Genomic DNA, 218,428 nt, shown 5'->3' on the forward strand with positions numbered 1-218,428 from the left:
ATGAAACCACTGACGACACTTTTAATTAAGAAACCCTGCTCAGGCATTCTGTACGAACAAAACGGTAAATTCTATAAATTGTTCACGTTTGCATCGGTCTTGTGTTTTCAGGAAGTCCACCAAAACATATCTCTAAGGCGTTTGCTGTTGCATAAAGACCACATTCATTCTCATTTCTCTTGACATATCAGAATTCATAAGGAGAACAATAATATATTTGAAAAAATATATATATTGTAAAAAAAAAGTTTGCATTATTTTATTTCTTTTTTTTAATCATTAACGCTATACATCAAATTTTATTTAACTGGGTTCGGCCCTCTCAGAGAAAATGTGAAAAAAGTACAGTTGGGAGAAGAAATAGGTCAACTGAGAGAGTCTGCTGACCTAAAGGGGAAGTTATATAATACATGGTACAGAATATTTATTTTTGAATATGCTATACAAACTCGATGCTGAAAATTTAGCTCAGAGGTAATTTCATCAGAAAACATACAGTATGAAGAAAGTGTCAACATGTAAGAGTTAAAAATCGGTGAAATCTGATTTTGCAGTATGTTTTAAGTCCTTTGATTTAGATTATGCAGTTAAAAATATTCTTAATTTGGTAGACAGATTTTTGTGCATTATTCTAAAAAAATGAAATTAAAAAAAAAACAAACGATATTCTTACCTTTGGTGTTTAGAAAGATCTCGTTGCTTCTAAACTTCGTTTTCGATTTTCTTTTTTATAGGCAGCGTTTGATATTTTGTTTTATAACAACAAACGTGCAAAACACGTGCGAGATCGTTTTCAGTACGAACTTAAAGGTATTTATCATTCAAGATTAATTATGGTCTTTCATTGCATTCGTTACCCTTATTAAATTATTCAATTAGTGACTCTCTAAAAAATGTTACTTGATGACTTTTGCATCTAGATGTACCTGTATAGTTGTATAAGCCTATCCTTGCAAATAAAATGGATAAATCTTTTTTTTTTTTTTTTTTTTTTTTTTTTTTTTTTTGTTTGTTTGTTTGTTTGTTTTTTTTGTTCTTAGCAGTAATCATATGGCTGAGTCCTGATAGACAACTCTCTCTCTCTCTCTCGTTTAGAAGGTATTACAATACAGTACTGATTTATTGGGATTTTTAGATCACCAGGGCCACTCTTAACTACTTACTACTGTCAAGTTATTAAATTTGCCAGCATTTAAGGCAACGGACAAAATTAAATTCTTTTAATTGATTTTTATCCACTCAGAGATGATCATATCTATTATATTTTATGATATAATGAAGTCTAACAATGAACTTTTTTTTTTAGAAGTAAATCAGATAAAATGTCTACAGAAAGTAGCGGAATAATCTTCGGGTGACTGTTAAGGCCCACGTGTCTTGTTTTATGCGGATGTATCTTATTTCTCATGAAATTCATGACTACGTAAAACATCAAAAAAAATTAACATTCTGACATTTTCCTTAATTGCAGTAAAACAGATGGTCGACATGGACTATGATTACAAGAGGAATCGGCAACAATTTACATTTACGACAAATTCGCTGTTCAGAGTTAAATGAAATTTAATGTAATTTTTATGGACTTTTACGGGTTTTAGAGACTTTGTATCTATTTTATTGTGCTATTTACAAAAAATAATGGATAAAATACTACACAATATATTCTTTCTAACTTTATTATAGGGCTTCCTATTAACATCCTTTTCAATTGCGGCAATCCTCCATGTGCTGTATATATCATATTTCATATTCAGATAAAAGCAGTTAGCTATGCTAGTAAACAAGTCGATCGTCTATAAATTGTATCCAACAAACACAATTATATTTGATTCAGAGGAAAAAATGAAAATATGTTTAAATACATTGTATTTACAAATTGAACCAATTCATATATATATATATATATATATATATATATATATATATATATATATATATATATATATATATATATATATAGAATTCTTTAGAGTGACGGACGTGGAAACTTAAGGTATTCAATGTATAAAGAAGGGATTTTGAACAATTTTGAATCGTTTAAACTAGTTAAAAATACATTGCTAGATAACGATGAAAGTGAAATGAGCCAAATTCACATGACTGATAAAAAATAAGAAGCTGATCATTTTGCACCTGAAAAGTTTCTGAAGAGTTATCTGCCCTTGATGAAAAGAAGAAAATTTTAATTTTGTCAAAACATCTGTGGTAAATGATTCATTTTATTTCATATTTTAATAAAAAGGGAATCTATGTATATTTTCACCAAGAGATTTGTATGAAATTCACATTACTTTTTACAATATCTTAGTGAAACATGCGCTGCCCATAGACGTCAATGTAAAATTTAAGATGCAATTAATTGGACGGTAAATAAAATTTTGTAAATTCCTTTGGTGGGGTATGTTTATTTCATAACACCTTCAAAATGTTACCTTGATTAATCATTTCGGACCATTCATTTATTAGGTACAAAATATGGTCGTTATACATTGAATACCTAAAGATAGAGAGTCGTATTTACTGTAATCTCGGTATGTCATCTTTGGACCAAAGTTTTGCTAAACCGAAAATTCCGGCGTAGGGCAATTAACCTTTTAGCCAAAAAATGCTTTCAACAAAGTTGTCTTTCAATAAACAAATAAAGTTGCTGGCGCCTAAAATTATGTTCCCTGTGACTTTTAAGAATACTAGTATCTGTACAAGAAATGTGCATTGAGAGTCGTCGTAACCTGTTGTATCACTTTTCATGATATAATCAGGTCTTTGTCATTTGAGAATTAAGTAGTATGTCAGCGAGAACATCACTCATAACAAGGAGGCATAAATTTGGATTGTTCTTCCTGCACTATGAACTTGCATTTAAAATATTTGAACTCAAGTTCTACTTGTTTATTTTATTTCAAAAACAGTCTTCGTTATTGCACGCATGTGAACAGAGTTTTACAATGATATAAAGAGGAGATATCTTTGATAAAAAGTCAACACTCCTCTATTTTTTGCCCTTTTTTGCAGGAACGGATTTTTCACCACCTAAAAATAATAGTAATGACATAAATATTCACACATATACTAGTACATTTGAACAATAAAAAAATGAGAAAATAATCCCGAATTCAATAGAAAAGTTTAACCGGTTTTTTGAATCCCCTAAAAATAAAAAATACTTACAAATATCAGAGTTCAATGCATGGAATTACAGTTTCATTCGTTAATATCAAAGACACTATTAAAGCATTAATGACACAGAATCTTACCCTCTGACTTTCGTTTTGGTGCTCCTGGCAATAATGCCTTTACTTCGCTCTCTACGTTCTTTTGGTCATCTTTATTCAGTTTGTCGAAACCATCCACGACACCTTTTATTGGCTCGCCTGCTTTGATGCCTTCTAAGTACTCCTTCTGACATTTCTTCAGACAATTTAAGTGATACCATGCCACGGCGCCAAAATTTGCCTTCCCAGTAAAACCCACCCTCAGGGTATTTTTGTTGATTTTGCTGGAACATCCTTTGCATTCTGATTTGTCGGATTTTGCATACTCTGCAGCCATTTTCAGAGATGGGGGTTTAGGCTCAGATTCTTTCTTCACTGCCGTTTCGCAGTTTTTCTTCAGATCTTTTTGCAGTTTTGTTTGATCTTCCTTTTTCAGATTTTTGAATCCATCCACGACTTTTTCCAAACTTTTAGAAGTATCTATCGGTGCCAAATATGACGTTTCATTCCATATGCAGTCGTAATGGTACCACGCCGTAGCTCCAAAATTGGCTTTTCCTGGGAACCCAACACGAAGCGCGCCTTTCTCAATTGCTTTCGAACATCCTTTACAATTCGATTTCGCAGACGGGGCATATTCTGCTGCCATATCAGTCTTGACTTTTGGTTCCGCCTTGCTCGCTTTCTCGGCGGCCTCTTTGCAGAATTTTGGCAAATCATCATTCAGCCTCTTCTTGTCGTCGTCCTTTAATTCATCATAATTTTGGACCAGAAGCTTCGCAGTCTTTGTGGCGTCGACAGATTTAAGGTTTTCCACGTCTTTCCAGATGCAGTCGTAGTGGTACCACGCAGTAGCACCGAAGTTCGCTTTGCCCACAAATCCTACACGAAGTTCACCCTTGTTGATGGATTTTCCGCATCCTTTACAACCTGCTTTCCCCGATTTGGCATATTCTGCACTCAAAGGTTCGGAAGCCATCTTTTGGTTTGGCGCCCACTTTTCCTACTTTCGATTTATACTTTGCAGATGCACATTTACCGGTGTATACTGGTATAGTACTACGGTATCCCATCTTTGACATAGAATTGTGCAAAATTACAGAAACATTTACATCCATACACTTAGGTCTATGGTACATCCAACTGGTAAGCCACTTAAATGAGATTAGAAAAATAGTTACACCAGTATATTCATGCATATTCTTGCCTTTTCTTCTGTCTATCCCGTCACATTTTCTTGCCATATCTAAGAAGCAAGAACTACATGTTAAGGAAGGGGGAATAATTGTCTGGTTTCTGACTAATTAAAATATTCAAATTATATTTGCTAAAATGTTTTTTACTTCGAAATATTAGAGAATTAAACGGTCAGACATGTATATTTCTTTCCTCCTCACAAATTGGGGTGACCCTATTTATCTTATTTATATTATCATTTATCAATTTGATGGTGTTATCTGATAGATCTTATATTATTCCATCTTTCTATATTAAAAGAAAAAGCATTTAATAATCTAAAAAAGAAATGGATATCACATGATTATCATCAATGTTTTCCCTTAATGTCCAGGAAAAGGATAATGACCTTGACCTGACCTTGTTGCTAAAATAAGACAGTCAAATTTGATTCAATTGATACCATCGCTTAATGACACTGTCTTCTCGAATGTATGAAAATTTCATTTTTAAATACAATAAATACGAGAAAAAATCCTTCCTGTAATACTAGAACATGAGGTAACTAAAATTTGAATTTGACTGACCAGGTTTGATCATTAATCTGATTAAGGTACTCTGATTCTCAGGTTCTGAAAATCAGTATTTAAGTAATTGAAAATGCTCCCAAAAATGTCTCCGAAATCATAAAGTAATGCGTTTTTACCCATGGTATTTCTTCAAAGTTCATTATTATAGATAATCATATTATACATGTACATGTATATGCAAAGTAAAATCTCAAATATATTTTCAGAAAATGTGAATGAAAGCACTAGTTTTGTATTTTCTAACTGCAAATTGATCAACAAATATATTTTAGAATAAAAGGCTATAGGTATCAAGGCTTTCCGAGAAAATTCCATGTTTTTGTTTCCTTTTACAGTATTTTATTTCTTTTATTTACTTCAATTGTTTTATCACGAATAATGTAAAAGGCTTGTGCTATCATTGGAAGACTTCACAGATTACTCCTAATTCATATCATGCTAAAAAGCATTGGTATATAAGGCTGGATTAAATGTTTGATTTCTCTAAAAATGTACATGTATTTATCGTTGTACCTATATGAGATACAAATGTCAACTTTTTATGAGACAGTTTCTAAGACTTTAAAGAATCATAAATTATATTGGGTTGCATAAAATGAAAATTGTTGCACGAAAAGATTTCAATTTCAAGCTTTATTTTGAGACTTTTGTAATTTATTAATGATTTTAAGAGTTATACTTCCTGGCTTGGGAGCGGATATCCTTAAAATACAGATTTTTACAATACTGCAAAGCGCACTTTGCGCTATTGTAGAGATCTGTATTTTAATCAGATTGTGAGATCTGCACACTCTATGTATTAACTGCAGATCTGAGCTCGCTGGTCTGGAAAAAATTGGGACTGGTTGCCTATCCTTTTTTCAGACCAGCGAGCTACAGATCAGCAGCGATCTATGCATTCAATGTCCTCTTCCACTACACTCCTCACCCATCATAGTTTTGCAGGATTCTTTAATCAGCACTGTATATCATTATCGCAAGGCACAAGTTTTGTGTCCATTCTATTTCCACAAAGTCCGGATTTGTGGAAATAGAATAGACATAAATCCTGTGCCTTGCGACAATACACTATATATATATATATATATATATATATATATATATATATATATATATATATATATATATATATATATATATATATATATATATATATATGCTATTTTCGAAATAATCTTTCGTTGGAATTAACATGAAATGAACACAACAAATTGCGGTGTTCCATGTCAGCCCCATAGGAAGTAATTTCATTGGTGGTGCGGGGGGGGAGGGGGACTAAAAATTCTCTTTTCGTATCAGAGAGTGTGAATTTGTATGAAAGTTTAGTTTTTGGTTATATATATATCTAGTATTTTTCAATTTTAATACGTTTTGAATGTGTCAAAGAAAACATTTTGTGAAAAAAAATCGAAGAACCCTTTGGGTACGGAATGCCGGTGGGTGGGGATCCCGTCCCCAACACCTGTGCAGCTGACATTGCTACAGAGGGGGCACAGCTGTAAATTAACTTTTTTGTTTTCTATTCTAAAGAATACGTACAGGTAAAGTTATTGGGGGCACGCTTCCCTCGGGGCCCCTCCCGGTTCCTACGGGCCTGAAATTAGTAATCTACGCAAAGAATGTGGGCGCATTTAATATGGATTCGGCAGGAATGTAAACATTTTCATTGATCCTCTAAATGATACTTTAGCATTCTATAAATGATATACCAAGATCCCTTGATATAAGAAAAATATTTTCCTGATATTGAGTTTTGATTTGCTAAAATATGCAAAGAAACATGCCTAGATTAATCATTTGATAGACATTTTAAAAACACCTTTTCTATAAATTTGCTATCTTTGGGTCATCTCCCCACGAATTTAAAACCGTTGTGTAATTTTCACTATTTAAAAAAAAAACTATCAAATTTTTAGTAATGATAAAGTGTTTGTCAGTTAAATTTAATTTATTGATCCATTGTTTTTATACTAAACTGTATAAATGTATGAACAATTTATATGATTCTTATATGTTGTGCCTTTGCCAATTATTGTAAATGTGTTTGTGCAGGGACCTATATACTGGTAGTATATAGGTCCCTGGTTTGTGCCAATAAAATATTGTATTGTATTGTATTAATCTCGACTGTGTGTACATAGGAAGGTCTCGAGAACCAGGCTATTTAGTATATGGATGAACCTTTTTATGATTTTTCTAGAACAGGCCCATAAGACTAAATCAATATGAAAGAAACAAGCCACGAACGAGTTGCCGTATAATAAACCGGAAGTTGTTGTTGCAAGTTTACCTAATCCAAGTACTCGTGTAACAAAACCGACAGTTTTTTGCAGTCTGTATATATTGGTATGATTTTTATGTACATCAAAGTAAATTTACTAAGTGTTGAAAATTAACTTTTAGATTAAAACACAGGCAACTGAAATTTATCAATGTTGCAGTTATTATACAGTGAGGCCAATCTAAATCCCACCCCTTCTTAATCTATATACATAGAAAGTGGTGGGATTTTTTTTTTAAATCTAGGGCTATATTGATTTATTTGCAATTTACTGATAAAATTTACTATTATACCTCTGTGAATTTTTTCTACACAAAAGTATGACAAATAAATCATCTATTTTTTCTAAACAGCCCCTACCGTGGAATAGTTTTTGTGCTGTTTGCCCATGGTAAAACAGTCATCAAACTATTCACTGGAAGCATTCCATTTCCCTCGTTTTTAACGTAGAACCTACGTCGTATGACGTCATACTGAGAAAATTAGTTTAGACTGCTAGATCAATTATGACGTCATAATTAATTTAATGTTACTTTTCCTGTAGTTTCTTCAAGAATGTCTCATGTAATGAAGTTATACACAACTGTGATAATGTGAATGACATGCAACTATTTTGAAGGAAAGCAAAAATCCTAAGAAATCTAAATAGTACAAAATCTTGATGAAAAGTGTCTGAGTCAAAGATCTGTTAAAAATTGTGTGTAAATTTTGTAATGTCTATCATGAAATGACGTGCATTCCCTTTCATAATTATTTGTTAATTATTCATAATGGTTGGTGTATAATAATAATGTTTCCCGAAAATATATTTTTTTAAAATAAAAAAATACATTTTTTGATAAATATTCACATTGTAAATCTGAACGTAACCCCAAAACAGTAATTTAATAATTCAATCCTGTGTAAGTGCAAAAAGGTCAACAAAAGAAGTATGGATAAATAGAATGTTCTCATTCGTTTGTGGGGAAAGGTATATATTTTAATCACTTTTTGTAATTATTTGGGTATGTTCTTCATCATATTAAAGATTGAAAACATTCTGACAAAGACTTTTGAAAAATATTTACAAATTTAGGTGGTAAATTGACTCAAAAAATATTGAGCACATTTGCCTATATTCGTTGAAATGTGGACTTAATCTTTTATGTCAATTGAATAAAAAAGAATTTATTCTTGAATAATATTGCTTAATATGGTTCAGTTAATAAAGTCTATAAACGACGATGTTTGAAGAAGTATTTTAGTGATTTATTATATTCTCTTTATGACCAGTACCCCTAAAAATGGCTGAAAATATGTAGTCGCTGTGTAAAATTATCCTTCCAAGTCTCACAGACTGCACTACATTTAATAACGAAGAAACATACCATATATTTTTAGCTGATTGATAAGCGAGAGCTAATTTATCATTTTGAAAAGTTTGAAAATCTTGTGACAAAGACTTTTCCGACATAGGTTCTACCTTAATCTCAAAACTACCCGGTATATGGGTTGTTGTATTGTGACGTATCTGGTTTGTGACGTAACAAAAGTAAAGTCGGCTTCGGTATAATAAAACACCTATTTACTGGCTATGAGGACAATAGTAAGTTTATCGTCCCCCTCGACAGCAACTATTTCCCTCGGCTGCGCCTCGAGAAATAGTCGCTGTCTTGGGGGATGATAAATTTGCCATTGTCCTCATAGCCAGTAAATAGGTGTATAATATGCCTTTGATGAAAAAAAAGGTGCTTTGAATTCGCGCTGATACATTCTCTTGATTTATATGTAGTTTTCTAGTACATGTATCAGATTAACAATTTGACAAATGCAGAACAAATAGAAATTATTACACAAGAACATAAGACAAAATTCTTTGTAGCATAGTAAAACTTGGTATGATATTGTGATTCAGGTGACTGGCACACATATTGTAAGCTGGTAGAGTAGTCTATGATAAGTGTAACTTACCAGGTATATTTTACCATCTTAAATATAGGCAATACTTCTTAATAAGAATAAATTCTCAACAGTTGTTATTATAAGATTTACAATTGTAAAAATGTTATTATTAACACACATCCTGTTTTAAGTTTTATTATAAACTACTTATAATTTTTTTTTTGCCTCACATCAATAAGCTTTTACAGATGCTTCAATATTGTTTTTAACAACCACAAAGTCTTTATTTTATGACACAAATTTAAATAGGTATCAACAATAGATATTTTTAAAGCCTTACATAGCTGGATAACCTGAGTCTTTTTTTAAAATAGATGTACGATTTAAACATATTTACCTTTTTTAGCTCATCTGAGCCGAAGGCTCATGTGAGCTTTTCTGATCGAAATTTCTCTGTTGCCTGTCGTTGTTGTGCACTTTTCACATTTTCATCTTCAAAAGCATCCTTCGGTGGTGTAGTTTCAAGTTCATTCAAATCATACCCCCCCCCCAACTCCCAACCCCTTTTATATTTAAACTTTTCAATACTGAACTGATTTCTGCTTTTTCCTAGCCAAAGTGCTCAGGTGAGCAATTTGGCCCTTGGGCTTCTTGTTATAAACTGGGGGTGCTCCTAACACAGGAGGGATTTCCAAGAAGAAAGAATGAAAGACATAATCTATTTCAGATAATAAAGAAATTTAAAGAATCCACTCTATTTTAGTATGTAGGATAAAGTGCCTGGGGTTTATCCTTAGATTTGTTCCGTAGCTATTTGTTTCCTTTTTAATTTTAATTTTAAAAAAATGTCGTAACTAGAGTTACTATATGAGTAGATTAATCTTTCTATTTTTTTTTTCTCTTTTTTTTTTTAATAAATGATACTCCTCCTTAGTAAAACTTTGAATAAACTTTTAAAATTTATGGAAAGAGCAAGAGCCACTTAGGGCCTTTTTTGGCCCTGTGAATTTCTGAAAATTCAAAACTGTATAGTTTTAGTCAACAAGGCAATGAATAATACTTGAGCACTTGGTGAATGAATATCTACTGAAAATGACGTAATTTTCTTTCTAGTCAATGCATTATGACGTCATGAATTGCGTCATTATTCACATATCCTGAATATTTCTTCAAAAATAGCCAAATTATGCTGCCATTTTTCAATATTTCATATACAGCACAACCTCCGATCCAAAATGTGTAAATATATTGTAAAAGAACTGTTAATGAAGATTATAAAACATATTTTAATTTTTGGATCGAGGGGTGTGCTCATATTTTAATCCTTTGCTGAAGGTTCTCAAAAACACCTGTTTTCTGCGAAATTCAATAACATTGTAATTTCACACAACCTGTTTTTCAATGCCTGGACTCTTCAAAGGAAATTCTGTTGTATAAACTGAAAGCACTAAGTGTCTACTTTATAAGAATGTTGAAAATGGTACACGGGGTATTAGTCAATAAATTGGTATATCTACAGGGCCATTTTATGCATAAAGTGAACCTTACTCTTTAGAATACAGCAAGATATATAATTTTGTTGGTGCAACTTCTCTTCAACAGTTAAAAGTTCAAACCAGTAGAGACACTGTCTCACCTGCAGTCAGTGACTTCTTTTTTATTCCATGGCTAACAAAAGTGTTCTGATTATATTTCAGATTTAAACTGAAGGCTCCAAAATTGGACTACTGAGACAATTGCAAAACCCCCTCCTGAGTACAATAAGTAGATTTTGTCAAACCCAGTATTCCTCCCTAAGTGGGGTTGTTCACAACATGGCAAAATATAATGTGATATTTGTACTGGGAGGACCAGGAGCAGGGAAAGGTACACAGTGTGAATATATTGTCAGGGTAAGTGACTAAGTTCTTAGTTCAGCTGTACACATTGAAACTTTTTAGTATAAAAAAGCATTTTAGAAAAATGAAAGACCCTAACTTTCAAAGCAATGAAGATAATCTGCATTTTCACAGAAACCAAAAAAAAAAAAAAAAAAGAATATAAAGTACTGAAAAAAAAGTGATTGGATTGGGTGGTTTTGATGGGTTGATAGGAGTACTGTACATCTAACGAATCGTTTTTTATTGTTGGCCTTAACATTTTTAAATGCTTGGATTCAGGTTTTAAATGAATAAAAGCTTAACATTAATATTTGTTTTTCCAGGACTTTGGTTATGTGCATTTATCAGCAGGTGACCTTTTGAGGGAGGAGAGACAGCGTCCGGGGTCCCAGTTTGGGGAGGAGATAGATGGCCACATAAAGAATGGAACCATAGTCCCTGTCCAGATCACTTGCTCTCTACTAAAAAGAGTTAAGTATAGTGTGCACTATGCTGTAAAATACATTTTCTTACAACTATCATTTTGTTTTAAATTTTTTTATTTTCATTACAAAGCATTACTTTTTGAAGGAAAATTTGAAGTTATTTCAATGTAGAATGCAGAACAAAGTAAATCCAAGATACAACAATCTAGTATATTTCAAGACTATTATATAAGGATAATAAGGTTATATTTATTTATTTTGACACATATATGTACCACTGTTTTTATCAAATCACAGGCCATGGAAAACAGTGGCAAGAATAGATTTTTAATTGATGGATTTCCGAGGAATCGTGACAATTTAGATGGCTGGAATAAAGAAATGAGTGATGTTGCCAAAGTTATACGAGTGCTGTTTTTTAACTGTTCAGAACAGGTGTGTAATATTTTTTAAAAATTCTATTTATATATTACATAAAGGATAATTCATCTTGAAATTATTATATAAAGTATATTGGATGTATACTGAATAAATTCTTTATGCAGAGAATAGGTTTATGATTGCATGATAGGTTATTTATGTGCACAGAATAAATTGTTCATGCATGAACATAATATATCAAAGGATGTGTGTGTACAAAATAATGTGTACATTCAGTGCTGGTTATCTTGAGAGAAAAATTTGAGATTCATGAGAACCTGAGTAAATGAGGTTAAAATACATGAAGACAAAGTGGTTCAGACTTTCAGAATAAGCTCACTTCAACATATCCATGATATCTGATGTATTGATGTTAAAGATACCAAAGTTGTTCAAATATGAACAAAAACTATACTGTAAATGTACAGTATAACACCTTCACTAACTTGAATGTACCCTTACCGGGTAATTAGTTTTATATATCATGAAAAATTACAATAGTTTGATTTTGTTTCTCTCAAGCAGTCTCATGTATTCATAGGTATGTGTGGAGAGGTGTTTGTCTCGAGGGAAGACCAGCGGAAGAACAGACGATAATGAAGAGAGTCTTAAGAAGAGGTAATTAATGCATTGGGTTGGTAAATTTTTATTTTTTCATTTGCAAAATATTTTTACATACTTATGATTTTGTCTGAATGTTTAGAAAGAAAAAAGAAATATATAATCAGTAATCATTATATCCTTTGATCAATTTTACTCCTAATGTTTGTTCTAAGTTCATTTCAAAAATAGTCCTCAAGAGTTTAATTAGGGATGCACAATTTTATCTGTATACTGGTATATCATGATTTTTTTTATTGTATGGCATGTATCTTGATACAAAGACAAAAATAATGGTATTTAGTACATAATTATAAATATGGGAAATAATTAATTTTATTGTTCAGGCTTTTGAATTACAATTACCAGAATTGTAAAATGTAAAACAGTAAAACAACTGCATCCTTGCATCCAAAAATACTTCACTACTACATAAATAAAAATGAAAAATGTGTAGCCATATTTTCAAACCCTATTGGCCATACCCATCCCTCAGTTTAATCCTTGTGGATCAGGATGTCAAGTTTGTCATAATGAAGGTTACCTTATACAAGAACATGATATATTTTCTACCTTTTCAGGATAAAAACGTATAATGAATCCACAATGGATATCATAGAACATTATAGAAAGTTGAACCTAGTTAGTGAAATACATGCTGAAAAAAGCCCAGAAGAGGTAAGTGTTTGAAGAAAATACAAGTGTAAAATACCTTTTAAAATCCTCAGAAATCCACAACATTGCTAGTCCCATGAAACAATTTTGTTAAGGGAGGGGTAGGGGGTACATGTATAGAATCAGAATGCCTGCTTTGTCAATCTGAAATCCCACTTTGTGTTTAGGTGATATCTTTGTATATGAGAAACTTATATATAGAACACAAATTTTGAAACAATAAAGTTTTCTATTTGTTTACATAAGTCAAGGTAACAGGGCTTGAAAGTGTAAAAAATTTGCCAAAGGTCTGCAGGTGTTTTTTTTTCTTTCTTTTTTTGAGTTAACAGTTAACAGGTGAAAGCTTACAAGATTGTAACAATGTAGATTATCAAACAAAATTAAGTACAGATACATGTATTTATTTCATTACAGGTGTTTGAGGAAGTTAAGAAAGTTCTGAATGACTTAAAGTGATCTCAACACTGGGATAGTACTGTGATTGCACACAACTTTGCTCTTGGTTTTATGCCATGCTCGCCTCAGGAATTTTATGACACAACTTCAAATCTTTTCATGCTTGTATTAATGATTTTATCGTTTTATAAGAATTAATCTAAATTATTTATCTGCCATTTCTTAGGATCATAACATTGGTTTATTGACAGAATACTTTTTTGAAACAATTTTACAACTGTCATGTTTAAATTTTTCATTTTGTAATACTTTTTGGGTATTAGTAGGGTAGGTGTGATTTACTGCTTTAGTGCAAAAGTTGCATGTTTATAAAACTACTTTTATGATATCTTTTGTTTTTTAATGTATTTTTTTCTTTGTTATTAAATTTGTTATAAAAATTAAAATACATGTACTAGGGTTTTTTTCATAAAAATATGTGTACATGTATATAACAGCAAGAATCCGCTACGTGTATAGTAAAACTCAAGGTGTTGTGCACTTTGGCAAAATATTGTAGTCCCCAAATATTTTCTTAATTTGTCTAGAACATTCTCTAATCCGGATATTGTCTAACCTGGTGAATTGTTTACCTGACGGCTGGTTTTAGGCAAGTTTTACTGTAGGTGAAATATAAAATGAGGCTTTCATCTATGTGCAATTCATACCTACCAAATAAGGAAAATGCTTTACATCAATATTTTTGTATTACAGTTGTAGAATTTGTTGTAGATTTATAAGCAGTGGGCAGATATTGTAAGTTCCCAATGTTTAATTATTTTTCTTTTTATAGAATATACAATTATGAAATCACTCTGTTTTCATTTTCTAAGGTTTATATTCTGTCAAATGCATCATGAGGAAAACTTGATTGAATGTTTAATAGAATGTGGGTTTTTTTGTTTCTAAAGAAGTAGATTACTTGCAGTAAAAACAATAATCATTTCCAATAGAAAAATTCTTTAATTTGTCATTTCATAAAGAAAACCAAACAAAATATAATTTTCCTTAAAAATAAAATTGACTCACATTTTTAAGATGTATTAACATAATTAGGCATTCCGAAGAGAGTGAACATATTTTACTTGTGCAGTATTTGATTACATTTATTTCTGTGTACCAGATATATAACCAAAGTGAGCCTCATTATTTTTTTTTTATTAATCATTGAATTGCTGTGTAATGTCAAAGCACCACAAAGCTTTACTGCACAGCAGAGGTTTTTTTTTTATATTTTATGCTGGAATTGATTTTTGAGGGAATAAATAATGTGATTTTGAGCAAATGGAAGGTCTTGTTATCACTTACATGTATTTACAGCACCATATGCTGCAAAGTTTTCTCATGGTCATTTCCTGACCAAAGGTCACCTGATTTTCCATTATACCAAGTTACATGATTTCTGACCAATATCTTGGGCACTCTTTGCTTGACAGTTGTCAAACTATATACACAGGTTTGCATATTGATTTAAGGTCACATACATGTAATTTACTGCTACACCAACATCAAATCATTTCCTACAATTTCTGCTGGTTGTGTATGCTAAGATATCAATTTTTATTTTTAGAAAAGGACAAAGGTGACTTGATTTTATACTAATAATCACATCTGATTATTTATACTCTTAACAGACTGTAGCAGTTAGACAGGTTCAATTGCCCGTGGCCAATTAGCTCAGTTGGTAGAGCACCTGACTGGAGATACAGGGGGCCTGTTTTTGAATCCCAGTCTGGTCCATTGCATTTTTCTCCTGTCCTGTCATATTTGGTGCCTTGCCATAATCTGGAAGTGACAGGTGAAAGACCTGCCAGAGAAGAGCCTGGGTTGGCATCTTAGTGGGCCAAAGACCTTTACGGAAGGAGGAATGTGCCAGTCAGACAGGTTTGATGGCAAGTGGCCAGATAGCTCAGTTGGTATAGCACCTGACTGGAGATTCAGGGTGCCCAGGTTCGAACCCCAGTCTGGTACATTGCATTTTTCTCCTCTCCTGTTACAGAACAGGAGAGAAGACATTTAGGAATCAGCTAATATGACTGTCCCACATCCAAGTTCTTGTCCAGGCTACATAACTTGATGTAAAAAGATCAGAAGCCCATACTTGGGAAATAGGTTGATTATGAACTGAAGATTTGTCATGACCATAAGCCAAGGTCATTTAGACCAGATCAAGGTGAAAGTAATAATGTGTGCAAATTTTTGTCTGCATAACTTTAATGCAGAGATGGTAGAACCTCTTATTGGTCACAGTTTGATTACAGCATGAGGGTGTGTGATGGCCCTGAGCCAAGTTTATTTGGACAGGACTGTTATTTAAAAATCACTAATTTTCATGGGGTCAAATTTTGGTGGTTTTAGAAAAAATATAGCTTCATGGGGATTTCATTTCATGCCAAAAGAAGTGCATCATGGTGGACATGAATTCTTTGGTCTCTTCATTTCACGGAAAACAATGAAAATTATCCCCACTAAAATTAATGATTTTACAGTATATGTATATGAAAGGATACATGTCTGATATTGCTCTCGGGCTTGTGTGCCCTCAACATAACTGTCAATATAATCATAATACCATATTTTTACTATACTGTGCAGATTTCTTTTTTAATTTTGTATTCCGTTAAATAAAAATTAATTTAAAAAAGTAAAATAATGAAATCTCTTACCATTAAATTCAAAATAGCAGTGCTAATTTGTTTTCATAAACAAGAGGCCCATGGGCCATAACGCTCACCTGAGTTACTTTGGCCCTGCTGTTCTTCACCAGACCCCCCTCCCTTGTAATACCTATTGTGGCCCCACCCTACCCCCGGGGGCCATGATTTGAACAATTTAGAATCTACACTACCCAAGGATGCTTCCACATAAATTTCAGTGTTTCTGGCCCAGTGGTTCTTAAGAGGAAGATTTTTAAAGATTTTGCCTATGTATTTCAATGTAAAACTTTGATTCCCTATTGTGGCCCCGCCCTACATCCTGGGGCCATGATTTGAACAATTTTAAAATCTACACTACCCAAAGATGCTTCCAAATAAGTTTCAGCTTTTCTGGCCCAGTGGTTCTTGAGAAGAAGATTTTTTAATGACCCAGCCCACCCTATTTTTGTCTTTTCTTAATTATCTCCCCTTGTAAGAGGGGTTGGCCCTCCATTTCAACAATTTAAACTCCCCTTCACCCAAGGATGCTCTGTACCAATTTTCGTCAAAATTGGCTCAGTGGTTCTTGAGAAGAAGTTGAAAATGTGAAAAGTTTACGGACATACAGACAGACAGACGGACGGACAACAGGTGATCAGAAAAGCTTACTTGAGCTTTCAGCTTAGGTGAGCTAAAAAGAGCATAATAAAATTATCAATCTTTCAAAGTTGACAGAAAATGTTTGGTTTCTGTATTTCAGAAATAATGTAAGAGGTGCTATGTTAATCCTGTACACTAAAGACATAACTGAATTCTATTCTTCAACTTTTTCAAAAGCGGCAAATATCTTCTTTTGTTCTTTCTTTCATTATAAAATTCAAGTTAATAACTGTACAATCTGTCTTGCTCTTTCAATCTTTACTTGGTCTACCTCTGTAAAAGAAAATTATAAATGCATTGTCAAACTGAATCACACAATCTAAGCCCCCACCCCCTACCTTCCCCAAATGACATAAAAATGATCACTCTGTCTTATTTACTTCATCAACCTACCTTCCAACACATATGGAAGCATTGAACTGTTACAGTTTAGTGCAAGAATAAAATAAAAATTTTGACAATACTGGTAAGTGTATTTTAATATTTTTTGTCTTCTTAAGGAATACATGTATATCTAAATTAAGTTTGCAAAAATTAACTGATGAAAACTTTACCATCTTTGTCTCCATCCTCCTCTATGATTTTTTCTGCTTGTTCCACAGTGACCTCCCTTGACCTTCCTTTCATTCCATCCAGATATGACAACAGTACTGTAAAGTCCTCTTTGGTTACCTATAAATAGACCACTGAAAATTTTGAGTTTCTCCAAAGGTTTAATGAATATTTCTTTTTAAATTCAAATTGGAAATACCAGTATATGCAAAAGATAGAATCAAAATGGTTCAGTATGCCAATTCAAAAGACAAGTTGTGGATGAGATATTTAAATAAACTCTAATACCTTATTTTCACTGTACATATTTTTCAGTAGCCACACTTGTCTGACTTTCTGGAATTTCCAGCTTTCTCTGTTGTTTGACCACTGATGCAGGTATTCTGATGCCAGTTTGTCGGCCTTTTGCTCTGGGTCGGATGATGTCTCATCTGTCTGATCCGTTCCTTCATTCCTCTTTTTCTTCTTACTCTTTTTACTCTCTGTGATATTCGTTTTTTCCACTTCATTGCTATCTCCTCCTTCACCTAGCACAGTCTTGTTTTCTTCATCTTCGGCTGCCTCTTTCTCTATATTTTGAAGTTTTCTCTTCTTTTTCTTCTTTGATGTAGGTTCCTCACTTTGATTAAGTTCAATATTTTTTCCACTATCACTCTCAACAACAAATTCATTTTCTGCTTCATTCACTAGCTTTCTTTTCCTTTCCATTTTGCTTTTTGTCCTTGTCGGGATTTTGTCTAATTCATTTCCTTCCATCTTTTTCTCTTTTTTCTTGTGCTTGATTTCTGTATCATTTTCATCTTCCTCTGATCCCACATTTTCCTTCAAATCAATTGTACTTTCCTGACTGTTTTCTTTATGTATGCATTCCGATTTCTTCTTTTTTGCCTTTGATTTTTTTGAACTTTGGCTCTTTGTATCTTCTTTTGCTATATCAAATGACACACTCTCTATAATTTCTTTAGCCACTGACTTTGGTTCATCTTTCCTTGCCCTCTTTTGCTTCTTTTCTGATAACTGGTCCGTTTTCCGTTTGCCAGATGGCACTACATCTGACAATTGGTTTTTACTTTCATTCTCATGTTTACATTGTGTGGCTTCATTTGTAATTGATTCAGGATCTCCTGCCTTTTTCTTTCTTGATTTGTGAGTTTTACCGTCATTCTCAGGTAATTTTTCTGCACCCCCTATTTCTACACATGCTGCTTTCAGTGCTTGTTTGGTGTTTTTGACTTTCTCTCTTTCTTTCGTCTTCGACTTCATTGAATTGAAATCACAATTATTATATTCCTTTCAGATTTACTTTTATGAAAAGATTAAAAAAGAGTTTTTTCTTCACGATTTACACATCCTTTAACTGGTTGTCAACATAGCCATAGGTTTGTTCTTCAGTATTGTGCGGTTTGTTTCAACCTCATTATTTGTAACCTATGATGGGAAAAAAGTAAGGGATTTAAATGAATCAATAACCAATAAAAAGATATCGAAATATTGCGAAAAATAGCAGCTGAAAAAAAATTGGGGAGAATGCAAGACGAGTCTTTTTTTGAGGACGAGAACATTGGCATCATGCATTGATTCAACTACAGTATCATACTTAAAAAATCGGCGTAAAAAAATTTCATGATATTGGTTTTATAGTCTCAATCTGCCATTTTCTGTCACTTAACACGTATTTTTTTTTTTTTTTTTACCTTAACAATCAGTCTGTACACGACACGAACACACGTGCTTTGAAGTAAACACTTATTCTAGTTATATGTATACCGATCCCGATGTATGATAATATTGAAAAAGGACAAGTTGCGTCTTATGCCAAATTCGGACCCGTGTCAAAATTATGCTCTGTTCACACGGAGAGTTTAATTCGCAGTAAATAAATGCGAAGTAAATTAATGCGAATTAAGCCCTGTTCACACGGAGAGTTTAATTCGAATTAAACGTAAGTTACTGCGAATTAAATTTGATCCGCGTTCACACGGAGAATTTAATGCGAATTAGTTTAATTTGAATTAGTTTACTGCGAATTAAATTACTTCGCATTTGCTCCGTGTGAACGCTAAGCGAAGCTAATTCAAATTAAATTTTGACGCATGCGTAAGGGCAGAATTAAGTCACAGGCCACATGTCGATGGTCAAATATAGGTACTTGTGCTATTTTTGAGTGGAAAACAACGGAAAATTATGTAAATCACTAAAATGTGTACAGACACTATGACATTATGTCAAATGTATATCTGCTCTGCACAATATGACGTGATTTGTAAATGACGTCGTAATAGCCTCACTGAATAGTCTTGTTGTAGAAATAAAATTATAATTCGCATTAGTTTACTTCGCATTAGCTGTCGTGTGAACGCAATTTAATTCGCATTAGTTTAATTCGCATCATTTTACTTCGCATTAATTTACTGTGAATTAAACTCTCCGTGTGAACAGGGCATTAAATTGCGTTCACACGACAGCCAATGCGAAGTAAACTAATGCGAAGTAAAATTTTATTTCTACAGTAAGGCTATTCAGCAAGGCTATTATGACGTCATTTTCAAAACACGTCACCTTATGCAGAGCAGATCCATTTCACATAAAACGTCACAGTGTCTGAACATATTTCATTGATTAACATAATTTTCCTTTGTTTTTGACTAAAAATAGCAGAAGTACCTATATCGGACCACCGACATGTGGCATGTGACTTAATTTTGCCATTACGCATGCGTCAAAATTTAATTCGAATTAGCTTCGCTTAGCGTTCACATGGAGCTAATGCGAAGTAATTTAATGCGCAGTAAATTAATTCGAATTAAACTAATTCGCATTAAATTTTCCGTGTGAACGCGGATCAAATTTAATTCGCAGTAACTTCATTTAATCCGAATTAAACTCTCCGTGTGAACAGGGCATTAAATGATATTCCTTAAAATTCTTTCAGAGAGTGTATATCTTCATGAAATTATCAATATATGCTTGTACAAAGCTGTATTTGTGTGTTTTGTTTTGTTTTTTATAAATGTAAAGGTAGCATAGTTTACGATAATGTTGCAAAATTTTGACGTTGCTTTATGCTACGTCATGAATGAGAATGAAACGTCATGAGTTTTTTAAAAAATAAATCCAGCTAATGTGTATATTTTGTTATGTATGTTATTAAATCTCATTTTCATAAAACTCACATTGCTATTTAAGAAGCTTCAATTAGGCTTAGGGTATAACAAACACTGGGCCAACGTTGGGCTAATGTAACGCACCCAACTCATGTACATCATTCTTTGCTTTGAAGTCCAACTGTTGAACCAACGTTGGACCAATGTACTCACTACAACTAAAAGAAAACTTTTTCAAAAAAATGACACTCAAGCTTACATTGGGCCAACATACTGTTACAAGATTAAATTATCAATTCCATTAAGGTTGCATTACAAATGGTGGGCCAACTTTGGATCCCGAACTTCCTTAGAAAATATAGCAATTAAAACGGAATTGGTTGATGCTGGACCAACATTGGGCCAACAAGAATCCCAACATGCTTGGGTACTAAGAGATGATTGACATGGTAATGTTGGTCCAACAATGGCCCAACATTGTCTACCCAACGCCAACTATCGGCCAACCATATAACCATTGGCCCAACATAGTCATGCTGTCTGGGTCATTTAAAGCTGTAAACTGTGTGTGGTTTAGAATTCCTGACATTATTTGACATTCATAAAAAATGGTTAAACTGTCTTTAACCGATTTTATTGAAAATGAAATGCCACACAAGACCTTTGTCTGAATCACAGAAGTGTGCTCCTCAAATATTTGAATAAAGGATTTTAATTGATGTGCCTAAAAAATTCATCCTTATTGGTTGAATTTTTCTCTGGCTTCCATCAGTTCCTCTGTTTATCAATTTGATATCTGGATACTGATGAACTTGATGACTTCCACAACAATATTCTCTTTAATCAGGTTATTTTATCATTCCAGCATTCTCTTACATACAAGGAAAAATTGTATTACATGTATATTTTTTATTAAATAATAGACTATTACAATAAAAACAAACAGTTTTAAGGACAAACATAAACCAAGTACTGGACACACATGGACAAAATCTTGAAAATAAGTTAACTCTCATTGTCAAACATGTATCACAGGCATCATACAAGTATCAGAAATTCTTAAAGTTTGGCACCCTATACTCAGGCTTGAACCATGGATTCCTGTCTAATTGGTGGTATAACAGGAAGTGATCCAATCTGTCTTTGTTGTTGTTGTAGCTGCTGCTTCTTTATGGCATCCCAGGCAATTTTACGAGCAGTTTTTCCATCCATTTGGGTTTCTAGAAACTCTGAAATTTTCTGTAATGCCGTATTCATTTCCTCCTGCAGTTCTATGACCTTGTCTGTGTTTTGCATTGACTCGCTCTCTAACTTGCCGAGCTCTGATTGGTTGTACAGGCCTCGGTATTTGAAGTACTCCATCATGGCAGCATGCATTCTCTTCTGTAAGGATTGTAACTGCAAGAAAAGAGTTACACATGGTGAAAAGATGTAATGATTTACATGAAAATTCTCTGTACCCACACAACATCATTCTAAAAAAATGAGAATTTAAGTACAGTTGAACTTCGGTATCTTGAACACTGATATCTCGAATACTATGGATATGTCAAAGTGATTGGAATTCTGACCGTTTATTCTTTTTTACCCTTGATTTCTCAAATCCTTGATACTTCGATATTTGTTCTTGGTCCCATTGAGTTCAAGATAACTAGGTTTGACTGTATGACTTTTTTTAAAAATTAAATTGTATGTTTACACTTTAAAATATGATTTCGATCTATTTAATGTGTATTTTGCAATATTTCAGAAATGTTTAGATCGGTTTCTTACCTGTCTGCAGTCTTTGATGGCAGCCTCCAGCTTGACTCTGTCATCAAAATTATTGAGGAGTTTATCCTTCAGAGTGAGATACTCGTTCTGAGCTTGTCTGTACTTGGAGGCTAATTCTTTATTGATGGCCAACTTATGCTCCATTTCAAGCTATAATTAAATACAAGAGGCCCAAGGGCCTTAACGGTCACCTGAGTACAATACAACAATTTAGAGGATCCATAAACTGAAAAATGAAGCTTTGTTGCCCAAAAGCAAGAAAAATAGTATGATTAGCATCAACAAAATAATTGGTATAGTATCTATCTGCCTATCTGACTTTCCAAGTCATTAAATCTATGAAAGTACATTTTCATTATACAATAAATTATCTTGCATAATTCTCTTATTCTATTAAGCTTTCAAATACATTATTTACATTGATTAATTATCAAAGGTGAATGGCAAAGGGGAATAACTTTGCTCAGCAGAATACAAGTTAATAGAGCCCTGGCCAGGACTAGAACACTTGACTAAATGGTCCAGGTGTTCAAAAATCTGGTAAAAATACCCTTGCATATTAAAACTTTTACTCTGTTTGCCTTGAACATCCCCAGAAGCATAGAAGATTTTCAAAGAAATGCATTTTCACCATAAAATTAAATAAATAAAGCCCCATCCTTACCCAGAACATCTGACCCATTGGCCATGAACTCACAATTCTGGAAGAAGCACCCTTTCTCATTATAACTATACACTTGTTTCTTTACTTTATAACCAGTAGTAGAAAAAATATTTTGAAAGAAATTATGCATTTTCACTATATATAATCAATAGAGCTCTTTCCCCCTCACCAGAACCCCTGACCCAAAGGCCATGAGGCATTCTTCCTTATCATAACCATGCACTTCCTTTGTTTGAAAAATACCCAGGTGCACACAAGATTTTGAAAGAATTCATGCCAATTCCCTATCTAATCAATAAAGCCCCGCCCTAACACCAGAACCCCTTACCCAGAGGCCATTAAATTCATAATTTCTGAGGCAGCCATGCTCATCATAACTATGTACTTAGTTTATTTAATATCCAGGAGCAGAGAAGATTTTCAAAGAATTAATGCAATTTTACTATATAATCAATGGAGCCCATCCCTAACACCAGAACCCCTGACCCAAGGGCCATGAAACAATTTCTGAAAAGGCAGTCATGCTCACCATAACTATGTTCTTAGTTAGTTTATTTAATACCCAGGAGCAGAGAAAAAGATTTTCAAAGAATTAATGCAATTCTACTATATAATCAATAGAGCCCTGCCCTAACACCAGAACCCCTGACCCAAGGTCCATGAAACAATTTCTGAAAAGGCAGTCATGCTCACCATAACTATGTTCTTAGTTAGTTTATTTAATACCCAGAAGCAGAGAAAAAGATTTTCAAAGAATTAATGCAATTCTACTATATAATCAATAGAGCCCTGCCCTAACACCAGAACCCCTGACCCAAGGGCCATGAAATTCAAAATTTTGGAAGAGGCACTCTTGCTCATCATAACTATGTACTAAGTTACTTTATTTAATGCCCAGGAGCAGAGAAGATTTTCAAAGAATTAATGCATTTTAACTATATAATCAATGGAGCCCCACCCTAACACCAGAACCTCTGACCCTGGGGCCATGAAATTCACAATTTTGAAAGAGGCACTCTTGTTCTTCATAACTATGTACTTAATACCCAGGAGCAGAGAAAATTATTGCAATTCTACTATATAATCAATAGAGCCCTGCCCTAACACCAGAACCCCTGATCCTGGGGCCATGAAATTCAAAATTTTGAAAGAGGCACTCTAGCTCATCATAACTATATACTAAGTTAGTTTATCTAATACCCAGGAGCAGAGAAGAAGATTTTCAAAGAATTAATGCCTTTTCACTATATAATCAATAGAGCCCCACCCTAACACCAGAATCCCTGACCCTGGGGCCATGAAATTCATAATTTCAGAAGAGGCACTCTTGCTCATCATAAATATGTACTAACTTAGTTCATTTAATATCCAGGAGCAGATAAGAAGATTTTCAAAGAATTAATGCATCTTCACTATATAATCAATAGAGCCCTGCCCTAACACCAGAACCCCTGACCCTGGGGCCATGAAATTCACAATTTTGGAAGAGGCACTCTTGCTCATCATAACTAAGTACTAAATTAGTTCATTTAATAACCAGGAGCAGATAAGAAGATTTTCAAAGAATTAATGCATTTTAACAATATAATCAATAGAGACCCGCCCTAACACCAGAACCCCTGACCCTGGGGCCATGAAATTCACAATTTTGGAAGAGGCACTCTTGTTCATCATAACTATGTACTAAATTAGTTCATTTAATACCCAGGAGCAGATAAGAAGATTTTCAAAGAATTAATGCATTTTAACTAATGTATATAATCAATAAAGCCCTGCCCTAACACCAGAACCCCTGACCCTGGGGCCATGAAATTCACAATTTTGGAAGAGGCACTCTTGCTCATCATAAATATGTACTAAGTTACTTTATTTAATACCCAGGAGCAGAGAAGAAGATTTTCAAAGAATTAATACATTTTCACTATATACTCAATAGAGCCCTGCCCTAACACCAGAACCCCTGACCCAGGGGCCATGAAATTCACAATTTTGAAAGAGGCACTCTTGCTCATCATAACTATATACTTAGTAAATTTATTTAATACCCAGGAGCAGAGAAGAAGATTTTCAAAGAATTAATGCATTTTCTCTATATAATCAATAGAGCCCCGCCCTAACACCAGAACCCCTGATCCTGGGGCCATGAATTTCACAATTTTGAAAGAGGCACTCTTGTTCTTCATAACTATGTACTTAGTTACTTTATTTAATACCCAGGAGCAGAGAAGAAGATTTTCAAAGAAATAATGCACTTTCCCTATATGATCTATATAGCCCCACCCTAGCACCAGAACCCTTGACCCTGGGGCCATGAATTTCACAATTTTGGTAGAGGACTCAATGCTTATTACAATGATGCCAACAGTTTGACTGCTTGATGTCCAGGAGTAAAGAAGAAGATTTTTAAAGATTGCATTATTTTTGGTGGTTTTAGCCCCACCCCTCAGGCCCCAGGGGGGCAGGGACCATGGAATTCACAATTTTTGTTCCCCTTCACCCAAAGGTGCTATATGCCAAATTTGGTTGAAATTGGTTAAGCGGTTTCAGAGAAGAAGCTAAAAATGTTCAAATGTTAACACACGACGCACACCGCACGACGCACGCCGACGGACGAGAACGGATAGCATTAGGTCACCTGAGTGACTCAGGTGACCTAAAAATATATTGAATTTAAAGATGAGATTAAGTACAGTCTAGCTTACATTGATGAACTTAACAAAGAAAGCAGGCGCTGATCCAGGAATTGAAGTTGGGGGGGGGGGGAGGTGGGCGCAAAAAAGTAGGCCGGGGGTCTGGGGGCCGCCAGTGGGTCCAGGGCGAAGTCCTGGTGGGGGCCCAGGGGGCAAAAGCACCAGAAGCTCCTGGATTCTAGAGATTTTGTGGGGTAAAAATGAGGTCTACCGAGAAGACATTTTTACATTTTCTCGACGAAACTATGATTTACGCTAACTTTGACAGTTTTAGGGGGGCGCGTGCCGGGGGCGCCCCCCCCCCCCCCTTAAATCTGCCACTGGATACAGTTTCATAAATTAAAAAAAAAAACATTCTTTAAGAATACTAGAAGCATAATCTGCAAGGCAATTCAGCACATTCTAACATTTTTTGACTGTATAGTGATTTAAAACAAAACTACCTCGGTTTTCTTTAGAAATTTGGTCCTCTCATCCTTGAATTTCCTGTGATTCTGTTCATTGATTTTATATCTATCTGCAATAATACATGTAAGACCACTCTATAAATACAGTGCACTTAGTATCTTTAGGCTGAACTGCTCAAATCATAATGTAACACTACAGTGTAAATGTGATAAGACCGAAATATTTACCTAGAGATTGGTTGTACGTGTTCCGAAGTCCCTCCTCTATCTTCCTTGCAGACTCCAACTGAAGCGTCAGCTCCTCCAATACTTCTCTGTAACAACAAACAGTTATTCAATTTCTCACTAATCTAAAAAATGTGATAAAAAATAAATTAGATGCCTCCATATCAATTTAACAAATTTTACAATCTTTTTTTTTTCTATATAAAGGTGATTTTGATAATTTCCCTTTTTTTTTTTAATTAATGAGAACATTGACCCTTTCAACATTTTAATATGACAGAAATTGAGTCTACTGTGACAATATGTGAGGAAACTTTCGAATATATTCTGTTTTGTGTGGCCAGATGTGGTGCTTGAAAAATGAAAAGATATAAAAATGACCTTAACCTTATCTACCCTTGAAAGGGATTAAGGCCCTTTGGAAAAAAGAAAATGCACCGAGTTATGCTATGTGCAAAGTTTGATTAAATATAGTCAAGAGATGTCAAAAATGCAAAAAGTTCATAAGGCAGACATCTAGAAATACAGTATGTTAGACAAACTAGAGACCGTGGCAATAAAAGATGATAAACACTCACGTTAATTCATCAATGGCCTTCTGGGTATTACTGGTAAGCCTCTCCATGGTTCCTGACTCACGGTCCCAGTCATCCATCTGTCTCTCCATCTGTTCTGTCTTCCACTCCATGTGATCCAGACGCTTGTCAAGGGCTAGGACATTTTCCTGATGTAGAAGATAAAACATTGTTAACAATCTACAAATACACTCAGAGCATTTGAATAAAAGGGGCATTTGAATAAAAAGGGAAGAAGTTATTGCTTAAAGGGTTTTTATCACGTATCTAAATTTCTTGAAAATGAAACACTATTGTATTCTTGAAACATAAAATTATCGTTTAATTCTGAAATAATGTTGAAAACGGCCGCAATTAGACGATAAAATGCCCGTAATGTAGGGTCCTCGAAGTAAAAATCTCCACTAATTAGATAGGGGTCACGTGGTACTGAAACGTCATAGGTGTCAATGGTAAATAGAACTCGTAAAGCTTATCGTAAGAAAAAATGTATTAAATAGATTTTTACGCTAAATAAATAGAATACACAATATGGCCGGTTGAAATTTTGACATCGACTATATTCCTTTGGTTATGGACGGTCAATCTTTTAAGTATGAACATCTAGCAGAGAGAAATAATCAGAAAATATGCCGACAATTGGAGAGGTCACCGAAGACGAAGCCGTTGACAACTCGGGACTTCGACTAAATAGAACTAAAGTTTATCTTCGTAAACATTTCTAAATATGAGAATTTTAAATTCTTCTTCATTATTATTTTAATTAATTATATATAAATAAATTCTGTATATATTCCATCTGTTCCAACAGTAAATATCATGTACTAGAAATGACACTTCTTCAATGGCGCCATACGCCATTACGAAGTTCACAACATTGCTACTAGATTCTGTGCGACTTTTAAAAAATGCGTGCTTGTCATTTATTTTTATTTTTTTAAAGATTTCTTTTCATAAAATATTTTATAGGACAGAAAAAATTCGTGATCGATCGGGCACAAACGATTGTTCTGAATGGAGATAAACGCCAACGCATTTGCAGAACATCTCTCGACCAAGTCCAGGTAATGTGGGGGAAAAATCCTTCCTAAAACCTTTGTTGTGCACATTTGTGCATTCTAAAGCCATAAATTATACCTTACTAGCTGTCAATTATCCAATTATCTCTTAATTATTTTCTAACAGGTTTAATAGACACAACAAATGAGCCCTTTTGTATACATAATAAGTACTTCGCTTGACCAGGATTGACACCTATGACGTCAGAGCAATGGCGCGTAACATCAGCGATCAAAATATGCATATTGAGAAATTCAAACTTTGAATCGTTGAAACATCAAAAATATTAATTTTCTAGCAAAGATTTTTAGATATATGATTTCAATAGCAAGTAAACTTTGTCATATCAAAAAATTTGGAGACGTGATAAAAACCCTTTAAAAAGCAATTTCAATAATCTGACAGTTAAAAGAAAAAAATCATTTAGTGAAATATAATCCTCATCAAAGACATGTGTTTTGGAATCCTTGACAAACCTTGAGGTGCTTGTGGTGAGGTTCAATGTTACCCAGCTTCTCCTTAAATCTCTGTCTAGATTCTTCTTCCTGTTTCTCTGTCTCCTTCAGCTGATCTTGTAGGGTGGACTTTTTCTGTTTACAAAGGGAATAAAATATGTTGTAAATTTCTGAATTTGCTGCTCATATTTACAAATGTATTAAATAATGTAACTAATCATATTTACTCCTTTATACAGTTGATATGGGTCATTAGATATCATTTTCATTTCAATAGGTGTGGCATCACAATGGTTTTTGCATGAAAGTGATGAACATAAAGAGGATTCATATAAAAACAGTGTAAAACATGTGATAGCTATGTTAAAAACTTATGATAAATAGAATCTCCCATGGTTTGTGATCTGATATGATCTGTATCCAACTTGTGTGTTTTCTATCCACTCGCCAAGGCTCGAGGATAGAAAACACTTAACTTGTTGGATATAAATAATACTTAACCATAAATCATGGGATATCCTTTATATATGGAGGAAATCTAGCAAACAATTTACCTTAAGTCTATCACGTTTGGCAGATCTCAACTTTTCCACTTTTGTCTTGACCTCATTAACCACAGTGACAACATCATCAGCAACTTTCTTGGCCTGTAAAATATGAAGTATACATGTATATATACATAAACACACACACACAAAGAGAGAAAGAGAGAGAGAGGATCTGAGAATTTAATTTTTTAAAAAAATACACAACATATTTCAATCTGGTCTTCCTTTTATCATTATTTCGTCAGTCTCTTAACCAAAAATAAAATCAGAGGTTATGTATAATTTTGTGTTTTTATTTAATAAAAACTGCAAAAATTCAGGACATGTTTTAACATCATGCACAATACAATAAATAATGATCATCACAGGATATTTATTTATTCAAAGTCAGTCATTTTAAGAACACATTTTCTTATTCATTACAGGAAAACAAAATAAGGCAGCTTTACTACCCTCTGAGGATTAAAAATTGGCAAAATTGTACCTTCATTATTTATTTGCATAAAATGACATTTTTGTAACCTAATGTTGCTGTGAGAGTTTCATTGTACAAAAAAACATTTAATCTCTGACACATACTATACCTTCTGGTTTTTGACTTGTGTATCAGTCTTGTACTTAGATAAATCAGTTGTGTCGTTAGAAATCCTGGCCACCAGGACAGTTCTCGTGTGAACCTCATCCTTAACCTGTCTCCTTAGTGTGTCTGCTGTACCCTGTAATTACAAGCAAAACTTTTTTATTTTTTTTTTTTTTCAGTCAGACTTGGAGCCCCATCTGTACTTTTTTCTTTGTTTGTTTACAAATAATGCTTTCAGATGTAAACATATTTTATGTATCAATAATTTTGAACCAAGCAATGTAAATGTTCAATTTCAAAACTGACTCCAAATGAGGAATTTTCTCCCTGATTAAAACAGAAGCTGATTTTGATCAGTCTCAGGATAGCATTCTCCTAGCTGCAATAATGTAGCCCTCTCTGATTTTTTTTTTTTCCTGAAAATATCAGATTAAAAAAAATCGGAGAGGGCTACATTATTGCAGCTAGCATTCTCCCTACCTACCTTCAGACTCTCCTCCATCTTGAATGCTTTTTCTTCCTCGGTCTGTAGCTGTTCTCGGATGGACTGGTTGATGGCCAGAACTTTGTTGTACTCCTCCATAGTAACTGCCATCTGCTGACCAAGTTTCATCATCTCCTTTTTGATACGAGTGATGTTCTTCTCATCAGCTACCTTCTGTCTTTGACTGAAAAATTCAGCAATGGAAGTTTATACTAAAGTAGTTACTCATGTGTAAAACAGCCAAACATTCTTAAGATAGAAAACACACAAAATCTCTCCATGATAGCTTATTTCATTCAATTTATTTAGAATTCATTCATTTGTTCATAATTTTGAGAAAAAAAATTTTGTATACCAATTTGAGGACATTTCCTCTTCAAGAAAATAAACCTTACCAATCAGAAATTTTGTCGTAAAAATCTTGAACTTCCATTTCAGCTTCCTGATTTTTTAGCAATATTGTCCTTAGTTTGCCATCCTTAGCTTTCACTTTGTTTTCTAGATCTCGGATTCTGCTATCATTCTTTTGTTTCTGTTAATAATCATATTAGTGTGAATTAAACACATAAACCCATATTCAAACCAAATACTGATCAGAAATATGCCTCTAGTTTCCTTTTCCAGGAGTTCAAAAACACAATGCTTCAACAAATGCTAAAGACATTTCAAACCTTTGCAACAAGCTCCTGTTGTAGCTGAATATTTTCATTTTCTAGTCTGTTATGCTCAAACTCAGCTTCAGCAATTTTGGTCTGGATTTCTCTCACCTACAGCAAAATGACATCATTACAAAAAGCCAGCAAACCTTTTTTTAATCACTAATAAAACTAGTGAGCACAAAGATGCTTTCTTATGAACCAATAAATGGGCTAAGTTAACGCTAAGTTAATCAAGAAACATGTTTACTTTTGCAGCTTGCATCTCCTCTGCCACTTTGGCATTCTCGTTCTTGACATCCAGGACTTTAAGTTCCTCATCATTATCCTTCAGTTGCTGCTGCATGTCATTCACCTGGTGGATGTAGGCATTAAATGTCATCTTAGCCTGGGAGTATTCCTCACTGAAATAAAACATGGATATTTTCAGTTAAAGGTTCAATTATACATTTTTTTTTATTCTTAAGCATATCAAAGTGGCATTAAAACAGAAATAAAAAAAATTCTTGTACACAATTAAAACCACAATTTCATCCGATTCTAGAATTGGTATATGTTTTTTATGTCACCTTTATTTTTAACTTTTTACCCCTTGTATACCTAATAGCAGAGAGTGCATCCCTAACAGTGTCCAGTTCCTTCTTGATGTGACCCCTCTCAGACTGGGCTTTCTTCTCAGCCTCCTGTGATTTGGACTTGGTCTTCTCCTGTCTCTCCTTGGTATTATCTAACTCGGTTGTTGTCTGATAAGAAATGAAACCAACTTGACTACAAGGTTTTACACAGAAATGGAAATGTGTTTTTTAAGTAAGCGGTCACACTAAGAAATCTATAAATTCATAATTTCATGCATACCAAAACCTCCAATAATGTACTATAGTACTTACTGAGGATTGTGCATTTTTTATTTTCTCCATGGCAAGCTTTTCCAATTCTAATTTTTCTTCTACTAATGGTCTAAAAGGAAAGATGCATTGAGATCTTACTCATATTTTATATAATTATAAGTACACTGAGTGGAATATTTAAAACTGTTTCATATCTCTGATCATAGCATTTACTTACATATGCTTTTTCACAAATGCAATGTCATCTTTTAGACGCTTGTTAAGCAGTTCTGCAGCACTTGTTTTGTTTCGAACTCTCTGCTCATTTCTACCTCCATAGTTACAATGCCAGGTGAGTTCATTCAAATCCATAATACAAGCTTCATGCTCTGGAAAAATTAATTTGCATTTATTCTTATAAGAATCTTATGCTGTTTTTACAATTGATCAACACTTAGTCAATAAAGATTTGTTACCATACACAGTAACAAAACAGTACCAATTAATTATATAAAATAACAATTTAATTTAACCAAATACCAATACTGGTAAAATTTTTGCATTCTATGAACAAAATCCCCATTTTTGCTCAGTTCTGAAATCATTGTTTTGCTTCCCTTTTATTATTTAAGAGGATGTCTAAAAGTTCATTGACATTTGCCCATGACTGTCAAATATAAGAAAAACAAATTAAATTATTTAATAAGCTTTTAGAACAAGCCAATATATACAGTTGTCAGTTTATGACATCCCATATTGACCAATATTACTAATATGTAAATCTAACTTGATTTCCTACAACAAAAATAATCAAATAGTAACATCTTTATACAGTAATTTGTAGAAATTGAATCCAGTGGAAGTTCATTCTAATTACCTCTTTGAACAATAGCGGGAAGCTCTGTCATTCTGCGCAGACAGAGGTTGTCAATCTTATTACTGAGGCGTTCTACTCGCACCTCCTCATTCTTCAGGAATTTTTCTGTTTCCATTTTATCATTTTCTAGTCGAGCAAGCAGCGTTATCACTTCTTCAATCACATCTTCAGCACCAAGATACGGAATATCCAATCCTCCTGTCGGTTGTTCTTCTGTGTCTAATAAGAGCATGATAATAAACGTAAAACAGTAAACTCTATAAATAAGTCCTTACTTTTAATACTTGGTGTGTACTATTAGATGTTATCTGTTCAGCATTCAATCATATCTAAGATATTCTTAATGATACATCATTCAAATATTTCTACCCATAATGTAATGTTTAGAGAATGCAGACAAACATACATTTGTGTACTTTTTGAGAGCAATATCTCTTAATTAAGACAATACAGCTTTAAGTTTATTATTTACGGTACTATCATTTCTTTACCCTTGACAGCTCCCACTCCATGAATGGACAAAGGAGTAGAGGGATGACTGGATCTGTCGGTGGATCCAGACTTGCGAGATAATGCACTCGCATCACGCTTTTCTCCACTCCCCTTCCTTCCTTCCTCCTCTGAGGACTTGGAAAACCTTAGCTGTTTTTTGCTGCCCACTGAAATGCAAAAAATCCCTTCAATTTGGAGTCTTCTTTATAAAGTGAAGCAGGTTTAATTCAATATGAACTTGGAAAGAAATTTTGTGTCAGAATAGACAGGGTTTCAGATTGCACAGCGTAAAGATCATAGAGAATTGTAACGTGGGAGTGAAAATATAGGTTGGAATTCATGGTGAAACAGATTGCACAGGTGTCAGATTAGATATTTTTTACTGTATTTATAATAAAAGAATTCTTTTTGTATGGAACGTGTAATTCTAAATTTAGTCTACAAAATAAAATCTACAACAATGAAAATAAATGTGTTTTGTTAAACTCTGAAATAAACAAATTCAGTGACACAGTTACTTCATTTAATAATGTATTCACCTTGTTTATATTCTTCATTTTGACATTTAAAAAAAATTTAAATGGTGTTCAGAGAGCAAATATCTTTCACAATTTAAACAAAACCAAAGTATATTGAAAATTCTACAAAATATACCTGGTCTCATAGGTAAAACTTGCTCTTTGCATTCTTCCTCTCGCTCTTTGAACCACTCCTCGATGATTCCCTGAATCAATTCGAGGTGAGAGACTGCCTTGTTCACACATGGTGTTGTGTTGTTTGTTAATTCACAGCTTTTCCTCCTGAAGATCTGTGGTATCCTGGGCCAGTTTTGTGGTAATGGGTAGACTTTATCTGAATACAAAATCATCAGTTCATAAAAATGTGCATTAAAAAAATTATGAATGATGTCTACTGTCCTGTGATTTTACTAGAAATGCATTTAATGACTAGAGCATTCACCTGTGATCACATTAAAAAATTTCATGAATGCATTACTTTATCAGTTAAAGTTAAGTATATTATTTTATTAATTATAAAGACCTTTTGATTTCTATGGAGCATATACCTTGAATCTCTTCTGCTTCATTATCTGGTTCATCCAACTCAGTTGTGTTTAGGTATTCTGCGGCTGTAAAGTTAAGAGTGTAACTGTGTTTTTAATTTTTATCTCGAAAAAAAAAAAATATATATATAATACAATTTTCTGCAGTTTTAAATTATTGTTTATTCAATAATTACTTACTTTGAGAGACTTGCTCTTCTGACCCTCTTTTAGGGAAGTCCTCGGTATTTGACCTCTCAATCTCCTCAACTCGTACAACTTTTACAGTTGACATATTGACAGGAATAATCCAAGTTATTGCCTACTACCTGTAAAAAGCTAAAGGAGAGGAGAAGAACATTAATTCTAAATGAAGAAATAAAAGGAAAAAATATGAATGATGTCTTTTATAAGCATCCTGGAATTTGAATTCTTGCAACAAATGAAAGTTATATTACACTGTACACAATAAATGTTTACACAGGGATACAGGTATGAAATGTTTTAGTTTGGTTTTAACTGGATTTAAAAATTATCTCCATCAGTAAATTTGATAAGTGTCAAATTATTATACATCTCTCTATGTTATTAACTTAACATAAGCACTTTTGCAGCAAGTTTAAATTTGGAGTATTGTGTTACTTCCTGAGCAGATATGCAGTATTTAATCATTTACAGTTCATGCAATTGTACAAATTTATTCATAAAGTAACAACTTAAGTGAATATACTACAAAAGGTGTAATAAATTAGGGAAATAAAAATAAACAAGAAGTCTGTGGGCCAACGCTCACTAGTAATAATCCCGCTCACTAGTAATAATCCCCCTCTGATGTGAATACACACAAGTTCAGTTAAGAACATACACAGGGATGAACAAAAAGTTGACATCAGATTCGTACAAAAATGAATCCCACCATATTGCATTACTCAACAAAGATGTGATAAATTTTCATGCATCTGCAATGAGTAGTTGCTGAGAAAACTGTGACGAAAATTTGTTATATATGGTATAGACAGATGCACAGATAAACAGGACATTGACATCGGATTCATACAAAAATGAATCCCATCATATGGCATGCCTCAACAAAGAGTGTGATAAATTTTCATGCATCTGCAATGAGTAGTTGCTGAGAAAACTAACAAAAATTTGTTATATATGGTATGGACAGATGCATGGATAAACAGGACGTTGACATCGGATTAATCATACAAAAATGAACCCCACCATATGACATGCCTCAACAAAGAGTGTGATAAAATTTCAAGCAACTGCAATGAGTAGTTGCTAAGATACGAGTAGTCTCTAAGAAAACGACAACGAAAAATTTGTTATGGATAGACAGACACAAAGCCAGACAGACACAAAAGGGTTAAAACAATATACCCCCTCTCCTTCGGAGCGGGGGTATAAATATTAAGGAAATTTGAATACATTTTTTTAAATGCAGGTTTTAAGAGGTTGGGACTATGGTACCGTAGTTACACTAATATATGTACTTCTCATCTCTTGAATTCTCATAATAATGAAAAATAAAAGCACTGAATTAATTTATTAAAGCCTGTAGGGGACGACAGTATACATCCGCCATTGTGCTATTCAAACACCTGCAATATATCTGTTTATTTTTTAAAAAAAACTTATCGATGCACAACTTCGCTTAAGAAATTATGTATGAAAACATATAATATATCAATCTGAATCAAAATACTTTGCTTTTACCACGTACTTTACATTATTTCCAAACTAAAATTTCATTAATTTGATTGTTTATGCTATCCTGTCCTCCATTTTTAGTTTCCAAGCAGTTTTTGTATCGTTGATTTTCATTGGATGGCTGTGAAAAATGGAGCACAATTGCGAGTAAGAAAATAGGTGATTATTTCAGCATCAGATTAATGATTGATATGAGCTACACATATTTTATTTCAACAAAAAGTAATATTTGATTGTTTTATTTTAAATACAAAGCATAATCAAAACATCATATAACTGCAATTTCGTGATTTTATCATCAAAGTCTTTTTATTTTTCGAGCATTCCGTTTTTATCCGTTTATCACTGCCCCGTTCTGAACGATTAATTTCCAAAATGGCGCTTGATGTTGATAAAAAAAATCTTTTGTACTGAATGTTTATAAATTGATCAAAATGAAATCTCTTAAATAATGCAGACAGATAAGCAAGTAAAGAAGAAGTCAAGAACATGGGCTGAAGCAGCTAAACTTGTAAGACGAAAATTCCCCATATATATTGATTAGGCGTATGCCATTTTTTTTAGTATCAGATGGATGACTGCTATAAATGGTCAGTGTAGGTGTTATATGCATGTGTTAATCTGTCAGAGCATAGTTATATGTATTTCTTTTGTTAATGTTAATGAAATATTTATATCTCTGAAATCAATGATGTTGATTTTGTGCTTTACTTCAGAATTTTAGTTTGTTATGATACCATCATTGATAGGAAGAAAAGGCTGTTCCTGAACTATAATTAAGGATTTTGTGTATATATATGTTGCATATAGTTTATAAATGGAAAGGACAAGATTGGAAATAAGTTGTCATCGTAGCCTGATGGTCTCGGTGGAGATTTGTGTGATTTGAACATTTTAGCTTTTTTTCCCTTCTCTCTGTTATCAGCCCAGTTTAATGATCTTTTGAATAATGCAACCAAAGCAAGTGTAAATCTGATTTATTTTTGCGCCAAGCAGAGCTCAAAGGCCTTGCTAGGGAGCATCCCATCTGAATTGCCACCGAAATTTACACAACCAAATGGAGCATTAATGTAAAATGGATAGGCAAAAACGGGTATTATAATACTTTATCAATCAAATTGAATTTTCAGATCATATTTCTTATGTGATAATAAGTATTTGCTGTAAAATTCACTTTGAAATATTCAACAATTTGATTTTGTATTCATTTCTTTTATTTCCAAGATGCTAAAATGGATAGGCAGTTGGAAACCAACATTTTACGATATTTTTGATCATTGTGGTTGAATGGTTGAACTGTTGAATTCTTCCGATGTTTAATATCTTACATTGAAATTAAATAACATTTTCTCCCATTATAAGTGCTATCGCTCTTCAGAAATTCACTTTTTAGAAAACCGCGGAGTCATTAAACCTGTATGTGATCACCTATGACGAATCTGAAAATTCTGTATTCAAATAATTTCAAACATATTTATAGAGCTGTTTAGAGAGATTGCAGCATTTCTCAATTCTAACCGACATACTTTATAGTAATGACATTATTTGTATTCAGGACTCTCACACCACTTTTTTGGACTGCATGGGGCCGGGGGCGTTCAAATTGGGAAAATTTTCGTCATTTTGGGGAAAATTGGGAAAACCAAATTGGGAAACTAGTTTGTTTCTAGGACTGTCATGGTTCCAAAATTTTTCAGGTTGGGTCGGTTCTGTAAATTTTTGCTGTGGTTTTGGGTTTTTCGGTTCGGTTATTTACATCTATTTTAATCCTTACTTTGGTGAATTTAACTTGAAAAATCTTTATTTGTTTTATTAAATTCACATTGAAAACAAGTTTTAACCATGTTAACATCTAGCCATCGGTGTAAGGATTACTAGGCCTACTATTAGCCACAACCTGACCATTCCTGCTCATTTTGATAATGATCTAATCCTTTCCTGACAAGTGTTTTGTCATGGAATGAAGTAGATTTCAGTTGTGATTTTTATTTATCACTGTTGCCGTCTTTATTCTTTTGATTTCGACGCCATTTTATGTAATTAAACAGATTCTAATATATAAATCAGACCCGAACCGAAATCCGGAAAAATGGAACCGAAACCGAACCGAATAACTTGGACCATGGTTCTTGGTTATTTTGGGTACTCGTGACAGCCCTATTTGTTTAACTTTCACTTGTTGGTGATTAAGTTTCATCGATGAAGATTTTTAAAAAAAAATATTTTGTTATAAAAAAAGATAATTAACACTTTGCTTTGGGGAAAAAAGGTACCTTTTTGCATTGGGAATGGGGCCGTTCAATGGCCCCAATTACAGAGAATCGAGAGCTCTGGTATTTCATTTATTTATTCTTTTATGATTAAAAACCATTTTTAGGAATTTTCATATGTATGTTACAGTTATACATAACAAACATTAATTGTTTCTGATTTGATCATATAGCGACATATACCGGTAGTCTAATATTTTGTAAAGACCGGACTTATAAAAAGAAAATCAAAGTCTAGGCCATCCAACTTGATTTTGCAGAAAGGTGTAAATTTTCCAAACAAAATTATATTAAAATTAATATTATTTTGGAATTTTCAGTTTTGCCCCAGGTTATTGTATCCGGTATTAATGACCCGTGTTTTCTAAAACAGTGTTTTTTATATACCGATAGCATTTGTCATGTAGAAAATAATTAATCATACCTAATATATTTTAATATAATTTAGATTGTATATTTTGTTTTGTTTTGTTATTTTCCCCCAAGAAACTGTCAAAATGTTTGTTACATTTTATGGTCAGAGTGTAAGCTGAAGACTCATAATTTAATAATCTTTACCCTATTAAACATTGGCCATTAAGCATTACCATAACTCATTTGAATAAGAATTTTTTTCAAGTAAGTTATTGTTATGTAACTTGTTGCTATGCTATCAAAATTCGGTAAGAGTATATGCTCCTCCTTTCCCCTTCCCCCTTTCCATTAGAGATATTAAGAGATTTTTTTCTTAGGTTTGCTGAATTCAACTTTAATTTACCCTGATTCTTTAAATAAAGTCACTAAACACTGCATTTGCTTTGAAGAATTTTTCCAGTGTAAACTATTAATCCTGTTTGCCTGTATGTAAAAGGAAAACAACAACAACAAAGCAAAAAAAAATTACCAATTGTGTGGAGAAACCTGCCTCAATCAACACACATACAGTCATTTAAAGTATGCTTTATATGTAATTTCAGGTTTTGGAGAAGTATAAACAGACACCTATGAGCCATAAGGCAATACTAAAATCAATTCAAGAAGACAATTTAAAAGATATAAGGTATATTTCCAAAGAGTTCATATGTTAATTATCCTGTCAGAGCACAAGGATTTGAATGCTTCATGACAATTATATGGAACTCATGTATTTAAAATGAATACTGTATAAGCAGAAATTGTAGCAAGGAACCAGTTTTGGAATTTTTAGCAAGAGTGTTGAGATTGCTAAAATTTAATATTGCTAACAATTTATTTTGCATAAGAAGTAACCGTTTTCTTTTGATGCACCATAAAATTGCTAAAGTTACTTTTTGGTAAATTTAAAAACTGATTTTTTAGAACAAATTGCTAAATTTGCGTCTCGCTTAAAATTCCACTTATACAATACACTTTTTTTTTGGCTTAGACTCTCCATATTCAGAGCTTTAACAAAGTATGTAAGGATAATTTAAAAAGTGGATGATAAAGTTTATATCGTCAGAGTCCAAAAGAGCTTATGCATTGAAATGGTGTCCATCTGTCTAGCTGTCTGATATTGTCTGTATTCAAATTGCCACTTGGATAATCCTCTTGCAGTTTTAAATTAATTTCAATAAAAACTGATTACAGGCACACACACATAGGCTATTTTAAAATAAATAACCGTATGTTATAAAAATATATCAATTATATGAGTGTGTTTGTCAGTCATGTTACATCTCCTAGATGGAACTAGTTCATTTGCAACTTTCATTATTAATCAAATCAGTAGAGACACTGTCTCATCAGAGACTTCTGGTTTCATACTTCTGGTATGATCTTTTACGTTTTTGGGGGGATTACAAATCAAAATGTTTGTAAGAAAAGATTACTGGTGTTAAAATATTGCAGTGGTTCCGTTCCTCTGGCTTGCCTTAATTCCTGTTTGCATGCATATTCTCGTGGTAAAGAGGCTGTATTCTACAAAGTTGCAGGAAGATCTGGTGTGTATGGATTAATGGTATGTACATGTATTTATAACCACACATGATATCTTATATCCTCCACCCCCATGATGAAGGTGAATGAAATATTTTTTTAAGTCCATTCATCTATTTGTAGACACAAGTTAAGCTTAATGGTAAGATCACTTAATCTTTTTGGTGTATATCAAGGGGTATCTGTGGATACTCCGTGAGGTACATGTTTGGATAGCTTACCTGTTTGTCTGATATCAGTCCTTTTTTAAGACAACTCTAGTTAAAACAGCTATATTATTACAGGAGTATTCTTCCAAGGTTGATGTCCAGTAAAATCTGTTTTTTGTATCCTTTGCCAAGTAAATTAAAAATAACTGTGTTAAACAGAATGCATGAACTATTGATCATTTACACTTTATTCATAAAATTGTTTACATTTTATCATAAAACTAGGAAAACGTCTAGTTACTGCAAGGGGCCTACAGGTTTCTCAAAATTGAAAAATGAATTTCCTTGATGCTTAATAGCCATAGCAGGGTTCTCATTAACGCAAGAATCTGCGTCCTAGACGCAGCAAAATTACTTGGGACGCAAGGTTCTTAAAATCGATGCGTCCGCGGACTCATGATCGGACGCGTCCTCGTTAGCGAGAAAATTCGGGTAATTTCAAAAACGGGGAATTTAGATGTTAGGATTTGTCAAAGAAATATTTAATCGAAACCTTCCTGTGACTATCATAAAGTTCATCCAAGAAATAACTTTTCTTGTACTTATTTCTCTTTTTTTTTAAACAGGGATTGATCATAATTAAGATACTTCATGTTTATTAGTCCATAGTCATAATAATGTTGCATGTCAAACTCCGACAGCTGTAAACACACTGCAGCTTCTTCTTTTTAAAAAAAAAAAAAACTTTTGAATCTTGAGTGTCTACATGTAGAAACCATAATTACTGCTTGTATACACAATGCGGCTTGATTATCTTGTGAATTTCACCCAGTGCAGACTACCGACAGGATTAGTTACGCCTCATTGCACATGACACCTGTGATTGTATACAGTCAACTTTCGGGTACTAGTTGATTATGCAACAGTTAATTTTAGCTTTATAAACACCAAGTTAATTTTTATGGCAACTGATTACGCGTGTATTTTAGAATGTTGCTTGAATGCATTACCAGTTTACATGGTTTATATACTTGAATATGTTAATATTGCGTAAACAAACTGATAAAATGATAAAGATTTTTATTGATGTTTGGATGGAAGGATACTGCAATAATTTAGTTGGGACTCAACATAATTATTCTGGGACGCATCAAATTTAGCTGGGACGCAACCTTCTCAGAAATCTTGAGTCCTGGGACTCAAGTTGGCAAAATCCTAGTGAGAACCCTGCATAGCTTGGTCAAATAAGCTGCATTGGGGCATAATTTTTATGTAAGATAAGAAAAATGAAAAACTTCTTTTTAAACTATCATTTCTGCAATCACTTATATAAATCTTAAAACTTTCTTTCACTTTATAGGACATTATTGTGAAACTTTGAATGAAAAGTTAAATCCTATGTAGTTACTTTTAAAATTTTACTTAAATAAGCATCACTTTAGTTGTTATTTTCAGGATTTTTGAAGAAAAAAAAATGCTTGTATAATCTGTTCTTAAGTGAATTATGAATGTTTTCCCTAAGAAACAGCTACTGGCCAAATTGACCACTTCAGTTGATTAAAATGCCATTTAGAAATCAAAAGGTTTTAAAAATAATTGTTATAAGGTCCACAGAGATTTCTGTTCATAAACCCCAACCCTTAGCCTGTTACAAGTGATTTCTTATACTTTATTTGAAATATAAAAGGAAAACACTGAATTATGATGTGATAATGGGGCTAACACCTAAAGGACAGTCTAAACTCATTTACTAGATCTTTGCCTTAAATTTATAACTAAATGTAAAACTTTATTCATTGTACATGGTTTGTTTTTTTAAATTCTACATGTATAAGGCATTTTCACTGTCAACAGAATGATAGGCCAGCTGGCTCAAGTCTACTAGAGGTTACAGAGGATATAGGAGAAGAAAGTGACAAGGAGAAATCTTTTAAGGAAAGAAGAAAGGAAAATGGTAAATGATGAGAGGGTGTTAAAATACTCATTCAAGGAAGTAGATGATATTCCTCATGATTAAAAGGATTAAAATACATGTTTTTAAAGAAAAGTGCATATAATGAATTTAAAAAAATTATGACTAAGTCAACTGCTTTTTTTGGTTTTAAGAAAAATGGCTTAACAGATTCACATCTAAAGAATTGAGATGCATTATATTTTCATACTTCTACTTTCAGTGATGTATATAAAGCTACCAAATGGTTACAAGACAATACCTCCGACAGAATCTGATGAAGATGAACCACTTTCAGTAGTGGATGAAAAAGACCAGAGCAGTTCAACAATGTCTTCAGAGACCCTGGACAATGGTACAAATTCCTCAACTGAGAGCACTGCACTCAGGAGGAGTATGAGACAACAGAAAAAGAAAAGACCAGACTTCCCTAGGATTATTATTAAACCCATTCCACCTCCTAAAGACGGTACTGGTAGTATTTCAAAATGACAAATGTGTACCCCTGTTGTGGTTGTGTGCAAAATCAGTGTTGAAACTGCTAATTTGAGAATCTATGAATTATTTTATGACTTGTGTAACAGGGCATTACATACTGTAAAAAGCACAAATATTTGTTGGGGATTAAATTTCGTTAATTTCATTGTTAACAATTATCAACAAAAAATACCACACAGAATTTTCACACGTGTATATATGTGTATATTTTGCATAAGGTTACTTTCAAAACAAAAAATTTAATGCCCATGAACCCTTTCTAGATGACAATTCATTGAAATTTTACCCCTACGAAAATTTGTGCTTCTGCAGTACATCAGCTCAGTGGTTAGAGAATGTGTATACTTAAAGGTAGGTAAAGTTGAACACCAGTCTTGTAGACACATTTCTCCGATTGTTATACATGTATTTGTAATAATAAGAAGCAAGTGTAGTAAAACTTAGATTTTAGTTTTGCTTGAATTATATTTCTTTGACAGCTTTTATATACCGCATTATATAATTTTTAAAACTATTCGAATGAGTTTAACAAAGTAAAAATATAGAATAATGGACACTTCATAGGCATAATATTTAGCAATGAATAAAATGATGAAATTACAGTTGTTGGTTAAAAAAGTCAAGATTTTTTATAAAATGTCCAGTTAAGATTTTTAAAAGTTTATATGTTGTGATATCCTGGTATTTTTTTTTTTTTACATTGCAGAGATTTCTAATATATATGTCTTTGTAAAGTTGGAATATAGTAGTACCATACGTAATTTTCTGCAGATGAAAAGGCAAAGGAAACAAAAGTGACCTTTACAAGTACAAGGGTGGAAAATGGTGTAAACCATAGTTCTGATGACAACCAGAGTGACTCCTCTGAGAGATCTCCAGGATTGTCTGGCTTCCAAAAAACCCAAACCATGAGGGAAATGTTAGCTGGCATCCCTGGCATAAGTATGAAGGTACACCAGAGACACATGGAATTGTGATGCGTTTTTTTTATTAAAATATCTGCTTTAAAAGAGTCTGTATTATGTAGCTGTTCAGATGGAATTTTATACAACGACAGTATTATTTTTTATGTCTTTTTTGAATTGCAACAAAACTAATGTTTCTATAGACAACATTGAAAATGTTTGTATGATAGTTATTAGCAATGTCAGAGCACTTGTTAAAATTGTAAAATTGAAGTCTTTCAGACAGACTTCAGTCAACTTAGTAGGAATGATTTTCGAGGTCAGTGGGTCCCGTGTGTATTTTGTGTAGTTTTCTTAAATGAGTAAGTCTTTATGAATTTATTAGTCCATAGATGCATTTCATTTTTTCTTCATTAGCCAAGAAAAAGTAGAAACAGAAAGCTTAGTCATGCAGCACAGATTGCCCAAACCAAGGAGGGATGTATAGACCTGGAGACTCCTGACTCCATTCTGGTCAACACCAATCTTCGGGTATAGGGAGATTTTTATTTGTTGTTGTTGTTTCCTTTGAATTAAAAAAATGAGATAAACAAGGAGTAACTGCTCTCTATAAATAGACCTGAAAGCAAGCACCTGTATAGATCTTTAACTGCACATTGAACAGACTATTCATTGAAGGAACACAGAAAAATAGAATACAGCAACATTAATTTAGTTGTTAGATATCTGTTTGTTCACTAGCTGCAGAACTGTAGCTCTCTGGTCGAGAAAATTCAGACAGAAAAATCAGAGAGCTACAGATCTTAGCATTGTAAAACCTTCAATTTACAGTGCCACCTTTTTGTTGTTCTCTTAGGGTATTATTCCTGGTATTTTATACATCACATGCCAAAAACATGGTATCCTTTAATTAATCATATTTTTTACTCCTAATGTTGTTACTTTACCTTTCAATGGTTCCAGACAACCCTATGTGGCCTTCAAATGTCAGTTTTGAAAATTTGCATTCCGACGTCCATGTTAAAATACACATCAAAGAACACACACATACCGAGAAAATTTAAATTAAAATTTTTGGGGGATCACATATTCTCTATAGCTTCTATAGAAGAAGGCAATGTGTATATATATAAAAAAAATTAGATATGAATTTGGGCATGTTAATTTTACTACGACCCAATGAAGGTATTTTGCAGTGCTTGGATCTTTAGCTCTCTGATTTGTCTGTCAGAATGTTCTCAACCAGAGAGCTACAGTTCTGCAGCTGTTTGTTCACAGGTTCTGTTTGATGGCTCCACATTTAATTTGTAAACCAGTTCATTAGCAGTTAGATATCCTCTTGTTTACAGGCCCTGTTTGGAAGATCTACATTTAATTTGTTACCGGTTCATTACCAGTACAAACTTCTTCAGCTTCTCCCAGAATGTGACAGAATTCTGGAAACGGAAAGCAAATTCAGGTGAGTTTCAAGCATTAAGAATATTTTGGAAAACAAATCAAGGAATTCAGAGTTTGGGGGTAATTCATGGATGCATGTGTAGGACTCAACATTAAGCTTAAAATGAACTAGTTGTTAATTATTAAAGCTTGTTAAAGGAAGTATGAGGTAATTTTGTTTCAGTTTAAAACAGATAATTAAAAAAAAAAATAGTGTCAGTACTTAGTATCGAAATTACATCACAGTTATATAACTTACTGCTGCTCTTTTGTGGCAAAGTAGAGGAAGCTTTAAATTTTGCAAGATTTCTGGAGCATAGCATTGTTTAAACTGGTGACAACTGAATGATTTGAAAAATCAGCATTTCAAAAGTACAATGTATTTAAACTGGTGACAACTGAATGATTTGAAAAATCAGCATTTCAAAAGTACAATGTATTCCTGAAGGTTGAATTCCAAATAGTAGGTTGTCTAATCAGGAATGTTTTAGAGTATTTCATCAGCTTTCAAAAGAAACTTTTATTAGAAAGAAATGGTTGAATTTAATTAGAAGAGTCGGCTTAGTGAAAATTATCAAGAAAATGAAACAAATGAGGACTAGATCCTCTCAAATTTTATTAGCATAGTTCAGCAAAATTTCAGTAAGATATTCCACCAGGGCTCAAGACCACAAACTTAGAACAGACTTAAGTCAAAATTTGATTTTGAATATCTGAGTTTTATTTAAAATATGTGCTTAAAAATTCGCAGGTTTGTATTATATTCAAGTTCAAATATGTGATGAAAATTTTGTTTCATTATCAAAATTATTTCAAATGTTATATTGATTTTAAGTTTTGACTTAAGTCTGTTCTCAGTTTATGGTCTTGGGACCAGGACTTCTTTCTTATCTGTCCTTAAAAAATCCACAATGCTCAATCTCGTGTTGTATTCAACAGCACATTGTCCCCAACTAATAGATGTTTCCTACCTCCATCGAGAAAGAGTTCTGTTAAGTAATCACCATATCAGACATTGCATTTCTCATGAATTTTTACATTGTATTCATTCAGATTGTTGTACATTTATGATTTTATCAAGAGGAACATAAATGCTTCAAAAGACAGTTATACTGTAAAATCAAAGATCAAAGATAGCTTATTTACTGTCAATGTGTTCATTTCAGGATGAGCACCACTGCTTTTAATAATGAATTCTTCAATAAGGCATGTGAAGAATGGAGGGAGAGGTTGTCAGAAGGTTTGAACATTTATACTTGGTGACAAATACAAATTCAGTATGTTTTACTGGAACAGTTTTCATCAAAGATATTTCGTGGAAAATTGAAATACCATTCATTGAGGTTCTTTACATGTATATAGTATACTTGTTTCTTACCTAACTTATTATATTATGCTATCTGTAAATGCATTTTGGCATCTGTTTTAAAACTACGAGAAATACATCCTGTATTCCATGTGTTTTGAAACCAGATAATTTGTCCAGTTAAAATAAGATTGAATGTAATTTTTTTGTAGATTTTCATTATTCTGTAAACTTCAATTTTAAGGTAATTACCATATTAAGATTTATTTTCATTTCTAAGGTGAATTCACTCCAGAAAATCAATTACGATTGAAACAGGATGAAGAAAAGGAACAAACAAAACTAGATCCTTGGAAGGTGAGCCGTAATCAACAAATTTATATGTGCTTTGTTTCCTTGTGGAAAAAAGAGGTTAAAGACAGAATAAATGAAGATTAGTTCTGACAATGTTATGCATTTAATAAATGCCAATTATGAATTTTTAGGCCAAGCACTTTGAACCAGTGTGGGGAAAGAGGTAAAAGAAAACTTTGTTCTTTTTTTTATTTCTAATTGTTGGAGACATTTTGAATTTTAATTTTTGGACAAGTTTATACACTATGGAAATTTGATTTCTTAACTTAAGTTGCAAAATGAATTAAAAATACCAGTACTGGAATTGCTGAAATTGTATAATTTTTCTGTTGAATTACCAAAGTATTTTATGCTTTTTTTTAAAACAATTTTATCTTCATAAAAACAGGTTCAGTGGTCAGGCTGTCCCAAAGGCTGATATTCCATCTCCCCCTCCCCAGCCTCCTATTCCCAAAATGAAAATTAAGCCAGCCCTGAAAAAATCCACAACAAAGGTGTCTACATTAATCAAACAGGAGAAAATATCACAGACTGTATCACAACCTGTGGTTAACAGTACATATGTTAGTGAACCCTCATCTCAAAGTGGTCTCTTGTTGAAAATTTCTCATGATAAATCCGAATTTGTGATGGGTCGAGGTGACAAAAATGTGATGCGTCATCAAACATTGAAAAGATCTTTGTCAGGTGATATTAAGAATGAAGATGGAGGTGAGAGTCCCTCAAAGAAAAACCGTATAGCCCCTGTACACTCCCCTTTGAAGACTGTTATTCAAGTGTGTACTGCAAATCAGATGGCAAAAATTACCAGGCCTGTAACAATCGATACCAGTCCAGGTGTGAACCAGCCAAAACAAGTCTCCCTTTTAAGCACTGCTACCTCACCTGTTCTTTCACAGATGCAACAAACTGTTTACTCTGCTCCAAGAGCCCAAACACATATTTCTCCCCCTAAATCATCCCAAGATATGTCATCCCAGACTAGAACTCTTGCACAAATCAAAGTCCAGACAAATGCAGCAAGAGGTGCACCAGTACAGATCGAGAGACAGACTAGAACTCTGGCCCAAATAAAAGCTGAGACCAGAGCTAAAATTCAGATGAGAAATCAAGGAAAACCACAGGAAGTTAATGCTCCCACAACTGTGAAAAAATTGACATTCCCAAGTGCACCAATGGCAAGACAGGTACCTAACATCCTGCATGGCCGACAGCGAAGTATCCCCAGTAAGGCACCATCTTCTCCTCCAAATCCCAATGTCCCTGAACCTCCAGAAGAAACAAAGGATGGGATCAAATTAAAAAGATCTTTGCAAATCTGTAAAGATGTGATAAAGAAAACAGGAGGGCTTTCATATCAAGTCAATGCAGATGGCAAAGTTAAAATCAATACTCCTGTGTCTACGACAGAACCTGTTGCAATTTTAAAACAAGATCCAAAGCCACCTGCCTCAGCATTGTTGACTCAGAGTGCAAAAAGTGCCTCAAAAGTTGTATTTGCAAACACTCCTGCTTCTGAAAATATGACTACTCTTCCTTCAATCTCTGGTATTCTCCCAGCTTCCTCCAGTTTACAGACATTGGCTTCTGGTAATGCAGAAGCATCAGAACAGTTTGTTGTGCGTGTGACAAAACCCCCGACTACATTACAGCCCCAGGTTACAACAGCTAGGGTGGTAACTGTTCCAGGATCAAATGCCAAATTTCTAATCCCTTCTGGAATTCCAACTACAGCTGTTGGTAATTCTAGTATTGTACAAATTTTGAACTCAGCTCCTGGAAGCAATTTAGTGACTATGCAATCACTTCAGCCATCGAGAGCCTCCAGTGCTCCTCCCCAGAATGAAGTTACCCCAACAAGTGTTCAAGTACAAGCTGTATCAAGATCAGCTAGTGTGGGATTAAGTAGTAACAGAGTAGAAGCTGGTTCTTCTCAGCAGCATCTACATTACTTATTGCAACAACAACACCAGAATCAGCAAAGGCAAAAGATTGTTAGAGTTCAACAACCAGTGTCTGGTGAGCCCAGCACTTCTCAATCAAAAATTGCAGACTCTTCAACAACTCCAGAGACCAGCAGTACAGAGGGTAACTCAGTCATGGTTCAACAGACACCAGTAAATGCTGCTGCTGAGTCATCGTCTGCAAAACTCCCACAAGCACCAGCAGCAACAGTGTCCAGGGTCATCGTCAGTAGTGCAAGTCAACTGGTCAGTCAGATGAAAAAGGAAGCACAGCTGGGGAAAACTTTGACCAACCAAGCCTCAGTTGTCACAGTTCCTTCTTCAACAGGAAACGGCACAACAAAAATTGTTCTGCCTACTGCAATCTTGACCAGTGCTTTGGCGGGAGGTGAAAATGCTAGCTGTGCTTGTAGTTTGAAAGCAATGATAATGTGCAAAAAATGTGGGGCATTTTGTCACCATGACTGTATTGGACCTTCTAAACTCTGTGTGACATGTCTGATAACGACCTGATAGTGTGAAGTTGCACTGAAGCAGAAATGGTGAAAATGATGCCAACCTTATGGGAGATGTTATTGTTTGTTTATTTTTTTTTAATCACAAGAAATTTTTCTGTGGATATACATGTAGTTCTATCAATCATTTCTCAGAGATGGTATCAAAACAGGGTGTCTGTTCACTATTCATTGAATTACTGTGAATCTTTTTCATTCATGAGAATTTTATATTCGGGTAATTGCCCGAGATTGCCTGCTCGTGAAAATTACATTCTCGTGTATGTATATTTCCATTATTAAAGATTATATACAGCAATAACTAAAATTTGTGAAAATTTTATCTCCTTTATAAATACCAAATAACAATCTCTTAAATAAAAATAACTCACGAAAAAATTAGTGATCTGCAGTAACCATTCTGATAAATAAATAAGTGTAGCTATCAAAGTCTGTACTTTGAAAATTCAAATGATCAAAGTGGTCTGTTTCATATCATCAATTTTGATATTTAACCATGACGAATAGCATACTATCCTACTAAATGCACAACTGCTTTAACATGCACAAAAATCAAATTTTATTTGTATTGAAAAGCTCTTTAAAGTATACATGCGTACATTTTTAAACAAAATTTTTATTCACATTAGATTTGTAATCATTTTATTAAGGGGGGTGTCTTTGGAAAGACTTTTTTTTTACAGAAGTATTGTGGTATTGCAGAGTCAAGTCAGATTTGTTTCGATGAAGTTAAGTCATTAGAAAAAGGGGAACATGGCATATTTCGAATCTCATACAATATAATTTATTGAATGACAAGATTTTATTGCAAGGGAAATACAGGATTGTGTTGAGCTGTGTAAGAGATTTTATACAGAGTTTTATTGAATGTTGGCACCATTTTTGTGAAATTGAGTCTGTTTTCAGTATTCTGTTTATATTGACCCAGTAAGATGCCCTTGAAGAAGAATAGAGGAAAATCTGATAATGTTACGTGATGATGGTTTTTGTAAATATATTTCATGTCCAAGTACTAATATACCCTATTTATTCAACATTCATTCCACAGTTCCTTTATAGAGAGAATAAAATATTTCAAATTGATTAAGATAAAAAGTTTAAGATTCATTAAACTCTTTAAAAACTTCATACAGATAAGCATCGGTAGTACAAATTACTTTGTACCATACAGCAGTTACTAACTTTTACAAAAGTCATTAGAGGAAAAAAAAGGCTGTTAGATTTTGCAACAATTTGTGAGATTAAATTGTATGGTCAAGGACTGTATTGGTAACAGTTTTTTTTCTTGTGTGATGGTCAAAGTGATGGATGATGTTTTAATTGTGAGAAATGTGTATATTAAAAAGTTTTAAGCTCAAAGTTTCTTTGTTTACTTCTTATCCCATCTTTATTTGTGTGTCTGCATGTCCCTGTCCCCAGTAGTGTTAGGCTAATAAAACATGGAGCACTATTTTACCTCTTTAGTCTCAAACTTGCCAGAGATGGCAGAGGGGTACAATTCTATTCATTTAAGGGTCCAAAGGTCAAGGATGGCATCTTACCAATGTTCTTTTAAACACAGTGTATAAAGTACTATTCGTCTGTTTAGATTCTCACTCCAATAGAGATGGTATTCATCTGAGGGTCCAAAGGTCATTGTCAAACTTATAGTGAGCTTTCAAAAGTGTTTTGGACATGATTTGACATCTTTGAAGTGGAGATGACCAGGATGATTAAATTATTTCAGGGTTAAAAGGTCAAGGTCGGAATTACAGTCAAACCTCGTTATCTCGAACTCCATGGGACCGAGAAAAAACTTCGAGATATCCGAGGATTCGAGATGACGTGGGTAAAATACTAAAGGAATATGTAGTTGGGACTTCCAAATCACTTCGACATATCCATGGTATTTGAGATATCGGTGTTCGAGATACTGAAGTTCAACAGTATTATGAAATTGTAACAGTGTTGTGATTATGATATACCAATTTACCTTTCAGTCTCAACCTTCCAGCAATGGTTGTTACATGATAGGCCTATATTTGTAAGATCATGTTCAAAGACTGATTAGTGTAAACTAAGTTGTGGAGACAATTTAGATGATATCACTTTACTTGCAACAGAATTTCATTGAATCTGAGGCTATTAAGGACGAAATAACTTACTCGTAAGGGTGAATGCATTCGTTTTAGTCAGAAAAACCTTTATTTGGGGATGCTCACTTGACACTTCAAAAAAGGACAAAAAGTATAAGACATACCAGTAGGTGAAATACATTTAAAATCTGATTTTAAAAAAGTTACATAAAAATGTTTTGTTTCTACTGTTTAATTGTAAATCTTGATTAAGGTGAGGTGCGGGTGAGTTATTCTGATCAAAGTTTGTCTTGCTTCTATGGTCTTCAAAGCCCAAGCTTGACACAAAGAATTATGGGATTATTAGGAGATTTCTATTTTGTACATAAAGGTTACTGGTTCAAATCTCCTCAGAGGAGAGGCAGTAAAAGTGGTCTTTAATTTCCATATATGTGACAATGTGCTTGTCCTAGGCTTTTTAATGAGAATGTAATTTTGCTCTAAATTTTATGTGGAAACTTTCATTCAAGGACCGGTTTGCCCCAACTTCTTGTTGCAGTATACTCAAACCTTCCCATGTTAGAATCCTTTAAACCCCAACTCCCCACATAATTTTTTTGTGTTTTGGTATTTTTAGTTTTTCTTTTTTTTTTTTTAATTTACATTGACTTTTTCTTTCTTCGCCAGTAATTTGGGCAAGTGAGCTTAAGGGTTGATCCAAAAGGTGGGGGGTAAGCAGACAAGAACACAATGTTGAGAGATCAGCAAAAAGTTCATAAACTGATTGCTGTCTCCACTCTCCAGGTCTGCTTAAAATGCTAACAAGCAAACTTAAGCAAAGGGGATGGAAAATGAAGTGGGTGGGTTATGAAAACTGGCTTAAGGATCATGTTATGGACCCCCCCCCCTTTCACGGATGCTGGCACACAATTATATTTGTGCAGCATTGGGTGTCTTGATTTTGAAGTTTACTCATTGAAATAAGTTTTTGTAGGAGTTTTTAACAAGTAAACTTTCTTACAGTTACTATAGTTACACTGTTCTTCGAACCAAAAACTAAGAATCTGATGTGATCCACTTTTGCAAAAGATCTTTTTGAGATCAGATATAAACCATAGAAAAGTAATGTATTTTAAAAAAAACTATTACACAAATTTTGTATTTTAATAAAAAGGTAAACTGCGCGGAGTTGAAAAATATCCAAAGGTGATTGTATCATAAAATTATACTGCTAGTATGATTACAAGAATATTAGTAACGTTTATTCTACTTTTTTTCACATTGAACACATATTATAAAGGACCGTTTATAGATTGGGGAGGGGGACAGGTTGTGTCTACAAATACCTTTGAAAATTTTTGGCTTTTTAAAAAAAATAATTAGTGGTGTAATAGCATACACAAAGTCCTTTCTAGTATTCCTAAACATATCACGAATAGGTTCTATTGTATTTGAATAATTAACAGCAGGCGCAGATTCAGGAATTTTTTCCAGCAAAAAGAAAAGGTAAAATCCATTTCTCAAACGTGAATAACACCTATTTCGTGGTGGTGATGGTGGGGTCCACGTTTTCTGTGGGAAAGGGGGATGCAAAGTCATTTTTTATTTGTTTCAGTATATACTTTTTAATAACTCTGCAAATTCCAGGGGGGTGGGGGTGGGGGATGGGTCCGAACCCCCCTTCTAGATCTACGCATGAACAGCTATATCTTATTCTAATAATTATCATCTACCAGTATTTCATCTTCATTAGCGATTAGCTTTGATAGTAAGCTGCGCTAAATTCCCATTGTATTTGAGTTCTTAGAATAAGTAAGCGTGTTCGATTTAACCAATAAGTTGTGATGTGCTGGAATCTCTATCATTAATATTTTTTCATCTTTAAAAATATTATCATTTAATTATATGTAAAGGATTTCGAGATAAAATCCCTTTCCTCTACTTTTTATTTGAAGAAACTAGCATTTTATAGATAACAGCGTGTAGGCACCAAAGAATCGCTGAAGCATAGATAATCTATTTTTGGAACACTTCCTCTAAACCACGAACACTAGAATTAGCATATGAATTAACAGTGATCCTAAGCCCATTCATCGCACTTGATTGTATTCAGTCAACGCCACGAAGATGGTGTGATTTTCGGATTCGAAATGGCAGGGAGTGAGAAGTTACAAGACATTTTGAACGATTTCCCGGAGGTGACTCCAATCAGGGCGTATCTACAAGATTACACTTACAACTACTCACGTCCTCACACGTGGTTTGGGGATCAGCACGCTCATTCAAGGTAATTGTAATTCGTTCGATTAGATGGACATACATGTACCTGGCATTACGAATATCCTATCTGATAAACACGGGAATTACATTCGTTGGTCACCAAATATTACTTTCGGAAAATCGTTCGATTTTACTTATCAAAATAATTGATTTAAAATTTATTTAAATTCTTTTTTTTAACACAAACCTAAATTAATTGAAGGAAACTCGGAGAATAAAAGAACTTGCGATTAAAGTTGTCATATTGTTCAATTTGTGCATTTCTATGTGCTAGTGCCCTTTCAAACTTGCCCCTTTTTACGTCCTAGATATTTTAGCGAACACATGCAGGCACGTGTCCCTGCATTGGTGGACCCCCCCCCCCCCCGGGCACATCCACTTGAAATTATCTGCTTCAAAATAATGTGCTGAGAAGTAACGTTGTATCTCTCCCTTCTGTACCGAACACTAAAACAACTGAGAGGGAATAGAAGACAAAGACAATTTAATTATTTGTTTATTCCAAACCAAACTCTTAAATCCTTTTTCAGGAAACATATTGATAAATTATTCTTATGTTGATAATCTTTATTATTTAATTTATTAATCGTATTTTTTTTTTCACAAGAGGTGCTGTTTACAGGTTTCTTGGAAAGAGAGAGAGAGGGGGGGGGCTGGGGAGGATCTGGAATGTACCCTCTCTCCTAAACCTGAAAAAAATTTAACATGGGAATCACTTTTGGTGGGTTCTGGTGCATTCTGGAAATAATTTTTTGAAAATCTAACAGCCTTACTTTTAACAGTTAAATAGTTAAAAGATTCATTAAAAAATATTTATGATATTGTTTTGTTTTAAAGGAAATTCTTAGGTACCAAACGAACACCCTCCCATTTCACTGATTGATTTAAAGTTGTTTTAGAATTTTTCACTCATTTAAACCAGTGATGGACATTAAATATAGACCTGCACTGTGCACTTAGGGCCATTGAGCAGTGAGGGTTCTTTATCGTGCCAATGTCTACCGTGGCATAGGACCTCGTTTTTTAAGGCATCATCCGAAAATTTGGGTCTTTCACTTCTAATGCCAGGCGCTTGGCGACTCACTACCCATGTTCACACCCTATTACCGGCAACTGGGACTACCGATGCAACTGTGACAACAGACGCCAGTGTTGTTTATCGCTTTCACAGGTAGGTGATTTTGATCTTATTTGTGGCAATTTAAAACATCCATTTACTAATTTATTGTGGTTTCCCGTTTTGGTCATACTATAAACTTTTTCTTCGTAGAATATAAAACTATGATTTACTCATTAAAGTAAAATAGGAAAAGAGTCAAGTTAAATTTTAACCACAAGAATATTTGGTTAAACTGAGCTTATATCAGTAAAACTGTTACTTCACGGTCATATTTCAGGTTGTATATAATAAATTTAGGCTCTTTACGATCTAAATACAAAATTTGGATAGTCTTACTTGTTTAATAAGTGTGCTGCAAGCGTTTGATTTGGGTGGGTAAACATTTTTTGGCTATCGTGTACAACAGATGGATGATTTCACGGCAAACACTGACGACAGATGATGGCAATCGGTAACAACTTTGATTCACTTTTCGATGTTCTCATCAGCAAAATGTAGATCAACTAAGGCTACTATAATTTGGAATCACTTGACGGATAATTATAGTTTGGAACATTAAGATTTGAAAACCGTCGTTATTTAGACTATGACAAATGCCTTGAAATAACTTAAATTTAGGACTAATACTTTTTGTGAATAATACTGAGCAACACTTTTTTGTTTTTATAGCAGTTATTAGATTTATTAAAAATCATCTAGCTCAACGATGTAATTTTGATTATTTTCTTCATAAAATCAGAATTGGCTAAGATAGCGGGGTTAATTATGATTTTAAAAAAAATCCCTTAATTGCACAATTTTTTTTTTTCTTTTTTTTTTAGAAATGGAATGGTCAGACCTAGTAGAACCCGCTGATGGTTCATTCTTGGATGTATCAATTGTAATTAAGGATTTCGAATAAACGTTAGGAATCGGTCAAAATTTATGTAAGCATGAGGCCGTTGCGAAATGCATTTGGAAAAGGGATTCTCTTTATGTCTTCAAGTAATGCGGCTGCGACTTTTTTCCTGGTTAATGAGCATGGGACATCAGCTTTTTTTTAATGAAAAGAAAAAGCGAATCAAAGAAAAAATATTCAAAACTACAACAAATTTGGAAACAACTCAAACACAAAAATTATCAGTTTACCTCAATATAATATCAGTATTTAAAACCATCCTTGATATCCTCTGTTGCTGATGACTGTACACTGCAATCGTTTGATGATTTTTAAAAAATAAGGATATGAACGATAAATATTTCCAATTTTTTGATACATGTATCTAGTTATAATGATACAATTTATTCTTCTTTATATGCTTGGTCCCATGTCTACATACATGATATATACTACTTAAAGAATATAACTACTTTTATGATCCATTTAAGTTATAAATAGAGCGCCACCTCTGAGGTTGATAATACCATAGACCTGAAGCTCCAAGGTCTATGATAATTTACACACGTGCATACATCGCTGTATGTACATACATTTATTTTTAATGCCTATATGAACACATTTTAGACTACATGTAGTGTGCTCTTTAACTCTTAATTAAGTTTGACAATTGTAAATTGCCATTATGAATGAATTGCATAAGACTTTATCGTTGAAAACTTTCATAGAAAAATAAAGTAGATACCTTATGCAGGGGACAACAACATTTGTTGCAAAATAGAAAGCATGGAACCAACGATTTTCGCGAAATATCTTTTAAAGAATTTACCAGTTTGATTGACTGGTCCCATGCTTAGATAAATTAGCAGAAAAAAATCATTGAATGAGAATACGACGTTAGCTAACTCAGGATCAGGAAAGTTCTCAGCATTACGCTCAGGTAAACTTTCAAGAAAGCGCCATTAGATACCAGTTTAATTTGACTGTTTATGATATAAAATATATTAAAGTACAACTATATCATTTAATTTTTGTAAGATTGATAAGAATTCATCGCTTGTGATTGGTTGATGAAAAAAAAACTATGCCTGCATCAATAAAATTTCCAGACATTAATATCAGCGAAACTACATCTTTTAAGGAGGCTGGGGGGTCAACAAATTCACCACAAATTAACCACCAGATTTAACTTAATTTTTTAGATATGATAACTTAAGCTGTCAACTATCATTTGGCAAAGAAAAATTTCAAAAATTTTAGTTTTAAAATTTGATCATTTTCTATATCTTCGTATGGAGCTCTTCTTCTACAGGAGATCAATATAGTCTAAAAATGGCCACAACCCCCCAGACTCTTTAATTGTGCATAATAGCCGATATAACATATCCCTCTTTCAACAGTATTTTGTGAAAGAGAGATGGAACATTTTTACACTATTTTCCTGAATTTTAAAGCCTGTCCATTACTGTTCTGAATTTTTTTTATTCTGACTTTTTTTTTACTTTAGTGTCTTTTTTAATTATCTCCACTTGCTAAACAAATAAGATTGCCGGCATGACAACAATGCACTCACAGGAAAGAAAGAAAAAATCATGGACAATTCATTATACAGATTTATATTAAATACTTGCTTTCTTTGATAACCGGTATGAACAATAGGGCTATGAAGAAATTGTTTGTAAACTAGCAATCCCGTGAAATTCCTTCAACAGGAATTATATGGTTGTACGACTTTGTTCTGTAGCCTAGTCGACCAGTTTCAGCGTTCAGTTCTTTTTCGCGATATTTAAGACAATTTGTCTGATGTTTGTCAACAAGATGCCTAATTATTCCCCCAAAGTTTTTTTCAGTTTGCTCACAATAATAGCACATGTATCGTTCCATTCGTGTAAAGAGTAAAATATTCTTCATGCTTATTACGTACCAGCATAAAGATAAACATTTTTCTAAGGCATTTGTTATGTAACGACGATTTCAATTGGACATCTCCTTGATTTTATGACGAAAAACTGATGATTTGTTTGCGCAAGAGAACAGTGTAAAATTTCAACATTTTTGATGGCATAAGGTATTGTGCACGAATTGTATTAATCCTTTATTCCTTAAATCATATTCATATTGGTAATAAATGAATAGTTTGAATCAGTAACTGTCGTTAAGCGACTATTATAAGTACAACAAATATTTACAATAAAAATAAATATATCGCGGAATTTGAAATTTGATTAAACACAGTAGATTTATATTTTATTAAAATTCGTAACCTTTGTTTCCGATTGCCATATTTTGTTATGAATCTGCTGTCATTGTTCGCCCAATCTGTTGTACACGATAGCCAAAAAATGTTTACCCACCCAAATCAAACGCTTGCAGCACACTTATTAAACAAGTAAGACTACCCAAATTTTGTACTTAGATCGTAAAGAGCCTAAATTTATTATATACAACCTGAAATATGACCGTGAAGTAACAGTTTTACTGATATAAGCTCAGTTTAACCAAATATTCTTGTACGATGGTTAAAATTTAACTTGACTCTTTTCCTATTTTACTTTAATGAGTAAATCATAGTTTTATATTCTACGAAGAAAAAGTTTATAGTATGACCAAAACGGGAAACCACAATAAATTAGTAAATGGATGTTTTAAATTGCCACAAATAAGATCAAAATCACCTACCTGTGAAAGCGATAAACAACACTGGCGTCTGTTGTCACAGTTGCATCGGTAGTCCCAGTTGCCGGTAATAGGGTGTGATGTTTACGCGTCTTGTGTTTTAGAGGTTTGACGTGGGGCGGCAAACGACAATTGAACCCGGACCTCCCGATCATGAAGCGAACGTCGTAGCACTAGGGTACAATTACTATTTTTTAATATCACAAAAAATACGTGATTTTTTTCACGATCGAAGCGCAATGACTGCAGGCGCGGAACCAGGGATTTTCTCCAGGGGGGTCCACCCCAGTCAAAAAATTTCCTACCCAGAAATTTCTTGACAAGCAAAAAAAAAAAGTAATTTCTTTCCCAAACGTATCAAACCCAAAAAAAAATTCTTGACAAGCCCCCCCCCCCCCCCCAAAAAAAAACAAATAAGAAAAAAACAAACTAAAATTCATTTCTTAAACGTGAAATCTATTTCGTGGTGGTGGTGGTGGTGGGGGGGTGTTAACGTTTTCTACAGGGGTCGAAAGTTTTTTTTTTTTTTTTACAGTAAAACACGCTTATCACGAATTGACGCTTACAGCAAGTGATTTTCATATTTCCCATGGCTTTAAAATATATTATGAACTTCACAGATATTACGAAGTACGTTTATAATGAAGCAAAATCGTCAGTATATACTTTTGATAACTCTGCAAATTTCAGGGGGGGGGGGGTGTCCGGCCCCCCTCCCCCTCTAGATCCACGCATGAACTGCGAAATTTTATGATTTTAAAAATACTTTAACAGATACAGGAAAGTTTCTGGACCTTTAACTTGTAAAATATATTTGATACATGCAGGGAAATCTCGCAAATTCGACATGACTGGGTTTTTTTTAAATAAAAGAGGTTTACGACTACGCAATGTCTCTTACATTTCCTTCGTACTATTGTTACGCTTTTGCAAAATTCCGAGTAGATAAATATTGGTTGTTGTATACGACTGAACTCTTTATCGTTAAAACCCATTCAGCAAACCTCGGCTGATTCCGTCACTGATGAGGTACGAATCGGCCGAGGTGTGCTGAGTGCGTTAAAACCGTTAGACCCCACCAATTTCCATAGGCAGGGCTTGGGAAGGGGCCGCGCCATGCGCCATATGCGCATACTGTCGAAAAATGGCGCAATGAAATAATGGTGCGCAGCGCCATGCGGCGCACCCCGCAAAATGCGGGTATGCATGTTTTATTACTTTGTAAGTTCATCGCAGTCCGCGCTATCTGTATTCTTCATCGAAGTTAGATGGAATCTTGATATATTATATAATAAAATCGGAACCATCATTCGACATATTGACATCCACTGGCATAGAAACAGTTTTTTTTCCATGTTGTTCGATTCGTAAGTGTCAATTCGTTTTCGATGGTTGACCACAGCTTTACCAGTTTACGAAAGTCACGCACATGGAAAATTTATATACCTTACAATGAAAAACCCTTTCAACGAAGTCCACTTATTTTAGCCTGTCCCGTGATCTCTAAATCGTCATCGTTAAAAAATGGTGCTTTTGGTTTAAATACAATTTTTCTAAATACTAGTTGGTTAGAATCTAGATGACGATTGACGGAGAAATCATTTGTACTAGTCAATGTCATATGACTTGTCAATTCCTATCGCATTTTTCTTTTTAATTTTCCTAAATTTTATTGTCAGAGATATATGCATTATCCTATAGCATCATACTATGATTTATTTTAGAATGGCCCCAATATATTTCCCCTCGGCCCCTTAAATTTCAAATGGTCCCATCATTTTACGAACAGTGGGGCCATTGGCCCCACCTGTTGCTTGACCTTCCCAGGCACTGCATAGGCGGATCAAGGAATTTTTTAAGGTGGGGGGAGGGGGTGTCATACCCACTTCCCCTTAAAAGATCCTGAAATAATTTATCAAGCAAATTAAAAAAATGAAAACAAATATAAAAAAGCAGAGAAGCAAAAAAAGGGGGGACTAGGGTTTTCATGAACAAGCCGCTCTTTAGTTGACTCTTTTGACCAATTTACGTGGGGCTCGTGCTTCTTTGGAAGGGGGTCCAATGTCATTTTATGTTACTTTATTATGTAAATTTAACGGATGGTGGTTGTACCAGCCCCAGATCCCCTTTTGATCCACACATATTGATGATTTTGACCCATAGTTAAACAAAGACCCCGATCCCCTTTATATGAGTCACTATTTACAAATACAGCACAGACTCAAGTAATTTTTTTTTTTCGTTATAACTTGTTAATAAATCATTACAACGAGTAAGTATTTCGCTATATATACAAGATAGTTATGTCTTTGTAACACCGTAATAGGATTCCGTAATATCGAGTTAGTTTTCTCCTGTATTTTTTCTATTGTAGAAATGCATAAATTGTCGAATTTCATATATTGTACGTTCAAGTTTGTTTAGGTCAGACAGATAGCTACACAATACGACAGAAAGACAGACAGATAACTAGACAATAAGACAGGCAGACTGACAGAAAACCTAAGACAATGAGACAGGCAGACAGATAACTCGGCAATAAGACAGGGAGACAGACAGATAACTAGACAATAAGACAGGCAGACAGATAACTCGACATAAGACAGGGAGACAGACAGATAACTCGACAATAAGACAGGCAGACATACATATAACAGATAACTTAGACAATAGGACAGGGAGACAGGCAGATGATAGGTAATAAGACAGGCAGACAGACAGACAACTAGACAATAAGACAGGGAGACAGACATACAATGAGACAATAAGACAGGCAGACTGACAGATAATTAGACAATAGGACAGGGAGACAGGCAGATAACTAGACAATAAGACAGGGAGACAGGCAGATAACTAGGCAATAAGACAAGCAGACAGACGGATAAGTACACAATACAACAGGGAGACAGGTAAATAATTAGACAATAAGATAGAGTAGAGACACAGTCAAATAACTAGACAATAACAGAGAGACAGGCAGATAAGTAGATAATAAGACAAGGAGACAGACATATAACAAGACAATAAGGCAGGGAGATAGATAACTAGACAATAAGACAGGGAGACAGACATATAATGAGATAATAAGACAGGGAGACAGGCAGATAAGTAGGCAATAAGAGAGGCAGACAGGCAGATAACTAGACAATAAAACAGGCAGACAGACGGATAACTAAACAATACAACAGGGAGACAGGTAAATAACTAGACAATGATAGAGAGACAGTCAGATAACTAGATAATAAGACAGGCAGACAGCTAAGACAGGCAGGCAGATAAGTAGGCAATTAGATAGAGAGACAGGCAGATAACTAGACAATAAGACAGACAGACAGATAAGTAGGAAATAGACAGGTAGACAGCAGATAACTAGGCAATAAGACAGGCAGACAGAGAGCAAAATATACATAAAACAGCTAAACAGACAAAAACACAGATAGATAGACAGTTTAGCATACATTAAGACAGGCAGATTTACAACAAAACCAAAAAATAAGACATGAAGATAGACAGCTTAACATGAAAAATAAGACAGGCAGACAGCTAAACAGACAATAAACCAGAAAAACAGACAGCTAAACATAAAAATAAGACAGGCAGACAGCTAAGACAGGCAGGCAGACAGCTTAACAGACAATAGGACATACAGACAGCTAAACAAACATTTAGACAGGCGGGCAGACATTGAAGTAGATTATAAAACAGGAAAATAGACAGCTAAACATAAAAATAAGACAGGCAGACAGATAAACAAGCCATTAGGCAGGCAGGCAAACAGTTAAGTAGACAATAAAACAGGAAAATAGACAGCTAAACAAACAATAAGACAGACAGAAAGCTAAACAAACAATAGGTCAGGCAGACAGCTAAACAGACAATAGGACAGACAAACAGCTGAACAAAAAGTAAGACAGGTAGACAAACAGTGATACAGACAATTAAACAGCTATGCAAGCAATAAGATTGGCAAGCAGACTGCCAAATGGATAATAAGCTTGGCAGACAGAAAGTTTAACAGACAAGAAGACAGGCAGACAGACAGCTGAACAGACAAGAAGACAGGCAGACAGACAGCTTAACAGACAAGAAGACAGGCAGACAGACAGCTTAACAGACAAGAAGACAGGCAGACAGACAGCTTAACAGACAAGAAGACAGGCAGACAGACAGCTTAACAGACAAGAAGACAGGCAGACAGACAGCTTAACTGACAAGAAGACAGGCAGACAGACAGCTGAACAGACAAGAAGACAGGCAGACAGACAGCTTAACAGACAAGAAGACAGGCAGACAGGCAGCTTAACAGACAAGAAGACAGGCAGACAGACAGCTTAACAGACAAGAAGACAGGCAGACAGACAGCTTAACAGACAAGAAGACAGGCAGACAGACAGCTTAACAGACAAAAAGACAGACAGACAGACAGCTTAACAGACAAGAAGACAGACAGACAGCTAAACATACAAGAAGACAGGCAGACAATGAGACTGATAAATAGTAATACAGATGACAAGACAGACTGATAAACAGTCCAAAAGACAATAAAACAGACAAACAGCTATACAGATGATAACACAGACAAACAGTTAAACATACAATTAATTAGACTGATGAATAGCTATATAGACTATAGGGCAGACAGAGGAAACAGCTATACAGACAATCAAACAGAAAAACAGCTACACAGACAATAAAATAGTAAACAGCTAAATAATTTATAAGACAGGCAGTTGAAAAGACTGTAAGACTGTTTGAGATAAACAGAAAGAAAAAAAAATAGGACAGGCAGACAGATTACTGACAATAACAGAATACTGACAATAAGTCAGACAGATAGACAACTAACTCAACAATTAGACAGGCAAACAGACAGCTAAGTAGACAACAAGACAAGCAGACAGAAAACTATACACACAATAAGACAGACAGACAGCTAAGCAACCAATAAGATGGTCAAACAGATAGCTAAAAGAAATTAGACTAGAGGATTGACAGCTTAACAAACATAAATACAGGCAGACAGACAGCTAAGTGGACAATAATAGAGGCAAACAGACAGCTTAACAGAAAGTTAGACAGATAGCTAAACAGACAATGCACATGCAGGCAGACAACTAAATAGACAATAAGACACACAGCTAAACAGATCATAATATAGGCAGACATACAGTTAAACAAACTATAACATGGACAGACAGACAGATAAACAGACAATAAAACAGGCAGGCAGATAGTTACAATAAACAGCAGATAGCACAATAAGAGAGACAGGCAGACAGCTAGCAGGCAATAAAATAGGCAGACAGTCAGCTAAGCAGACAATATGACAGACAGCTAAGTAGACAATATGACAGACAGACAGCTAAGTAGACAATATGACAGACAGACAGCTAAGCAGACAATATGACAGACAGACAGCTAAGTATACAATATGACAGACAGACAGCTAAGTAGACAATATGACAGACAGACAACTAAGTAGACATACTTATTTTCAGACAGACAGCTAAGCAGACAATATGACAGACAGACAACTAAGTAGACAATAGGACAGACAGACAGCTAAGTAGACATGCTTATTTTCAGGCAGACAGCTAAGCAGACAATATGACAGATAGACAGCTAAGCAGACAATATGACAGACAGACAGCTAAGCAGACAATAAGACAGACAGACAGCTAAGTAGACAATATGACAGACATACAGCTAAGTAGACAATATGACAGACAGACAGCTAAGCAGACAATATGACAGACAGACAGCTAAGCAGACAATAAGACAGACAGACAGCTAAGTAGACATATGACAGACAGACAGCTAAGTATACAATAAGATGGACAGTTTAGCAGACAATAAGATAGGCAGACAGACAGCTAAACAAACAATAAGACAGACAGCTAAGTAGATAGTAAGATGGGCAGATAGACAGCTAAACAGACAATAGGACAGACAGACAAACAGTTAAACAGATGATAAGACAAACAGTTAATTAGAAAATTAGACAGGCAGAAAGATAAAAATTAGACAATGAAATAAACAGACTAACAGCTTTATAGAGTGTGAGCAAGATAAAAAGACAATAAGACAGACAGCTAAACAGACAAGTCAGGCAGACAAGACAGCTAAAAAGATGAGTCAGGTAGATAGACAGCTAAACAGACAAGTCAGGTAGAAAGACCGCTATACAGACAAGTCAGGTAGACAGACAGCTAAACAGACAAGTCAGACAGACAAGACAGCTAAATAGATGAGTCAGGCAGAAAGACAGCTATACAGACAAGTCAGGTAGACAGACAGCTTAAGGAGGTTGGATCCTGCCATCAAAAGTAATGAGAATTTTTTATCAAGGATATTTTTAGAATTTATACACATAGCTTTATTAAAAATCAAAACAAAAAATGGATGTCAATGCGCTTCTTTTAGCACTACAGAGCATTTAGTTTGACCTTTGTCTTACACATAAATCAATTTTTAAAGTTTTTCCTCCAATATTTTTTATTCAAATAAATTATGGGAACAAACACAGTCTTATTTCATCTTGAACAGACACATTAAAATTTGTGACAACGAAAAAAAATTTCAAATTACTCCGCATGTTCATCATTTGACCTTTTTGCACTCATAAAATTTCATTTTTCTGGCATTAAATATTAAAGAAGCAAAAATTTCATTTGAAAGTAATGACATTTTGCTGAATTTAAGAAGAATGGTTAAAAGTATCTTATATATTCAGAAAAGAAAATATAAAGTGGGAGTCTGTGATGTTATTTTTTAGATATTACTAAAATAGTGCTTATTTTTAGCTTAAAATAGGGATATTTTTTTCTTGATTTTCACAATATATTTGCTACATTTATCAAATATGATGATAGAATTCATGAGAGTTTATTTAATATATAATTTAGGACCAGTATAAAACAGTTCACTGCACAAAATAACTCTTTGGGAAGACTGCATGTAAAAATAGGAATCCAAACTTAACATACTTTAAATACTTCAAAAGAGAAAAAAATGATCATTTTCTTCTAAAAAACCTTCTGCCACAAAATATAGTTCCTCAATTAATGCTTTTGGTATGGAATTTAATCATGGAGTTTTAACTGAATATAGTTTAATTGGCATTGTAAAATCCAAAATTATTGTAAGAATTAAAATATTTATGCAGAATTTTTGAAATGTAGGTTAAGATATAAGTCTGCTCAAAAGCTCAGGAGCGAACCTCATTAACAGACAAGTCAGACAGACAGCAAAACAGACAAAAAGGCAGGCAGACAGACAAAAAACTGACAATAGGATAAGCAGACAACTCCAATGCATAAAAACCTAAAAATTGTATCCCCTTTTAGACTCAGCAATCACCATCCTCCGGATTTTGTTGAAAGAAAGCCTAATGCTCTTCCAAAACTTCAGCTAGATCATCTTCATTTCCCACCCACAAATCTGTCAACAGTAAAGCAGGATCCATGCAACATCAAGGCAGAACCATATGAATATGCAACAGAAACAGAAGTGAAAAATGAATATGTACAAGTCGATCATCCAGTGGTTAAATTTCCACCAATTAAGCTGGAACCTGATGAGTTTCCTACAGTTAATATTAGAGACTTGGGAAGCAGTATATTACAACTCTCCAATGCTGAAAAATCAAGTAATTCTGATGTTCCTTCTTCAAGATATCTTCAGAATAACCCCCAGATCTTGCTACCTCTGCGGCAACCTCTTGTTGATATGACCAATGTCTTAGAGTCATTTAATAGTGGAAGGTCAAAGGAGAACAGCCAAAATGAAAGAGAAAATCCCAGAAGGGTACCGCTCTCCAAGTATTTGCCTGTTTTATGGAAATCCGTTTTTGATTCCAGAAATACTCAAAGCGATTCAGAGGAGGAAAAACCCATGATAGATAAAGGATTTCCAAAGAACTCAGAGGGTCAGGAAAGGAGGGTGAAAAGGTCGAGGAAACTTCAAATACCAGTTAAAAGCGCCCAAAGATTGGACCCAAACTTCAGAGGTGCCACTGTAATTGTACACACAGAAATTAAAAATAAAAACTGCAGTCTGACTTTATCAGCCCATTTCAGGTGAGTAAAAAAGCATTCATAAAAATGTTTTTATGCCCCATAATCGAAGATTTGGGGGTATATAGTTTTTGCCCTGTCCATCCATCTGTCTGTCTGTCTGTTTGTCCACAAAAACATTAACCTTGCCCATAACTTTTGATTCATTTAAGTATGGCTTTCATATTTCACATGTGTATTCCTTGTGACAAGACCTTCCTAGGGATACCAACATATTTGACCTCTTGACCTTGGAGTTTGACCCACTTTTGCAAAAATTTACCAAACTTTAACCTTGGCCATAACTTTTGAACAGTTGGTGCTAGGGATTTCATATTTCACATGTGTATTCATTGTGACAAGACCTTTTCAAAGGTGTAAATATTTTTTACCTTTAGACCTTGACCTTAGAGTTGACCCACTTTTAAAAACTTAAACCTTGGCCATAGCTTTTAATCAGTTAGTACTAGGGCTTTCAAATATCACACCTATATTCTTTGTGACAAGACCTTCCTTTGGATACCAAAAATCTTGAACTTTTGACATTGACCTTGAAGTTTGACCTACTTTTGATAAACTTTATCCTATGCAATAACTTTTGAACAGTTGGTGCAAGGGCTTTTATATTTCACATGTGTATTTCTTATAACAAGATCTTCCACTACCATTAATTTTGACCCTTTGACCTTGACCTTGGAGTTTGACCCACTTTAAGAAAACATTAACCTTGACCATAACTGTTGAATGGTTAGTGCTTGAGCTTTCATATTGGCCTGGTTTATCCATTGACACAAGTCCTTTCTTTGGGTAACAACATTTTTGATCTCTTGACCTTGGAGTTTGATTTGCATTTGGAAACTTTAACCTTTGCCATAAGCTGCCATCAGAGGCATCGGTGTTTCACAAACACATCTTGTTTTTTCATTTCATCAGCCAACAGGTACAACATGTACCATATTTCCCCACATATAACATATATATAATATGTTACTATATATGTTATAGTTTAACTTTGGTATCCTAAACATCAAGAATATTATTTAGAATACCATGGATATGTCAAAATTAGGTGGAAGTCCAAACCTCCTTTTACTTTATGTATATTTTTAATTGAAAGTTGATATTTGGAATCCTTGGATTTCTCTAAGTTTGTTTTTGCATGGTCCCATCAAGTTTGACATATTGAGGCTTTACTGTATCTATTTTCAGTAATGTAAAAATCTACAAGCACCAGACCTGCAGAAAACGTAAGCACAGTGGGTCCTACTCCAATGCTGATTCTGTGAGTGGCTCTGATGAGGAAAATACAATTCCATTCCCAAAGGATACCTATTACTCGGGTGATTTACAGTATATTATTCACCTGCAACCTTCAAAATCATTTAAATACACTTGTAATTGGTCTAAATAAATCCTTGGTCTAAAAAAAGCAAAGAAGGCATATAAAATTCAGGAACAAAAATATTAAAGGAGGAGCAATATGAAATTGGCAGGCAGGTTCATTGTCAGTGCTTGATGTTTAGTCGAGCACCTGTCTGGTGTTCAGGGAGCCTGGGTATCTATTTAAAAAGTCTTATGTTTGTTTTTCACATACAAAAATGTGTTAATCTTACATTATCAACCACTTCTGTGATTAATAACAATATTACTTTAATCTTAGGATTTAAATTCTTGTCTGGTCTACCATCTCCTTTCCTGTTACCCCTGTTATATATCATTCAAAGTGTTGAAGTATTATTACAGTTGTTTTACAAATATTTCAGGTAAAATCTGTGCTTCCTGTGGGACCCACCGGACCCCTCTCTGGAGGGATGCTGATGATGGCACACCCCTCTGTAATGCCTGTGGAATCAGGTGAGACTATTTCTCTGTTCTTTATTAGACTTTTGGAATTGTGCCCATGATTTCTCTATTTTCAATAAGAAGACTTTTAAAATTGTGCTGAAAAATCTATTTTAATCTCATAGTTTACCAAGAAGATGTACAGTAATGAGTTGAGCCTCTTTAATCCAAATGCCTGTGTTAATTCCTGAGCAAATCATCTGATTAATTAATTCCAATTATTAATTAATTCCAATCCAATTCTGGATTAATTAAGTGTACAGATTACTATAATATACCTATTACATGTGCATTAATTCGTATAAAGGCTGATTCACTATACATTTTACATATCTCCTAAATAAGAAAAAGCTATATGAAAAAAATAGATACAGAAATAAAGTATACATTTACTGCTCATATTTAAAAGTTTAATTTCTGCTTTGCACAAAGTTTGTCCAATGCGCTGTGTGGTGAAGCTTCTGAATTATTGGTGTGGAGATTACAAATGCTCAATTGTACTCAGTTATTTTCCCCAACTTCTATTATAAAAAAAATATCCCAATAATATTGCCAGGGCTGGTTGGCTCACTTATGACATATATCAAGCACCATATTTGCAAAAGCATTTTTTTTTTTATTTTAAGTTATAACACTTTAAAGTTTTTAAAGGCTAAGTGTAATTTTCAGGTTTAAAAAGTACCGCATAAGATGCAGTGCTTGTTGGCACATTCCAAAGAAGGACATCAAAACATACCCTAAATGTCCCCATTGTGGAGCCTCACTTCGAGTTTCTTTTGCCAAGCGACATCCTTGGTAACCATCATCATTGTAAAGCAGTGAAAATGAATAAAAAGGAAAGTTAATTTTAGGAACATTTTAAGACATTTTAGAGAAATGTTTTGTATTTTTTTGTAAGTAATTCTGAGTTTACTGTAATTAGTCTCTTAATCAAGCATAACTTCATCTTAGTTTGTATATTAATGTTTTAGTGTTTTTGTATCATTTTTCCAAACCTTTTACCAAAAAAAGGGAGATTACTGTGTATGTGTGACAATTAAAAAAATCTTTTGTTCTGTTAAAAAATGTAACATAGCTAGAAACATTGGCAGTATACATGCATGTCAGGTATTATTTATAGAAAATCCTAAAATTATTTTTCATCGAGTGAAAGATTATTTTTTTATTTAGGCTCCAATAAATTAGCATTACAGTGCATTCCATGTGTACATTTTGAGTTTGTTATCAATTTGATATTTTTGAGTTTGTTTTTGTTTTGTTTCTGTTAAACCTCATATCAGATAATATGATATTTGTTTTTCTTATAAATGTATATTAATTGTTATAATGACATATAATATGATATTTGTTTTTCTTATAAATGTATATCAATTGTTATAATTGTATCTTTTTTCCTCAAGTACAAGACCCTTTTTGTTGAAAAGTTAATGTTATTTAATATACAGTTGAGTCACATGATCACTTTATGTACCAAATAGGAGTTTGAGAAAGAGGTATAAATGTCCTGACTGTTTACTCAGCATAGTTTCTAAATAGTCTAAATAACTATAATATGAAAGTGATCATCATTTTGTTGAAGTTGTCATATAGATCCATACACAAAAATGTTTTGTGGAGAATCTAAGGTTGTGGGATGGGCAAAAATATTACCTGCATACTGAATATTTTCTTTAGTACAGTTGAACTTCAGTATCTTGAACACTGATAGCTTGAACACCATGGATATTTCGAAGTGATTTAGAAGTTCCAACCACTTATTCTTCAAGTATTTCACCCCTGATATCCCGAATCCTCGGATATCTCAAAGTTTTTTCTCAGTCCCATTGAGTTCGAGATAATAAGGTTTGACTGTATTTAGCATTCAAATACATCTTTCTGTCCTACATGTACGTACATTATTCTTATTAAGCAGAAAGAATTTTATGGACTATTACAATATTAACTTCTCAAGAACAAATGCATACCATGATGAAACTTGATCAAATGTCTATTAATGATTGAAGAACATCTGAACTATATTCTGATGGACAGATAAATTTCTACAGAGACATTCCTTTGTTTCATTTTACTGAATAAAATATATGAGTAATATTGAATTCAAAGTTGACTTATTTTAGACTTATTTTATATACTAAGAGTTGAAGAATACTTGAAGAATGTTAACTACTTTTGCCTTGTTCCATCTCAAATGTTCAGGTCCTATGTGATTTCATTTCCTTCTTGTCCAGTATGAACACACAAAACAAAATGAGATTATCAAACATTTTTATTTGGCTGTGAAAATGATAAATCTCACATACATTATCATTCAACATGCCAGCAGGTAGGCAGCTTGGGCTGATTGAAAAATGTTACAGAGAGAAATCTTCAGCTATTCTAACCACAGAAGCTAACATTTAGCACCTAGTTTAGCTGACCTCTGGATGACCTATATACAGGTATAATGATGGATGTAGCATCTATCTGGTATACTTGTCTATGAGAAGCTTACAAAAGCAATAAAAAAATGCACCATTGAAAAAAATATCAAAATATAGAATTATACAAGTTTTTAAGTTGCACTTTTTCAAACACAGACTAATGATACATACAACAAAATTTATAATTCCTCACAGTCATGAAAATGGTTGAGTCTAGCATTTGGTAAATATACCTTTGATTGTCTGGTGATTAATTATGATATTTTCATATGTTCAGATTCAACTTTAAATGAAATATTTGCTTTAAAAAACCCATTTTACAACACATAAAAAAAGAATTTACATCAGAAAAGACAAAAAATATGGTACAGTTTTAGAAACAGATCCACAAGAAATCTGTATCCTGGAAGTTAACTTTAGTAGCATAATACTTGCCGGATTCAAAATGATTTTTTTTTTTGGCAATCAGTTAAATTTTTGCTTTAACCTTACATTGAAATTCATATCAAACACTCAAGTAATTAAACATTCCTCTACATTATTATCTTTTTATCTTTAATTCAGCAGTTTGTTCGAAGAATTTTACTATGTATAAAATTTTGTAAGGACTGATATTTTAAGTACTGTAATATATTTGGATTTAACTAGTCAAGGCTTTGTAGGATTTCAACAGAATCAATCTACACACTACAAAGTTTGTACGAAAATCAATAGCCATGGATACATGAATAACTTTTAGTCAATTTAATCCTTTGTAGATATGGACGGACACTAGACTCCAGATGTTTAAGTCGCAACAGACATTAAATCAAGTCATTCCTTAATACAAGCTTGTGTGATTTATGTTTAAATATATATGGTTACTATGACAACAACATTGACATAAGCACCATTGAGAAATACCCTTAATTTTGTCATGTTTGTCTCATTTCATTTCCTCACTTCACTTCCACACTCAAAATCAGTCATATAACAACTACGCAACTCATTCTGAATGTAAACTAAGCAACCAGATTAACAAAGTCTACTGATACAGGGAGCTTGGTGCTTGTAAGTTTACAATAGGCTGAAATTAATAGAAACTTGGAAAGAGGATCCTTAAATTATAAACAATGTATAAATTTAGAGATATTTCTGTTGCCTGGACTCATGTTTTAAAAATTTGATTCTAATTTATCTCCAATGTTTGACAGATTTCAGAATTAAAATATTGTCAAATGTTACATTATGACAAGAAAGTGGAGATTTTAAGTGTTTCTGCAGTAAAAATGACAAAATAAATTGTAAAAAATGCATTGTTAGTTGGAATATTGGGCTGAAAGCAGTGTTTAATTTATTTGAAGAATCATTTGCTCTGAGTCATCAGACATGTTGGTCTACTTTATTAAGTTTATAAATTTAAGTTTCTTGTATAAAATATTGGTTTACATTCCATATAATAAATGGCAAGAAAAATATTTAACTGTTCATGGCACTTTGACCAATCTTTCTTGCTGGACCCTTCAATATTTCACGTAATTGCCAAGTACAATAGAACATTAAAATGTTTGAACATAGAGTACATCTTAACAATTTCTACAGTAGAACAATTATGCAGAGAGCCTCAAAATCTCAAGGCATTGACTAGAAAAATTATTTGCTTTGGTATATCTTTAAAGAAACATTCAAACAAACACAAATACCCATTGTTTTTCCTTTAAAAAAAATACTGAAACAAAAATACTAGAAAGACACTAAATTACGTAAAATGTCAGTTGTTTAGTCAGTATTGACAAAACACCTGAAATTATATATAATGTCAAACAATACTGACAACACAATAGAAGAAAGACATTAAATTACATATATATAATGTCTGGCTTTCAAACATGCCTCATGATGTCAATGGATCTTGCAAATGCTATGCTTGTACAAAATTTGTTGGCAATCTTTTAATTATAGATACTTGGAGTTCATATGTTTATAAGCACAAGGAAAAAGCATCAGCATTTGCTGAAGCTGGTGCAGTTTAAAACTGCAGTTTGTTTGAACTGTTTATTTCTGTTCATCACAACAAAATACTTCAGATAATATTTTGATTCAGTGAGTATAAATGTACAAAAAAGGGTTACACCACAAAATGCACTGCTATTCACTCATGATAATCCGCCGTCCTCTGGTCGGGAATGTACACATTTTGTGCCATCAAGTTATTGAATCTCTGACAGTCTGATGGTCCATTGGCCACAGCTGACCCATTGGGTACACTATTCATACCCCCCACCTGTGTGTGGGGGATAGTGGCCGGGCCAACTGATTTGTAGTTTGCAGTTGAGTCTTGTGATCCAGAACTAGCAGACGACTTGTGACTGGATGCTACAGATTCTGCAGGAGAGATTTTTTGAGGGCCATTTTGGCCTACAACTGGGTACAAGGGTTGTTGTTGTAATTTCTGATGGTTACCCATTGGAGGATGTGCCATTGGGTAATTGGGTGGGACAGGGGACTGCATCATTTGCGGTTGGATGGGCCCAGCTTGAGCTGGGGTGTAATGCACTCTTGGTAAGTCTGTGTAACGAGGGTCCATCATTTGGACCTGTGGGTGTTGGGCTGGGGTCTCGGACCCCCCACTACTTCCTGTCAGTCCTGTCAATGCTGTTGTATTACTGGGCCCAGTACTGCTGTGGTGACTAGGTCCACTTTGTGAGCTCTGGTGGGTACTTCCACTGTGAGCGGAGTGAGTCTGACTCAAGCTCCAGTGAGGATTCTGCATGAGGACTTCAGTTTTCCAAGCACGCAAACGGGCATGAATTTCTCTGAATGTTGGCCTCCTTGTTGGGTTTTCATGCCAGCATTCAACCATAAGGCCATACATGCGTGGGGGACAATCCTCGGGATTGGGTAGGATTTGGCGAGATCTTACTACATCTATCACTTCTTGGTTTGTGTAGCCATAGTAAGGCTGGAGTCCATAACTGAAAATTTCCCACAGCACCACTCCATAAGACCACATATCACTTTCTGTGGTGAATTTTCCATACAAAATAGCCTCTAAAGGCATCCATCTCACAGGTAATAAGGATTTGCTCTGCACACGATAGTAGTCGGATGAGTATATGTCTCTGGATAAACCAAAGTCTGATATCTTCACTGATAAATTATCTCCGACCAGGATGTTCCTAGCTGCAAGATCTCTGTGCACAAAATGATGACTTGCAAGATACTCCATTCCTGCTGCAATTTGAATTGCAATGAACAACATTTCAGGATATTCCAGAATGATCCTCTTTCCACTTTCATCATCCACACTAGACATGTCAGAATTTGGTGAGTGAGTAAGAAGATACTCATGTAAATCTCCATAGGGCATGAATTCAAACAACATACACATGGGTTCCTGCTTCATTGAAACTCCCAACAAACACACAATGTTAGGATGGCGAAGTTCTGTCATCAGATCCACTTCCCTTCGGAAGTCATTCTTGACTTTTGGCGTGGCATTTTCCTTCAATGTTTTAATGGCAACTTTGGACACAGTGCTATCTCCATATAATCCCATCACTTCCCCTTTGTATACTTTTCCAAATGCCCCTTCACCCAGTTCTTGTAGAAATCTTATAGAAGACAATGGGAATTCTCTTATCCTGCATCCTGGATTTTTTCCAGTTAATGGCACAGTTTCCACAGTGGAATTCTGGGAAGAGTTTGTGCCCTTGCTATTAGCACCCTTTTCATTCTTTTTCTGACACAAACAAACAACAGCGATTAGGATGATGAGGGCCAATGGAACGATTATTCCTGGCACCAGAATGTACATCAGTTTGTTGACAGGCTCAGCTCCACTGGCTGGAAGAGAAAACAGTTACCCAATCAAATCAATGGAAAGATGTGACCAAGGACATTTATCAATTGGAGAGAATATAGATATAGGGCTGATTTTTTTTTGTAATGGAAGTAATAATTTACTTCAAGATCAATGTGCTCTTTTACGAGGGTATGCTCGGTTTTGCAGTGCCCTTGTTTTATATATATTTTTGTTTCGGCAGAAATTTTACAGAATCAAGTTGTAGAAGCAGAATATGAAGGTTCAATGTCTAAAAATTAATACATGTATTTTTCAAAGACAGACAGATCTATAAATGCAGCAGACCCCTAACAATATATACTTTAATAAAGTAGCATACATATTTATACATGTGGTGTACTTTAGTCTTGCCTACAAAAAATCTGTAAAACCCTTAATATAAACATCAAAACTCAGATTTACACTTACTGCAACGTGGGATTTCACAGGTTTCATTGTGTTTGAAGTTATGGTCAACGTAGCACCAAGGCCCTCTTGGGTCATGATTAGGATTTCTGCATTGGTTGTGGTTCCCTGTCAAAATATTTGAATAGATTCTACTTTTTATGATGATTTAATTTATCTATAATTACTAGTACATAATATAAAAGTTTAAGACAGAATTCTTTGATTTTAATTGCTTTGTAATGAATTCCATGATTTTGTTTAAAAACTATTTCTCCCTGATGCTTATTACATTACTGAAAATGAACACGGTAATTTAAAAAAAAAAAATCTATCATAATTATCAAGATTCATCAATATATGAACAGCTGTGATAATTCCTGTATTCTCACCCAGCAATTTATGGTCTGCGAACTTTGGATTGTTTTGCCAGTTGACACACATTTTCCCCGTTAGTGTTCTGTGGTGAGTCCCTTTATAGTATTCTCCCTTCCCTGTATAACAACTGCGTTCTGAAAAAGGGAAAAAAAATTACATTTATTTACTTATTTTGAAACTGACTTTATTCAAAAGACATCAATGTGGTGATTATTTTTTTTTGATATTTACTAATTTTGAAACAGACTTGATTAAAAAAACATCAATGTGGCGATTATTTTCTTTTGGTATTGTAATAGAAAAGGCAAAATGAATAAAGAAAATATTTGGTTGGACTGAAAGTTGAACCCAAAATCTCTGCATCACTAGTCAGAGTTTTAACCACTGAGCTACCCAAGCTGATATCCATGGTTCATATTGCCCAAACTACTATATTCCTCCCTCCTTAAACAGTCTTCGACCTTGAAGACAAAACAATACAAGTTCACCTTGTCAGGAATAGCTAATTTACATATAACCTGAACTAAGCCCCCCAAACTGGCCAACAAATTAGTAGGTAATGAGGAATGAATAAAGAAAATATATGGCTGGATCTGAAATCAAACCTGGGACCCCTGTATCACTTGTCAGGTGCTCTAACCACTGAGCTACCCAGGTCAATATTAATGGTCCATATAGCCCAACCTACTACATTCCTCCCTCCTTAAACAGTCTTCGACCTCAAAGACACACAACAAAAGTTCACCTTATCAGAAATTACTAATTTACATATAACCTGAATAAGGAACAAAAAAACCCCAAAAACATATGGCTGGACTGGGAATTGAACCTGGTACCCATGTATCACTATTCAAATGCTCTAACCACCGAGCTACCCGGGCTAATGCCCACGGTCCATACAGCCCAAACTGTTACAAAGAATGAATTGAAGCTTATATGATATTTAATGAGTCTCAGGTATTTTTAACAGATAAGAAATGTGTTTATAAAATACTAAAGCCCAATTAGATGTTGAAAAATGCCTCTTTGATCCTGTGCATACTTCAGAAGTTCTGATGTGGGTTAATATGTTCTGGACTGACAGATAAACAGAGATCAAAACTTAAAATTGCACCCCAAATTAAGGTATTCTTACTACATGTACATTAATTACCATGGTCAATTTACATTAACTGTTCCTGCTTTATTATCAACCTCATTCTTTATGTATTAATATTAAACAGTAACTGGGATATATATATGAAAGGGCAATAACTCTCATGGAGCTTTTCTTGATCAAAAATTAAGGACATACGCAACGTAGTTTGAACTTTATTGTCTTTTTCAATGGAGTTGAAGAGTTCCAATACTTAAAGGATCTGTGTGCTACATTTTAATGTCTATATATGCTGTTGTACACTTCTTCTAAAACAAGTTTGGATACATAAAACATCTAGAATATATGTTTAGTAATTTTTGTATATTTTTCTTTGAATTATACAAGAATTTTCATCAATTGATATCTTTTCAAAACCCCTGGTAATGCATGCTGATTTTTTATCTACGAACTTCTGAAGGCACTATAATCTTAAATTAAGAATATCTTGAAAAATTATCAGTAGGTAAGGTACATTGCGTATGTCCTTAACACTGGGTACAATCTGCTTATGGTAATTGTTAACTTCTCTTGCTAACCCATGGAAACTTGCACACTTTTTCTATTTTGTGAAGTTCATACAAAGAAAATCTCTCAAAATCTATTGTAGTCAGGTTAAGCTTACCTGGGATATCATATCCACCATTGATTTGATTGCCTTCATTTTGTCCATACCACACTGTTAATTAACAACATATTTGTAAGCATAGACTGTTAGACAGCAACACTTGTACACTCATAACAAAGGAAGAACAGTTGAAACATGGACACATTATTTTCTATCAAGATGCATGAGCACATTACAAGTAAAAAGAAAAACAAGCATAACAAAATATTTTAAAAATGTTTTGTGTGTATTTGTTAAACTATGATCTCAAAATAGATCAGTGACCAGATAGCCTATCGATAAAGCACTAAATAAATGAATATTCATACATTAAGTTGTGAAAGAAAAATCACCAAAAATTAATTTTAATTTTTTTAATAAGTTAATCAATACAGAAGATATTCAAGAAAGCTTCTCCTCAAGTGCATTCAACCATATATGCTTGTATACACCAATTCATGACAGTCGAAGGCCAATTTTAATACAATTGATTTGTTCTACTCTTCGTTGATTAAAATTTTGTTTACAAGGTTATTTTTCACCCCATTACACTTTCAAAGAATTTCACTCATTTTAAATTTGCCCAAACAAATATGCCCTCTGATCATGAGGGTAAAAATAAAACATGGCCATAATTTCCCTATATATACAGTACCTACTTAACTAGGTAAATAGGTAGCTAAATACGAGTAACTCTTTGTATTGGACTTGTATGCATGTTCTCTATATGTAGTAAATCAAAGGAGACATACATAGCCTCATGCATAACACAAGACAGAACACAGGGAGATAAAGCCAGGGAAATTCATCTCTTGACACTCTCTCTATCACTTCATTCACTCTTACATAAGTACATAAGACTGACCTGATTTTGTCCGGGATGGTACTCCTATCCTAACACAGTTGTTTCCCTCTGGAGTTCCTACAGGAGGCAAGTCCTTACAAATAGGAAGAAGCTGCTTACCTTGAAAAAATAAGGCATCATTAATTTATCAGTAGACTTGAAAACACAAGGCATCATCTATCAGAAATAAACATATAATAGACCTGAAAACATACATGTAAGGCATTTATCAGTAGTGAACACATACCATATGGTGGGATTTTTAGCAGGGAGCTAACTTTGGTGTATTTCAGCAGTTTTGTAGTAGCCAGCTAAAATTTTAATCACTAAATTTGCACCCTTTCATATAAGTACTAAATGCAAGAAAGTTAACTTTGATCAGTTACAAACTTCCTCTTTTTGCACTTATCAGTATTTGAGTCAACACTAAATTCATCATGACAGTAATTGACTCAGTGTGTTCGGATAACAGGGGATGTTTTCAGATGTCGTGTTGGCTCTGCTCATAATTTATATTGTTTAAATGGACCTTTGAGCATGATCACTGTTTGTTACCTTCACGTTTCATTGAATTATTTTGATGCACAATTATTGTTTTTAGTGTTTCTTTACATATTTACGATACCTGATTTGTACTCTCCTTTTAAATGGTATAAAATTAAGCTACTAGTTCGAAATATTGTGGAACTCCATGTCTGCCAAAAAAAGGTCTGCCAGAATTATTGGCATACCTTTGAACAAGCCAAATGCCAAATTTTAAACCCATTTGAGAAACCCACTGTATGGTAAATTGCATTGGGACTTGAACTGAATTAACCACTTATGCTAACATTCAAAAACCGATGGGTCATGGTTAAAAATTCTCAGAGTATTAAAAGTGCTTCTTGCAGAAACTGGTATATAAAAAAAAATCTGTAAAGCAATACTTTGCTGCAGCCTTACAGTGAATTTCCTGAGTAAAGGTGGACCGACATGAGATTGGATATCATTTGAAAAAGTGAGAGGAACCAATTTCATCATTTCTGTTAAAATCTTTACCAATTTCTGGATGAATCATTCCCAGTTTATATTCCTTGATGCAGATGTTTTGTTCTAGTTCTTCACATTCGTCCCGACACACCTGTCGTGGACGAGGCTCATCTGAGGTGTGGTCACACGGTGGGAATGTATAGTAACACAGAAATGGTATAGCGTACTGGTGACAAGTGGTAGACATCTCACTAGAAGAGGCAATTATGGTAAATCCACCTAAAAAATAGTATTATATCAATAGGATTTATAGTTATGGTAAATCCACCTAAAATACCAATTATATCCTTTTGACATCCAAACACTTTTAGAGCCACACAGCCGTAATGAAATGGATATAAAATTCCTTGTTCATAGCCAAAGGACCACCTTATAGAAGAGATAGAAAAAAAAAACCCTTTTATAGCCACATGCGCAACATAAAAATGAGTAATACTTTTTTCATTTCACAATACATTCCATATACATATATATCATATATGTAACATAATGTTTAAAGAAATTGCATTCCAGATTTGAAAAAGATAAACTTGTTTTCATGAAGATTTTGTAGAATATGTTATATACAGTTTTTCTAAATATTTGCAAAATATCTATAATGCAATTTTAATCTATTTTTTTTTTTAAAGAAAATTAAACCTTGTTTATACACTGTATCTACACATTTTTGATAAGCATAATGTCCATGTACATTTGCAAGAAAAATCATTCACTTTTTTAAAATATTTCTAAAATTCAGAGGACGTTACTGAAAATTTACTTTTTGTGCAAAATCTCTGGCTGTTCTATGCTAAAACCCCCTTGGCTATAGGAACCTGGAATTTTTCGTCCACTTTAAAATGTTGAGGCTGTCCTCCAGGAAATCACCCTTGGCTATACGAGCCCATTTTATCATGTTACTGCCGTCACAAGGTTAATCAGTCAGAGAGCAATATTATAAACCTACACAATCAATGGTACTCTTGCATTGCAATGATGTAATTATAACAATATCAGTACCATAACAAATAAATGATCAGGGGAAGTTAATCATGATGTGAAATTGTTTTGTCTTATTGTGGATATATTAATGTTTTAAACCACCTAAAGAAGAGAGTGGATTTTCATTTCAAGACAGGAAGAAATGAAAAATAGAAGAAATAAAATAGTGCTTCTTCAAAATCTACTTTAATGATAAGGTTATCTTTCATTCTGGCTAAAAAAAAATCAGGCAATTCAATAACATTTGACAACAAAATTAAGATTTACTTGGCAACAAATTGATCTTAAATTTCAGTTGATATGTTATCTATGATATGTTTTCTTACTGATAAAATTATTTTCTTTGATTCCTTGTGAATATTCAGATGTTACATAGATGCTCTGATTCCCAAAGAACTTGGCACAGGTGTTTCCCCTAAATGTCTGACAAAATCCATCCCCCCTTTCCTTGGATTTCTTGTCCTTCTCCTGGTACCTGTGATCAAAATATGACAAGTTCTATAGTTTTAATAGACATTAAGTATTTGTTCAGTAATGATATTCTAAATCTATCTTACAATTATGTGCAGATTGCAACTTCTTTGCTTTCAGAGTGAAATAGTTATAATTCTCGAACTTTCCCATTGTAAAATAAGATACCATCAATCCACAGCCTCATTGGATAATATTTAATTTTGAAATTTTTTACTTGCTTTCTTGTGAATGCTGTTGTTTTAAGTTCACATTCTTTCAAGAAAAAAAAATTCAAAAAAAAAAAAGAAGAAAAAAATATTTTTTCTTTATACTTTTTTGCTATAAAATATATATTTGCTGAAAAAATAATGAGCCCCAAAATATGCTTGCACTGTAGAATAAAATTTCATATCATTACCATATACTTAAGGATATAAATATTTTCCAAGTACAATATGCAGTGTTAAAAAGCCTTTCCAAAATACATTTGCCTTTTTATTAAATGCTACAAAGAACACATAAAAGAAGAAAAGAGGAAAAAGTCTTAGCTAGTGCATATAAAATAAGGAAAATAATTTCTTTAGAGTACACAAAACAAACTTACACTAGCTGCCTTTTCAATCAATATCCCCCCTTTGATATTTCTAATCTTTTGGAAAAAATTGCATTGTTTAAAATCAATAAATACAGATACTTGATGATTATAAGATAAAAAGAACTAGCATATGTTAGTGAAGGAAAGATACATAGAAAATATTCAATGCTTTGTAGTTGGATATGGAATTTATTTCACAAGTGGGAACAGGATTTGTTTTGTTTTCCTTAGTGCAAAGCACAAATGAAATTTAAAAAAATTCTGCCTCATGAGTAAAATAAATTCTATATTCAACTACAAAACATCAAATTATCTGTTTATTACATTTTCTTTGATTTTTCTTTTGCTTGTCTTTTTGTAAAGCAAGGCTGTCAATCTAGGCTGTGACTTCATAGTTGAGACTAATGAGTGGTTGTGAGATGTCATAGCTAATTGATTGTGATGTTGAAAATTGTGGACATATAGATTTGAGAAACTTTGGCAATTTTTGTCTCTGTCAGGTTGATTTTTGGTTTATTTACTATTGCGATCTTACAACAAGCTAGGGAGTATTTTTAATAAAACTCTTCATGAAGGGAGGGAAAATGTCGAGTTTTTCCACACTGTTCATATTTTTTCACAATGTGAAAAAATATCACTGATATTTTTACTCACTGTGAAAAAATATCATGTTTATTTCATTAAAAAATTACACTATTTCACTGTTGAAAATGTAATAAATTTGTATATACATTTGTCTGAATATAAATACACACACATATGTAGATATAATGAAGAGGAGAAATGTTGTAAAACCACACAAAAGCACAGAAGACACTACACACAAAGAATGAAAAGTATTCCCCACCATCAAGCAAGCTACTTAGAAGCATATATTGTATGCCACCTCTATTCATAAAAGGGTAGCTATCTTTTTTCTATCATTGGTTGAAGAAAAACTACATTTTCTTTTCTTATTCAATTTACTGGGTAGTAAGAATGGGAGAAACTAGTTTCAATCTTTTTTGTTGTAGTTCTTTTTGTTCATTTTTTTTAAACCAATTTATCAAAAATCAATAATAAAAAAATGCAAAATATACTTGAGACAACAATATAACACAAAAGCCACAATAAAAAGGCAAATGCATGATTATATATTTTGTTATAACAATTTCATTTTGCAAAATAGAGTTATCTCCCTTTCACTTGAGGTAGAGGGTTTGCATAGAATGCAATTCAATGAAAAGTATCATCAAAATGCAGGTATATTGGACTAAGCTTATAGATGAAGCACAAAAGGATGTATGAATACAACCTCCAAACAAGATACAGCTATACTTACGTCTCGTATACATCTTTATTGTATTTCCCAGAAAAGCTTTTGAAAGAAATAAGTAAATTTTTATACCAAATAAAACTAGTTCTTTTAGAGCAAAATACATATAAATACAGTCCTCTGTGTATGAATTGCGCTTAAAAAAGTCTACCAGTTTACTTCACTGACTATGTTTTTTTCCCGTTTCCCCCCAAATTAGATATGAAATAAAATCTGAAGAGTGTGTTCAGTTTGGCTTTGTAATGTCACTCTTGCAGCTTACAGTAGATGGTATCAGTAACTTGGCTCACTATTACTTTGTTGATGAACTGTTTTCATGGCACAAGGTAAAAACATTAACATCACATATAGTATAATGAAAAGTGTGAAAATGCACTCACCAAAAAGATTAACATCAGAAAACATAAAACAGTCCAATGATCATTTCTCCCTTAGCAATATCTAGCAACATTTGTTTTCTTTACACTTTTATCAAAATGCAAACAAATTCACTTATCATCTATGTAAATGGGTACTTTGATGAAGAATGTAAGGATCAGACAAGAATTTTGATTAATAGTGATCAATTTTTTAATACAGTTTGATGACTCCCACTAGGAAAATGAAGCAATGTCTAAAATAACATTTCATTATCAAATACCAAGGAATATTCATTTTTCAGAACTTTTCCACCCATTCATGATAAATGTATATTTTTGAAGTGTTGCCCCCTTATTTCATATCTACAGACATGCAGTCATGACAGGTGGATCATGTACATTAAAGAAAAAACTGGTTCTCTGCCCAAATTCTCTTTGCTTTACTAAACAGCAAGTCATTGTATTATAAAATACAGTTAATAATGGTTAATTGCAATTAAATTCAAATAAATTTTTATATATAAGGGTTCCACACAAAATCAAATATCGACAAATTGGCACTTATGTATAATAGTCAGGCACATTTAAGATGGTCATGAAAAGGCGGGTGGGGGTGGGGGGGGGGGGGTATTAATTTAAAATAAAATCATTTGAGGGGAACTGTTATCTTTAAAATATAATAAATGATCCAAACAGTTATTTTTTTCACTCAATTATTTTAACTTGTTATAAGAATTTAAATCATGAAAGAGATGTTCAGACCATTTTAATTTGAAATACAATTGTCATAATTGGGCAGATACCCCATGCAATGGTACAATCAAAACATGATAATATTCCATATAAGCACCACTTCTGCAAGTTAGTTTGGACATCCCATGAGATAAGCCTCTACAGACATGCAATGACAGATAGGCAGACAGATAGGATGAGTCAAGTATACTCCCCTGAAACTTTGTGGTGGTCCGTATAATGAATTCACAGAAATCTCACTATGGACAAAGAATCTGTGTCAGAGAACCAGTTTTTTACAGTAAGTTTTTATATACATACATGTCTGTGTCATCAGGAATTATGTCCGGCAGTCCATGGCCTTTGTCATGATTCTTGGCTTTAGGAGGATACTCTGTTAGATATATCAAAATTTGTAAAGTACATTCTGTTAAAAATATTCTTTCTAACCCAATGAGCTGTTTTTCTTTCACCATGCAAGTCTACTTTACTAAAATCTTCCAGATCAATGCAACTAAAAATTACATTAAACATAACAACGACTACTTTATTTATACTTAAATGTTTTGTGGCATTAACATTTTTCAAAGTACTGTAAATCACTTTTTATTCATGAGAACTTTATTTTCACGTAATAACGAGAGACTGCTCGCAAAAATTTCATTCTCAAGTATATAAGTATTATTAAAGATTATATAAGGTTATATAGAGCAAAGACCGAAATTCATGAAAATTTTGTTTCACCTATAAAAAACAAATATTAACAATCTTGCAAAAATAAGCTGTCACGAAAATCAAGTGATCCACAGAAATTGTTAAGAGTGACAGAATATATATAACTGTCAAAAAATCATGCTATACATGTACAACAATAGTAAAATACCATTTTTAATCAATAGATATCCTGTTGTGTTGACCTCTCCTGCATTGTTTGAGGCCTTACACATATACCATCCACTGTCAAATACATCAGCATTGGCTATCTTCAACCTGACAGTATAAATTAAAAATGCTTGTGTCCAGTCTCACTTTTTGTTTAATAAATACCTGATAAACATATTTCAAAACCTCTTTAAAATTCACTGCTTTATATTTTTAACAATACTTGTTGGATGCATTACTTTGGTAGATAAAGCAGTATCGCATAGCTTAACAGCAAAAAATAAAGATATTTTATTGTCACACATCTGTTTGGCAGACATACTGGACTATGAAAAACTTCTCTGATGTAATGCACAGATGTACTTTGCTATTAAATATCTCAGTCAAAAAATTCTAAATGCAAGAATGAAATAAAAAGAGAACATTTTCTTGTTCTTTGAGCTAGTAATGACTGACTTATGTCTCTCCTACAATTTCAAAGAAAAAAAAACCTCCCATCATCCTGTAAAACTGAATTCAGTTTTTATTTGTAATAGTGTCCTATATTTCAATTCTTTATCCCTCTGTTCACTCATATAAAAGTTTTAATGTCTTAACACAGTGATTTTACGAAAGAAATCTAATTCGTAATTAAAATGCACCAAATATTAGCAAGCCTTGCAGGACAAAATTGAACAGAAATGGCTTTTTAACTTGAAATTTTCATAAAGGAATAATAGTTTTTGATCCAAGTAAGAGTTATCTGTCTTATCAGAGGGTCAATGTACCTTAAAATACATTTCAGACATCAGATTTGAAACATAGAGTTTACCTGTGCTAAGTAAGCATTAGAGAAAGTAAAAGGAGTTTGATGAAAAAGAGGATCAATACCTTGCTCCCCAGGGAGTAAGTTTACTGTTGATGCGGTCCTCATTTTCTCCAATAAGTACATCATCTTTGTACCACTTGTAGCGTGGCAGAGGATTTCCAGAAATTTCACAGCGAATACGAACATTTTCTCCCTTGTACTTGGTGATGTTTTTCATAGCAAAGTCCAGGTTCAACAGTGCCTTTCCATTGCCTAAAGAGAATTTGATTTTTTTAATACATGTACTTGTTTTATTATCATAAAAAAAATATTAAAAAAATATAAAAATTTACAGTAAAGGGATTTTGACACTCAAATTAATACAGATATTTAACTGAAGTGGTACTGCCTAATTTTAATTGACTTTTGGCCTTGATTTATAAGTACGACCTAGAACTATCATGCGGCCTTGACCTGTACTTGCTAAACTCATGAAAGGAACTAGATTTGTGTAGTACACTAACTAAAGAATTTTTTTGATATATTAAAGTCTTTATCTTGACATAACCATATGCAGAGAGAGAGAGATAAATGTATTACACCCACCATCTTCGACTGCAGTGGGGGAGGAGGCATGCTTTAATCACATAGGCTTTTTCACACTGTGCATTTTATTTTTAGATCTTGGATACTTTAGTACTCTTTGTTCACTAATTTTTTTTTTTTTGAAAATCATATTTAATGATTCAACATCATGCCAACTGATATAAATAAGATACAACTGATATGAATACATAAAAAAATGTGCATACAAATTCCACTGCATACACAAATGTTTGAGTTTGAGATAACTTTATGTTTTACATGAAACCTTTATGTTTTACATGAAACCACTATCTGCAAATTACGTGAGAAACTTCACAACATCTAGATTTATCTCTTAGTATAATCAAAAATGAAAACATACATTTTGTCATTCATCCATATGATAGAAAGTCTGTTAAAAGAAGCCCTAGCTGCCCTACCCTATCACATCATTAACATCTGATTATTCTATCCAAAGTTAGGAACAGATGCAATAATGCTAAAAAGAAAAAAGGGACATCATGAAAATATTTATTAGCCTAAGGTCACTTCTAATAGCACATACATGTATTGTAGCATTGATGGGAACACTCCTCGTACAATTGCTACATAGTACATTCACACAATTTACGCATCTAAAAAGGTCAATTATTTTAAGTGACATTTTGCTACCAGCTGAGATTAAGCACAGCTTTGTGTATTTTCAGATGGCTTAAGAAAATTGATTTTTTTTCTCCAATTCTAGCATCCACATTGACCCTGATTGTCTCTGGCAGCTGAATACACAATTACTTAATGAGTACTGAATACACAGTAGAGAAAAAAAGATACCGATACATATCATGTCAACAAGAGATGCATATGATGTATGAAAGATACTCATTTTCTTTTCTATACAACCCATCAGGAAGAATCCTAACTCAGCATGGGGGCAAGTTATGAATTATGGCTATGCCTGTCCTAGTAGGATCTTACATTAAACAATCAGCATGAGTAAAGCAATACAGCAATGAAAAATATTTGATTCTGCCATGCATATTGGACAATACTACAGGGTACAAGCAATCAATTTTACCACTAACAACCTATCTGTAGCACAAATAACTGCAGAACCCAGCAACTGCTCAGGACATAATTCATGACCAAAACTAAATAAATGTGACTTCAGTGACATCCAGATTGGGAACTGAACAATATAACAACACTAAATCAGGGGGAGTTTATCATAGATTCCATTTTGCCGGCTTGACTTTGGGTGGGATTTCTGATGAGTTACACAACATCAGATTATTCTATATTGAAATATAAATTAGCTTTGACACTCATCAAGTCTTTTTGCTAGTTAAAGATTTATCAAGAGGCATTAGGAACCCCATCTGGTGCATTTCAAATCAAACAAAGAAAAAAAATTGCAACAAACCCACACATAGGTTACTGCTGCATAATGTGTCTTAAATTTTTATATAAATCACTCAAAGAATATACTTGTTTCTTTACGAAACTTTCCAGAATCCCCAAAGAAGCAATTTGTCATTGTCCAAACCCTAAAACTATTCTTAATGCACCATGCCTTTTTTCCGGAAATGCAGATGCCAACAATTTATAGAAATACATGACATATTATCACATAAAATAAATAAACCATACAATGTTTTTTTTTCTCTCTGACCTAAGCTTAGTATCTTTCCATTCCTGAAATACCCATGCAAATCTCCAATTCATTTCCTTAAGAAATGTACTTCAAAGACTCCTTTTTCAAGTACAGACAATAACTCTTCCCAATCGTTCATGTTAAAATGTTCTATAAATTTTTGGGGCCTGCCAAATGTACAATCAATGATGATCTGTTTATTTTCAGTGCAAAGAAAGTTAATAAACACTTGATTTGGATTTTATTATGCTCTGGCACTTAATTTAAAAGCTTTTCTGACTCAGGGTTAGAAATTTCCACACATTATTTATACTACAACAAACAATCTTTTGACAGGTCAAGAAACACTTATTTCAGTAAGAAATTATGGACAAGATGCAGGTGGACTAATCTGTTGCCTATAGGTAAATTCAGGCCTTTGATCCATTGCCATTCAGGGGATGTAACTCCTGAAAGACATAAACTGTAAAGTGCATCTTTGAGGTGCATCAAGACTTTGATTGACTGATTGGTTCTCAATGGGAATAACTTAAAACATTGAGTTTGGTTCATTAATGATCTATGAGCTATTTTGTAATATTACTGCAATTAGAATCTAAGATGTCTTAATCCAATAAACCAAGTCCCATTTCATTCATCTTTATTTAAAATCTTTTTTAACAAAGTTTATAGACTAAGTCTGTTTATTAGTTGAAATATCTATTAATAAATTTCATAGCTTTTAAGTTAATTTTCCAACAGAAACTTTTTCCAATATTGTGAGGTTTCTACGTTTTTCTTGCTTCAAGTCTAACTGGAAAAAGAGAACTTAACCAGCATTTCATTGATTTTAGAATTAGCCATGACAAGTCTACATTTGGTCCTGAAATTTATTCCCCTGCAGACATAAAACACCTAATTAAGCAGCAAAACCCTGAGACACCACCAAGACATCCGAGTTTGTTACAGTTAAACCTAATATAAGTACAATTTTCTACTCAAATTTGAAAATTCCAGTGGCCATTGTAAACTCTGGGGCCACAAGGGATTCTTTTGCTAAATTTCAGCTTGTCAGAAGTAATTGTCTCAACACCTGAGAACAGCAATTTCAATTGCTTATCACACATCTAACAGTGGCTGTCTGACAACTGAGGCAATTTCATTATTTCTTCTTTCAGCTTAGTTATTATTTGAAACATTCTGTTACAATACAAATACCCTGATCATATCAGCCTAGCGACCTCTGTTCACTTATTTGTAAGACCAAAAACTTGAAACCTGTCTTTAAATTGCAATAAAACATCTACGAATCTGCAGAAAATTGATGATCTGTCAATGTTAAGAAAAAGTTCTACCATCCAACCTTTCCATCCTTTACAAAGCAGAACTAAATCAGGTTGCACTTTAAGACCACACTAAAAATGTCGAGAATCTAAGCTGAATTTAACCAAACTACGTAAGTGGTCTTTCAACACTGAAACTTGACTCATTTGGAAAGCTATAGAATACATCCAGGATGAATTTTTATAAGCTATTCAAAAAGATCTCCATACTTCCAGTTTACAAGCCTTATACAAATAAATAATGTACCCTGGCATATATTCATTATAAAAATACTGAAACTTCATCTTAGTATATTATACTATATATATATTGAAAACCAAAAAAGATTCTAAAAGAAGAGAAATAGCACCTGTATTTCAGTCAAATTCTGTCAAATTTGAATTCCACTGTTAAGACCTTTTAGTTTGATGTGTGTGGATCTTAACTGAAGTGTGTGGACATTGACAAGTAATGATATGATTTTCTAGTTGACTTTGCATGATTACTAGTGTGTACAAACACTTATGGTGAACATTGCAAGCCTAGGATACCCCAAACTAGCTAGAAACATGATCTTCTACTGTTAGCACTAGATTATCAAATGTACAGGAAATGTTAGCTCATCAAATATTTATTCAATTCTGTGTAAAAACTAAGATTATAAATCTACTGAATCCTTTTTCTTTTCCTTTTATTGATTTACTTTGAATATTTCTGAGTGTTTTTTCTTTATAACTATGTAATTATGGATAAAAAAAATCCCTAATTATTTTTCAAAATTTTCAATATTCATAAATATTTCACTATTAATGATCATTGATGCCATTGTTTGCATTGTTTTATTAGTTTATTTATCACAGTTCCAAGAAATATGCCTCAAAATTTGACACCCTGAACATTAAAAAAAATGTTATATATTCTTAGACTAACTTATATCAAGTATAATTAAGTCTCAAACCTACTTAAAATGCACAGATTAATACCAAGGAAGCTCACAAAATACACTGAGAAGAGCTGATTCCATTATTTTCTTTAATTATTTACTATTCAGTGAAGGTAGATAGGATCTTCTTCACTCAATGAATACCAAAGATTTGAATATTTTATATCTATCTGCCAATTTCTTACTGTAAGATAATCAACATGGGATTAATTAAGAGGAATTTCATTTAATCTCTTAGTTGTAAGGCATGCTACCTTTTCACACATCCAATCAAGGTAAGACCTGGACATATTGATTTTATAATCTCACTGAAAGGGAAAAGGGTGAAAATAACAGACTCCAAAGGTTCTGATTATCAATTATTAGAATCAACAATCAGGGAAACTAAAGATAAGAGCACACAACAGAAATAAAGAAAATTAAGAAAAAAATCTTCAATTCCTCCCCCCTCTCCTTGAAATTGTAGTTTTGTGAATGATTATTCTGTCTCTTCTGACCATGAATGCCTCTTTAGGAAGAAAAGAATAGTGTTTTCTATTAATTGGTCAGTTTCCTTTAACTTTGAATTCCTTCATGATTGCAGTTCCTAAGCTCACTAAATTGAAGAAAAAGGAAGGGGTAACCATCTCAATTTTTTCAGACCCTAAAGCTTTGAATCTGGAGCTAATATTCCTTCAAAATGTATGATCTACTCTGCCAGGAAGACAACATCCCAATCCAGAAACACAACAGCATTGAACCCAGTCATCATTATGCAAATGCAATTTTTCAAACAAAGAATCTCTTGACATTTGTGCATTCTTTATTCTCTATTGCACTTTCAGAGATGAGAATTTAACAGGATTTATGCCCACAAATCATTATCATTGCAGAAATCCATCTGCAACATGACACATTGGATCTCCCTCTCTGGTCCAGGAAACACCAGTTTGGTGATGTTTTATGGACTGATTTGGGGTCCAAACAGCTCAATGTGTCCAAATCTGCAGGGAATTTATAATTTATCCATGAAATATTTTGGGAAGATGTTATCAGGACATGTGCCAGTACTATTAAAAAATCCATGGATTATCCAATAAAACGTGTGCAGATTTTCATATGATAAAGTTCAACATTTGTTTTTTCATGACTTCATCCATTCTTAATGAAATTACAAACTATATAGATTCCCCATCTGGGTTCTAAACTCTGAAATAGGGCAATTAATGCTTGTATAACCCAATCACTTTATCCAATTATTTCTGATGCATAATTTGATATCCCCATGCATGTCCTAATTTTCTGATATTTGACTTATTAAAAAAATGCCAGAAAACATCTTACCTTCATCATCAAATAGTTCCCTGCAAAAGAAAAGAAAAAAATTATAATACAATATCAGTCATCTATTTAAAAGTGCCCTCTGTTATTACTTGATATAATCGATATTCATAGCTATAAAATTTTGAGAAAACCTGTACACCAAGATATAGTGAAAAAGAGGGTTTTGTTCAGTTTGGATAAAAAATGAGCAACATACTGATCATTACCTTGAAATGTTCATTGCTACAAACCCAAATACCACAGAACAGATGGGGCAATCAACTATCCATTCTAGTTAACCATTTCCAATCTATTGTACCCTAACTCTCATGTTAGAAAAATTGGTGCTAAATAGTATCATTTGTATACAATTATGTTCCTATTCAGGGGAAGCAGGGGGATTAAAGTATGTAATAGGAAGGGTTTCCCTTTCTCACAAATTGTATTGAAATGCTTTGCAGGACTTCCTCTGTGGGAGGGTGGGGATACAAGGGATTTTAACACCTACTTTTTAACAAAAAGGAGGGTAAACAAATAAGATTATATAAAGCATACCAGGAAATCATACTACTATTCCATTTATTTTGGCCTGGCACTGCTCAATGGACATCTGCCCACTTTTCTAAAGACTGTCTGTTGCAATAACTTTGCCAGAAATAATATAATATGTCAAAAATGATTGCATAATCCTGTTTCTTTTTTTTCTCTTTCTCTCAAAAAAAAAGAGCAGGATATATATTTTGAACCAAGAATTATAAAGACTTCAGGAGACATATGTGGAACTACTGCATTAAAATCTGTCTAATCGAGGTATAATATTTCAATGACTTCTTCTTGCCTTGTGGCAAGGTTCAAACAAAACAAAGCATTTTCATCCTACAAATTATGGGTTTAAGGTTAAAATTTATAAACGCATGTAAATGAACTATCTGAAGTCAAGCCAGATATCGCTTCAACAGAGCTAGAGAATCACCTTGAGGATTTTCCTCTAAAGGATGTATGAGGTCCTTACACCTAGGGAAGAGGGGATCCATTTACTATAGAACATATCATTAGAGCCCATCCCACTAATGACCAAGATGAACTTTTAACACAGACTACAATTAACAAGGAGAGGTACACATTCAGAATCAAGACATCCTCTCCATGAAGATACTGGTCGTGATGAAAAATGAATTCATTCACAAAGCCATGTATTAAAATAAACTCTGTAAACTGGTAAAATTAACGAAAGAAGGATATCATTTTTCCAGCAGAGTTTACAGATATTTTTTTATCTTTGAGATATTTATTGCAACTTTTATCTGATGCTTAGACATTCATCATCAATCAAATTAGGGTTCTGATCACAGGGGCTGATAAAGAGTTCCAAGTGTTTTTTTGTCTTTTCAGCTCTAATTATGAAAAACAAGAATTTCTTCAATAATGACATCTATTTTGGCTTGGTTTTGGGTCAGTTTAGAAATTCGTGAATGTTACAAGAAAAACTAGTCAAACACAGCTGAATTGATAAATAAGATACTCTGGTTTCCTGAGGTATCTTTCATTAAAAAGAAATAATCTTGGGTAATCTTAAGGCCTGACACCATATCTTATTAAAAATAAGCATCTGTCAAATAGAAGCAATGCTATTTCCCTGCAAAATAGTTTTATATTTTAAACAAATATCATTTTTCAAATACTTTACAGACATTCAGAATTTTTATGGGCATTTTACTGTAATTACTTAAAATTTACATGCCATGATAACAATATAAAGCTTAGCAAAGCAGAACAAACCATTTCACTTCTGAATTAAATTTCACTTTGTCTAACAAATGGGTATTTAGTAGCTGCTCTTATTGATAGTTAATCATTTCTATTCATACACTATGTTAAAACATGATTACCCATCTCATAAATCTCTATATAAAATCTACTGCATGTAAGAACTGTTTTAAAAATACCCCAATAATCTACATCATTTGTCAGATGATTTTCTTTCTTGGCATGGAATGAAAAACAGATTTAGAAGTGTCAACAATTATATGTTTGATGCACACCATTTGAAAAGCACTAAAAGATAAGGAACTCTTGAAAATTTTGGGTGATGGACTGGAGAGAAGTTAAATTTTCCCATTTTGCACTCCATGGTGGCAAAGCTATGCAATCATGTGACAGAAAACATTAAACAAGGCCCACAATATCCACCAAAATTATTCAAATGAGCAATTTCAACCCTATTCGTGATTATTTTGAAACCAACTGAAAAAAGTCCTTCATATAATATTTTATAAATTCTGGCATTTTACATTAGCACATATTTCCTAATTTTTTGACCAAGGAATTTTTAAAACTATCCTCAATTAGAGCAAGGTAATTTAATGAGACAAGTTATACTTGCAAGAGGGATTCCTTTAAAATGGAATGTTAACATTTTATGGGGAGGGATATTATTTTGGCCACACACCAACCAAAAACTGGCATAAAATTTACATTTCACAATCTACTTCCTGATAAAACATGGTTCAGCCTCTTAAGCTCATTGTTTAAGAATCATCACAGTAGTAATTAACTTAATGAATGTTGATGTTCAAAAATAAAACAGATAACTATAAGGGCTGAATGGGGACAAAAGAATGAAGCCCATCTGATTATCTAGTTCTTTTGATCTTGATGCTCTTATAATTGGAGGGAGAATGCCAGGCTGTCATCTTTAGGAACTGTGCATCTCATGTACTGAGTATCAGAAATTACAAGGAATAGTTTTAACTAACTAGGAGAGATAAAGGACATGTATCATATTTAAAAGCAGTGGCATTGATAAAGTGCAGTTGCACAACTTTTGACACAACAGCTTCATATCTTTTATAGCAGACCTGAGGGTGCATCCAACACTGCTAATGAGAAAAATCTTGTGTATTAAAGTCAACTTCACATGGGAAAATATATGTGTTTTAATATGAGAATGAAAAATGGTGCTAAACATGCCAAATTTGTGGGAAATGAGACAGATTTATATGCCAATTCTATAATAATTTAAATTTTTACTCTAATCTCATCAAGCATCAAAATACCTCAAGACTTAAATTATTGCAGTCATGCATTTTTTGCATTTTTCAATAGTGTAAGAGTGAGAGAAAAAGAAAAGAAAGAAAAAGGTACTTCTACATGAAAAGTATTGATGACTTCTGTCCATTACTTAAGCCATTTCCCATGTCAATTAATATCAATATGAGGGATTCATTAACTGTGCTCACTCCATTATTATAGGTGCTATTATAGAGTGTGTATTGTGTATTGCTGTCTATGGGGCTATGGATAATACCATCAGGCTGTTGTATTGAAAGCAAAGGAAAAAAACCTCTACATTTAATTGAGGCTCTCTGAATAGCATAACTCTTGTACCTAGTCGAGCAAAGGACAGCTTCATCGTCCAGAATTCCATTGGATAAAAAACTCATCACCACGAATTGTACGTTGAATGACTTAAGCACGCCATTTTCTAATCATTACTGTATATCGTAGAACAAGTACATCAATATTTCATATGGTCTTATTGAAACCTTGTTTCCTTTTGTGCGTAAATTACAATATCTGCCTTGTCTGTTCATCACATAATCAAACATACAAAAAAATAATTATGAGAGAAATTGCGACACTGTAACTACCTTCCATTTTAATGCATGATGAACCCTCAAAAACAGGATTTTATTCTGATGATTAAAAAAATATACCAATGACCAGATTTAAAAAAAAAAACAAAACAAAACAAAACCCAAAAAACAAAAAAACAAACAAACATTAACAAAAACAAACCAAAAAAAAAAAAACACAGAAAAAAAACAAAAAATACAGAAAAAGACTGTTTCTCATCTTGTAATTTTGAGAAAAGGGTGACAAGAATTTTAGAAAATATTTTCGCTGGAGACAAAATATTACTGATTATAAGTCAGATTGCATAGACATATCACCTTGTTTACAACTAAAGGAGTAAAGAGTTAATGCTCTCAATGCCTCTTTCCATGAGTTAAGATTGCTTTATTGTCTTGCTAACAAGACAGATAATAAAAAGATTATCATAATGGAACCCTGGTGTGAAAATAAACTTAGACAAAACTGGGAAAAGGAAGTCTAGCTTTCATCTCTTCAATGAGATGAATGTTTTATGTTCAGGTTAAAGACTTTCAATTTTGGCAGTGACTTCTTAACAAACACAGTCTCAAGTACTTGATGTTAAATAAGGAACTAAGTTTGACAGTATGTAGCCTGTCAAACACTTCAAATATTTAAAAAGGAAAAAAAAAAGCTTTTTATCCCCAACTACTGTTGAGAAATTTTAAAAGCAACAATTCAAAACTTCCAATTTTTTTTTAAACTTTGAAAATTACACAACTACTTCTTTCTAATTTCAACTCATCTTAAATGTTCCTTTACATTAGGAGAGACTTGAATAATTAGATAATATTTTTGACAGTTAAAAAGAACTTTTTTGGACCACCCACTGTTAAAAATAATGAACTTTTTTTCTTTGAATCTAATCTTTCTTGTTTTTTCTTCTAAGGACCGCACCTTTCTTGTCCATCTATTATCATATAAACACAGTGCCAGGAAAAATCATAAAGTTGCCTTTTCCCAAATTATCTAAACCATTTTTCTTCCTATTTTAATAAACATTACTAAGTGGTTGACTCAAGTACATCCAAATTTTTTTAACATAAAATATGATGTTTCAGATTATCAAGAGATCAGGACATTTGTTGAAACTATAAATTTCTCAATATATAAACACTGCTGTAATTTATAATTTCCTCTTGTTAAAAAATTTTTATTTTTTCCAGCATGAATGGAAATTTCATGAGAGAGAGAGAGAGAGAGAGGAGGTTTCATGAAAGTTGTGTCATCTGTTAAGAAAAACAACTATCGCAGATGACACATCATTATGGGGATAATCCTTGTTTATTTACTAAAATTTGTCTTAATTCCAAAGAAAATATATTAATCTTGTTCAAACATCCAGTGATTCTCTGATGTGTGAAAGATTAGAGCAAACCCTTCAACATGAGTAGAAATTAACTATTGAGATTAAGACAATAGCACAGGAATGAAATTTCCACCCTGAAAGAATTTCAATAAAAAAGAATGCTAAAATTCTTCAAATTCTTAATTAAATTAAGTTATTTTAATAAATTGTCACTTACGTCAAACCAAGTTTGTGAACTGGAATTTCGAAGGCATATTTATGGGAAGATGAATTTTTTCGTGTCCTGTACCCGGGATCACATTCTGCATATTCAACATTTCTAAGTATGTATAACATCCACAAAAGAAAAATTATTTGATGTAATTCTAACATTGATAATGATTTCCGAAAACAATCACACATCAACTTTGGTGAAAAAAATATAATTTCACGTTCCAGCACATAAAAGCATCTTCTTACATGCAGAACATAGCAAATAATTCTATTAAATGGCACATCACTCTTTTAAGTCAAGTCATTTTTTTGCCATTTAATTCCTCAAACATTGGGTCATTTTACACCATATTACATCAAAATATCACATCAAGTCGAGTTTCCTCTGAGTGAGAAAGTTCTCCGCTGCAAAAAACACACACTGCCTCTCAAAAGTAGGAAGTGACAATTTCTCAAGAGAGCCAGGATTTGATTAGGACAGGTGGCAGCTAGGATCAGCCAAAACAGTTCCTGACTATAATTTATAATGATTTATCTCCGTCCCTTTTCTCCATCATAAGCTAACCATGCCTCACATCTTTTATATATCTTATCAATTTTTAGCATTTGTAAGTAAAGTTTTCATATATTCCAAAGGAAATCTGCCTATCAGTAGAAATGTCAGGACACCTCCTACTTTCCGGTGTTGATATTGGCATTCGCTTTGACTTGCAGGTTAATTTTTCACTCTTTTTTAGAAGGGTAAAGCAGAATATCTCCTCCAACAATCTCTCCGAATAGCACTTGCTTCTATAGCTGTTTATCATCTAAGACAAATATATTATGAGTGTTTAAAGACCATCAATAATTACTCAGCAAGAACAGGGTTAGGAGGGCTTAGTAGCTGCTTTAACAAGATAAGAAGGTGTTTTCCCAATGTATGACACAGCTTTCGTCATCCAACTGTTAAGAGTAAGTATGCTTCCATGTACCATCGCAATATAATATCCCTCACTGTTTTACATGTTTACAAGAAGTACGAGGCACATAAAAAGTGTGCTATAAGTATTAACTTCTGAGTGTGGATATAATCCCTGAAAATCAATAGGCAGCAGAGCCTTACACCACCAGAGTTACACCTTTTGACAACTTGTGAAAATGATTAACCCTGTCCATGAATCTTTTAGTAGTCTTATTCCTTGAAGAGTGTCTCTTAAACTATTGCATTAAATTGCTTGGGAACAAAAAATTAAAAAAGAATTCTCGACTTTGAGGTTAACCTCAAATGAATGGCCACAGTCTGTGGTATTCCAGAAGTCAATAGGTGGACATCTCGCTAAGGTCCTACCAACCCACCAATTGTATTCACTTTATACTCTGGAAGGTACAGTCTGACTGAAATCCCTCCTCCACTATATTTAAATCTGTAATACAGCATCACACAGTACGCTGTTCTTTTTTATCTCACTATACAAGCAGTATACTATTGTCTTCTTAACAATAAAGCTTCCCGCGCAGAGAGAGGGAAATACTTATTCTGAATCCTGTCACTAGAGCTTTCCAGATTTCTATCATTTGGCGGCTTTATCCATGAATGGAGGATAATATATTTCCTGCTTTTTTAAAGCATTTTTTTTCTCTTCAAATTCTTTTTTTTTTTTGGAGTCTGCAGCAGAAATTGTTTGGAATTCTCTTTCTGACAGTTTTTTTCACTACAATATTATATTTTTCACCCCTGACAAAAATGACGTAATAGATGACATATTCAAAACGATGGTCATAAATTTAACTGGAGAACCACTCTGACTTGTTATGAATAGCATCACTTTAAATGCTTCATGAAAGTAAATCCTGTTTTGAGTATTTTTGACACTATAATAAATCATGAAATATAATCTACAGAAAGTTTTGAAATTGTGAGCACACTGCTACTGTTCCTCTTATTTACCAACAAAGGACAGGCAGAAAATCAATAGCCTCACTTTTATTTCCAGTTGCCAAAGTTTGTCGCTTTTAATTCCTGGGGTCTGATGGCTAATGTCGCAATCGTTGACACTTTTATACAGATATCCAGTTTTAGACACCACCTTCCCTCCCTGGGTGTTGTTCAGAAATTTCATTGAACTTTAATGAACTAGGTATTAAAATGTCCACCATACTCTTCCATGGAATTTCATTGGATGACAAAAATCTGAGCGGTCAACAATTGTGGATGACAAGACAAATTCATTTTCTTTCCAGGAGGACACAAAAAAAATTGTCTCCGTTCATAAACAATAAACGTAAAGAGTTAATGCACTTTAGAAAAGGCCCTCCTCCCCAAAGTTTTTGTTTTGTAAAGTAGAGACTACATAGCTAGAGGAAAACAAAAAAAATATCCTTCAGTTATAAAGTGTCTCCATTTAATAGAAATATTTGCCAGTTTCTTGCTACTTTTTATAAAATGTCAAATATATCTGAAGGGACGTCTCTCAAAATCACAGTAGACCCACATCTACCCCCCAGGGGACAAGTTGACAAATGCATGCCACATGGACCCTCTTCATCATGAAGCCACCAAAAAGAAAATAACAGTATCAGAACAATATAATGATCACAATAATAAAATGTTGGTGGGTGTAGCTCTAAATATTTTTTTTTCTTTTTTGCTTCTTATCATTATTGTTTACATACAAGGGAGACTTCTGTATATTGAAGTTGTAAAGTATTAATTCAATTTGTTTAAACATACATGTGTTCCAGCAATATTAATAAGCCAATCCTCTTGATAAAACACAAATATACCATGTTCTTCTTAATTGATATTTAGCTATTATCTATACAAACATTACTGGATAAATATTGTCTTAGAGCATAAAACAAGACAGGATCTGCTGTCATAGAATAAAGTTGTCTAATATAAAATTCAATATCCAATTTCTACCACTACTGCTGAATCTATATCTGGTGAAGATTACACCGCCGAAAAGGAATACATGTAGGGTTAAAAGGGCCATTTATACTGTAAAATACGAATGCATTTACTGTTGTATATAATGTTATATATATATCATGATATTGTGAAATAAAACCATGCCATTAAAGAATCATACTTCTCTATGAGTGAATTTTCCTTTTTGCAATTTTAATTATCTATCTCATCAAGAAATCAAGGGCATACAAACTGTAAAAAACAAGTCATCTAAAGTAATCTCCCTTGCATAATTCAGTTCAATAACCTCCTGGATTTCTCTGGAGAATATCTAGCATTCCCGACATGTTGGGGTTATGGATGACTAGTGATGGGGTGTAATTGTTAATCAGGCCCAGACCTTGAGTATGTGCATAAATTCTACTGGACTTAGTGCCACATGTGCAGACTACAACTTGTGACAAAGCTTTCACAAATCAGCAACACTGCCAATCTGTTTGCTATGGCTGTGGTAGAAAATAGGTGTAAGCCTCAATGAAAGCCAAAGACTTCAGAAGAAATCCTTTCTTCAGCACTGACATTTAGTAGATAAAAAGATACCAGTCATAGTTTTCTAACAAGTTTCAGACATCTGATGTAAAGAGATTATATTTTTGTAGACCTTAGCTGAACTTCCACTAGTACTTTCCCTTTATGTTGTCACTAATCAGAGGTGGACCTACCACCTTAATTCTAAGAAAAACTTAATTAAGTTTCAGATAAAACTTAAGTTTCAGATATTTTTCTCTCTCTATCTTGTTTAGTAAATTTTTTTTTTTAGCTTTGCTTGAAAGTTTCCTTCAACCTTTAACTCTCTCCTTCCTCTAAAAAAATGTTGTGCCCAGTACCTAAGTACTCTGAAGGAACTATGGAGGATTTTTATAATAATCAAAGGTTAAAAAAAACCCCCACATAATCAGTAAATCAGAACAATCAGATTTACAGTTCCTTTATTGAAGTCAATCTTTTAGGGCAAACTGATATGCAAATACTATCATGAGTCTGATGTTCTTCAATCATGTCTTCTAGCTAGCTGAATTTGTATCAGTGCATGAGAAAGTGTTATGTGATGATGATGTGTTACCAAGAAATGAAATAGCTGTCATTTGAATAATAGAGGCTTAGAGAGAAATAAGGGTTCAGAACAAGTAGGGTTCTTTATGAGATAAATGCTTTAAAGATCTCTGTCTTTCCATGTAAAACTCCTTATTCCCTAAACATGCCAAATCTCATGTTAGTTTTAAAACACAAATATTCAACACAAATTCTTGATGAACTTTAAAAAGAAATAAATAATTGATATTGGAAACCCAAATTGAATGTAAATTCAACTAAGTGTGTAATAAATATCTTCTGTCTTATCAAAGCTCTCAGCATAAATCACTGCACAAACGCAACTGTTGGACAACTTGATCATTTTCACTTCACAAACAGGAGAAATTTCATGGTTGTGAGCCAGAAAGCAGCAGTCAGAAGGTAGAGCTAAGCTATAAATCTCTGTGATTTGGTCTGCAGGAAAAAACAAGCCTCCCGTCTGCCTGAAGAAAATGGCAGACTAACAGACCTGGAGAAGTTTGATGGACATATCTTTTACAGCAAGGAACTTGACTGCCGCCTGTTCCTGATTACCTAGGCGATAAATACAGGTGCAGGAACACAACAACATGAAAGATTTATAAGTTGACTGGTAGATACCCAATCTTACGCAGCACCTCAGTCACTCATTTAGAATGACGGTTTGAAGGAAACGACTTTTATTTACAAGATTTTGTAAATTTTACTTCCAGGAAATGTTTCTTTTATATAAATTGGAAGACATACATGTATTTTTTTTTCCTGTTTAACTTTAATTGGCATATATTCAGGCAATCATGGCTGAATCTGTATCATTCAGTGATAAGCTAAATTTTTTTTCCCTTTGTTTCATATAAACTGCAATGTGCAAGTTATGCAAGTTTTCTATTTCTGTTCACTATGATGAATCATTACCTATATCAAGAATAATCAAACTGGTAAATGTCTAGCTCTATAGTTTGCTGAATAAGTATTTTTTTCCCAATTATTTGAATCCTATGGCTATTTTCTGTCATGGATGCAAACCAGACATCCATGAAAAAAGATGGTCATACAAAGGAAATTGAGGACTTACAGGGCAATTATTTGATTTGATGATCAATCAAGTCATCCCTCAAGAATGTTTTAAAAGTTCATGTCTGACATTCACAGGAATCTTCTTCAGAAAATATTGGCTACCTTGAAGCCTATGCATGCTTATGTATGAGATTACATAGTCAATTAGGGGCTTAGTTGTGGCTTATGAATTTCTTGCCCTCCATACATTACTAATCAATGTGCATGTCTGTGGAAATTCTTGTCAGCTGACCTCACAATAATCCCCTTTTACCAGTCAACTCCAATTAGGACTTCATCAAATAGCACTTTGCTGACTATCTCATACTGTTTCTGAGAATACACTACTGGGTTCAGAAATGAGGTGACAAATCACTTGGCAGTTTGGGACAGTTTTGCTCAAATTGGAGGATGATTAGGTGAAAACATCCATCTGCAGCAGATGGGCTGCCACAACAGTGAACAATTGCTGCAGCCCCAGTAGTCTAAAAATTCACACCATGCCAAAAATTGTCACATCATTAAAACATGCTAGAATACATAAAATCAATGGTTTTAAAGGTCATGACCTATTGCAGATAATTCTGTAGATTGTTGATTCCAATTTCACTAATTATCAGCAACTTATAAAGATAGTAAGAAAATTCTTGCAGCAAAATGTTTTGCTCTTATTGATTTTTTAACTGAAACAGAGAGAGAGAGAGAGAGAGAGAGAGAGAGAGAGAGAATGCATCAATGATGAAAGGAAATCTCATTATCAATTAGGGGTGAGACACTCAACAGATCAAACAACCATCATTACTATCGTCCACCAGGGTCCATGCATCTAAATATGAATGACAGAAACCACCAATATCATACATGGTAAAGCTTTTAGGTAAAGTGTACCAGATTAGTACATGAGAGTGATTTCTTTATTAGTGGAACACCTTTTCTGGGCAATTACATCTCATTTTTACATGTCAAAGCACCTGCGCCATCATTGACAACTGAAGTTTATCTTTGCCAGGGGTTATATATCTGTTCCAGTTACAGAAAGCTTTTTTGCTTTCTTCCAAGGCAAGGTACTCCTACATAAGTAAAGGAGAAATAAATTCTATGTGAAGTCTTCTGGTTTTAATTAATATGTTTCATTATGTTGATAAAAAAGGTATGGCAGCCTTCATTTTAGATGATTTAGTAATATTTTCCATGTTCAGAAAATTTATACAACACAGCTGCTAAGGACAATAGGTAAATTGGAACAATGTGCAGGAATATCAAACATGTAAACTTTCCCAATTCAGTTGGGATTTTCCCCATTTCACCAATCCTTCCCATTAAAATGGGATTTTCAAAAATCCCTATATTACTGATTCTGGAAATTTGTTTCTCAGCTGCCATAGTTAGAAAGAAAAGTTATATTCAACCATTCAAATTACAGGAATCAAGAAATCAAGAACTTTAGTTGGTTGCAATGCTTTCAAGAATTTATTTGGTAGCCAAACAGTGTCATAATAACACACATGTCTTGGGAGAGTTTTAGCTAATGTTGATATGGGGAATTCAAGGAAAGCAAATTTTCTTTAGATACAGACTTTAAGATTCACCATGTTGTGACACTAACACTGAGTGTAAGAAGACAAAATACAGGACTGTATCTTGACAAATGTGAGACTGACTCATTTCTGATTTTTGAGATGGTTGACAATGTTCAAGCATTGATCATCGCATGCATACTGTTGTCTGTGCAACCAAGACTTCAGAGCAGAAAAGGGGGATGCTAAACTATATTTTATGTTAGATTTTAAAAAGTAAGTTTAATATTACAATTTTTTAAAATCATTTTTATGTTTACAAGAATATGAGGAAGTAGATCTACCATAAAATTTCTGTATTTTACTATTTTTGTAAAAATTATTTCAGATGTCATGTGTCTAGAAGTTTAGCTTGGTAACTTTGTGGCAGAGCACAGCATCCCTTGTGATAACTTTTTGAAATGGGAGTAGGCGTATTAATTTATCTATGTGTTAAATCACTAATGACGTTTTAAAATAAATTTCTTTTTAAATTGTGCTTTTTTATGTTTTTGTTGAAGATAAGGCCAAAGTTTTTTTTTCAATTGGTTTACGATTCCGCCGACCCTAATTTTCACCAATCATGAAAATAAAAATAATGTCTTTTTCCGAAATATTTTTCCGGATTTTTCTCAGCTAAACTGGTGGGTTTTAAATTTTAGAATGCATCTTAGTCAAATAAGCGCTTATAAATATATGAGCCCTTTAGCAAACATTTAGGTGACCGTAAATAAACACATGTGCAAACCAAAAATGGCGGTTCTGTCATGTAACAAGGTAATTCCTCACTGAAAGCAATGACACACACTTAAAGAACTTTTTTCTGCATGGAAAAGTGAATAAAATCTTGGATGCATGATCCCTTTCTCTAACTGCGATGTCTCAATTGGCTAAATTCATACCGTAATATTGGAGCCCAACCCTGATCGACCTAGCAGACACGGATACACCTATAGATAAAAGGGATTTATCAGTGCCTTCTCATGGGCCGAAATTCGTCCTCATTCCCAATTGAAAATGAGTTCAGTTTTTCCAATTTGGCAGTATTTTTCCCAATTGGTGAACAATGCTTTTATTTTTAATTATCTTTGGAAAAAAGTAAAATTGTCAGATTGTCTGTAATTTTCATCTATTTAACTCATTTAGCAAAGCTACAGTCATAACCATGATAACACATGTTTAAAAACACTGAAAAAACATCGCCAACTTTTAATCCGAATTTCCTCCGTTTTTCTAAAAATGATGATATTGTGTAATTATATAGATTTATTAAGCTATTTCCACCTACTCTATTGATCTGCAAGTGAAGAGGACTTTTAGAAAATGTGTACTTAGTATAATTTTTGCAGGAGGTTTATAATCTCCAGAAACAGATACTATAATGACCTAAATTGAAATCTCATACACACATGTACATGTACTACCCTAAGTTGTAAAAATACTTTATACTCATTGAAGTCCATTTTACCTTTATTAGTCTATTATTCATAATTGATCTTGTATCATTGTATGATGAAGATGGATCATATTTAATTGTCGTTTGGTTGCCCAAATTAGAGTTCATGCTGAAATGTTAAATGAATTACCCCTGAATACATGATTTAAGCAACATTTTAAAAAATTTTCCAATTTCATCAAATAGCCGATAATTTTTCCCAATTCCCTAAAAATGGTGTTTCCCAAAATCATAGGCTGATAAATCCATGGATAATAGTTAAGCCAATTTAGTGTTGAGAGATACATCTTAGTTGAAGTAAAGCTGACTGGTATTTCACTGGATAAATTCAAATGTGTATAAAACATTTTGTTAATTTATAGAAGTAATTTTAATATACAAATCTTTGCAAATTTGATACTCAATTGAGATCAGAGCCCTCTGAATTACTATAAAGTAAATAATGAGCATTGCCTACTGTGCAGGTACATAACAAAATTTAAAGAAGGACTTGATTGAGAAATTATTGGAACATTAAATTTGATAGCTGCATGATCAAATTATTATAACTTTTATTTCAACGTTAATTACTTTCAATATTGTTAAACAATTAAATTGTATTTTTCTTCAATCTAAATTTAACTTAAATTTGGATCCTTATTTTTAGTTTGTGGGGATACTGAGGTTTATAACACATCACATATCACTGAAGAGCACAAAAAGAAGTTGAACATCATGAACCAAGCACTGATTGATAAACAAAAATCAGAACTAAATGAAAATGACATTCAGTCTAAAGTTAGAAATGAATTAAAATTAAATAAAAAGAGTTATGTGATCTAGACAATAGAACTTAAAAGTACTATTGACATGTATTATTTTCATTAAAATAAACATTACTGGTATTTTAAAATGAAATTGTTGAATCCTAAATTATTTTTATTTTTATTTTTCGACCACCCAATGCATTTTTTGGAGACAGAAAATCGTAAACCAAAAAAAATAAAAACTTTGGCCTAATAGAGAATAAAACATACTTTTTTTTAAAGTTGTTTCATAGATATGATACATGGTGCATAAAAAAATCTACATATACAGAACAACACATTAAAGGTGCTTAGACACAGATTTGAACTTAATATTATCTCAAATTTTCTGTATAATATCACGACTTATATATTGCAATAGCATTTCACACGAAAAATATAATTAAAAACTTGTTTTATCTGGAAATTATTGGACCTACGAATTCCGGGACGCGTTTGATTAACACATCTTTGCACTTACACAAATTTTAACTTTCTCATTAATATTTAAGAAAAGAAGCGATTTTGTTATGTATTAATGAAAAATATTACATCTATAATCCAGAAAATTCAGAGTAGAAATGTTCGAAAGCAAAACCAATTCACCAGTATTGTCAGTCTGTGCTTTGTGTGTATAGAATTTAACAAATTGAACACATCCGTGAAACGTAAACTGTTTTTGTCAACAGGGCACGAGCTCTGTTATTGTTAATGTTTACGATTCACCGGGTGTGTTCAATTGTTAAACTCTGCACACATCACTAAGTACGGACTAACAATACTTTGAGTGGGTTTTGCTTTCGAACATTTCTACTCTGAATTTTCTGGGTTATAGTTTTAATATTTTTCATTAATACACAACAAGATTGCCACTTTTCTTAAGTATTAAGAATAAAATTAAAATATGTGAAAGTGCAAGGATATGTCAATCCAACGAGTCCAGAAATTATAAGTTTTAATAACTTCGAGATGAAATAAGATTTTTATTATATTTTAGTATGAAATGCTATAGCAACATATAAGTCATGAAATTATACAGAAAATTTGAGAAAATATTAACTTCAAATCTGTGTCCAAGCACCTTTAAGTGATCACTCAATCAGTATAATCCAAATGCATCTGTTATGATCAAGCTGCAAAATTCTTATTTTTGCTTTTGTAATGAATGTTAATTATTCACTGTAAATGAATTCTACTGTTTATGAAATCGTCAGTTCCTCCAAAGAGTATCTAGAAAAAGTGTGCTTTAAGGGGGTTGCAAAATGTCATAAAAGCAATTTGATGCTGAAAGAAATGGGGCATATCACGATTTAATTTGGGTGAAGAAAGTAATGGGGGCTAATGTTTACCTGAGAATTATACAAACACCAAATGAACAGGCAACAAAAGGCTCTTCATCATCGTGACTGACTGACAACGGCTGTTGTTAAAACAACAAGCTCTTACTCAACAAGGAGGACTGTGAATGCCTTTCACATTCCACAATTTACTTTTCTTCTCACTCTCAAGGTTTTTGATTGAAGCTGATCTGGGATATGTTTTAAGATTTCATTCAAAATCTGTTAACAAAGCCATTCTGTGTTATTTTCTTTTCATTCAAACTTATAAAACTACTACAAAGACTAGATAAGGTGATGCACTAGTTACATAACATACAATGAAAAGATGACTTATTGTTCTTTACTTAATGCCAAAATAACTTGAATTCTTCAACTTATATAGTTACATAATTTTTCAATCCAGGGATTTCCTTGAATGTGAACATGACAGAAAATCTTTCTTATTTGATGCAAATGGCTTCATTCTTCATTTTCTGGTGGAGTTTTCAGCAAAAGAGCCAAAAATCAAGAACAAAAATTGCATTACTCTGCAATTTCACCATTCTGATGGAGGACATCCATCATCACTTAACCAAAAATTGAAACCAAAACTAATCAGCGATCCTAAAAACAACAGTTCTAGAAGAAAACTATCATTTGTCTTCTGCACCTCATATAGTGTTGTGCAAGGAGACAGCTGATGAACAAATACAGGGTTTAGAATACCCTATGATTTCTAATAAGATAATGAGATAATGTCAACAAAAAGGCTATTCAAGGACACCCCCCCCCCCCCAGAAAAAAGCTTTTCAAGAAGAAAAAGAAATCAAATTTGAAATTTTTCCTTTGGAAGTATATCCTGGCCATATTTTAACTGTGCTAGATTTGACACTAAGTCCTATTACATGTAGTAACTTTTCAATAAATTAGGTCCACAATGAAATAGAATGTTCTACAATTGTTTTAAGGTGTGAGTTCATACAGGTGTTTTAAATTAGGGTGGCATTCTAAAAGGTATAAGGAAGAACATGCTGTTTTCCAGATCTTTCCTGCATTATTATTGATAAGTCATAAAGGCTCCAACATCTAAGAACACACACAGAGTCAGTTGCTGAACTGCTGATGTAACGCTGAGGTTTTATTTGATCTTAATCAAATCTGGAAAAGATCACCATGCTTGCACCAGTGTCAAGGCAACTGCAGGACACTGAAGTTTTCCTTAAATTAAAATAATTTTTTCCCATTTTTTTCTTCTTCTGAAGAGTAACAGTCTTTTCTCAATACCTAGTAAAGTTACAAGATGAAACATAGGTTTTGACATTAATACTTGTCTAAAGTACACAGAAGGGAAATAAAGATTATACATTAAGTGTGGCTGCTGTGTTTAGAGCTTCCTATTTTTTTAAATTAGCTAAATCTTGCCATTAAATCAATTCTAATGAGCAGTTGATTCACAAACATATGATTACATGTAGGTTATCGTTCTGCACTCAAATACAAATTTGACGACCTGACTAAAAACACGCAACCCTTCAAAATGCTTTCCATTTTAACTTTACTTCTTAATTCATGATGTTTATTCCTTGACAAAAATGCATAGTCATTTCCATTCACAGGTATAAAATTAAAAATTTGTTTTCTTTCTTCAAATAATTACGAAAAAACATTTCTTTAATTCAAGAACCTAAAACTCCAAGATGAAAGAGAAAATCATCATTTCAGTTTATAACATCACAGACATTCTATACTGGAGAATTCAAAAAACGTGATGGATAATGAAATTCTGCCGTATCTTATGCTCCAGACCTATAATTTTCTCTCTGAAACCCTGTATCACTTACAAGATTTGTTCTCCATACTACAGAAGAGAAGTGTGCCTTGTTGCAATAAACTGCAGTGCAAATAGTGAAAAGTTCTGAGGGTAAATGGGATTTATCTGACAAACTATGGCCAGATTGTTGACATCTATGATGCTTTACCCTTAATTAATTCTACATACACCTTTCAAACATAAAATGGAAGATTATTCAAAAGATGACACCATTTACAGACAGCACAAATTGGACCAAAACTTTCAAATAACCTAATGTCAGCCACAGTATTCCATTAGGGACTTAACTTAGCATTTTATCATCCATGATGTAATTGTTTATTGCAAGAGGTTATGGACCTGTCAATTGACATAAACAACATTTTGTATGTAAAGTGATTGCTAAGTCACATCTATTTATTGCTAAATGTAATGAACAATTTCAGTAATGGATTCTGTTAATCCCGATTTCAATAGACAATATAAAATGTTTGTACACACAAGTCAATCTCTGTATTGGACAGATGCAAAGCATGCTTTATCTTGCTGAGGTCTGCTATTAGAGCTAAGCCCCCATTTTGTTATAGAATTAGTAAGAGCATTCACTAATTTGAACTTACTATGGACTTTCTATGTGATACAGTAAATCTGTCCAATTTTGGGCACCATTGGTTAATTGAAAATTGCAAGATTGGACAATATTTTGGATTATAGACAACATTATAAACAACTGAACTTGCTAAAAAGTTTAGTTCATTGTATTCGGCAAGATTTCTGAATAAACAACATCCGGACTAGACAAGTTTTACTGTATAAATCAAAGTGATTTAATTTAAAAAAAAAAAATTGTAACCAAACACTTTCTGTTCTGTTTGTGATATGGGCAGATTACTTCTCAAAAGTTCTCAGTTTCAGTCTTTCAAAGCATCTAAAGATTTCTTATAAGATTTTCATTAACCATGTTACTTGATACTGAAACATCTGAATAATACAAAAACTTTTTTTGATTAAAGGTTTAAGCTCAGTGGGTATCAGTAAATTAGTGTTTGAAATCACTCTGTTGGCTGGCCTAAGACAATAATGAGGCCTAAGTAATGACTTCAAGACACTGCTTATCCATCATTGGAAAGGAAGACGGTATCATTATCCTGGAACCATTCATCAGCTATTACAATTCTACATTTGTCATGATAAAGCTTTTGAAGTTTTAAGTGTTTTATAGATATTAAGATTTATAATGGTGTGCAGAAAATGACAGGCCTCCAATAGAGAGTTTGGTATCACATTTCTGGTTGGGCATCCATGGAAGATATATTGTGACAAGTGCAAAGACTGCAGAAACAGAGTAGGATGGTTAGAAATTAGTTTGAAAAATAATACTTTGCAAAATCTTTTTAAACAAGATGTTTTTATGAAATACAATGCTCCCTGAGGTAGCAAATTTCTTATGATCACAAATTAGTTTAAAAAGATATTCTTGAACCTCTACAGAAATCATTTTTTGTTTCCCCATTACTAATTAGAATTTGTTTATCTAAAGGTACATACTAGTTTGTGATTACAGAAATTTGTGTTTAAATTATATTTACCACCCCTTGAACACATTATAAGCTTACAAAATGAATTACAAGAGTTATATTTAGCATGAATGATATTTGGCGAAAGATTTTTGATCAAGTTAGCATAGATTTAATTTAGCTAGCACTTTCTGAATGTACTATTATATAAATAGTGCACGTTTTTGAGGGTAACAGTTGAAATTGACACCCCAAGGAAAACCATTGTCAACCGACGCGTCAGCGGAGGTTGACAATGGTTTTCCGAGGGGTGTCAATTTCAACTGTTACCCTCAAAACGTGCACTATTTATTTTATTATACTGAATGTCTTATTGATTTCGGATGTCATAAAAAAATTCAGAGATCGTCATTAAGTTCACGCTTAGAAAGCTTTCAAACTCCCCGCTTCTATTTTTCTCAATAAGAAAGCTTCGGAAAAGATTTACCAACCTCTCTATTGTTTGTTTGCTACTCAAAAAGTCCTTTATCATCTAAAGTTTGCACTCGCAAGGATGTTTCGTCTGTCGTTTGTTGTTTTCAAGTAAGCTACATCGGACGCAAGCTTTTATTGACGTCGTTTATTCGGCTTCTTTCAAACGCATAACTGACGTTTTGAGAATTCTACGGTGAACCGTACGCGCATGATTTGAACGCATGTGATATTTTCGTAATGTTACCCATTGTCAAGTGTGTTGCTAACACTGAGGGTAACATTACGGATTGTTAAATGCGTCTAAACCAATCAGATTTTAGTATTTAACATGAAAGTATAATAAATATGAATATACACACACAAGGCTTTTAGCTATGTACTTGATTTAGTGACAGCTGATTTCTGTGAAAGGCACTAAATAGAACACACAGCCAAACGTAATGCATTTACAGTATTCCGAGGACCATACATCCATAATGTATCTTTGTATCATTCAATAATGAAGCAATATTCAATGTCCATTTGCAAAAAAAAGGTTATAATGCTTCATGGATTGTATTAATTCACAGAAAACTTATAGGACATGTTTAAAGGACTTAAATATTTAACATGCATATTCTGGTATGTAGTTCATATAATTTTGTCCCCTGAGAACTGCAAGTTGTTAAATATTTATCTTAGAACCAACAATCAACCTTCAATTTATTTGTACTTTTAACTTTTGCAGTAAATGAAGTTTTTTCTGACATTTTTGATGGGGTTATACAGAGACCACTAGAGGAAGTCAGGATTGTGTCAATCACAGAAGCTGGCAACTGTCACCAACACTAGCTTCCAATACCTAGCTGCCATATGTTTTATATGATAAGCATCCACACTCTGAATTTACTGTTTCCAGTTTGTATAAAAGAGCCTAAGTAGCAAGATGAAGGCATGACTTATTTCAAGTCTTTTCAATTACCGAACCAATGGCATAATACATTTCTCTTGTCAACCTCATCTCTAAATTGTTGACAGTTTATCAGCTTCTCTTCAACTACCCTTCATTACAAGTGGTCCAGAAAAGTAAGGTGAGATTTATGTGTTAATTAAATGCATATCTGCTATCTTGAAACTTCTAAAACCAAATGTGCATTGATTGAGGGCGATAATGCTTGAAATATAATATACATTGTATCTCAATCTGTTGTAAAAAAAAATTAATTTCCAGAGTTAATGAGTAAAACAGGTAAGCAGGGATGAAAAAAGATGGCATAAATGTCAAGATGGTGATACATATTTAATTATACGTCATTGTCTGATTAACAATCTGTATCCAAAACATAACATTTCAAGGACAATGCAATTACAGTTGAACTTTTTATAGTATCTTGAACATCAGTATCTTGAATACCATGGATATAGTAAAGTAAGTTGGAAATCTCAGATACTTTTTCTTTACATATTTCAATCCCTTATCCAAAATCCTCATTTTTCTCTCGCCCAATCAAATTTGAGATAACAAGGTTTGACTGTATGTGGACATCTATAATGCCACTGTCCATTGAGATCTGGTCAATAGAGCCTGAATTGATAATAACCTAATATGTCCGTTATTAATTATAATCTCTGATATATGTCAGTCAGAAACGAAAGAGAAGCAGAGAAACATTACCCCAGAGTCTAATGGATTTTCTGCTTGCTAATCAAAAATCAATTCTATAAAAATTTGACTTTCCCATTTCTGACACAAAATTGTATTTCATTGTCATGTTCCTTTCGCTTACATACAAATGGAATTACATGCAATACAAAATATATGTGATGGTGAATTTCCACACATTTCTAGGGAGAGGGCAACCAATATGCGATACGTAATATGGTGGAACTGGTTAATAAGAGAACAGTACGTGTCATATTAATCCATGGCTTTGTGAAAATCTCTTTGAAAAATCTCTGATGAGAAGGAGGACAAAAGAAAATTCTGATACCATATTCTACAGGGAATCAATACATCTGATTAAATCTGAAAGGCCACAATTGTGTGAATACTACTAAATCAACTCTCAAACCAAAAAATGATGCTCCCTCTTTTGTTTTATTTTTTGATTTTGGAAAAAGTAACGTACCGAATCTTTTTGACTTTCAGTTTTTGGATCCTTGAAAATCAAGATTTTATTAACTGGCATTCCAATTATCTACAGCTTCTTGTCTTGTTTTTAATAGAAATAAATTTTCAATTATCATTTTTTAAAAAAAATACAAAATAACAATTTCTTCAAGACAAGGTCAATGTCCTTTAATTTTTTAAAACAAGATGGGACATTTCAAATTTTAATATTTCAAGTCCCATTTTCCGTGCTCCCTCTTCAAGATACCAAAGGTTTCCAGAGAAGAGGTTTACATTAAGTCATCGAAGGAATGAATGATTTACGCTGGAAAAAGTATGAGAGAATTGTATGTACCATCATTTAAGTACCAAGCACTTTCCAGTGTGCATTTCCTTAAAATAGAACCTGCTTATAATAATGTAAGTATGTTTTAAGAGCCTTCATCAAGCCCACTCAAGTACCAGAGCACCTAAATTAATAGACTTTCCCCTTAACACAATGGTAATTGCTCTATCCAATTCTCAACTCTATTTAACAAGATAAACAAATTCGTACAAATGGAATTAAGAAAACTTGTGTTGTTTTTCTTTTTTGATAGATATTTGTCTTTTCTTTTAATGAAGTTGAGCTATGCACACACTTTTATGACTTGCACTTCAAGAAATAAAGTGGCACTTCATTCAGGAATATAAATTATCAAGACTGGGTGTGTGTATGAACTTACAGGTTCTCAATAAGCATATGATAAACTACTTTGTAGCTGGTGCATCAGTTACAAACAACTTATCATACTACAGGACTACTTGGACACATGAAGTAGAGGAAACAGATCCTGCTTAGCAATCTTGTTCATAATTTGACAAATACAGGCAAGAAAACCTATGGCCTTGAAACCAAGAAATGAAATACAGTTAAAACATGCTTATAGCAAACATTTAAAATGAATTGATACTTACAGGAAATGATTTTTTATTCCCTATGGCTTTAAAAAAATGTTTTGAATTTTATGGATATAACAAATTACATTTATAATGAAGCAAAATTGCTGACCCTGGCACTTCGTTATAAGCATGTTTTACTGTATTTTAACTTTGTCATCTCCACCATTGCCTCTGGAAGGATTTGAACCTTCACTGAAGGTAGGGGCTAATGATAATGACCTCATCCACTGGGTCATTTGAGCTTATTATAGTGCTGATGAATTGATATGGACAGACTTACTGTTGCTGGCTGTCTGTCAATGGACGACTGTTGTAGTAATAGGAATCATAGCCATCACCTCCGCCACCAGATTTGGCCCCGTCTTTGTCAGTTTGGCTTGATACTACAAATAATCAAATAATTTCATTTGGTGACATTTGCAATCGTACTAAAATAGTTCAGTATATCGTCTTTCAGTGTATACATGGACTCTCACAAACAGATGAAGTCTTACGACCAAAGAAAATGTTCGTATAGACATACTTTAAGGAAGAACTTTTCGACATGAACCTACATAAACATACCATTATTCATATCTTCCATGTTCTTTTCATTCATTATTGATAATATTTGTTACATTATAAATGACAAAAAGAACAGATTCTGCATCAAATCAAGATGACAACTTGGTGTCTTGACTAATAATTCTGATGATTTATTTAGCTAAAATTACACCCATGTTTTCTTAAAAAGAGTAAATTACAGCAACATAGGAAGAGAAAATGTGGATATGATTGATGCTGCCTTGAATTAATTGCACTCAAACAAAAAGCCCCCACCTCTATCTGGGGGCAATTTTCTTCCCTTTTGTGTCTGCCATTCCTTAAGTAAACTAATTCTTTTCAGAAGACCATCATGGGGTCCATCATTCTAGCAAGAAGAAGGTGCACACAAAGCCATAAAAGTGTGTCAGACTACTGAGTCACTGGGATCGATTCCCATTATTTTTCATAAATGAATTTTTGGTCTGGATGCTTTGGGAGTCCTCTGGATTGTTAGGCTTCTAGTCTTCAAGGGTCTTTCCTAAAGGAGGAAATGTTTTCTGAAGCATATTAAGGTCTTCTTCTGATTATGACACATTTAAGGAGGATTGTGTTTTTTCCCCAACAATATGGCACTTGTCTCATGGAGTATTTCTGAGCCAAAAAAAAAAATGATCAGGGACCCTAGGTCTATATACAAAAGGAAAAGGTTTTTTGACTTTGTAACTAATGATTAAAACATATAAAGTTGAAAGTAATGAGTTCATATATTTCATTTTCAACATAAAGTAACTGTCTTTAATTCCCACAAGGAAAAAAATTACTGGACAACAAAATATTGATAAGTTAAATTTGAAAAACACATGCAAATAAGAATCTAATTACTTTATTTTGGTCTACTATTATTTTAAGAATACTCAAATTGATTACAAACTGTGTTACACCATAGGTTTCAATTTATTCAATTTTAAATCAAAGGGCAGATCACTCTAACTCTGTATAAAAGCAGAATGGAATTGCAGTGATATGATGGCCTATCAGAAAATTTCAACCTTACCATTAAAATATCAATTACATCATTGTCAAAATTTTTCTGTCACTTGTGGCAATATGAAGAGAAATCAAATTTGAATTGAATTATCATAAATAAATGGACAGAGAGAGAGAGAGATGGAGATTGAGTTATAAATCAACAATTCCATAAGCACCATTTCATAGACCTACATAGTCTCAAGGGAGAAAAAGTCTAGACAAGATAGAGTAAACAGTTGAAGGGAAAGGCATAGCTAGTTTATACACTATACTGATAATTAAAAGAGTAGGACAGACTTCAATAGTGTAGATGTTCTGCCTTCTGGTCATGGTATAGTCTATACAGATATTTGGTCATTAAAGGGCTATACCTAAGCTTTTGGAATCGGTAAGATGAAGTTATAATCAATTCAGTCACTAATAATAATCCATCAATATTCTCAATACAATACCACTTAGTCCTTGGGTGAAAAATAGGTGGGGAATTCAAAGTTACACATTCGTCTTGTGATCAGATATAATTTTTATATAATTAGTTGTATGTTTTCTATCTTTGAGCTTTGGTTAGGGGAGAGTAAAAACACGAACAAGTTGGACTGTGAACCACAAACAACAGATTTCTTGAATCACATTTTAATTTTTCTTTTTAAATGATAATATTCCTTTTCCAATTTCCTAGAGGCTGCATTATGCAACATATCAACATAAAAAATTACTTAAACAGGTGTGTATTAAATAAAAGCAAAAATGTCTTTATTTATTATATTCATCAAATTATAACAAATTTAGGTCAGCCTTCTGCATTTACATATGCAAAAGAATTTATTTAATATATTTACTTGACATCGCAAGATGTAGGAATACCACGTTCAGGATTTGATAAATTTATTCAATGACCATTAAATATCCAAATACATGTAGTTAAAGGGGTAAATGTGTCAATAATGAAATAAATTTCAATAAATTCTTGAGGGTTCTTTATATCCACATTTTTCATGCTAATCACAAAGAATATTTTAAAACCATTTCTTAATTTCTTTCAGTCCTAGTTCTCTGTATAAGTAACTTGACAAACATTATTGTTTTGGGCTGGTGCCCTTAGCTGGTAGCTATCATCTCAACAGGGTCAATGATCCTCTGCATGCCGTTAGGTGCTGCTGAAAGGTTACTTAATCAGCAGACACAAAGATCACACAAAGTCATCATTTTTATCACTAAAATAATGGAAAATGTAATTTTAAATGACAGATTATAGCAATTAACGTAGTGATGCAGAAGTTATGCATTTGATAATTTGTATATTGTCAGCAGGATGTCTTGTTGTTAATTATTTCATTTATCTTTTCCCTCATTTTTACTTTTTTTCTTTCATGTTGATAATTTTTCTCCCTTTTCTTTTGATGATCTGCATTTATTCTTTCTTTTGCCAACATTCCAGCATCAACTTTCAAACGTTTTCAAGGTCTTGCTAATGTTGTAAATTTAACTGATATGATTACAGAATGTTACTCATATATATCCACAATATTTGGGGTGGGTTATTGACACTAAAATCAATGAAATTCCAAGAGAAGAAGCTTTGTTGCATAAAAGATAATTATTATCTAACTTGACAATCATGAGGCAGGGTCACATAAATTTGTTGGACTTGTCCAATTAGTGTATCTAAATCTAGCCAGGGAGCCCATCTAGATGACAGAGGGCTGATTACAGAGATATCTACCTTGCCGGATGTCTCTTAATTTCTTTTATGGATAGGGAGGTGGTTCAGTTTCAGGAATTGGAAAACCTCTGTATGCTTTATTATTCTAAAAGACTTAAGGCAAGCAATAAAGTTGAAATGTGACTGCAATTAAGGAAATTGCTTTGCCAAGAGACGATAAGCAAAATAGAATGTATTATACAACCAGGGATGCAATGAAAGGAGGAGAACGAGAAACATGGAAACTATCTGCAATGGAGTGCTTTTTGTTTATGTGTTCTTTGATAAGATTATCCAGTTTCTATCCAAACCTGAAATAAGAAATTTATTCTCTAAGAAGATTGGAAAGATTTATACCAATTGTTCACGAACTTTCTATAAATACTGACTGATGAAGCTCAGGTTTAAGATTGATTTATTTTCTTAAAGAACATAAAAATTCTGGAACTACACTCATAAGCATTACATGAAGACAAAGTCAAGAACACACACTAAGTCATAAGGACTGCCAGACAGCTCTTAATCATTATAATGATTATCAAATGGTGCAAAACATCAGCAAAATGACAGATTTCATCAATTTACCACATACTTCACCAGCTAAAAAAATCACTAATGACTTACAATTCCAAGAAATTAAAATATATACAAAGCAGAGAAATTTCAAAGCACATTTGTATTTATATCTATTGGGGATATCAATCAAAATTTAGCTGCAAATTTCCAATGACTTCTAGTTGAATTTTACCTGTGATAGCAATTTTGATGAGAGTTAATAGTTTGCAAATTTGCAAATTTAATGAATAGGAATTAATTTATTCAAATTTCTTATTCTGTATATTTTTCAAATGAAATCAGCAAGTGCTTCTATGCATTTATTGTTCGAAGCATTTTTTCATGAACAAATCAACATTTCAAAAAAAAAAATTCAGTGCAGTCTGGCATCTGTTTTAAACCCATTTCCTTCATATATTATATTTAAGTTTGTAATTTGAGTTTTTATGATTGTACTTCAGATTCAAGTTGTGGTTAAACTAGGATTGTACTCTAACCTCTAAATCTGTATCATACTGTATTACAATCAAACTGTAACAATGTGCAACAAAAAGTACGGACAAAAAGGTCATTCATATAAGCCTAAGTCGACCACATTAGGTAGGCCTTGCAATCTACCCTAACATTATCGATATCATGGTGTTTCATTACAGTGAAATAACAGTCTGTGTCAAAAAATCACTGTCTACTCATTATAAAGCTGTATGGATTTGCACAGTATTGTCAGAAATTTTTTTGACAAATTAAAAGATATTAAATTTTGACTTAAAGAATGCATAATTTGGCCTTTAACAAAGAATCTGAGAATAGAGATCCAAAACGAATATTTTATTGAGCCGCAGTACAATTTTAATGTCAGAAAAATCAACATATTTATGACACAGCCTCCTAATAAAGATTACTAAAGTCAACATTTACTTGGCATTGAACATGATCAACATAACAAAGAAAAATAGATTTTATCCCCCTAAATTCATAAACAGATCTGAAAACAATTCTCCGCCAAGAAACATAAACAATGTTGTGTCAAAGAAAAGTATTCATTTCCACACACAAATAAGCATATCTCCTGAGATTATACTAGATTTGTGTGGGATAATAACCAAAAGTTCATGAAAAACAAAAAGAAAACAGAAAAGAGCTGATGATGGAGGTAGCATTTAAATCTAAGACAAAGGGTGTATTGACAAACTAGTCTTGTCAGCTGGAATTTTCATTTTTCTAAGTTCATTTCCGATTCCTTGTCAAACCACCCCTCACTCTGAAAATGAATGTCCTAAGAAACATCTTATCTCAACACTAATGCAAACTCTATGCTAATAAGGTAATAAAATTCCACACTGGGCCCTGTTTTTTCTGATATAGAAGGTTCAATAGGTTCCATCTTTGTTAAGAAATTAATTTTTTTGCTATTTTCTATGACTGTTTCCACAGTGTTGGGCAAATCTATGTAAACAAAATGAATGCAAAAACTAATAAATGCATTAGGAAAACAGATGTAAACTCTGTTATTTGTTCAATAATTACAAACTACAGTCTACTAAATCTTCTCAAATTGTGTGCGGCTTTCAAACAATTCCATCATTCCTGTCTAAAAATACTATGCAACATAGTGCCGTACAGGAAATTTCAGGATTAAATCAAATAAGGCCTTAATTGAAAACTGTCTCCAATTTCTTCCTCTGAATAATAATGAGGTATAAATTTTCAGGTGTCATCCATTCAACTGGGGGACAGCTTGTTCTCTGCCTTCTACTACAATATTATTGAATTGAGACCTCACTTCCACATTGTGTAATAAAATTTTCTCTTTTATTCAGCCCAGAGCAAATTCATATAGGATTGTAGTATTTATTCAGTTTCAACTTTTTCAATTTTTTACATTTGGTGTATCTTGAAAAAAAAGGATTTCATTGAGTAATGTCTTGATTTCCTTAGACATGTAAAATTGCCACTTTTTTTTTTTAAATTTTTATATTTAAAAAAAAATATATTATTGGATTTGTAGACAAAATCAGCCAGGTATATTTGCTTCTTCTTCTTCTTTTTTTTTTTATCACATAAGTGCTTCAATGTAGTCAAAATTGGGAATGTTGGAAAAATTTCTTAAACTAAAAACCTATAAAGCTTCCAGCTAAAACCTGGATAATGAGAGATAACTCTTACAAGTGATGTTTCAATAGACTGAGTTAGCTCTCTTGTAATATTCCCAGGAGAAGCTCTCTTCCAGGACTATTCTATGTGTACTTATTATCCTGCTTGCCTGCTTTCTTTCTAATTGTCCCTATTTCCTAATACCATGCACGTAAGCTAGCTCTTTCACTTTGGGTTTCGATACAGAGAATTTATGCTGGTAAAATGAAGTTGCAGGTTACTAAAGTAGCTGAATCTTTAAGTTGAGGATCCATTTAACAAAGACTAATGACTATAAATATTTGGTCCTAACGACTGTTTCCTTGATAACTGTGGGGAAAAAATGCTTGTCTGAATTTATCATTATTGGGTTTTTGATCAAGTATAAATCACACTAAAATTAATCATTTTGGTTTTAGCTATAGATTCCCTTTTAACTGCCAGCACTTCCATTTGTTAAAACATATTCTTGCAAAATACAGTATTTACTAAAAAAATTCCTGTTCTCAAAAATTGGCTACAGATTTTTTTCTTCCAGTCATATTATGTACAGCAAACAATCACTATTCTGAAAATAACTACAAACCAGAGTTCAAACAAGAAGAGATTTTCTGGCAGCTGGAGTATAAGACATTCCCATTTTTTCATTACTCCTGACAATATTTATTGACCAAACTTTTAAACATTTTGGTCAACCTCCCCCATTATCACTGATTAGATGATGCCACAATGAACATTTAGACACAAAGTTTGGGTGATAGATCAGTTACAAGTTTAAACAACTTTCCAGTTACAGGGAAAATCTGTTGATTTGGTCTGTATTTTACAGCTTGGGAACTGCCACTTTTTGCAACTTCAAACACATGGAATTGAGAACTTGACAAAGAAATAACTGACAACTATCCAACAAAATTAATTAAAGAAAATAACCATTTATCCTTTTAAACCGTGTTAAAACCAGATGCAAAGAAAGATCTGCAGTGACTTGGTTAAATAAGAAAATTTACATTGAAGTGCAAGAAAAAATACTGCGATCCTGTTAGTAAATGAACACTCTATTTTTATGAAAATTCATCAAAATAACCAAACTTTTGATATGTTTGTAGATTATCACATGCAACTGGTCACATTGAATGTAGATCAATGGTGCGAAACTTTGTGTACATCTTGTATAATATGATATAATATCTAAGGTTTATATCAAAATATTTATTTTTCTAATAATTTTCCCTCAAGATTCTTTACAAATAGGAATGCAATTCATTTCCTCATGAACTTGCATGGGTGAGCAAGAATATCTCCATGATGAAAAAAATATAGTGCAATTATTTTTTTTTCTCAAAAAATATAAATTATAGTTTAATGACATAATTTTAGGCTTTACTAATCAGATAAATACTGTAAATATAAGATTAAAGCACTTCATGAAATATGTCAGTGTGAAGCGTTGTCGTTCACGTTCTCATGAATTTTCAAAAATTAAATTCATTTCTCAAGAATCTAATTAAATAAAAAAAGTGTAAACTTATGTCAAACTTTTCAATCTAATGCAGAGTTTGTTTTATGTGCTGAAACTTAATTACTCTAATGAATATAACATCTAACAGAAGCAAATCAACTTAGTTTAAAATTTATAAATTAAAACTAAGGCAATGAAGAATCTATCATTTCGAAAAAAGCACTTAATTAGTACATACACATGCACATTTATACAGATTTTATTACATTAATTGAAGTAAAAGTAGGATAATTAGTTACATATCATACAGTAGTAAAAACTCATGCAGGTAAAGGAATTACTTCTATAAGATCATCAGATCAGGTTTTAAGGATTATACAGACAATATATTTCTAAAAGTTTAAATTTTCATCAAGAATTCAGAATAGACTTGTGGATGCCTTATACTTAATTTGAAATATCCTTGGAAATGGATATATTTATGTTCTATTTACTGTGTATATAACGTCACTGACAGAGTGTCACTTAATACAAAGGCTGTTAAGGCAGGTTTGCCTGTAGATTACCGGTAATTGCAAGAGAAAATAATTAAAAGACATCTTTTATTTTGCTCAAAATCCTGCCTCTTCTTCTCGGAGGTGAGCAAATTCAAGGAAAGCAGATTTCATTTATTTTATAGCTCAAGATAAATTTGCTTTAAAAAGTTGATGAAAATTTCAGAAAATTTGAGATTTTTGGACGTGGTCAATGGTCCAAATAACTTTAATTTCTATTTTTTAAAGGTTTGGACAATAATAATTAACTGATAAGTCAATTTAATACAATAATAATTAACTGATAAGTCAATTTAATACAACAACTAAATTCAAATACATGCATCTGATTCAGTTTAAAAGGTTTATTTGAAAAGAGAAAGAAAACATTTTTTCTGAACCATGAAAACATTCAACCACATTGTGTGATCTATCGGCACTACTCATCACCATAACATATGTAGCATTTCTCAGATAAGAAATTGAGCAAACATTGTCAATTTTTTTTTCTTTTTGTGAAAACATTCAAATTTTTATGTTTTATCAGACAACATGCTCAATGATCTGTCTGTGGTTTAAGAAAAGATGATCTTGATAGCACGGCATGTCTGACTGATTAAAGGAACTTGATGCATGGAATTATTGGTTATGGTTTTCTATAATTTACTACTGAACTCTGTGCACCATTATGCCTATTACAAACCATGAACTTAATAACAGATTTTCATAAAACAGACATTTTTAAGAGATGAGATGTAAAATAGCTTTAAAAAAAATCCCCTATTTTTCTCAAAGTCTTGTCAAAATCTTGGCAGCCAAGAAAAGGCAAAAACAGTAGATGGTTTGACAGAAAAGATCCAACTGAAGTGCATTCATCACTCCGTATGACAAAGCTTAGCATAATGCTGCCTTTCCAATCATTCTTAAAAAAAAAGAAACGGCTCTACTATCTGATTGAATATGACAGCCAGTTCTCTTTACAATGCTCCCCAATCTCTGCACCTTCTGAGGAGGCATGCACTCCTTGCATAATCCTCAGCAAACTCCCTAAGACTCTAATGTCATTGTACTCCAAGACAGAAGCCAGAACAGGGAAAAAATTCAGAAGTACATTGAAGATTACAAGGGAAAACTTATGCTGTTTTCCTCTGAGAATATTATCTGACACTTTAAAATCATACAAATATTACCTTACCACACATATTTTAGAACATTTGAAACATTAAAAAAAAAACCAACAACTTTTTATTGAAGATAAAAGAGGCATGTCTGTTCACAAAGTAAATTATATTGCTTCTTAAAAATATGGGAAGATATGTCCATTTTGCATGCTTTTGAACTACTGTTGCAGATCTGTTAAGACCATAAAACATTTTGCCATTCCAAGGGATACTGAAGAATGTGCCAATTGCCTGCTAATAGTCTGCCCAAATGAAATGCCAATGTCTGAGTAACCATTGCAAAGGGTGTGATTGACAAGACATATTTTGTTATGAGAATGGGTCTTTGCTACCGCCAAAGAAGCAGAACAAAACAAACTTCTTTGGTAACAATTCTCTCACTGCAATCTTTCTACAAGGTTTTCTATAGATATAACAAAGCAATATCTGAATATTTTTCAGGCATTGCTGATATCTAAGATAGCTTTTACCCCTGGGAGTGCAGGGGGCATTGTCTGTGTATGTTCCAGCTAAACTGAGATTTGGTGAAGAAGAGAAATTTATCAAACTGGGAGGTGCAAGAGATAAATGCACCAAGTAAAGCTGTTGGCATTCAGTGGGTCTACATCATACATGCATGTTGAAAATCTGCAAGGTACATCCTGTCTGTCCTTTGGTGATAGATTTGAACCATGAATCTTCTGCAAATTGAAACATTTTCACAGAATGTTTTCATTAATACTTCAGAATATCTCCTCGAATTAAATTCTGGCAAGACAACAGAGAAACTTTTCATAGAAATTTATTCAATGCACTTAAATCTGGATTGAGAATAAACAATCCCAAATAATAAGTCAGATAAGAGAACATTATTGCCTATTCTCTCTAAGGTATTCAGTATCATGTAGAGAAACATGCACACTTTTATTTAACAAGCTTTCAAAATGAGCTTTTACTGTAATTTTGAGCCCCTTGATATTTATGAAGTGTGAAAAAACATTCTTCCAGCAACAACACTGGTTTCTTTGTGCCAAGTTTCTAGAAAAGTAAATTATAAGAAGTCCTGTGATATTTTCAGTCAGACAAATGTTACAAGACTTTATAAGGATTAGAAAAAAAAAGAACAAAACACTTGTTTGTTGTATCTCAGATCTTTCATTTCTCCTTGGCAGACTAAATCTTCATGCTAGACTATCAAAATCAGTAGACCAATCATCATCTGTACAACATGCTGGTCCAGGTAAATCAAAGGTGAGAGACCACAGACTTCACAGATAGGAACCACTAAAATTCTTTTTGAAAGTATTTTTCTAATTTATAATTCTAACTGAAAACCATCTTCTTCAGAAATCCCATATTTCTGTTCTGTTGTAGGGTACACTTTTTCAGGTGAGACTGGTGATAATTTCTATAACCTATGAATGGCTCTCTTGTCTGACTGCAATAATAACATTACTGTTACATTTCTTTCTGGCATAGAGTCTTTCAATGTCTGTTATTACCAGTTACCTCAGCAGCCCCTTTTAATGTTTATGATAATCTGTACGTAATATCTCAAAGTATTAGAATTCTGGAATATGATTTAAATAGAAGTTTTAATGGAAGAAACACAAACAAGCCTATTCTTGCATTTATGACCAGCATTTCTATGAGATGTGAGAGCAACAAATCAATTTTTATTTCTGCCCTCTTAGAATTCCCATTTTCTGCTTACACTTTATTAATCTTAGAAGCTATAAATTTACAAATGTATGTTGCAAAAAGACATGAAAGCAACCATCTAGCTTGAAAGGTAATGTGAAAATCAAGCCATCAATACTGCATATAGGGCCCTTAATTAGGGTCAACCAAGTTGATGGTAGAAATCAAGAACCCTTGCTTTTCTTCCAACGGACATAACCTCCACAAGAATGTGAATTTATTGCAACATATTTCTTAGACATCATGTTGAGAATTTGATTCCAATCAAGTCTCTGATGGCTGCCCTACCTGGTGAAGGCATTCAGCTTTGATACCTAGACAACTTGCTTCTATTACACATTTCTATCAAATGGCATGCTGGGAACTTGAAAAACCTATTGCTGAAGTAACTAGTCTGTCTTCAGTGGTGCATGGCTTTCTAACATAAAAATGGCAACTGGTGAAATCATCATCTCTTGAATGTATTTTTTGCCATGATAAAAATGGGAGTTTGGAGAGCATTTTCTGCTACAATCTGCTTAGTATGAAGCTTTCATCAAGAGAAAATAAAATCTTTTAAATAATCTTTACAGCAAATATTACTTTTTATGCAATTAATAAGGTGGTGTTTTGTTTCCAGAAAAAATTTATAAGAGTGTTCGATTTGAAAAGAAGTACCAACACCCACAATCTCAAAATAAAAGCACTTTTCATCCAGATATTGCTAAGACATTTCCGATTCCATAATGAAGAGACAAGAGAAATCTTGTAAATGGCTCCAGAAAACACAAACAAATCAAACAGGAATATTATCTGTTTTCAACAAAAGATAACAAAATATGAAGTTCAAACATAAAAGCATCTCCCAAGGTGGTCCTGCCAAAAAATGTCATCTTTACTTCCCTAAACACTGAAGATTCCTGTAGGGAAGAAGGAAGCACACTTCAAACTGACCAGTGAAGGTCTAGACAAGTAATGTTATCCCTAGCATGATCAACACCCACTGGGGCTATTAGCTGTCAGGGATTTACTGAAGTTATGCTGACCTGTTTATAAACACTTCATCATAATCACATTCTATGGACATCAAAGTTTATCATTCAGTTGGGCAGCCATATAAAGCACAGTCTCTTGTAACAGCTGGCCCATCAGCGGGTCTGGCCAGCTAGACTGTGACCTTGTCAGGTCAGCTAATGCATGCAGCAAAAATAGTTTTTTGTGAGTCACGTGTCATTTTTAATTTTTCTATTTATGATTTGTCCACAGCTGTTGTAAATATTAAATTACCTTCAGATAGTAATTTTATTATATCTCATTAGTCAGATAGTATTTTATTATATCTTATTATTCCCAGATTTTCTTTCTGTAACTGTTGATCAAGATATGGCACAGGAATTAAACAACTGAATTTTTATTCTATAGTACAATAAGTGAGCTAGGTAATTTTAAGTGTGAACATGGAAAGAAACCAGCGAACAATTAAATTAGAAAACCACAGCCAAAGATTTCATTACACCATCTGCTTTATTTCCAAAAAATAAAAAATAAAAGGAACTTATTTCAATTTTTCAACAACAGGATGAATGAAAAGGAAATGAGGCATATCATCTAATACTGTTAAGTTCAAATAAACTTGATTAAAGTTGATACCTGCGCTGTATATATTGAAACCCTTACTATGACAGCCTCCCAAAAAATCCTCAAAGCACGTTATGCATGTTTTTTTCCCCGTCTGTGCTGGTTTTGTAATAAAGCTGAAGATTTTGATGTAGAGATGGATTACTGAGAAGCAGGATGCAGATTGTAGATCAACACATGCGCTTGACAATATCTCGTTAATCATGCTTATAAAAAATATAAGACCTCCTGCACTGTGCCAAAATTCAGCATATTCTCACAAACTGACTGAAGCTTTCTATATACATCATCGCCAGACAAAATTTAGCACATATGTCTTCTGACAGAAATAAAATTTATCATCAAAAAGGCAAAAAATCAAAAATATTTTGAGGCTATTTTATGTTACAATCATATACCTTTAGATGGAGCCTGCATTTGTACTCTATTAAAAGTGAATAATAGAAGAAATGTCTTATCATATTGTCATCAGCAACACAGCTTTATTTGATGCACAACTTTACATTATATTCATTTGATACAAAAACAATACTTCACAAATCAAGATTTTTTTTTTTTGGGGGGGGGGGGGGGAAGAACTTTTACAACATAATTAATAAAGTATTATAAAAATAAATGAGGGCGATTTGAATAAAAGGGGAACAACTCATAGTCACATGATGTTCATTCATAATTTGTGTATGCAGTAAACTGGATTGGTGATATATGATGTTCCCTGACTGATTTACCTATGTAACCATCATGATCAGCAATACCAACATGTCAGATCTGCATTGATGAACTCGTAAAACTGGCAAACATACTTTCATACAACAGTGTGGCATTCTGACACCTAATTCAATTACTGTCATCCACATAATGTGCAAAAAAAGCTTCCTGTCGCAGATATCAAACCATTATTATTAGCGTCATTTTTTTTTTACCTGGGGAGTAATTTTCAGTATTAGATACCCTAGAGCATAAGCTATACTCTGTAGTGGTCTCAGTTGAGCTCTTAACTTGATAAGATCATAATAAATACCAAAACCCATTTCATTCACATTGATTTTTTTGTGTCACAGAGCAAGAAATATCTTTAACTACTGAAATTAACATTGATTAAAAAACTGTTGACTCACTGTTATGGAAACATATCAAAATAATAAAGATTTGCAATGATATAATGAAATACATTGTAATAGTTTGAATTTAGTAGACTTAGGATGGACCTTTTTGCAAATATTTTGAAGATCTCATTAGTGCCATCTTAACATGTAACACACCAAAACCCTGTTCAGATAATTACAAATGCAGTCTTAGTGCATAAGTGATACTTGAAGGGAAGGTGCAAAATGTCTGTCTGATGATAGTTTGAAGTGTTTGCATTTGTTCAACCTATTGTTGTACAACAGAAATATTATAATTTGATCACATCTCAGAATTCTGTAGACAGAGAACTGTTCAGATCATGTGCATTATATCATGAATTAAACTATAAAGCCTGTATTGTGTATAGATATTTGTGATGCGCTACACATTGAAACAGTAACCAATGCCAGGCTCTGATTGAAAATTTAGATATGGCTTCTTGACAAAACAGGAAAAGAGGTATAGCACACTTTGTATACGACATGGCCTACAACATGGCATATGATATAGCGCATTTACAAACATTCAAAATACTTCAATATTTTATGATATTTAGTTAATCTAGCTATGCTCAAATACAAATTATTCCAGTATCTGGCAAAAATACTCATAATTATCTCAGACAAGATCAATGAAATTTACATATTTTGCATGGGATATAGGAAGAACTACTGAGTGAGCATTGAAAAAATACAGATTAATGTTACTGAACTAACTAAAACCAGAGAACTCTTGAATGGGTTATGTTTTTTTTTGATATGATAGTACACTGTTATATTAAATCTTTTTTGGTTTAACTTGGTCTTTATATCAAAAACTGATTTTATACTTCAGTTATTCATTTTCCGAAAGACTCTAACATGGGGCTATATATACACAAAAGACACACCATTTCTTAATAGTGTGCATAGTCTAGTGGTGTGTGAACTTTTTTGTGTTTGGGGTCTCCTATTCAATCCCCCTCAAATTCCAAATTTTTTTGTATTAATGATAGTTTTTGTTATTAGTACTTCTTTTAATTATTTTTTAAATTAGCCAGTTAATTTTTAGTCATCATATTTTCCACATGATATACACATCAAATATTACAATTATGAAAAAAATATTTTGATTTGATTATAGTGATATATGCAAATATGCAGAGAGACTGGTTGTGAAGTAATAAAAAGAGAAATATCTTGTAACAAAATTTACTTGTTAATTTATAGCCCGAATCAGAATAGATTTACCAGGAAATATGTTTTATAATATACATGTAGAAGCAGTTCTGCATATTTACATGTATTTCATAAAGTTGGTTTACGGTCGATACAATGACCTTGTCAGCACATACAACCTATCATTAAGTCAAATGCTGACTGATGTTTTTCATACTAATTGTTAGGCCATTACTTATACACTGAACTGTCTACAAATTTTTCTGGGTTTTTTCCCCCGATCATGACAAGGAGCACACGGCGGGTGTGACCAGTCGGCAGGGGATGCTCACTCCTCCATGTCACCTGATCCCACTTCTAAATTTTGAGGTGCATGTTTGCTCTGCTCCAAATTTGTATTGTTTCATTGGACTTTCGAGATTGAGATTGAATACTGTTCGTTATCTTCATATTTCATTTCCTAAATTCAATAGATATCCAATGCATCAAGTAAATCTATTTATGATAATAGTTACTTTCCATTTAAACATGGTAGTAGGCGAAATCAGGGAAAGAGTGCTATACCTCTTTGACTCCGTCATGCTAGATGAGGAGGGCAATATGAAGCAACTTAAATACTATAAAACAATTTATGGATTAGGAGGTGAAATTTTTCAAATAAACTAACACTTCATTTAAATATGAGGAGCATTTGAAAATTTGCGAGAATGGTTTCATATATTATTAACCATGTAATGGAACTTATGGAAGTTAATGAGTTTTGGTTTTCTACAGCTATCAGTGGCAGATTTGGGAGGGGGGGGGGGCGCCCCAAGCGTGCACCCCCTAAAATTGTCAACGTTAGTGTAATTCATAGCATGGTCGATAAAATGTAAATATGTCTACTTGTTAGACCTCATTTTAACCCTACAAAATCTCTAAAATCCAGGAGCTTCCGGGGGCCTCAAGGCAGCCCCCAGACCCCCTGCCTACATTTTGCGCCCCCTCTAACTTCAATTCTCAGATCTGCGCCTGGCTATTTTCAATGTGAACAGAATATATAACATCCATTGTTCTGATTTATTGCATGTTGAACTACTCATATCCTAAATTTGGTCTGACAACTAAAATAATCCTTAATTCTCAAAAACTTTAAAGAAACAATTTTTTTTACTTTTGGAAAAAAATTACTGACCTGTGTAGGAAAGCATCAGGAGTAGGAAAACTGCAGCCATGAACCTGTGTGTCTTTATGAAATCTGTTTAATTGAAGAAAAAAGAACAATAGTAAGAATGTAACATTTTTGAGAACAGTGAATTAGCTTGGCACACATATCTTTTTATTCTTCCAAATCTTGCACAAACTTATTAAATTACAGCGTTTTAAGTAACACTCCATTCCTTAAATACAATACATATGTATTGGACCTGCATAGACCTATGAACTTAATTTATCAACAAGAGCCCATGGGCTAAAATGCTCACCCAAGTCGCTAATGGTCCTGCTGGTTTTAATCAGCTGATTTTTTTCTCTATAAATTCCTACGTAAATATTTGATTGTGGCCCCACACTACCCCCAAAGGTAAGGATTTGAATAAACTTGAATCTACATTATGTAATGAAGTTTTCACGAAAAGATTCATCTTTTCTGACAGTTCTAGAGAATATTTTTTTATAAAGATATCATTAAATTTTCCCTAATTCTGTATTATATCCCCTTGAAAGATGGCATTGTCCTTCATTTGAACAAAATTGAATCCCCTTCACCCAAGGATGCTTTGTGTCAATTTTTTGGTTGAAATTGACCCAGTAGTTCTTGAGAAGTCGAAAATGTGAAAAGTTTACAGACAGACAGCTAGAAAGACAGATGGACAACAGACAAAATGAGATCAGAAAAGCTCACTTGAGCTTTCAGCTTAGGTGAGCTAACAAGCTCAGAAAAGCAATATTAAGTTGAATCTTAAACAGACTTATGTCCTTTTATTTCTCCATTCTTTTTTCTACCCATTCATGCTCTCAATTCATTTCTTTTAAGGAATGGTGAGATGCAAGACATAACTCATTATCTAGCATCCTTGAAATTTTAATATTGTACCTAAAAGGACAATTACATTGCATAAACTAGTTACCTAACAAAGCAGTTCAAGGCTTCAAGCACACAGAATTTTTGTAATAGAAGGGAAGATTCTGTACTCTTAAAGTCAAATTTTTGTCCATTAGAATCAATGCACCTTAACGGTCAACAATGCCTAATACTACATCAATCTTTTCCTTAAACACCCAGTCATTCACCCGCTTAAACCATATCACATAACAAGGACAAGCTGAATTTATAGTCTCAAAACACAAAAAGACCATGCAGGGACAATTTCACATCTTCTTAATACCTTTTATTCTCAAGGATTTTCAAAAATACTTTTTTTCCTTGCCAAGAAAATATGGAAGAAAAATAAGAATACAAGATGAAGTTAAATTCAGATCTCAATGACATCAAATATTCCAGTGATTCAACCATCTTGGAGAAATCAGACAGATAATTGTGATAAAAATAAATCATTTTCAAAAAATTACAATGTAAAATACATTTTTTTGGTATCAAAATCACTTAAAAAAATCACTCAATGAATTGATTACACATAAAAAAAATATCAATAGCAGTTCTCTGGAATATTCTCAAATGTCAATTAAAGGATAGTCACAATCATTAAGGAACCTTTTAAATAAACCAAGTGACATCCCCATTACGTGGGGAAAATTTGATAAATGTGTTTATATATTTGCATTAATATTTAAGAAGTATTGTTGCAATGTATTTTATTGACCAAGAAAACTGCAAGCTCCTCTGCATCCAGAATAAGAATGAAAGGTCAAATTGTTCTCTTTCTACTTGTATGGGTCCAGATTGCTTACATCCAATCACTGTTTTTTTTTTTAAAAATTGATTTTGATTTTCTAACCTGGAATTAAACTCCTTTCTTTTCTCTGTTTTAACTAAAGCATCCTCTTAGCATTTGTGATATTAAAATTTCAAAATGTGTAGTAAAGATTTCCTGTCCTTGACCTTTTCTTCCTGAAATCACTACCGGTGGGTTTTGTAGTAGTCTAGCTGTAAGCAAGTGTGAGATTGAAAAGTCACTTAAAATGCTTTTAAATTGTGTTCAAATTGCAGTTTACAATTATCAATGACCTTAACTTTTAACACTGGAATCCACAGACTTCTTCCTCTGGTCACCGAGCATTTCTATAACAAGTGTGACATTGAAAGGACAAAGGGTGTGCAGAACTTCATCAGCTACACAATAATGAGAACTTTACTATATTCCTTTGCAACTTACAAGTCTAAAATGATAATGTCTGTGAATAATGTTTCATTTTGAGACTATTTCCAACATGATAATTTCAAGAGTGTTTGTTCTTAATGCTGAGGGATGGACATCCTTAAAAAAATTCCTAATATCCAATAAAAAATGTGCATAAATAGTAAACATTCTTATCAAAATATTGATGACATCCTCTGTAAATTGTACTGTGCTTTTGGATTGCTCTTTATCAGAATTCTAAATGCTTTTGTGAAAAGTTTAATTTGTCATTAACATATTAATAATTTAAGTTTACAAATGAACACATACTTTATTTTTTCTGGTACATGCACATTTATTTAGCAAGTGAACTCTTTGTTTTTCTGCAAAATGATACTTTTTAAGAAAATTTCTTTATAAATTTGATCTTTCTAGAAAACAAACCATAACCCCTACTTCACAGTTCACCCAATCATAAAATAACAAAACTTAATCGTTCCTATGACAACTTCCCACTGTGCTTCACAGCTAATCATAGACCAAATTCATTCCCTTCAAGAAAATACACCAAACCCATCTTACATTACAGTCAGGCCAGTGAATGATACATTTAAAAACAAATCTCAATTTCTTAACAAAAAATGGCTGCTTTCCAGCATACTACAAATTTAAGCTGTGATAATCCTTGATAAGAGGTGATAAAATGATGTATCTTGGATGATTTTTATCTTAAACACACTTTTTCACAACAACTGACAAAACATTTTTCATTTGACTCACATGATGATAAGTTATCCTTCTTGATTTAATGTGATTCCTTAGTGAACATTTTTTGTTGATGTTTGAGATTAAAAAAAACAAACACACAAAAAAATCCCTTCTACCACAACTGTGTAGTACATAATTTAAATGGGCTATATTACAGATAGTAAAAAATTAACAAAATCATCAATTAAAAAATTTATTCTTGGACACCGTTCCTACCCCAATGTGTTTAAAGAAGTCTGACTACAATGGGATACTCAGATTTGAATGCCAGTCAAGTTCAATAAAATCTAACAATGCCCAAACGTCTGCCGCAAAGGAAATTCTACTCCAAGTCTTGCTGTAGGAAGTTACCAACATGCAAACTTAACCTTCGCACTTCGGGGTCAAGGTGTTACTTTGTGCTGACAGCCTTCCGCATCTGGTCTGACATTCATTGCAAACAGATGCAGATTCTTAAATACAAAATCATGGCTAATCAAGTCACATTAGCTTTTTTCAGAGACATCCAGTGATATATTTTGTCAGACAAGTGTAAATATTGAGGAAGTTTTTTTGCCTTCATGAACATAGAATACTTATCTAACCAAATGAAGAATGATGCATAAAATAAAAATATTTGGAAAAGAGCTCCCTTCAATAGTAAACAATCCATCTAAAATTTCAATCTGTATTTTGAAATTTTCTTCTCAGCATAAAATGTAGAATATAAACTGTTTACATTAAATGATGAATAAATTTAGAGTCATTTCTATGATTCATACATTTTTAATTATATAAAAGTTAAACATGTTTGATCTGCTATCATAACATTTAAAGTATTTAAAATATCTTTATGAATCCTTTGTTGTCTACTTCCAAACACAAGTAATTAGAAGGACAGCAACACAGAGCATCCCCTTGAAAAAGTGCACTTCGATCATGATATAAATTATTCCTTGTGTAACTTCAGTTATGCATTATACATGCTTTCACTCACTGACCCCCCCCCCCCCCCCCCCCCCACACACACACACACACAAGCACATTTCTTAGTTAAGAACAATATAAAAATTTTACAGTTTTTCTGCCAGTGACTTGAACTTGCCAAAACGGTCAAGGTCAGAACACATTCTAAGGTCATAGGCATTATTTGTGCCAAGTTTAAGTTTCCAATGCTTCTCCATCACAAGAAATGCCCAAGACAGGAATTAAATATTTTTCTGAAACTTCAAAATGACCCTAAACTTTTACAAATGACCTTGGTCATGGTGATGATTTACCCTCTTGTCATAAGTAATCTTTGAGTGAAGTATGAACTTCCAATGTTTATTCATAAGAAAGTTATGCACCAGTCACAAATTACATGCTATTTTTTCTACCAATGACCTTGAACAAATGTGTTGGGTCAATGTCATGTCATACCTTTAGTTAATAAGTAATCTTTAAAACAGATATACACTTCAAATATTTTCCCTTTAGAAATTTATGAAGCTATAATACTGCTTACTCACAGTAGACATTTCAGACAGTGACCTTGAACTTTGCTCGGGTTATAACAATATGAGCTCCCAGTGTTTCTTCATTATGAAGTTATGGTCTGGACACAATTGCATGGAACAGAAGGAAAGAGACAGACAGACAAGGTGGCTCCAATATACCCCATAATTTGCTTGCAGGGGGGATAATAAATAATGCAGAACTAAATCACAAGCTTTATAAATTTTTAATAGGAACAGTACATACTGTCCTGCCTGCAGTCAACTTTAATTTTTTATTTATTTATTTTTGTTTGTTTAGCTTTTTTTTTTTGCAATACAAGGGCAAAAAAAAATTGAGATTGAAATTAATTAAGCTCTATTTGTTAAAGTAAAACAATGTCAGAGAAGCATGCATACACCAATTTCAAAATTTTATATTGCCATTTTTTATACAGATTTATGAAAAAATTTGCTAAGGATAACTGTTGAATTTTTCAATTCAAAGGCTGTAATTTCAGTAAAAGAGAGTGAGCTGTGGGACAGAGTAACTTTGTGGGAAAGTTTGGACAGACAATGGATCCAGAGATAAGTCTGGTAATGTCTGTCCAAATTTTCTTTTCCAGAGATCTACAGTTCTGCAGCAAGGGCAGGTGGAGGAAATAAAAACTAAATCTTACACTTACTTGTTCTACCGATTACTTATACAAGTGATTTGAATTGGAAATAATACAACTAAATTTCCTGTAGAACAGCAATTTTTGCCATAAAATCAATCAGTGTGTACAGTAAAAAATTTACATCTAAAAAATATACAGATATTTTTTGCAAGAATTCCTTTTCTTTGATTTCAATTGTCTTTCTCCTTAGCTCTGGACATTTTTTTTTTAAGATTAAACCATTAAATAAAATTAATTACAATCCCACATCATGAAATCTCTATACAAAATAATTACAACCCTATCATAATAAATAATTTACATTAGAACCTTGTTCTGATGAATATCATTGGAGATGATATGTATATCTAACAGGGCCACAGCAAATATAAAAGAACAGAATTTTTATAACTTGAAACTAACAAATTTACATGATATACCACAACAGGCTATAAAAGGTTGGCTAAACCTGCATTAAAGTGATCCTTTTGCAATAAAAAATGAATATAACAGCTCTCTGTGAAATATCAATACCATTCTATCAGAGTAGAACAGTATATGTCTTCCAGTTTTATTCAATTAGTTGTTGGATAATGCTTCTGCTTATATTGTCACGGAAACCAGCAGTATGACTCAGCCACAATTTTTTTTTTACCTCTTATTGCATGAAAAACATTTTTTTTGAAAGACCAATGAAGAATTGTGCTTCGTGTTAAAAAATTTCCATGATATAATAACTATATAATCAACTTTCTTATTCTTTGTTAACATTTCATTATTATTGTTACAGCCAAAATATTGCATTTCTTGTTCATATATTAAAGTCACTTGGTGTATACTTAAAACTCCAAGGAACTTTTAGAAAATTTGAAATCACAAAATTTTACCCAAAATCAATAACATCAAAAGTACAACTTTTCAACACTATATACAACCATTCCCCATGAAAAATTAAAGTCCAGGCTTTTTCAGACATCATAGACAGCTGCTTTTTCAATAAAAAACTCATAAATATACTTATCATGTCATTAGTCATTTGCAAAATTATTTTGTTCAAAAACATTCTGATTGTACACATAAGTACTTTGAAGTTGATATTAAAAAGATGCTTGAGTTTCTGATTGACAATATCTATGTAGTTTTCGGAGATCAACAATCTGTTGGAATTCCCATTGGTACTAATTGTGCTCCATTATCAGCAGACCTATTTTTGTATTCATATGAAGCAGAATTTATTCAAAAACTTCTACATGAGAAGAAGAAAATGCTTGCCATGGCTTTCAACTCGACATTTAGATATATAAACAACATATTATCATTAAAAATTAAGTTACTTTTATTCATATGTCAATTCCATATATCCCAGTAAACTTGAAATAAAAAACACCACAGTCGGACAAATCTGTTTCATATTGTGATATTTTACTAGAAAAAAATGTTAATGGTAACCTAACAACAAAGTTTTATGATAAACGTGATGACTTCAATTTTTCAGTCATCAACTTCCCTTACATATGAAGTTATATACCCTTATCACCTGCATAAAGGGTGTAAGTCTCCCAGTTGATTCGATATGCAAAACCATGCTCTACATACAATCAATTTTTAAAACGAGGCAAGCTATTAACCAACAAGTTGATGAAACAAGGATATCAACAGTCTTGTTTAAAGTCATCATTTTGCAAGTCTATGGTCGATGCAATGACCTTATTAGCAAATACAATCTAACATTAGGACAAATTCTGACTGACATTTTTCAAACTAATTGTTAGGCCATTATTTACACACTGAATTTTCTACGGATTTTTCCGTTTACCCAATTATGCAATGAGCACATGGCAGGTGTGACCAGTCAACAGGGGACGCTTACTCCGCCATGACACCTGATCCCACCTCTGATGTTTTAGGGGTCCATGTTTACTCTGCTCCCAATTTGTATTGTTTAAATGGACTATGAGCTTCATTGCTGTTCATTATCTCCATATTTCATTTCTTTGGTCAGATTGTTATGGTAAAAAAATATTTGTGGTTCATGAAAAATAATTCTCCATAGAAAGTTTCCACTTATATAAAATTATATTCTCAAAATCAGTGTCTTTTAAAAGATATTATTATATATATGAAATTTTAAAAAAAAAAAGTAATTTTTGTTGGTTTACACAAAAATAGAGAGCCAGAATGCAAAGTTTGCGTATGTGCAAGTGACTTTGTAAACAAACTGCATGTTGGAAATCAAACAAACACCTGGTAGTCCAAAGTACCTCACTGACTCTGGACAAAAAAAAACCAAAACTGGAAAAAAGACTGAAAGCAGCATACTTATAGGAAAGCACACAGGGGAGTACATGCAGGAATTGCCATCCAGAACATGATAAAGTCAAATGGTAATTTCATGTGTTTCTCACCTTGGGTTTGTTTAGCTTTTGGAAGTTACATTGTTTCACCCATTTAAATGTCCATTGCATATTTGTTTTGTCAACATAGTTTTTGATCAAGATTCCTCTAATAAATATTGTTATTAACCAAAAGACTAGTTGCATGATTTATTTTAATACATATTCTATGTATGCATATGCAATTATTGTGCAAGAAAAAATATATGCATCTCAGTCAGACCAAACAACTTTAAATCTGTTCAAAAGTCTTCATGCACTCTTGAGTTTCAATATTATGTATATATCCTAAGTGAAGGGTATAACAAAACAGTTAAAGACTGGGATTCGGACAACATATGATTTATTGGACCTGAAGGTGAAAATGTTGCCCTTGCCCTATGGCCTCGGGCAACATTTTCACCTTCATGTCCAACAAATCACATTGCCCTCATACATGTACCAGTCAATAACTGTATAATGTACATTATCTTGTTTGTCTTGATAGGAAATAACTGCAAGATGGATTGAAATGCGAAAGAGTCATCAAAAGCCTCCATAACTCTTGCTTTGAAACCACTTCAAAATTATAGGTTCAATTTAGAAGATATATTAAGGACATATTTAGACTGATGATGCATATTTCAAATGTCTAAAATATTAAGAAATCAAAGATCTCCTTTGATGTTCAAATTTCTTACTTTTTGCCATCCCCTTGTAAATCTATACAATTTTTATAACTTTCTAGGACATTACAGAGAAACTTTGAATGAAAACTGCACCTTTATTCAACATTTCATGCTAAACACCTTTTTAAAAAGAGAGAAAAAAATCTGGAACATCCTTCAGTTCCATGACTTAATTTCCATCCTGAAGGAGAACATAAGATAGTTGCAACATAGCAGGTAATTAACATTATATCATAGGAGAAAACATCAGAAGGTGGATTCACTTTGGTGTGAGGTTTTTCCCACAGTTTTTGAGCATGTATGCTTATATCTATCCTGCAGCCAATCAAGTTAAACAAAAAAAGACGAACCTTATATTCCTTAATTAGCAATTGATATGTTTGATCAAAAGCAATCATATGTTTTAATGAAAAAGATAAGTGTTAATATTCAAGAAAATAAAGAACAACAGAATCTTGAACAACACGGCCATTTTTTTTTTTTTTGAAATCTTGACTTCTTCAAGGAACGTTCGTGTTAATATTTGCCCTCTGTCTGTCATCAGTCATGATGAGAATACACATTCTGTATAAACTCACTCCCAGACTGCAGCTTACAGAACATGCTTATAATTGTTTAATTCCAGACATTGTTTTAGAAGCAGAATTTAGGAACCATCCAAGTCTTTGCCCTTCCATTAACACTCCTATGATTGCGTATATAAGCAACGGGCTATAATGATTTATTACACAAATGATGAAGAAGCATTAACCTTAATTTTGGTTAACTCTTTTTCATTCTAGCTTAAGGTATGGTTTCAATAAATGGTACTCCATCTTAAATTTTTTATGATCCTGAGAGCTGTAAACACTTAAATCAGTGAATTTCCAATACTTGCATTCATCTCTTTTAAAGCAAGGAAAATAATGCATGATCTCTATATAATAATACCTTAACTGAGAAAATAATCAATTGAAATTATCTACTAATAGAATCAAGACCACAGTATATAGTTAAAACTGTTTAACAACATTTATTCCCAACTTAAAAGTCTGTAAATTATTCATTTGTTCATCCCTTGCAATAATGCACACCAGTAGGTAAACAATCCAGGTAAACACCTCACTTGGTCAATATTCAGTGATATCGTTTCAGATATCCATTTCATTTCTATTAAGTGTCCTCTTAATTTCAGGTGATCTATCATTCCTCGAGTCAGAGAGAATCAAGAGCCAACAGAAACAGGATAAACACTCAGGAAATTAATTTTGGGCTGTATTTAATTCACTCTGCAAATTAGAAAATGAATGAAACCATGCATCATGATGCTGAATAGCCAGAGAAAGTGACAGTTGATGAAATGGATTCTTTAAGTTTGAATGGGCTGCATGGAAGTCATATTGGATGTTTCCCTAAATGAAAAACATTTGCCATGTATTTTTATTAAAGATTATAATTCAACTTATATGTGTCTGTGTCAAAAAAAGACTTTTTTAGCCATACAGAATGGGGATACCATAGGGACATGCTTAGTAGCTAACCAACGATCCTTTTAGCTGAGAAAGAATTCCTTGAAAGAGAGTAAATATTTATTTAAAGAAAAACACTTAAAATTTTATATATTTGTTCTGATATTGTTATTCAAGACTTCTAAGTTGCTTTCTATGAAAGACTCAAAACCTCTTTCACAAAGAAAGAAAACAAATAAATACTTTTCAATCATCAAATCAAAAGATGTGGTTGTGAAACTTATTGCAAATGGAGATATAAATTTCAATTCAATGTTCAATGTCCTTTATTATAAGCTTGACCTGATATGTTTTTTATTATAACCTTGATGTGATATAAGTTTTTGTTGTTGACATTCTACTTGACTAAATACTAGTATAATGCAGTATTAATCTTGTACAGTACACAAATTATAAATAACGGAGTAAACACAAAATCAACTTAAAAAAGAAGTGATTTGAGGATATTTTTTGAATTGCCTCCTTTTAAAAATAAATAAATAAAACCTGCATATGAATATCACTAACAAATATAACATAGACCAATATTTTGTCCTTTATTTCTTATGGAAAAACCTAACTTCCCTTAATCAATCCATTAATGCTAAACTTATAATTAAAACTTTTTTTTCAAGGCCCCCTATATGAAAGATTTATACAGTGGGCTCTTCAATCAATGAAACATATGATGTTCAGATCAATAATACAATATTTAAGTATACCTAGGGATGCGCGAATATATCGGTATATCGATATATTGTGATTTTTTATTGTGCAATACATGTCGTGACATGAAGACTAAAATACCGTTATTTCGTATGCTATTATAAACTATGGGTGTAATTAATTTTTTTGGTCAAACTTTTTAATAACAATTACTGAAATTGAAAAAAAGTTGTAAAACAATAAAACAATAGTATCTTAGCATCTAAACATGCTTTATTGATCTAATACATATTCAATAAAAAATGAAAAAAGTGACATTATATTCTCACGATATATTCGTTTTTTCATTTTAAATCATAATAAAATTGCATGTAAACATATCATGATATTATCGTGATATTTTTAGAATAAAAATCGTAATATATCACGATACAAAAATTTCAGTGATACCCATCCCTAATTATACTTGCTATACCTAATTTATACAATTATTTATATTAATGCAGGATTAACAGTTGCAACTGTTCTTACTTGGGCTATGTATTTTTTTCTGCAATATTTGCAAAATTTTATTGTTTAAATAAGATACAAGAAAGCTCAAACTACAGTTCCTAACTCAGCTTATGAAGCTGCATTAATATCCTTTTGTCTCGTAATGCAATACTAAGTGAGTCAAAACAGCTTACAGTATGAGGAACTCAAACATAAGGAAATTTCCATTATAGGGAAGTTACATTTTCCCCATCCCTCATATCCAAAACTCTTTAATACAAGGGAGAAATTCGGTTCCAAGTCAAGGAACTAAAAATTCACATCCCCAAGACTTTCTTATAAACCAGTAATGCTGTAATTAAAGGATTTTCTAAAATATTGGTTCTTTTCAGCATCTGGATTACACTTTATTCTTCACTTTGAGTGCAAACCTTTTTAAACTGAATTACAATATCCACTGAATGAGGTGACATTTTACCAGCAGTGGCAGACATTGCTGCAGGTCAATCTCTATGACACAAATCTATGTCATGATACCTACTTAATAGCCAACTAACAGCGTTTTTAATTTTTTTTTGCATTCCAGATTGACTTCACCACACAGTAATCAATTTCAGAAAGTAGAAACAATTTTCAAGACCTTTGACAGCAAACATGAAATTGGACATAAAAAAAAGTTAGATCGATACATAAAAGCTGATTTAAAAAAAGGAATTCATAAAACCTTAATTCCGATATTACATTTTCCTGGAGTCACTAACCCTAAAACATGTGTCAGTTGACAGGGAAACACAGAGAGAGGTGACTGATGGGAAATCAGGTCTGTGTTCAAAATCAGAAGCCATGAATATAATTCCACCTCCCATCTCCTGCCACTGAGAGCTTTATGCAACAGAGCTTGAAAACTTTATAGTCTTCAAAGAAAAAATTAATCATTTCATCACTTTACAAGCTTCCCTGCCCATGAATTCTGATAATAATGTTACTTATCTCAATTTAAGACAAATATGTCACTTTCAGCTCTTGATTCCTTTAGGAGAAAGGTGTTCCATTGATTTTTCTGAAGAATCTCTCTCTCTTCTCTCAGCTATATTAATATCTTATCATCAGCTTGATCAAGACATATCACATTAGATACAGCAAGTTCTTGAATCTCAATAGCCCTCATCATTCTTGGAATTTTCGGTGTGATATGACCTGAAGTGCTGTAGTGCTCAGTAAGACTGTTATGTAATACCATCTCTTCTATAGAGCTTTTGCCCTCTCTTGAGACACTGTGTTGCAGATAGATCCCAATAATGAAGGAAAAAGCTCCTGACCAGCTCTATCATTCACAGAATTGTCATGTATACCCCCTCAATGGTGCAGAGAGATATAGTATTTCAAAGGGAAATAACTTCATAAAAATCCATTTCTGGTGAGAAAAGAACCTGAAGTCTATGATGAGACTGTGGCTCCACTGGTTTCAATTTATGATAATCAATACCGGTAGTAAAGAGCACTTAAGTTGGACTTGTACATTTCTTTTTAAATTTTAAAATACCATGTTTATGTTTACAGAATTATTTGATCTTGGTGTTTTCTAAACTTGTACTTAGTTTTATTCAAGACTATTTAGAGAGGAAAAAAGCAATATGAAAAAAAAAAATTCCATTTTTTCTGATTGTTCATTGAACAAAATCAATTCAAGGAATCATGAATCATGAGAGAGTCCATTCTGTGTGCAACTTTTCTTTAACAACTGTAGGAGTACTTAGCATTTTGAAACATACAAGAGATGAATAAACTATGCATGAAAACTTTATCAAGGAATAATTTTTTCAGCAAATGAGATAAAAAAAAAACAACAACAAAGCTTTATTTAATTATTGTTACTGAAAATAAAATATCAGAGGCAAGTATCAAAGAGAAATGAAAGCAAAAAATTTAACTGATGTCTTGCCTTGAAGACTATGTTGAGCTGATCAACTTTTCTAGTCTTATCAATGAATAATGATCAATAGGTCATAATCCTCTCCTGGGTCATTTTTTTTATTTTGAATAATAAATGTACAGTATTTATATAGTCAACCTGGCCTTAAAGGTCATGATGAGAAGAAATTTGAATCCGCATTATACAAGTGTACACATATCAACATGAAAAATTTATAGATCCATGATCACAACAATAACAGCATTCATGGAATCATTTTGACCAGGAAAAAAAGAGTGAAATTTTGGTTTATAAAAGCAAAGAAGAAAGAGGATAATCTTTATACACTGAAAGCCATCTGACCTAATGTGTATGATCATGCAGACCAAAGATACAGGTGAAACATACCCCATCTTCCTGTTCCCTCATCCATTTCCTGTTACAGAAAATTCTTCATGCCCGACTTTACCCTTGCTCATTTCCCAGGCAAAATGTGGAAGATGACGGTCATTGCAAATTTTCTAACCTCCACTCAAAGGACATCTCCAAATAATGATGAAATAACAATCACTCTAATCCGATATTCCAACAATAAAATTACATCAGGAATTATCTTACAAATCTTGATAACTCACCAACTATTCAAAAGCTGCATCATAATTGGTGTCATATGACTAAGACATAAATCAAAATATTACCCAAAAATATGAATAATTCATAAGTCTAGAACCAAAACATAAATTACCCATCAAGAATTATTAATGATGAACTCTGCATGCCGTTTTCTCTAAGCATAGGAAGAGACAGTTGCTAGTAATTGCACAATTTGTCATTCCCAACTAATGTGCATAAAAGTTCACTCATTTATTGAATGCTATGATATAATGTAATAAGATACACAAATTTATGAACTTGCATTAGATAGTTTTACAATGTTAATAGCTTTTCTTCTGAAAACCTGCATGTTTCGATCTAGCAGTTGCAACAGCTCAACAGCCAAGAAAGGAGTTTGGGCAAAGTTAATAATAAAAAAAAGATATTTCAAGCACTGTACCCCCTGGGAGTACTAAAAGAAGACATACTGAGAACTTATTCAACTGGGACAACAGACAGTTTTGCAACAAGTGTATCAGTCGATCATTCTAATACAGAGAAAAGTCAACAGCAAAATGCATAACTATCAGCTCTGCATTTCAACAGATGAAAGAAAATGCAATCTAGTTTTTATATCATGATCTTATTTTTTCTAACAATAATAATCCAAATTGAAGTTATAGAGATAAACTTAATCCTAGGTGAACAAGCCCCAGGTATGGCAGATCTCATCTACTCTAATGAAGTAATGATGATCTTTATGTTCCCTACTTTAAGGTGCAGTTCAGTGCAATAACATTTCAATTGATTCATAAAACATCTATTTCAATGATGAAAACCTTCTTTCATCCTCATTTTACATTCAAAAACCATTGAAAAAAATGTACTGCCAAAGAGCAAGTACAATTTGGTATAATGTAAAATATTTGCCTTTAAACCGTGTTTCATATTGCAAAAAACAGTCTCTGACAGACAGACAGACAGACAGACAGACATCTGGACCTACTGAAGGAGACCCAAATCCTCAGTTTATAGGTTACAAACACTGATCGGTACTCTAACAAGGCTACCTACATTAGACGTCCACTATATCACATAAAAAATGCCAGGCATTCAATAATATCCTTTCCTGGGGTCGTTCTACCTGTGATACTGTGTGTTTTGGTAATCATTTTCACTTATTACAACAATACATCCCAGGTCCATGTGCAAATCTCAGTTTAATTTATTCATATGACCTTATAACTTTTTCCTCAGGTCACTGCTGACAGCTCTCCATGAATATTTACATCATTTTAAAGATTCTGTATGCAAACTTTAATTTTTCCCTCTTTCTAAAGGGAAGGTTGAACACCTAACTATCTGGAAAACATTAGTGAGGATTCCAAATCATTTTACAACAAGCATGTGTCTCTTGAAAGTGGCACTACATCTGACAAGGTGCACCTCTCAAAGTTTTATTTATCATTTTGATATTTAAACAAATGAAGAGTGTTCATGACATAAACAAAGTGCAGTTTAAACAAATGACAAATCCTGGCCTAAATTGCATCAAATATTTTGGCATTTTTTTAGTGTCAGGACAAATGTTGTCCTTCTTTATCCACAATGTACTTTTAGAACTGCCAAAATAGTAGCAAAGCCTCACAATTTATCATAATCCAGCATATTCAAGTCTTAATTTTAAAAAAAATCTTACATGCACATTCTGGATGAAATTCAAAGAATTAGAAATATCTCCATAGGACATGAATGCCTCATCCAGGATTCATAATTAAGTAATACAACATGAAAATTTGTATTAGTGTGTGAAGTTCGATGAAAATATCTTGAATAGTTTCTTTAAAACTGAATTTTATACACAATAAATAGTTAAGTCAAAGGCCATTGGGAAGGTCAAGGTAAAAAAATAAATTGGACACAATTGATTAATTCTCACAGAATTATGTATCAGAGCATAAAGTTACATAAAAAATATTTTGAATAGTTTCTTTGAAACTAAGCTAAATGCAAATTTAAGAAAAGTGATATCAATGTAAAAGGGAAAGTCAAGGTCATAAAAAAATTTGATGCAGGTCAATAGCACTCACCAAATGTATCAGCATATGAAGTTTCAAAAATATCTTGATTTATGTTTTTCAAACTGAGCTTAAAGGAAAGGTCAGCGTCAGAAAAGTTGATGCAATTGCGCATTGCTCTGGTCGTATGAAGTTTGATAAAAATACCTTGAATATTTTCTTTGAAACTGAGCTAAACACAAATTTTTGAAAAGTGAGGTCAAGGTCAAAGGAAAGGTCAAGGTCAGAAATATATATATAGAAATATATATCAGCCTATAAGGTTTTATGAAAATATTTTGATTTGTTTCTCTGAAACTGAGCTAAATGCAAAGTGTGATGGAAGGATAGCTGGAAGAAACTGACATGACAAGTACTATATGCCTTCAAGGCCATATTCATGGTGGGGCGTAAAAATAATATATTAAAAAAAAATACATATGATAAATTGAATATCAAGGCCATTATTTTGCTGGATGTCAATCTGATTTTTATTCCTTTGTTTTGCTCCAAATAAATGAACTCACTAAGCAATAAATGAACTAAGTTCATTAAAAATTTACACTTTTTGATTCAGGTACCTGATTTGTCCAAAGTATGTATACACCAGAAATCTTTACTCCTCAACAAATTCTGAGACATAGCTAATCAGCTATATTACTGAACCTAAGAGACAGGTGCGAGCCTCAAACATTGAATATCATCTGCTTCAGCATATGATCTAAGTATTACTCAAACGATTACACTAACAATGCAGTGTAAGCCATCTTTCATCAAGCAGCCTCTATCTGGATTTTACTTACATCTACACTGCTTCTTCCCATTATCGGCATCACATTATTACATTTATTTGATTTGACGCAATGAAAATAAATTAGATAGGAAAACTTTTCTCTTGGATAATAATGCAATTAGTGGCTTACTTCAAATGGTCTTTGGAGTGGAGAAGCAACATTAACCAGAGCTAAATACTTCAATGCGGACTTGCCTCCGGTAAAAATGAAGACTGCATGGATTGAGCTTCGAAGGTGCAGTTGACATTATATCGGATTTTGAGGTATCAGGGATGTCAGATATGTCAAATTTGTTACATCAAATGAATAATGTGTCCCATTGCATGTGATGAGCAATGTAACCACTACTGGTCTATTCTGAGGGAAGATACAGCAAGTCAGCATATTGTTTAATTAAACCACTAGAGAATAAGCTCAGCATCCAACACTATCATATGTAGAAAATCTTATTTTACTGTTCTTTTGTGTCTGTGTAAAGGATGGCTGTTTATCAAAACTGCTCTTTGACTGATGGAGTTTTATGTAGTAGCTGAATTATATATTTTTTTAAAAATTGCGTGAAAGAGGTATCTGAATATAAATCAACTACACAAAAATCAGGAATAACTATTTCATGGGATTTACGATAAGATGAAAGGGGTTGCTCTGTCACGACAAGATTAGGACTGAAATCACAGCAACACTCAAACAGAAATACTGTTTTTAAGTGGGTTAATTGTATGGCACCAAAAAACCACCTTATTCCATTTCACAATCAGTGTGTTTTACCACTTTCTTTGATGTTTGTCAGACACAACTATTTAAGTTAATCAAAAAATTAAGAAATTATGACCACTTTTCTACCATAATCCATTTAAAAACATTCCTCGAATAATTTCATATAGATATTTTTGAATGTAGTATATTAAGCTTGTAATTGTAATAGTACAAATAAAATGTGAAATAATTTTCATGTCTTTACGCCCATTAGGTCTTTTCTCTGTAGCTTTTATCACATTTTCAAATTAAAACCATGCTTCCAAGCTGCTCCAAGGTTGCTTTTGAATCATTAATGAGGGAGCATTAGTGGAAAATATGAGTAAATAACTCAGTAACAAGTGTATGAGATGAGGAGCTTTATTATGAGTGACAGTATGACCCTTTGATATCCCTGGTTTATAGTATTGGTGATTGACTTGCGTTTTGTCAGTTTCACAACTTACATGTACTGGCATTTGGCTTGTGTCCATCAACATTACTACTAACACGATTTACGCATGAATGAGGAAGTATGGCCAGTAGAAAAATCTACTAATGAATGTTTTATGATCAGAATAGGTTAATGTGCCATTTTCTTTTTGCAGTAGGAAAAAGCTTTGGATTTCAGATCAATACAGAAGAAATATCCCGGAGCTGCCAGAGTGAATAATCATATACACATCCACAGGGCATAAAAAGCTAAAGCTTGTTTATTTAACAGATGAACAATGCAAATACAAACTAATAAAACAGTTGCAGCAGACACTCAAATGTACATCAGCTTCCTCAAAAAAGATTATTGCATTATGCTTAGTATATGATATACATGTATGACTTGCTGGGAAGTCAATAAAACAACTAATACCAAGGCTTTATTTTGTCTGGAATGTCTTAGAACAACATAACCATGATATGAGAAAGTTTTCTTTATGCTGCAGTTTCCAAAAACTCAGCATGTTTCCTAGATGACTTTTTGCATGTTTTAACAAATTAGTTTTAATTAACTTTGTTTTGCAGTTTATTACCTCCCTTTATTGCTTCCACAGTAGAGCACTTCTAGGTGACATGCACCTTTGGAATGCCTGTCCATGCCAATTCAATTTCCACATGAACTTTTGAAAAATTGTTATGGTTACATGAGGTACCAAGTGCCAGGAAGTCTTCTAGTATTACCAACTATCTTTAACAACCAGGATCCAATCTTCTTTATCTTAGTATTCAATTCAGATAGAAAGGGATTTCAATGTAAAAGTCATTGCAAAGTAGGTTTATCTAACACCAGGCAGATTTTACTGACATAGTGAACACTAGAAAATTCAACACTAAGATAAGAACAAAAGAGAAGCAGGTGACTGTTATCACAAGGGCTCCTTCACTAATTAAACTACCATTCAGCCCTTCTCCCTCATCAATACACCATTATCACAATCTCAGACTCTTTAATGAACAGGAAAATAATGTTGTGCAACACTCTCATTTAATGATTATCCAACGTATCCAGTAGCCCAAAATAAAATAAGAAAAAGAATCTGATTGAATGCAATCAATTAATGGTTCTCTTTGGTATATCCTATATTTTATGATACCTGTTGTGAGCTCACAAAAGGAGGAAAAAATTCAGGAGCTTAGATGGAGAATATTACAATAACACCAATATCTTTACGATTGTTAGAAAATCACATTTCTCTTTTAGATCTATTATGACTCATTTATTTCTTTCCAGACCTGTTTTACTTTGACAAATTAATGTATGGAATACGATACAAACTTCACAGGAAACCTTATAGGCAAAAAAAATTTCTTTCTAAATTGGTCTAAATTTAATCTAAGGGAAATCTTGTATTAAATTTAATGATTCATGAAATATTTAGTAGCCCCCATGGGCATGGACATTTCTTCTGACATATAAAAACAGCCACGTACCTTGAGACATCCGAGTTGCAATATCCATTCTGAACTTAAGAAAATTCACTTTTTTATCCTGTATATTCCAGATTTAATGGGATTTCAAGAAATAATAAATTGTAAAATGTTCAGACATATATTTTAAAAGCTGATTGCAATCACAAAAAAGAATATCGCACATAAGTTGATAAAACAATTATCTGCCATCTCTCCATCCATGCGTGAAATCAGTAGGGTATGAATGACACCGCTCATGCCCAGCCATTTTTCTTTAAAGACCTGAAACAGTAAGAAAAACACAATACGATACAGTATCCATTCACATGACAACCTTTTGCCTGTTGATATAATTATACACTCTTACCTTCTCAGATGGAAAAGAACCAAAAATTACAGCTATTTTCCTGGTAACAACCAGAAGTAGACCTATGACTGACCACAGACTCAAATTAGAGAAAGTTCATAAATCTTTGGCAGCTTTGTCTGCCCTAAGAACAAGTCTGGAGCTCCTGAATCAGTTTACAATCTAATGGCTCTTCTTTCTTACAAATGGTGAATTTTTGAAGGGAAGTTGTGTTCTATACCATACCACTGTGATCACTGAATCCACCTATCTCCAACTCTTATCATGCACTCCCTACCTCTCAGCCAACATGTTTTTAAATAAACTAAAAATGAAATAATATCTCTTCCAGCAACATTACACTGAGTGGTTTGTGGTTGAGCACTTGAAATATTGCTTTAGAAATTTTTTTATACCTTCAAACACCAGCTTTATGATGTTATGCTTCATATATACTTACTTTCACTGGTAAAAAATGTGATGATCTTTTAACTTTGTCAGAGAAATATCATCCAATTTCACATAAAAAGTTTACTGTGACAGAATTTTCCTCTTCAGCTGTACAGACTGAGCATCAATGTAGAATGTTTACAAAAACTTGGCTTCAAGCTGACTTGACTCTAGAGCTCCAGTCAAGCATAGCCTCCTGACATGTGTAAAATTCTGTCCATCAGTCTGGTCATCAGATATAGCCTCTCACTTCCAACCTTTCCCACTGTAAATAAACAAGATGTCTTAGAAACTATTAAAAGTGTCACATGGTAAAACAGTCAGGTTTTTGTCCATTCACTGTTATGCTTTCTTTTCTTGTACCATACACAAAGACCAAAGGGGGCGGGGCATCCCAGCTGTTTTAATGCTTGGATTTTTCACGTTTAATGTCCCATCCACAACAGTTGTTGCTACCGATTTTAATATGACATCACATAATCTACTGAACACAGAGTTTTTATCAGTAACATCATTTGCAGACTGCCTTGCGTGTGCCCGAGGGGTTTTGGTTTTCAGGATGCAATATACATTAATGAAGAAAACAAAAATAACATCAGTGGCTCCTAAATGTTTCTATATCAGTCTAACTCATCTGTACATAAAATCCTGTTTACCTCAAATCCTTGCATGATTACAGACAATTGCTGTATTTAATTGAACTAATGATATAGGGGACCAATGTTAAAAACAATGTGTACCTGAATATTTCTTTTCATTAAAATCTTAATGAGCACTTATTAACATACCTTTTAAGTAGCAATACATATTCCTCAGACATGGTATTAAATAGCAGTATGAATGAACCGCCTTGTATCGAGTGTACTTATAGCTATCACCGTATCACACAGGTATGGTCAATTACACAGGCAGAAGAAAACGTTACCTCATGGCAAAACACCAATAGCAGATTTTTATCTTAACAAGACAACAATTAAACACAAGATCTGATTAAAAAGGTAGTGATGATTGGACTTTTGATGTTTTGCAACATTCAGCCATATGTCTCATTTTGTGTATTTGATTACAGATATCCAAATGATCTATCTTGATGGAGATCATTTAAAACAATTTAATTGATTATTGATTTAATGCCTTTTCCATAATATCTTCTAACTTTGAAAACAAAATATATAGCTTGCAAGAATAAGAAAAATGCAATTACTTTCTGGCATGTATATTATAAGAAAATTAATAAATCTCCTTTAAAACACTATTGTATTCAGTCAACATTGGATCAATGGAAATCAGGAAGATATGGGGATGGGAGAAAGGGCTGAAAACGTATATGATAGGGGATTGACAATTTCTGGGCCAAACAAACAAATACATGTATATGATGGAGAGTGATCATCAACAGGTATTAACCTATATGGTATTTACCTATATCCTCCCCTCTTATCAAGCAAAGCAATGCCAGTCATCAAATGGACTTCATATTTCACTTATACCAACACTGATAGTTCGCAATTTTCAATTGCTAAACAGATAGTTGTGGTAATTTTCAAATAATCAGCATGAGATTGCCAAAGAACAAGTGTTCAATTGACATTGAAATCGGTAATAAATCATAAATCAGTCAATATTGATGTCTTATCATTTCCCTCCAAGTTAAAGATCCCTTCCACACTAAATGTCACACAAATAGTTATATCAACTTAGTGAACAGACCATCAGAAAAACATTATCCTAGCTTATTACCTCGAGTCTGGACTAAATATGATGGATGAAATTCCTGACATTCTGTGCAAATTAAATAAAGTCAGTAAAATGTGCAATATGAAAGTCATAAAATGTAGGGAAAAAAGAAGAAAGAAGAAAATTTTCAAAAATTTTATAATGTAAACACTTTTTATGATGATCAGAGATTGTTCATAGGATCCATTTTCTTTCTGCATTCCTCCTCCCCTCATTTTCTATCCCCTTTGTCTTCCTCACCTTCCTTGAAATCCATGCTCTCTAAAATATATTTTAGTCTCTCCTAATAATTTCAAACCATTCAGAAAGTAACACTACACCAATTTTTGTCACTTACACTTAGAAAGTCAAAATTCTTAACAATTTAAGAGTAGTTTGGTGGTCAGGAAGGTTTAATCAGTGGCGGCCAGAAAGCTCAGTTCAATGGACCTGGTTCAAATTCCTACATGTATCTGGTCCATTGCATTTAAACAACTTTGTAACAACTGCAAGATCTTAATTTTTCAGAAGTTAAAAGTTCAATATATATATATATATATATGTACTCATGTTCCATTGTGAAATCTTCTACTCAAAACAAACTTTCTACATGCACGTTCAGTGAAACCTTGTTATCTCAAACTCAATGGAACATAGAAAATACTTCTAAGTTTCTGAGGATTTGAGATATTCAAGGTAAAATACTTACAGAGAAAACAGTTGGGACTTCGAATTCACTTCAACATATCCATGGTATTCGAGACACCGAATTTCAACTGTACTGTAATTTATTGCATATACATATATACATTACTTCAACTATAAAACAAGAGACCCATGGACCACAACACTCACCTGAGTAACTATGACCTGCTGTTCTTCAACAGACTTTTTCCCTAGTAATTTCTATGCAAGACTTTGATCACATATTATGCCCCAACCCCCAAGGGTCATGATTTGAACAAACTTGAATCTTCACCAAGTGAGGATGCTTCCATATAAATATGACTAATCATGGCTCTGCTGTTCTTGAGAAGAAGTTTTTTCTATGTATTCCTATGTAAAATTTAGATTGCCTATTGTTGCCCAACCCTTCCCCGGGGGTCATAATTTGAAAAAATTTGAATCTACACTATGTCAGGAAGCTTTCACATAAGTTTCATCTTTTCTGGCCAAGTTGTTCTTGAGAAGAAGATTTTTAAATGACCCCAGCCAGTTTTCACTATTTCTTATTTATCTCCCCTTGGAAGAGAGTTTGGCCCCTCATTTGAACAAACTTGAATCCCCTTCACCCAAAATACTCTGTGCTAAGTTTGGTTGAAATTGGCCCAGTGGTTCTAGAGAAAATTGATTGATTGTATGTTGTTTAACGTCCCTCTCGAGAATTTTTCACTCATATGGAGACGCCACCACTTGCCGGTGGAGAGCTGCAAATTTTGTCCTATACCCAGCACTTACGGCCATTGAGCAGTGAGGGATCTTTTTCGTGCCAGCACCTACTGCGACACTGGGCCTCAGTTTATACGGTCTCATCCGAAGGACCGTCTCCATCTCCCACAGTGGGATTTGAACCCGCGACCTAAGGATCAACTCCTTACTTCGCGACTCTAGAGCAGATGCTCTAACCACTGCGCCACGCGGGCGACGGTTCTAGAGAAGAAGATAAAAATGTAGAAAGTTTACGACAACACTAACGATGCCAAAAACAACAGACAACAAACAAATTTTGATCAGAAAAGCTCACTTGAGCCTTGGCTCAGGTGAGCTAAAAACCTTGTAAAACTGTGGCTCTATTGGTTTAAATGGTAATCTGATATTAAGTCAAACTTGAATTTGTACCATTTTCATTCGAATTAAACATCTATAACATTATGTTTCTACCTAAAGCATCATGCAATTTGTGATTTCTACATTTATACCAATTTAAATGAAATCTGACCAAAAATGTTAGCATTCTGAGTAGTATTTTGAAAGAATTTAACAAAAATCCATTTTTAGTAACCATGTAAACATATATGCATTATGTATCTTGATGCTAGTCAATTAAATGCTATTGAAATAGAATAACAGACTGGTCTGCGAGAAGATGAGCTAAAATCAAGTGGATTTATTTTTCCTTTCTATAACCAGGGAGAAGTAAGCAACACTGTGTGGATGTCCATTCCTCTCTCTCATAAGGAAATGACCTTTCCCTGCAGATTTTTCTAGTGCAGTTTTGAATGGCTTTATAGTTCATAAAAAATATTCATAATCAAGATGCTATTGACATTATTATTAACTAACAAAATCATGCAAAACTTTAACAAATATTCATTACCATGGAACCATGCATGTAATACTCCACATTCCTTGAGGCCAAATAATATATTCATATGTCATTCAGAGAATTTGGAATCACTACGTTTAATTTTATATAATTTGCTCTGATAGGGTGTGATTGGAGAATTAGCATTTGATTTTATTAAGATTCTCTTTATATTCCTATTAATATTTTTTCCCCAGGAATTCACAAATGAGGCTATATCCTAAGTGTTATACAGAATTTAGTAAACATGCATGGAATGCAGATGAAACTATGAATGTAAAATATCATTGAGAAAAACAAGGAAATTACTTCTCATCATAGTTTTCTAAATCCTTGATGCTAATTTTTGAAAAGGAAAAAAAAAAAAGAAAACCAAACTATAAATCAAATGAAAAAAAAAAAATTTTTGTGTAATTATGTCATCTTTATGAACTATCATTAAAGTATCAAATTATGAAAGCATTAGATCTGCCAATCTTTAATATATTCTCAACTTAGGACTTCTGTATTTTTCAAACAAATCAAAATAAAACTTAATGCAGATGAAGGGAATTCTATATCCCCCTTATCTGCAGTACCAAATCAAAGACTCCATTTGATCATGTAATACTAGAGGCTCATGCCAAGACCACCACATTTTACGATCTGTTCTTTGTTCAACAGATGAAAAAATAAAATACAGTTCTTCTGTTCTTGCACGTGAGAGGTATTAAAACGGGGCCTGAATTATGATAACCATAATATGCAATAATATAAATTGCACCAAATATTCTTTTGCACAAAAGCTGATCAGGTTTTTTAAGCATAAAATTATACTGAACTGTCTAGCCAACAAAATATGCACAGGGTAAAAATGCTCACCTGGGCTACTTAAGCAAATTCATAAAAGTTTTTTGGTAAGAAATCAATTCATCAGTTTTTCATTTATAAAACAAAAGGCCTATGGGCCTTGATGGTAACCGGAGTATTATGAGTTTCTCAGGCTATGGCATATCAGCCCCACCTAGACCTGGAATGCTAGTCTCATGAGACACAAATTTTATAGCTGGTCAGAGGACTCAATAATCATTACCATATTTGTGCAACTTGTTTTCTAGAAGTAAAGGAATAAAGAAATTAAGATACCACATATAACATATCATATCATGATGACAAATACCAGAATAGCATTACACTGGGTGTAAAAACCAGTTTCTGCATGGCTGGAACACTACTAAAACTCTGCAGAAACTTAAGCTAATAGTTTCCACAAAGTTTCAGTACTGAAACTTCCAAGTTTCTGCAGTGCGGAAACTTAGGGTGTCTATGAATTCAAATGGTTTCCATAACTGAAACTTGATGAAGCATGAAGTATATGTATGGTTTCAGTTTGCGTAAACAGTTGATATACAAGAAGTATACTATGGTTTCCGAATTGTGGAAATTTGATGAAACATTGACCATACCTCCTTCACTAAACATAAACTGTAAATCTCAGAAAATAATTCACACTGATCATATTACATTTTTAAAAATTTCATTCCAGGAAGTTGCATGTTTAATATTATCAACAAAATGTATATGTAATTGGGATAATAAATGCACAAGTTCACTTCAATGGAGCCATCAAGCATCAAGGTGGATTCCTTTTTTGAATATTCAGTTTGTAGTTCATATCATCCAACAAATAACTTTTTGAGTGGGTGACTTCAGTTCTTGACAACTCACTTGGCTTTATGTCTTCTTAAACAACACAATACTGTAGTCTGCACGTATTACCTGTTCCGGTTTCTGTAGACTTCGAAGCTTTCAATGCTAAAGTATACACTAGAGACTTTGTTTCATCCTTTGTGAAATAATGCCATGTTCAAGTTGGACTGACCTGATCATCAGCTTTTTTGAACCTATTGAAATTAAATGAATATAGATAAACAAAACCCCTAAGGTTGTTATAGTAGAAGCTGTTAAGGAAGCTCTGAATACTTAAACGTGCTTTTTGGGCTTGGAGAAAAATATATTATATAGAGGTGTGCATATTGAGACTATTTACTTCATTTTCAACAAAAGGTACCTGCCTTATTTCATTTTCTGCAGGAAAAATGTTTAAAGACAATGGACTATTCATAAACAGAAATCACTGTTGTTTACTTACATTGGGAAAATTAATGAAAATAATGAATTTAATAACTTATTCTTGTTCTAATATAATGCTAAGAATATTTTAATCTATTATAAATTGTGTAATTAACAGTAAATAACCAATTTTTTTTCTATCTTACTTCTAAGGGCAGATCACTCTAGCTGCATAAAACTACCCTACAAGTAGAAAATTGTATCAGACATACTTCTTTTTTTCAAAAGGGGCAATTTTATTTAAAACATATGCATGTGGGTGACATTTAACATAGAATTATGTTTGGAAAGCCTTTAAAATGACTGTTCATCTCTAAATATTTCCTCTTTATTCATATGTCAAACTCTGATCCTCTTATGTGGCCTCACCCTGGGCCCAGGGAATATGATTTGAACATTGAAAAATGAATCTACACTCTGTTAAGTAGTTCTAGCGCAAGTTTTGTATTTTTTCTGGTCCAGTGGATTTTTGAAAATAAAATTTATATGTGACCCTAAATCATTCCCTCTATTTCAAAGTTATTCCCCTTTAAAGAGGGTGGGCTCTTCACTTGAACATACTTGAATCCAAAATGCAAAGAATGCTTAATTCCAAACATGGTTAAATTGGATATCCCCCCCCCCCCCCCCCCCCCCCCCCCCGAATTAGCCAAGTTATTAAATCTACATAGAAAAGTAATTAAAACTAGTGGGTATTGTTTTTTTTACAAAAAAACACATGTCTCCCCTTCTTTACCAACATTAACGAGTGCAAATATATGATCAGGGTCAAAAATAATAATGCAGTGCATCTCAACTCCCAAAGTCTGTGTACAAAATTTCAAGTCTTCATGTCAAATGGATCTCAAGTAATGGTCTGGTCGTGTTTTTCTTAATTTGACCTTGAAGAAAGTGGTCAAGGTCAAATATTTTGATGCAGTGCATTTAGTCTCAATGTTGTCTTTCCTTGTTCCAAGTTTGAAATCCTAATGTCAAAAAGTTCTCAAGTTATGACCTAGACTATATTTTCATGTAAACGATTGACCTTGACTTTATTAATAGGTCAAGGTGAAAAAAATGTTGCCATTCACCCTTCCTCTATACCACCTCTCCATGTTCCAAGTTTGAAGTCTTAATGTCAGGGTTCTCAAGTTATGGTCTAGTCATGTTTTCTCTATTTGACCTTGAAGAAAGGGGTCAAGGTCAAAACTTTAAAGTGTTGCATCTTGTAACAATGTCTTCTTTCTATGTTACAAGTTTGAAGTCCTAATATCAAAGGGTACTCAAGCTAAGGCCTGGACTCTATTTTGATGTAAAAGATTGACCTTGACCTTATAATAATTGGATCAAGGTCAAAAATTTTGGTGGCATGCATCCCTCCTTTATACTACTTCTGCATGTTCAATGTCTGAAGTCTTTATAACAAAGGATTCTTAAGTAATGGTCTAATCAAGTTTTTTCCCTATTTGACCTTGAGGAAGAAAAGAGGTCAAGGTAAAAAATTTTGGTGTGTTGCATCTTGTATCAATGTCTTCTTTCTCTGTTACAAGTTTGAAGTCCTAATATAAAAGGGTACTCAAGCTATGGCTTGGACTCTATTTTGATGTTAAAGATTGACCTTGACCTTATAATAATTGAATCAAGGTCAAAAATTTTGGTGGCATGCATCCCTCCTTTACACCACCTCTGCATGTTCCAAGTTTGAAGTCTTAATGTCAAAAGGTTCTAAAGTTATGGTCAGATCGTGTTTTTTCCCTATTTGACCTTGAAGGCAGAAAGGGGTCAAGGTCAAAATGCTAATGCAGTGCATTTTGTCTCAAGGTCTTCTTCCTATGTTACAAGTTTGAAGTCCTAATATCAAAGGGATCTCAAGTTATGGGCTGAACTCTATTTTGCTGTAAAAGATTGACCTTGACCTTATAAATAGGTCAAGGTCAAAAATGTTGGTGGCGTGCACTCCTTCTCAATGTCCAAGTTTGAAGTCTTAATGTCAAAGGGTATTAAAGTTATGGCCTGGACAAAATTTGGAAGAAGAAGAAGAAGAAGAAGAAGAAAATCGACAAAAACAATATGTCTTCCCTGGAAGGGGAGACATAAAAATTAGACCCCCCAAGAAAACAAGGACATCTGTTGAACTGGTAGGAAAGAGTCATACATATGAAGCTTAAGAAGTGAAGGAAAGCAGCTTGATACTTCCCTCCCCAAATCAAACCCCCTCTCCACCACCACCACCACTGTGCCTGTGAAAGGTAAAGAGCTTAAAACTCTGATATTGTCAAAATATTTAGAAAATAATAGACAATTAAAATATCAAAACAAATATTTTGTGCTTTAGTCCTTCATTCCCTAAATTACAGCTACATAATAAATTCTTACTGTTTAACTGAAGTATTCTTCATCCTCTTTACATTTTAAAATGATTTGTTCATTGGATATATGATTGATTGATTGATTGTATATTGTTTTACGTCCCATTCGAGAATTTTTCACTTATATAGAGAGCAGTGAGGGATCTTTATCATGCCAACACCTGCCGTGACACGGGTCCTTGGTTTTTAAGGTCTCATCTGAAGGACCCGCAACTTTCACTTCAAAGTGCCAAATGCATGGCGAAGGAACAGTTGCTACCCATTTTTTATCGACTTAGGTCAGATGCAGCTGAGATTCGAACTCACAACCTCCCGATCATGGAGTGAGCGCTCTACCGACTGAGCTACCGTGAACGGTCAATGGATATATGAAATGAAAGTACAGTTTACCAAAATACAGTACCGGGTAATAAGAATTTATCTACAGCTCAGAAATGACAGGATGCAAACCAACTGTATATCTATTATTCAGATTCCTTGCAACCTGTAGGCAGTTTCATAGACAATGAACTCTGATGGACAGTTGTGACAAAGAAAAAGATCTAAAGGAAATTTAACTCAGAACATTTTAAAATGGACTCACTCTATTCTAAGTTAGGAAACGAGTGACAGCCTTCTTACGACATCAATGATGTTCTTAAAAGTGAATCTTTTTTTACCATTGGATTATTGATTTCTTTATTTTAAGTCGAATAATCTTTAACATCTCTAATAGATATGCAATCATACTCTAAGAGATGGCTTCTGTGGGAAAAATGAAATAAATTTATAATTCTTTCATAAGAGGAAGACTACATTTGGTGAAGATATGTAGGCTTTTCCAGAATCAAGATTTATTTAAATTATAATCCATGGCATAAGGACAAGGCCACTTCACCATTTAATTTTTTTTCTTTTATTCCATTTTACATCCAGGGCAGATCACTCTTACTGCATAAAATTACCATAGAACTAGGACTCCTCAGTGACCAGTGTTTAGAGCTTCCTTAGCAATAGAAATACGCCAAATGGTAAGCAGTTAAGAAAATAAAGACTATAAAAATCTAATTTGTGTATCACTCATTTTTTAATCGATAAATTTTAGAGATCATAGAAGTATTTTGGATCACTACATCTATAAAGATAGAAAAAGGCAAGTACACCAAACTACTTAAAATACTGTTCAGACAATGTTTAGAAGATAGGAGAAGCATTTTTATGGTTGTGATTTTATAATGATTTGTGATATGATCTTTTAAGCATGCAACAGCAATTGAACCACATTTAAACAGTCTTAGTGAAAATAAAACATGGTACTGTATGTGTACTTAAAAAAGCGGGCTTCATATTTTAGGGCCTTTGGTGCAGACAACGATACGCTAATTCATGAATACCGCTAAGAAATCATTTATATACAATACATGGCACGGATATGTGTGGCGCTAATTCATGATTACACCAACAACTCCATACCAAGTGATTGTGCTAAATTTTGAATACGCCAATTTATGTACACGTGCAGTATTTCTAATGAACAAATACAAAAATCAATTTTTATGTTGCAAAAATAAAGTCTTAAATGTTTTATAGAAAGAAACATTCATATGTGTCAGCATAAAATTACACCTGATCTAAATAAATATCATTTTATGTTGAATTATTTAAAAATTGTCATATAATCAATATGCCTTCTAATATGCCTTCTAAGACAAGATGCTTATGTATATTATGCACTTTCAACATGTGTAAATGTATTAGGCATAGCTGGTGAAACTTAAATATGTGAACTTTAACATAATGGGGCATTCTGGAATTATGTCACTTTCATTTTATCATCAACTCAGTGTTGAAAAAAGGAAACTTAGGCCCAAACTAGCATGTTCTCAGAAATGTTATTTTCATAACTACAAAGAGGCATTAGACAGTGACAGGTTCAGTACTATATGACTATGCACAGTGCACAGTGAAACTTAAGTCCAAAATAGCAGGTTCTCAGAAATGTTATTTTCATAAATACAAAGAGGCAATTTACACATTGACAATACTACATGTATGCACAGTGATGGTATTATCCCAACGCGAAGCATTCTACATGATAAATATTGACCCCTCGCCCCTCCACCACAGTGTAGCACAGTCTACTACCAATAATTATGAAACAATTCTGCCAAAATAAATGTAGGGTTCAAAAACCTATTTCTGTGAATGATAATGAACACAACTATAGCTCACTTTTCTTTGAAAAAGCTTGGTATTTGATCTTTCTGCTTTCTGAATTTCTATTTTCTAACAAGAAAGTTAACCACAAATATAATGTGCATATAATATAATGTGAACCCGGCGCCCAACGGTACGCCAGAGGCCCTGGGTTCGAGTCCCGGTTGAGACTTGATTTTTCACCACCTGTGACATAAATATATGACAATATTACCATCTAAAATCAACCTGCACATAAAACTCTGGAATACTACCATATGTTGTAAAGAAAATTTACATGATGTAAAAAAACACAATAGCATATTCTATTTATCATATGAAGTACATGTGAGATACAATGGGACAAACTGCATGCATGCAAACGATAAATTGTATATTACTATCCAAGATGAAAATGATTTGGCTGTAATTTTTTCATAATCATTATAATGGTATTTTGAAGTTTTGAATTGCACCATTTTGGACCAACTTTATTTTTACAATGGAATATGGAGATAACGAACAGTATTCAAGTTTATAGTCCTTTTAAACAATACAAATCACAAACAGAGTGAACACATACCTCAAAAAACATCAGAGGCAGAATCAGGTGCCATGGAAGAGTAAGCATCCCCTGTTGACAGGTCACATCAGCCGTGTCATGAAAAACAGAAAAAAGTTAACAGAAGTATGTTTACAAGTTTCATTTTTATTGAAAAAGCAGCTGTTTATGATGTCAAAAAGCCTGGACTTAAATTAAATTTTATGGGGAAAGGTGAATGTATGAAATGTTGAAAAGTGATATGTTTCAATGCTATTGATTTTGGTAAAATTTTGTGATTTCAAATTTTCAAAAAAGTTCCTTGAAGATGTTAAGTATTCACCTCTGATTTACACCACTTCTGGAATATACTGTTGTACAGTACTCCTGGAGTTTCTCCTTTACTGCTGTATATATTTTAGTGAGGCCAGTAAAGAAAGAGGCTTGGTAGAACATTTACTGGAATCCACTAAGTACATGTATCTTTGATGGTAAGAATTTTTATGGAGTTTTGGAATCCAGTATAGGTATGGTAATTCAAATTCATTTTGATTGTTGGGTCTAATATTAAAAATTAATTTAAAACTGACATATGGTTTTGAAGAATTTCCTCCTTAGAAAGGGAGCTATGGGTACAATTTGGATTACCACTTGCAGAATAAAACCCTAGTTCCTCTAAAATACAATTCAAATAATGAGCATTACAATGTTGTTACCAGCTTTGACAGCCAGCTGGGATCAGTACATACTTATTGTGTAATCTATCCAATTCTTGTTTCACTTCTGCATTGTGGAAGGCAGAAGGATAGATAGTTTTCATCTTGCCCCTCAATTGCTTAATGCGAGATTTCAACAATTTCAGACAATAAATAAAAAAAAATAAAGGTGCTCTGAAGAATAGGAAATAGTTTTCTGTATTCAATCAGTCGTCTGGGATGCTTTTCTTCTCTGTAGAATCCAAAAGGTTCCTTGTCTCTGCCATTTTCTCTTGAGGAAATTCTTGGCATTTCCTTTGCCATTTTGACTTTCTTCCACATACTGAGAATCTATCCAATGAGCGAGACATATACTGACGTGCTACACCACCTAGCGATTCCACAAAGCACCCAAAATGGCAGTACATTGTTTACAATGAATATTCAGCATACTTTTGCAGTTCAGTTTTTTTCCCCTTGGAAAGCTTTCATGTTTTTCATGCAAAAATTCCCTTGCCTATCAGAGAATTATGGAATTGAAATCAGCACCTCTGCATGCTAATATCAAATTGATCATGGGATCAAGGGGGATACTCTGCTTCTGTAATGGTTGAAACGGATTGTCCTGAATTTGATAAACAGAGAATCATGTACCGTCAAAAATACCAACCAAAAAAGTTATAAAATAAAAACTGAAATAGTTTTTTCACAAGGTTGCATACATACATTCTCTTTATTTTTTCCAACATTTGAAGTTTAAAATGATAGCAAACAAGGAATCCCATTGAATGTCAATTTCTTTTCATAGAATTATTTTTTTTTTAATTTTGAAATAGTATTTAACAAGCAAATGATTTATATTTATATGATCAAATGTAAATTAAGTTGAAAATGTAAAAAGGTTTACAGATCTAGAGACCATGGACAAACTTTGATTAGAATAGCTCAGTTGGGCTTTTACCTCTGGTGAGCTAATAAACACTCTCTAGCTGCCACAGATGTTCAATGGGAAAATAACAAGAATACATGTATGAAATAAATTTTTTAAATGGGTCTTTCTGGCTATTCCTGGTCTATAAAATCTTTTCAACCAAATTCTGCAGGTTCATTAAAAGCAAATGAAAGTTTAAATGTGAAACAGTAAAATGTCTGAGATACAAAAAGAGGCACCTCCCGAGGGACATTTATGGACTGTACAAAGTGAAATGATACACAGATGATTATAGGGCTCTATGGTCATTTTTCTTGGACAACCACATGCACTAACAAAGAACAAAATGTTTCTGCAATGTGGATAGCAAATGAAAACCTTGCCTTGTTGACCCTTTTAAAATGTATCTGTAAAAAAAGGATTACTCATACAAATAGTTTGTGATTCTTAAATATGCACAAGCGCTGTAATGCAAAGAGGAATATTCTTATGAAAAATAAAATTGAATTTTGGATGAGTGACCTTGAAATATATCTTTCTTAGTAAGAGAGATTCAACACCCAAGTATCATTGCAAAACTTCAAAGAAAAGATCATCCAGAAAACATTTTACACAGTACATGAATTTCTAACCTTCACGCACCGTCAACGAAAGCTCAGTCACGCTCGCTCCGTGATCAGGAGGTCGTGAGTTCAAATCTCGGCCGCAACTGACCTAAGTCGATAAAAATTGGTAGCAACTGTTCCTTCGCCATGCGCTCGGCACTTTGAAGTGAAAGTTGCGGGTCCTTCGGAAGAGACCTTAAAAACTGAGGCCCCATGTCACGGTAAGCGTTGGCACAATAAAGATCCCTCAATGGCCCTGAGTGCCGAGTAAAGGTCAAAATTTGAAGCCCTTCACCGGTATATGGTGACGTCTCTATATGAGTGAATAATTCTTGAATGGGACGTTAAACAACATACAATCAATCAATCAATCTACCTTCACGCTTGTCCCTTTGACCTCAAAATCTATGGAGGCAATCTTTTTTGGAAAGGACTTTTGGAAATATCATCCAGAAACTAAGTGTACCATTTCATACATATATAAGATACCTTGACCTTTTGGCTTCAAAATTAGTCTACCTTACATTAGAAAGTGACATCATCTAGAGTTAAGAGATATCATACCTAAACTTAAGTGTTACAGACAGAATCAAGAACAGACAGCATGGACAAACAGATGCACAGGGTTATTATTGAAAGGTATCCACATTGTCAGGTCCTAATTATGATTGAAAGTTAGGAGATATGTAATAATGACTTTCCAGTTACAATCCAAGTTATCCATCAACCTTGTCTTCATCTTTTAATATACATGTCTTTTATATAGAAAAAAGAGAGTTCAAGCAGTGCAATCAGTAGTTTATCCAAATACCATGTGCCCTTCATTCAATTTACATCATTTAGTCCTAACATACTGTAGAGAAAAGGGAAATGCTAAATAATACAAATCATTCAATCTTGCAATTGTTCCTTTTTTTTTTTTTTTTTGCAGAGATCTATAATCAATATGATTATGAATTTCTATCACAGTGACTGTAAGAAAAAAAACAGAGTACAGGATTATAACTCTCAATTTTGTCTTCTTTGTAGCATTTCTATCTGGTATACATTTCCAGAAGTCAGGAGTTAAAAACCTCGGGTTCTACATTTGAAACTGATTAGGTTACAGTGATGACAGAGGAGACAACAGATCACACAATAGCTGTCTTCTCCCTAACATAATAGAGGAAATCAGGCTTATATTTAAAGAATTTACAAGTAGCAGCTGATAAGGTGTGCTGTGCCAGTTACCTGAATTGCACTTTGTTGACCATGAACAGCTGTGTGACAGCACAATTAGACCATTAATGTTTAGTTCATGTATGATATTTTCATCTAAAGTATACATAGAGATATATACTGTTTATATTCAAAGCAATGCTTATTGCTATGACTGTCAGTAGAATATTCAACTGCCATCGGAAAATAAGCTTTGTTAGAAGAACATCTGTCAGCTGAGTTCAAGGGGCCTGGGTTCAAATCCTGATCTACTTTGTCTTACTTTCTCTCATTTTTTTTATAATCAGTGAACACATCCTCTTCTATCAGTAAAGGGTGGAGATAACAAACAGTGATCTAACTCATAAAACTGGTAAAGAATACAAATCATGAATAGGGTCAAATCATGGACCCCTGGAAACACTGAAGTTGGGGTCAGGTGCCTAGGAGGAGAAAGCATCCCCTGTCAACCAGTCATACCTGCCATAAGTCTTGTGTACTGATTAGGTAGACAATAAAAATAAAAATAAAGGCCTTACAATTGGTATGAAACATAGCAACCAAAATATGACCCAATGATAGGTTATATTGCTAATAAGGTCATTAAAATGACCTTAAAATTTACAAAAAATGCTGACTTTAAATGAGGAAGTTGAAATCCCTGTTACATCAACTTATCTTTCAGTAGCCTGCCTCAGTTTAAAAATTGATTGTACTCAGAGCATGATGATGAGTAAACACAATATGCAGGTGATAGTGGAATATTATTATTATGAATAAGGAAAATGTTGGCATCCAAAAAAAGGTCTGGTCAAATGAAATACATGTGAAATATAAAACCCATAGTACCAACTGTTCTAAAGTTATGTCCAAGGTTAAAGATCGGAAAAATTTCACAAATTTAGGTCAAATGGTTAAGGTCAACAGGTCAAAAATAAGCTACGAAAGAGAACCTGTTTCAAGGACTTCATAATTGAAGTATAAAAGCCCTAGCACCTACCATTCAAAAGTTATGGCCAAGGTTAAAGTTGGGTAAAATTTGGCAAAATAGGTCAAATGCCAAGGTCAAGAGGTCAAATATGTTGGTGCCCAAAGAAAGATCTTGTCTCAAGGAATACACATATGAAATAAGAAAGCACTAGCACTTACCATTCAAAAGTTATGGACAATAAACAGATTAACAGACAAACAGACAGTTGGATGGACAGACCAAAATTTATATGTCACAAAGCATAAAAAAGGAGTTCTTGAAAATGAATTTGATAGAGAAAAAATTTCTAAAGCAACTTGCTTATCTTCAATAATTGATTATTTACCTTGAACAAACATTTGGTACAATTAAACTTCAAGAAGATAATTCATTAGCCGTGTCTCATGTCCCACACATTCATGATCAGGAAGCTATAAAACTGCTTAGAAAATTCAACAAATTAGCTTACAAGAAAGAATTTCATAGGTAAGAATACTTTCTCCTGTCAAAATGACCATTCCCAGCTAGTGAATGACTCATGATCTGCATCAAAGATCATGAAAAATTTACAAAATGAGACATACATGTATGAGAATGAATAGCCCTGAAGATTCATGGGATTCATTTAATCAATGCCCATCATACTACTATTATGAATAAACTGCTGAGCTTGAAAGCCAGTCCTGCAAATTGAATTTTATCCCTTTATTGTATTGCTTTTGACCTTCTGGAAAGCTGATGCTAATTTGATGATTTTAAATCATTTTAATATAGAAGGCACTTTATATACATTGTAGTTATGAAACATATTTTGTTATTGCCCAAAACAGAGAAAATGATGAAAATTTTATGTTCTAAACAGGGTCAAAAGTCTACAATTAAAAAACAACTTTTTGTCAAGACTCAGTGACAAAACCTGTTTAATGGAAGAGTGAACCTCAGAAACTTGAGAAAAAATATCAATCTTCACTGTTTTCTCCAGCAAAATTGCCATTTTTTCCCTAGACACATTAGATGAAAAATTGCACTGTTATGAAACAGGTTTCTGTTTTACAAAATTATGAGTCAAAACAAAAGGATTAAATTAAGAAAGAAAATATACCTTCCACAAATAAATTGATGGACTTCTGAGAATCAACAAAAATATCAAAGAATTTACAGAAAATAATACATGTATCACTGTATTTTTCATACATCTAAATTATCTTCCTTTGTGAAAGGGTGTGGCCCTCATTTGAATAGACTTGAAATCCCATTTTCAAATGATAATTTGAAGAAAGTAAAATCAACCATGTGGTTCTGGAGAAAAGATGAAATTGTGAAAAGTTGATAGTTGTCTAGACACACCCCAGACAATTCTTGATCAGAGAAGCTCAATGGTTCAAATGAGCTTTAAAGTAAGTTACTGTTTTGATATAAAAAGACTACATTTAAAACCAGTAGGGCCTATTTTGAGGCAAAGAAAATTAACACTGTGGAAAGTTGCTTGTATATTATATTCATAATTTGATGCATTAATTGAACTGTTTTTGAAAGAAATATTTTTGAAGATTTTTTTCCTTGATTGCTTTGAGTTGATTTGGTTAATAGTAGTCCAGTTGGTCTGGCATAGAAGTAAATTCAGGGAAACGTAAGTGCTTAGTATGGCTTACTTGTAGTGTGGAGATAAGAGTAATTGACCTTGACCTTGTCCAAAACTCCAAAATGGCCTTTGTTCAAAGTCATAACATATTCTCTTACTCCGCACCATTAAGTATCAACAGTTTACTTCTAAAAGATTTTCCATAATAAAGTTTGGACCTTGTAAGAATGTTACACTTGTGATCTAGACCTTATATCCAAACAACTTTGTGTCAAAATCTTAACTTTTTCTTTGGTCAAATATGAGTTTCTAATATTTCTCCATGACAAAGCCATGAATTAAAAATAAATTTCCCATGGGCGAGGTGACCTTGACCTTCTGTCAGGTTGAGACACACCCTCTGGTCATAAGCCACCTTTTTGCACTTTCAAAAATTACTGATGCAAGACTAGCGATAGACAAAAGTATAAAGAGATAAACAGGTCAAAAACAGTATTCCCTGTACCTTACCCTTCTCATGGTGTTCATGACATAAAAGTTCAGTTACAGGATGCAAAAGATAGCAAAGTGTCACCTGAGAGACCTAGGACACACGAAAACATAATCAGAGACTTGGCAAACCTTGATTCTGACTTCTTTCATCTGCTTTCTCCATTTTACAAAATTCTTAACACAAGTATAAATTTCCCATTTCATGCAGCTTAATTGTTGGACTCAGAGCCAGATAATTAAAATTGATGACCACTGATGCATTTGCACAAAGGGAAAATCTTGGGATAAAACCCCCATAAATCAGTCATTTACATCATCAGAGCCATAGCAACCTGATCATGAGGGACAAAAAATCCTTTTAATTCTTCCATTAAAGGTGAGGTAGTAGAGTAAATCTTACCCTGCCTAATAAGGAAGGTGCTACCTAAATTATGGGTTTGTTTTGGGCTAATCTTGTAGTACACATGATTTAAATCTTCCTGATAGAAACAATCAGGGACACTTTGCCACATTTTGGGTCCCTGAAGAGGAAAATACTATGCTTGGATTTTGTGGTTTAAAGTTGACAAAAGTACATCCTTTTTAAAATACCTAAGGTATTTCATAGGAAGAATAATTATACAATTGCAACTAGCCTAAGATCATAACATATCCTGTGATTAAATGCAGCTTTTGTTCAGTTTTGTTATCTCTACATTACTGCTATGAATACAAAACTTCATATTTATTTATGACCTGTCCAAATGGCCTTAACTCAAGGTTATGACATTAGCTCTCTGGAAAAGGTCTTTGTCAAAAGTATGAGCTTCCATTTAACTCCTACTCCAATACTAGTATAATAATATTAATATATGTAATATATAACCAAACTTGTCATTAAGCAACCCTGGGTGAAGGATATTCACATTTGTTCAAATGAAGGACCACGCCCTCTTTCAAGCAGAGATATTTGAGAATTAGTGAAATTTGGTGGCACCTTTTAAACATCTTCTTCTCAAAAACCACTAGGCAAGAAAAGTTGAAAATTGTCTGAAACCTTCATTACATGGTGTAGATTCAAGTTTGTTCAAATCATGACCCTTCGGGTAGGGTTTGGCCAGAATGGGTGATGAAATTTTTTTTTACATAGGATGAAATAGAAAAATTTTTTTTTTAAACTTTCTTCTTAAGAACATCAAAAGCATGATTAGTCATATTGATATGAAAACAACCTCAGGTAGAGTACATTCAAGTTTGTTCAAATCATGATCCCTGGGGGTAGGGTGGGGCTGCAATCGGGGATCAGAGTTTTACATAGGAATATATAGGAGAAAATCTTTAAAATCTTCTGAAGAACTTCAAAGCTATGATTAGTCATATTGACATGGAAACATCCTCAGGTAGAGTATATTCAAGTTTGTTCAAATCATGATTTTTGGGGGTAGAGTGGGGCCACAATGAGGGATCAGAGTTTTACATAGGAATATATAGGAAAAAATCTGAAGAAGAAAACAGCAAAACCATGATTAGTCATATTTATATGGAAACATACTCAGGTAGAGTACATTCAAATTTGTTCAAATTATGACCCCCAAGGGTAGGTTGGAGCCATATTTGTAAAAATTCTCCTCTCAAGAATAGTTGACAATTATAGGAACACATAAGACAAAAAAAATATGCTAATGAAGAATGTCAGGGCCATAACTGACTCAGGTGAGCATTGTGGCCCATGGGCCTGTTGTTTCCAAATATTGCCTTGGTTCAGCAGCAACTTTTCTCCATCATTTGACATAGACTTTATCACTAAGGCAAGTTTCATAAGTGTTAATACAAACTACCATGATGTTTTATTCTTATTTGACTTATTATTATTAGTAATGATTTATATTTTAATATATATATAGCAATATTCTTTTAACCTTAAAAGATTTCAATTCAATCAGGATTTTTCTTTTTTACATTTATTTATGCCAAGGGTATTATATAAGTCCCCATATTTCATCAAGGTGAGCTGAAAAATGAGAGATGAGCTAAAAAATGAGTCTCATGAACGTTTATACTCAAATATTTCAGAGAACATATTCTTTAAGCCACATTATACAGTGCATGTTCTTTTTATACATGTATCATCTACTCCTTTGTTAACACTCCCATCACCAAAGGAAGCCTTATCCAAAGTTGGGTTAATACTGGCCAGTTGGTTTTTAAGGAGAAGTTAAAAATATAAAAAGTTCATGACAGGACTGACAAGAGTTGATGAGAACAGATTGATACATTAGTAGCAATTAGTCACCTGACTGCATAAGCCTAATGACACCAGAAGTCTCTGATGAGACTGTAGCTCTACTGGTCTGTTTGTATAACAAAAGAAAAGTAGCACTTGGATTTGAAACATTGCAACATGCAACAATAAATAGAATTATGTATCTTAGTGTAGTCTACTTGTGTGCCAAGTTATATTGAAATCGGACCAAAACTGTAGGAGGAGTAGCGTTTTAAAGGAATTTCACAGAAATTTCTATTTTTAGTAACCATGGCAACACCGTCCATCGAAATCAAAAACCCATGCACTAAATTATGTATCTTAGTGTAGTCTACTTGTGTGCCAAGTTATATTGAAATCGGACCAAAACTGTAGGAGGAGTAGCGTTTTAAAGGAATTTCACAGAAATTTCTATTTTTAGTAACCATGGCAACACCGTCCATCGAAATCAAAAACCCATGCACTAAATTATGTATCTTAGTGTAGTCTACTTGTGTGCCAAGTTATATTGAAATCGGACCAAAACTGTAGGAGGAGTAGCGTTTTAAAGGAATTTCACAGAAATTTCTATTTTTAGTAACCATGGCAACACCGTCCATCGAAATCAAAAACCCATGCACTAAATTATGTATCTTAGTGTAGTCTACTTGTGTGCCAAGTTATACTGAAATCGGACCAAAACTGTAGGAGGAGTAGTGTTTTGAAAAATTGTTTACAGACAGACGGACAGACAGACAGACAGACAGACGGACGGACGACGGACACCTTACTATCGCATAAGCTCTTCTGGTCTCTGACCAGTAGAGCTAATTAAAAAATGAAGAAATAAAGAGTTCATGAATCCCTGGATTCTTTTTGTTAAAACCTCAAGAACACCTCAACATTTCTTTTATTACCGGATGTTTACATACAGTACACATTTTATACCTCTGTATCTTTAAATGAAAATAGATATTCATTGCATCCAAAACATAAAAATTCAATTTTCTAATCACCATCAAAATATTTATACTACAACCTGCATCACATGTGATACCATAATATACCTACTTTTTGCACAAGATAAAATTCATATCAATCAATCTATCAGTAAAAATTTTCAGGGAAACATATATTTTCTTTTGATGTAGGAATAATCAAGAAAGACAAAAAGAATAAGAACAGCAGTGGGCTGCTTGCTGATATAAAGCAGAGACAAGAAGCATGATCATTTCACAAGACGAGGGGCCCTGTAAGATTAACTAACAACACAGCAGGATTTCCAGAAGAAGCAAACAAAAAAGAGCTTCCAAGCCAATTTACAAAACAATTTGAGTTGCTGCAGCCTCTTAGTCTCAGCAGTGGTGACTTAATGTGAAGCAAATCCAGGTAGGAGGGAAGTAGAATTATGAAGTATATGTTTTCATAATAAACAGATATTTTCTCCCTAGCTTGTAGAACTAGGGCTTATCTTCATTAACGGAACATATAGACAACTTTAATTAAGAGCTTTGTTAAGAGTCACTACTAACACAGAAAATACCGAAACAAGCTTTATCTATAGGCTTCAGGTCTAAAACATGCAAAATCTTAGGGGGAAGCTAGAAATTTTACACCAAGTTCATTGCATAATCATGCACTTCTTCTTAACCCTTGACATTATGCACTAAACTTCAAAGAAATGTAAATTATATATACTCTTGTTTTCTTAAAAGAAGTGGTTCACTTGATATTCATGTGATTTTCTTTTTATTTGAAAATTGTGCAAAAATTATGTAAAAATTACTAGTATATAAATATTTTTTCAAGTGAATATCATGTGAATAGGTTTCGCAGTACATTTAAGGTGCCAAATGGAAATATTGGCAAATTTTTAGATAGAAAATACATTCTTTACAAGGATGGGCGTTTCTTTTTAGGACTTAACTATTATCAGACAAATGCAATGTGGTTGAAAACTACATGTTGAGGACGATTAGATTTCTTCTTTAGACTTGTCACGTGATGTGGCAGTCATGTGATTTTAGCAAATATACCTGAAGTATTGAGGTCATCTATAAATTCTAATATTGCAAGGGCATAACCAAGTTAAAAATCTAAGTTTAACATATGATTATTTTCAACACTTTTTGTAGTTTGTGAAAAGTGCTGCGAACCTATATAAATTCTACTATCTAATTGCTAAAATCACATTTGTTAGACTGTATGTTGAATATTTTGCTGGTCAAGTACATTAAATAAAGATATAATTAATTCTTTGCAAGATTTCAACAGGTTCGCAGCACTTTTCAAATATCTTTATACTTCTTGAGTTTATGTGTAAAAGCTTGTCATAATTCACTGAGGGTATGCTCTTGCAATATATCGATTTATTATGACCCTTCTATTACCCTTCAATGCATCTGCATACAAATATACGACAGTATCGCTTGTCAAGGGAATGTACGGGAAGTATATGAATAAAATCATAAAATAGACATCGCATCCAAGTTAACAGCCTCTTATATATCTACAATTTATATTTTATTTAATTACAAAGTACATTTTTCATTCATTTGTATAAATATAACTTTATCCGCCTCTCACTGCATACAAACTGCGTCAAATTTTACGATATGACATCACATTGACAAGTGTATTGCGATCAGTGAATTGCATTCGGCAAACCTCGGCTGATTCCATCACCTAGATGAGGTACGAATCGGCCGAGGTGTGTCGAGTGCAGTGAATTGTTCATATATTGCTGTGTGGGATTTAACCAACGACAATAATGCATGCACTAGTTAGTACTGATGTAGTTTAAAGCTATTCAACAGTTTAAAATAACAAATCATTTCATTTTGTGGTAATTTGAAGAACTTATATTTTTGTGTGATGTCATAGTAAGCATTTCCCTTATAAATTAGGCCCCGCCTCCTTACTGCAGCCTTAACTGTGCTGCTGTATGATGACTTCAATCATTCTTCTTTGAATGATTGCAATATGTGCCCAAACACAAAGTTCATGCTATCAAATGTCAATAACTCTGACCTTCTTCATATAACATATTTAAAGGATAATCAACCCCAAAGCCTCAAATTAAAACATCTTTAAATTTACAGAATACAGACTTATGGAGGTAAAAAGCACCTGGTTCTTCATAATTCTTGAGGGGATATGTTGGTTTCTTTTTTACTGAAAGTGTGAAACAGATTTATATAATTTACATTGGACTGAGTGCCACAACTCTCATCAATGATATTGTTCAAGACAGATATAATGATGGGGATAATGTAAGCTTGGGGCTCTGAACATAATACTGCGGAATCATTTTAATTTATGGGGGTTAAATGTGTGTGGGCAAGCAAAATTTTACTGGTTGTGGACATAATTTTGTGGGTGAATTGTTTATAAGGTAGATTAAATGAATCAATACACTGACAAAATAATCATTGGTGGTGGATATAAATTTGTGGGTACCAGTACATCAATCTGACCCATGAACAATGATGATTCCATATTAGTTGGATATCTAGCAGAAAATAGGTGAAATTTGAAAAAAAAAAAAAAAAACACCAACAGGGTTCATTTGCTCACTATATCCCATTAGCATATAGAATTTGATGAAAACTAAGTAAAAGGTTCCTGAAATATATACTGGTATTCATAAGTGGTATATTTGACTCTTGAGCTCAAAATTCATTTGGGTCAGTGTTTAATCTTTCCAATATATATGTACTCAAAGTTTGATGATGGTGTAAAATATTGTCAGAAAACCATTTGGTGTTGGAAATTCATTACCTTTGATCAAAAAATTAAAAGGGGTCATCTGTTTACCAAGGTCAACCTGTGTACAAAGTTTTATGACTAAAAAGCACATGATTTTTAAGCTACTGGCTTGTAACCATTTGCCTACCTACCAACCATCCAACCAAATGACAACTACAAACCAACATGCCCCATTACTTCAAAAGGGTGGTGGTGGTGGGGGGGGGGGGATAATCCAAGTGCCAGAACAAATTCTCCTCCACGCCATCAACTACATGTAAGTGTGTAAAATTTGAGAATTCTTGACTTTTCTTAAGAGCCAGAACTATAATTGTAATAGCAAAGTAAAGATTAAATGTTTTTCAGCTTTTGCCATTTTGACAAGATGATATATATGTAAGCAGAGTGTCATAACTCTCTTTCACTGTTCACAATTATGTTTCGCTCCTTACATAAATTTTAACACTGTAATGTTTTTGCATGCAAGTTAACATTAGCATTTTCATTTTTCATAAAGGAAAAATGATATATGCTGCAATTTCAGACACATTTTATGCATTTGTCTGAAGTGTCTCATGGCTGCCTGAGATGAATCCTTAAAATTAGTAAATGCTAACTTGGGCCTGCAAAAAACAAACCCATAGTATGGGATTCAGCTCTGCATGAAAAAAAAACTCCATTCAACAATTTCCATACCCTATTTCCTTCTGAATTAATAGCTCCATCATCTTTGTATTGCTATCAAAATACATAAATACACAATCCAAAGAATGACATCGTTTTGCTGCATTTCACTTTTACAGATGACTGCAATGGCTCCATCATTCTTAATTGACTAGACCCACTAACCAAAAAAATTAATACATTTTATCTTCATTTTGTGAGAAATCTGATAAAACATCCCAAATTGGTTAGAATCATGCAATTCATTTACCATTATAATATCTTTTTACTACTGAAATAAAATCCATATCATATTGGATGCTCTGAACACATCATTGACTTTTTCTAAATGAGTGAACAAGATACGCACTCAATTGATCACATTCCAATTAGCAAGGATCAGTATTGATGTAAGAAATGTGCAGATAATGTCACATTAATTAAATAGGCACTTTTTAAAATATGATATTTACTACATAATTTTTTTCTAAAGACAACCTTGTTTCTCGAACTTGTGACTTGTTATTTTCAGCAGTTTCCACACTGAATAGAAGTCCATGAAATCACCTGGTTATAAGTATATTTCATGACAAGAAACAACTTCATACAATGTAAACTACATATTTTGTTAAAATGAATAGCACTTAGTCCTCTAGGAATATTCTCAGATTGGAGTGTTCTCCCAACCTCTTTAAAGAATGTACGATAACCAGATTAATGTTGTCTGTGTCTATCATGTGTGGGTCTACTCTCATTTTGTATTAATTACACAAAAAAATTACTTAGAATCATTGCTATTTCTTAAGGTAACACTCGTCTGACTCAGTTTAGTCTGGACAACCAGCAAAGTTTTTTTTTTGTAAATTGACCAATTACACCCATATTTCTATCTTTAAAATCTTAATAGACAAGTAATTGTGCAATAAACAATCCTTTGGCCAATGTTAATATGGTTAAGAGTTGCATTAAGGAATTATTTGTGTTTGATCATACTATTACCTTTGTCATTTCTGAAAGGTATCAGGTATTTAACCTTTTGCTCTAAGTCTCCCCTGGAAATCAATGAAATTGCACCAGTATCTTTGCTATATAATTTATCTTCAGCCACCAGATTATTATACACAGTATGAAACAAGCATGAAATCCAATTAATGAGTTTTTTTAAAGTTTATCTGAATTCTCCCTATAGTGAAAACTAAATGGTCCTGCACCCAAGGGATTAGGAGCTATTCTCTCATCTCTGTGGGGACATTCTTCGTGACAACTTCTTCCCTTGTTCCAACTTGAGAATTGTCCCAGGAAGCAGTGTCATTTCAAGGTTAAGATTTCATGCTTGAAATGTCCTTAATCTTCTTCTATAACAGAAAAAGGATATGTATAATGTTTTAAGTACAAAACAACAAATGCAAGAAGTACTTAAACAATTTCCTCTTTTGGTGTGAATTTTCATGGAAAATGAATCTATGCTTTCAAATGGCTCTTCTAAAACTTCATGAATCTGAAGCAACTCATACATAGTATCATATTTTATGGCTTGTATTCAAACTTTGTTGTATGTACAAGTTTTATGAGGTCTTACACAAAAATGTTTATGAGAAAACATGTCAAATCTGTCAAAAAATGTTATAAATTTACATTACTTTGCACCATAATACCTTCCAATATCACTGGAATTGGAGAAATTCAAACCTCTGAATTCCTATCAATGTCATCTTGCAATTCCTCAGAGAAATTAGACAGAGCAGTTTTATTAGATCATAAATGCCAATCTACTAATCACAAAATCAGTTTATATACTGAACTTGAATCAACTCAGTTAAAAAATGAACTACTTAACCAACAAATCTGAACTCGACAAACAGAAACTCTTCAATTGCAGTAATTTGTATATCACTGATTCCAAGATAAAACATGATCAATGTGAAATGTTTCATTTATAAATTCTTCATGCTTTTAGAAATTTAAGGTAAAATGTAACTTGTAGAATGGCTGGAATATATACATGTATATATATTCAAGGAGTAACCTGCTTAACTTGCTTAGCAGCTGAAAACTTTAAGGTTCACTGACCCTCTGAAAAGAGAGATAACTCTCATTGTGATACATGAGTATTATTCCTTTATAAAATTGTCAAGTTAAAAGCCTACTTCTGTCAAATTTGGCCCACACTGAAATTATGAGCATTTGTAATTATTTTGGAAAATCACTTGTATTAAGGGAATGCAGGACACATGTCACAATTGACTACGTCATAATCCCTATTAATAAAGATGCCAAAACGTTATTGAAATTGCCAGTAGTTGTGTAATTTTTGTGCAAGTTGTTGTGCTTTTTCATCTTATATAAAATTATTTCAAAAGTTTAAAATTCATATCAATATTAACAAATTGTGAAAAAGATTGATCCACTCCTCTGTTTCACCTACATTGCGCATCTAACAAGTCAGTGACATCAAACATAATCCGTTAAAGCAGCAAGATCTAGTGCAACAAGATCAAGTACACTTGATTACATGGTCAACTTTATTGTATGAAACAAATGATTGTCAGCCTATTTTGATGTATTAAGTGAAAGAGGAAACACAATCATAATTTTTGCTTGGATGTTAGCAGTATTTTTTTTATATTTATATCTTATATTGCTCAAAAAGGCTTTCCTGTGACATCATAGTTTTTTCCCCATACTGGAAAAAATATAAACATACAGCATTTTTATCTCAATTACGTAATGTTTAATGATGTCATGTGCAATACTGGGGTAAACTTCACCTTTTGAATTTCTACAGTTAATTATTAAAATGAAGGACTTCAGTTTAGTCATAAATTTCAAAATATCTATATTAACATAATTTTTTCATAAAGGAGTTTTGTTGTTATTCAATCCATATCCAGTGTAGAATAAAAATCTTGCTTTAAGAATGTTAAACTCAATTTATATAGTAAAATATTTGAAGAAATACACGTCCTCGTACATATCTTTTTATTTCTACGTAAAAATTCCTGCTACGAACTCGATAAAGAGACCATAAACGTGAAGAATCTAAACTTCATACAACACAGTAAGAAGCAATGTTTGTGTGGCGATATCTCTTATATGAGTCAAGAAATCTGTTGAAACTAATGCCTTAAAATATGTAGGGCATTCTAAATTAGTGATATACAAAATTTGAAAAAAGAATCATTGACAGGATATTTTTCAGCTCAAGGTCCTGTCCTCCTTAAAGCAAAATTTTATACAGTACAGTATAATCTGTCCAAAGTGGATACCGCCGGTTCCATAAAATTTGGCCAGATTAGACAGAATCCGGAGTGCAGAAAATATGCATAAAAATATTTGAAATTTATTTTCATTATTTTCTTTACAAGTACAATGCATATGTTGGGAAAATATATTTATAAATGATAACTTCATTCGACATTTTTGGAGTCTAGAAATTATTCAAGCGTAAAGCATCACTTACTATCAATTTTTCTTTTTCGTTCACAAAGTTCGAGACTTTCAACGTGAAATGTTTAAACAGAGTCAAAATCTACAGACACATATATATCAAGCGCCGGTTTTGCAAGTCAAAAAGTGCGTTCAACATAACCATGAAGGAGTCAAAATCTACAGACACGTATTTATCAAGCGCGGGTTTTGCAAGTCAAAAAGCACGATCAATATAACCATGTACACAATTATTTACGATTTGATAATTACTGAATTGACATTTTAATTTTTATATAAACATTTGCGTCTTCCCCCCAATGTTATGGCACCAGTTTGAAATGAGACGTTTGAGTTCGAATCCCGATTTATATTTTGATTTATAAATCGTGTACCTTTATTGTCATTGATTTAATGCTATACTGTATGATATGGAGGCAAAAGAAAGTTAAATGAGTAAGTATTTTTTCTTCATTTACTTGTAACTTGACCGTATATTTCCTTAAGTGGGCTGTGTCACCGCCACGTTTCAGTTCGTTTCATGACTATAATGTAAACACAAGTTAGCAGGTGTTAATCAGTTAATTGCATTGAGGTGACTCAGGTAATTTTGTGTGGCCGGATTAGAGGAGGTAATTACCGTTAATTATGAGCAAATACCTGAACTGAACTGAATTTATTGATCTCTTCACAATTTTACAATTGTATAGCGAGATATAAATGTAAACTACAATGATGAAAAATAAAAACACATATATGGCATGCGTGAGTATGAGGATAGACAAATAGTACAATTATAGGTTTAGGTCTTTACTAGTTTGGGGAGCACGTTTTAGTAATTTTTTTAATAAATATACACAGTTTTCTTAAAAATGACTGTTTATCTGAATTCATTATTTCTCTAAATGTAATTGTATTTTTGAATCGTAATTGTTTTTGTGTTAAACATTTATTTCTTTCACGTGTCATTGCCGTACAATTTAATATGTAATGGAATTCATCTCCTATTTCATTTAATTGACATTTCTTACATAGTCTAATCTCTCTTGGTTCATTTAATCAACGTCCCAATAGGGACCAATATGACCATTCAGAATGCAGAATAGACAGTATCCGGAGTACACAGAATTTTTTATAATACATTTGTTTAAGAAGTGCATGGGACTAAAATTTTTAGTCGAACTGGACAAAATTTCGGAGTACTCAGAGTCCGGATTAGACAAATTTTACTGTATTTTAAAACTGAAACTCCCATATTTGGCATCATCATCAATGTATGAAATTTTTTACAATCAATGGTGAATGTTTTCTCTATATTATTGCCTATTATCTGGTTGTGGTCCTCTGCAAGTTAGTTTTCATGACTATACTGTTATTTCATGCATCACTTTAAAGATTTTTAAAAGGAGTTTTTGTTTATAATTCCCCTACCTATCATGGCCAGGAGGTTGAGGCTTAATGAAAGATTTCATCTACAACAGCTTTAACTATAATTTCACTTGCCAAAACAAAAACTGCAATGGGAGAATAACAGACAATGTCTGACAGACATTCAAAGTGGTATTGCACTTGCATTAAGTATCAGTCAACAAAAATCTGAATGACAGCATTACAGCTATCTTAAACATTTTTTAAAGAGGGTTTTAAAATGGCTGTGAGCAAATTTCAGCTAAGTGTCTGAGGTTATGGATGTACTACATAAACAAAAAGAAATCTGGATACAATTGTAATTGGGGGAAAAATCTACTATTTCGCAAAAATTCCAGGTGGAAGAAATGCAATAAAGAGGGGAAATTTTGCTGTACAGGGGGAAGATTTGCAATGTTTGCAATATAGCATTTCTTCTACAGGAAAATATTTGCTACACTGCAAAAAATGAAAAATGAGGGGGTGGGGGGAGGGAGTTTGGCTATATAGCAAATCTTCCATGGAATTTCTGCAAGGGGGAACATTGAATATAGGACACCAGCAGGCCTTTAGTAAATGAATTAAAAATAATTGCAATGTAAAATTTGAACCAATAACATAATGTTGGAAGGTCTGCTATGTGGATTTTTTTCTATATAGCAGACATTTCGCCATGGGGAAAATTTGCTATATATACATGTACATCAATTTATGGGGGGGGGTGGGGGGATTTTTTGCTATGGGGGAAGTTTTGATGAACAATACTGGCATTAATTTTTTTTGCTTGTAATTTGCAACTCTCAATTTTTGGGGCCACTGGTTAGTAAGCATCTCCTTTTTTTTAATTCTGCTTCTTTTGCAAAATTTGGGTAATCAAACTTATGGGTATAAAACGGAATAAAAACTCCCTGATTATCACAAATGAAAGTATGGAAATAAATATGGAGCCAAAAGTGTTCCCAAAATTTCAACTGGACAGGAGGGAGAGGGAGGGAGAGACTTTGAAGTAACCACTTATGATATAAAGTCCAGTGATAATAGGAAGAGTTGGTCATTCTCTCTGACAGATTGTAGCCCTCTAGTACAGAATATTAGGTCAGACATTCTGTGTCCAAATTTTCTGTTCAAAAGTTTTGCAGCTATGACACATCCTGCTAAATGATTGGATTAACATCTGTTTAAGTATTAACAGTTACTTCAATATATGCTGTCAATTTATTCATGAAGTTTTACCTCTCATAATTATGAAAGACAAGTACATGTGACACCTATGGCATTAGCCTTTTTCCAGATTTTATGCTCATGAGGGCCTTTGCATTCTGGCCTTCAAATATATTACTGTCAAATTATTGCAAATGAATTGTTTTGTTGCACATGATCTGAATAAAGTAAATGCCAACAAACTCAGCTTTACTTGTGACATGTCATGTATCACTCAGCTTTGCTACCTGCTGCAGATATTACAGTAATATGACAAGTCTCTCATTATTGAAAAACTCTCACCTAAAGTTCATTTCTCTTCTTAATTTTCTGTATGGCAGTGAGATATTACAAAACCTTTAGATCTTTGTCATCATAAAATTTAAAAAAATATCATCACAGAACAAGGTACACAGAATAAAAAAATTGTACAGATTTGTTAGATAACAGGCCTTTATTTAAAAAAAAAAAGGTAATTGATTTTTCATACAAAAATGAAGCATGCATTAAATAAATTATGAAAAATTGAGTGATTTTAATAGATTTCATCAAGATTGTGGCATTCACCTTGTTGTTTGGGTCATAAAAAAAGCCACCAATAAAAATAAATCTCCTTTGAAGTCTCTCTCAATAAAAAAACAAGAAGCATGCATTGTAACTAAGGGTAACAGTAAGACCAAATAGAAAGTGACAACAATGTCACTCCAGCATGCATCAAAGTTCTGCTTTATCTTCCCATCACTATTCCTGATATCAGCATAGTGCAGCACAATGGGGAGAGATCAGCGATGATTGATGGCCTTTATGAGCAGATCTGCATGGTAATGCTCCAGCCTCACACCCTCATCACACCCCAATCAAATGTTGATACGATCAAATTCATTCACATTTATTGCTGCAGGGGCCTCTCTTACTTGCACCAAAACTTTGATGGTAATGCAATACACATGGCACCTTGGCAACAGCAAAAAGTTAATATTTTTTTTACACTTGTGACTTTCACTTCATCTTTTAATGGGTAATTTGTAATCATACTTGTCTAACAATTTTTCACTTACACATTAAGAAAGAAAAAATGAAAAATAAAAATTTCTGCATAACACTTTTTTTTAAAACACCAGTACCCCCCCCCCCCCCCCCCCCCCCCCCCAAATAAATCAGTATACCCAAAACGTTTTACATTTACAGACTACTCAAGAATTTAACTTATCTTTCCGCAAACAAGGAAAAAACGACCAAAAGATTTCGAACTCCCATAACTTTAACATTTTACGAGATTCCTTTATCCAAAAAACACATTTAAGATGAGCATGTGGAAGATTTATAGCTCTATCAAAGTGTCTGAAATTGTTAAAACCCGAGAAGAATTGTCTCTCCGATTCAGACACTTCAAGTCTACAATCTCTAAAATCATTTCATTTTTATTGTATTTATGTGCATTATTTTTCATTGACAACAATGAAAAAAATACCGGGTATTTATTTTTGGGTGTTTTTTCTAGTTTTCAATGTCTGTCTCTTTGGATACTAGCTCAGCCTGGGTAGCTCTTTAAAACATTCTATACTCCGTACACTTGGAATGCAATTACAATACATTCAGTTTAATGAACTTTCTCTCAAAGAAACTTGAGAAAAACTAATCACAAGAAATAACAAAATAGTTTTCATATCCAAACAGATGGCTATCAAGATGGGTTTTTAAGGTATTTATGAATTATCAATTGTCTGTCAGCTAATGACACCTATACATAGATATAAGCTGTTAAAGTTTTCAAAAGGTGTGGAGATTTTTTGTGCAGGTGAATAGTTTCTAAATCGGTAAGTGACACGATTCATACCAACAGATTCAAAGGCTCTAGAATACAATTGCTGACAGATCCCATCTAATACACACTAATATGACATACAATATTAGCAGAGAATTAGAAATGGAAATACATCATAAATCTTTTTCCTGTCTATACACATGATGTGGAAGCTTCAAATTTCACTATTTTCCATAACTCATCTTCGTGTCACATTATTATTGAGCTTTGACAGATATGGGAGACTTTCTACACCACCCTCATATGTATAAAACTTCCAAGTATTTCAAATATCTTGGAGTCAGACTCCTACTTCTCTACCCCACCAAAAAATTCTAAAGTGTTAATATTTTCCTAGAAGCTTTCCATGCAATGTTCTGATTATAATGTAATTATACTGCTATTTCTGACTTCATCAGAAAGAGGAGGCAACTTCATTCAAAGTACACAGGGGATTATTCTAAAGATCAGTGCTTTATTCCATTAAACCTTTATAATTACCACAATGTTTTTCTTTTTTTCTGGAAGGGCTCTGACAATCTTTATGAAGCAAATCCAAAGGGCAGTAACTCTTGAATAAATGCATTCACAATTAGCATGGCATGAGGCATAACAATAGTATATTTACTTTTATTTTTATTTAGGTCATACGCAACATACCTTGCAAAAGCTGCACAACGTACCTTACCCATTTAACTTTTGAAGATATCCTTCAATAGGGATGCGCGATTTTATTGGTATATCCCGATTTTTTATTGTGTGATACGTATCGTGATAGGGAGACTAAAATACCGGTCTTTGGTACATAATTATAAATTCCAGAAATTATTCATTTATTTCTTCGAACTATTAAATAAAACTTACAGGAAGTCTAAAAAATGTTGAAAAAAGTTAAACTACGGCATCCAAACACGCTTTATATTATATATAATTAAAAATGAAAGAAAAAGTAAAGTTGATGTTTTTACAGCGTATTTGTAAGAAAAATTATAGAAATTCATTTGGAGTTGTAGTAAAATTTAGGTGTAGAAATATCATGATATTATCCTGATATTTTAGGGAAAAATTGTGATATATCACGATACGAAATTTTTGGCCATACCCATCCCTATCCTTCAAGCTGTGCCCCTCCCCCCCCCTCGCCCCCCCCCCCCCCCCCCCACACACACACACAATTTGGTAGAACTATAGTATTACTGTAGAAAATAGCAGAGCTCCAGATAATTTTTTTCCTCAAAGTGTATTTAATCCCTGATTTTCAAATCAATACAAATTTTGCTTATCAGCTAAATAATCAAAGAGTATTTTGTTAATCTATTGCTCTTTTGACATCTAACGTGATTTTTAGCTTGTTATCGAAAGAAGTGTTTTTGAAAGAGGAGTGTAAAAAACGGACAGTTTCTGCATTAATCAATTAGGTTAATGAAATCTTTAAAATTTTGTCAGCTTTTAGCTATAACCAAGAAACATACTGTTTCTTTCAACAGAAAGACCATACGGTAAGCAAAGTTACCACGGGCGCATACCAGAACTCCATTTAAGATTAGGCCTATATCGATCGTAGCAAGAGTTGACCGAGAAAAATATCCTTCTTTTGGCCAGATAAAATTAATCTTTAGATTCTCATCCCCACCTGCCCCTTTCAAAATGTCTCTTTTTTTTAATCAAAAATATACATAAGGTTTTGCTATATTGGCATCGATCGAGGTAATAGTTTTAGAGTTACTCCCCCTTTGCATTAAAAGTCGCTTGGTGCTATTTATAGCACAGGAGCATGTTGAAAGCAAAAAAAAATTTCCTTTCAATAAAAATTGAAACACTGAGCTGACCTCAATTCACATAATTCATTAAATCGTACTTACATCATTCAATCCATTGTATGCAGTACTTTCATAGTGTAATGCTTATTTATGATTGCTAATGTGTAATTGTACACCCTGATTTAATTTCTAATGCATATTTTGAAAAATTCAATGCATATTTCTGCAAATACGCACCTTATCTAGAGCTCTGAAATAGGGTTTTTTAATGCTTGTGCCCCTGAATAATAAAGTCTGATGACCCGGCCCTTTCTTCTTTTGCTTGTCAAGGAATTTTTGCTTAATAGTGCCCCTAAACCGAAAATATTTGGTTGTGCTCCCCCCCCCCCCCCCCAATTGAAATTGCTTCCTACAGGCCTGCATATTAAATTAGTATATATACTACTTGTATTTACAGTCAAACCTCATTATCTCAAACACAATGGAAGCAACAAAAAACTGAGAGATATTATCTGAGGACTTGAGATATCAAGGGTAAAATGCTTAAAGAATTAGTGGTGGGACTTCCAAATCACTTTGACATATCCATGGTATTAGGGATATTGGTGTTCAAGATACCAAAAGTTCAACTGAATATGTATTTTCTGAACAACATCACAAAATTTCATATATTACACAAGTAACAGCAGTCCAAATAGCTAGCTACATCAAAGAGATGTTGTAACTGGATTTTCTCTGAAAAGAAACCTCTGAACAAATCCATGAAAACAGGTACATCAAGTCCCAGCCCTTACATGTTATCGGAAACAGCATGAGAAATTAATATCAGATCTATATCGGGACAAGAATTTAACATTCTGTGCTATTAAATCAAAGTACTAAAATCTAATTGTTGCTACCATCACTCATTATCCCTTTGCAGTGATTGGGAAGGGCTTGCGCCATGCGCCATAGTCGCATTGAAGTGGAAAATGGTACATTAAATCAACCACTGGTAGTGCCAAGGTGCGCATTCAGTTTTTAATGATGTCTGTTGGTAATATTTTTTGTAAGACTTTTGTTTTAAATGCAGTCATTTTAATAGTTAAATCAACAAATCTCATTGGTTTAAACCCACCAAAAACTTCCTTCCTATATATGTATTCTTTAAATGTGCTACACTGCATATGTGAAAAATTAAATTTAGTTGTTTTCTTGCGTTTTTAAAAATGGCCCTTCAGAACATATAGATGGTCTATAGGTGGCCTATTCATATTCAAAATGGCCCAATAAAAATTTTGACAGTTGTGCCATAGTTCCATTGACCTTCATGGCCTTCCCAATCACTGCCTTCATCATAAAATATAAAAATTAACATACTTAATAACTTTGAATAAATAGACATTTTCAAGATAAGCTGCATTTTTGTTTTTAGAAATGTTTTTAACTATTTCGTATAGTTTCGGATGCATCAATTATTTTAGATAACTGAAGCCCCTCTACGGCTTGAGTAAAAATTAAAGTTTATTACGACTCTTTATTTTTTCCTTTCTTTTTTATAAGTCTCCTAGCTTTCATTAATACAAAAATACTTTTATGAACTTATGAACAGCTGTTATTATAAATTTTAACATGTATTCAACACATTATTCAATCTGGTCAATGACCCTCATTTCATTGTTTAACACAAAAACACACCTAAATATGGAGACGCAGCATCTTTTTCCACATGAAGGTCAGCATTAGAATGATTGATGGCCAACAAACACTATACCACAACTTCACTTCTTATCAGTCAATTGTGGAATATAATTCCAACCTCTAAATTGTTAGCCATATGGGTATTCAATAAATCACACAGTATATATGCCCATTTCTTTGAAGTTGAAGCCAGGCAACATATCCGACAAGGTAGACAACTGCTGATAGGGGTCTAGCTAAATACAGATCATTCCCTGCCTAGCAATTCTGGGTTATAATATCATTTTTCATCGACAAGACAGCTTTTTGAGGATTGATGGGTAGTGAATAGAAATTTTTATGTTCTAAACAGATTCATTTACAAGTAAACATCCTCATCGGATGTATATTCTGGAAATCTAGGAGCTAGTTAAAATCATAGTCCCAACTGATAATAGTAAATTTATGTCATTTTTGTATAATATATTGACTTCTACTTCATGGCATTGAAGTTTTTATTGTTTGCATATTTCAGATGTTTTTAGAGGTACTGAACTTAAGATGTGATGCATTCTTGTAATATCTGACCACAGAACCTAACAGAGATGCATCTCAAGACTTACAAATTATGCAAAAAAAAAAAAAAAAAAAAAAAAAAAAAACTGTTCTGATGCTCAATGACACTTGGCCAATAGTCAAACTTTTGAATCCCACAAAACAAACATCTTTAAACAATCTAGTTTACATTTACATATTTCGTTCAGACAAAAGTGCATTATGATATTTTAGATTGGTGAGAAAATGTCTGTCATTTGCTTTGGTGCACAAAACAAATTTATCTGCATTAACCAAACTAAAATATGCTGTACAAGAAGTCACACTAAAATTCTCATAAAATTTAAATGAATCACTTATCAGTTTAACAATAAATTCTGAAAATACGTACATAAGAGTGAATGACTTTAATTATTAAGGTCTTCCGTCTCCAACGGAAGACCTTATTGTTTTCGTTCGGTTTCTTTTTAGGTCTTCCGTTTTCAACGGAAGACCTATAGTGATTCTACTGTTTCTTATTATTATTATTCTTATTTTTTTGACTTTCTAATTTTGTGCACGCGATTTCTCGAAGACTATTGGATGGATTTACATGAAATTTTCAGGAAAAGTGTGCTGTAACATGAACTTGATCTATCTGAGAGAAAATTTGGAAATTCCCTTCCGGTGCCAAGTTACAGACCATTTTCTGATTTCAAAATGACATTTTGTCCGCGGATAATCTCAAGAACGACAAGAGATATTAATGTCAAACTTACAGGGATTATAGTTCGTGATAGGTACTAGCCAGGTCGCCATTTTCGTTTGTCGTCGGCACTTCCGGTTGCTTACGGAAGTGATCAAAGAAATCGTAAAATTTCAACTTTCCTTTTTTAAATTAATACTTACATCACATTATTGGATCTCTTTTGTAGTTTCGAAATATGTTGGTCCCACCGGAAACAAAAACATCAACTTCCGGTTATAAGAGAAAAACTACATAATTTGAGTATTTTTCTTTCCCAATAATATCTTTTGTAGATAAAGTATTTGAAATGAATTTTAAATATGTTATTCAGACTAAAAATGTCTTGAGTAACTTCAAATATTTTTGTAAAATTCACTTCCGGTCGCGTGTTTTCCTGTCCTCAAAATGAGAAGTTGTGTGAGCAAGATCTCGGAAACGGTAAGAGATTAAGACACTAAACTTTTATGAGCAACAGACCTTAAGATGTAGGCAAAACCATTTGGGTTCAGAGCGTCAGTCGTCACTTCCGATCGTCACAGGAAGTGATCAAAGAAAACGAAAATTTCAACTTTTCTTTTTTTAATTAAAAATTGCATCACTTTATTGCATCTTTTTCGGAGATTCGAAAGATATTCGTCCCACCGGAAACAAATACGACAACTTCCGGTTAGAAGAGAAAAACTAAATAATTTGAGTTTTTTAATTTCCCGTAAATATTCTTTATAGATAAAGTATTTGAAATGAATTTTAAATGTGCTATTCAGAATGTAAATGTCTAGAGTAAACTTATATATATTTTTTCAAAAATTTACTTCCGGTCGCGTGTTTTCCTGTCCTAAAAATGAGAAGTTGTCTGAGTGAAATCTCAAAACCAGGTAAAAGATTAAAACACCAAAATTTTAAGAGTAATGGACGTTGAGGGGTAGGTGAAACCATTTGGGTTAAACGCGTCAGTCGTCACTTCCGCTTCTCACAGGAAGAAGAAATCAAAAATTTTAACTTTTCTTTTATAAATAAAAACTTACATGACTTTATTGCATCTCTTTTGTTGTTTTGAAATATGTTAGATTCCATCGGAAACAAAAACGTCAACTTCCGGTTTTAGGAGATAAACTACGTTATTCTTATATTTAACTTTCTCATAAATATCGCTTATCAATGAAGTACCTGAAATGATTTTATGCATATTGTAGATACTGCAAATGTCTAGAGAACAGTCAGAGATTTTTTTTTTTTATAAAATTCACTTCCGGTTGTGTGTTTACCTGTTCTCAAAATTAGAATTTAGTCCCACAATATTGTTCGGCAACAGTAAACGACTGAGGACTAAAACTTTCAGGACTGATATTCAGTCATCAGTTGATTTGAATCGTGAGAAAATCTTGCATCGCCGTTACTTCCGGTCGTGAAAGGAAGTGATTTAAAAAAGTGAATGGTTAATGGTTAGCACGTTGGATTTTCACGCTGACGATTAGGGTTGAATCTCCAGAGTGTCTGAATTTCTTTTATCATTTTTTCAGCTTGAATTTTCGTTTTTATTTTCAGAATCGGACGGAAGACCTCTCATTGCTCGCAATGAGTTTCTAGTTAAGTCTTCCGTTCACAACGGAAGACTTATAGTGATTGTATTGTTTCTTTTTATTATTATTATTATTATTATTATTCCTCCCAAATTTTGTGAGCGCGATTACTCAGAGATGGTTGGATAGATTTTCACAATTTTTCACATGATAGTAGGCTGATATATGAAGTTTATATAAAATTCCGTTTTTTGAAAAATTCACTTCCGGTCCGAAGTTACGGCCGAATTTCCAATTTTTAAATGCACTTTTGTCCGGAATTTTTCTCGGAAACGGTTTGAGGTAAAGATGTGAAATTTACAGGGGTATTAGATCATGACATTCTCTTTGTTTCGAAGTTGTTTTCGTGTGTTTCCGGTACTTCCTGTCCGAACCGGAAGTGAACCTGTGTTTGGTCAATTTTCAACTTTTTTGTTTTTTAATATTTTTTAAAGATATTATTATGTATAACAGAGTTTATTCTACAAATACTAAATATATAATTTGTTTTGAAATCAGATTCCACATTTTGTAGATTTTTGGTACCCTCATTTTCCCTATTTACCTAGTGGGCAAAGAAGGATAACTCTGACTTGCAAGTGAGAATAGAACTTTCGAGATAAAGGCGGAAATAGTATCGATGACGTTAGAAACATATACACTCTCAAGATCAACATATTTAGACGTTCGATATTCACTCTTCTAAATGTAAGAGTACGTTAGTAACCGCTTCCAGTGCATGTATAGTTTAAAGTTGCCAGTGTAGTGTAAGTCTGTATTGACAGTTAATTGATTTACACATGTATATATCTAAAAAAAAAAAATACTATATATGCTAGGTAGCGAATTCAAGTAAATAAATTATAAGCACTGAATATACATTTATAGTGATGGACAGGCATGCAGTTTTATTTATCTCGTATAGTAGTAAGTTCAGAATAAGATAGTTACTAAGCCTTCTATAATGCAGACGATTTATTATTCTCTATTATTTGAATGCGAATTTATCCCGATTTCCGAGTTTTATTTTCAATATTAAAAAATATTACATACACTCGAAAAGGAACTGAGCGAAAGAAAATACAGTACTGTTTTAAAGCCTTTGGAAATAAATTGATATCTGCCACTTAAAAGAAGGAAAATCAATTTATAGATTAGATTATAACATGTATATTTGATAAAAAGTTAAATTATTCATGACACATGATCTATACTCTATATACCCAAGGAGTTATAAAAGATGTGAAAAGGCGATTCTTGGATTCTTGTGAAATACTCAAAGAGTTAAAAAAAAAAAATGTGAAAACGCGATTCTGTGTGAAATAATGCTACGCTATATGTTTCTTTTGGGAAAAAAAAACAGGATAAAAAAATTGCACAGGTCTGTTGATATGTGGGATAAGTATACCTGAATGAGCACAATTTTATGCAATGATATATAATTATGTACATGCAACTGACGTCCGTACTTTTCCTTATAATTCATAAAACTATCTAATTCCTTTGACCCCCCCCCCCCGTCTTGATTACTATTTGGAGACGTTCGTGCAGACAGGCATTTGAATTATATTTTCGTTTTAGATTTAAATCTGGAACGTGTGGTTATAATTGCCATTTACATGTCATATGTACAGAATTTCATATTCTGTAATGGTACATTTGTCATTATGATACTGAAATGTTCAATTTACATGTCTGAGAGAGAGAGAGAGAGAGAGAGAGAGAGAGAGAGAGAGAGAGATTCCCTCTTAATCCCGATCCTCTTATCCATTTACATAGACCCAAATATATTTCTATATCAGTCACACCCATTCTTTATTAAATGTTTTCTGATTTCACAGTCAGTCATGGTCACATCCTGTATATTTTTCTGCTTAAAAAGTATCGCACGAAGTGCACGTGTGTTGACCTGTCAATCAAAATCACCTGACGCTGTATGCACTGCAATAAAGTAGCCTGAGTTCGAAATGATCTTGAAGTATGATCTTTAAGTAGATCTGATGCAACAAACTTGTGAAAATATAAAATGAAATAAAAAGTAAAATATCTCGGTATTATGAACTTTGATTGTGGGACGTGGAGACCGGCCCTTTGAGATCGTATAAATCGAGGTCCCGTGTCGCAGAAGGTGCTGGTATAAAAAAAAATTCCTCATTGCTCAATGGCGATAAGTGCCAAAGTATAGGACAGAAATTAAAAGTCTTCACCGGCGAGTAGTGGCGTCTCCATGTGTGTGAAAATTCTCGAGAGGGACGTTAAACGACATATGATCAATCAATTGCTGAATAATTACTGTAACTGAATAATCTTTCTTATAGGTATGCTGTCAAATCTTGATATTATAACTTTACAAAACTCAGTGACTTTACGTTTAATGTGATACTAACTTAATTTATTATATATTTTTTTTATAACACCATCACAATTATTTCAGAACGTATACACAGTGAAGTTTATGATAGTACGGTGTTTGTTCGTCTGTTTGTTTGTCTTAGAAATGATTGCAAACATTTTTTTTAAATTGCTAATTATCCTCGCTCTATGATATACGTATATCTCTTATAGGTGCCAAACGCAGTATACAAAATTGATCGTGAAAATCAAAGTACCTTAAGTACTGAAAGGACTTTTTTCCAGTTGTTTTTTTCTTTCACAGTAAATATGATATGTATGTTTTTTACACAGAAAAGAAAAAGCAAATTCTTACAGATTTAGAAGAACGGAAGACTTTTTTGTTGCCATGGCAACAAGAGTCTAGTTCCCTATTATTATTCTTTTTTTTTCTTACTGATTTTGTGCACGCGAGTTCTTGGAAATGGCTCAGTCGATTTTCACCAAACTTTCAGATCTGATAGATATTCATCTGAACCTTGTGGGAAATTTTCGTCGTTTATGTCGTCACTTCCGGTCGTGAGATATTGACGATTTTATGATTTTCAGAGGGTCGGCTTGTCCTGGAAACTCCTCCAAAACGACTTAAGATATTGAGTCAAGATTTTCAGTGAATGTCGAGGAAGGTTTGTAGATGTGCAGATGGGTGTCCAAATCTTTCTAGCTCAAAAGGCGCCGAAGCTCGGTAGGGCTCGAAAAAATGTCTCAGAAACATCTCACAAAATTTGACATGTTTTGTTTCATATCTTCATATCTTTTAATATTTTGTTAAAACATATAGAAGAAAAATTGTGCAGAATGATAAGAGCTTTCATTTGATATCAAGAAAAAGGGGCTGACTTCCTAAATAAGGGGTTTAGAGGGGCCAAAAGTCTTTCATCCATAACTCTTTAACTGTCAATATTTTGTTATCATTTATTGAAGCAAAAATGTTTATCTTAACAATTTGCAACTATATATAATAAAATTAAGATCATATATTGCGTAATAAGGGGCCAAAAGGGGCCAGAATGCTAAATCTTTGACGCTTTATATCTTGACAAGGAGAAATATTTTGATTAGGAATATTGAACAAAAGATGTTCAGAATCATGTTCTTATCAACATGCACTCTTTCAATTTTTGTCAGACGGCCCCATTAAGGACCTGAAGGGGTGGCCCCTAAATATTTCCATTCAGCATATCTCCACAACGAAAAGAAATCTCTGAATAGTTGTTGAACAAAAAGTCTTCAAAATCACAAGACCTTTCATTTGATATCAAGAAAAAGGGCTGACCCTTCAAATTAGGGGCTGAAAGGGGCCAAAAGTCTTTCATCTATAACTCTTTAACCATCAATAATTTGTAATACATTACTGAAGCAAAGATGTTTATCTTAACGATTTACAACAATATATGATAAGATTCTGATCATAGGTTACGTAATAAGAGGTCACAAGGGGCCAGAATGCTAAATCTTTGACGCTTTATATCTCGAAAAGGAAGAATATTTTGATAAGCAATACTGAACAAAAGATGGTCAGAATAATGTTCTAATCAACATGCACTCTTTCAATTTTTGTCAAACGGCCCCATTAAGGACCTGAAGGGGTGGCCCCTAAATATTTCCATTCAGCATATTTCCACAACGAAAAGAAATCTCTGAATAGTTGTTGAAAAAAAAGTCTTCAAAATCACAAGACCTTTCATTTGATATCAAGAAAAAGGGGCTGACCCTTCAAATTAGGGGTTGAGAGGGGCCAAAAGTCTTTCATCTATAACTCTTTAACCATCAATAATTTGTAATACATTACTGAAGCAAAGATGTTTATCTTAACGATTTACAACAATATATGATAAGATTCTGATCATAGGTTACGTAATAAGGGGTCACAAGGGGCCAGAATGCTAAATCTTTGACGCTTTATATCTCGAAAAGGAAAAATATTTTGATAAGCAATACTGAACAAAAGATGGTCAGAATAATGTTCTAAACAATATGCTTCCTTTCATTTTTTTTGTCAAACGGCCCGATTAAGGACTTAGAGGGGTGGCCCCTAAATATTTCCATTCAGCATATCTCCACAACGAAAGGAAATCTTTGAATATTTCTTGAACAAATCGTTTTCAAAATCACAACACCTTTCAATTGACATCAAGAAAAAGGGGCTGACTCCTTAAACTAGGGACTCAGAGGGGCCAAAAGCATGTCATCTATAGCTCTTTGATAATGGTATATAAATCAAAAGAATGAAATCTAATTAGGGAAGTCTATATATTATTATCTTTTAACAAAGATCATAATCAAAATCATATCTCATCTTATTGAGAAATTGGACGGAATACCTACTCGTTGCTCGCAACGAGATCTCATCTAGTTACATATCTAATTTTGACAACCCTTAATTACCAAAATATGTCATTGAAATAACTAAAGAATATCCCAAGAAAAAGACTGTCAATGCTTTGAAAACTGAGCTACATATATTTATCCAAACATCTGACATTCACATTTTGTTTTTTGAAAACCCAAGATATTTTGTCTCTTCCCTCTGCAAATTTAGGTCTACTGAGCATGCGCACTCAGCACCCTAGGTAATGTCGAAAAACTCAACAGATGTCCGGACTAAGACTTGAATCTACAAATGTGTGGTGTTGCAAATCATCAAGTTGAAAACAAACGGTCAAATATTTATGAACCTATGTTTCTTCTATAAATGCATTTTTTAATCTTTAGATATTTACATGATGCTCTTCTGGTTTATGTCCCCAAAGTAAACAAGTTAAAGATATTACGACAGAGTCATGAAATACCAAGGATGAGTTGTCCAATGACAAATTGCTCATTCTACCACCAGAAGTATAAAAAATAGGAATTTCACACTTCGAATCAATAAATTATCCCCTTCAAAGCACAGAACAACCTACCCCCAAATGTGTTGAACTATCAACTTTATAAAACAAAAACACAAAAATTTTGGTATAAGTGGTGACAACGGAGCAAACACTGGACATTTTGATAAGGCTAAATGAGGTAAATAATAGAGGAAAAGTGTTATTTATCAGAGAATTTGACATGAAACACAGGTTGTAGAATTGTAGGGTGACAAGTTGGCTCAACAAGACACTTCTCTCCCCCTCCATATCTTAGCTCCTCTGGAATTTCAGATACCCCTCTTAAATATTTTCTTTGAAAACTTCATGGACATTGATTTACAGATTATGGGGTTTAGAAAATGTAAGAGATTTGATGACATAAACAGCTGCATCAGGATTACAAAACATCAGATATAATACAACCACATTAAAGAAAAGATATTGCATTTTTTTTTTTTTTTTTTTTTTTGCGAAACTGTCAGTTTTCTTGTAAATCTTTGCAAATATTTCTTGAAGAAACCTTGAAACAATTTGATATACGTCTTCAATCATTTTAAATTAAGTGATGAAAACTCTGATTAAAACACTGTAAAATGCACGAGACATAAAAATGTTAATTCATATCTAACTCTTATTCGTAATACTGTACATTGCACAAGCTGCTGAGTATTTGAAGTTAGAAGGGGCACCACCTGATTGGCTCTGGGCCTGCCTTCAGACCCCCAGTGAGTCCACCGTTCAGTCCAAAAATCTTCTAGATTCTAGAGATTTTGTATGGCAAAAATGAAGTCATCCAAGTTGACAATTTTACTATTTCTTAATTGCTTTCATAATCATTGATGAGAATTTATAAAACTTGGAATATTTCAAGGTCTGTGAAATCATTAAGCCTTCATTGGAATCAAGTCTCTAGATGCTTCTGCCTTTTAAGAATATAGAAATAAAACCTTTTTACACCCCATGTACGATTCAATATCCATTGCAATCCAAGTCCGCTATAAGTACCCTGTCCCAATTGAAAATTGACTCTTTTCCCCCAAAATTTATATCAAAATTCCCAAATGACATGCAGACTGAATTTTTGTTAGTGCTTTTAAGGATGTTTTTTTATGTAAAAACAAAAACAAAAAACAAAAAAATTCAATTTTGAGATTATAAATGAATCATTAAGATGTGAATAGAGAATATATCTACAATCTCTTTATTCTACAGTAAAACCTAATATAAGTCATCAATATTCCCAAATTTGCCACCTTTTCAATTTAAACTCCCGATTGAAAGGACCGTATACCAAAACGGGTCAAGTAAGCCCTGCCTGTGTGAAAAATCATTTCTTTTCATGGAAGGAACCATGATGTATCTTGAATTTGACTAGGGGGGGGGGGGGACTTTAAATCTGCCACTGAACTGTATCGACATATTTTCCATACACTCTGCCTAACTTACCAAACAATACTTCAAAATTCTCTTTGAATACAGTGCAACATGTGTATCCTCTTTAAATGAATTTAAAGGTAAACATCATAAAGGGGCCATGGCATGAGATATACTTTTATGGTGACATTCAAATGCCAAAAATCATAAATCTTAGATAAAACCAGAAAAAAGTTCTAGTTTGGACAACTTTGCATGCCAAAAAGCAGTTGCCTCCATGCTATATGATTATAATTGGAGAGTATGTCCCTAGATGATCCTTAAGTGACAGTTCCAATCCACTGTGGGGTGTGGAAACCAGTCCTTTGGATGAGAGTGTATAAACAAAGATCCCCTGTTGCAGTGGGTACTGGTACAAAAAAAATCCCTCACTGCTCAAGGACCTTAAGTTCCCAGTAGAGATCTAATTTTGTAGCCCTCCACTGGCAGGTGGGGGTATCCCAAAATGAGTGAAAAATTAAAAAAAAATGTCGTGGTGATATAGAGGAGTCATATGACACACACAATTTTCAATATTTACAAATTAGTTCCCTTTGTGTGGTCAATCTGGGCTAAATCAGCATAAAGTAACATTTTCCTTCTATAACATTACCAACTTTATAAGACAATGTCTACAAATGAAATTTTTACAAACTTGTTCATTATGTTTCCTCTTTAATTGCTCCCCCATACTATGCCAATATAGGAATGGTACAAAATTGTCAGAAAGCATTTGCATGTTTGAAATATTTACAGGTAAGTTACAAAGGATATAGAGGGAAATTATTTGTCTACGGATAATGGGAGATAGCATATAAGAATGTTAATGTCATCTATGATATCCTGGGCAGATTCCTAACCAAAATTACACAGCAGATCCTGTCCATCAAGCTGACAAATGGTAAAAGTCAAGAATACCTAAAACCAATTTCGTTTTGCTTCAGATTTCAAAGTCAAATCTTTTGAGGCACAGTTTTCTTTAATACTCTGACCCAAAAAATCTTAGATTTATGACATTCTGTAAAATCCTCTCTGACCCACAGGTGCTTGGGGACAGGACCCTATATATATTTTATAAATACCACTGGTATAAATCAGGTGGTGATCCAAGAATTAAAAAGTTTGGGGTGGGGGAGGGGAGGCGCCAAAAGTAGACAGTGAGTCTGAGGGCCACCTTGAGGCCCCCAGTGGGTCCAGAGCAAAGCCCTGGTGGGGTCCAGGGGGCAAAGCCCCCGGAAGCTCCTGGATTCTAGAGATTTTGTAGGGTAAAAATGAGGTCCACCGAGTAGACATTTTTACATTTTCTAGATGAAACTATGATTTACGCTAACTTTGACAATTTTAGGGGCTCACGCTGGGTGCCCCCCCCCCTCTCTTAAATCTGCCACTGTAAAAAGAGATTTATACCAGTGGTATATATTTTTATACATAGCTTATTTCGCATTAATTGTGAATTTTTACAGTGCAATATACATCAACATATGCTTATTAAAGTAAATCATGAAAAAAAATAACTCGGGAAGCCTTAAATATACATTGAGGGGGGGGGGGTTCCTGTCCTTAAGCACCTGTGCTCTGACCCTGACATGTATGACTTTAACTACCCTGGGTACATTCCCGGAATCCATGCCCCAAACCCCAACTTGGCTGAGAAAACTGAAATATTTTAAATACGACCTTTTCAAAATTATACCCCCATCGTTGATATGGGGTTGTTGTATGTGAGAAAGTTGCAAATGATTTTCTTTATCCCGAAAATCAAAATTATCACGGTTTATTGCGTATACACATGCTATGCTTTCTCAATTTTTGGATTTATAACAGCTTAGACATCCATCTTCAGCTGATCTTCACAAAAGTCTCAAATTATTCGATGTCTTACCTTGATCCTTAAATCTTATTTTCTAGAATGAACTTTGCAAATGCAATATTCAGAGTAGTTCATTATTTTATAGGCAATGACCGTTTAGTCCTTATGACAGCTGTCGGGCGGTACAATTTACTTGTTCCACATGTAGTCCGAGAATCCCGTGCAACGTTTAGCAGCTGACCATGGCTCAGTCATGCAGAAAGTGCAGCTGTGCAGCTGTTCGAGGGATAAGTGTGACACGAGAGATAACTCGTGTTCAGTCCAAGGACTGATGCAATGCCAGTTTTGAAGGCTATATTGCTACTTGAAATGCGCTAGGTACTTTTTAGATTTATTTAGGAGGAGACACATTCAGTATTTTTAAAATGTTGATGATTTTTGCACATGGTGAAAATCACCTAGGTCTGCTTTTTAATTCAAAATTTGCGTGACAAATTGTCAAGTTGTAAACCTTCACCTAGTCCGAAATATCTGACGTTTTCCTGGCTTTTTTTACTATTTTTATATTTTGCGTACCAGTGGTTTTCCTGGCACGTAAAATATCAAAATCGTGAAAAAAGCCTGGAAAACGTCAGATATTTCGGACTAACCTTCACCCAATGTAACCTCCAAAATATATGGAGGGTAACCATGTACATCTCCTATTTGAATAGGTGTCTTCTATAGGAGAGAGAGAGAGAGAGTAGAAGAGGTTTAAAGTTGAGCATTGGTTTCAGATGAGGATAGACACTTGGCTAGCGAATATGAAAGTAGAGATACTCTTCAGAACCCGGTTTGAAGATGAAACGCAGTTTCGAACTGTACTCAGGAAAACATCACATTACTTACGGCAGCTTCACTCACTCTTTTTAAAGTTCAAAGAATATGTAGAAAAACTGCATTAATTTCAACTAAGTTAAATATAATTAAATTTAAAAAAAGTACAGGTTGTTACATTTTTAATTAAATTAAGATGTCAGATATACATTAACAGAGGCGTATCTCAACAACAAAAATCGCACATTTTTGGTAAACAGCATTACTAAAAATGCTTGAAAACTGGTTCAAAATTTATTTCCAAATAATTGCATATTGAAATATGTATAAAATGTGGTTATCAAGGAAACCATTATATTATAGAGGTTATGTAGAGAAAATACATTGAGCCATCCTTTTAAAAAAATATGTTTGCCTTCTCCCGACTGACTAACTAAAAATGGCGCGAATCAAAACTTTTTTAAACCTCTAGGAAAAAAAAAATTTCATCCCGGCCACCAACAAGTATTTTAATTTTATTAACACCTTCAAATTCAATAAATTTAAGAAATTCAGGACTGATATTGAATTTTTCTGGAGAAAAAAATACTACCTACCTACCCAATTTATTTTTAATCTTTAGTCGGGAGAAGGCAAACAAAGATTTTTTTAAAGATAACATAATTAAAGAGTTATTGCTCTTTGCACCGTTAAAGGTAGTCCGATCCTCAGGTTTAGTTGAAAATGCCTCCGAATTCTAAATTAATGTGTTTTTATCCACGGTATTTCTTCCAAGTTCATCATTAATGTTAATCATAATATACAGGGAAAATAATCCAATCCCAAATGAATTTTCATGAAATGTGAATAAAAACTCCTGCTATGCAGTTGATCAACAAATATATTTTAGGATTAAAAAAAACTATGTATCCAGGTGTTTGGAGAAAATTGCATGTTTTTATACGGTTCTTTAGTTCTTCTATTTACCTCGATTGTTATGGAATACAATACATACTGAAAAATGCTATCATTGCAAAACATCGCATATTACTTCTAATTGCATATCATGCTAATAAACATTGGTATCTAAGGCTAAATAAAGAAAATTCGATTTCTCGAAAAATGTTAACTTTTTACAAAACCGTTTCTAGGACTTCAAAGAACCTCGAATCACATTGAAATGCATAAAAATGAAAATTGTTGCGCGAAAAGATTTCAATTTCAAGCTTCATTTTGAGACATTATCCTTCCTGCTGGCTGAGGAGGGGGTAACTTTCAAGATAAATTAATTATAGACTATTTATTATTTATATAATTTTCCTAAGGCATATTTTTGATTGAACCTATTGAACTTAACATTCCTATATAAGATAAATTTCTATCGGACACAAAGTTTATTTAATTAATTAAAATTAAATGATAGATTGATTTCACATGAGGGTGAATATTACCATACTTGTACTTTTGTACAGGAAAATTAAATGATTGAAGACAGTAGCTTCAATGGTGATAATTTAAAAAATAAAATCATGCTTATGTTAAATAATTACATCATAAAGCTCCAAGAGATAAATGGCATTAGGATCGGTCACTTTGGAGAATATATTACAGAGAAGGAAATATCAAATTTAACCCCGCGTCATAACACTCCCGAATCTTTGTTTACTACTCCGTGTAAAATGATTCCTCTACTTACTGATTAATTATATCCCTACGCTACCTTGGTTGTTCACCGAATGATTATTTAGATAAAATCTTTTCTACTGTGCATTCACTCGTAGTACTTTACATGAACAGGGCAATATTGATTAACAGTTGCTTCATGCAGTGCATTTTGTTTCGAAACTGGAATCAATTTTGCTACGAAAAAGCCTCTTTTTTTGCCTTTCATTATATATAAAAATGTGTTTGTGAGACACCGATGCTCCCGAATGCAGATCATGACAAATATTTAAAAAAAAAAAAAAAAAAAAAAAAAAAAAAGCAGGTTAAATTCCAAGCTCAAGGCTATGAGGTCAAAAATGTTGGTATACCCGGTCTTGTCACAAGGAATACAGCCATTGCACCAACCATTCAAAAATTATGGCCAAGGTTAAAGTTTTTGCGGACAAACAGACAGACAGTCTAAAAACTGTTAATATTCCCCCGAATCTCCGATTACGGAGACATAGAAAGGAAATATAATTCTTCTTGCCAGACATCCGCAATAAACTTATTTTTCTTTCCCTGTATTATAGATCTTTCCCTGTATTATAGATCTTGCATTTCTTTGTCTCTTACGATACTGCTATTGACAAAAAGAAGCCTCAATTTGACTAAGCTGATACTTTTTTACCGTATCGACAAACACATTTGCAATGCCAGCTATCAGATCTCAATTATGTTGTTCGCAGGTTTCCTTTTATTTTTAAGATAGAACTTGCAGCTTCGCTGATGGATGGGTCCTTCTTAAGTCCCAAGTGGAAAGTGATTATAAAATTGCAAACAGAACATCGTCATCTATATTTTGTGATTAAATCTCATCGCCCTGCACACTATTTTTTTTTTATCAATTAAAGTCGAAACATTTGAGATTCACAAAGGATCAGTTCGTTATAAATGCAGCAACGACCTATTGGGCTGGGGTTGGTTTTAGTCTTTACAAAAAAAGCTTATCGATCTCCGCTTCGGTCAATGATTTTAGGCTACATATACATGTAACAATTCGTTTCCCATACATAGATTTATTTTTAGTTCATGATTGTAATATGTAGAAAGAGGAGGGATCTTACGATCTTTTCATAGATCTGAACTGATATTGTCGACACATTTTGAATTTATTATCTTTCCTTTTTATTGTAATGGTTATGGTTATCTTATTGACACATTTCTAAGTCCATTCTCAGTAAACATACAGTTTTCATGAACATATATGATCACTATCATCGTTTGATGTCGTATAAAGCCGTATCTATAATCAATTTCATGATGCTGATCAGCGACTCATCAAAGATCTGCCAAAAAAAAACAAAAAAAAAAAACAAAAAAACACCCCACCCCCAATCGTTATAAATACTACTCGTTTGAATTATGTACATCAAATTCTTTTGAAATAATATATCTTGACCACAAAAGGTATTGGGTTGAGTGAAATGCATGCCGGAAACTTGGAGAGCATTTTAACAAATAGACTGCACTGACTCTTTAATATTACATGTATTTATTCTAAAAAGCAAATTACGATAATGTAGTGTTACATTTGTAATTTGTTCAATTTCTTAGACTGGTATCAATTCCCCACCCCACTCCGAGAAGGCACTTCAGTTTCTCTTGAAGGAAGGGAGAGTAGTTAAATGGTGTGTCTTTAAGCCCACTGGCAAACAAGAATTAATCAGATTTTGGTATTTAGGGCTTTAATGTAAAACAGCAGCCATCTTTGTCCCCTATAAACGTCAGAGGAAGCATGATAAGACGCTTTCCCATATAAGGATTCAAGAACTCATTATAGCGATATCACATAGTATAATTCGTCAAAATCACCACAGTAATGGTATTAATCGAAAATAAATCAATGAAAACTTCCATATTTATAGCTTAGAACTTCATGGGTATCTGTCAAACGCAGCTTAATGAATTCTTTATGTCAGATGTTCTCCATATGGTATGATACGATATTGGCTTTCATTTCTTTTAGGGGTTTCTTTTACCAGAGTTGAAAAATATCTTTCTGCATGTGCCAGTCTGTGTACATGTACTTACACCATTTTTACTTGGTTACACCCATTTTTTTTTAATTGTTCATATCCCTATAACATAAAATTATTAGTCCCGGATATCCGGTTTCTTTGGCCGGAAGTAAACATATCTAGTGAGCATGGACACAATACAAGGCATCTGTTTGACGTCATCAGTGAACTCCACATCCGAACACGATTCAAACTCGTAGGTCACCATACGATTCACTTGAGTGAGCATGTGTAGAAGTTCCATTTTGGAGCCATAGTTCTCTAGGACTATACACAAAGCTTGAATGAACCAGGACCCTTCCTGATGATTTCTCCAAGAGTAGAAACCTGCAAATAATGTCATTAAGAAAAATATTGTAGGAATCCTTTAGATTTTCGAATATTTGTACTTTTTTGCAGGCAAAGGAAGAATAAGAGAGAGAGAGAGAGAGAGAGAACAAGTCATATGAAACATTTTATCTTTATCCGATATGAAACAAGCGAATACTGATAAACAGTATAAATTATGTTGTTGTTTTTTTCAAATACAGATATGTTTATGAATTTTATTGCCCAGCGATTCTCTCACTGAATGATGATTAATTCAGTGTGTGTGCACACTGAATGTTCTAGACCTCAAATTCATACAATATGGTCTTCTTAAGTCAGAGTAAATCATGATATGGAATTTTATTGTAGAAATTAAAGGACTTACGGATATATTATCCGGAAACTATAGTGTTAGACAGACGGACGGACAGACAGGACCACATTTATAACTCCCACTTTGAGCAAACGCCGTGAACAAAACTATTTAACAAATTTTAAAAAGACAAAAAGAAAATAAATAAATAAATAAACAATGGGATTTTGATATTACACCTTGGTTGTAAAAATTCTAAATCTATTCAGTAATGTTCTGTGATTCTTAACGTTTCGTCTTATATCTAAATAGCCTGTAGTGTGTTTATTTGTCTCTTTTCAAAAAGTATGCTCCTATTAGATACACAATTTTTTAGACCTTCAAAGGACTACTTATTTTATATCTTTAACAAAGTTTTTAACTTGCCTCTTTTTTCATTGGTTGCATTAATTATTTTGCCCCCTGCTTTTACTAAATGCGAGGAATATTAATTTGGGTCTGTCTGTCATTTTGTCTGTAATACTTTCGTGTCCGAATTGTATCTTAGAAGTACTTTAACTTTTGTAATGAAATTTTAAAGCATAGCTCTCTATGACTTGAAGAAGAACCCTCTGAATATCAAAGTCAAAAATCCATACATTGCATAAATATTTTTCTTTGACATTTTCGGATACCGGTAATCTTAACTCCCTATGACTGAAAGTAGATTCCTATTGATTTTGAGGTTATAAGCTCAAAGGTCAGAAGTTCAGATAAAATCTAATAACTTCAAGTTCCTTTTTGGAATTTTATACCTAAGACCCTATCTATGACTCAAAGAAGACTCCTATCGATTTTCATTGACATAACTTTAGTTCTATTTTAGGTTCTGCAGTGAAATTTGAAGTGATTACCCTCTCTAAGACCCCTATTGAATTTTAAGAAAAAAAAGAAGAAAGGTCAGTCCTTTTCTTTCTCCGTCTGCCTCTTTTTTTTTCTTAGGATCCACTTTTTTTGTTCTAAAGTGGGGGACATAATTCCCTGAATTTTCTTATTTCTTCTTCTAAGTATTTCTCTATTATATTCTATGCTCATTTCTTGACGACCCCTTTTTTAGGGTAGGACTAGGACGATATATCGATAATATCCACTTTGTGTGAGGATGATACGTATATAGATGCGTGTGTAGAAATATCGCTCAAAAAATCCATTTTTTTTCCTTTGTTTACTTAACATTTTTAGTTTATTATATAAGATAAAGATGCTTAATATATTTATATGAAATACATAATATTTAACAACCACTTGTGTGAAATAATTTTGTTTTACAACTTTTTAGCTTTTATGAATAAATTATTCTTATTTGTGGAAAAAAAATGTTTTGTTCATTTCAATACAAAAAGAAGATTTGATAATCAATTCAAAATACGTGATATTCATATCGCATCGTGGCTCAAATATCGCGATACGTATCGATATAAAAGAGAAGTATCGTCCCAGCGCCACTGTAGGGGCTCATAACTATATTTAATTAACATGCTTGTCTTAAATTTCAAGAGAATCACGTGAGCGTGCTTACTATTCGTTATCTACATATTTCATCAAAGACAGCACAGTGTCTGATTACGACATAACAACCCTGTTCTTCCGTTGTCTGATAACTGTCTTTCTTCAATTCTTATTCAAATAATTTTGCCAAGTCTTATTTTTGGAAATGATGACGTCACCTGGCACTGTTGAGTAAAAGAAAAGGAAATCAGCTTCCACCGGGATTCGTCTCATTCCGGAAAAACTCCGCTCAGAGTCCTCGGAGAGAAAGCTTTTATATGACACGGTGTCCTCTACCGATTGTTCTAGATTTGAACATCGACAGGACTGCAAATAAAATGTAAAAACGTGTAACAAAATTCTGCTTTCTGTACTTTAAGAATCGTATGAAAAAATCATTCATAACTCATGTTTTAATCGTGACTGACCCGGGCATTCCGCATGGAAGGGTTATAGATACATGCATAATTCAAATAACATTAACAATGAACCTTAAAAGTACATCAGCTAAACAAGTATGGATGTGCAAATAACATATAGAATTATCCAGATGTTTAAAGTGATTTTTTTAGTAAAAAAAAATTCCAGATATTTGTTTTAACTCTGAGAGATCTTGATAATCACGACTTCAACCAAAAAGTTCGTACATAAAGAATATTACTAAGTAAATCCGCTGGACGTCTTAAGTAGATTGATCATAAAGACATACTTTAAGATCTTACTTGTAAAAAGAAAAGTTTAGGTTTTCCAACCAGCATGGGGCATTTATCTCCTTTAAAAGGAACGATTAGAACATCCAAAGGCAGCATTCCGTCAGTGGCGTAGACTCGTCCCTCTATTCCGTAGCTAAGAATAGCACAACCAAAGCAGTCGGAATCCGAATGATCGAGCTGAGCAGCTGGAAAAGGAAATGACAAAATCACAATGTAATAAAACTACAAGGATTAGAGGCTATAAATGTATACTCGACATGAATACCTGCCTTTAAAAAAATAAATAAGACGAATGCAGAAATGAAATTTTTCGGAAAAACATTGATTGATAATCGGTTGATAAGTCAGTACTACCTGATGGATACAAGGAAGAAGCAGATAAATTTCAAGAAAATACACATGTAATTGAAAACTAGAGGTACTCTGAGCACTGAGATCACAAATTCATAAAAAGAATTCATAGAAAAGAGATGGGTACCCCCATGTTATAGAAAGAATGGCCGGGGCCCATGTTTTGCTATGGAAAACACCAAATATCTCTCTGTCCGATCGAAAAAATAAAATAGAAGGCGCACAAAGGCACCTTGTAATAAAGATTCTGTGAAAGTCTGATTAATTTTTGTTCAGTGGTATAGGAGGAGTTGCAGATAATAAATAATTGACATCTAAACCCCCCCCCCCCCTTCATGTTATAGAAAGAATGGCAGTATCCATATTTTGTTATGGGTAACCCTATTTATCCGTCCAATCAGAAAATAAAATAAGAGGTGCACAATGGCACTGTGTAACAATGATTCTATGAAAGTCTGATTAAATTTTATTCAGTGGTATAAGAGGAGTTACGGATAAGAGAAGGGTACCCTAAATGTTGCGGACGTATGGAAGGAGGGACATCCCCATCAGTATATGCTCCCCCCGCTTTTCAAGGGGGGATAATAAAGGGGAAAAATTGTCAAACCGTTTCCCATTGTCACTGGGAAACACAAGATAGAGGAGAAATTGCACCTTTTTGTACTACTATCTACATGTTCGTCTAATCTATTAATATAATGTCACTTTTAGCTTTAATTGCTTTGCTTTTGCTCCGATTTTTTCTGCTTTACAAAGTTCTGTGCTTCACATGTCGACAATTTATACAACCATTTTTCATGATGAATTAAAAACTAGGCTTTCTGATATCAAAGACAACTGCTTCTTCAATAAAAATGGAACTCAGAAATTTTCATATCTTGTGATTGGCATCTACAAAATTACCATGTAAAAATCGCTCTGACTCAACATATAATTCTACACATAAGTACTCTGGGGTTGATATAAAAAGATGCTGGATCCGGAATTTCTCGTTGACAACATCTATGAATACCAATTCTTCCAACAGTCTTTTGGAATTTCGATTGTACTCCTTTATTAGCCGACCTGTTTTTATATTCCTATGAAGCAATTTATCTAAAAACTTCTACTCAACATTCAGATATATCGATGACGTTTTATCAATTAACAATACTTACTTCCTTTCATATGTCATTTATTATTTTCATTATATACTCAATATATCCCAGTGAAGTCGAAATAAAGGACACCACAGAGTCTGACACCTCTGTAGTATATTTGGTTTTACTGACTGTAGACAATAAGGGCCAACAAACAACTAAACTAAATGACAAATGAGATGACTTCAGTTTTTCCATAGTCAACTTTCCATTTTTATCTTGTAATATTTCACTTCCACCTGTATATGGTGTTTACGTCTCCAGAGTTATTTGATACTCAAGAGCATGCTCTGAATACGATCAATTTTTAAATCAAGACAGGCTAATGACAAATAAGTTGATGTTACAGGGATTCCAACAACCTCATTTAAATTCAGAATTCGGTAAACCCTATGGTCGACCTGTTAGCAAAAACAACCTTCCTCTCACTTGTTCGTATTTTGACTGACATATTACATATCAATTGTTAGGCCTTTGTTTTTATACTAAATTTGACTACTGTAACAGATTATTCCGTGTACCTGATCAATACACTGGGCTCACAGCGGGTGTGACCGGTCGACAGAGGATGTTTACTCCTCCTTGGTACCCGGCCCATCTCTGGAATTCCAGGGTTCGTGTTTTATGCCCCTGTTCACAGCTTTTTATTGTTTGTAGGTTTTTTGAGATCGATCACTTTTAGTTATCTTCACCTATTTTATTGTCAATAGTCGTACTACATTTCTATAATTTTTCTTTGGCCAAGGGTTCATTTTTTAAGATCGCCATGTTCTGTAGATCATATTAACTGACGGACGGGGGATTGGAACCTCCTTACATGTATAAACACCCTCTGTTTTCTTGACAATGGAAATCAGGTTTCATTAATTGTTAGATAATTTTTTCTTACATAAATGATCCCCCATCATAAAAAGGTGGACAATTTGTCACAATTGTAAGACTCGTCTGTATATTTGCACAAGAGCCGATAGTCGCTAATGAGTCTTCTATTCTGATTATTGACAAATCCTTTCTTTGGTCAACCTGTTTCTAATGTAAAGTGAACAGGAGCCAATGATTTATGAATAGGTCAATAATTCATTTATCACCTTCTACAGTTTTCCCTTACTAGCGTGAAATGATCTCATTAATTCAGGAATAATTTGAATTAAAGATATATAAATATCACAAACTGAATTTCCTGACATTTCTTCGTTCTGTTTGCAGTCCGCTGTAATGATACCAAACCTTTCTTTGTAAAGCCTAAGTTCATTGAATGAAGATTTTTTTGCACTCTGATCTTTTTTTTTTTTTTTTTTTTTTTTTTTTTTTTTTGCTTTGGAATATAATCATTTCTCTACTAGGTCAATAAAATGTGTCTCGCCAAGAAGAATCATCTAAGAATTGGAAAGAGACAGTAATCAAACAACGGAAGAACAGGGTTGTTATGTCGTAATCAGACACCATGCTGTCTTTGATTTCTCATGAAATTATAAGCAATCATATTGATAAAAACATGTTTATGCGACTCTGAATAAGGGAATGTCCAAATATGGACATAAAATATGAATGATATATAAAAATGCAGAAAAAATAAGTTGAAAAATTAATGCAACCTATGAGTACTTAAAAGAAGCATGATAAGATCTTTGTAAAGAAATAATAAGGAAGAAAGACCTTTTAAGCATCTTCAAAAACTGTATCTGAAGGGGGACAATTTTTGAAAAGAGAAAAATTACACACCAACAATCTATAAAGATCTAACTCTTAAAATAATGCAGTAAAAAAAATTTGTCTTTCAGCTGAATATTTTATACCATCGTTCATGAGCTGGAGTAGTTTGGACGAGGAGACGTCATTATAACGACGGACATCGAACCCGAGATCCTGGAACCTCTCTTCTAACCTCTCTGCGTCTGCGTCAGTTCCATCACGTGATTCTTTACCAGTGGACGGGTGAAAGTTTTTGTTGTTGATGATGATAAAGAGGCCACGTTTGTGATAATTGAAGTTGTACTCATTGGGTTCCGATGGTGCTCCTGGACGGACCAACCTACGGTCCCCACTGAAAAATACAATGACTTATGTTATTTTTTAATGTGTTTGTAAATTTATAGTCCTGTATAAAAAAAAAAACACTGAAAAATAATTTTGCTGCTTCTGATATCGATGAGAAATTGTGCCAGTTGGAATCCCGGTCTAAACTCTGTTCACATTTTAATCAGTGAAGTGTTTGTAAGAATTGGCAATATCAAACGCATTAATCAATTCATGAGTAACAGACAAATGCTGTAATTTTGTGTTTTTCTGGAGGGTTTAAGCTTCGTTAGTCACATGGTGATATGAAGTACTCTCTATGGTTTAGTCTGACAATGTATCAAAAAAAAGGACTGAACTGCTCATATCGTGCATTAATCAATCAAACAACTTTCCTGAAGCACAATTTAAAGACGGAGAAAATATAGGTCTTTATTGCATCATCCCATCATCTTGTTGCAACTCTCTAGTCGTCCTTCACAGTTCTCCAATTTCCTCTAATGGAGAGTGCAATGGCATTGATTGCCGAAGAGACGACAGTTTGGGATTTTAATATGCATATGTAAGAAACAATCGATTCCCAATTAGAAAACCGTCAAATTTCCACGTATAATTTAACTGTTTTCTACAAGCCCATAAAGGCCGTTTATCGAGACATCAAAGAGTGCAAAAACTGTACCAAACAAATTACATTCCGGAGTCTTGTGATTATTGCCTGACAAATTTCCTTAAATTCTGATCTGCAGAAGAACACTGTTATCAATGACATCAGTTTAATTTACTAATGTCATACCATGATGAACTCTTCTGGTGATTCCTTTAAAAAATGCGTTGCAAATATAAATATACAACTTTAAGATGTATTCTGCTGAGATAAATATTCACTAACTTTCAATTTTGGTATTTTAATTTGATGTTCATTATCTGAAACAAAATTAGAAAGAGAAAAATATGAGTTTCTGAGATACAAGGCATTAAAGATATGACGAGGAAACTAGCCTTCTCGGGATTTTTTATAGACAATGAATGAAAAAAATTTCTCTGAAAACTTTTTCTCTTGAATTAAACTTTGTGTTTATATTTTTAGAAGACTCTCAAGACAATGAAAAATCAAAATGTATATAAATAATACAGGGTTAATGGGGAAAAATATAATGATTATTTTGATGGATAAAATGATTTTTATTAAAATCAGAGGAGTTCCGTTAAAATAATTGACACCGCAGCATCATAAGCAAAATACACCCTTAATTAAAGTGAAATGTCCTCTTTGATTTATTGTAAAAATGTTTTAAGTGAGTCTATTATGTTTTAAAAAGGTTTTTTTTGCTGTCAGTAGTTGAAAAGTAATAAATTTGCCCAAAAAATGTAACATTTTCCAACACACCTACCTGACTTTTCGAATAAGGTAAGGAGATTCCTGGTTCTCCACGGACGTCGCGAGACTTTGACGAGATGACGCCAGGGATTCCAGCGACTTACATAGAGTCATCATAGTAAAACCAAAATAAATCTTTGTCGAACAAAGGCAACAAAAGAATGACTAGAACTGGCATCCAAGGCTATACAACACTTTATACACTATTAGTTCTTTGGTGTATCACTGAATGCTTGACGCACATAGTCTCATCAATGGTAAAAACAATATGTTTCCATATCTCATAAATGTGTCTCCTTTTGTACTACCCGGTAATCCTTCAAACGACAACTAACAATCAGTGCCTAACCACATTCCCATACTACCAATAGTCGAGATCAATGAACTGCGTTTCCTCGTGAGTACCGGCTGCAATGCTTCTCTTAAAAACAATGTGCTTGTGTCCAGTAATATCGTTAACTTTGAGATTCCCATCTATAACCATTTCGTCTGGAATTATTAAGTTCCGGTTAACTCAAACTTAAGAACATTGACACTTTCTCTGAGGATATTCCGTTCCTGATAATTGCGTTATGATTCAGTGGCAATGATTTGTTCATTTATTACAGTATAGGTTATAATTATGAACAAGATGGGTGACAATAATTAATATTCCAGTATCTCCCACTGCTATGTTTTCAACAAGGCTGTTAATCCTTGTTGATTTACAATATCCATTAATACTTTGTAGGACCAAAGTGCAGACAGGTCATTTTACATTAATTCTTATCCTTAGCCTGCTATTGCTTTGCGACCTAAAAACTAACTGGGTTCCGCCGTAAAACAAAAAAGTAAATGACAGGTGGTATTATAAGTTAATACTATCAGCATTTGGATTTTACTCGACTGAGGTATAAGTCCAGCGATTGGGGATAAAATTCCTCCCCTGTTTCAGCGACGGGAAACAGGGAATTGGATAATTCTGTATAATAATTTTCAGTAATCAGAAGCTATCTTGTTCGGAAGGAGCTTATGTACATAACACACTTATTAAAGAAGCTTCAATCCACACATTAATCGTTATTCTATTGAAACAAAACCTCTTTCCTTTGTGAATAAATGTTTCGTATTCCAGATTAATGCGTCTCCAAAATCAATATCAGAATACTTGATTAATTATCAAAGAAACCTCTACCGGGGTATATTGAAGCTTACTGTCCGTAAAATCTGCATGTTCTTCACTCCTTTTTCAAGAGGATTTGATTAGTATGAATCGATTTCTACCAAATACTTCTGACAAAGCATGTAATGTTTAATCGTCAGCTAAGCATGCTAAATATGAACTTAGCAGCTTATAAAAAGGAGCATTTTCCAGCCATCGGGGCTGCTCGTTGATCGGTGTAGAAATGTCAGGGCCGGGCGGTCATTAATACCCACCGGTCCATCTTCACAAGACAGAAGTCCAAAGCTAATATTATTGTTCCCAATTAAGTCTACAATAGACTTTCTAGACGTCGTATGATCGTGATAGCTGTTAAATGAAAACTTAGAGGACAAAGTAAACATTGGCTTTTCTGTAAGGAAACCTTCTGTATCTCTCTGGATTGATTGACTTCAGAAGTTCTACAAATATGTTGGTCTGTGTTGTTTCCTGATAAGAGAGTTCATCCTTGTTTGAGTGGATTGAACTGACATAACGAATTTCTGCTGTGTGACTTCTTAATAAGTTCTATTTTATTACGCATGTTTATTTCAATTTTATTTCAAGACTAAGTGAAAGAATCATTCCTTAAGGTTGATGGATCTTGCTACTTTTTTGTGCGTTGTCCATGAAAAAAAGATGAAGCTGTTACATAAGAACCTGAATATTTTGGTCAAAAAATTGAAAGGTGGCGGAATGAACTTGTACGGTCATTTCAATTGGTGTGAGATAAGTAGGTTTCGGTACAGCACTCACATAATTATGTGTATATCAACATCAACAGTATATCTATTGTTTCAATTGGTCTTTGCAACGCCAAAACCATATATTCATTGACAAAACATTTGGAGATAAACTGGTAAAGAACTACTCTAGTATAAGAAAAATTTTATACGTTTTATTTCTATCTATAAGTGCTAGTGCAGGGTTATTATTAATTAAGTTTGAAAGAAGGCAATAAATACACTTATTTACACGATTAAATGATTCCTACGTCTCTGATTTGCTAAAATCCAACATTCTAGAAATCCCCAAAAGTTCAATCCACCTGCACCCGACCTTCCATTTGATTATTTTAAAAACACAGATCGTGAATTTGAAGTTGTTTATGTTTACTACGACATATGTTCAACGAAATCCTGCATCTGGCAAGGACTTCCGATTAAACATAAACTGCTCAGGTGACCATGTGTAGATGGGCCTCTTTATGCTAGTATTTCATGTATAAAACTTATTAATCCTGAAATTAAAGAAATAAATGCGTAATGCGTAAGAGGAATTTTTGGAACCAGTATAGTTTGTCGACCTCCACCTGGCCATCTGGATGTAAATGAAAATTTAGAACCTTATTGGAACATTTTCAGGACACAACCACTTATATTCCAAATGGTGATTTGGCTACTGCCTTATTACACATTTTCAGGACACAACCACTCATATTCCAAATGATGATTTGGCTACTGCGTAAAGCATATAAATTCTTCAAACCTTGTTTTTGCAGAAAGACATCGTTTTTCGACCCCAACTTGGACATCTACAGGAAATACCAATTATATTCCAAAAGATGATTTGGCTGCAGTTTAAAATATAAGAATGTAAAGAAAGTTCTTCGAACCAGACATTTTGTGGGAAAACGTCGTTTTCAACCCTAAATTGCCCATCGGGCTCAAACAAAAACTCCAAAATCTTGTTGCACATCTACATACACCACATACATGTATTCCAAAAAGATGAAATGGATAAAAATGTATGGAGTTTGATAAATAAGATAGTGTGAGAGACGGACTGACCGGGGACAACAATACACCAGCACTATTTTAGATACAATCACACAAAGAGAATCACCAAATCGTGTCATTTGCTCTGAATGTAAAATGACTTTTCACTGATGGTAGAAAACCTATTTTGTCTAAGAACAACGTGATATGTCTTAGCCAAACTTTACCAATATTAGTCAAATTACCAAAAGGTTATTACATTACCAAAACAAAAAAAAAAAAAACAAACAACAAGATGTGTTTGTGAAACACTGATGCCCCCGTATGGCAACTTATAGCGAAGATTAAACTTCCTCAAATGCAGAGAAAGGTAATATCTCGAGGAATATACTTGTGAAATATGAAAGCCCTAGCAGCAACCATTGAGTAGATATGGAAAAGGTTAAAGTTTTTAAAAAGTAAGTCAAACGTCAAGGTCAAGGTCAAATGGTCCAAATTAATGGTGCCCAAGGAAAGGCCTTCTCACAAGAAACACACGTGTGAAATATGAAAGCCCTAGCACCAACTGTTCAAAAGTTATGCCCAAGGTTAAAGTTTTCCAAAAGTAGGTCAAACTCCAAGGTCTATGTTAAAGAGTTAAAGTTGCTGGTATCCAAAGGAAGGACTTGTCATAAGAATTACATTTGTAAAGTATGAAAGCCCTAGCACCAACCGTTCAAAAGTTATGGCCAAGGTTAAAGTTTTTCAAAAGTAAGTCAAACTCTTAGGTCAAGGTCAAAAGGTCAAAGTTGTTGGTATCCAAAGGAAAGTCTTGTCACAAGGATTACTCATGTGAAGTATGAAAGCCCTAGCACTAACTGTTCAAAAGTTATAGTCAACGTTAATGTTGGGTAAAATTTTGAAAAAATGGGTCAAACTCCAAGGTCAATGTCAAAAGGTCAAACATGATAGTAGTAGTAAGAAAGGTCTTGTCACAAGGAATACACAAGTGAAATATGAAAGCCATAGCTCCAACCAATCAAAAGTTATGGGCAATGTTAAAGTTTTTGCAGACAAACAGAATATAGACTGACGGACAGGCCAAAAACTATATGCCCCGAATCTTCGATTACGGGAGCATAAAAACAAACAATCACAGAACTATTGTATATGCGGAATCAAATTAACTTTTTAACCAAATATAAGAACAATTTATTCCTATCAGTTTAGTCTATATAATTATATCGTTTGACTAAAATAAAACTTATCTTTGTGTATACTGTATGTGTACATAAATTAACGTATTCAAATTTAAGCGCAATCATAGGTAATATTTACTTCTTAATCAAAATTATGAGGTTTCTGATAACTCTGAAATTCTTTTATGAAAAAATAAGGAAAACAAAACTAGATGTTGTCATAAGACAGTAAAACCTACAAATAATTTTTTGCCTTTAAGTGTATTCTCCTTCGCACTTGAAGAACCATCAGCAGTTATTCTATAACTTACATGAATATAAGAAACATGTACGAAATTGAATATAAAATGTGCTGGTGAGCATGTGGCCCAAGAGCCTCATATATTAGTATTTCATATAGCATATTCATAACCGATCTGAAATTGAATGATTTAATTAAACAATAAAATGCATTCTCTCTTTGTTAACGTAAGGATTGATGTTTGCAACTATTGCAGAATTTTTTTCAACCGTTAATCCTGCATCGCAAAAGCTTCTTTTTTGTTTGAAAACTACATAACACCACCAATCATAAACCAAATTATGATAAAGCTACTGTCAAAAATGTGAAAAGAGTTCTAGGAATAAGATTTTTCTAGATAAAAATAGTTTGACCCCAACTGGCCTCCGAATGAAAATAAGAATTCCTACTCGTTATTGTGCATCTACAGGACACCAACGAGTATATTTCAAAAAGTGATTTGACTGCATAAATCGTGAAAAGAGTTCTTGGGACAAAATTTTTCCTAAGCCTTGTTGCTTATCAAAAAGACACTACCACCCATATTCCACAAGAAAATATTGATACCGCGTAAAACGTAAACGAAGTTCTGAGATCCAGGTTTGTGAAAAATGTCAAAAAGGTTTCAGAAAAATGTCATTTTCGATCCCAACTTGCGCCCAGGATAAAAATGACAATTCCTAAACCTTATTGCACATCTAGAGGGCGTCACCAATCACATTCCCAAAGAAGATGTGGCTACTACAAAAAAGTAAGCAGAGTTCTCTGAACCAGTTTTTGTACGAGAATGTCGTTTTTTTTAACCCCAATTTGCCCAAAGATGAAAATGGAAACGCTAGCGCTGATACCTTATTGCATATTTAAATGACACCACTTATGATATTCCCAAACACAACATTCCGAAAATAAATCAAAAGTTTAATCAAATATAAAACAAAAAACAAATACAAAAGAAAAAACAAAAACAAAAACAAACACATAAATATGCAAACTTGAGCAGCAGTGTAGTCATTTATCAGACTGAACCTACTCGTCGTCGAGTGTCAAAGTATGGTCACTTGTCAATGAGCTCCTTCGATAATCAATATTCATGAAGTGTGTTCAATTTAATAATTCACGAAATATAGATGTCCATATTGAAAATGACAATAATGAATTTTTTTCTTAGGAAATAAACATTTTTTTCACAAATTAACTATATTTTACCTTCACTGGCATAATTTAAATATCATAAAATAAATTTATTAATATATGCAAATTAACCAATACATGAATCATGAATTTACTTCTATAAGGAAATTATATGAACCAACAGGCATGAATGCAGCATACGAGTCTGCACAGCTATTTTTACAAGAGAAAGAAATATTACATTCAAAGTATTATTTCGCCTCACCTTGCCTTCCTGAACAAGTAGGGGGATCCATGATCTATAGTCACCGGGCTTCGCCTCGGGGACGACATCGACGCACGTTCGTAACACTTCGTATCCCGTTTCTTACTTACAAAGTTTTATTGCAACATATGGCTTACAGGGGTTTTTTGCCATCGATCAGCTCAAGTTCTTGAATTTGAAACACATTAAAATCATTACAGTCATAACACTAACCCTTGGGTCCATAGACGAGAGAAATAAACCTCTAATCATTGGAAATGGCAAACATATCGCCGGAAAATCTGTGACATAACATATGATATCCCCGCATCAGAAACTTATCTTTGGTGCCCGTATTATTTAGCGTTTAAACTGTGTCTCTAGGACGATAAACTCGAGAGAATTCATGAAATTATTATGTAAAGGAAGCAGTCGTAGAATAAAAAAAAACGCATTCTATTCCTATTTATGCTTGAAAATCGCCTCATCATAGAATAGAGGAGAGAAGAAAAAAAACCTGTCAATAGCCTATAACCATTTCCTCAAGTACAAAATGATTGTCAATTTGCATTGATTTTTAGGATGTTCTAGGACAGTTACCAAACATTAGATTATTTGAATTAATGATGATTTAGGATATTTCTCGTAAATACACCAGTCACGCAAGGACCTATGAGAAATAAGTTGATTTGGAGGAAAACTGTGGTTGTACTCGTAGTTGTCTATCGGGAAACCGAGATCGTGACTGATTTGGGATTCGGTTATAATAAAGATGTATCCCCTGTACGTCTCTGACTGATTTAGATTTATTGTCCTTTTTAGGAACTAGACGCGTCACTTCCATGACACATACATTGCTATATAGCTAGCAGGATTACTTGTTCTTAGTAAATTAGAATAATTTTTTCATTTACATTTTTTTTCTTACCCATGATATGCGTCTTTTTGTATATATTTTAATCATCATTTACCGATTAAAAATTTACAAAAATATCGGATATGAATGGTTTTTCTGCGAGAAATTCAGGACCTGGACAGTTTTTTCTTCGGGAAAAATCGTATCTACGTATTGCGGAAATGGTGTGCATCAAGAAGAAGAATTAGGATTAGTTCTGATTCATAGTTAATCATTGTAATACAGTTTCTATAGATAAGATACTAATAGGAAAGGGCTTGTTTGGGATATATATTATTTAATCACTGTGATTCATATATACAAGTCTAGTCCAAATGCCATAGCATGATCCAGAACTAGAATAAAATATAATTGTACAGTTTTAAATTTTTGTTTAATTTTTCATTTCACTCAGATAGATAGGCTTTCTTTTGAAGTCTAGTCTATTGAGTTCTCTGGTTAAAGATTCACAATATATTTTTCAAAAAAGAATTTGATTTTTATCATTTTTTACTCCGTGTTCAAAAAATTTACAACACACTAAAATCCTTCTAAACTCCGAACCTAAAGAGCTGAAACTCTGCTCAATTTGACTCATCTACGTTTCTCTCCGTTTTCGTTTTGCATAAATAAATAAAGTAAATCTGCTTTTGATGATTTTAAATTCTCCTTTCCTTTCTCCCTCCCCCTCTCTTTCTCTCTCTGAACAAGTTTTTAAAGATATTGACGAACAAGGCGTGCAAAATGCCTATAACTTCAGACATATCAAAATCATATTCAATTTGCGAATTTAGAGATTAAAGTTTTCATTATTGAAATTTAGGAAAGTTTGACAAACAAAACTTTTCTGCGGAAAATTTTCTCGGCAAAAATTATTCTAATATTAAAAAAGAATAACGTGGTATTCTTGGAGTTTGAAGCCTAGCAATAAAAATCCCATGTATCATTTTCCTTTGAGACTAACACGCTTAAAATAAAAACCCTTTTATAACAGACTAACGCACTAACCACTACGCTACACAACTCCTGTTGAAAAGTGGCATTTAAATCATGTTAACTTTGTGATATGACCCTTGACTAAATGATACGAATGCAGTGTCATAAAAGTGTATTTTTAAGGGTATAGTGGGTCTTTGCTCTATGTTTTTGTCAATCAAAAGATGTATATTTTAACGCAAACTTTGAGGATAAACTTTCAAAAATAAAAAATGAAGCAAAGACCCACTTACATAGAATATGAGAAAATTCTCCTTTGTGCCCTCTTTGGTGTGTGTATGCTACTTCATATGCGGATAATTTCAATCTTTGTGAGATTTTTCATGAATTATACTTTAATGTTTACGAAAGCCGGATAGGCTCATTTTTGACAAGATAAAAAAATAATTAACTCGTTATAACGAGATAGTTATCTCGTTATAACGAGTTAGTATCTCGTTATAACGAGTTAGTTATCTCGTTATAACGAGTTAGTTATCTCGCTATAACGAGTTAGTTATCTCGTTATAACGAGATAATTATCGCGTTATAACGAGTTAGTATCTCGTTATAACGAGTTAGTTATGTCGTCATAACGAGACAGTTTTCTTGTTATTTCGAGACTTAATAGCAATATAGGAATAAAAATGGTTGCAGTTTTAAATGCCATTGAATTTTTAGCAAGTAATTATCAGTTAAATTTAACTTGAACAATTGATAAATGGTTGAAAATTTAATTTGCTCTGGGGTTTACTTCTGATTAAATCTGATTAAATCTTGAACTATCTCGCTGTCAATAATTATAGCAACTCTAAGGCGAACACATTCTCCTCCTCAAATTGTTGCATTAGGACGCGATATTTTTCTTAAAATAATATTGCCAAACATACTTGCTTCAAACTTTGGCAATTTATTTATGACAACTATTTCTGATGAATGACACTATTTCGATATGTTTTGGACGACTTACCGGTATACACTTTCATATATCAATTTCTATACCGCTAAAATTAAATATCAGAGACAATATAAGTGCAACATATCGTTTATGCAACATATAATATATAGATTACAGTGTTATACATATGTTACTTCTGAGATTCAGAAATGTTTTGAAGACTGGGGATGGTGAGACATCAGCAGTTAGATCATAGGCGTAGTAATAGAAGGGCTAATGTCCACACCACCACTTTTGAAAAGGGGGCGGTCAAGAGTATCTTTGTGCCCCTTCCTCCATATTTTTTTTACCTGAGTAAATATCTCCCGAAAATAATGGCGAATACTCGTAGTTGGAATATCAAATCTATTTTTTTTTCTTTTTACTTGTCAAATATTTTACTTGGTTTACCCCCCCCCCCCCCTTGAACTTCGTGACTTAGCTAATGCATATTGTCCACGATAATGAGGAATGGTGAAGCAAAAATGATATTACATCCTTTTAAGTAATAAGACGTTAAATCTGATCTGCTGATATTGACATTTTATCTAATATTCTGTCATGATTCACTGTTTATATTTTTTGCGGGGGGGGGGGGGGTGTCCAAGATGTGGAGATTCACGGAGACCTATTTGAGATTCACGTCTATTTGGCGGATCCTATATGTTTAACACATAGTGTCAGAACGTTAAACCAGAGTTTACAAAACAAAACAAAAAGTTTACGGAGTTTACAAAGCCAGTTCACTTTTATAATCTTTTTACTTAGGATTGATCAACGAATAGGCCTAATACTACATATGTACATTTATATTATTAATACAACATTGAAGCAATGTCGTTAATTATTTTCCTCATCACAATATTTATTATGTATACTTTACAAGCATATAATATTTATTTCAAAAAGAGATTGATGACTTTTTTTTGGGGGGGGAGGTAATAAATAGAGGATATTCAATGTTTTGTAGTTGATATGGAATTTATTTCACGAGTGGGACAGGAATTTTTTTTTATATTTTCATGAGTGCGAAGCACGAGTGAAAATATCAAAAATCCTGTCTCAACATACAATACACAAATTTTGCAAAATTTATGCTTGAAATACACCTTAAGTAATGCTTATCATATTGTAAACTTTAGATATTAAACTTTCATTCTATACCCAAAAAGGATCACATGTCAACTGTTTTTACTAATGCTGACCTTCACCTTTTATTGTGGCTTCCGTAGAATAAAGAGCTCCAAAAGTTTTTTTTATTTCTACCACATTGATAATAAAAACGCAAAAATTACATATTGTAATTTAAGATTCCATGCCAAATTAAAATGTTTCTTTCTTTTAATAAACAGAAGAAATATATAAATTATTAAGTGATAAGTACAGTATTAGTTCTTGATATTCATCATATTTTTTATTGAGGGGAAGGGGGGATTGATGATAAAAACAACGTGGATTTAGTTTTTTGTCAGACATTGCATTTTGATCTTGCCCCTTTAAGACGATAAAATTGAACTGGTATTCCTTGTTAACAGGCAAGGAATTATCAAAATATGATCGTTAAAGCCTAACAAATGGTTTCATATCCACATGATTTATTCGGAATATTCAAAATAATGGGATTATTTCTATGCATTTTTTATTGCGACAAATATTATGCAAACATTATTATAATTTTAACAAATTCAAAAAAAGCTTGAACAGGGCAGTTAAATCAGCCAGAGTATATCATTTTTTTCTGATCTCCTTGTACAAGTTGACAAAATTTTGATGTTATATACATTCCATTTGAAGATGACACTAATTCTATTTTGCAATTTTAAGGTATAACACAACAACATGAGGCGGTCACAAGTTTCCGTATATTTGTCTTCGGTCTTCCCAATAAACAAAACTAATCAAAGGCATAACACAAAAAAACTAGTATGCTGTTCCATAAAATCTTTATCACGCACACTTCAAACAAATTTGATCGACTTGCTTCTGTATATTTCCTATAAATAATGGTCTATTCTTTACTTAGATATATCAATTCTAGATCAATTTTTATCTCGTTATAACGAGATAATTATCTCGTTATAACGAGATAACTAACTCGTTATTACGAGATAAATAACTCGTTATAACGAGATACTAACTCGTGATAACGAGATACTAACTCGTTATAACGAGATAACTAACTCGTTATAACGAGACAGTTTTCTCGTTATAACGAGATAACTAACTCGTTATAACGAGATAACTAACTCGTTATAACGAGATATTAGCTTGTTATAACGAGATACTAACTCGTTATTACGAGATAATTATCTCGTTATAACGAGTTAAATATTTTTTTTGTCTTGAGCCTATCCGGTTTTCGTAAATGTTAGATGAAATATCAAAGAAATTTTTTTCATAATTGAGATTTTTTTTTTGGTCGCACTATAGGCATTTCTCTCGCCTTGTTCTTCCATCTTCTTTCCATTCATTCTAAGATTATGTTCGTCTTCAATACTATTGGAAGCATATCAATATTAAATTAATATAAAAAAGTGTATAGTCATAAAATCAACTCTGGGATGTAATTACAAAAGCCCCTTCCTTCCAAACAAAAGAAAATATATAGGACTTCTGAATAAAAAACAAAATCTATAAGGATTATAAACCCCGATGTTTGTGACGAGACGTACTATGCGCTAAAGGAAGTTACTCTGAAATGATCAATTTTGTAATGGAATATTATGACCGGATGATCTATTTCTATTTTGGACGAGTTACAAAAATGAAATTACAAACTCCATTATAATACTTTGTATGCTTACATTTCTTGGGTCACACTGTGTCCATTTCGAGACTGTCGTTTCGCGCTGTAAACTGCAGACCAATATGCTAGCTTTTTGAGGTAATGAGGAGGCTTAATA

The 218,428-nt window shown here is 33.2% G+C and overlaps 7 protein-coding genes and 2 long non-coding RNA genes across 16 annotated transcripts; 3 read left to right on the plus strand and 6 right to left on the minus strand.

The window, feature by feature from the left end:
• Nucleotides 1–2,879: 2,879 nt before the first annotated feature.
• LOC133176965 (uncharacterized) lies at nt 2,880–4,229 on the minus strand. Its single transcript, XM_061312035.1, has 2 exons — nt 3,255–4,229; nt 2,880–3,030 (listed from the first exon to the last, which is right to left on the minus strand). Exons 1-2 carry the CDS (start codon nt 4,189–4,191, stop codon nt 2,990–2,992), a joined length of 978 nt encoding a protein of 325 aa, XP_061168019.1. The 5' UTR covers nt 4,192–4,229; the 3' UTR covers nt 2,880–2,989.
• Nucleotides 4,230–7,267: 3,038 nt separating this feature from the next.
• On the plus strand, nt 7,268–14,860 carry LOC133176969 (UMP-CMP kinase-like). Its single transcript, XM_061312039.1, has 7 exons — nt 7,268–7,324; nt 10,838–11,032; nt 11,344–11,490; nt 11,743–11,880; nt 12,407–12,483; nt 13,047–13,143; nt 13,555–14,860. The coding sequence occupies exons 2-7, from the start codon at nt 10,955–10,957 to the stop codon at nt 13,594–13,596; spliced, it is 579 nt and encodes a 192-aa protein (XP_061168023.1). The 5' UTR covers nt 7,268–7,324; nt 10,838–10,954; the 3' UTR covers nt 13,597–14,860.
• A 1,995-nt stretch (nt 14,861–16,855) lies between these two features.
• LOC133177052 (uncharacterized) lies at nt 16,856–18,686 on the minus strand. The gene is made up of 3 exons (XM_061312143.1): nt 17,712–18,686; nt 17,426–17,543; nt 16,856–17,144 (listed from the first exon to the last, which is right to left on the minus strand). Exons 1-3 carry the CDS (start codon nt 18,684–18,686, stop codon nt 17,089–17,091), a joined length of 1,149 nt encoding a protein of 382 aa, XP_061168127.1. The 3' UTR covers nt 16,856–17,088.
• Nucleotides 18,687–21,406: 2,720 nt separating this feature from the next.
• Nucleotides 21,407–35,714, minus strand: LOC133176962 (coiled-coil domain-containing protein 178-like). Of its 3 annotated transcripts, none has more exons than XM_061312030.1 (21): nt 35,614–35,689; nt 34,083–34,220; nt 33,906–33,968; nt 33,494–33,691; nt 32,839–33,006; nt 32,348–32,566; nt 31,709–31,859; nt 31,531–31,600; nt 31,244–31,386; nt 30,894–31,047; nt 30,659–30,754; nt 30,383–30,519; nt 29,988–30,171; nt 29,508–29,639; nt 28,930–29,022; nt 28,397–28,510; nt 26,865–27,010; nt 26,290–26,375; nt 26,098–26,171; nt 22,301–22,450; nt 21,407–21,925 (listed from the first exon to the last, which is right to left on the minus strand). In XM_061312030.1, exons 2-21 carry the CDS (start codon nt 34,174–34,176, stop codon nt 21,608–21,610), a joined length of 2,790 nt encoding a protein of 929 aa, XP_061168014.1. In that variant the 5' UTR covers nt 34,177–34,220; nt 35,614–35,689; the 3' UTR covers nt 21,407–21,607. The 3 variants fall into 3 exon arrangements, with proteins under 3 accessions (XP_061168014.1, XP_061168016.1, XP_061168015.1); XM_061312032.1 differs by having other exon boundaries at nt 34,083–34,210; nt 35,607–35,679; XM_061312031.1 differs by having other exon boundaries at nt 21,408–21,925; nt 34,083–34,210; nt 35,614–35,714.
• Nucleotides 35,715–35,948: 234 nt separating this feature from the next.
• On the plus strand, nt 35,949–69,013 carry LOC133176973 (putative Polycomb group protein ASXL2). The gene is made up of 17 exons (XM_061312044.1): nt 35,949–36,111; nt 38,827–38,909; nt 39,719–39,827; nt 41,809–41,908; nt 42,129–42,374; nt 43,175–43,353; nt 43,726–43,839; nt 44,658–44,767; nt 45,912–45,985; nt 46,332–46,408; nt 46,537–46,568; nt 46,794–48,757; nt 53,024–53,225; nt 65,238–65,969; nt 67,155–67,285; nt 67,709–67,799; nt 68,457–69,013. Exons 1-17 carry the CDS (start codon nt 36,052–36,054, stop codon nt 68,584–68,586), a joined length of 4,434 nt encoding a protein of 1,477 aa, XP_061168028.1. The 5' UTR covers nt 35,949–36,051; the 3' UTR covers nt 68,587–69,013.
• A 1,022-nt stretch (nt 69,014–70,035) lies between these two features.
• LOC133176961 (inactive tyrosine-protein kinase transmembrane receptor ROR1-like) lies at nt 70,036–148,319 on the minus strand. Of its 5 annotated transcripts, none has more exons than XM_061312024.1 (16): nt 147,866–148,319; nt 147,081–147,341; nt 128,372–128,434; nt 112,779–112,881; nt 90,337–90,356; nt 84,616–84,805; nt 83,747–83,853; nt 83,185–83,257; nt 81,779–81,814; nt 79,736–79,884; nt 78,438–78,647; nt 77,421–77,519; nt 76,574–76,627; nt 74,828–74,947; nt 74,460–74,564; nt 70,036–74,032 (listed from the first exon to the last, which is right to left on the minus strand). In XM_061312024.1, the coding sequence occupies exons 2-16, from the start codon at nt 147,106–147,108 to the stop codon at nt 72,339–72,341; spliced, it is 3,051 nt and encodes a 1,016-aa protein (XP_061168008.1). In that variant the 5' UTR covers nt 147,109–147,341; nt 147,866–148,319; the 3' UTR covers nt 70,036–72,338. The 5 variants fall into 5 exon arrangements, with proteins under 5 accessions (XP_061168008.1, XP_061168009.1, XP_061168013.1 ...); XM_061312025.1 differs by lacking the exon at nt 147,866–148,319 and adding an exon at nt 147,427–147,496; XM_061312029.1 differs by lacking the exon at nt 76,574–76,627.
• LOC133176974 (uncharacterized) lies at nt 110,383–205,460 on the plus strand. Its single transcript, XR_009719597.1, has 3 exons — nt 110,383–110,537; nt 168,897–169,134; nt 205,375–205,460. It is a non-coding gene; the product is annotated as an uncharacterized LOC133176974 (long non-coding RNA).
• Nucleotides 173,233–183,644, minus strand: LOC133176975 (uncharacterized). Its single transcript, XR_009719598.1, has 2 exons — nt 183,430–183,644; nt 173,233–173,510 (listed from the first exon to the last, which is right to left on the minus strand). It is a non-coding gene; the product is annotated as an uncharacterized LOC133176975 (long non-coding RNA).
• LOC133176967 (caspase-3-like) lies at nt 198,696–213,115 on the minus strand. 2 transcript variants are annotated; one of them, XM_061312037.1, is made up of 5 exons: nt 212,740–213,115; nt 205,390–205,637; nt 202,113–202,288; nt 201,570–201,717; nt 198,696–199,568 (listed from the first exon to the last, which is right to left on the minus strand). In XM_061312037.1, exons 1-5 carry the CDS (start codon nt 212,805–212,807, stop codon nt 199,318–199,320), a joined length of 891 nt encoding a protein of 296 aa, XP_061168021.1. In that variant the 5' UTR covers nt 212,808–213,115; the 3' UTR covers nt 198,696–199,317. The 2 variants fall into 2 exon arrangements, with proteins under 2 accessions (XP_061168021.1, XP_061168020.1); XM_061312036.1 differs by lacking the exon at nt 212,740–213,115 and adding an exon at nt 207,001–207,503.
• Nucleotides 213,116–218,428: the final 5,313 nt, after the last annotated feature.

The sequence above is a fragment of the Saccostrea echinata genome, unplaced genomic scaffold, assembly GCF_033153115.1.
Source record: "Saccostrea echinata isolate AGI-Se365-2 ecotype Australia unplaced genomic scaffold, CSIRO_AGI_Sech_v1 ptg000086l, whole genome shotgun sequence".
NCBI lineage: Eukaryota > Metazoa > Mollusca > Bivalvia > Ostreida > Ostreidae > Saccostrea > Saccostrea echinata.

Excerpts from the sequence above, each read along its gene's own strand:
- LOC133176965 (XM_061312035.1), bottom strand. The coding sequence starts at position 4,191 with ATGGCTTCCGAACCTTTGAGTGCAGAATATGCCAAATCGGGGAAAGCA. Across the intron at positions 3,031-3,254 it reads ACCAAAACGAAAGTCAGAGG|GTGGTGAAAAATCCGTTCCT; the intron begins GTAAGATTCTGT and ends TATTATTTTTAG.
- LOC133176969 (XM_061312039.1), top strand. The coding sequence starts at position 10,955 with ATGGCAAAATATAATGTGATATTTGTACTGGGAGGACCAGGAGCAGGG. Across the intron at positions 11,033-11,343 it reads AGTGTGAATATATTGTCAGG|GACTTTGGTTATGTGCATTT; the intron begins GTAAGTGACTAA and ends TTGTTTTTCCAG. Across the intron at positions 13,144-13,554 it reads CTGAAAAAAGCCCAGAAGAG|GTGTTTGAGGAAGTTAAGAA; the intron begins GTAAGTGTTTGA and ends ATTTCATTACAG.
- LOC133177052 (XM_061312143.1), bottom strand. The coding sequence starts at position 18,686 with ATGAAGTCGAAGACGAAAGAAAGAGAGAAAGTCAAAAACACCAAACAA. Across the intron at positions 17,544-17,711 it reads ATATGTACAGTGAAAATAAG|GTAACCAAAGAGGACTTTAC; the intron begins GTATTAGAGTTT and ends GTCTATTTATAG. Across the intron at positions 17,145-17,425 it reads GGAGGATGGAGACAAAGATG|AGGTAGACCAAGTAAAGATT; the intron begins GTAAAGTTTTCA and ends TTTCTTTTACAG.
- LOC133176962 (XM_061312030.1), bottom strand. The coding sequence starts at position 34,176 with ATGTCAACTGTAAAAGTTGTACGAGTTGAGGAGATTGAGAGGTCAAAT. Across the intron at positions 31,860-32,347 it reads TCCCGCTATTGTTCAAAGAG|AGCATGAAGCTTGTATTATG; the intron begins GTAATTAGAATG and ends TAATTTTTCCAG. Across the intron at positions 29,023-29,507 it reads CACAAGTCAAAAACCAGAAG|GCCAAGAAAGTTGCTGATGA; the intron begins GTATAGTATGTG and ends CATATTTTACAG.
- LOC133176973 (XM_061312044.1), top strand. The coding sequence starts at position 36,052 with ATGCAGACAGATAAGCAAGTAAAGAAGAAGTCAAGAACATGGGCTGAA. Across the intron at positions 43,354-43,725 it reads TCCCTGGCATAAGTATGAAG|CCAAGAAAAAGTAGAAACAG; the intron begins GTACACCAGAGA and ends TTTCTTCATTAG. Across the intron at positions 43,840-44,657 it reads TGGTCAACACCAATCTTCGG|GCCCTGTTTGGAAGATCTAC; the intron begins GTATAGGGAGAT and ends TCTTGTTTACAG.
- LOC133176961 (XM_061312024.1), bottom strand. The coding sequence starts at position 147,108 with ATGGATATTGCAACTCGGATGTCTCAAG. Across the intron at positions 128,435-147,080 it reads TGCAACTCGGATGTCTCAAG|ATTTCATAAAGACACACAGG; the intron begins GTACGTGGCTGT and ends TCAATTAAACAG. Across the intron at positions 90,357-112,778 it reads TTGACAGACAGCCAGCAACA|GGAACTATTTGATGATGAAG; the intron begins GTAAGTCTGTCC and ends TTTCTTTTGCAG.
- LOC133176967 (XM_061312036.1), bottom strand. The coding sequence starts at position 207,104 with ATGATGACTCTATGTAAGTCGCTGGAATCCCTGGCGTCATCTCGTCAA. Across the intron at positions 201,718-202,112 it reads CTAAACTTTTCTTTTTACAA|TCCTGTCGATGTTCAAATCT; the intron begins GTAAGATCTTAA and ends TTTTATTTGCAG. Across the intron at positions 199,569-201,569 it reads CTTTTACTCAACAGTGCCAG|GTTTCTACTCTTGGAGAAAT; the intron begins GTGACGTCATCA and ends CATTATTTGCAG.